The sequence below is a fragment of the Corvus cornix genome, chromosome 18 (assembly GCF_000738735.6).
Source record: "Corvus cornix cornix isolate S_Up_H32 chromosome 18, ASM73873v5, whole genome shotgun sequence".
Lineage (NCBI taxonomy): Eukaryota > Metazoa > Chordata > Aves > Passeriformes > Corvidae > Corvus > Corvus cornix.
In genome coordinates, this window is record NC_046347.1 from 7669286 (window position 1) to 7938430 (window position 269145).

General features: G+C 44.4%; 7 protein-coding genes, 3 long non-coding RNA genes and 1 other non-coding gene across 18 annotated transcripts in view; 6 read left to right on the top strand and 5 right to left on the bottom strand.

Annotated features, from left to right (window-relative positions):
- Positions 1 to 42050: 42050 nt before the first annotated feature.
- Positions 42051 to 49209, bottom strand: C18H17orf67 (chromosome 18 C17orf67 homolog). The gene is made up of 4 exons (XM_010407430.4): positions 47449 to 49209; positions 46660 to 46760; positions 43540 to 43679; positions 42051 to 42556 (listed from the first exon to the last, which is right to left on the bottom strand). The coding sequence occupies exons 1-3, from the start codon at positions 47501 to 47503 to the stop codon at positions 43563 to 43565; spliced, it is 273 nt and encodes a 90-aa protein (XP_010405732.1). The 5' UTR covers positions 47504 to 49209; the 3' UTR covers positions 42051 to 42556; positions 43540 to 43562.
- A 200-nt stretch (positions 49210 to 49409) lies between these two features.
- DGKE (diacylglycerol kinase epsilon) lies at positions 49410 to 65054 on the top strand. 3 transcript variants are annotated; one of them, XM_039562192.1, is made up of 11 exons: positions 49412 to 50094; positions 52054 to 52213; positions 52697 to 52816; positions 53727 to 53870; positions 55623 to 55780; positions 55990 to 56122; positions 56272 to 56385; positions 56882 to 56953; positions 57482 to 57609; positions 58499 to 58610; positions 58905 to 65054. In XM_039562192.1, exons 1-11 carry the CDS (start codon positions 49649 to 49651, stop codon positions 59058 to 59060), a joined length of 1743 nt encoding a protein of 580 aa, XP_039418126.1. In that variant the 5' UTR covers positions 49412 to 49648; the 3' UTR covers positions 59061 to 65054. The 3 variants fall into 3 exon arrangements, 2 of the variants coding, with proteins under 2 accessions (XP_039418126.1, XP_010405866.4); XM_010407564.4 differs by having other exon boundaries at positions 56071 to 56122; XR_005603328.1 differs by lacking the exon at positions 58905 to 65054 and having other exon boundaries at positions 49410 to 50094; positions 57486 to 57609; positions 58499 to 58585.
- A 3263-nt stretch (positions 65055 to 68317) lies between these two features.
- Positions 68318 to 74595, top strand: LOC104694264 (meteorin-like protein). Its single transcript, XM_010407427.4, has 3 exons — positions 68318 to 69472; positions 69801 to 69860; positions 72290 to 74595. The coding sequence occupies exons 1-3, from the start codon at positions 69037 to 69039 to the stop codon at positions 72604 to 72606; spliced, it is 813 nt and encodes a 270-aa protein (XP_010405729.1). The 5' UTR covers positions 68318 to 69036; the 3' UTR covers positions 72607 to 74595.
- Positions 74596 to 76060: 1465 nt separating this feature from the next.
- Positions 76061 to 85761, bottom strand: TRIM25 (tripartite motif containing 25). The gene is made up of 9 exons (XM_010407426.4): positions 85066 to 85761; positions 83909 to 84004; positions 83242 to 83475; positions 82598 to 82754; positions 81896 to 81973; positions 81446 to 81511; positions 80757 to 80783; positions 80335 to 80424; positions 76061 to 79668 (listed from the first exon to the last, which is right to left on the bottom strand). The coding sequence occupies exons 1-9, from the start codon at positions 85675 to 85677 to the stop codon at positions 79136 to 79138; spliced, it is 1893 nt and encodes a 630-aa protein (XP_010405728.4). The 5' UTR covers positions 85678 to 85761; the 3' UTR covers positions 76061 to 79135.
- A 1465-nt stretch (positions 85762 to 87226) lies between these two features.
- On the bottom strand, positions 87227 to 94748 carry COIL (coilin). Its single transcript, XM_010407425.2, has 7 exons — positions 94482 to 94748; positions 92499 to 93669; positions 92092 to 92178; positions 91494 to 91541; positions 90768 to 90843; positions 89967 to 90055; positions 87227 to 89467 (listed from the first exon to the last, which is right to left on the bottom strand). The coding sequence occupies exons 1-7, from the start codon at positions 94730 to 94732 to the stop codon at positions 89378 to 89380; spliced, it is 1812 nt and encodes a 603-aa protein (XP_010405727.2). The 5' UTR covers positions 94733 to 94748; the 3' UTR covers positions 87227 to 89377.
- On the top strand, positions 94716 to 106045 carry SCPEP1 (serine carboxypeptidase 1). The gene is made up of 13 exons (XM_010407424.3): positions 94716 to 94881; positions 95827 to 95972; positions 96835 to 96924; positions 97625 to 97780; positions 98241 to 98315; positions 98535 to 98607; positions 99536 to 99573; positions 99760 to 99888; positions 101339 to 101423; positions 102190 to 102303; positions 102948 to 103085; positions 104389 to 104552; positions 104679 to 106045. Exons 1-13 carry the CDS (start codon positions 94731 to 94733, stop codon positions 104742 to 104744), a joined length of 1425 nt encoding a protein of 474 aa, XP_010405726.3. The 5' UTR covers positions 94716 to 94730; the 3' UTR covers positions 104745 to 106045.
- A 3979-nt stretch (positions 106046 to 110024) lies between these two features.
- Positions 110025 to 116612, bottom strand: LOC104694259. Its single transcript, XR_752706.4, has 3 exons — positions 116123 to 116612; positions 115816 to 116004; positions 110025 to 110377 (listed from the first exon to the last, which is right to left on the bottom strand). It is a non-coding gene; the product is annotated as an uncharacterized LOC104694259 (long non-coding RNA).
- Positions 116613 to 117163: 551 nt separating this feature from the next.
- On the top strand, positions 117164 to 242394 carry RAB11FIP4 (RAB11 family interacting protein 4). 5 transcript variants are annotated; one of them, XM_039562087.1, is made up of 15 exons: positions 117165 to 117479; positions 157217 to 157304; positions 167481 to 167569; positions 222126 to 222349; positions 225623 to 225814; positions 227332 to 227466; positions 228879 to 228914; positions 229824 to 229923; positions 230333 to 230436; positions 230988 to 231128; positions 231665 to 231746; positions 232008 to 232145; positions 232616 to 232774; positions 233119 to 233262; positions 235709 to 242394. In XM_039562087.1, exons 1-15 carry the CDS (start codon positions 117345 to 117347, stop codon positions 235823 to 235825), a joined length of 1884 nt encoding a protein of 627 aa, XP_039418021.1. In that variant the 5' UTR covers positions 117165 to 117344; the 3' UTR covers positions 235826 to 242394. The 5 variants fall into 5 exon arrangements, with proteins under 5 accessions (XP_039418022.1, XP_039418023.1, XP_039418021.1 ...); XM_039562088.1 differs by lacking the exon at positions 228879 to 228914 and having other exon boundaries at positions 117164 to 117479; XM_039562089.1 differs by lacking the exon at positions 225623 to 225814 and having other exon boundaries at positions 117164 to 117479.
- Positions 242395 to 249861: 7467 nt separating this feature from the next.
- Positions 249862 to 249933, top strand: TRNAT-CGU. The gene has a single exon. It is a non-coding gene; the product is annotated as a tRNA-Thr (tRNA).
- A 9943-nt stretch (positions 249934 to 259876) lies between these two features.
- LOC120410952 overlaps positions 259877 to 269145 on the top strand; it is a 19439-nt gene continuing 10170 nt past the window's right edge. The window contains exon 1 of one of the 2 annotated variants that reach the window (XR_005603326.1): positions 259877 to 260144. This is a non-coding gene — a long non-coding RNA (uncharacterized LOC120410952). Of the gene's footprint in view, positions 260145 to 261205; positions 261280 to 269145 lie in introns of those variants that run through there. The other variant, XR_005603325.1, reaches the window with a different exon arrangement.
- Positions 265421 to 269145, bottom strand: part of LOC109145710 — a 39121-nt gene continuing 35396 nt past the window's right edge. The window contains exon 3 of the long non-coding RNA XR_005603323.1: positions 265421 to 265942. This is a non-coding gene — a long non-coding RNA (uncharacterized LOC109145710). The remainder of the gene's footprint in view (positions 265943 to 269145) is intronic.

Here is a 269145-nt window from a genome sequence, read left to right on the forward strand (position 1 = left end):
CCTGTCTGACAACCCCTTCCCTTGGTCCTACTGCTCCATACACCACACTGAGCACCTCAGGAAATCTTTCTGACCCCTTTTGCATTTAGGTGTTAGTTCTGGATTGAGACGTTGGGACCTTCTAAAGTTTATTCATCATATAAACCAGCAGTAACTAAAAATATACCTCTTCTTTTATATACCTCTTCTTTTTTTCTGTTTTTAATATGCTATCCCACTCTTCACATTTCTGTTGTGATTCATGGAAAAACCTTAAGTCTATGATTCACGTATTTTAAAAATCACCCATGTTATGACCTTTATTTCCTAATGTGCTGACAGAAGTTGTGGTCTTGGTTGTATTTTGTAGTTTCCCCCTAGTAAAACATCTTGAGAGAAGTTGTGGTTGATGTTGTTATGCAAAAGAGGACTCTCACAGTTAGGATGACTAGGCGTAGCTTATTTGCTGGGCTCAGCAGGACTGAAAGGCTGCATTAGCAGCATAGGTGTTGGCTTTTCTAAGCCTGCACAGGACACACAATCCAAGTCTCAGTAGCATCACCTTAACCTCTTCTGCTTTCAAAGCAAATTAATTAAGTGGCAGAGAGAAATGAGGTGAGAGCTTAAAGTCTTCTCTAGCTGTTCAGCAATGTGTTATACTTTGGTCAACAACACGTTGTACTTTTAACAAAACAGAGATTTTTTTTTTAGTAAAAATACTGTGGTCTTTCTCATAGTGTTGGCTGCTTGCTGTTAGTGTTGGAACCTCATGGATCCCTAAAAGAATGAGAGTGGCAATCTGGCCACTGACTGTGAGCCCTGTGGGCATTGACTTGCCCATGGTGGAGGGGCTGACATGGTGCAGCGCCTCCAGCCTTCACCTTAATGGCACAGTTACCTAATCCATTTTCTGCCCTCAGCAGCTACAGCTCAGCATAAAAGTCACATTACTTCAGGAGAAATCCAGAGAATGGCTCCAGTGTTGTGTTTAGGTAGGTCCCTGCCCCTGTTTCTGTCAGCTGCTGCTGGCTCAGTCAGTGCTGTGGAGAAAAAGGATTTCCCCTGAAAGCTGCTTCTCCTGAGGCCAAAGCATGTTTGTTACACTGCTGGACTGTGAAAGACTGATACACAGCAATTACTGAGTGCATTACTGAGAAGACCATTTGGGGGTTCCTGTACTGTAAGTGTTGAAGAGACAGAACTTCTGGGGTGGTGACGTTTCATGATCTTGTCATATTCCACTCCACCCTCTCCAGGTTAAGATGCAGAATTGCAGTCTGGAAGGAAATTATTTCCCCTCCACGGTCTTAAACCTTTCCCCTGGGCTTGCATATTTGATTTACAAAAACCTTGAATTGGGCAGGAAAAGACAAAACTCTGAAACAAGGGAGCCCATAGCTTGTCTTTATTTGAGCTGAGCTTATTTACTCTGTTAACAGCCAGTCTTTGGCAGCAGCACTAAAGACCTGTCCCAGCTCCTGGGAGAACAGAAATTCACCCACCCACCCAAAGACACCTCATCTCGAGCACTTGCTGTGCAGTCCTGCAGCAACACGTCCAGCCTGGACTCACCTCCTGAAGCATGAGCTGTGCACAGGGAGAGGGTCCAGCCCTCACACCTCTGCCTGCTGTCCATGCAGGGCTGCTCCTGGTGCCCTAACACCCAACACAATCCCACCCCAGGAAAGAGAGACACCTTGCTCAGAGTGCGGGAAGAGAAGCTGCCAGGGTCAGGCCCACTGTGTGAAAAGGGGTGAGTAGAGCAGCAACATTGATGTTTGTACTTTTGATCAGTGGGGTTATTTTAAGATTTTCATGTCCCTAAAACCAGTATATAGTCCTTTTTTATAGGACAGTAAATGGTCAACAGCCCACAGCTTAGGTCTGTCAGCTCCACTGAGTTCCATGCACATTCCATAAATATGAATCATATAGTGAACTTAAAAAAAAAAAGGGGGGGGGGGGCTGATTTATGCTTATTTACTCTGTACAACTACAAACATCTATGTAGAAAACAAATATGGACACTGAAGGAAAAAAAAATACTTCACCCTTTTCCTTTCCCCCCTTCCTTATTCTGAAGCCCTAAGAAGACAAGCCATGTGGTCAACATCTGGAATGTATGTGGGAATTATTCAAATGAGCCGTAGTGGTAATTGCCTTGTGCCAGGCTCCTGAAGTGGCAAGAAGGAGTGACAGCCACCACACTGTGTACATGCCACAGTCTTGTGCACCACATCCACATTCCAGTCATCTGGCTGGGTTTGCCAGTGGTGGCCAACAGGCCTGTTGGAACATGACTCCACCTGTTTCATGTCAAGTATATTGTGCATGTGTTTGGCCATGTCTGTTCCAGGATCTCAGTGCTTCACAATGCCCTATCTTTGGGAGGGAGGGAATGGATGTTGTTGCTGGCTTTAGTTTGGCTGGATAATGTTGAGCCACCTGAGCAGGGAGAGGAAGGTCAGTTACATGCTCTGTGCTGGAGTATACAAATCAGTGCTGCTCGTGAATTGAATTTGGTGGATCAGCACCAGGAAAGAACATGGACCACAGCAGACACACAATCCAGTCACTGCTACAGCTCCCCAGGCAGTGCCTGGGAGACTCTGGCACTGGAACAGCCATAAGGTAAAGGCTGTGGTCCTTGTGCTTGGGCTCAGGCTCTGCTTGCCTGAAGTGCACAGCCCACAGGCTTCAGTTTGGCCTTTACCTGTGCAGCCAAGTTTGTAACAGCCCACCATGCTCTGATTGGCTTCGCTGAACTTGAATATGTATTTATGAATATAAGGTTCTAAAATACTGCATTTAGTATCAGGTAGTTTGGGGTTTATTTTTCTTTTCCCTTGACTATCAGTTAAAAGTCCCTGTCCATACTTAAGGAAGACTTTGGCAAAATCTTTCTGTCTTCTTTGCTATTCTGTGAAGAATGGCAGAGAACACCCTGGAACTAAGCAGACTTTCTCTCCTGACCAGAGGAATCTTGTTCCTTTTCTTCCCAAGTAGCCAAGCATCTTACAATTCGACACTGGATTGTGAATGCCTTATTCACATCAGCGGCTCATTACATCAGTCATCCCGGCACTTAGGCTGGTGCCGGGCTAATTTTCTCCCTGTTAACTTCGATGGGAATAGGCGTGCGTGAGTAGCCAGGAGCCAGCCTGAGCGTAGCGATTCCTTCAGGGAGATCAGTAGTGACCGAAGCACTGTGCTTTCATCAGCGGAGCTGGCGGGTGGAAAAGAGGCGTTGGGACCGCATCGCCACCGCGAGAGCAGCGGGAGCGGCGCCGGGAGCGGTCGGGACTCGCTCCCACCGCATCCCTGGCGCGGGGCTCGCGAAGAACGCGCGGTGTCCCCGCGGCAGCGGAACCCTCCGACAGCGCCAAGGCGGTGGAGATGCCCGGGGCCCCGCCGAGCCGGGCTGTGCCATCCCCTGCCGTGCCGTGCCGAGCCTAACCGAGCCGACACGGCCCAACCCGAGCCGGGCCAACTCGGTCCCACCCGAGCCGGGCCGTGCCTAGGCGCGGGCCCCGCTCGGCGCTGCCCCGCGGCCGTGGCCGCTCCGCCGCTGCCCTCTAGCGGTGCCGGCCCCGCGCGGCCGCTCCCGCCCGCAGCCGCTCCCGCCCGCAGCCGCTCCGCCCGCAGCCGCTCCCGCCCGCAGCCGCCCGCTTTCCCCCCGGCCCAGGGTCCCCCGTGTTCGCGCAGCGGCCCCGAGGCACCGGCCCCGAGTGTTCGGGGTTTCTCTCGAGGGCTGAGCGTGGGCGTCGCTGGGCATGGGCGAGCGCAGCACCTTGGAAAGGCAGTATGTCTCACTATTGGTAAGGCTGACCAACAATATTTTGCCAAAACTGTTATTCAGTAGAAAATTGAATTAAAAAAAAAAAAAAATCATCTTTTTCACAATGGAGATCTGCTTTTGCAGAATAAATGTGTTTCTCTTGAGAACAATTCAGCCAGAATTTTAAACTTCTGTTTGCTTTTAGTTTCTGTTGAAATTACTCATGTTTAATTTTTTTTTTAATACAAGGTTTGCATTTCTGCAAAGGAGAAAGAGGAGGAGTCATTTTCCGTACAGGTCTATGAATTAACTCTCATAAAACCCCAGCCAGCAGCACGAGCATAGTTTTCTTTTTATGGATGAGAAGCCAAGAAGCAAAGAGGTTAAGTGATTTGGCTCCAATTCCTACAGGCACCATTAAAAGCTCCTGGCTCCCAGTTCTGTGCTCAGAATGTTAGATCGCATGACATATCTTTGTGAGGCAGTTAAATGCTTTCAGACTCCCTTGGATTTCAGCAGGAGGGTCAGCCAGTCTACAGAGAACAAAACGAGGGATGGTGCAGCCTCAGCTCACACAGGGCATCCTCTGCAGGGCTGCAGCAAGGCCTGTGGACTCTCAGTCCTTTGCATGACACACCACACACCGTGGCTTATCAGACAGAGAACTAGCACTTTCTTCTGGCCTGCCCAGGCAAATCTTGTGTCTTAAGATTGAACAGTGGTGGCTGTTCCATGGACAGTGGTGTTTGTCCTGGGTTTGAAATCTAGTTGAGACTCAGAATTGAAAACTGGAACCATTGAATCTTCCTGAGTGGTGACAGCACAGCATTACACCATCAGCCCCAAAAGGTGATGGCCAGAAATAAAAGATTAAGTAGCTGACAAGGGGACTGAGGGCGTCATCTCAGTCATTCTTTGGTTAGAGCCCATGAGCTGAAGTGCCTAAGCTGTATTTCCAGTTTGGGTACTTTCATAATGTCTAAACATAGTTAAATCATAGCATTCCAACTCAAGCCATTCTACGATTTTATGTTTTCCTCCTACCTCAGTTTTCATATATGCTTATAAAGTGTTTCCAAGCCTTATGAGGGAGCAAGGTCTTACTAAAAGGAATGGTATTTAGCTGGGCAGAAGCTTAGGTCAGCCATGCTGAGGGGTTTGTGTATTCTCCATAGGTGCAAGAACTGAGATTAGTTCCCACCTGTTCTCTGAGTGTGCACATGTAACTCCAGGGGCCACATCTAAAGTGAGGTTCCCACTGTGGTGAGGCATCAGTCTGGAGTGACCTGTTTATAGTGATTTCCACTAATGTGTCTCTTCTCAGATGTTTGAGAAACTGAATCACTTTGTGTATTGACTGGGTATCTCACTGAGAGCAGCCAAGATGGAAAATGTTACTTGGATTCTTCTGCACACTGGAAAACACAACATTTGTTGCAGGGTGGTTCAGATCTTCTCACTCAGGCAACTCTCTGTGTGTTGATGTTTCTACATTGAAGCTTTATTATTTTCATTCACAGTTTCTCTCTTTTAGGACTTGTTACTCCTTCCCTTGATGTTTTTCTCTTATTCTGAACTAGTTATTTCATGAGCCAAGGATGAGGAACTGAACTGTAAGTTGAGGACAATTCGCAATCTTGCAGAAGCTACACAAGAAGCCCCACACCCAGTCAGAGACCACTGACCAAAGCATGCCTTTTATCACACAGGAGCCAGTACCATTCTTCTCCTTTCCCACTTCAAAAAGAGATTGCTTTAAAAATATAGTTCCAGGGATGTTAGCAATTTATTTTTAATTCAGAATAATTGGTTATGGAGTCCTTACAACTTTAGTACCAGGAGTTTTTTATGAGCAACTTGAGATGGTTTTTTGCTATTCCTTAGCCACTTGTGGAGTTGATAAGTATCACTGAATATTCTAAATTTTAGGGGGAAAAAACCCCCCCATACATTTTTTTCCCAACACAAAGCATCTAATCTTGTTTTTCTTTGATCTCTAATTTCTGCTTCTCCTCAATCAAAAAAATAACAGATGTTCCTTGTTTTAGGGCCCTGTGGGCACTAATGGCCTTAACTGCCCCTCACCTGTGGCCTCCCCGCACTCTGCCATGGGTCCAGGAGCTCTATTTAAGCTCAGCTCTGGGCTGTTAACTCTTGTTTGGTCAAGGTTGTTGAAGTGCTTCTTTGGAGCTTTGCTGTAGCTCCCACACTGTGGCTTTGCAGATTGTTTTCTCTGCTTGGTCTTGGACTTATTGCCATGAACAGGACAGCATCTGACCCTGGTTACTGTCACCAGAGCTGATCCTGATGTGACTTCTCAACTCAACCTCGTCACCAGGGACTTCTGTGATGTGGATGTTTGGCTGAAGCTGGTGCTGCCTGGGGCCTGCCCTGCTCACCTTGCTCAGGCAGGACAAGGGCAGTGGCTGGTGAGGTCACAGCCCCATATTCCTTGAGGAGCAGCCAGCCCAGTTGTTTCAAACACATGGAAGTTGGGCAAGTCCTCATCTGACTCTTTCACTGCACAATTCTTTTTTCTTCATAGTGGGGAGATAGAAAGAGTGATCAGCTAATGCTAATCTTGTTCTTTTCCTCCTCTGTCTGAAACATAGGCAGTTTGATTGTTCAGAGTTAAATCTATATCAGTAGGAGATTTAGAGATGTACAGAGACTATTTATGCAGTAGCCTGATAGGAAACCTAAAAATTAAACTCACTTCTTGAAAAAGTGGCCTGCTACCCAGTGAACCAACTTTAAAACTTTTTTAATGCATATTCCCTTCATTTGGAAAAGTGAGCTTTTAGTAATTCAGTTTTTATGTCCTTCCTCTACTCTGTTAAGGAGTAGCCACATAAATTGACTCCACCTAGTGCCTGCTGCTTATGCTGTTTTGAATCACAGAGTTCAGGTTGGTGCCACCTACTTTGCTGCTCATGTGAGAGGTCTGTGAGATTTTAGTGTACTGAAATCACTTATATTATCAAGTCAGTTCAAATTCAGTAATTTCCAGTTTGAATTTTTCTATTTTGCAACTCAGACAGCAGATGAACATCTTGGTCTAGATACACCTGTAGATGAACCTGAGGCTGGTATCTAACCATCCACTTTAGTGATGTTTAGGCAGTGTAATATGTATCCTGTACATTATGTAACATTTCCTGGAAAAGCTCATGTCATTTCTTTCATTAATTGTTAAAAATTAACATCATCAGGCAAGAAACATGGGGTTTCTGCCTGAAACTGAGGAAACACAGGCACCTGGAGTCACAGCAGTGTGAAGTAGTGAGTTGGTGGCTGTTAGTGGAAAGTCACACATTATGTACTGGTGTCCATCACTGAAATACTCCACGAACATTAGTCCTCATAATCCCTCTTTCAAAGGCACACAGAGACAGAGCTAGTTTAAAATAGCCTCTGCTGTGCCTTGTCCAAGAGCCTGTATTAAGTCACTGGCAGATGCAACTTGAGGCCAGGCTCTTCAGTCCTATTACTGTGCACCCCGTTCCCCCTGTGGCATGGTGACCCTGTCCTATGCTCCTTGTCCTGGGCAAGTGCTGCCAGCTTGAGCTGGAAGTCTCCATATTGGGAGGAACTGGGAAAAAATCCTAAACTGGGAAGTGGTGACCTAGATTTGTTCCCATTCTTTGACATATGATTTCTTCAATCCCTGATAAAATGAGTCTTGCCATCTCACACCAACACAAATGGAAGGAAAATTATGTTCAGTGTATTTGAGGAAGAGGGCAACAAGGAGCACTGCCCCAAAATATTACTTCAGAAGTTTTGTGGGGGTTCAAGCTCTGGAGTCAGGAAAAGGCAATTCATCTAGGCTTTCAATTTCCTTTTTTTTTTTTTTTTCAGCATGCTTTATCATAATTTATTATTGCTGAGGTCTAAAAACAAGTTGTGTAAGTGGCCAGGACTTTTTCTGGTGAAAACTGCTAAAATTCCCTGTTATTTGAGCAGTGTCATATCGATTGGCATGGCCTGGGCATGGTCTCTGTGGAATTCAGTGGACTTCTACTCGTATCCAAAGCAATTTTGGTTGGAGATGCACTCTGATTTGTGTATGAGGCGCCTGGCAACATGGTAATGAGCAGCTTTATAAATAACTCTGCATTATTATCTTTATGTCTTAGTACTAGTATTGTTATTTTTATGGTACTGGGATGTTTATTATGACTATTTTATGGTGTAATTTGATTAGTTTGTTACTGTAATATCACACAGAAAAGGGGAGGGCATTCCTGTCATACTTCTGAACACTACCCTTTCTGTTTCCATCTGAGGAACCTAGAGCCCTTTGGTGATCATTAATTGTCCCACACCATATAAGTGAACTTAAGCACAGAGAACTTAAATAATTCCCCCTAGCCCACACAACAAGTCCGTGGCAAAGCTGAGAGTTAGACCTCAAGAATCCCGACTCCCTGATGTCTGTGTTAACCACTAGAAAACATTCTCATCACAGAACAGCAGGTATAATAGAAATGAAGATGCAGGGGTTTTTTTAAGTCAGTTGTAATTAGAACACTCAATGTTTTACAAACCCTTTAGGTTTCCTGTTTAGGGCTTGATCAAACCATAAACTGCTTGTTTAAATAAGCTCCAAAAACAAAATGTACTAGGAAGCTGAGGAGCAAGGAGACAACATTTAACAGCAAACTTATGTTTATTGCTCATTTGCTTTCCTTGCTGGGATGATGCCGTGTACTCAGATTAAATATGCAGAGCCAAATTTATCCCCAGGGTGTAGTTTTTTTGGACTCTGAATGACACCAGGGTGAATTTGGCACATTTACACTTAAAATTATTATGGGTTTTACGAATATTTGGAAAGGTGTCAAAATGTTGTGGGTTAAATTTTGTTCTCAGTTCCACCAGTGCTAACACAGGTTAACACCGTTCTGATCTGGTGCTGGATTTACAGCAATGTAATTCCACTGGCCCAGCCTTCAGCTGGTGTGAATTAGTTTATCTGCGCAGGAATGCAGGCAGCTCAGCTGCTTTACACCAGCTAAGAATCTGACCCACATTTAAATAGAATTACTCCTAAAATACACAATAGCAAATGCAATGTGAATTAGGTCCCCTGTGCCCCTGATTTGCTGTGGAGAAGCACAGCTGAAGCTGGTTCTGCAGCTCTGGTGTGCAATAAGCCAGGCTGGTGTCACAAACCTGAACCTGACCCCCCACTCACTCTTGTGATGCTTTGTAAGTTTTAAAGTAACACTGCAATGTTACACATGCTGTGTATGTGTAAATCATCCCAAACTGCTGCAAATCATCGTCCGTTCTCCTGTTTCAAAGCAGAGATTGGGAAGTGCTTGGTGATATTTGGGCTCAGTTCAGATATTCCAAAGCTTGGATGGATGGATTGTTTTGATTCTTTCTTTGAACTCCTTTCCCACCCCTGCTAAAAGAAACAGATCCACTTAGTTCAGCGACAGACAAGTTGGAGACAACGCACCACTGCCCTCCCCAGTACCACCCCCCACATGCCAAATTTGCAGACATCTGCGAGCTAGAGCACAGCGCTGCAACAGGAAAGAAGTGCTGGTATTCCTGGGATGTACTGCCTTTAGCAGTCACAAATGACTGAAATTAACCTCTCTTCTACAGGCCTTAACTCGCTTTATGACTGGGGGTCTTTGGTTTTATACCACTCTACAGAGGTGCCTTTGCCATGCTAAAGATTTAACTAAATTATAATGAATGATCCTCACCAGCACTGTGCCCCTAATTAGAACAAGTCGCACAGACATATTGTCTCCTTGATTTCCTCTGTTACATTTCTCTCACTCTCTTTTTCTGCCTGAGACACATGGGTCCCATTAAACATTTAGCATTTAATGTGGTTCCCTTAAATGACTTCTCAAGTTTTCAAGTTCCATTTAGAATTGTATGTTACTCTCCTGACTGTGGTTTTGATTTTGTTATGTTTCATGCATTTAGCCAAAGCAACTGCTCTTCTCTCCCCTCTAGTGGGGAGCAACTTGGGTCAGTGGAAGCTTGTGTTTAAGTAGTACATTTCATAGTTATCCATACAAATCTTTACATTTATATATAAAATAAGAAGATTGAGGAAACTAGCTCATTATGATTGGTAAACACAAGTGTGGTGATTGTGTGATGTTCTTTCAGTGCAGTGCAGTTGATTTGTCAATGAAAACAAAGCATCTTTAATCTAGTGTCGTATTTCTATCAAGCTCTCTTTGTAAGTGGTTCTGTAATACACAGAGTTTCTTATTAATCTTTATATATTTCCAACCTAAATAGAAACTATTGACAAAAAGCTTTTATAACATGTGATGAGATATACAATGTGTATTATCCTCACTGAGTACCCCTGTTGTACATCTGGAGTGCTGAAGGACAGAGATTTTGCTGTTGCCTGCATTGTCTCTAATATACTTCCTCAGTAGCTGCTACAACGAGAATTCCAAATTGCTGTTTCCAAGAATATTGAGTCAAGTTCAAGGTCTGGACCCTAATCCTCAAGATACTTTGTGGCCTTTGCCCAAGGTATTTCATAAATCTTGTCTGTGCTTGTCTTAAAGCTTGTCTGTACCACTGTAGTTATCCCATTTCAGATCTATGCCTGGATAATTATTTTGGAATAAGAATGCCTTATTTCCCCCACTCTTTCCCCATTTAGCTTATGCTCCTCTGAAAATGGTACATACTTATTTAAAGGGCATTCTTAATTCAAGATAAGCATCTTTCCAAACAGTGTCATTAGCAGTAAAGAATACTATAATAGCATAACTTTGCAATGGATTTCTGTGCTTCTGGTTACATAAGTGGTGCTGTATGAAGGACCCATGTCTGTAAACCTGTTGACTTTCTCAGCACCAGATTAACCCTGGTTGCTGTGTTAAGATTGTGAATCCAGAAGCATATTTCTTCTTGTTAAAGGCATTGATACCCTAGTCCTGATCCCATTGTTGCAGTATTTTAATGGTGGATTGTGACAAGCAGCAACAAAAATGTAAGATGTAATTTCAATGACAATGTCTTGCTTAAAGCCCTTAGATGTGAAATCAGCTAAGATTTAATTATGGTAACTTACCAATACTGCTTGTTCTTTAGATAATTCTTAAAAGTTATTGGCTTATTGGCTTCCAGGGTTAAGCCAGAAGAAGCTTGAAATTTATCTCTGGCACTGAGATTTAGGTTTCATTAACAGTTAAGCCATCGTCTGGAGTGCTGATGTGTTCTGCAATGGGGGACTTGGCTTGTTAGTAACATTAGCAGATTTGTGTGTCCTCCAACATGTCCATGAATAATTGTGTTTCAGCCTTGTGTTCTTTACTATAATCTGTTGTCTGATAATGGGTGACAGGGGAGATAAGAGGAGGAAATGTGCCAGGAAGATTTCATTCAGTTGTGTACACTCTACCTGCAGCTGCTGTTTCCTCTGAGGTGGTGGCTGGCTTGGCAGCTTCTGCTTTAAAGCAGAGAAAGCCAGGATTGATGACAGGCTCTTTAATGCCTTTCTTACCAGCCCCTTGTGGAGACTTTGCTGCAAAGAGATGTCACAGATTTGGAGCTGTTTCTGGAATCATTCTTCTTGCCATAATGCAAATGAGCACCTTTTGTTTCTATCGTGGCAATGATCACTGTTTATATTAAATTTTCTTTGAAATTCCTTTTGACAGAGAAGTTAATGCAGTTTTGCTAAAAATGAAATGGGAGGGCATCAATTTTGGAAAAATTTTCCATGGGAAAGTTAAAAAGAAGCATCTTGGCTTTTTTGGGAGGAATTTTATGAACTATTTTGGTTTGGCTCCATCATTTTAATTGACATCTAGATTTTCATTTTTATACTAAGGTTACAAAGATAGGTATTTAGTACCATAAAGTTGCATTAGTAGATTTCTTTGTTTCTACATGATTGTAATAAAAAGGTTTAGCTAATTCTGAAATTTGGAAAGTCTTACAAATGTTGGGTTGTGGGGGAAAACTGAAATTTCAATTGAGGATGGAAACAAATTCTAAATGCTGAAAATTCCTATTAGAAGAAATGCTGGTTTCTGAATGGTTCGTGTAGTAAATGCAGACATTAATTTCTCCAGCTGATCTTTTAATTCTTCATAGCTCTGCAGCCTCTGAAAAAACTTGTATTGCATGAGAGCAGTTCCTCAGAAAAATAAATTTGCCTTTCTAAACTATAGAGTCACATTTCTTCGTCTTCCCAGGAAGGTAGCCCTGTTTCCTACAGGCCTTTTCTCACAATACTGATCATTTAATTTATATAAATACCTCATGACTTCTGCAACTGTCTTTGCAATACGTTATAATCACAGCTGTGATTATAAGCACTGATGTGGGGGTAGAGATCAATTTCCTTTTATGAATTAAAAAAGGTGACATTTTAATTTATGAATTAAAGAAGGTGAGAAGCCAAAGCCAATATTCAGACTCTCAAAGACTCTTACACTGCTTTGGCTCTGACTTGCTCCATCATGGTCTTCTTGTATGATCTCTGGTGAGGAATTAACAGTTCTAATTTCCCTGAGCAGTTTGTGGTGACTTTCTAGCAGAAGCTCTGTGCCTCTCACTGACAATAGCCCATGCTGAAAAATCCTGACACGTGTAATTTAAAGGGTTAAAAATCAAGGAGGCAAAGCACAACCAACAAAATGCCATGCCTTTGATTTAATAAAGAGATAATCCTCTTTCTATTAGCTATGATAATAATGACTCACCAGTAGTAAATGAAGGAATATACACAGAATGACATCATGTGAACAGCATAGTGTCTGTGGGACTTAAAATGAAGAGGATTATTCTAATATATCAGTTCTGAGCCTAAAACTGGCAAGGATGGATCTGGAGTAGAATTTAACATAAGAAATGTTTATTGAAGCACTAACATGAGAAAGGAATTATTTAACTGAAGTTATTAAAAACAATAAGCTCCTATTTCAAAACCTTTAATTTCAGTAGAATAATATACTTCCAGCTCGACATAAGGCTGTAATTCTATTGAGTCATTCCGATGACATCAGGAACCACAAGAGGGGATGTGCTGTGGCTTATTGATGTCTGCAAACCACACCCCATCCCCCGGATGGAATTACAGCCTCCATCTTTCCATCTTATGCTGGAGACTGGAGTCTCATCTGTCTCTTCATGCAGAAGAAATTGCCCTGAAGGTCATGGAGTTGTTCTGGACTGACACTGATGGACGGAAGAGGAGTTACAGCACTGGTTGCTCATAGTTCTCAATTTCCAGGCCTCCTGCTTCTAGGCAGCCCATCGATGTGCTTTATCACACAAGAGTTTCCAAGTCCTTCACATGGATCATGGATTATTTAAAACAAATTACAAACTGGAGCAAATTAATATTTTGTTTATAAGGCCTTTGTCTGATTTTTACAGAAAAATGTCTTCCTTAAGTTGATTTTGTTGGTCTGGATTGTCCTTGATCACCCCAAAGATTGCCTTGCTTGCATGGAGAGGGAGCTGGGGAGTGGCTGGAAGTAGCCACTTTGTCTAACTTAGGACTAAAACAGTTGTTTTACTGTACTCTGAGCAGAGGGAGGTTCCTAAAGAGAACAAAAGCTGAGTAAAATGCAGATGAGATGTTCAAGCTATGAGTTGCATACCAGGAACAGGCAACACAACTGACTCCTGTGCTGCTGGTGCAGCCTTGGAGAGGTTTCTCTGCAACTCTGGTGGCCCCAGCAGGGGTAAAGCTGTGTAGGATGTGCACTTGAACCTGGGCCCACAAAATGCTTCTGAAGAATCTTGCAGCCCAACTATTTCTCTATCAGAAAGTGCAGATGGTACCACTTGTGTGTTCCTTAGATAACTGGGCTAGATACCAGTTAAGGTTTACTCATACTAGGCTTAGATTTGATCTCTTACTATAACAAGTAAGGAAACACCATTTAGATCCAACCGGCCAAAGCTCCTTCTATTTACTATTCTTGTATTTGGATGCTAAATCCTGAATATCTATTTCTGGTAAACTGAATTCCAGCAGGGAGCAGAAGAATAACCAGGAGGTCAATGAGATTCACCGTGGTGCCACTAGGGAGGGACGTGTCCAGTGAGCCCTGCTGGTGTCACAGTGGTGCTGGAAGGAGGACACGCCCTGCTCCATGACTCAGAGGGTGCTGACAGGGTATCTTTTATGAGGCGTTGGAAATATTCTGGAATCTGCTTCCCACCCCAGTCCAAAGGACCTCAGATTTGGTGACTTTCCAGGCACGTTGCAAAAGACATCCATTGTCAGATACCCGGAGAAGGCGAGGACATGGCTCTGCTCCTCTGCCCTGGGAGCAGGGTTGAAATGCTGGGGAGCTGATTTCTGGTTATTTAGTCTGTGCTGAGACTCCTGGGCAGACAACTTCATTACCTGAAAACTAAATAGCAAATACATATAGACCAATTAGGGAAACTAGGCAACAGGGACTTCTACCTATGGTTTGGGATAGGAACAATTTTTACACTTGGAACAGAAGGAATTGTTTATAAAATACATCAGAGTCTGTATTTTCCTTGTGTTTCTCTTGTCTTCCCCACCTCTTCTCAATGAATGTAGAAATATTTTGTTATCATTCAAAGAGCTGATTTCTTGTTTTGGCTGTTGGTCTTTGATAACAAGTTTCTAAATGCCTGCTTAAATTTACTCTGTTGCAGATTGCAGGAGAAAGGCAGTTAAAAGGTGGATAAATAAATGAACAGGGAAGACGATGTTTTGTAGCAGAGCTGTAAAACTTCTAAGTAGGGTCATTTTTTCTAATTATAGGATGGTGAGGCTGAAGACTCCAGTGCCCAGGCAAAGGATGAAAACAACTATCCAACTGAATAAATAAATCTCTTAAAGAAAAAGATAGTTGTCTGCCAAGAAACCTAATATGAAATGTTGAGAGTGCAGTTATGAAAAAGATTTAATTGGAGATATACTCCTAAGAATATGTAAATAGTCTTTCCATTTCTTCACTAAAAGGAGAAACAGATGCCAGTTCTAAGATCTGAGATCAAATATGAAAAGTACTGAGGCCTCTAAATGTCACTTTAAAAGTATATAATTAGATTCTTATCTTGCTGAGAGGTTGGCCACTAGTTTTTCAGTGAAAAATACAAACTCTTTGGATATGTTTTACAGCAAATGGTTCAATCGTCTACTCTAAATGCAGTAAAATTCAAACATCTAGATTTTAAAATGTAATTTAAAAATTTAAGTGGCCTTACGACAAAACAGTGATATGTCCGTTTTGACTAGCCAGTTCTGGTGCTCGTTCATTGGGACCTGCTGTTTGGGGATCCAGTGTCTTTTTAGTGTTTGGATGCCCCAACAGTAAAAATTTCAGTGATGGTTTGTGGACTTGATTATGATATCAGTTGCAGATAGATCAGTGAATTTGGGTAAAATAAGTAAATCCATTTTTATTCATTCAAGGCCCCGCTACTCAATAGAATGTCAGTCCTTATAAATGATGGACGACAGCTCCATAGGACTGGGGGTCAGTCATGAAATTCCATCTGGTTTTCCCCTCCCTGACTTTGGTAGGGACCATCCAGGAAAACACTGAACCATAGGGTCAGAATTAATGTAGACAAAGAGGATGGTTCAGTCACTGCCTGACATTGCAATTTTTCATTTACATGAGGACATTATATAATTCAAGAAAAAATTAGTTAGTCCACTATGCCTTCATCAGCCACCAACAGACTGAGACACAGGGGCTTATTTTGTTTGTCTGGGGCAACCACTCTGACTGCAATTCTACTGAAAGCCAAGACATAAAATGATTGTGACATTTCTGATCCAGTAGGAATTTGTAAGTACCAGAAAATTCAAGCAACTTTCATTCCACAAGTCACAGGTTCAGGTAGGAGGCTTGGTCCTGGGCTGATTTTGTTCAGTTTTGATTACTGCAATAAATCTGAAATTAAACTAAGCTTTCCAACACTAAGTTTCCAGTGATGCCAGGCTAGATTTATGGTTCTGGGAACAAACCATACAGTTTTGCAGAGATTGTGGTGTTGCCATAGAATCATAGACCTAAAGAGTCTGGTTCAGTCCCTCTGCCTGCTCTAAACAAAATGAACTCCACCTAAATCCCTTCTAATCAAATGCTTGTCTGGCCTGTTTTAGAGACCAGTAATGGTGATTCTCTCTCAATGTTCATAGAAAAACACCTAGAAAATGGAAACTACTCAGACCAGCTCCTTTGGTACACCCAGATGTACCTCATGTTATGTGTCTGTGGCCCATGCACAATGAAACCAGATCTTTATTGGATTAAATGTTTCCATATTGCTGTTCAAAAAAAACTCAAATGAAACAGTTTATACAAAATGATGGGGGTAAAAAATGGTTTCAATGAGTTCATTTTCCTTATCTTGGGGAAAATCTTGGTTTAAAGCTTAGAAAAATCAGTACTTTCTAGTTTTTCCAAAGAAATGTCCTACTGTTATGAAATTGTGACAAAATGCAGAATTCCTCAAAACTGAAGTTTTCCAAGTGTTCCTAGCAGAAGGTCAGCATGGTGCTAAAAGGGGAGTTTTATACAGTTTCTTCTGCCCATCCTTGTTCTGCTGCATGTGCTTCAAAGCTGCTTCAGAAGGACAAGGAAAGAAATGGCGAGTGAATGTCACTGTCGATAAAGCCAACAGGAAAACCTTCCCATTGCCTTCTGTTCACTCTGTAGCAGCCATGAACAGAAAATATAAGGAGGATTAGGGGTGCATCATTCTCCTGGGTTCTCCTTTGTGGCCTTGTTACCCCCAAACCCAGACTGAAGCCTTACCCAGAGGCACTCCTGCCTCCACTCACCCTCCTCTCTGCCAAACTTCTGTAAATCCACACGATTGTCCCAGCGTGGTGCTCCACTGCTGACTGTCCTCTTTGGAATTAACAACAAATGTTTAGCCTGGCCAGGAGAATACCTGGGAGGGGTTTTTCTTTCTGTGGGGACAGTAGCACTGGCCCTGGTTCGGCGGCGCCGCGGCCAGCACAGACGGGTTGGCATCCCTGCAAAAGCATCACCTTTGCCTTTGCTGTCTGCCTCCACACTCAGATCTCCCACACGGCCCTGGAATGTGCTTGTTGTCTGCTACCCGGCTGGCTTGGGAGGTTTTGAAAAGGTTTAATTTAGCTCTCATTTGAGTCCCTTTGCGCTGCCAAAAAATCTGAACTTTGGTTCCAAGCAGAGCTTAGGAATCCTGGTTCCCAGGAGAAAAGAGGACGGGAGGACAGGGGAGTAGTTTGCATTTTAAAGGAGAGAGAAAGAGGTGATACCAGATTTTTTATTATTATTATATATTTTTTTTTAAGAGACAGGGGGTTTTGTGTTCTCATCCGCCCCGCGCTGTGGCGGAAGGTGCGTGAGCAGCTCCAAAGTTGGGGTAACAGCGACACCCCGTGGTCAGCTGGAGCCGCCTGGCTGCCCCGGCCTCCGAGCCTTCGGGCTCTGTAGGTGACAATTCTCTGGCTCGTACCTCTCTGACACGCGGAGATGTGCCAGGGTGCGCCCTGAGGAGAACCAGCGTGGGCCTGTGCGCGGGCCTCTGCTTCGTGGCATCCCCAAGAGCTCCGGCTGTGGCTGGGGATGGAGGATTCCCGCGTTATTCCCAAGTGCTGGGGTGTCTCTGGTATGCTGCAGCCTTGCCCCTGGGAGCACAGGGTGTGTGATGTGTGGAAGCACAGAGCTGGCACAGGTGGGATGCCCAAGGCTCAGGTGGGCAGTGAAGGCCTGAGGACATCAGGAGTGTGAATCTCATTCCACTGTGCCACAACATCTGTGAGCACATCTATATAGTGCAGCTGGGAGCAGTGTCTGGCCTACAGAACTGCAGAGCAGAATCAAATTTATGGCTTCACGGACAAAGCAGGGACCACTGTCTGGCCTGGTGTAAATCACCATCACTCCACTGAAATCAGTACAGTGTTGGGATATCGTGTGGTGTTATTGGAAGTCTGGCAATATTTGGTGCATTGCTTAGAGCCCCAAGTCCTGTCTCACATGGATGCACAAAAATCTCAGCTTTCATTTCCAAAAAGCCTTGTACTTCTGGGGAAAAGCTTGATAATGTGACCCAAGCACTCTGTGAGGACTTAAATATCTGGAGGTAGATGGAACAAAAAAAAAAGAAAATAAAAAGGGGAAGGAATCCACATGAGTTCTCTGCTACACTTTCAAACTTTCAAAATAGCCTTATTATTCTGGAGGCCCTGGTGGCTTCTGTATTAGTTGGGTTGAAATAAAATTTAAGCATCTTCAGTGTCTTACGGTTTGACCTAAATTTCCTTAATGCAATAGCATGGGTATGGAAATAAATTCTTCTTTCTGCATATCCCATTTCCTATCAATCATCCCCTTTTAGACCCCTTTCCCCCTTTTCAGTGATGTTAGTGTATTTCCAACTAAAACACAGCAGCTTTGATCTCACTAGCTCAGAAAGAGATAAGGTTTGTAAATTTGTAGCTATTGATATTTTTTCATGCATCCCAATAATTGGACAAACAAGACATTTCATGTGCATGTGTAACGAGCAATTACACAAAGTAGTAGTCACAGGGACCACATTTTTAGGAAGATATTTCTTTCCTGTCTGGTTATGGCATCTGTGGCAGGCAGTTTAGCAGCTGTCAGAGACAACTCTGAGGATCCCCAGAAGATCAGCAGTGGGACATTTCCAATGATCTTGTGACCTCAGATGTCAAACATAATCAGGCTAACACACCAAGCAGTGAGCTGCACAGAGCTGTCAGCTTGTTCCACACTAACAGCCACAGGGTGAGTTCTGCAGCCTGTTCAACAGCCAGTGTTCTTCACTGCTGAGACAGGAGTGGCTGCTAGGGAGGATGCACAGGAGGATTTCTCCAAAAAGAGTTCTGTATTGCTGCTCATGAGTCTGCTCATAGCTGCAGGCTAAGTTGTGATGGAAAGAGCAAGAATAAAGGCATTTGTGTCTAGAGAGAAGTAGTTTCACTGTGAAAGTTATTAATGCACTGTGGCAAGGGACACCAGTGGCCAAGGAATGTCAGGTTTTCAAGCTGACTGCAGTGAAGGATGCGGAGGTGCAACTCATGCTTACACTGGAGATGTCAAAAGATCTTGGGCAGCTGGGAACCTAAATGCCAGGCATATCTGAATGGTGGTTGAGTAGAAAATACAAAGATCTTAACTTGCCCCAGAGAGGTGTTAATCATCATGAAGATCTCTTCCACCATGGAATGTAGATTGCAAGGATCCAATTTAGAGATGAATATTGGAACTGTACTTCAAACTTTTAGACTATCTGATATAAACTATACTATAAAAAATTTAAGTTTATACTTTGCTGAGAATTGTATCCCTGTTACTGACCACTTCCAGGTGTGAGAAATGTTACTGATCCTTTGAAAGTGGTATAAACTCAGACTGTGTGACATGTACTGTAGGAAGGTGAAGTGCTACAACAATCTGCTGCTGGATGAAAAATGGAGCAGAGCAAGTATCTGGGGAGGAAGCAAAACGGGGTGGGTGTGTGGAATAACCAGCTGAGGAAACACCCCATGTGTTTGAGCTAAAATTGAACTATCCTCAAAGAACTTTACTTGGTTCTGAAATGAGGATACCTCAACCTGAATCTATTCTGTTACAACAATGTAAATAATTACATTGGAGACTTACAGTGATATAAGGTGGAAGTAATTAAAAGGAGAATTGGACCTGCTTGATGGATAAAGAAGAGCCCCAACGTTTCAGTGGAGCAGGGAACAATACTTTATGTTTCCATGTCACTCTTCATTTGAAGTTCTTGTGTGCTCACTAATAGTAATTAAGCTTGAGAATAGCTACTTTACAGATTACCAGAATAAGGTGTAAAGAGATTAAACAATTTGTCTAGATTGACAGAGTGAGTGTAAGCAGAAAGAAAAGCAGGAAAACATCCCACTTTCCTTTGCAGAAATGCAGTCACCTGCATAAAGTGCTGCCCAACAGTGAAAATCCATTACTTGTTGAAGCAGCATCCCATGTGATTGACAGACTGGTGTTATTTCTGTGTATATCTTATGCATTAAATTAGTTATAAATTTCATCTTCCAGGATTATATTAAGATTGGCAAATAGGCCATCAGAGGCCTGAAATGCTTATATTGGTACATTCAGCTATTGCACATCCACAGCATTTCTCAACAGCACTCAGTGCCTCCAGCTGGGTGACCTCAACTCATGCTTTATGAAGAGGAGAGTAGGAAAAGACCATTCTGAGAAGGGGGCCAAGCTATCACAGTTTTAGCTCCATAGCCCAGATACTGCATAAATACCACTCACATCTCATGCTTCATTAACTTCTTTTGTAGATTAATCCATGTTTGCATGGAATGCTTTAAACCTATCTGCACTGATACCATGTATTCCCCACATGCCATGCAGCTGAGGGCTGGATGATCCCACCCCATCAGCAGTTCTGGGAGCCATAGGATGGGAGCTGGCCAGAAGGTACATGCATATGGATATGGAAAAGGCACAGACATGGGACTTCCCTGTTGCCTTATTCATGGGAGATCCATTTCTGCAAAGTCATTGTAAATCACCATCATTCTGTTCTGGTTTGATTTCCCATTTCATTCCTGCTGCCCTGAACACCCTGACTTGGAGTGCTGTCACACCTAATTAAAGCTAGGTGGGTAAAAAAAGATTGGGCTTCAAGTGTAGCTAAACATCTTAAATTCATGCTGGGGCCAGATCTTGAGCTGCTGTATTTCAGCAAGGATGTTATTCTATATCTGCTGAAGACATAGCTTCTGGTTTTTGATTAGCCAGAGAATAGCTTCCAAAAAGCCTGGGAATATAATATGCTGGGAATTCTTCACAGACTGTTTTTCCATTAGAACTGGCTGCCAGCCTGCTTATGAGGCTGTCTGACATCAGGTATATCTTTCCTAGGAAGTCTCTATTATCTGATACTGGTATTTTTTTTGTGCCAATGATTGAATTAAACTATTCTGTTCTCATTTCAAAAAGAAACTATTCTAATGTAAAAGCCCTGGATGGATATTATCCTTTAATTCAGCTGGCCAAAGACACTTCTTTTGTTTTAAACACATTAACCTAAAATTGAAACAAAAGTTTTGACAGTCAAGAAAGTGTAGTCCAAAATAGCTCACAAGTTACCAAGAGCTAATAAGGCAGATGTCCTAGACAGTGGAAGTAAATACTGATCTCATTCACACTGCTCTGAACTGAGAGCTACATGATAAAAGTCCTAGGAACTCCTTCGATCAGCTCCAGCCTGATCTCGTAATCACCAGCTACGTAGCAGCAGCATTGGCTGCAAATTAAATCTCACATCTCTGTAAGAAAGCACCCTGTCCAACTGCAGCAGGGACTTCAACAGCAAGGTGTATTTGGGGATTGTTTTTTGTCACTGACTAAAGTTGAGGGGAGACTGATGAGGTGTTAGTCTGAGACACCTCAAAGGAACTGATTTTTGGAAATCCTCAAATTATCAGGCTGTTCTCAGGGCTGGCTCAAGTTAGGCACGCCCAAAACAGGCATGCAAATCACTAGTCCCTTTTTAAAAACCATCAGTCTTCATCTGCCTAGCAGGCAGATTGGAAAATCAGACTAATGTAGAAATATTAACTGTGAAAAGCCTTGAAAGTTCTACAAATCTAAAAAAGTGTACTAGTTTGAAAACAAACCAGTGGGAGGCACTAAGTCAGAATAACTATTTAATGGAAATTAAAGAAAAGGGGAAAAAAAAAGGTAAAAGAAAACACTGTCAAACTGACAGAGTCAAGGTACAACCTGACACCCTGTTAGGCAGGGTGGTGGTAGCAGTCTGGTAGAATGGTGGCTGCAGTCCTCTGAAGCGGTGATCCTGTAGTAAAACAGTCTGCTCTTCCTCAGGAAGTCCAATGGTGGCTGTGTAGCTCCTGTCCTCTGGAAATCCAGTGGGAAGCCCGTGTCTCTGGTGTTCAGCCTCAGCTTATATCCACGATGGGATGCTTGGTTCCTCCCTCTGGGTGGAGCATCTCACAATGGGGTAACGAGTCATGAGGCCAAGTGTTGATTAGGCTCATTAACAGAAGATAGTCCGGAGGGAGTTATCTCTGAGTCAGGCAGCAGGACAATGATGGGCAATTAACAGAAAGATAGTCTGGGGGGAGGAGGCAAGGAAACACTGCCCCACCTGGTTTCAACGGCTCCTGAGGATGGTAATAGAATACACTGCAACCCAGGACAAAAAGGTACTTATGAGTGCCTGTAAAATCTGTGTGTATAGTGCAGGATTTCTTCTTCTATCGAGCAGTAGAACACGCTGTCCTTAGCTCCCATACCCATGAAACTGTTAATATGCTGTATTTATGAATAGCCATTAGAAAAAGTGAACTGTCTTTGCAGTTTTGGTACTCAGCCAGCCTGCCCACTTGCCCTTATTCTCCTAGAACTGCTGCTGACTGTGCTGTGTTGCTCTTGAGGATGAATTAAGGCAGAGAAGGAAATATTTCTGGTAATGATGCAAACTGAAAAGGGCTTGGTTTGCTTTAGAACTCTGCTCTAGATTGTTTGGGAACCAGCCCAAATGGGCTTGAGCCACTCACACAGATCAGTTTACACACATTGCTCTCAGTGGCACCTCCCAACAGGACTAATTAACATCAGAGAGATAATTTATTAGATATTTGACTTCACTTTGCAGTCACAGACCATGTAAATAAGAGTTACCCTGGAAACATGTTAAGAATGACTGTGGCACGTTAACGTGACCCCTCTGTACTTTCAGATGGATTCTAGGAACATGTAAAAAGATGTTGGAAAATCCACTGCTGGAACTGTGATACATTTATTCAGGAGCTAGATTTTGTTCATTTCGGTCTCTTTTACCTCCTCCCACTTGTTCTACCTGTGAGTTTCATCCTTGGCATTCTGATGAGCACTGTAAAAATTCACGTGTTGGCTTTGAAAAGAAAAATTATTTTACCCGTCTGTGATGATATTAACATCTACTAAAAACTAATGAAATGGGTGGCATTATGATGTCAGGAGGAGCAGAGCCAAAGGTGGTTTTCTGAACGGAGACTCTGCATGAATCTCTCCAGACTGCCCAGCAGTCAAGGAGATTATATTCTCAACTGTTAAAGCTGTTTACACATACCAACCAGCACTGACTGCCTCTTTGTGGCAAGTTGTTTACATGAATTTATTTTGGGAAAATTCCATTAGACAGGACCAAGATTTCTTCATAAATCATTGAATTTAGCTTGTGTACTGATAAAATCTGGTTAGTCATTTATTCTTCTGAGCAGCATTTAGTTATGAGTGTTCATTATTTGTGAGGAGCAGCTTACATGAGTAATATAAAAATAATGGATTGCCTATGGCTGTTTTCACTGGTGGATATTTTACTCTGCTGGGAAAGATGTATTAGAAAACAACCCTCCTTACCAATTCAGCTAATAAAACAAAGGACTCATTAACTGGAGTTACAGACCTAATGTATGCTCTGAATTTTGCTAATTTAGCCAGCAAAAATCTCCCAGTGAGACACTGAAACCGCTTTGAAAGTGGTCCTGCCGATCTGTTTGCTGTAGTCTGTGGCTGTGTCCTCTGGAGCAGTGGGGATCTGGCTGGAGTATTGCTGCTGCTGCTGCTGCAGTGCTTTGAGTCAAAGGAGTCAATGCTGTTGGATGAGGCTGCAGCACCCTAATTTCATGCACCAGCACAGAGTTTTTATAAAGTACCATTTACCACATTGCAGCATGTACAGAGTTTGGGAGGGCACAAAATTCATTCCTTAGTTTTGAACAGAAACTTAGTCTTGTTATGCAATTTCAGGTGAATTTACAAAATGTCTGAAAAAACAACTCTCTCAAAATTCTGTAATTTATAAAGCATCTTTCTGCTAATTTGAAACTTCTTTGCTAGCATTTCCTACTTATATAGCAATAGATCATCACTGTGCTTTTTAAAAAGGCCCAAAAAGCAAAGCCAGGATCTAGACATCAGTTTTAATACAAACTTCTGGCAGGACCAGGATTTTGATTTCTTTATTTCCAGCAAATGGACCGAGGTCAGATTCTTTGTCAGTACAACTGGAATAACATCTTTATAACTGTCTGCATCAGTTTACACTAACATGGAATTTGGCACATTGCCATCAAATGGAAGGTGACTTTTCATCCTCTAAATTCACATATTAATCCAACACTGAGGTTTAGCATAATCTTTAATTTTATATAGCACATTTCTTCTCCAAGTGCCTCACAAATAGCACCCAAATGCAGCCATGTCTGGTAGGAAAGTTAGAAACATTCCTCACTGCTCACCAAAGAAGGCAACTTAACGCCTCCTGTTATTAAAAATAACATTAATTCAGAGAACCACAGTTTCAATTGTGTTGGAAATACTCAGTGACTCAGACTGAACGGCATGAAGCTCAGTTAATGAGGTGTTTAGCTGCTCCTTCCAGAGCAACTCCTTCTGCACCTCTGCTTCAGGCAGTCTCTGTGTCTCTTGGATGATTCTAGATCTTTACCTTGAGTTAATAATTTGCAGGTCATCTTCAGAAGTTTGCTTATTGTAATGTCCAGTTTCCATAAGGACAAACGGATTACACCTCCTGCAAATAAGGCTATTGCCACTAAATGATAGTAAACAGTTGGCAGTAATGCTCAAGGGCAAGCAATATTTTGTTATGGAAGAAATATTTCTGGTGAATATTAGGTATTTTCTATCTAATCTGGTGAATTTCTTCTTCCACAAGTTTGTATCTTCACCTTCACCAGGAAACCTAATAGGCAAGTTACTGTGTCTGATTGTACGTCTGAGTCCTAAAGCAGGACCTCTGAGATCTTTCTGTGTGCAAATAACTCAGATGGAGATTCAAGTCATCCTCCTGAGACAGAGGAATAAACACAGAATCCTGCTTTCTAGACAATGGAAAAAGGTTAGGACAACACAGGTGGTTGATAAGTTAGTCTCTGGATTAATTCAGCCAAATAAAAGGATTTAAGACAGACTAGCAGAACTGGAGTCTGGATGTTTGTTGCCTGTGCAGGTGAGGGGAAAATGCACAAACAACCCTTGAGTTCCCATAAGCTCCTTCCTCACACATTAGGCTGTGATGCTGATTTTAGGGCTGCCCTTTACCTTTGCAGAGGCACTGGCATCAGTGGATATTAGGAAGTGGAAAATGAGTTCCACATGTGCAGGTCCAAGTGGAGACATTCCCTTTGCTGGACTGCAAGCTGCCACACACTGCTGATGTTCAGAAGGACTTCACTTTGCAAGCAACAGCTTTATTTCCCAGCTTGGGTTCCTGACGGACTCTCTAGGCAACCTTTCCCTGAGAAATGCACAGGATCAGCATATCTCCCAGCCAGCTCAGCCCTAAACTCTGTTTGTTTGGCCCAACCAACCTTTGGAGCTCACCAGCCACCTGTAAGCATTGGAACATCCCTGGAAAAGCAGATGTGGCTGAGGCTGAGCTTGGGTGTGAATTGGACTTCAAAGAGAAACTTCTCACTTAGCTCAGTGTGGGAAGTCCTTGAGCAGCAACAAGCTTCAGGCCAAGCAGTTACTTAATTTTTTTTTTATCCCTTTATTGATTCTTTGCTTTTAAAAATAAAAAAAAAAGATTCTCAGACCCAGTCCTCCTGAAAGCACTGATGGGTCCAGCCTCAGTGTGCGCAGGATTTACATGAGTGCCTCCACAGAGCTTTGCCAATGCACTTTTGTCCTGGCCAATGCCTTCTCTTCCAACCCTTGGCCTCTCCAAGGCAGACTCCTCCAAGTCAGGAGGAACTGAGACATGTTATTAGGTGGTTTGGAGCTGTGGATCCTTGCCTGCAGAAAATGCTGTGCTTGCCTCCTCCCCAGCCCGAGGCAGTGCTTCCCACTGGGCTTCCAGAGGCAGAAAGTGGAGCAAGGCTAAGTGTGACTAATAGGGAAAGGAAATGGTGAAGAAGGGCTGTGTTCACACCACTCACCAAAATACACCCTGTGGCAAGGATCCTGCCTGGGAGTTCCAGGGGATGTTCTGCTTTCTAGAGCATTAGGAAATTATGTGGCTCCAGCCCATCCTGGGGATAAGGATTCCCTTTGCTGGCTGAATGTGGGGACCTGTGTCTTTATTTCAGTTGCTGCTGTGCTCCATGGTGTCCAAACCCATGCCAAGGAACAAAGAAGACCACTGTGGCCTTCCCTAAGGCTGGGAGGTCGAGGAGATCCTAGCTGTTCTTCCGCTGACAATGCACATGTGCTGGGGCTTGCTCTATCCAGGTGCTGGGCAGGGCTCAGAGGCAGCATGTCCAGTGACCCCAAATACAGAGAACTTTGGGTTCTGCCTGATTTTCTGTATGACTTTGGGAAAACTCCTTGGCATGTCCACTTCACCTTCTTTGCCTTTTACACAATCCTTAGGGATATAATTGCTTGTACTAGAGAGGGGCTACAGTGTTAGGAATGCTGAGGGATTAAAGGTCATGTTCTTCAAGCTGGAAAATCTCACACTGAAATGAGTAAATCCAGAAACTGGGACAGTTTGATGTTTCACCCAATAGATATCTTTTAACTGATTAAAATTACAAGATTAGGGAAAACGTTAGTTTCCTATAAAACAACCAGAGTAAAGATAAGTAATTAGAGGAAGGCTATCTATCCAAAAAAAAAAAAAAAACCAAAACCAGAAAAACAAAACAGAAGTCACAGAAAACAGTATCCCATATGGCTAAAGGCACAAGCTATAAAATAGATTTTTTTTTCTCCCTTCACAAATCATTTAAACATAAGTAAGAAATCAGTAGCTCCCTCTTCAGAGGCACCCTAAGGAATAAAAATGCAGTGAATCATGGGTATTTTATTACTAGTCTGTGTGTCTATCTGATGGCAAGCATCAATGGCTTCCCTTACACAGGGTGCCCAGGGGGATAGAAGAATGCAGGGAATAGCTTACTAGTTTCTGTGTCTGTCTGGTGGCAGAAATCCATGTTTTCTTATAGAAGACACTGTGGTAATGCACGGGCAGCCTTTCAGTGTGTGTGTGTGTGCCTGGCTTTCTGGTAGCCAGGCACAAAGTGGGATTGAAATGTTGCCACTCAGTCATGGCTGCCGTGCCAGCAAGGCACGATTTTGGGCTCAGCCCCTCACAGCAGGGGTAGAAACGTTTGCTGGTCAGGTCTGCAAAGGGAGCCAAGGACAAGCATTAGGAGACTGAGAATGCTGGGGGGAATATCCAGAGTTTAATAATAGAAACAGATACTGATAATAGGAGTTTGCTCTGACGTGTGGGATGGGAATATGGGTAGAAAAAGTCTTCTCAGGCAGTGGTCGATGCTCTGGTTTGAGTGGCAGTGCAATAAAGTATCAAACACCCACATTAGTGCAGCTCACTGGTTTCTACGATGCTTCTGGGTGAATGTTGACAGCATTGCAAACCCGCAGGTCCCAGTATTTGACTCCCCATGTAACCTGAGCTACACAAACAAGAATAGGGGGTCAGAGAGGGCCAGAGCCAGCCAATCCCAGAGGAAGGAATTTTTTACCCATAATGCTGAGTGATCTGTTAAAGGGCTTATCTCTGAAAATGGGTTTGTTTTACCTGCATACACTTTCAAGAGGGGCTGTCTGGCAGGCCGTGAGCATCATCCAAGGATCTCTCCATAAATTCTATCTGAGCTTTAATACTTTGTGTGGAAAGTTGACCATGTTATATCTACACTGAGGTGTAGATATACACACCTGAGTATCTACACAGGGAAGAGTAAAGATATACAGGATAATTTTAAATAGCTGATGGGGACAGAGAGCAGTCCAGCTCAGGATCATTTGCCCTACCAGCACTACTCTACCTTTTTCCTGCTGGACTCCTGTTGCTCTGTGAGCTCAGTGATTTCCAAAAGGGGCTTCTGTCTCTGCTTCACATCTCAGGGTGACACCCAGGCATGTACCAAGTCTTGATTTAAAGACTGTAAGGAACAGGAATCTTGTTCATCCTTACATAAGATACCACAGTGATGAACTGCCCTCATTGTTAAATTTGTGCATGTTATTTCTTGGTATAGATACAGTCCCTAATGTTGACATTCTCATCTTAAAGGCAAAGGGTTTCTAAAGACCGTGGCTGGTGCTCCTAAACCTCTTGGCTGCTCTTCCAAAGACTGATGATTTTTTTTCTGATAATAGCAGTGCTGCAAGGCCTAGGCAAGAATAGCTTTTTTCTCCTCACTTTGGTGCATGCTTCTGTTCATCATTTCCTTACAGCAAAACATAATTTAAAAAACAAGCCATATAAAATTTTGTTCCTCTAGTGGTTTATTTTATTTTCATAATAATGAATGGAATAATGTCTGGAGACATGATGTACTCCCATCCTCTCAGAGTGGTTGTTAGCATCTGGCCTGGCTATTTCTTGTGGAAAATCATGAAAATATTTGGTGAGCAAAAGAGAGATGCTAAGTGCTTTGGTGGTCTGATCAGGGAGGGTATTTGGGAAAACTGCATGTTTTGTTTTGAATGAAATGACTGAGCTGTAGCATTTTCTGGTGGCAGAGACACATGAACTGCAGCAGAGTTTTGTATTTTTCTTTTCAATCATTCTTTTCACTTATAATGTCTGAATGTTTTGCATGAAACTCCTCACTGGAATGTTTTCAGTTTTAAACAACTTGTGGTGTTTTGGTGAAGGGTAAATAAGCATCCTGACAAGGCAACCATTGGAGCAGCCAAGGGCAGCTGAAATTTCGTAAGAGAGTTGGAGGGTGAATAATTTCCAGTATCACAGAAAATCAGGAGACATGGATGGTGGGTCTGAGTCAAAGGACTGGAAATCAACCTCAGCAGGCTCTGGATCAGGCAAGTAAGAGAAGAACTGGCCAGCTGGGAGAGGACTGTTTTCCAGAGGAAATTGTAATGCTTTACATGTAATTGCTTGGGCAAAAAACAGCTGTAATCAAGCCCTGTTAGTACCAGAAATGTCTTTTTTCCCAGTGTAATAATAAACATTGATCTTATAGGGAATTAGAGGTACCACTTCAGTGAAAACATGTGTCATTAATTCAGTTTTAACAAGAAAACCAAATTTTTTCTGGGTTTTTCAGTGGTTTTGGTCTATGCAATTTTTGAAAGAAAAACAGCTCAGAATTTTCATGAATGCATTGAAATCAGTAAATGTGAAAAAACAAACCCAAGAAGTTGCCACTGAAATTATACTAATGTAAGACAACTGAAGCCTAAAGTATTCCGTTGTTCAATATCCAATAAACGCCTACAAAATTAAACCCAGGAATTATAACAGATTATTAGAAAAGCTAAATAATTGCACTGAACCTGCAGATAACCTATACACATTCTAATAAAATATTTAAGAAAATGGCAAAAAATAATGTTCACTATAAACACTCTGGGACACAGCTACTTTCATAGTGGCGTATGGAGAGGAATTTTACAAATAGGCATAAATCACTTGGAGACCAGACATGGAATTACTATCACCAGCATTGGAATTGGTGTTGTTATTGCAGTGACCTAAAATAACATCATCCTGCTCTTGGACACCTTGTAGGAGACCTTGGATCTCAACATAACCTGATTTATTCTGTTTCTATGATTTCTGCAATGATATTGGCTGAAGAGCTCAATTCTTCCCTTGGGCCTTGAACTGCAGGCTCTCAGCTGATTCAGGGTAGCACTGACCCACAATTTCATTACCCTTTCCATAGCTATGTGTAATTGCTAAGGGAAGATGAAATTCCAAGTTGGAAGCTCATACCTTCCTGTATCTGCCAGTTGTAATCCAGGGAGAAGATACCTTAGGGAAAGTACAAAACTTGCAACACATAGTCAATATTTTATCCATATTCTATATCAGTCAATATTCTACATCAACCCCTTTCCACTGCAGTCCCCATTTTCTATCTGTAACTAATGTATGTGCATACACATGTGTGTTTTGATTTGCCACTTCATTTAACTCCTCTGTGCTGAGAGAAACACTAATATTTATTTCAGAGCACTGTAAAGCTTTTTTTCCTGCAGTGTCTGCTCTCTGATTCCAGGAGAACACTGTCACGTGAAAGAACCTATTCAAAATCCATTGCATTCCCGTCCTTTTAATTTATGCAGTCAAATTTATACTCTGACTTCACATATCAGTTCTTGTCTGCTCTTGAGTTCATTTGCTTTCACAGCAGACAGAGCTGCTAAAGTAGCTGCACACATACCAGCCTTCTTACACTGGAATGATATTGTCCCTTGGTGGGTTTCCCTATAATTGCCACAGATCCTCCCAGAAATTCTGGCAGAGCACATCACAAGTTCAGCAAATGTGAGACTATTGGATGATAAAAGCCTGTTTGTGCTGCTCTTAACTCAGCAGGAGTAATAGCTGATTCTTCACATGCCCAAAATGAAATTAAGGGGACTACTCATAGAGGTCGTGGTTGCACAGTCACTTTAATCTGGCATAAATCTGGCTGCTGCTGAAAGGGGCTGTTCCACTCCTCTCCACCCCTTCACCCAGTCACTTCTTTCACCCACTCTTGTCTGGCACCAATGTCTACCTGGCTGTGCAATGTGTTTGACCACAGGATCCAGCTGCGTATCAACTCAATTACTGGAATGCTTTTTTTTCACAATCAGTTTCTTGGGGTAGTAGAGGTACATGAATGCTTTTGCTGGGGTATGTGTGTGCAGGAATGGGTGCCTGGGGGAATAGGGAATGGAAGAACTGCTTCTTCAGTAGCAGCCCAAAGAGCCATTGAATGATGGCCTGATTAGACCAGCAGCATCCAACCCACAAAAATGAAACAATCCAGGCAAGACTGTGAGCTTCTCACATTCCTTGGCAACTCCTCTTCTCCTTTCTCATAAGCACCTTCCCATTTCTCAGTAGCCACCAGGCACTGAGGTTTGCAAGCACTTTTTGTCCTAGGAATCTCTTTAGCAGTAAACACAGTTATCTGTGTTGCCTTCTTTTTCCATTTGTAATGTCTACTATCCCCCAGCAGCACTACTCCCAGCATGTCAAATTAATTCACATTTCTTGTTGTTCTCTTTTTTATTTTCCTTTTACCACAATGTGCATGCCATCCTAAACTTTTCCAGAAACCAGTCAACCAAAGAAAAACAAGGTATTTTTCCAAATCATCCAAACAATGAGCATTTCATTTCTGAGACACATCCCAAAGACCATTTCCCAGTTCAGTGAAATATTGTCTTAGTTCTGTTGGGCTCAACGGCAGCACACAGTTGAGTTGTCCCAAGAGCAAAGCAGTGCTTTGGTTGTGGCTCCTGGGTTTCCTCCTTTCCAAAAGAAGCAATCATGTTCGCATTGTGCTTGGCTCCAGCCACGTTCCCCTCCTGACTGCCTTGCTGTGTGAGGGGTGCCAAACCAAAATTCCTCAGCTCCCCTTCCCAGCCCACCCCTTCTCCACCCGTCTGTGTGGGAACGGGGAGGCCACTGCCACACCAGCAGCCAAGGTAAGAGAAGAAAGGGAAAACTCCCAGTGCCAAACTCTGCCACAAGAAAGAAATTCCCATATCCACTGCTGTGGCTGGGCAATGGGAACTTTTGTAGTATCTGTGGCTTTTTCTTTACTGTGGCGGAAAAAGCCCCTGTGTGTAGCACATTTGCACATGACTTGACACCAGAATGTGCTGGAAAAGGGAAGCATAAAAACCAGTAACAGAACAATGAAAAATGTAGGTTCATCCTGGAAAGACAGAAATCTTTCAGGTCAGTGTTTTGCATTTGTCCATCCTCGTTTCAGTAAGCTGGTGGTAGTTAGTGCTGGTTACACCTTCTGAATCCAGTTGTCTGGTGCAAAACAGCCTAAACTCCACAAGCTTCATCCAGTGCCACTGTTTCAGTTGTACTGGGGAGAGTCTGGGACTTGTATCCCCCAAAACCTGCCCATTCCAAAGAACAGCAGAATTTGGGTGTGAATTGTTACACTGGTGCATCACAGTTTTTCCCCTACACAGTGGAGAGTGACATGAGGTGATGTCCATGGAGTCAGTAATCTGTCCAGCTTGCAACAAATGAGGGTCTGGCCATTAAAATCCCTTGTTGGAGGAAAAAAACTCTGCTGAAACAAGGTTTTATTTTTAGGTGGAACACCCAAAGTCAGCTTGGTAGGACTTGCCATGAGGAGTTCTGCCATTCTGCTACTGGTCTGAAATACTTGCACTGTGAGGATAAAACTGAAGATGACAGTAAGGCTTAAAGCTTTATGTAACTATGCTCTGAGAAATTATACACATAATTTAACAGGAGGTTGTGTGAAAAAAACTGGAATTTTCTGCAGAGAATAGTCTTGTGTTTTAGTCAAAACACAAGGGAAAGGTTCTTAGCTTCTTTTTTACTTCACAATTTTTTAGAAGAAATGTGCCCTTTCTTGCCTTCCCCCCCCCCCCCCCCTTTTGGTATTTTGAAATGATTTCTTATTTTTTGAATTGCTCTGGTCTGCTCTTTTCCCTCCCTGCTCTTGGAGATCATTTCTCTTTCTTTGTCTCAAAAATTGATTGCATCTGTATCATCTCCAGGCAGGTCACAGGAGGTACACTGAATGCACTCTGGATGTGTTGCACATCTGGTTTATATCCTCCTCCCCCGAGCCACTTCCCATCCCACAATGCAGTATTTCTGTATCATTGCCATATATCAAAGCACAAAGGACACACAGACAGTGGAGCTAAGTGGACACAGTACATGAAACACAACTAAAAACGCAATTAGTTTAAAACAGCCACTTCTCTTTTAAGCACAGTTCCCAGTTTGTGCAGTAGAGCAGTACCAAACTGAAGAACTGCAACACAATGTAAACTTCTCCATGAGGCAAAAAAGGCCTAGAAACTCAGTGTTCTCAGTTTTCTTCGCAGCAGCCTTCTGGCATTTGTGTGTAATCCTGAGAGACTCATTTTAGGGACAGAAAAAAGAAATTTCTATTTAGACAGAACTTGCGTTAGTCTCTCATTTTTCACTATACGGACTAAAACAGGGGTTGCTATACTACCTGTTATTTGTAGGTCATTTCTCAGGGACCCTTGAACCTGGGACTTCAGCAGAGAGGTAATGTCCTGTAGATGACAAAGGCAGTGGAGGTACCTTCAGATTGGTATCCACTGCCCCTTCTCTGTCAGTTCACCTGCTCTCCTCTAAGGAAATGGGAGAATCTTTCTTGGTCAGCACAGGACAATAGCTCTGGATCAGTGTGAAAGGACTGAGCCAACAATAATCCCTGAAGCACTACCACTACAGGCCAGGACATCCTCAGAGCACAGGAGAAAGAAGAACTTTATGCTGCCTTGGGCTTTTCTGGGTCTGGCAGAGTCTCACTGCAGAAAGTGTTTGTCCCATAAGCAGGTTTGGTTTGGCTGTTAGCAGCAGCAGCAGCTTTCTAGTGGTTCATCTATAAGTTTGAACAGATTTTTTCTCAGACCTGCTCGGTGTTTCAGACTTCTGCAGTGGCACAAGCCAGGAAGGGCTGCAGCCATTGCTGGATGAGATGAGATGAGATGAGATGAGATGAGATGAGATGAGATGAGATGAGATGAGATGAGACGAGATGAGCTGACACATTTCTGGGGCAAGCAGGCAATGCTGGGGGACTGACAGACTGACTGACAGCCCAGCAGACAGGGGTGCTGGGCAGCCCCAGAGCAAGCAGCTTCATGAGGGACTGGAGTGTGCAGCCCCTTGTAAACACCTCATGAGTCTGCAACGTCACAAGGCAATCCGGCAGCCCAAAGGTCAGCTCTCGTAGCTGAAATCTCTGCTTCTATAAACTCTTCAGTTTAGGGGGAAAAAAGGCCCTCTGAGTGTCAGACTTGGGCCCTGGAAAGCTGTGACAGGAATGGGAGTTCGTCTAGGCACTGCAGGGATGGTATGTGCCCCCCAAACGTACATGCATACCTGCCCCTCCACACACCCAGTTCCACTCTGATTTGCCCCTGGATTGAATTAAGGTGAAGGATCAAAGAGCAAAACTGGGACAGTTTCCACTCAGAGCATAGACCAGGGCTCTCTGCTCTCAGAAACCAGCCTTGTGTTTGTCCCTGCTGGCCTCACCTGATTCAATCAAAACACAGCCCAAGGTCTGCTGTTCCAGTCCCAGTGCCCTCCCATCACACCCCTGTCAGCTTTCTTCCCACTCGGACATCTTCCAACTTTGCCCAGTATGCTCCGAAGTGCCAGGACGCTCAATTCTTTTTTTTTCCTTACCCTCTGGAGTTGGCATTAAAGCTGGAAGGAAAGACATTTCTGTCTGGTCAGAGAGAGGGAATATCTGTTCCAAATGCTTTTAAAATAGGCACATCAAACTTTATGGTACTCCCTCTAAAACAGTGGATTCTATTTTCCTTATATAAAATTTGGCGCAATCTTCCATGCCCACATCCATGCAGGCTGCCTTATTCCTGGGTTTGCTGAGGCTGGGTCTCCATTAACTGAGCAATGCACCGTTTCTTAAGGTAAACTTGCATTTTTGTACGCATTAAATCTTCAATTTTAGAGTGAGCTTCCATTGAAAGCGTGGCTCTTAATAAATAATAATACACAGTTACACAGTTAAATGCAAACTCTCAAGCAGAATTAAGCTACTTTATTTACATATTTCCTCAGACCATGCAGTCCATTATTCCACCCTAAAAATTTTAGGATGGTCAAGGTGATGTATTTATTATTCCTAAGTACCCCAGCCTAATACCAATCAGTTTGGACAATGGCTGCATTGTCCATGTGATAGAGACTGGGAGGTGAGGTTTGTAGGCAGTAAACTCTGCTCATGAGGCAAATAAAGTGAACAATGTCTGAGTGATAACGTTATGCTAAATGCTGATCTCCCTGATTTTCTGTAACCACTACAACTCCTTTTAACACCCAATCAGCTCTGTCACCACGGGGTGGACACAGCCATTGCAGCCCAACTTTAGTGAGTTTGTCTACATAATATACAGCAACATTGTATGGGGAGGTGTTTGCACTCTGTGTGCCACAGGAGTTGAGTTTTGACAGGGAACATTAGGCACTTCTGTAGCTGAATTCCAAAGATAAAAGGAAGCTAAAAAAGTGCATAGGCTAATAAAAACTTAGCATCTTTTGTAGTCTTTCTCCACTGATAATGCCCTATATCCATCTCCTGCAGGATAGAGATAGCAGATGAGCACAGTTGAAAATAAATGAGACACATGTGTGGGAATAAATTGGAGCAACAGTTAAGGAAAAAGTGACCTTGCTGTCATTTCATGTATTTTCTTGTCTTGTTTAATTTAAGGAGTCATGTTCTTAAAAAGCACATTTTGGTGTTTCTGTTGTCCCTGAGCTTCTCTCTCTGTGCTGGTGATTTACTGTGTGCAGCCCAGAGCTGGAATCCGTTTCTCCCTCAGCTCAAGCAGATCCTTCTGAGCACACGTGTGTCCGTCAGACCTGCTCGTGAGGGAGCATGGCTTGTGGCTTCAGCAGCAAAGATGTTGATGCACATGGAGCAGATTAAAAGTTTGGGAATAAATTAGCCAGGCGGCTTGAACATTTGTCATCTCTGGTAAATAGGAAATAGATGGGCAACTGAATTGATGGAAGTAGCATCCTCCTAGCCCTTGGCAGCCATGAATTTCAGACTGTGCAGGATGATTCCTTTCCTAAGCAGAACTGAAGATGCTTCAGCAGCCTCAGGGTGTAAATAATGCTGCAGCCGTTAGTTAGCCCAGTCAGTTCATCATCCCTGCTCCTTGGGATGGATCCCAGCCAGAGTTACAGCAGTGCCTTCTGTTCAGGGCACTCTGAAATCCACTGTCAGACTAGTTGGTTTGAGGGAAATTCCTCTTTGTCTCCTGGGTGGGATGAAACACTGCCATGAGTTCCTTTGGGGTGAGTCAGCCCTAGGTCCTGCAGGAATGATGGATTCAGGAGCTGGTCAGGGGCAGAGCTAAATGAGACAACCACAATATTCACCCTGAGACGCAACTGTAGCAATGGGTAAGAAAGCTTTAACCTCCCCGGACAGTTTGGGCACAGCTACTGAGGAGGCTGTGCAGCTGATAAAAGCAGCCTAAACTACACAGGATTATCCTCAGTTCTCTGAAGCTGGTGTGGAGAAGACCTGAGCAGATCCAATTCACACTGAAAGCTTGGGGTGAGAAAAGGAGGACTTGTCTGACTCCAGAGGTCACGATCTCTCACATCCATGAGCAATTCTTTACTGAGTCTGGGCTGGAAAGCTGTAACTGCTACAATCACACAGAATGAGTTCTGTAGGCACACATCAATAAATAAATAAATTGGCTTCTTATCAGCTGGAAGGATTTTGGTCTTTGACTCTGTTTTTGTGATTGTTCACTTGGCTGAAACTCATTGCATCAAAGTGTCTCTTGAGAAATGCTTTTAGCCCCAAAGCTATATTAATATTTAAACAGTTATTCTCTAGCAGTTGCAGCTGTGTGAGGTGAAATAAAGATATTTTTCTGTCTTTCCCTGAGCAGCTCTAAAGCATCAAATGATAAATGGAGAAGAAGGGGATTTTTTTTCTGCTATGACTCTTACATAAAATACCAAATACTAACAACTCACCCCTCAACCCTCCTCTGGTGCTATAGATTTAATCTTAGCAAAACTTTGTGTATCACTGAAATGCACTCAAATATTGAGGACTTTAAAATAAATTACTCTGGTCAGAAAATGTTCCTGAAAGCTTTAATTTCTGCAGCTGGAATGCTGAAATGCAGTTCAGATCCATCCACTGTTGAAACCTAAGTTAAATTTCTGTAATTTAGAACACATTAAAATATTCATATATATATATATACATGTAAAAATAAATATAGATACAAATCCACTTCATTTATTTGTTTTGCTTTTGCATATAAATGAGCCTAAAATCATGTTTTTCACAATTGGGAAATTATTAAGTTGGCAGAGCTGAATGAAGGCAGAGCTATGGCCCTACCATGAGGCCCCTGCTCAGACTTTAACCTGGCCCACCTCAGAATGGCCAGTAAATGCCAAAATTGGGAAGAACAAGATATGTCACATGCTTTGGAACTGCTCCGTCCCTAAAGGCATAGAATCTGCTGTACACAATTCATATTTCAAGCTTTTCTTTGTAACCAGCAGAGCTAGAACCACGTTTTCTAAGTGAAAAATGAAATTCTGGTTCCTTCATGGGACTCTAGGAGGTGACCAGTAGCAGTTCAGCCTTGATCCATCCCTGTCAGTTGCTTCCAGGAAGAATTTGCTTTGTGAACATAAAAAAACATTTGAAAAACATATATTTTGTCTCTTTTAAGTCATTGTTTCATTTTTAGCAAGGTGAGGAATCAACACACCCTACTCTGAGTAGGACTCTCTGATGGTTTGGGATGGTCCATGAATGGTAACTACATCTGCAGCCTCTGAGTAGATATTCAGTGGCAGGCAACTAAGAAATAAAGGAGTAAATTTCATACAGGTTGACCTCAGATGCCTTGTCATTTCCTAGTAAATTCAAGAGTGTTCCATTCAACCTTTAAATTTACTGTACCAGTATTATTCTATTATTGCAGAAACAGACTGACCCTGTTTTGCTGGAGTGTTCCATTCCCTACAGATGAGAGCCCAGTGCTGCTCCTGTGTGGACCATGGCACCAATAAATTGAGCACAAAACCCTTTTTGTGGCTTTTCCTGGGGCTGCCACTTAGTGTTCCTCTTTCTTTTTCACTGGTTTTTGGGGTTTTTCCCAGAACCTTAATCAAAGTATTTGCCAGGGGAAAAAAAAGAGCTCTGCTAATTACTTGTGTGCTTATAAACCGTATTTTGGCAATAGAAGCATAGGAGTTTATTACTGATGCTGGAACTAATCCTATACAGGGTATGGGAAGTAGATAGAAGTTTATCCTGCACTGATGGAATACTGAGCTCTGTTGATGTCGGGACAGGAGAAGTGCTGTGGGTCTGATAATCCAGGCATTTTGAGGGCTGGTCTCAGTTTTATGGACACAACAGGCACATATTCAGTCACACCAAAGGTTCTTAGCAAATTTTAAGCCAGGTACATCCTGAACATCTGAAGCATTTTGCTGAATTCATTTCTTGAAATCATTCAATAGTTGCTGTTTATTCTGAAAAATACAAAATGAAGCAATGTTCTGCCTCACTTTGGTCTAAGATCTCCTGTATTTGAGGTTGGTTCACTCAATTTAATAAATGTATGTGCATGATGCTTGTGTTATATAGAGATGCCCAAATGGACCTTTAGATCCAAATCTCCCCCAAATGTGGAAAAAAGAAATGCACTTCAACTGATCATCTCTTACTGAAAAAACCAAAATATGAAGATGATTTGGAATAACACTAGTGCTCCAAATTTTTGGTTTCATATTGAGCCTACACTGGGCTGGCCATGCTGCTTTGATAGAATAAGGAGAGTTTTATTAACTCAGAATCATTGAACCTTTTCTGCTTTCTACTGTTTTTCATTTTAGTGCACATCTCTACCCCCAGACCTGAAAAAGGATTAAAATGCCAGATATAATCACACACCAGAAATCTCAAGACACATAGTTCTTACAAGATTTTCTACTCTTTGTAGACCATAAAAGGCTCAGATAACCTTCAAAATCCACTCCAATCTCTCTGATTTTAGTCATTAAAAAATAAGTTCTCACTGAGAATCTAAACTAGGCTCCTACTGCAGGGATCAGATTCAATCAATCCAATTTCACTCCATTGCTTCAGAAGTTATTTATGCATTCATTCACTGAGAGTAACAGAAGTCTTCATTCAAAACAATATTCTGACAACTGAAACAGGGCTGAAATTATTGCAAAAGAAAAAAAAGCCAAATAAAAAAACCCCACCAAACCCTGGAGTATTGCAGGGAAAGATTTCTATACACATTATATCATCATGTCAGATGGTTATAGGCATTTTCTTTGTAGCTCTTTTCCATGTCCATGTTTCAGAAATGCTCCACAGCAGCTGTCCTGTCATTATTGTGAGTGGAAGAATGTGCTCACCTGCTCAGCGTCCCTGAGAAGCAGACAAATACTGAATCATCTAAACTACAAACTGGTAAGTTTAGTGTTGCATTTTCCATTACCTTCATCACTGTGAAAGTGAATTTCAAATAAAGCAAGTGACTGTCTTGCTTTCAGGGAGCTTTCTGGAAATTCCAGTCTTAGTAAATAAGAATTTCTGGTGCATGTTTTCCTGTAAGGTAAGTCTGGTAGAAAGAGCCAATTAGTTGAACGGCCAAATTGCTTAGTGGCATTAGTGTAACTACTTCATCTCCTATTTATCTGTCAGTGATAAAATCTTTTGGCCTTGCTGAAGAAGTTGATGCTTTCAAAAATTCCAGCCTTTGTCTTTTTTCAATGAATTGTTGTGTATTTAAATTAGGGCCGATATTATTTATTTGTTCTTTATAGAGAGACACTACATTTCTGGTCCTGGGCACAGTCTGCCTTTTCAGTACAGTTTGTACAGCACCTAACACATAGTTCCCTATGCTGCTAAAGATAATAAATGTAGGAAGATAATGTCATGCCTTGAAGAGTGATGCTTTTACCAGTTGATCAGTCTGCAACTTAATTTGGGGTAACTGAACATGGATCAAATGGGACCTACTCTGAGAGGGAACAGCTTCTGCAAACACACAAAATCTTCTATTAGCACCTGTGTGTGGATGGGAGACAGTAAAAAGCCACAAACTACTACAATATGCTTGTAGGAGCTTTCAACCATTTCTTTCTGTGGTGTAATGAAGCACAAGCACACCTACACCCACACTCAGAGCAGTCTGCAACCCAGTGGGGGTAAAAATAAGCCATTTGCTGAAGGCCTTTTTTTTATGGGTTAGAGGTGACTTTTTATTTCGATCAATTAAGCTGAACATTTTAAGAAAATTAGTAAAAAACTAAGGAGGAGGAGGGATGTGGTGCTTTCAACCCCTGTAGGCTGTGATCCTGGTTGTGTGCAGAAATAGTGGCATCTAGTGGGCAGCTCCTCAGCTCGGGAAAGGCACTGGATGTAAAACAGGTCAGTGATTGGAGCTTATGATTATGCTTATCGTGCATGAAAGGTTTTCCCAGGTAGTTTTAATCCTTCTCTTTAAAAGCATTTGGTAAACAACTGTTTCCCCCCCCTTCAGTATACAACTTTCAGAACGCTTGTTCTTCTGGTTTGCAGGCATGTAGGAAAGTCCAGCATTTTTCCCTAAGATTTTAGACATGGACAAAAACAAAGCTGCAACTAATCCCTGAACACACTCCATCTAGTTCAACTATAGATGAACTCAAGCACAGCACAGCTTTGAAGGAAAGATCTGTGTAGAGGAGGAGAATAAAAACACACTGAAGGACTCTGAAAAAAAGCTTAATTGCATCATTCTGTAGCTATAACTAAGTATATTTATGCAGTGTTTACTTTTTATGCTAATTTTATCTGAGTTTCTTCACTACTGAGTCACAATAAATGCTTGAGCTAATTATTTATACCCGATCCTAAGATCCTGTTCTCTTGTTAGTCCACTGGATTATGTGTAAAACACTGTGTATATTTTATGGCCATACAGAAATATAGAATAAGCAGGATGAGGGGTTGCTGCACCCATGGCAATAGTCTAAAGCAGTCACACGCCTTCACCCTCTCTTTAGTTTTTAGTGTTTGACAGTGATGAGCAAACTTACAAAAGTCTGCTGTGCTGTACTGTGCTGTGCTGTGCTGGCCTCCTCTTCTCTGGCTGCCTCTCCCATAGGCTGGAGGGTGTTTCTGTGTTTACCTGTAGGGCCCAAATTAATTTGTATGAAGGGACAACTTGGCTTCTTAAATCTGGCAGAAGAGCTGGGCATCTTAAAAAGAAATAACTGGGCTATGTTCTTCATGATCACAGGATTCCAGAAGTACTCACAGGCTTTAGTCTAGGTTTCTTTTATTATTTTAACTTCAACATTTTTAGTTCATTCTCCTTTTCTTCACACTTTTTTGTTTCTCCCTTTATTCACTATGTTTCAAACTTTCCTATATGGTGCCTGCTGCTTTTCTTGCCAGGAGGTTTTTCAATGGTCAGTTCTAGCCCAGAACAGAAGTGTAGATACTTTAAAGAGAGGTGGGTTAGGTTTGAACCTGAGTGCAAATATGAGTTGGCTCCTTTGCCCATCAGCCTGACACCAACATGGGCTAAAGGCTATTAACACTATACCATAATTCCTTCCCTTATAAAGTGGGAGGGAATGCGGACCAGTGATCTGGAAGTGCTTCACCTTTCTATGTTTCTAGTTTTCTCCTTGTTAATTAGATTTAATAATACTTAACTTTTCCTTGGAGATGCCTACATGAGATCCTTCAGCCCTCATGCGGAAAAGCAAACTTCAAAGCAATGAACAATCTCTATTCCACGTTTGCCTTAGGATTAACTCAGTGTTACTGAGGTAGACCTAGAACCTTCTACTTAACCTTCCCAGTTATCTTACAATTGACTGAGTATAACTAGGTGGGAGTTCTTTTATTTCAAAAAAGTACTTGAAAATTGATTTTCACAGGGTGAAACGTGACATAATTGCCATCAAATGCATTTTTCACTGTGCAAATAAAAACAGAGCCAGGATTTCACCTAATGACTTTAACTCAAAAAGATAGGCAAATTTAGATCTCTGTATGGAGAGAGTTACGAATGACACACACAATAGCAGCCTGATTATACTTTTTCACACTCCCAGATTTAATCTGTGATTTATCTTGGCAGTAGGGGAAAACAAGCCTTTGATGCTTTGAGATTTAAATTATTTCCTTGGAGTTATCTAGGAGAGCTTTTTTACTGGAAGGAAGGTATACCAGAAAAACTGTTGATCTATTCCAGCCTATCAAAAGCTCTGTAGCAGTAATTACCTTATAGATATTCATAAAACTGTGTTTTATTTTGCTCCCAGTCCTCAGGTTTCAAGTGTGACTGCAGTGAGGAGCTCTGAAAGTTACTTTGCTCCATTCATAACTAATTCTGTTGCCATTACAGATCACAGGAGTCATTTAAGAGCCATCAAGCAATTTTTTATGTTGTTTTGCAGGTATCGTGTGTTTCCCATCTGACTGTACAAGATATTCTTTTCCAAGGCGTAAGTTATAAAGGCACACAGGCAGGAAAGGGTTGGCTGGATTCATGTGCCCCTCCTGGCAGAATGGCAAGGGAAAGGCATAGTTGTGCAGAGAAACTACACAATTATTAGTCTGCACCATAGTGCTTCCCAGCTCTGGTCCTAGAAATTTCTCTGGTGTATCCTTAGTACTTCACAAAACTGAGCCTCATTTCCAGTTAGTTTTGTCAGCATATAGAATGGGAGAGTAAGGGAACAAAATCATCTGCAAAGGGAATTGAGTCAAGCTTTTATTATGAAACAATACATGAACTATTCATCAGGCAGTAAGACATAGTGTTACATAAATGTTATGTCTTCATGCAATATTGCTATTTAACCTAGAAAACTGTAATTAAGGATTCCTCCAAAGCACAGAAATCTGGCCTTCTCTTCATGTTGGTATTCTGGAATTTTCTGTTGACCTCTCCCTCCAAGTTCCTTTTGCTTCAGACAGTCTAAAGCTGTGCTGTTAAAAGGATACTCTAGGACTAATCAGTTGCCCATACCCAGAAACTGTGGAAACCCTCAGTTCAGTTATTCATGCATGCAATCATTACTGGTAGAAAATACATGGTGGTCTATAATATATCAAGCCACCTAGAGTTGGAAGTTCTGCTGTATCATGAAGATTGCACTGTACTGCAAAGAGGTTCTGCTCTACAATGAGCATGTAGCCAATGCAGGAGTAATCTTGTCCTCCTTAAAATAATCGTGTATAAATCCATGTACCCATGTGGAGATCTGCAAAAAAAACCCCAAAATATCAAAATCCATGCTGACATTGGCCACACTAATAATATCTTAAGGGCTTCAAATCATTTAAGCAATGGCTTAAATTCTTCACAGTGGCCTGGGAGCAGCTATTGGGAAGAATTCCTGTAGCTAAGTGAGCCAGCTCTCAACTGTGTCTCAGCTGGAAGATTTTTTTGAAAATTGCCAACTCACCATGTAAGGCTGAGGTTTGGGAATTTTATGTTTTTGTTTTTAAATGAGTTTCAGACCTTTGGCTTATTGTAGATTAACAGAGCCCCACTGAAGTCTACCACAATGTCTCAATTTTCAAAGGTATTCAGAGATGTACAAATAGATAAAAGAATTTTAAGCAGATAAACTTTCTATCTTTTGAAACAGATCAGCCCTGACGGATACCATCTCTGTATTCTGCTGCTTAAAAGCTTTTGAAAATATGGAGCTAAATCTGCAACTTTTATATTAAAAAAGTTAACTGGGAGTGATACAGCTTTGCTATTATGGTGATGAGTCAAACTTAGTTGACAAATTTCATGTGTATTTAAAAAACCTCCTTGCAGGTCAGACTGCCTCCTGAATATCTCCAGGATGACAACTGAGTTTAATCCTGCCCTAGTCCCACTGGGAGCTAAGTGAACAAGTACAAGACTTAAACAGAAGAGTTGGGAAAAGAGCACAATCAGACAGGAAAGAAACAGGAGCAATCTGAAGCCATATTAATAAGAATCTTGCGCAGTCACCAGCTTACACCCACATAGCAGAGAAATGCATAACCACGGTTTCATTAACATGAACAGAACAGAGTGACAGAGTTGATGCCTGGGACACTTCTGTTCCCTACCCCTGCTCAGCTGCCCAACCTTTCAGCACAAGGGGCTTCCCCCAGCCTTGGTTATTCCCTTCTCTCCCAGTATGTGGCTCTGCTTTTTATTATGGAGGAAATAATATGCACTGTAGAAGAAATATATATATACCAGTTGCAGGGTAGGCAAACCCATTAGATTGGATGCACTAGATCCCTGTTGCAGTGTGGGAGACAATGAGGATTCAACCAGTGTTCAAGGAATTGTTCTTCTGATCTCTGCTCCAAGCGCTGGAGGTAAAGCATATACTCCTATTTAAAGAAAAGAAAAAGTAATTTAATTGTGTGTCACTCAATTCTAATGTCAGGCCAGGGGGCCAGGATAACTTTACAGCTGATAAAAGAGCCATGAATTTATCCCTTAAAACAGTCAAATATAGTGAAATGGTGTTGCTAGTCAGCTTGCCCCAGCCTGGCAATATTTAATGAATGACATAATCTCTAGATTAGTAAAGGTGTTGAGCAAGAATTATACAACAATATTCATAAATTAGGAATTCTGGATACACATTTCTTATTTGCATTCAACACAGAAGTCTCTGTTGGGCCTGGGGGTACAAAGGATTCTCACAAATAGGTCTGTTATAGCCCCTTTTGAAAATTGGCTCCTGCTGCTTAAAGAATATTAACCCCTTGCAGGATCATGTGGTAGGACTCTGAAGGGTTCTAGTAGGTAGCACACATCAGTGCTGACTGGTGATAAATAAAATAATGTGAATTTTAGAGAGAGAGGTTTTGGTCTCAGCAACAAATTACCAAAGTAAAGTGGGCTGTGTAACAAAAACTTGACCTCCATCAGGGACAAAATTTACTTTTAAAAAGTCCCAGTCCCAGTCGGCTCATAAGCTTTGTGAACACCAGATACATTTATTCAAAATAATCCCCCATTGCTTTGCACAGTGGGCACTGTTGGAATGGAAGCTGTAGCCTAAACCCTTTGCACTGGCCAAATATTCCTGCAGTCACCCAGCTCCCTGCTCTTTGTGCCGACCAGAGGGTGGGGACACTGGGTGCCAGCAGGCAGCATCAGGATCCTGCCTTTCCTGGGCTTTCTCTCCTCACAGAGAGACTTCGCTCAAATCTCTGGGGAGAGACTGCATCAGGAACTGGCGAGGAACAGAACTATGTGACTGAGAAGATGCCATATCATCAAAAGCAGGATCTCAGTCAAAGATTTAAACATGCTGATAACATAAATTACATTTTGTTAATAATCAAAGGGTGCTGATCTTGCTGTCTGTAACTGAACAGGTTTTTGATGCAAACAGCACTGTGGAAGTCAAAGAGAGTCACAAAGAATTGCAAATTACATTCCCCAGCTCAGCATGATTTGGCCCAGTACAAACAGCTTTTGCTTAAAATAGATGAACAGAGGTGGGTTCATCTCAGCATTCATTTCATTTTGCTACAAAGCATCCATACAAAATCAGTTTTTCTCCCTGAGTCCATGTGCACAAGCTGTGCTCAGGGATGCAGCAGCCATGCACCTTCATTCACATGGAAAATCTCCACTTTCCACATGGCAGCAGGTGTTGGTTTTTGTATCAGAAGATGTTTCCTTTTCCACTGAAAACCTTGACATTTAGGGAGCAAAACAAATAACTCTTATGTCTGGGTTTTCTTACAGAGGGTCAGCTTTGCTGTCTAGATAAAAAATAAAAGAAAATAAATAAAAGAATTGGAATTTCTGAACAAGTGTTTGCTCCTAATAGAAGTAGGATGGAAAGTGGTAAGGACAGAGCAGCAGAGTCAGAAATCCAATATTTCTTTAGCCCTGAATCCCCCCTCTCCCCACACAGAGTCATAGAATTCATAAGGATCACCAAGTCCAACTCCCTGCTCCTCCACAGGACCCCCTAAAACTAAACCATAGACTAAATGTTGCATACATGCATGTAACTTCTTGCCATGCAGGAATTACCTCAATCCAACTGTTCTGCTACTTCATTTATTCTGTATTCAATATTTGATATATTTACCTTATAACCTTCATCGTGGTGGTATATTAAGCATAAGCACAGATGGGAGCTGTATTCCTGCTAATTTGCAAAAACTACAAGGCTCATTTAACAGCTTAGAAACCAACCCAGTCCTGAGTGTTGAGGGCAGCAGTGCAGCCTTCTGATTTTTGGCTCTCTTGTGCACTTTTCAGTGTACAAGGTTGTCAACAAGCACGGAGCAATATCCTCGTGACAGCTTTGGTTTGTTGTGGTGTCCCCTTTGACAAACAGTGTGTTCACCCAGTGTTGGGCAGGTGGATTCTTTTTGGCTGGTGTACATTACTCACTGGAAAGGGAAAACCAGGAACTGTTTCTACAATCCTGCAAGGCACATAGTGCTCTTCATGTCTTAATGGAGTCCAGAAGTGTTCAGCACCTTGCTAAACTGAGCCCCTTGTGCTCATCACATGCACAATCCCTTATGTGCTCCTAGCTTCTGTGGGCTTTGCCTCTTCAGAACCATGTCATTTTAGCTCAGTTTATTTACTTTGGAAAGAAATAGGCAGTAGTTTTAAAATACTTTAAGTACCCTTGAGAAGTGCAGGATTATGTGTTAGGTCTTGTCAAAGCAAGGAAAACAGAAGGCTCTTTAATTCTTTTACTTTTGTTGTAATAGGGTTCAGAAAGAAATAAATGTAGATACTGCATGCAAACCCAAAGCTACTGCATTAAGCCAGCAACTTATTCGGTTTTTTTTTTTAGTTTTTAGTAGCTCTTATAGTATCATAAAAAAGCATCCTATCTGTAGCATCCATAAGTAAGTCAATGAAAGTACATGATTTTTAAAAGCTAGTTGAGAACTACCTCAGTCTCCACACTGACACCTCTATCTCCTCTCTACCTGCAGTGCAGAATGTACTGTAAGCAGAAGACATTCCCTGTTACTTAGTTTTTCAGGAACAAGCTGATGAAATCCTCATCACTATAATTGAAAAGCCACTTTCTTCTCAATAATTTGATCAGTATTTTTAAACCATGATAAATAATCTCATTCTTCAAGTGAACATTTCCTGAGCAATACTCAGCACTTACAGAATGCTCTTAACTGTTAACTGAAAGAATTTAAAGGGGTTTTTTAATATTTCGTGGAAGAACTCAGCTGCTTTAAAGGGTGTTATTCATAACATATTGCCTGGAAGCAATAGAAATTTAATATTAAGCACAAATGTTTAGGGGGACTTGGTGTTGGGGGTTTTAGTTAATGTAATTTAATAGTAAATGTCATAAATCACCCTCATTGGCTCATCAGGGAAACCAGCTTTTCTTGGTCTGTCTTCACGACGAGTCCTCAGAATCTGTTTGGCATCTTTTTCAGACAAAATTGGTGAAGTGTCTAAAGAAAGAACAGCAGAAATTAGTTCTGAAATTATCAAAAAGTCAGTATTTTATCTATCAGTTGTGAAATGAAATGTCTCCAAACCTGATTTTTTTTTCTATATACAAAGTGTTCTCTCATTACAGCCCCTTCCCAGGGGATATTGCATTCCAAGAGATAGAAGTGGAATTTTAAACCATTTTTATACTTGTGTTTTCTCTTGTTCTACAAGTATGAAGCAAAGCCCACATATTCATGTTACTATAAAATGAGCAAATATAACAGCATCATCAAACCACTGGTATTAGTTGCTCTTCCAACTCTTCGTTCTTTTCTGTGTTGCTTTATAGGATTTTTTTCAAAGTAACGAGTTAGATACACTGCAAAGAAGGATGGCATTGAACATTTCACTTGCAGGAGCTTGGTAAAATAATATCAAAATAGTAAGCAAGTAAAACTAAACTTTTGGGATTTACAACAAATGACTACAGTGTGGTAATGTAGAGAGTTAAATATCAAATACAACAGCATGATTGTTAAAAATCAAATCATGAAAAGCCTGCAATATAAAAATAGTTGTGTTAAAAATTAAATATATGAAAATATATGAATAATGAATACTAAAATAGGAGGTTGACAAACTAATACTACTTATATGCTCTGCAGCTCTACACACATATGCAGGTTTGTTGATATAAACTCCTACCTGTAACAGCGGTCATCACGACTAAAAAGGAAACAAACACAAGAAACTTCTTCATTTTGATTCTGCTTTCTCTCAGTCTGTTCCAAAATGAGCAACCCTGACCAAGGCATTCGCCTATTTGAAGGAGCTACGTCAGTCACAAATGTTTATTTATGATTTAATTTGCGTGATAGTATGATTCTGAAGACATCTGGTCTGAAGGTTTGAATTAGTCTATTATCTGCTCAGACATTTCTCAGCATAACTCTGTTCCTGGGGGAAAGAAAATAGAAGGCCTTTTTTCCACCTCAGGCTTCAGAGCTACACTGGGTATTTTAAACTTGTGAAAATAAAGCCTATCCTCTTATATTTAGCATGGCAAGCAAAGGTTCTTGGTGCCCAAGGTAAACTATTGTTTTTTAAAAGAAACAATTAAGTATTGTTAATCTCAGAGGCAACTGCAAAGGGGCCCCTTTTTCAAAGATTGTCTCTAACTTTGCTCCAGCAGAGAAGTACTTACTAATGGGGTTTAACTCTAGCAAAGCCAAATTATGACTGCTGAGAAACACAGCAGAGTTTTCTATCAAATTAATAGAACCACACAAATGAAAACCCACATAATTCTTCTCCTTTCAGGACAAGTTAGTAGGAAACAGGATTATAAATGGCCTTACTAGTAAGCATAGGTTAAGTAAGGATGTAGGTTAGCAGATGCCACTGCAAACAGGTAGTTTTGGCCTTGAGAAATGTGACTGTCCAGAGCTTTTCTGGGCAGTGCCAGGCTGGACACGTGGTACCAGTATCATCAATTTGTAGGGTATGAAATGCGTCCCTTCAACTATAACATATTAAATAGGTGGTCAGAGTTCATCGTTGGCTCTTACATGAGGGAAGTGAGGAATTTCCTTGGAAACCTGAGTGTTGCCCAGCTGTGGAGTATGAGCATTTTTCAGTGGTTTTTTGAGATACCAGACCCTAGAATCCAATCAATTTTGTATATGCTGTATAGATTTACATCATTGCTCACAATACTGTTTTGAAAGTGCAAAAACCTGTAGGTTCTAATGGCAGCCACTATTTTTAGAACTGCTCTAGGGGAAACAGTTGAACATGTAACAACAGAATGAAATTATGAGGGGAAAGCATTTATGGTTGGGCAATAAAGCACAACCATGGGGAGGACAAATAGAGGCACAAAGGCACAACTCAGGGAGGACCTAAGCGCTCTCTACAACCACATGAAATGTTATGGGGAGGTGGAGATCGGGCTCTTCTGCTGTGCCTCCAGAGGACCCGGGGAAATGGTCTTAAGCTGAGACAGGGGCGATTCAAATTAAAGATTTTCCCTGTTGGTGTGGTCAGGCTTTAGAAAGGGCTGCCCAGAGAGGTGGTGGAAGTCACCACTCCAGGAGCTGTTCAAGAGGCGTCTGGACCTGGTGCTGGGTCATGCGGTTCAGTGGTTACAGTGGCAGTGCCTGGTGCACGATCGGACTGGGTGATCTTAAAGGCCTCTTCCAACTTTGATGACTCCATGATTCTAGGACAGAACGAAATTATGGGGAAAAGCATTTATGGTTGGGCAATAAAGGCACAAACACAGCGGTCACTCGGCACTCAGCCAGCGCGGCCTTCGCCTCGGGTCCGGGCCCGGCGGAGGCGGAGCGGAGCAGCTCCGCCACGCACTGTCGCGGCTGCTGAGCGCCGCTGGCGACATCCCCGCTGTCGCGACAGACGGGGGGCGAGGGGCGGGCGGCGCCCGTCTCTTGGCAACGGCCCTGGGTCGCTTCCGCTTCCGCCGCCCCGCGCATCCTGCGGCGCCGCTCCGAGCCCGCCGTGTGCGCCGGCACCGACGGCAGTTCCCGGGCGGGCCAAGGGCCGGAGCTCGGTGTCCGGCCCGCCCCGTGTGCCCCGCGAAGGGGCCCGGGGCAGCGGCGAGGGGCAGCCGGGGCCGTGCGGCCGCGCCCTCCCGGCGCCGGGGGCAGGGGGCGGGAGGAGCCCGGGGGCGGCCGGTGCTGCGCAAGGCCCGGGCGGGCGGCGGAGGAGCCCTGGCTGGAACGCTGCCGTCGGCCCGATGTGGCGCAGGTCGGTGCCAAGCCCGGAGGAGGGATTAGAAGATGGTTCATGAAGCTGCGCGTTGGCGCCCTGAGCGAAGGGGCCGTTCCGGGGCTCGCCCCTCTGCCTGCCCGAGAGGTGCGAGGGGTTAAGCCGGGGAGGCGCGGGGATGGAGGGCTCGGGCGATGCCTCCCGAGCCGTGGCCGACTGGCGCCTGGCCGTGTGGACCCTGTGCTCCGTGCTCCTGCCCGTGCTCATCACGGCGTGGTGCAGCTTCCAGCGGTCCCGGCGGCAGCTGCTGATACGGGACATCTTCCGCAAGAGCAAACACGACTGGCACTACACGGACCTCTTCGGGCAGCCCTCGTACTGCTGCGTGTGCGCCCAGCACATCCTCCGCGGCGCCTTCTGCGGCTGCTGCGGGCTGCGCGTCAGCGAGCGCTGCCTCAAGAAGGCGGACCAGCGCTTCCTCTGCAAGGAGATCATGATGAGGGGCACCGGGGGAGGCCCCAGCTCCATGCCACACCACTGGATCAGGGGCAATGTCCCTCTCTGCAGCTGCTGCATGGTCTGCAAACAACAGTGTGGCACACAGCCCAAGCTCTGCGACTACAGGTACTGCAGGGGCGTCTGACTGCATAGGAGAACGTACAGAGCTGTCTCAGTGTTGTGTTTTCCACAGGGTTGTTGGGAGACCACGCCCCAAAGGAGATACTGCAGTAGTCAGATAATACTGTTAAAAAAACATAACTTCAAAGAACCTAAAATGGATGCTTGTGAGTCATAGATTAGGAGTGATTGCATCTCACGTCCACTCGTTCTCTTAATTGCATTACTCCAGCATGATGTGCAGGCTGCTATATAATTACATGCAATAGATTCTCAGTGTCCAAGGGAGTTTGTATTTTAGGGGATGACATTAAGAAGCTTCTGATACATTTGTCAGTTGTACAGTGGATAGCCTGAGCAATTTGACTGGCACAGCTCACAGTTCAGAGAACCAAAGTGTGCATCTCAAAATTGGCATCTACTCAGTGTAAATAGAACAAACAATGTGCTGTAGAGGTTTCAAGTTAATTTTTAAGAATGCTCAAAAAAGCTAAAGAGAAGTTTTATAAGCTACTGCAGTATATTGTTAAAGTTTGTGATAAGAGTGTTCTGAAAATACGAGGAACTATTAAATAGACTTGCACTGTCAATAGTAAAGCTACTTGCAAAGTTGCGGTGCCAAAATGCAGTAATAGGTGCCCCTGTGTGTTACTTCAGCTTACTCAAAGGATGTCTTTTCAGCCAATATTCTGCCAGCTTTTGCTTTGCTTCTATGTGATACTGTCAAACTGCTTGGTAAGTAAGCAGAATTACAGAGTAAAAGAGCACATTAACAGAAACAAAACCTTGAGAGTGTGTAGGAGAGGAGGGAAGGGCAGGAATTTGAAGGCAAAGGGGAAAGGAAAGAAGAAGAGGAAAGGAGAGTCACGGTATAGGGCAAGTGTCATTGCTACTCTAGTTGTGTGTTGGATTAGTCAGGAGGACTACAAAAATAGCTTTCCCAGCTGCTTAAATCAAGGCTTTGGATGGAGCAAATGAGGATTAACATTCTGCAGAGGCTGGAAGTGGATATTGCAGTATTTCCTCTTGTTCTAGGCTGTTTTCCAGGACAGCTTTTAGAATAGGTCATAAATCAAAGCAGTTTTGCATAACTAAATCAAATCAGCCTTGTACAGTTCTGTGTAACTTTTAGGTTTCAGGTTTAAAGGGGTATTATCAATATTAAGGACTGTATTAATTCATTACTAGTAACACTTTATTGAATTGAGTTCCAGTGTTTTATCTGTGCTCTTTAAGGATGGGCAGGAGTTCAGGTTCTTTTATAGGCTTTCCGTGAAACTGTTAATACTGCAAACAGGAGCATATTTATAGCACCTATTTTTTTTTCATTAAAAAGAACCGAATTAATTCAAAACTGTTGGATTTTTTTCCCAGCAGAATTCAAATGCTTTCCTAGACCTGCAAGCATATGACCAATTTATGTAATTTTCTATGGTATCCAGGGAATGCATGGTTTTCCCTGTAATGTGTTTAAAATATTACTTATAATGGTGCATGTATGTCACTGTTGTACGGGGGACGGCGAGAATAACAACATAAGTTCAAGTCCAGGAAGAAATGGAATTATTTAATAAGTTACAAACTCGTTTGTATAACTTGGTTCGCTTGAATGGCATGAGGCCATTGGTCCTTTGACCATCCACCTCTCAGAATGATTGGTTAAGACCCTACAACACCCATTTCAAAATATTTTCTCCAGTGTACCATAACAACACTGCATAACAAGCTTGCACCTGTGAGATTAAGTCTTGGTTTACAAAACCCTCAAACTGCTTTCAGCTAGCCTGCGTGAGAAAGGCAATACTTTCACAGGATGCTGGCAGAAAGCTGGAGAATTTCTCTGCTTTAAACTTTCCAGCATCCACAGATGTAAACATAAGTATTTTGACAAAAGTCTAAAATAAATGAGCAAAGTCAGTGTGCCTGTTTGAAGATTGTTTTCATGTTTTTTGGTCTTTTTTCCAGGTGTGTGTGGTGTCAATACACTGTGCATGATGAATGCATGGTGGATTGTTTGAGGACTGAGGATTGTACATTTGGAGAATTCAAAGACTTAATTATTCCACCCTACTATTTGTCTATAATCAACCAGATGCGTAAAGAGAAAAGAACCAGTTATGAAAAGGTAATGGCCTGCTGCTTCTTGGGTTTAGAATATCCCAAAAAGACAACCAAAAAAACCCAGACAGACCTTGAAATTTGAATTCAATACATTGTCACATTAGCAACTGTCAGGTAAATGACAGTTTAAGATCTGTTATGTACTTGCCGTGTTAATTCAGAGGTGTTTGTCATTTTACTAACATGGTTGTTGAAGCATAAGCAGACATGGATTTTTTATTCCAAAATAATGAGATCTGTCTACCTTGCTTGAATGTTTTGTGATTTTTCTACTACTGTGTTCATAACATTGTAGTACTTGTTGTCCAAGGCACTGCAGAATCTTCAGCCTTGGTGTGTCAGAAGTATTTGTTTGTGTTTTGGCTACTTCAGACTAACTGGAAACTTCCTAATTTCAGCACTTGCAGGGGATGGGGTCTGGAGCAAGGCTGTAAACATTTTCAGATGTGCAGTGTTTGTGTGACTGACTGTTTTTTACCTTTTGCAGGTGGTCCCTTACTGCAGGAAACACTGGATGCCAGTAATTGTGCTGGCTAATACTCGCAGTGGAAACAACATGGGTGAAACTTTACTAGGAGAATTTAAAATGCTGCTGAACCCCGTTCAGGTATTTACAGTGTAAAGCCACTGTAATAAAACCAAGGTTTGGATCAGAATAGACATCACTTTGCTTACACAATGGCAGTAGGATCTTGTGGAAGATCAGTAAAGGAAACAAATTCATGCAGTTTGTTCTTTTAGAAAGGCACAGCTTCACAGAGAGAACCAAAAAGTGCAGAGGCTTCTCCCAGCCCCAGGTTTGTTAGGATTCTAATACCAGTCCATTTTTTTTGCTTACAGTAATACATGCAGTAATTCAGTTAATGAGAAGTCTCTGACTTTTGAAACAGTGTACACTTTTTGGAAAATGAGCCATTTAAATCTTTCTAGGAAACCTATATTTGTTTAAATCCTCACTTTATTTGTGGAAATGTCAGCCTTGACAGTTTCACCCTGTGTAGTTGCTTTGCCCTTAAAATCCACTGGGATGTCTCAGGATGTTGACGTAAGGCAGGCAGTTGTTCCTTGGATTTCCTGGCTTCACCTTAATACTTTTCCTTTGAAGTTCAAAACCCAGCTATAAAATACAGCCTAAGAAAAATCACTGTGTTTAAATGCATCCCAATAAGGCTTTAAAGAATAAACCTCTTTGTGTGCCGAGTATTTTAAAATTACTTTTATCTGAAGTCTTTCATCTTTACAGAATTCATCATCATGCTTCTAGATACAGACTTTTCCAAGGGCTCTGTCAACTCGGTTTATCAACGCCATTTAATCCTAGGAAGGCAGCTGGAGCTCTGTTGTGAATTTGGGAAATAAATCCTGCTCATAAAAGTCAAGACAGCTCATTTACTAATGTGATACTGCAAATGGAGAATCTTTGTTTTGTGTTAATTTCTTGAAGTTTTTTATCTGTGAGGCAAATGCTGAGTCATGTTCTGTGAACTTACAGAATTCCTTATTTTCCTTTTTTCTAGGTTTTTGATCTCAGCAAAATTGCACCTGCTAAAGCACTCCAGCTCTGCACTTTGCTGCCTTGCAACGCTGTCAGGGTTCTGGTCTGTGGTGGGGATGGCACAGTGGGCTGGGTCCTGGATGCAATTGATGAAATGAAGATAAAGGTATTGTGTTTTAAATTAAAAGGTGAAATGAGTTTTGAAGCTGCTGAAGTTCTACCCTTCAGCTCTTACCTGCATTTATTGCCTTCATCTTCCTGAATAGGCTTATAAAGGAATATTTGCATAATTGCTTATTCATATTGGGGAGGGGTGTGGTAAGTGCATGTTACGACTCCTTGTAGTTCAGGAAAAATACGAACACTTTAGATTTTAAATTATATTGATAATAGTTCTTCTCTGCAAAACAAGAAGAGAACAAGCTGCAGGATATTTTCTGCATTGTTATTTCCTCTTTGAACAGGTTTATTTTGTCATAACTGGCATTGCTAATATTGGCTAATGTGCTCTGACTGCTCACTTCTCCCAGCACTCTCAATCTTTTATAATAACCTCATAATTTTGCCAGCTATACTGGTTATGTTGCCAGTGCATGAATGAGTGCAGTCATTTGCTTCTGCTCTTTGTCGTATGTTCTGAAGAGTCTGTCTGTCTGCAGCCTTGCCTATTAACTGCAAGTAGAGGAGAAAAAAATAAGCTGTGTTTACTATTGATTTGAAATGGAAGATACTCTCGTTTATAGGGTGCTACTAAGAACTCCTGAGAAAATTAGGAATGGAGAATAATTACAAGGCTTTAGTGCTTTACCTAATAAACTTTTTCTCTAGTGCTGAAGGGAAGAAAGTTTTATGTCAAAGGTGTTTGGTTTTTTTACTGCAGCTTTCTTGTTAATACATAAAGTGTTGTAGCTGAAGGCCATTATTACAACTTCATGCATGGTCAAAGAGCCTCTTTGAGAATTATTGTGTGCTGATAAAGTAGAAATAAAGTAACTATACAGGTTAATGAACATGACTATATGGTTATGTGGTCTTGGGCACTTGATATATTGTCCATCAGAGCCAATATAGTTGATGAAATCTAGGTTTTTCTTTGTTCTGTTCAAATTGAGTCATTTGCATTAGGTAAAATACCGTAGAGATTATCAGCAAAACCTTTTTCTTAGCAGCAGTAGGTTATTTGCTCCCTTCCTTTATCTTGACTCTCAAATACAGGTTACCTGGCTGATAACCCTTCTGGAAAAAATAGTAACCAAAGTGCCAGTTTACTGGAAGTGCTTTTCATAGCTGAATTTCAAAGGCCATAGTACAGCTGAAATAATTGTTCACCCTTCTGTGGTGAGGAGAGCCAAGCCCTTTGCTAAGCTGGCTGTTCTGAACATGTGCTGTCACTCTGTGTTCTGCAGAGCTGATTATCACCTGCTCCATCTGTGGGTGACAGTCTGAAACCGAGACACTGACTTTGCTCCTTTGAGTATCTGTATTTCTATATGTGGTTGAACGCTCTTGTACTCTGTGCATCTGTTATTTCGACCTAACCTCACCTCAGTCTTGTAGGTTCATTTCGTGTCTTGTTTCAGTTCGCAGCCTTGTGTGTTACATCTTTCAGTGTTCATGTCACTTCCCAGATCCCAAGCATCATTCCTTGGAAGGAACACTCTGTTCAGTGTTCATAATGCGTTGTTCCCATATTGTGTTTGTATTCTCTTTCCTTTTCACAATGGTTTAACATTTCCTTCCTTTACATTATGCCTGGGTAAGTAGCTCAATGTGCCACCTGCTCTGCCAGCCCCAGAGCTCTGCTCTGTGTATAACAGGCTGCTGGGAAGGTGAATTTATCTAATCTGAACATCTGGGGATGAAAGGGAGACAATGAGTGCTGAAGCAGGAGCTAATATGCAGTGGTTTTGTATCCTAGGGGCAAGAACGATATATTCCACAAGTTGCAATTTTACCTCTGGGAACAGGGAATGACCTGTCTAATACACTGGGCTGGGGTGCAGGTTATGCTGGAGAAGTCCCTATAGAGCAGATCTTACGAAATGTCATGGAGGCAGATGGAGTCAAACTAGACAGGTAAGGAACAGTGAAAAGATAAAATGTATAGAACCAAATGCTGCTGTAGCTGTACTGATAGTCCATTGCAGCAGTTTTTTTACATGAACACAAGTATTGCCAGAAGGAACTACAACATAACTGAGGTCTGAATTTAGTCTTTCAGTTGTTCTACAGGGCTTAACTCTTCCATAATATACCTAAATTTGAATATTTTGCCTTAATTCCAGTATAGATATGAGATTCCTAACTACAGCTTTGATACTGAGGACTGTCTGTCACAAGTCTATGTACCGACTGTTGTTTTTCAGATGGAAGGTTCAAGTAACAAACAAAGGATACTACAACTTAAGGAAACCAAAGGTATGGTTTGCAAGTATAAATATGAATTCTATTGAGTACCTGTATATTTATAATTTTTTTTGTTGTTATCAGCGTCCCATTAAACACTCTGAATTTTAAACCCTAATAATGATATTTAATAAGGCGTAACTGGAAGTTCTGTCTTACAGGTATTCACAATGAACAACTACTTCTCTATAGGACCTGATGCTCTCATGGCTTTAAATTTCCATGCCCATCGTGAGAAAACTCCCTCTCTGTTTTCCAGCAGAATTATCAATAAGGTGTGTTTGGTAAAGTGACATTTCCTCCTTGGAGTTTTTGATTTGACTTCAGGCTATTTTTAGGTTCACATTCCTTTACCACTACTTCCTTTCATGCCATTTTTAAGAGTTTGAGTTCATTTTTCTTAGGAAGGGGATTCCATGGGTAGAACATGTTTGCAGCCCACTTGACAAGTGTTTTGCCTTGCCTCTGCTTGCTTACAGAATTTGCTGTTTGCTCAGTTTTTGCTCAGAATTTCTCATTTGCTTTGAAACTTCATGGGTTAAGGCCATTGCTTATTTCCTTTTCAAGTGGAAATCTAGTCTCTTATGCAAGTTGTAGCTCATGTCCTGCGGAAGGTTTAGTTTAAGGATGTGCAAATACATCATGTATGAGTTTTTGATAAGGTTTGCACAGCCATAACTGTACATAAATATTTCAAATAGTCTTCCTATGTATTGTCTTTTTCTAACAATGTTTTCTTTTCTTCTTGTTTTGTTTGGGTTTTTTTGGTAGGCTGTTTATTTTTTTTATGGAACCAAAGACTGCTTAGTACAAGAATGTAAAGATCTTAACAAAAAGGTTGAGGTAAGTTTTTTAACTTGTTTATTCTCTGGGGAGACAGTGGAGTGCAAAAACTTACCTTGTGAAAGAAAAGGAGAGAAGCTTTGCATTTACACTATTTGTACTTAATGATATTTGTGTAAGGGTGGCTCTGGCCTTGGAGTTTTTTTGTGTTCCTTTTGCTGTCTGCAGCTTACTTCATGGAATTCATGTCTTTGGGCTTACTGAAAATTCCTAATTTTTTTTCTGACCTTGACTCAGTTCTGTGAGTGCAAGCACTGATATTCAGCTGTCATTTGCTGTAGCACCAGAGGTTTACATAAGTGAGAGTTCCTTTTTTCATTTCTCTACTAACAGAAATTTACTACTGCTCAGGCTATCTTGTGAAATCAGAAGGAATTTTTTAAAAAATATGGAATGGAAACACATTCTCTTTGTACAGGGCCATTTTTTCTGTAAGTGGAAGCCTATTGAATGCATAAAATGAATAATAAGTTCTGTTGAAGTACAGAATTTGATCCACAGTAATTAACTTCTGCTTGTCTTTTAAAGCTAGAGTTGGATGGTGAGAGGATTGAGTTGCCCAATTTGGAAGGCATCATTGTGCTGAATATTGGATACTGGGGAGGTGGCTGCAGGCTCTGGGAAGGAATGGGGGATGAACCTTACCCCTTGGCGAGGTACAGAGGGCATTTTTTGCTTTCTTCTTTCCCTCCAGTAGCTGTGCTTATGTAGCCAGGCTTATCTGCAGGTCAGAGGGGTTCCTTGGGACAGTAGGCTATCTCACATTTGTTTATTTTCCTTGAATTAGAGACTTGGAGTAAAGGCATCCTACACATCAGGGGGGTTTTTAAGACTTTCTCAAAAGGTCTGGCATGACAGACAGCAGTAGCATTGGAGAGGCTATTAACAATAAAGGGAGACTTCAAAAAGTAGAAAATAGATCCATTTCAGAATCTAAAATACCACATCTCATTAGAGATTAAAATGGAAAGTAAAAACAAAACATGTCAAAAATTTTAACTCCCATGTTGGGAGGAACACCGAAGAGAAAAATAGTTGGGAACATTTATTATTCCCTCTTGTGACTTCATTCTTCAGAAGCCATATATATAAATATATTCATAGTTCTGTTCCAAGGCTTACAAATCCTGAATTTCTAGAAAATACTTGGGCAAGGTCCTTTACCCAAATCTAAAAAATTAAGGCATTAAAAGATTTTCCTTTGGATGAATATCTGTGTGAAAAGACAGAAAATTGTACAAGTTCATGGAAGAGAAATCCGCTGTGGGCCTTAAATGTGCACAATGAGCCTTGTAAAGTCATACATCCATCATTTCCAGAAGCCAGCTAGGGTATGCTGGCTGGTGTATGTTCCACAGTTGTGGGGTTTGATGGCTTTCTTTGCTGTTCAGTGTGATTTGTCCTCCAGCACAAATATATAAACATATTGATAGAACAACACTGGTCTTTTCTCTGGGAATAGCAATAAAAGGACTATAATACTTGGGCAGATATGCTGGAGCTCATCAGCATCACTGAAAAGAGTCTCATTTTTTTATTTCATAGACATGATGATGGACTTCTAGAAGTTGTTGGTGTTCATGGTTCTTTCCACTGTGCCCAGATCCAGGTGAAACTGGCAAATCCTGTTCGCTTGGGGCAGGCACATACAGTGAGGGTAAGTGCTACTTAGGAACCTGTTCTAAATTTATTTTAATACACAATACCAAATCTCAAGCACTCAGCTGCTTGAATCAGATCTTAAGTTGCAGTTTGCAGTTGAGCTGGATGTTTCTCTTACTTAGTAAAAATTATATATGTCATAATACACAGATGTCTGTTGCTGTGGTTGGTGGCCTATGAGTGCCACTCACAGTTTCTCCCTGGCCAGGCTGCAAATGTGTATTGCAGTTGCAAAAGGTGATTTCAGAGCCCCTGTGAACTGCTGTGATTGTGTTGTGTTTGGTATCAGCTGATCCTGAAGAGCTCCAAGATGCCGATGCAGGTGGACGGGGAGCCCTGGGCGCAGGGGCCCTGCACTGTCACCATCACTCACAAGACCCACGCACTGATGTTGTACCACTCGGGGGAGCAGACGGATGATGATGCCTCCAGCCTGTCAGAGTAACACCAAGGGAGGGAGCAGGTGGATAAAGAAGAGCTGGAGATTTTGTGGGATTTCACATGCAGCAGCGAGGAACTTCAGCTTGTTAAAACACCAATGTCTGATCTAGATTAAGGTTTATGCACTAAGGTTCATACTTGTGAATGAACTAGAGCTGAGGAAAAAGCCATGCTTTTGCACTCACGGAAACTTTCACAGCTGAATTACCACAACTGGTTTGCTTTTAGGTTGGTGGGGATGCCCTCCAGGCTTTCCAGCTGGAGTGCGTTCCTGTAATGGCTGAAAAGGGACAGATGCTGCAGCCCTTCCTTGCTGTGGAATCAGATCTTGTGCACATACACAGTACAATGTTTCAGAGAGATGTTTCATACTCTTGGAAAGGGGAGCAGCTGGGAGTTTGACCTGCTTCCACCTGCCCTCTTCCCCAGAACAGTTCCAGAACAGAAAACCATACCAAGCAGAATATGGGTTAATGTTCTGTCAGCAGCCTGCTCCTGGCTGCCATCTCTGTTTGCTAGCAAGAGCAGTAACTCTGTGCGCCCCTTTGTGCGGTGTGTTTCTGATAAGCTTCACTGGGAGAGTGGAGGATCTGGGAGCTCTGGGGAAGGTGCTCAGCAAGAAAATTGCTCTTGGACCAAAGGTTTCTGGAAATGTTCTTTAGGAGATGATCTTTTTCAGTGGCTTTGTAAGCCGGAGAGTACCCTGAGGTCTTGAGTTCCCAACATACAACTCAAAATAATTGTACCATGACTTGCACTGAATGATCCTGTGACTTGACTTTGCTTCAGTTCAGTCAGAAACTAATTCTAGTTTTTGTAAATAGCAGCATCACAGTTCTTAGGGAGGCTTTTTGGAGGAAAACTTGTACAAAGGAGCATCTTTTTTAGGTGTTATGGGGAAAGGGTTTTAAAGAAATAATAATGATTGGCAGATGCGGGGTATTTTTAAAAGACTTGTTAAAGATCTTGGCTCATAATTACCTGAGAATGATCAGTAGTAAGTGTCAGTCTGTTAACTTTCAATTTTAAATGTGGAGGTTGAGAGCTAAGTTTGCAGAGGTGGTATTCATGTGTGTAATTTGATTGTGGAAAAAAAGCATGGAAGCATTTGTTTCTGACTGCCTCTTAGGGGGTCAAAGATACCTTGTTGGTACCCTCATTTCCCTTATGAATATAAAGTGGGGAAGAAGATTAGTGGTTGATCCTGGTAATAAAGGTTCAGAACACTTACAGCGGTACACTAGGACTGTCAGCTTGGCATATCTGAAGCTTCTCAGGTTAAAAGCTTCTCAGGTGAAAACATCTTCATGGTTAACAAAAGTAAAAGATCTGATTCCTGTTCTTTTTGTTGTAAGAATTCTAAGCCTGCAGCAGGTGATAGCTGAGTTGAGATTTAAAATGTCTCACTGAGTAAATTCAGTTTAGTTACTGAAGGTGCTCTTCCAAGTAGAAAGAGAATTTATCCTGTGTAAGCCAAGATAATAAGTTGAGAGCTTTGGTCTGAACTTTGAATGTTGCTGCTTTTGTCATGATTCCCCCAGGTTTTTTTTTTTTTCCCTTATGCTGACTGAAAATGAGACCACTGGGTAAAGTCGGCTGTGTTTCTAGGTTTTTTAAAATCAAACTGTTTTTCAAAAACATGTAAAATGATGTTTGCATTAACAGTGAACGATCTATTTATATTTTAAAATAATTTATTGGAACTTGGCAAAGTCAGTATTTTTAAAACCTTCAATTGTAATCCTCTTTGGAAAGCATTTTTAACTTGATGGTATTCCTTGTAGAAAGTGTATGTACTAGAACTTCAATACTACTGATTCTCAGTGAATTTACAGCAGTCTGAAAATGTGATTAGAGTGTAATGAACTGTAAAGCAGAAGTCACTTGTAAATTCCATATTCATTAGCCTTATGCACCTCATTTTAATGATTTTATTGTATGTAAATATAGATGAAAAATAATAGTAAAATATATGTATGAAGTGTTTTAAATACCCTAAATATACTATGTTAGATGGATCCATTACCTTTTTTTTTAGTTATGAGCTTCATTTGTAATAGCTTCAAAAATCTTACAAGTTATTATTTTTTTAATAACTTGTAACCATCAGCATCCTAAAAATATTTAAGTTCTATGCTGTAGTTCTTATGTAACTGTTGTTTACAAACAAATGAGGAATCTCTGGAAAAGCAGGGTATGTGCTCTGAAAGGCAGTATTTGAAATGACACCACTGGCTACTTTAAACTATTCATAATGCAGTTCAAAGAGTTCTGTGAAGTTGAACAGATGATTATTCAAATTGGTTTATAGCCCAAGAACTTCTAACTGTTGAAAAACTTCACTCTTTTGACTCCTGAGACCTAGAAAAGAAATAATTGATGCCAAGGTTGGAAGTCTCCCTGTGTTACCACAGGTGAGGGATGAATAGGCTTCTCCACTTGTGCCCCAGTGGGGGCTGTTGTGCTCCCACTCACTGCAGTTTACCAGGACTCCAATCCAACAAGTGTGAAATCCCCTGGGAAAGGTAAATCCATCATTCCTGCTGGAGAAACAAGGTGAAAGTAGCATCTAACTGGGTGCTTGTTTGGGAGAACCCCTGATAAATGGCCTTGTTTTTGGAGGTGAAGAAGTTTGTCTCACCAATGGACTGTAAGTGATGGCAGCAAATGTGGCCATGGTGGCCATGGGGAAGCCTCTTGTGAAATTGTATGTACGGTTTAGAGAATGTTCTGTAAGGTTGGAGTGTCCATTGTGACTGTAGCTGTCATACGTGTAAGAAAAGATGTAAAAAACATACATAGTTAGCCCTGGAATCTGTTGGGAAGCCTTGCTGTTTCAAACTGTTCCTTGATTTCAATGTATCCTCCTTTCTGGTGTGTTGCAAATTGGGTTAAAGCCTGTTTAGAATTACTTTGATGGTGCTGTTTCCAGTTTTAGCCCAAGTTTGGTGTCAGCAGTGGGCTCCCAAACTGTCTCGCAGCAGGAATGAACTTTGCTAGTTTGTAATAGCTGTAGCTGCCCAGTGCTGTGGTGTGCATTGTGGATGTAAACTGCTCCACACTTTTTAATTGTAGGTGCATAGAGCACCATTTCAAACAGCTACTCCATCCCAGGAGTACCTACTCCTTGTAGGTTGGAACCCTGGAAATCGCCACAGTATATTCTCTGTCTGGGAGAGGAGACTCTGCAGCTGGAGCTGCTGTCCTGCACTGAAGAATTTTCCCTTATCCTGTTAATCATTAACATTGGAAAAATAGAGAAAACGATATTTCAGAAAGTCAAATAACAAATTGTTTCTTCTGTCAGTCTTCATACATTATAGCTTTGTGTAAAATGTACAGAGTAAACAATAACACTGATTGTCAAGCACTTACAAGTGAGTTCATAAAGTTTATTTTTAAGTTGTATTGCTGCATCCAGTAGCTTAACTGAAGTTTGGTCAGATTCTGATAACTTTCTTTACTGTAGGTTCTTGGTCCTGCGACAGGCAATACAAAAAGCATAAATCTGCATGGAGAGCCTTTCTGTGGGTCAGCTCCTTGCCTGGCTCACACTGCACTTGTTTACTCACATTGAGAGGATTTGATGGGTATTTTTATGTGCACAGAACCTCCTGTCAAAGGCTTTGTCAGAAAAGAAATTTGGAATGGCTTCACACAGCTGTTCTTGGCTCAGTGACCCACCTGTTTGGCTTTTCCAGTCACCATCACCACCAGGACTCCAAAGGTCGTCCAACACCCCTGGCCTGTATTGAAAGTAGAATCTTTGCTCTCGCTGCTGCTGGGGGGAACCTCCCTGTTCTCCACAGCTTCTGAGAACTGATCCTTGAAGGGTTTGGTTTCAGTCTGGCCAATTCCTTCTGGTTCTGTGTTACATTGCACTGAAGCTTTTACAGTGTGTGTTACTGTATCTCACTGGTTAAGTAAAAAAGCACTGCACCTTTAGCTGTGATCAGCACAATGGCATCAGGGTTAGAGTAGTTACTAGTTTTTACTTGGCAACAAATGCTTTTGGTAGAGCAGCACTGTAACCCAGTTAGTCTGTTGGGGAAGAGCAGGACACTTAAAAATCTGCATGTGTTCTAACTGAAAATCCTTTTAGGTCTGTATTTCATACTGACTACTAGCAGTTTTCTTCCTTTTGGAAAATAAAAAATTAGATCTTCAGTTAGAATTAAATTAGGCTGTCTACAGACTCAAAAATACTGGGATGTAACTGGTTCTGTTGAATATGAAACAATTTTAAATGCTGGTTTCTTCTGAGAAATCAGAGGTGCTTCTTGAACACAGGGATGAGGCAGCAGAGACCACTTCTTCCTGTAGTAATTAAGTATAGAGATAGAGTTTACACATTCTTTATTTCACCAATGTTGAGGCCACAGTTCTGAAGCACAACATGATCACGATTTTGTTATCTAAGAGTGCTGAATACCCAATTCAGGCTTTGGGCATCTCAGGGAGATACTTCAAGCCACATGCCTTGACTAAACGTAGTTACGTTGTGCAGACTTACCTTAGCTGAGGACCTGGCCCTTAGCTCTTCAAAAGTATGAATGTACTCAAAATTGTACCTTTTAATACTGCCCTGTGTCCTGTGCTGTGTCCCCCTACTGCTGTACGTACTTAATTCTTTGCATTAATTTGCAACTTTTTTGTAGATTTCAGCATAAAAATAATTTTCTTTTTAAGATTATGTAGGAGTTCATATTATATGTGAGTTTATTGCATTCTGTACCTTCAAGGTTTACATCCCTCAAAAGCCATTTTGTCTGCTACAAACTGCTGTAATCCTTTGAGTACCTCCAGCCATCTTCTCTTTCTAGAATTTTTGTAGTTAAAGAGAATGGATTTTTATTTTTGTAGCTTGTAACTTCAGTATGTCTAGTAGTGGTTTAATAAGTAGTGATCAGAATACTGTAAAAATGTCGCTTTTAAGAGCTGTAACTTAAATTAGTAATAACTACTTAGATGAAAATGTCAGCATATTAACAGTTTAAAAAAAAAAAGTTATTCTTTAGTTTCACATGCTGTGATGCTGCCACCTGGGATTTGTATTGAATGTGTTTGTCTATATGTTCTAAAGTGGCACTAAACAAGGAAAATATGAGGTTAAAGTGCAAAAAATAGGTCAAAAATATAATTTTTAACATTTTAGGTGGTTTTCAACTGAGAAAGTTGACATTGGGATTCAGTATTTTTTTATTTCTCGCCGAGCAGTAAGAAAGGAGTGATCAGTGGACTCTTGGCAGATCAGCTGTTTCCTTATAGTGTAATTTGAGATCTGTATTTAGTGCCCAAACATAAGCAGACACCATCTGCACCATTCCTGCCCCTCAGAGAAAAAACCCCAGAGCAAACCCCACAGCTCGCACCTGTACATATGTGAGATCTTATGTGCAATGAAAGAACCAGTCAACATGATCTGAAACCTCCAAAATAAATGTTTAAATCTAAATTGGCTAATTTTTCCTTGACATCAAGTGATGAAAACCAAACTGGTTTTCCTTTGGTTTTGGAAAGAAGGCAGGCTGAAATGGGAGGGTAAGGAGGTAATCCTGTAGAAGTCTTTGTTACAAAAGATGAAAAGTCTGCTTTTATTTGCTGCAGAGGCACAGTGAGTGTGATTTCGTCTCATAAAAGTTTGTGATGGTTGGTGCATTAATTACGTGGGCACGATGTGTGATTCGGGTCAGGTTCTGCCTGAGAAACTGCAGCTTCAGTGGAGCCACAGAACTGCCCCGTTCTGTGGTTGCTCCACATTAACACAGGGAAACTGAAAACTTCAGTCGGTTGTACCATTGTGCATTGAGTGACTTACACTCCCAGAAGGCTCTATTGAGAAACATCTGCTCCATGTTCTTCATAAAAATTTGTAAATACAGATTTTTCACAGCACTGGTTCTGTTACTGTATTTCCTAATGCATCTGTTTGTTGTCTTCTTATTTGTACTGTATTTCTCTGTAGATTTAAGTGTGTGGATTAAAGTATTTAAACTCAGTTTTTCCTTCTCCTCATTATGCATTAAAAAAATGTGAGTCTTCAACTCTGCAACAGCCCCGGGATGAGGATGACTGCCTCACTCTGGGGGGGCTGCAACCAGATGAGCTTAGGTATTTTGAGAACAAAGTTGTATTTTGTTGAACTCTGTGGCCATGCTTCTGCCCGAGATTCCTGCTGCAAAATCTTGGCATCTCAAACCTCAATACATGGGAAAAATTCTGGACAGCTTGATAATGTCATTTGGAGGTAAAACACTGATAACCTGCAAAGATCTCTTAGCAGCTGCTTACCTGCTCCTGGTTCATCCTTCTCCACCCCGGGGAGGAGCTGAGTTTGTGTGGCTTTTCAATAGGTGTGGTTAAAATGGTTTGAACTCCCAGGCTTAAACAGTAATGTGAAATGTCCGTATTGTTCCCTCTCACCTCTGTTGCCACTGATCTGGGATCTTAAAACAGTTTTTGATGCTGCACGTGTTTGACTCGAAGAGGGGAAGGAGCCCTGCAAATGCCTTACCTGTTGCCTGAGACCGAAATATTATATTTTATGATTTAAGCATTTTCTTAAAGGACTTTTAAAGCTGTATTCCAAAAGCTGCAGAGAAGACTACCGAACCCTGAATGGGACCCTGACTGAGGCCTTACACTGCTCGCTGATGAAGATAAGATCAAGTAACAACTCAGGGCTGTGGACATTCACTGAGCACAGGCTTAACACCTCCAAGATGAGGACCACAGCCCCAGGGCTATCAGCTGCCAGGCTCGAACAGACCCTCGCACCAAGGGGTGGAGGGAGGAGAGGCTTTGGGTATCTTGGAAAAGCCTCTGGTCAGAGGTGCAGTGACTGCCCATCCTCCACTGTGCAGAGCCCAGCTGCGGGGTCCTCACCGGGGGGAGGGGGGGGGAGTGGAAGCTTATCCACAGCAGGAGGGGGTGACATGGCCCAGCACAGGGGCCCCCCCGAAGGGGTCCCCAGACCCTGCACCAGAGATGATGCAACAGACCCTCAGTGTTGCAAGGGACAGTGTCAAGCCGGCCCCTGCAAGAGAGGCACGTGGGTGTTCCCACCTGGCACAAAGTGTCTATTAATCCACGGGATTCTGCACCCTCCGGCTGTGGCAGCGTGTGGCGGCGTGGCCACAGCGCCCACGGGGGACCCTCACCACCGGCAGAGCAGATGGAGGGGAGCAACGAGATGTCATTGGGACCCTTGGATGGGTGATTTGCTTCCACCTAATCCCTGTCACCTCTCCCTGTCCCCATGCACACTTCTTTTTTCCATTTCTTTCTCTCTTTTCCCTTCTCTTTGCCTCTCTACTATTAAATAAAACACATCCATTTTTTGGCAACAACATCTAACCTCGTCTGGTTTTAATCTCGTTTCTGGGGATATTTTGAACCTTCTAAGTTCTTTCCGGTTTATGCACAGAGACTTGGCTTTCTTTGCTTTTCTGGGTTTAAACCGGATCATAACACCTGTGATGAGCAGTTTCAAGTAAGAGTTTGAACAGGAGATGTTTTGGTGCCAGTAGAAAGTGGAGATGGGGCGGGAAGTGCTGCTGAGAGCAAGTCAGCAAAACTCTCACGGAGCTTTCCCCAGCAAGCTGCTGCTGGGAGACGTTCAGGGATCAAGTGGCTCAATGCTTTTTCCTGATGGCAGCAGATGGGTTCGTTTGGGCTTTTGGAAGTGAATAAATCCTCCTGTGGGGCCACTTTATCATAGTGTCAGTTCTCTCCCCAAGTCCTCTCCTCTCCTCTGTTCCCCGGTCTCATTTGCACAAAAGAGAGAAGGGCTCTGGCCTCTCAGCTCCTGTATTATGCCACAATCAAACCTTTTAAAGACTATTTGTGTGTTGTTTTCCATTCGGGATGGGGTCAGAGCATAGATATTCAGCAGGTGTTTTCTTAGATGCGGAAGACAATAGTTTCAGAGCTTTCAGGATCACTGGCACTACTGTTGATAACCATCAAGGTTTAATGCATCTTTAAATGTTTTTAGAATTGCTGGAGTGAGCCCTGCACAGCACCAACTTGAGCCAGACTTTAGCCTAAAGTTGTACGAGGAGTCACAGCGGAGGTATCTGTGGGGAAGAACACGGGACATTAGCAAAGTAAAAGCCAAGGCTGAAATTCTATTTATTTTTTTGATAATAACAGTAAGAATACAAAGTTTTTGTGAATGAACAGTAAAGTGGGTCGAAATCGGATTCAAGGAGTCCGGTGTCAGACATTGGAGGACTAAAGCTCTGGTTTCAGGATATCTCCTCTAACGAATCTATTTTCCTCTTCAGGAAAATCCCTCCTTGCAGAAGGGCTGCAGGCAGACTCTGCCTCTTTCCCTGTACATCTGTGGGCAATGTGAGAACACGCTGATAACCGCAAGGTAACAGATGGCCGGAGGGTCCTGGTGACCGCGGGCGCTGCGGCGCTGAGTAGGGAACAATGCCCTGCGGATCCTGGGATGTGCCACCCAGCCGTGCCGAGGGCCATTGTCCCCGCCCGGCCGCGAAATCCCGATTCCACGCTTAAGAGCTGCAGAAAAGAGCCTCGCTCTCCCAGACCTGCAAAAGAGCAGCTCCCTATGTCGTTCATTGAAAATATGGAAAGGCCAATGCATATAGAAATCTAATTATTGGCAGGCACAGTCCGGCTTTTAGCATGATAATCGTGGGCCCTAGAGCTTTCTTGTGCACGGACCCCTTTAAGATAATCATGAAAGCAGAAGTTAAAACTATTGAATTTCCATCATTCATTCAAAGTTCGCTTTGATTATGTTGACACGATTTTTGTTTGTTCCTACACCGCGATGAGAAACTGTTATTAATCACTTTTAAATATTTCAGAGACAAAAGGGGGCTGCCTGGCCCGGGCGATGGGGACAGCGGTGCGAAGATGGAAGGGCGATGGCGAGGTGTCCCCGCTGCCCCAGTGCTGGGGGTTCTCCCCGCGGCGCTGCCGCCCCCCCCAGCCCAGCCCACCCCCTTTTCCTCCCGCCGCCCTTAAAGCCCTGCCCGCGCGCGGCCGAGCCACCGGCCCATGGCCACGGTGCGGGGCTCGCCCGGGCTCCTGGCCCTGCTGCTGTTACTGCTGCTGGCGGCGGGGTCCCGCCCGGGCAGCGCCGACCACTGCAGCTGGAGGGGCAGGTGGGTGCGCACGGCCGGGGCTGGGGGTACGCGGGCACCGGGAACCGGGGCTCACGGGGAGGGAGCGGCCGGGTCCCGCAGCGCTGGGTGCGGTGCCGCCGTGCTGGTGGGGTTACTTCAGTCACTGGCAGGGAAATAGGCCACAAATGTTCTCAATATTCTCAAATATTACGTCCTATATTTTGTTGCCTTTTTACTTTTCTTTTAACTAATTATGCTAGCACGGATTGGATTTTCTTAAGTGACCTCAGCAAAAGTAACTGTTCTGAAAGCAGTGGAGTTGCACAGGCTTGAGTGAGAGGTTGGGAGCAGAGCTAGCACCACCCTTTTTATCAAAAACATTTTCTTGATGAGTTTATATTGGAAATACTAAAAATAATTTTAGAAAGTAGTTCTTTAAACCAAAATTTTCAGGTGTAACATCGCTGTGCAGCTCCTTCTGAGTCAGTGGCTCTCACCCCCGTCCACCCACTTGCTGGTGGGATTTTCTGGACAGCTGAGAAGTGGCCAGTCCCACAACAACGAAAAGTTTTGAGCTCTTTAGCAACAAGAAGTTGCCCTCTGACATTTCTCTGGGTGCTGCAGGCCGATTTGGTGAAAGGGGCTGAGGTGTCTTCCTGTGCACCCAGGTGCAAGCAATCCGTCCTGCATGGTGCTGCAGCTCATATCCGAGGGGAGGGAGAGAAGGAACACAGTCCAGCTGGAGGAAGCCAATTTAAGAGTCATTATCTCTTTTTTCTTTTTTTTTTTTTTTTATATATAAGAGTTGGGAGTAAGATCTGTATGTCCAGGTGGTGAGTGCTGCAGTGGCTTCTCTTCTCTTGGTGGGCACCATTATTGATGGATCCATGGTGTTGTCTTGGCAGTGGTTTGAGCTGGGAGCCCCGCTCCCGTGCTGTGGAGCAGGTCCACCTGCGCTGCACCGAGGGCTCCCTGGAGTGGATGTACCCAGCACGAGCCCTGCGAGTGGTCCTGGAGCCTATCCTGGCCAGTGTCCAGCACACCACGGTCTGCATCAAACCTGCCAGCAACTTCCAGGGTGCCAGCATCTACGTGGAGCGTGCTGGGCAGCTGCACCTGCTGGTAAGCGAGGCAGAAGGGGCTCAGCACCACCACGTGTCCTGCTTCAGTGCCCACACGCCACAACGAGTGGCCCTGTTCCTGCAGGCCAGCCCGCAGAGGGACATCGGCCGCCGCACGGCCAGCTTCCAGTACGAGCTGCTGAGCAACCAGGGCGCTGCTGGCCCCAACGTCAAAAAGATGGCCCTGGTTGAAGGTGAGAGCGGGGGCTCCACTTTTGGGGCAGATCTAAGGTGGCAGCTGATGTCCCTTGAGCTGGTGCATCCCTGGTGACAGAGGCTGTTTTGGGATGAGGGGTTTGGCGTTGCAAAAGGGCCCTTCTGCTCAGCAGCGCTCTCACTGAGAACATCCTCTGTGCTTATTTCTTTGCTGTGGTTATATTTGCATAAACAAGAATTTTGGTTTGCATCTGATCACAATGCTGTTTAAGCTGGTAGTTCTGCCCCATTTCCTCTCTGAATTCACTAGTCCTTTTGCAATGGGATGTACTATAGTGTTAGAAGTAACTGCTCTGTTTTTTCTAGCTATGTGCCGTCCTTGTGACAATGTGGAACTCCTTATGGCCATTTGTAGCAGTGATTTTGGTAAGCTGACTAAAGGGCAGTCATTCTGCCTTTAATTTATATTGATTATTTGGATTTATTTGCTGCTTTTTAAAAAATAATGGTATGAGTGTGCTCTCTGGGAAAGAAACTGTGGAAAATAATCTGAATGGGGGGCAAAGTGAGACCTAGAAGGGAGAAGCTTTGCTGCCAACGTCCTCACTTCCTGCAGGCAGAAAGGTTATGAACTAAAACTGAACTGTGAGTAATCCTCACAGGTGTGCTGCTGGCTTGCTTATGTAGCCGAGCCACATGTGTGTAGACGTACACTCAGGTTGAACGTGCTTAGTGTGGTCATTTTTATTCCCTTTGTCTGTATTTCTTTTTATCCCAGTTGTGAATATGCCTTCTCTTTCCTCTCACAGTTTGCACACTCCCCAGTTCTTTTTCTGCAGAGGCAGTGAGTTGTTTGCAACTTAGCTAAAGATTTCATGTGATTTAAACTTCCTTCAGAGACATCCTGGTTAGGTTTCGTGCCTTATGAGAAAACAGCACAGTTAATAGTCCATAACAAAAAAAATAATAAATAGTTATCTGATAATACATGAAAAGCTTTTTCCATTTTTCTTAATAATGCAATAGATTTCTTTCAATTGTGATTTGTTAATTTTATTCCCATATTTTTCCACATGCATATTAGTACCTCTTTGATTAGCTCAAATAGCTAAAGCTGTAGAGCTGCCTCTCCACATAGCCACAATTCTATTGCTGTAAATGTACCTAAATAAAGAAATAGAACTACAAACTCCATATTCAATATTCAAAAGCTCCACCACATCACTGTCTTCCTGCCAGGGCTCACCATACTTTAAGGCTGATAAAATCAGATACTAGCATCACGGTGCAAATACAAAACCGGTGCAGAGTGTGCTTCCCTTAAGAGCGTTCCACAGCTGGTAATTTTTATTCTTCTTCTAAATTAATTGGTGCCATCCAGCCCTGGATGTTTGTTTGTCCTGGAGGAAGGTGCCGGTTCCCAAGCAGGCGCTCTCCCTGCTGGAGCCACTGGAGACTGACAGATGTGGGGGCCCAGGCACACAAAGGGAGCACTCACACTCACAGCAGCAACAGACCAGAAGAAACAGCCCTTTGAACTGACTCTATTTATGGCCTGACTTCCTTGCCCTGCGCTCACAAATAGCTATCATCAGCTTTTTTGATTAGAGAAAATAGCTGCTAATGAAAGTGTAAATGACACTGGGAGTGAATGGGGGCTTTATGGTTATCCTTAGCATGGGGGTCTGCAGTCACTGCACCCTGAGCAGTGCAGGAGCAACTTGGAGCACCAGGAACAAGTGCATTATAGCTTGTCAATAGACTTGACTGCATCTGATTAAAAAAGCTTACAAAGAGGGAGACAGAGAGTAGAGACATCTGTTACACAAAATTCTGTATTACCTTGGAGATCTAAATAAATGAGGAAGTTCTTGGAAACTTCAGAGATAATGTTTTTCTGCATTTTGGATTGTTGAGTTTTCTTTACAAGAGTGAAGGAATTTTGTGGCAGGAGGGTGGTGATGTAACCTCTGAAAGAGCTGAAGAGCTCTTTCTCAAATGGTGAATGTTTCTGAGCCTTCTGTGGATGTGGTATTGAAATTAATTTAATTAGTAGAAGAATAATTGATTGCTGTGAAAAATGGGGGCAGTGACAATGAGAAAGGTGGCTTCAGGACAGCAAACACCTGTCAGATGGGATGCTTCATTCTCCGTATGATGGATGAAAAGAATGCTTTCAAACAGAGACTATGGCTTCTTATGCTTTCCTTCCAGCTAGGATCCTTCTGGAAGAAGAAGGTACATATATGCAAAGTGATTTTTAAACAAGGCTTCAAATAAAGTCACTTTAAAAGTTCTGAGTGTTGTTCATCATCTTCCAAAGTGTCTTTTGGTGGTTGGATGACATTGTCTTTTGAGAGGGAAAAAACCCACTAAACCTTTAAATGAAAAACATTTAACAAGCTGTCATTTTTTCTGACCAAATCATATTCTGATTCTTCTTGGATCAACCTCTCTTAGTGCTGTGAAAGGAAAAGCTCCAGAGTAGCCTGGAGTCAGGAAGGAGCTGACTGTGACAGTCATTGTCTTGGAACACAAACTGAAAAAAATCCCTGAGCTGACCCTTTGCCATGTGCTTTTTTATCCTCCACTATGCATCATCAAGAAAGGTTGATGGTTTTTCCTCTGGTGTAGCTGGTTTGGGTAGTCATAAAGCACAATTGCAAGGACATAGCACAGCTTGTGTGCGGATCCCCTGTGCAAAGGGTGCACCGTAAGCTCAGAAATGTGTCCATGGGCAGGTGGTTGGTGTAAAAACTGCACAACAAAGCTGCTCTCCAGTTATGTCATTTGGTGAGCTACCTGAGCTGTTCTCCTGCTGCTCCATAACCACCTCCTGTCTTCTTCACATCCAGTGGTGAAAGGATCCATCCGGAATGTCTCCCACGACTCAGAGAACCACATGTCCCAGGTCGATGTCAGCATCCAGAAAGTCTACAGGCAGAAAAACCGGATTTTCCAGCAGGAGGAAGGAAGTGGGGAGAGGCGAGGCCCCATCCGAACCCTTCTGCAGTGCAAGGTGAAGAAGGGAGGGGGAGATTTCCTCTTCACAGGGAATGAACACTTTGGGGAAGCCTGGCTGGGCTGTGCCCCTCGGTTTAAGGATTTTATGTTGGTTTACCAGGCTGCCAGAGAAAGGGGAGCCAACCCTTGTGAGTTTGAGCTCAACTGACCTGAGAGACACTGTTGTTGAGAGTTGAAAAATTTCTGCCCAGTCTTTGGATACTGAGTCTGGAGTAGAGTTAAAACCAAGGACTAAAGTTAACAATTCCACCCAAACTGGGACCTGGAGGATTTCCTGAAGATAATGGCTCTGTGAGCCCTGTGAACTCTGGCTTTTAATCACATTAATTTCTCTTTCTTCACATCTTCTTTGCCTCACAAAATAACTCTGGATTTTGGAAAGACAGTCTTTTGGGGAAGGTTAGAAAGCAGCCTGTGCTCAGTACTACAAAATTCTCTCTAACATCTTTTGGTCTGTGTATATGTTATGTGCTTCTAGATATTTTCTAGATATTTTTCTCTCTAGATATTTTTCTCTCTTCCCCAATCTCTGCTTGATTTGTCTTCCTTTACAGGCAAATGTGAAAATTCTCTCTAACCTGGGGGGAAAAAACTACCTCTAAAGCAAAAAAAAAGCCCTTTCTTCCTTCACCAAGAACTGCTTGATTTTTAAAATGGAACGTAGATGCTGTAAAAAGTACATGCTTTTTTCTGACATTGAAAAACATTAAGGAGTTTAATATAAGCACAGACAAAATGCAACTAAGTCACCTCCTTAAAGTTCTGTTGAACTAATTTAGGATCAAGAATTGCTCATTATGGTATTTTCACCTAAATTATCTGCCTCTTTTTAATTAGCATTTATTATTTGAATGCTGGCTCCTCCCACCCCCCTTAGTGCTTTAGCCAGACTCACATAATTGCCTGTATTTTATGTAAAAGGAACTGCTACACTATTAAATGATATACAAATGTGTCTACCACACAGAGCCCAATAAATGGTGTGAATAAACCCATTATTTCCCATGTAATGGCATCTGATTGCAGCCTGGGCAACACAGGGCTGATAGATGTGAGGCCATGACAGGGCCTGGAGAAAACTGAATGAGAAGAACTCTGACAGGCCACAATTAATTGACTTTTGAAATGACTCCTTTTTTCCACAGTTCTACTTGGCTGAGCAAGATTCACAAATTGCTGTCTTGAACTTTTTTATGGGACAAAATAGCTGCCAATGAAAGTCTAAATGACATGAGCTTTGAATAGGAGTCCTACAATGACCACACTGTGACATGTTTTTAACTGACGTATTGGTTATTTGAGAAGTGGCAGCCACTTAATTGGGAGGGCATTAGGAAGGGGGTAAGAAATGGGAGGGAGTCAGAAGACTGGGTATAGAAATACAGTCTGTGAAACACTAACCAAATACAATTTTATTAAAATAGGGAATGTCCTGATAAACATTTTTACATATATTCAGAGAGAGTATGATTTGGAGTCTAAGTCAGTTGTCCTTTGTGCTGTGAAAAAGCGATCACAAAGCTAAATTAAGAGGAAATGTCATTAGCAAGGAAGAAAACAGACCTTGTATGAGTATGATCATGCTGACTGCCCTGGGGCCTCAGTACCTGCTCAGGACCCTGGCTGCAGTCACAGTCAAGTTTACACAGGCTTAAAATACCTCTTCGTCTGTCTTTGGAAAGTGAGGTCAAGCTCTGACAGATCTAATTGACCTAATCCCAGGGACTTCATGGGACAAGTAGTGAAAATGAGGATTTTTCCTCCTGTTCGTTTTTATAGTACTTGTCACACTGCTCAAGCAACACTGTGTGAGTCTGTGAACTCTTCGAAGAGTTTCTTCCCCAAAACCTTGCTCAGCCCAACTCACTTGGAGAACTTTAGGTGGAAATGTTTAACTTGTTTCGTGGATGCCTTTGTTTGGGCCAATTTTTAAATCGATTGAGCCACCAGAGCAGCTCCCTGCTGAGTTGTTTTCCACTGGCTACATGGGGAGGCAGCAGCTCGCAAACCACACCCCCCTCAGTTCGATTTTCTGGGTAGTGTCAGAAACCATCACCCATTGCTGCTTCCAGGTTGGTACGATCCGGTTTAAACCCAGAAAAGCAAAGAAAGCCAAGTCTCTGTGCATAAACTGGAAAGGACTGAGAAGGTTCAAAATATTCCCAGAAACGAGATTAAAACCAAACAAGATTAAATGTTGATGCCAAAAAATTGATGTATTTTATTTAATAGCAGAGAGGGGAAGGAAGGAAGGAAGGAATAAGGAAGGAAGGAAGGAAGGAAGGAAGGAAGGAAGGAAGGAAGGAAGGAAGGAAGGAAGGAAGGAAGGAATTCGGAAGGAAGGAATTCGGAAGGAAGGCATTCGGAAGGAATTCGGAAGGAAGGAATTCGGAAGGAAGGAATTCGGAAGGAAGGAATTCGGAAGGAAGGAAGGAAGGAAGGAAGGAAGGAAGGAAGGAAGGAAGGAAGGAAGGAAGGAAGGAGTAAGTGTGGGTGGGGGAACAGGGAGAGGTGACAGGGATTAGGTGGAAGCAAATCACCCATCCAAGGGTCCCAATGACATCTCGTTGCTCCCCTCCATCTGCTCTGCCGGTGGTGAGGGTCCCCCGTGGGCGCTGTGGCCACGCCGCCACACGCTGCCACAGCCGGAGGGTGCAGAATCCCGTGGATTAATAGACACTTTGTGCCAGGTGGGAACACCCACGTGCCTCTCTTGCAGGGGCCGGCTTGACACTGTCCCTTGCAACACTGAGGGTCTGTTGCATCATCTCTGGTGCAGGGTCTGGGGACCCCTTCGGGGGGGGCCCCTGTGCTGGGCCATGTCACCCCCCTCCTGCTGTGGATAAGCTTCCACTCCCCCCCCCTCCCCCCGGTGAGGACCCCGCAGCTGGGCTCTGCACAGTTGGAGGATGGGCAGTCACTGCACCTCTGACCAGAGGCTTTTCCAAGATACCCAAAGCCTCTCCTCCCTCCACCCCTTGGTGCGAGGTCTGTTCGAGCCTGGCAGCTGATAGCCCTGGGGCTGTGTCCTCATCTTGGAGGTGTTAAGCCTGTGCTCAGTGAATGTCCACAGCCCTGAGTTGTTACTTGATCTTATCTTCATCAGCGAGCAGTGTAAGGCCTCAGGGCCCCATTCTGGGGTATGGTAGTCGCCTCTGCAGCTTTTGGAATACAGCTTTAAAAGTCCTTCATGAAAATGCTCAAGTCATAAAATGTAATATTTCAGTCTCTGACACAGGCGTAACTTAGACTAGCAGATGCTGGATGTCACCTAAGGCTTTTTTAAGCAATCCACCGCTGTGTCTTTAATTGTCCATCTTCCTGCAGCTGATGACCATGGTTTTGTTTACTGGGAAAGATGATCTCATCCTCAGTGAGGATACAGCATTACTGATAATGGGTGTGTAACTCAAGGGGAAGGAGGCAGTTAAGGACCAGTCCAGATGACAGCACAGCCTCTGCAGCTCTGCTTGCCCCTTCCCCAGCTCTCCTATAACCCAGTGAGTGATGCACTAAAAGACCTGTTCTTTGTATTCTGTTGTGTCTTCACTTCTGTCTCCCTCACTGCTTCGACCCTGAGCACAGAACAAAACATTCAGAGATAGGGTTTACTGTGAGTATTTATTGAATTCAAACCATCACCACTCACCAGCCAGCTCCTGGAGTGGTTACAGGCACATGGACCAGATGGCACAAAATCCATGTGATGGCCCTGCCTGTGTCTGGCTGGCACAGCTACAACTAATAACACACCTTATACAGACTGAAGTACAGGGCTGATATATCAGTACAATCAACAGGCTTGTAACTACATAAGCATTTATTTTTCTAAATACACTGTTTTACTGATGTCTTTCATTGAAGAAAATATTAAATTTAAACATTCATTTATGTTCATTCAGCAACTGTTTCTTGATTTACTCTCACTTGTACATTAAAATGTAGGTCAATTCACATCCTCATGGCATTAACACGAGAATTAGTTCTTTTTCTAGGCTAAATTGCGTTCTTTGTAATACTAAAAGGAGAATTACAATTAAAATACATGCTTCTATATATGTCTTATGTCTTGTTTAAAATCAGTGCAGCTCTGACAGGTACTGCCTGAGTAAAACTGCTTCAGTTGTGTTGAAAAGGTTTTTAAATGATCATTTATCATGTTGTAACTAATATTTTTCCTAATGTTATATCACACTAATGTTTCAATATATTCAAGGTACCTGAAGCTAAACAAAACAAAATTTTTCAGAAGCCCAGAGATTGGTGCTAGCAATGCCAAGGTCACTATTTCAATCCCTACACGGGCCATTTGCTTAAGAGCTGGACTCAGTGATCCTTGTGAGTCCCTTCCAACTCACTCAATCACTCAATACTCTGTGATTCTGTGAATTCCAAATTAACAGAACTTCATTATATGATTTCTAGTCATTCATAGCACAAAAGAAAGCAAAACAGAGGATCAGGAGCCCAGCAGAAGGCTTGTTTCACTGCCTGGTAGTCCAGGGCACCTCATGTGTTCCACACGGTTGGTCCTACATCAGAGTCCCATGTCAAGAATCCCACTTTGTCCAACAAGGCAGAATAAAAGCTGCTCTTTACTTTGTTTGGGTGTCACTCCAGATTATGGCCACAGAAGCCCATAGACTCAGAGGACAGTACTGACACCTCTTTAAAGTCAAGAAGCAAGGAACAGAGGATGGGGACTTTCTCCACTGCACAGACTGCTGGAGCACGTTTTTGCCCACAACCAAGGGGACAGAGTACTCCTTCAGCACCCCGCTGAGTGGATCTGCAGCCCTGTGGCACAGCCAAGCAGCAAAAGGATTTCTCAGAGAGAACTGACCTTATCTTTCACTGCTGAAAAACTGGAACAGCAGAAAACCCAGTTTGTCATTCATTGTTGGCTCCCAGCAGGACACATCCTCCTTCTGCACCTTCTGAAGTGTTCTGCTCGGGTTGGGAGTTTTAGTGCTGACTGTGCTTTGGAAAGTGGAGACCCTTGAGAGAGTAGAACTGCTCCAAAGACAGCCATGGCACTTTTAGATCCACCATCAATTCCACATCCTATTCTGACCAAAAAATTGGAAGAAATCAGACTTGTGCTATCCTTGACAAAGTACTAAGGGTTTACAAACCAAGTAAAAATAGAGACACCAAGCCTGAATTCCTGAAAGCCTCTCTCCAAAGCACTTTGGCTCATGTAGTCACAGAGGTTCTTTTAAGCCTTCTAACAATTCCCTGCAAAAATGCCAGCAGTGGCTTTGTGTTCTATTTCACTAAGTCCTGTAAGGGGAGTTTTACAAATCCAAGTCCAGGAAGGTTCTCGTGTGAGCTTCCGATCGCCTACAAGAAATAAGAGCTTACACAGTAAGTCCAGAGGCACCAACAAGATACAGGCTCAATAACTATGAGATCCAAATACCTTGATTGCCTACAGATTGTTTTAAAGTTGTAAGTAAGAAGTACAGATTCCTCTGTACCTGGTGAGAACTTACGAAGACAGACAACGACCCTAAGAACACCAGGAGAATTAAAAATCCATCCCATGGGGAATGGATCTATATTCTCCTTTGTGCTAATTCCCTGTGTCAAAAGACTCACCCTGACTGTCCACAGGCTTCATGCACAGAGGAACCAGTATTTTCCAGGTACCTGCGCTCTGTCTTGAGACTCCTCAAATTGGGAGTCTCAAAAACATGCAAGAAATCCAGTTTCTACCACCTGAACAACAAAAGATACACCAGCAGAGAATACTTCACCTCATAGAGGAAAAGCTTTATGACAGGAGACTCTGCTTTAAGCTAAAGATAGACCAGCAGAGAATATCCCACCTCACAAAGAGGAAAAGCTTTATGACAGGAGATCCTGAGACCAAGAATGCACCCCCTGAACTCTTCAGCACAAAAAAAACCCCCAATACTGAAGAGCCTTCAGTGTGAAGATGTGAAGCATGTTCTAGATCAGACAATGACAGAATGCTACATCTCACAATCTTCATCACAGGATGCACACCACTGCTCTGCAGGATGTCTTCCTGACAACTCTCTGGTGTATTCCCAGTGTCTGGGCTGATGTAATTTGTTTCCTAGTAATTCTAACACCATTTCTTCCCCATCAATTCTAAAAGTCTCTGCAGTTCCATTCTGATGAGCTTTGTGATACTGGCTTTTATAACTCAGAGCCATAAGACCTGAACTTAGGGACTTCACCAGCTCTTTCTGTAGCATCTGGTAAGAGTCATACACTGAGAACACCTGTATGGACAACAGTATGAGCATGGGCAAAAAGGCAACTGTGAGACCTCCCCCAAAGCCTGAATTTGTCAAGGGGAAACAAGCCTGTTTCTTTCTCAAAGGGGTTATTGTTACCCATGGAACACATTAATTCTGTTGCTCCTTTACAGCAAACCGCAGAAGCCACAGGCGCCACTGAAGACATTTAACAAGGATTCGCATAATGACTTTGATTTTAGGGCAATCAAGATCTTTGCAAACCATTGTCATTTTTACTATCACCAGCATTTTGCTAAATCATTATCTAAGGGCTTTAGCAATTCAGACCAAAGAATTGGCAGGTTTCCAAAACTGCTTAAAAGAGATGATAATTTTTGTATCAAACAATCAATCTTTGAGACAGATTATCTGTGCTGTAAGTGAACTAAACTGAGATACAAGACCTTATGCTTTCATTTGACAGAGAGAGACAGCAGCATCACTGGAAAACAGCCAGAAGGCTGGGTACAAGGCTTCAGTGAACTGGGCTTTGAATTTATAGATCAAGTTATGCTTCTCCCCCACTGCCATGAAAATCACAAAGCCCCCGTCGCAGTGGAGTAGCACCCCAATCTTGGTAGCCTTTGTGATGGGCAAGCACTTTTCAGTGTCATTGTGCCAGGATGATATTTTGGAGTTGAGCCACTCGATGCACCAGGACTTGCTGTTCCTGCCCAGGCGGCTCTCGGGGCCCTGCCGCTCCATGCTGCCGTAGCAGATGCCGACGCCGCAGAAGCTGTTGTGCTGCAGCTCCACCTCCCAGTAGTGGATGCCTCTCTTGAAGCACTGGAAGCCCAGCACCTGGCGGTAATCGGTGAAGCGCTGAGGGTGGTACCTGTGACCTGCGGAGGTGTCTGAGATGGACATCTTGGTGTAGTTCTCAGACAGAACCACGGTGTTGTGAGCTGTGTTGTAATCCAGTGTGATGTTGGCAGCATCTGCAATGACATGAATCACCTGAAGGTACTGAAGAACAAAGCACTTTTATTTATCCTGTCCCACCTCAGCACTTTTTCCCATGTTTATCTGCCAGCTCTGCTCCCCTCCTCAGCGCAACCAGTTCTTAGGGCCACAGTAAAAGCTTCTGGGTTCAACTGCAGCTCTATGTTACACAGCAGGCAAATGGAGGGCAAGTTTTCTTCCTTCCTGCAGCCCCACAGGATCCCTTTATCACCCAAATACACCCTGGCAAAAGAAGGTGATTGCTGATCTGGCAGCAAAAGGTATGCCATGTTGTATAACACCTTAACAAGCCATCACGGGCTCACATAAAAGCCTGTATTTCATTTAAAAAGAATTACATGGTATTTCTAGGCTACTCTAATGCTGTCATTTTGGGGGAAACCAAAGTAATTATTTAAAAAACTTCATTTATCTTCATAAAGATACGTGAATGCTAAAGATGAATTTGATTCATCTGGCAAAAGAACCACTTAGAAAACTCCTGCCCCCATTTTCTCCAGAAATTTCCTTGATTTGTAACAACCTATTAAGCTAACGAAACCCCCCAGAAGTATTTTTCTCAGGTAACTACAGAGGACACATAATACCAGTGCAATAAGAGCAAAGTTCATCTTTAAGGAGTGTAATGTTGGGTGTCTTACACTGCAAGAGCTCCTCTCTGGGTTTCTTCAGGAAGCTGCTAATGAGCTCTTTAGAAGCAGCAGCTGTGGTGGTTGGTGTGGTGGTCGGTGCTGTGTCAACAGAAGAAAAGAGAGTTTGGCCAGTTGGGAAGAGACCTCACCCCATTACAGACACACTCAGGCTGGAGCTCATCTGGTTTAGCCTCCTGCTCCATGCAGGGTTAACTTCAATATTAGCTCAGGCTGTTCACTGTCATGTCAAGTTTTGAAAATCCCACTCTCTGGACAACTTCTCTCAGTGTTTGATTGCTCTCACAGTGGCCAGCAAGAGCCTTCTCAGAGCAAGAGAACTTTTGCTCAATACACCAACACTCATGACCATCTTATCATTTTAAGAGCAGTCAATGAAAACTAGAATAGGCATGATGAAAGTTTGGACTCACCAACTTTAGCAGCTTTCTTTTTCTCTTCTGGATGGGGGGAAAAGAAAAAAATAAACTGTGAGTTCTACTGCGAGGCAAAAGCCACTGGTAAGACTATGTCAGCTGTAACACCATCACCATGGCTCTTCTGAAACTGCAGCAGTAGAGAGCTGACAGTCCAGCAGGCTGAAGCCATGTACAAATACCCTCACACTGGAAAGCTGCACATCAAGCACAACCTTCCATTTGCTTCCTATTTCACAGCGTCATAAGCCTGGAAGGAGGTTGATCTCCCCTCCAGGAGCAGTGTGTTCAGGCACATGGAATGCTCCTGTTCCCCTGAGGAACACTGCCAATTCCTTTCCTTTTTACAACAGAGCTGTTAGTGCAGCAACAGGAGCTACAGCTCCTTTCCAGTCCCACTTCCCCAGCATACCCCCCTCACTGCTCCACACCCAGCACTCAGGCCACATGTCAAGAACTCTGTGGAAGTAACCGAAGTTTTTTCTTAACACTTGCATTTACTTCAAAAAGAAAACATGGAAGATCTTCCAAAGAGGCTACAGTGCCCATTAATTCTGGTATCTGGACAAAACAGCACTGAAAGGCCCCAGTATAACCTGCCACAACGACCATCACCCCAACCCCAGACTGGAGGCAGGATGTAGGCAGCAAAGTGTTTGAGTCACGCTCCTTTAATCACCACTTACTGGTATCTGTCTCCACCTGCGAAGTGGTTTGAGCCTGGGGAAGGGTTTTCTCTTGGTGGGTGTAGTCTGTGAGGAAGGAAGAAAAAAACCAGAACATGAACAGATCATAAGCAGAACTCAAGACACACAAATCCATCAAACAAGCCAAAAGGTGCATAGCACAAATTTTAAAACCTGCAAGAACCAGAGGGTGGGGAGGCTCTGCTTTGTTTTACAGCCCACACTGACACCACTACAGGCTGATGCACTCCTCTATCTGTGCAGTTCACCTTCCAGCTCACAAGGCATCCATCCCCAAATACCCCAAAGCACCCTCCCTTCCCTGTTCCCAGGTGCTCACTGCAGGTCATCACTTCATCACCACCACAGCAAACAGCTCTTGGGAAACTGCTTCAACTTATTTAATAGTAAAGCCATAGTTAGAAGAGGATGATGTTCTGTAGTACTTACGTGGTCCATAAGGCTTTTTTCCAACAGGGGTTTTGTTTGGATGAGCCACTGGAGGGGCCTTAATTTTCACAAGTTTGACTGAAATGGTGATAATTTACATTATGGTTTGTATGGCCAAGAACAGTCATGCATTAGTGAGGACATTTTTCCATCTCACTTTCAGTTATATGAACAGAACTGAAGTGATATTTGGCAGAGATGGGAACTGCATACCCATTCCACGGTCCAAAAGACAATTTGGCTTAACCCGGTAAGTAGAGCTTTGTTCCACAACACTTACTTACACAATCAGCACCTTTACAGCTGGGTAAGCAGACTCCTGCCCCTCTAAAGCCTTTCAAATCTCTCCTCAAATCCACATCTTAACCACATCCAACCCTGCTACATAGTACCACCATAAATTACTCAAAGGAAGAAAGGCTAAGCTGTGCCAGAAGGGTGTAGTATCATGATACTCATCAGCTTATCCAAATATAGATAACAGTGAAGAGACACTGGCACATTTTGTCTCCTAATTTAGCCCAGACTGTAATGTTTTTGCGTGGAAATGGAGCACTGCAGAGATTGGAAGACACAATTTATATTAACCAACTGTATTTGTTGCACTTTTTTCAAAAATTATATTTGGCTTGGCTTGGAAAGATCCCTCATTTCAGCTCAAAGCAAAAGTAGAAAATGCCAATTTCCCCAGTGAGACAATACCTTCTTCTTTTTTCTCCCTACTCTGAATCACTGAAATTTTCACTATTTCTTTAAGGTTAATGGCAGACTGGTAAGTGGAATGCATCACATTTTGGTCCATTTCAACTACAGGAACGAAAGCCTCTTTTGTTGATGTTCGTTGCAGTGCTGCTGCTCTCTGAAATGACAAATGAAAGACCACCTTGTGTATCACACAGAGAAAAATACCACCAAGTTACTTTAAATGGGGTGGAGTTTGTGCATTCATCTCAAATTCAAGGGAACAAAGGCTACAGTCAGACACAGCTCATGGCAAAATTCCAGTAGCAGCTAAGACGCCTTAATTCCCACTGGTACCTGAACCAATGAGGACACTCTACCAGCCAGGTCACAGCACAGAGCTGCCACACCTCATGGAGGTTACTCTTGCCCAGTAACCCCTCTGCTTGTGGCAGAGGCAGTGGCTGAACTGGGGGAGTTACCAGACACTGATTCTTTCACTGATATTTGTGTACTTATCAGTACATCTTTTGATAGAAGGTTCTTGCACACCACTGCATTACCATTTGACTGGAGGTCTCTGAAGAGCAGGATGACCACAGCAGATTTTTGTCATTTTGCATTCTAGAATGAAGAACTGGATTCACATTTAAATTACATATTACCTTCAAAAACAGAACGTCATCACTTTCAGTCAGTGCCATCTCAATCTGATCTTTGAGAGACTGAATTTCATTCTTCTTATTTCCCAGAACACTGTAAATATAATCAAACTTATTCCAAACTCTCTTTTCTTCCTCTGTAATTGCTTTCATGATCTCATTTTCTCTTTCTTCAATTACAGCTTTAATTTCTGTAAACTCATTTCTGACCAATTCCTTCTTTCTTGAAGCTGTCTCCTGGAGCAGAAAAGAGCAGATAGGCACTGGCTTCAAAAGAACAGTTTGTGACCAAAATACTCTCAGTGCTACTGCACGAAACCCTCTGAGGAACATATGGGGTTCTCTTCCTTGAACCAGGCAAGAGAAGAGCTGTGTATTTCTATGTGGTTTGGAAAGAAAACTCCTTCACTCACAAGGAATAGAGCCCATTCTCAGTGTCACCTTCACATGAGGGTATAAAACCTTGCACAGTGCCTGGTTTCCTCCCATCTCCCACAGAGCTGCCTGGCCTTGCCAAAACTCCTCTTTTCTGTTCCTGCCTAATAACTCTTCTCCTGCCAATGCAGCCTCAGTACTACAGCTGTTGTCACGAGGGTACAATCACCAACACCACGCAGTAGTCAGCAGGTGCCAGGCAACCTGAGAGCACTTTGTACAGTTACCCACTTACAGCAGATTGGTTCTGGTTTGTTTTCACTGTGCTCATTGCCCGGGCAGTTCTTTCACTCTGACTATGCAGCTCCACGAGTTTCTTCTTCAGCACCGACTGCAACAGGAGAGACCAGAAAGTATTTCAGAGAGGCAGTTATCATGTCTGCTCTCAGTTTTAAACACCCTTGTAAGCACTTAGTACTCTCAGCTTAAAATCTACCTTCTCTTGAACCTTAGAGCGTATAAAAGTACCGTCCTGCACACGTGTGGCTTGTGGCACCACACCCTCCCACACCCACCCCACCTCTCCCAAGAGCAAGATGCCACTGTTCACACTCTCTTGATAAAGGACCCGGTGCTTTCATCAGCACAGCAGTTCTCATGCTAAGAATAAATGTTACATTAGCTCTCAGGTTGGACTTTGGGCACAAAGTTGACGCTACTGTTCACCCCTCTCCTTTTGAGAATTTTCTCATTCAGATGTGATTTACCTGTTCCTGTAGTTCAAAACTCTGCTAAGCTCAATCAGAGATAAGTTCTGCAGCTAAGCTATGTACAAACTCACTGAACAGATGAGAATTTGGCCACCTAAACTTTTTCAGCATGCTTTACTCATCCACACTGATTTTCAGCTGAAAAATATAAAGGTCAGGTTTCCTTCCCTTCTACTCTGTGAACCTCCTTCTGGTTTTCATCTACGTACTAGAGATCTCCCTAGGATACCTTTATAATTCTTCTCTTTCTGAACATCTGCAGAGGAACGTCAGCCCCCCAAGCTGTGACAAGCCTGGCAGGAAGCAGAGCAGCAGAAACAGCCCAGAGTTCTGGGTGACGCCACAGAGTGTGGGAGGCCTCACCGCTGAGCCCAGCCCAGCCCAGCCCAGGAGCTGGCAATCAACTCCCTGACAGCTCCTTCCCAGACCCCTGCCCGTGAGCAACATCTTGGAGAGAGGAGGAAAACGCAATGAATGACTCTGAGCACATGATGGAGGGCAGATAACAGCTTGCCAGGGCCAGACATGAGATTTACAGTCGATGTCTTGCTCCGGCCTCCCCCCCGCACTCCATAGCGGCTTCCCAGGCACCGAGGGGGCCAAGGAGCGCTCCGGAGTGCCCTGGGAGGGTGTTCCAGCCCCGGGCGGCACTAGCCACCCCCGCCCAGTCCCGGCTGCTCACCTGGGCAGCGGCTTTTGCCTGTTCCAAAGGGCTGGTAGGGCACAGCTTGTGCCCGAGCAGGCAGAGGGAGCAGATGCAGACGCCGTGCTTGCTGCAGAAGAACTCGAAGAGCCTGTTGTGCTGGGGGCACTTGCGCTGCTGCAGGTCGCGCAGGGGCGGGCAGAGCTGGTGGTCGCGGAAGGCGGGGCTGTCGCGGTGCGGCCGCAGGTGCTCGGCGCAGAAGGACGCGGTGCAGGTCAGGCAGGTCTGCACGGCCGGCGCCTCCCGGCAGCTGTCGCAGGACACGGGGGGCTCCCCCGCCCAGCACCCTGCTGCCTCCCCCTCCTCCTGCCCCTCTTCCTCGCCCTTGGCCCCGGCGTGGCCCTGGAGCTGCTCCACCACCCGGCATAGCACCGTGTTCTTCTGCAACTGCGGGCGGCCCGCGAAGGTGGCCCGGCACTGCGGGCAGCTGAAGCCCCCCGAGAGCCCGGCCCAGGTGAGCTCCAGGCAGGAGGCGCAGAAGTTGTGCCCGCAGGGCACCGTCACGGGGGTGCTGAAGAGGCAGAGGCAGATGGAGCAGGTGAGCTCCTCCTCCAGCCCCGACAGGCCCGACTCCGACTCCAGCGCTGCCATCGCCCCGTCCGCAGCTGGCCCAAGACCCAAAACCAAAACTGGGCTCGGAGAAACGAAACTATGGCTGGGGCTTTCCGGAAAACTACGTGTCCCATCCCCGCCCCGACGGGAGGGGCGGCAGCCGGGGGACGGACCCTGAGGCGCCCGCCCATGTCGGGGGCCGGGCAGCCCCGGGATGCTGGGGGCTCTGCCCCGCGGAACGGTACCCCCGGGGCGCGGACGGGACCCCTGGGGGGGGACGCGACCCCCACGCGCGGAGCTGCGGGCGGGCCGGGCCGGGGGCTCCGAGCCGGGGGTCGGGGCAGCGTCACCCGGAGGTGCCCGGACGCCTCGGCGTTGGTTCTGAACCGCAGCGGGGCATTTGGGGATCGGTGCCCACCCGCACTGCCGGCCCCGCTCCCGGCCGGCTGCCGGCACAATGGTGTGAACCCCAAATCCCGCCGAGCACCGGCCCAGCTGCTCCGAGCTATGGGTAACCCGGCTGCTGGAGATCCTACGGACTCATAGAAACGGTTTGGGTTGGAAAGGACCTTAAATATAATCTGTTTACAACAGCTGATGGCAGTGCAATGTTTTTAAAGCACACAGGTTACTGCATTGTGAATGTGGAAACCGTCTCAACAGAAGATGCTTCCTCAAATTCCTTTTTCTCAGTCTAACTGTTCAATAATCACTGTTTCTAACAGGAACGTTGATGCTGAATAGGAACACGGCAAGTACTCCTGTCTTAACTAACCTGACCCCAAATTCTTCCAGTGGTCTCTTCCTCCTCCCTTTTTCTGCCTTGTCTGCTCAGGGCCCTCTGTACTTCCACCCACGCTGGGGTGAAATGGAGCAGCCTGGCACAAAGTCTGTGACCTCCCAATAATTTAAACAGAGCCTGATGGGCTGCAGCAGAAGGAGCCAAGTGCTCTCAACTCTTGTCCAGTGGGCAAAGAACACCTTGTGTGGAGAACTGCTGAGGTTCCCTTTAATGTCATTTAAAAGTATTAGCAGGCAATCTTGTTGGCATTAGTCCTCAGGGACTTCCAAGAATGTTCAGGAATTGTATAAAGCACTCAAAAGAAGTGATGGTGGGTGGTCTGTTACAATTGAAACCAGCTCCTAGCCAGTTCTTTTGGAAGATTAAATTAAATCTAGACAATCATTATAAGCCTATGTTGCACAGGTAACGTGGACTTGTACCTACATCAGCCTTGCAACACTCCTTCAGGACAAGCTCCAGAGGGGTTGTGTGTCACAGGGCTCTGAGTCACTGCTTAGTAACAGATACAGGTGCAGAAAGGCCAGTGGAGGCATTTGGAGCTGCTGGACTGTGACAGGAGCAAAAGTTCAGGGATCAGCTCTGTCATATCCTGGAGGGTGGAGGAGTTTGTAGGAGATGGGCACGGTGCCACAGGTTTACAGCGTGGGTGGGATGTGCTGATCAGGACCTTGTAACTGCTGCCAGAGGAAATGCAAACACCTGACAAGGGGTGGCTGACAGTGACTGCAAAGGAACATTCTTAGAGAGCTGTGCTGTGCAAGAGATGGGACCAAGGAGCAGATCTTAATGTTTGCATTTTTTATTTTTCCATAAGTGAACAAGCACCCTGGGCTTATCTGGACTAAGCCTCTATCATCTTTCAAAGACTCAGCACCTTCACTGTATTTTCTGCAGCACTCACATGGTATCAACCGATACAGACAAAGGTATCCAAACAAAAAGGGTAAATACACATCCTCACAATTGTAGCTTTTGCTTCTGGAGCATAGCACAGGATGTTTTGAGCTCAGATGAGCAGTTTAAGTTCCCCATTGTCAAAGAGGGCTTGAAATTCTGGTTTTGAGGAAGCCCAACCACTCCTGTTGTCTGAGACAATAAAATTTTAACATAAAAATTTACTGCTAGCATTTAAATAGCTACTGAAGTTATTACTTTCTTTTGCTTGCAAATACCTGAGAACGTCCTGTGATTCTGAACTAAATCTAACCCTTTGCCCAGACACTGCACATTCAAAGTGCCCCACAGAGCCCAAGCAGGGCTTTAGAAGCACAGTGAGAGAAATTGTACCTTGTGTTCCTGCCCCCAGCAAAGGGGCTGGCGAGACAGGAAAGCCCCAGGGACAGAAAGACAGCAGTGAGGGTTTGTTTCACCACCTCCATGTGGGATTCACATGCACATTGTCCCATCCCAGGTTCCTCAGAGCAGCCCCCAGGAGGTGGATGGGACAGGGAGGGCTCTCAGCAGCTCCCCTAGGCTGCCTTCCCTTGGTCTGATTTGAATTGGGCAGTGAAGCAGTAGCTTCACTCAAACTTGGTAACAATGGGTAAATAAAATTCAAGATTTTACTTTGTAAACATTGTCTCTCAGGGATGTATTTGTTTTCCAGCACCAGCTGTTTGGCACAGCCACAGTGACTCTGCATCCATTTAATTCATGGCCAAAATGCACAGTAGGCAATGGAACAAGAGGTGCTATGAAACACTTGCACTTAGCTTTTGCAACTTCCTAAGAATTAAAAAGTAACAATTTCCCTTAGAAAAACAGTCTTTCCATTAATCCCCACTGTCTGAGCATGACTGTGCTGGTGTCTGACATCTTCTCATCCAGTTTGCAAGAATAGCCACACATGAATCTAACTGAACTTTTCTCTTAAAAAACAAATCCTACCATGAAATAATGGCATCTGAAGAGAACCACAATACACAAATGAATTTTACTTGAATAAAAATGATTCCTTCACAAACAAGACATTTTAATATGGCTGATGGAAAAATGCACAGTATTTTAATGTATTCATGCACTAGGTCAGAGTACATGACAGCTAAACCATAATGCACAATTTTTAGGTGTTTGTTTGTATTTAGGGTTTGTTTTTTTCCATGCCTTCTCTGTAGGAGTCAACTACTCAGGACAGGGATGATCCAAAACTGTAAGACTTGCCAAGGCTACAGAGGTACAAGGTGCCCCCTCAATGCTAATAATTGTTAGAGCTGTCAGCAGTGCCTTGACAGGACCTGATGACCCATTCTGCTGCTGGAAAGGGAAGAAGAAAGGCAGCACAGAAACTTCAGCACTTACAGGGCAAGAGGGTTTGGTCTAAAACAAAAAATAAAGGCTTTCAGAGGCTACACAGATTAACACAGTGGGACACAATTGTGCCAGGGGTTCATGTTATATTCCACTGGTTTTAAGTTGGCAGTTACCAGTACTATTTATCTGCCTCAAAATTATAGAAGCTTGAAATCCACAGGCTTTTCTGGACATTTCAGGTGAGCGCTTTAAGTAACTGCAAAGTCACAGCATTTGTATGATGCTTGGCAGCAGCAGAGGAAGAGTTCTGCACATCAACAATATTTATAATTAATTTTTAAATGAAAGTGACCCCTGGCAGTTATACAGCTCTAGCCAAACCCAGACATTTAGTTACTTGCAGTACAGGGTTGTGTTTTATCTTTTAATCAAACCAATCCAGTTCTGTGGCTTGCTACAGTAGGATATAAATATTCAAACCCAACAGATCTATATTAGACTTCCTATAATAAACAAAGTTTTCATGTATTACATAAAAACATAGCCTAAGGGAAAAAAGTGGTTTTCTTCTGGCCTACTTCTTTTTAAGACAGTAATATCCACCAGTGCACCTGCCACCCTCAGAACCAGAAGGCAGCATTTCACAGAACAAATCTGTACAATTGTTCACATTTTTTTGACATCCTAGATGGTTCCATTTTCAATGCCAGATCCATTAACTGGAGGCTCCACAATCAGTCTTGGCTCTATCAGCGCATCCCAGCTTTCAGTTATCTGAAAACAAACCACAGGCAACACTTAACAGGTGCCAGCAATACCAGCAGATGCAATTTGTGTGCCATTATGCTTTTGCCTAGACCTGAACAACAGCACTAGCGAACCAAGATTTCAGCTCCTCCTGTGACTCACTGATCCTACTGATTAACCTCAACCTGCCTGCTGTCCTGGGTAAGGAAAGGTGCAGGTAAGAACAACAGCAATGAAATGAAAAGCTGGTAAGAAAGGATCTCTATGAGACATGATGTTGTTTATTAGCCAAAACAAGAAATTTGATGAGTGGCTGTGACCCCAGTTAGAGTAACATGCAAGAACTGATTTTTATGATGTAAACATGCACACTCTTGCTAGAAAGGAACAATTATTTTTGCTTCCATTTATTTAAATTGGATGCACTATTACAAAGGGAATGCCCCTGAGGTGAATAGAGGCAGGAAGCAGGGCAGGTGTCAGCCCTGCAGAGCTGGTGACAGGGCTCAGAGCAGGCCTCACATACCTTGGTGTCCTGAGGCACCGCGTACTCGATGAGCTCCACTCCGTCTGCAGACTGGTACACCAGGTCGAATTTCCCTGGCTCCTTAGCAACTGAAAAACCAAACAGCTCAACTAGCTACAAACCAAAGAAAGTTTAAATGTTTACCACAAAATCTGATCAAAACCACTTTGGTTTTGGGGTTTATTTTGGGGTTTTTTTTTGAGCTTGGTGTCTGGGTTAATAATTGTAACAAAAGATCTTCAAGTAAAACTGAATACTACACGCCAAAATTAAGGTAATTATCTGACTACTCCCATGAGAAAGTCAACAATATGTTGCTGAAATTTGAGAAAAATGCTCCTATGACAATTCACTAATTCTGGCTTAAATGGCAACTGGAGAATACAGAGTTTCAGAAACATTCATCATTTCAGGTCTCAGGAACTGCACCTTGTCATTGCAGGGACTCACTTCCACACCCACTGAAGACATACCATTATGACCTCACACTTCCTCTGTAGTTCCATAAAAGAATTTCTTTCAGAAAATGAAACCACAGTGAAGATGAGTTACTGACCACTCAAACTGACTGAAAATATTTATATTGTAAATACCCATGAGCATCCTTCAGTTCAACTAGCAAGGATTAGAACTTCTCAATTTAAATAGACTTTTGGGGGAGGGAGTGAGAAGGGGAGGGGTGTGTTGAGAATGAACCCAAGGAAGTTGGGAATACTCCTGACAGATGAAGTGTTCCTTGGGCTTTTGGTTTTCCAGGTGACAGCACATGACAACAAGCCCTTGGTGTCCCCAGGTACATACATTGTCCTGCTGATGTTGAAAGGATCTCAAGTTCAATCTGCTTTTTTTCAACATTCCAACTGATTATTTTCGCCTCCTTCACAAAGCAACAAGAAAGAATCAGGTAAGACACACTTCAGCACCGGATAACTATTCCATATTTACAACCAGTGTGCTATTTAATTGCTGCCAGAGGAAATAAGTATATTTAGCTATCAAATTTTCCAGTCTCCATGTATAAAATCTGCCAAGAATTAATGCTCAGCAATCTGTAACCACTGGCATCAATAAACCAAAGTTACTCATTGTCACCAACTTTGAAGTTTAAATCAGTACTTACCCAGAAACCAAGTTATTTGAAGTAGCAACAAAATTTTACTTGCACCAGTTTTAAGAACTTGCCTTGATTTCAAATAGCAGTAGACTCAAATACAACTACATTTTTCTACTTGAAGGTCTGCATTTTTTGTCATCTCTAAAATATTAATGATCATTAATAATCCTTGCAGTTGGTGGTTTGTTTTTTGGTTTGTTGTTTTTTTGGGTTTTTTTTTAATAACAGCTACACCTTTCAAATTTTCAATTAGTTTCAGCTTCTAGGGTTTTTGATTTTTACTGCTACACCAGCAATAGCCTGTGGAGTCAACTGGATGCAAAGAAAAACATTGCACAACCTCAAAATATTGAAGCCATACCTCACCTATCATAGTTCTTTGAGTGAATGAAGGGAGGAAAGAAAACCAGTACCTTATAGTCTGAAACTTCAGGACTGTAATTTTCACTTAGTTCCAGGCGCTGTTGAAAGAAATACAAGTAAGAAATTGTAACTTTCCCCAGTCTTTGATGATTCCACCTATATCCAGACACAGTTTCTTCAGCAAGAGAAAAGTGCAAGAGCCAAGTCTCCTACCCCTGGAATCCAACGCCAATCATATGACCCCAGGTAGACTTCCAGGACTCACTGCTCCAAAGGATTTACGTTCAGGTCAGGCTGTGTGAGGAGATATGGGAGATGGATCCCAGTCTCCTCAACTGCAGGGATTTCATTTTCATTTGCTCTTTTATTTTACACTGCAGTGTAATTATTTGTATGGTAAGATTTGCAATAACATTCACATGGAAAATCACATTGAAATGACAGCAGAGACAGCATTTCTTGTGTTATACATAATACAGAAAGTCTAAAGAAATGCACTTAACTTCTGTATATGCTCCAAACATTTGTAAAAATCAAAGCTTTACAACGAGTGAATTTATTAGAGAAACTATTAGCTCAGAAACTTAAAAGTGGCTCAAATGAAGCAATTTTAACCTACTAACATTCAGTATTTCCAGAACTCTTTACCTTAAAAGCAATTCTTTCTCCCACTTGGGGTGGAGCAGCTAGAAGAGGTAACACACTATAGTCTCTCTTGGGAATCTCCACGGGATTCTGTGAAACAAAGAGTAACCCACTGATTTAAATACTGTATTAGTGAAAACAGAAGACAGTGTTCATGCTGTACGGATTGCAAGAAGCTCTGAGAAGAGTAAGGTACATGCTTTGTTTTTAGATATATGATACAATCACTTTATCGTTGTTTCACAAACACTTCCTCAGGCTGACAAGCGGAATTACAGTAAATAAAAGTTAAGATCAACCTTTATCCCACTAATGTATTTATGCTTTTATGAATTACTCTCATCCTATAGGTCCTTTGTACAGTTCAAGCTGCCAGAGAAAGGTGACCTCTGCCTGTGTCAATCACTTACCTGGACAAGGACAGAAGTGTTTGTCACAGCTTCATTAAACTGCCTCTGTTTCTGGCCTTCACTGCTGTAGTTATAGAAGAAGCCAGGGTTTGCTCCTCTCCCATGGCCTTGGCCCCTCATCATCCCACGAAACCCACGGCCCCTAGGTCCTCTCCAGAAGTTATCCTCTCCTGTTCCACGCCCCCTTCCACGGCCTGGGCTGGCAAACGGTCCTTGGATACTGGCTGGCAACTGTTTAGTGCAGTTCCTCGCTATGGAATTACCCAGTCCAGCATCTGCCGCAGATTTTTTAATGACAAGTGTGTTTGAATCTGAACTATCAGAGTCTGAAGAGGAGCTCTTTGCTTTGGGAGCCTTGGTGCTGGCTTTTACAGCCACCACATGGTTTGGCACTGATTTTTCCTTTGCAGGGCTGTCTTGTGCTGGTATCACCTTCTCATCCTCTGTACTCGAGTCAGAATCTGAACTAGAGGACTGAGGTTTCTTAGCATTTTTTTTTATTGCAGTCTTAGTCTTTTCAATGTTAGACTTTACAGTCACTTTATTAGTTTTCACATCAGAACCTGAGGCAGCTTGGGATGTGTCTTTGGGAAGTGTCACCACTACAGGTTTATGGGAAGATTTATTTTCCTTTACATTTAATTCACTGCTGTCACTGTCAGATGATGTGCTGGAGGAATCTGAAGCTCCCACCCTCTTTTTCCTGGACTGTGTTGTGATCTTTTTTGTGCTATTTTTACCAGAATTTACAGAAAAGCTCTCATTTGCTCGTTCTAAAGCCATCTTTTCTGCAGCAACCTTTGTCTGCTTTTCGTCCTTCTTTTTTGTTGCCAACTGCTTCTCCCTCTCTGTCTTTTTCATCTTTTTAGAATGGACAGTAGACCTCTCTTCCTTACCTTCTGCAAGTCTAGTTCTTCCACTAACTTCTTCCTTTCTTTTTCTTTTCGTGTACCTTTTTTGAGAGTCCCAAGTATCTACAGAGGTCTCTTCCCTAAAAGAGGAATACTCAAGGTTATGCTTCTCCTTTTTCTTTTTCCTTTTATGCTTGCCTTCATTCCTAGAGAATTCTTCCTCATCCTGCTTGTGTCTGTGCCTTTTTTTGTCTTCTTTTGTTGTAAAGCCATCATCTATCTCTTCATAATCATCTGCAATTATCTCTTCCAATTTTACTCTGTTACCAAAAAAAAAAAACAAACAAAAGCCACTGTTCAGCATAATGAACACTCTTCCCTACATGTTCACAGCTCAGGCAAGTTCCTCTAGAGTGAAGCTGCTCCAGCTCTTCCCCAGACAGTCCGGAACCCTCCCCTGCAGACACAGGCTCCCATCTCCGGGAACATTTCCAACCGCTTGGCTCCCTCCAGCCCTTCTGGACATCCTGGGGTGTCTCAGGTGTTGGGAATCAGTGCCCTGGACACCTGGCTCCCGCTCCACCGCCCTGGGAAGGGAGAGCTCAGTCCCCCACGGAGGCCCTGTCCCATCAAACCCACGAGGGGATTCACAGAATCCTAGAATGGGTCAGGTTGGAAAGGACCACAGTGGGTCATCTGATCCCACCTCCCTGCCCAGCCAGGATCATCCCAGAGCACAGGGCACAGGGTTGTGTCCAGACAGCTCTGGAATATCCCCAGTGAGGAAGACTCCACACCCTCTCTGGACAATCTCTCCCAGCGTGCGGTCCCTGCACAGGGAAGAAGCTCTTCCTCATGGTCAGGTGGAACTTCCTGGGCATCAGTTCCTGCCCGTTGCCTCGTGTTCCATGGCTCGGCACCACCGGGGAGAACCCGGTCCGGCCTCTTGGCACCCCCTTTAGGTACTGATAGACACTGATGAGTTACGTGTGTGGGACTGACTCCCCGATCCCGCTGTCCTGATTCCAGTCCTATCTCTCTGTCCCAGTCCTGCTGCCCTGATCCCGGTCCGGATCCCGCTGTCCCTATCCCGGTCCCTATCCCGATCCCGTCGTCCCGGTCCGGTCCGTACCGCAGCGAGTCGTTGTCCCGCACCAGGCGCGCGCTCTCCGCGGGCGGCAGCAGCGCCCCCTCGAGGAAGAGGCTGAGGCGGGCGCGGCGGCTGAAGCCGAAGCGGTGGCGGATGAGGCTCAGCAGGTCGGTGACGAGCCGCGCCTGGCCCGGCTCCAGCAGCAGCCAGCACAGCGCGCAGCCCGGGCTGGCCGGCGGAGGGTGATCGAACACCAGCCGCAGCCGCACCGGGCCGGCGCCCGCCGCCATCATGGAGGAGGAGGAGGAAGAGGCGGAGGAGGTGGGCACGGGGGGCGGTGCCTTAGGGCGGGGCGGAGCCGGTCCCGTGACCGCGGGAGCTGAGGGAGCGATGTGGCTGCTCCGCGCTGGGACCGTGCTGTCCGTGCTGCTGCTGGCGGCAGGTACGGGAAGGACGGGGCGGGGCGGGATGGGACGGGAGCAGGGCCTCCGGGCACGGCGCTCCTGTGTCCTGCGGCCGCTGCCGGGCAGGGCCCGGGCTGAGCCGCGGGAAATTCCGCTTGTTGGGGTGGCGGTCGGAGGGGACAGAGAGGTTGGCGGGAGTGCCGGCGGGAGTAGCAAAGCCTGGCCACCGCGGCTTGGAAGAGCCTTATCGCTCCTTCTCCAGTGCGCTGTTGCTATGAGATTAAGGGATGGGATGTCAAAGGTCTGTTCTGTGTCCGAGATGGACAGTAGACTGACCGCGTAAGGTCACCAGACTTTACTGACTTAAATGAGTTTAAATTATATTTTGGATTCCTTTAGAAGTGACCCTCTGTCTGTCTGCACCTGCTCTCCTTGGGGGCTGTGAAATGGTGTGGTCTCCGCAGACACCCAGATCAAAGTACTGGGATGAGCTCAGTTGATCGGATCATGGAGCCCATAACGCCAAGGCTGTCGGTTCGATCCCCATACGGGCCCGTTCACTAAAGGGTTGGACTCGGTCCTTTTAGGTCACTTTCAACTCAGAATATTCTGTGATCCTTGTCGAAATTGTAGCTGGTGCGAGTTATTCCATTTGGGTTAGTGGGGCTGTTCCTTCAGTCCAGGCCTTGAAAACACTTCAAGAACAAATTATTCCAGCAATTGGGCTGTTATTCCGGCGGCAGCTCTAACGCCAGGCTCCGATAAGGAAGCGCTTAATTACACACTTCATTCATTGACGATAACTCAGCTGTGGGTGGGGGTGTAAGCACAGGCAGGTTTCTTATAGTAATTTTTTTAAATAGTAGTGGCACTTCTAATTATCACACCCAAGACTGAAATGTAGTGTTTTGGAACAAATCTGGTGAAAAGGCCAAAGCTGAGCCTTTTCACCTAGCTGATTGTTATTTTTATTTCCCCTCAAGGTGTAGTTCTGAGGCAGCCCCAAGAGCCCAAAGAGGTGTGGGGATATGTGGAGGTTCGGAACAAGGCCCACATGTTCTGGTGGCTCTACTATGCAAATAACCCAACCCAAGACTTCACAGAGTTACCTCTTACCTTGTGGCTTCAGGTAAGGTTTGGTGAGAGACACCTAAGCAATAATTCTTTCAATCTACGCCTGGTTCAGTCTGATATCTGATATTGTGGAGCTGTACAGAAACAGGATTCAAAGCTGCCTGATTCTAAATGCCTTGCCTTGTGAATGAGGTGTTGGGGTTGGGAAAAACAAGGATGATTTCATTCTGCAGTTGTGGGGTGTCCTCAACTGCTCACCATCAAGTTCGATTGCAATAACAGAGCTTGTTCTTATCTTTCATACAACAGTAGTGATTTTTGTGCATTGTAGTTTCACAGCTCCTTTCCTGGGGAGTTTGAAGTCTAAATAATGTTCAGAGAGAGAGAGTAGATAAAGTAATCAGAGATTTAGGATGATTTCTAAATGGAAACAATCCCAGTTTGATAAAAGTGGTGGCATGTTCTTCACAGTACATTTCAGAAGTTAATGTTGAATAGAATCACTTGAGGACTTGGTGTTTTTCTTTCTGGGTTACTTCATCAGAGTGAAACCTACATGCTGATTAAACTAATGACTTGCAAAGCCCTGGTTAGCAGGTAGTTAACTTTTGCACTCCATATTCAGGAAATAAGGTTTTGAAACTGTGCTCGCATAGCAGGCAGCTCACCAGAAACTCTCACAAGTAGGGTGACTGCTTCTCTGTTGAATTCTTGCTTTCAGAAATGGCATGTGTGTGCATAACCGAAGACCATGAGGAACAGAGCCTGCTCTGCAAATTAATGTGTAGTGTAAAAGCTGGTTTTAAAAATTTGCAATCTGTTGTTCTACTTACTGGCTGGCTTGTATTTTTCTTCCATCTGTCATATCTATGCCATGCTGCCTTTTAATGTCTTTGTCATTTGGTATTTCCCTGCAGGGAGGTCCAGGAGCTTCAGGCTGTGGATATGGGAACTTTGAAGAGATTGGTCCATTAGACAAAGAAATGAAACCAAGAAATACAACCTGGGTACAGTAGAGAGTTCAGCTTCTAACTACTAATTGCAAATGTTTATTTGCTTGCGTAAGCTGATGATCGCTACGCAAAAAAACACAGAACAGTTTTTCATCTAAAGTTCAGTAGAACTATAATTTTTCAAGTTAATATATTCTGGTTAATAAATTAGCTTATAGGAATAGCCTTGTTTAGAACTGAGGTATAGACATATTAATTTGATTTGACGAAGTATATCTGTTCTTCCATGAAATTGTGAAATGCAGATGTCTGGGAAACAGAGAGCAGGGAAATTGTAGAAAGTGTTATTTCAGATCACAGCTTCGTTGTGTGCAGTCACAGAGCTTTTTCTGGATGGCTGGCAGTGTAAAACCTGTGGCTTGTAATTACAGGTCCAGTAAGGGAAAACAAATTACAGCTGCCTGTGAAGGTGGACGTTTAATTAGCGCAATATATTTGTGCTCTGAGCTACCAATAGTCTGAATTACTCCAGAGTTCCCTAGGTGACCTGCCCCACGATCACTGGGACTTTTTGGGTATATTTCTGCTTGCAGATTGGGCAAATTGAAGTTCTTTATGTTGCACCTAATTTTTCTGCAAGTTTTTTCAGGTCTAGGGATTTGCTGGCTCAGTTAATCATTTGTGCCATCAAAACTAAGTTTTTTTGTTGGTTCTGAACTGAGGTTTTATACAAACCTTCCTTCTGCTTCTGCAGTTGCAGGCAGCCAGTATCTTGTTTGTGGATAATCCTGTGGGCACTGGATTCAGTTATGTGGATGATTGTAGCTTGTTTGCCCAAAACCTTACTACAGTAGTTTCTGATATGATGGTTTTTCTTGGAGAATTCTTCAAGTGTAGAGCAGAATTCCAGGTAAGTGATTTGAATTCTTGTTTATCGTTGTATTTTTTCTTTGCTTTTAAATAGAATTCAAAAAGAATTAGGGAACAGACTTCCAGATGGGCAGTGTTGTGCTGCTGGGTAGTGTTTGGTGCAGGTATAACCACTGTCTTATTTGCCACATTTCAGAAGTTGTATCTTGAATTTGGGGTTAGTTAGATAAGCATTGGGGTGGATTATTGTATGTTGAGTGATCCAAGCAGCATATATAGGATCACATCTGCTTATAGTTCTAAAAAACTTTAGAACCAACCCCAGAAAATCTCTAGGATGTTATAGAAACCTTATGTGCAGCTTAAAATAGAAAAACATTAAGTGTTTGATAGTTGGAGGTGAACAGCTAGTGCCTGGATCCTGTGGGATGTGGGAGATGGTTGGAGGTATCTTCTTCCCTCCACCCAACGAGTTCCTTGTGTGGCTTTTCTCTCCTCAGACCATCCCATTCTACATATTCTCTGAATCTTATGGAGGTAAAATGGCTGCTGGGGTTGCTTTAGAGTTGCACAAGGTAAGTATCTGGGAGCATATAGTTCACTTTTCACTTTAAAACCTGGGGTTCTACAAGTACTTTCATTTTCTGGAATACACTGTCCCTATTGCCTAATTCACAATGCTACTTACTTTTTTCACTTAGAGAAAACTGATTCTAGAGTAATGAATAGCTAATTAAAATTTGATTCTTGGTTTGATTTTTTGCTTTGTTTTGTTTTTCCTCTTATTCACAAAGGCTGTTCAAAAAGGGACCATAAAGTGCAATTTTAGGGGGACTGCTCTTGGAGACTCATGGATTTCTCCTTTGGGTACGTCTAAACTCCTCAGACTGTGGATGATTTGTTGTTGTTGTTTTGTTTTGTTGGTTGTTGTAATAATTCCATGAGTGCCTAAAGTCAAAAATGCCATCCCTGCCTTAAGTGAATTAACTCTCTAGTGAGTCTGGTAAATCAAAAAGTAATACTCGGCCTTGCAAGCTGTGACTGAAGAATCTCCCTTTAGAATGTATCTAGATTAAGAAAAGTCAGAGAGCAAGGTCAGTGAGGAGCACACTTGCATCTGAAGAGGAGGGATGGTGAAATGTCCCTACACATCTCCACAGCCTTTGAGGTGTTTTGTAAGAGTCCTGCACTTAAATGTGGCCACCAAATGACTCACAAGGCTGCAAGTGGGATTTGTGTCTGGTGGAGGACAAAAAGCAAATGAAAGGGCTCTTGGTCCTTCAGTGGGATTGGCAAGGGCAGGCTTCACAGATTCCCTGCAGCACAGGACAATACCAAACAAACTCTTATCTGCCTGCCATCAGCTGATCCTTGAGAATTTACAAACAAACCTGTTATAAAGCAGATTTGTTTTATAACTCAATTTTTCCCTTGTGACTTTTCAAACAGATCAGTTTTGATAATTCCCATCCTCTTGTTAGACCTCTGCCCATGTTCTGGCAGTGTGCTGCAATGCTGGGTGGAGAATATTTTGGTAAAAATATGTTGGTTGCTTTAAATAAATTTCACTGGTTAATTCATAGGGGGTTAATGTTGTTGCAGGATTTGTAAAGAATCTGCTCTGTGGTACATAACCTTAGGGTTAAACTGAGCTGACTGTACCTTTTTATTGATTAATTCATCTCCATTTATTTTTCTCATAAATATTGTTGCCCCAGTAAAGGAAAAGTAAGTTAAACCTTATGTCAAAGATTGATTGTCAATTTGATGTCTCAAATCTGTTCTGTTTGTTTAGACTCTGTGCTGTCCTGGGGGCCCTACCTTTACAGCACTGTAAGTACCTTCTTAATCTCTTGGTCCTCACCTGATCCCTTGTGCTGCCATACAGTACAAATGGGTGTTGAATCTTAAGATTACCTCTTGGCCTGAATAAAAAAACCTTGAAAGCATGGAGGCTGTTAGCAATAAATTGATGTGGAATTGTAATTAAAGATGTCCTTCATTGTGTTTGTCTTCCAGTCTCTCCTTGATGATAATGGTCTAGCAGAGGTGACTGCTGTTGCCAAAGAAATAATGGATGCAATAAATAAAAATCAATATGGGCTGGCCACTGAGCTCTGGGGCAAGGCTGAAGGTGTCATTGAAGAGGTGAGATCTTTGACTAACATTAAGAACTAACTGCTGCTTGGGGAGGCGCACGATTTCAAGTTATCCTTGAGCGTTGAGCTGGCATGAATTCTCCAACCCTCTGCCCAGTCATTTTTGCCAGGTTTTTTTTATCCCAGTGCTGATACAAAGGAGTGTTTGCTATGCCCCACCGTGTGAGTGACAGAAGTGGGCAGGACTGCCCTTGTGGTCTTCCAGTATTGCATTGAGGTTTCAGCATTTAACTAGTCCTCTTGATTCCCACAGTTTCAAATTAAATAAGCTATATCTTCTGGAAAGCTTTGAATATTGAACACTGCATCCAGCAAGACACAAATTTCAAGTTAAGCACACATCTCTGTTTGAAGAACTAAAATAGGATGGAAAGGAACCTCAAGTTATGGTCTGTTACTGTGGCACTGCATCTCATTACTTAGAAAGTTCCAGCATTTGCTTTTGTTTCTCCTGTTAAAAGGTTGCTCCAAAATCTCATTCTTTGTTACAGCTCATTCTTTAGTACATGTAAGACTCTGGCTTCCTTGGACAGAAAGGCTAATCTGGAACCACTTCCTTTTTTTGCTCTTGTTTTTGGAGTTGTTTTTGTTGTTATTTTTTAAAATTTCGTAGCTGACAGTGCCTTGCACATAGGTGGTTTCACTTCTTGCTGTTTGGAAGGAACTTTTGGTTCCTGTTTTACTTTTCAAATCAACTTGGCTTCTCCCCTCAGTTGTGATGGTGCTGGCGGGTGAAGGCACTGCAGTTCTTCTGGGATTGCTGTTGTGAGATGATTTCTTACCTAAGCATCAGAACTTTAAAAACTCAAAAATCAAGTAAAGCAGGACTTCAAGAATCTGGAGTAACTTCTCTAATGGCAACACTGCTTGCATTTGTCCTTGGATGCAGGCAGCCTCTGTCAGCTGCATCAGAGCTGCCAATCTGCAATGTTTGGACACATCCAGCTGCCAGCAGTTCCAGCAGAGGGGTGGCTCATACCCATCACCACGTTTTCAAGGAAGCATTTTAGATTTTGGAGGCTTGTACGTTGAAAGGATGTTGAGCAAGAGCAGCACCAGACTAGACCTGGCAGTAGGGGCTGTCTGAAAGCATCACCTGGCACTGCAGCTCTCTGTCATGAGTAATGCAGGGTAAGGCTTCCTGTAGCTTCACCTCTGCTTCAGAGGAGTAAATAACATCTCTGGCACAACCCATGTGTGAATGATACAGACTTGAGGAATCTCTTTCCCACTTCTCAAAGCAAATGTAGAGCTAAAGTTTTACCACAAGTATCTTCCTGGTGTGCAGGTAAATTGGCAGGTCACAGGGTCCTTTATTTAGGATTTACTTATCTCTTTTTTTTTTTTTTTTTTTTTCTTTTATTCTTTTCAGGAAACACTGTTCCTCGTACCTGAGAAATGTTTTTATTAGTGTTACTGAAATTATCTTGTGTTTTCAGAACACAGACAATGTGAACTTTTATAACATCTTGACTAAGGAGGTTCCAGAAGTGAAATCAGATGAACAAGAAAATCTCCATCTCAGTAAGTTGTATTTAAATACTTGAACTCCTGAAGTCCTGTGTTTCCATTCACATACCTTCAACTTTGGCAGTGGAAAGAGCCTCAATGTAGCACATCCTTAAAATGGATGTTGATATTCTCCCAAGCAGAACTTGTTTGCTGTTGCATAAATTGAGACAGATAGGAATGTGGAACAACTCTATAGATGACACCTCCACCTATACATCCTGCACAGATTACAGCAAGGAAGCAGTCAGTATAATTGCAACATCATTTTATGACCTTTTAAGTTACTTCCTCTTACTGTCTTTCATTTCTGTCTTTACAACAGGACACAAAAATGTCTCATCAGTATAAACAGTCTGATTAGACTCTTGCTCCACAGTTTTTTTGTATCAATGTGAAAAACACATGTGTAGAGTTTCTTTCAAGCTCTTTTCTGTTGTCTTCATAAGGGAAGGTGCAGTTAACTCCTGAAAGTAAAACACTGCAGTTCAAAAATAACTGGTCTGTTGAGAAGAGCCAAGTGGTTAAAGCAGAAGCTGATGCCCAGAAAAAGTGCAGAGTTAGGCAAAAGTAGGAACGGATGGGTTCTTCCTGTATCATCCTGCCTTAAATAAGGGTTTACTTCAGTGGTTTCTAGTAAAAGCAAGCAAATCGCTCTCTGTGGTGGTGCATTTTCATTAGAAAAAGGTTTGTTGGCTATGACTGATACTGAAAATTGTTATCTGTGCAGGATGGGGTCTTAAACGTGCCACTGATCAAAGTGTGTTCTCTCTTTTCTCAGTGCGGCTTTACCAGCGCCATGTCAGAAAAATGCATCAGAGCAGCCTCGATGAGCTGATGAATGGGCCCATCAGAAAGAAGCTGATGATCATTCCTGACTGTGTGAAGTGGGGAGGTACTTTCCTGTCTGCTAGTGTGCACCTGATGAGTCCATTACCGCTGTTTACAATACTGCATCCTGTAGGAAAATACTCTGACAACTGGTTACATTCAATTGTCGTTACCCATGGGGCTAAGAAGGGGGCTTGTTCTCAGAAATGAAGATGTCATGGGGCAGGCCTGTGGGCAGATGTGGTTCTGGTTCTGATTCTGCTGCTTGTATCTATCTTTAGCCAAGTAACTGAAAATACAGGGGGAGGGAGGAAGATCCTCTGTATTTTAGCAACTGGTTTTTGTCTGTCATGCAATCTTGCTGAAATTCCTGTCAGCTTTTCTCTGCCAGAAGTCTGGTGTCATGTAATGACGTATCATATGGAGGAGAGGGTGTAAACAGAAAGGAAGGCTTAAAGGACTGATGCCAGCACCCTGTGTGTAAATAGGAGCTGGAAGCTACAGCCCTGTCTGTGAGTTCCAGTGGGAGCACAGCTGCTCTCTGGTCCTCTGGTTCCTTAAACTGATAAATCACTGGTGCCACTTTGGGCTAGGACTGTTTTATATGCAGCTGTGAACTCCATTTTAGAACCTTTAGCCTATGCCTCTATCCCAGCTTCAGAATGACATCCTTCATCACTTAAATTTTGTCTTTCTGGTTCCAACCAGGTCAGTCCAGACAGGTCTTCGAGAACATGGCTGAGGACTTCATGAAACCTGTCATTGATATTGTTGATCAGCTTTTGGCAGCCAATGTCAGTGTTACAGTCTATAATGGGCAGCTGGACCTCATTGTTGACACCATGGGTAAGGAACTTCTTGAGTGGGGGTGGAAGCAGAACCTGTGATGAGTAGAATGTGGAGCTGTCAGTATATTGGTACCTAGATTTCTCCAGTCTCCTGTGCAAAACTCTTATCTAACTAGCAATGCTTAAAATACTACAGTCATAAATGAGCAGCACTTAGGATGTTTTGCTTATTTCCTTCTGAGAGAGGCAAATCCTTTACCTTCATTATACTGTTGAGAAATGGATCTGCAACATCACTAATTGCTTGTTTCAGTGATGCTAATAATTCACTTAATCCTCCTGGATAGACACATAGATGTGCATGTGTGTATGCTCATTCATAGGCAAAGAATGCTGGTAATTAATGAGGGAGGATGCAGTGGAAGAGTGATCACACCTGCTCTCAGTGTAGGTTCCTGCACATGTTGGGCTTTGTTTGCTGCTTGCAAGATGCTGGTTTAGTCCAAGGGCAGTTCGGGAGCCAGGCCAAGTGATGCTGAAGCGCCTCACAAGGCTGCTGTGTTCCCTTCCACCAGTCTTTTCTCACTGACTCCACAAACACCTTCCTATGTTGTGAAAGGTTTTATTCTTTGTCTGTCTCTGCCCACTTAGATATTCAGATGCCCTTCATGAACAACACAGCAATTCATAAATCCAGGAAACAGAGTATTTAGGCTGTCAAAACAGATTAGCAGTTAGTAGTGCTCCAGTTTATCATGTTTTGGTCTAAAATTGAGCTGTAGTTAACATGTAAATTCTTCCAGTAGTTCACAGGTAGGCTAAAGCTTTGTCCCCCTTGGAGTCCTGGAATTGATCTTGTTGCTGTCTTGACCTCCACCTTCTCTAGCAGCACCTGGAAACAGAAAGCCTTTCCAGTCTCCCCTCAATGAGTGTCTAACAAATAGAGAAATAGTGCCTCTTCTGATTTCCAGGAGGGGGACTTGGTATGGCTGATCCTTCTCCATGGCAGGACATTCAAGGTGTTTGAGGTGCAAAGCGAAATATGTTGGAATTTCTAGGGCTGCAGAGCCTCCAAGAAGCACATGTTCAACTTTTGCAATCCTAAGTCCATTTCATACATACCTTCACTGTTTACTTATTCCCTTTTTCCCACCATTGGTTTGTTTCAGTTTGTCCTGAATTTCTATAGGCATAACAAAATTGTTTTTAGGATCTGAGCACACAGACTCTGTGCTAACTCTGCTGTACTGGTATCCAGTACAGTGGGCATCCAGCTGAACTGGCCTCCCAAGCTGCTGTGGAACCAACTTATCAGTAATTACCAAGTATTAGTAATCAATCCTATCTCTTATCTCCAACAGGCCAGGAGGCATGGATCCGGAAACTGAAATGGCCTGACTTGGACCAGTTCAGCCAGAAGAGGTGGAAGGCACTGTATGTGTCTCCAGCATCCACTGAGACAGCTGCTTTCCACAAGGCCTATGAGAACTTGGCTTTCTTCTGGATTCTCAAGGCTGGGCACATGGTAAATAATAAAGTCCTTGGGGTGGAATCAGCAAGAAGACAGAAGATGTGTGTGTAGCTGCTGTCTGAGCACCTGCTGTCTTCTTCCTTATAGCAGCTGCTTATTCTATGCTTTTCTCTGTGCTAGGTACCAGCTGACCAAGGAGAGATGGCACTCAAAATGCTCAGGATGGTGACCCAGCAGCAGCACTAGGGGAGGGGAGGTCAGCTGGTCTGGCTTCCTGCCCAGCACCAGGGCACTGAAGGAGTGTGAGTCCAGGATCCTAAGCCAAAGGAGGCACAGTGGCTGTTTGGACACACAGCCTTCCTCATCTTTCTGATACTGTGCACAAGTGCTTGTGGAAAGGCATTTTTTTCCTTGAATGAGTTACCACTTTTTGATTTTTAAGCTGTGATTTGCTGCCTTAACACTGTTCGTAAGTGACTCTTCCAGAGGGAAGTCCCCTGTCATAAAGAACAAGCCCTGAACCTTTGCCTTGGAAGGATTTTGTGCTCTTGCCCTTCCCTGAATGCTCCCTTGTCTGTTTGCACACCAAGAGTAAAACTGATTTGACTTGATTTACTTTGTGTTCCTCTGGGAGAGCTGACCTGCTTCATGAGGCTGTGGAATGTTCCTTCCTTTGTCTTCAGGCTTCTGCTTGAGTGACCTGGCTGCATTACAAGCTGAAGACATGGAAATGCCAGGACAGAGCATTTAGGATCCAGGATTCTTCAGACTTCCTGTGCTATGGAGAGAGAAGAACATCCCACAGAGGAGGATTTGACCATTTTCATCTGAATCTTGTTTTCATTCTTCTTAATGCCCATTACTCAAACTTTGCCTTTAGCCTCAACACCTGAAGCACATCCAGCAGGAATTCCTGCTTTTCTGTATCCTGAAGCAGAAGGTCTGTTAATACCCTCTTGTTATACCAAAGAGTCCCAACAGACAGAAACCTCTTAAAACCTTCTGGGTTTAGCCTGGGGAGTGGAAAGGAGCATTATTTGAGCAGTAACAGCATAATTCTGAAAGACGATAGGAGTGTTTAAAGGAAGGATATACAAAATCTTGATCCATGTCTTTTAGAGATTTTTTTAAGTCTTGCAGAGACCTATTATTTTGCAACATTTATTTTTATAATGCATAGTCAAGAAGAGACTTGGTCAGACATCATTTGACTTTTGGTATGGAGCATGAAGTAGTTGTTTTTTATTGGTGTCCGATAGGAGGCACAACAGCTCCTTCCAACTGTCAGAATCCTAAATAAATAGCAATCTCTCAATTACTCTAGCCACTGAAACTGTCATGAAATACCTGATAGCACTGTCTTAGCAAGAACTGAGGCACAATGCTGTGTGAACACACATGCAATCACCCAGTAGCTGCACTACTGGCGCCTAATAATTGCTTTTCTTTTTGTGTTCCCTTCTTGTATTCTTGAGAACTTTAGCAATGCAAATCCAGATTTGGTTTTTTAAATGCTTTTTTCAATAAATAGGTCTAATTCATCTCTCTTCAGCATCACATTGATTTCACTGCTTGAAAATGACATCTTTTCTGTTTTGGCTTTTAGATGAACAAGAGGAGGTTGCTACCAGTGTGTAAATTTGCTTATCTGCATTCCAGGAATATTTTTAAATAATTTGCCAAGCAAATCAATATGTTTTTGCCTGGGTAATGTGCTGGTTTGGGCTGGGATAAAGTCAATTTTCTTCCTAGTAGATAGTGCGGGCTATGTTTTGGATGTGTACTGGAGACAGTGTTGATAACACAGGGTTGTTTTAGTTGTGGCTGAGCAGTTCTGGCAAGGCCTTTTCTGCCCTCACCAGGCCCCACTAGTGAGGGGCCTTTTGGGAGCACAAGGAGTTGGAGGGAACACAGCCAGGACAGCTGACCCTCACTGACCCAAGGGATGTCCCAGACCAGGTGGTGTCATGCTCAGCTGGGGGAGAAGAAGGAAAGGGGGGACCTTGGGAGTGATGCCATTTATCACCCCAAGTAACTGTGGCATGTGATGGAGCCCTGCTTCCTTGGAGACAGCTGCACACCTGCCTGCCCATGGGACGTGGTGAATGAATTCCTTGTTTTTATTTGCTTGTTGCCTATTAAACTGTCTTTATTTCAACATATGAGTTTTCTCCCTTTTACCCTTCAGTCTCTCCCCCATCCGTCTGGGGGGGGGAAATAAGTGGGCAGCTCTGTGGTGTTTGTTTGCTGGCTGGGGTTAAACCATGACAGCAGTTTGAGTTGGCTGGTCCTCAGTCCTGTTATATACAATATTATGCATTAATCCTAAATTAATACTATAGGGCTTGATAGAGGAAACTAATTGAGAAGGTGGTCTCTCCAGAAAGCAGCGTTCAGTGCTGTACTCACCCTTTTTTATCAAATGGGACATTGATTCACATTGCCATGGGCTGGTGCTCAGTCACAGGCCTGAAGCATCTGTTCCTTGTCCTGCTTTGTTTTAGCTTCTGCAGGTTTTTTTGTTGGCAGAGACAGCTTGTGAGGAAAAAAAATGGCATCAAGAAGGCTGATGGTAACCATTTGTTGGGTTTAGGGGCTATGCCAAATATAAATATGCCATGGAGACAGGCTTTTAACTAGGGTTCATTTAAATGCAAACAACAAAGCAGCAATCCTTTAGCATCAAGGAAGATTCATTTTATTCCACCAAAGGCTTTGTCACTGATGTGTCACAGCTCTAGATCATCACAAAGGTAGGTCACCTGTCCAGCAGATGCTGTAGGAGATCAGTTGCTTTGAAAGGAGTTCAAGTCCCACTGTGTATCTGATTAGCAGTGACATACTTTGTCCACTTTGATTTCATGCACTGTGCCTTTTCCAGATAAGGGCAGTAACTTGGCAAATCCATTAGAGTGATTCATTCTAAATATTAATAAGATTTTTTACAGATGCTGGATCAGTCAGAAGAAAACAGCTCAGTGTTTGTATTTCATCCTCTACAGCTGCAGACTGATTGCATAGGTAGCCTGACAGCCACTGACTTATCTTGCTCACTATCAGTTAATTTTCCCAGAAACAAATCTCTGTTAAAAATCAGTAATTCAGTACTGCTGCTTTAGCATGAACAGTTTTGGCTTTCTATAACTATCTGCCTTTTCCAAGCCAGAGAAAGAAACCTATAAGTTTCTTTCAAAGCCACAACAAAAGAAGAATGTCTGAGGAAATTCTGAGGCAAGATGGAAATCTTGGAGCAATTCTTCATTGTCATGTTGTGTCTATTATCCTGTAAATATTCTTAAGTATGGCAGCACAATTTTTATGTGTCACTTCTGAACCCTGAGACATACTCATGTTTTTCTGTTGGGGTCCCCCCCCTGCCATGTAGCCCTGGGAGCAGGGCCCTGAGGGGAGACACGGGGTTTCCCTGCCCCTGGTCAGCCTCATTCCCCATTGGTTGGTTTGTGTTTCCCTCTGTGGGCAAGGACCCTCGGGTCCTGTGACTGCAGGGTTCCTGAGCAGAGCCCTGGCCATGCGGCTGGAGAAATAAACATCTCTGAAACATCTACCACGAATCTGTCCATACATACTTCTTTTCCACGGGACTCCTGGTTTGATATATGCGTGTTACAGTAATCCCCGCGGTAGCAACTGGTGGAGGAATGCAGGCAAGACACCGATCCCTGAGGAAAATTCGTGAGTAAAAAACCACTCTAGACCTCTCTCTTCTCATCTTGGTTTGGATATTCTCTCTGGACTATGGAAGAATTGTGGGAAATGGGGCTCTCTGAGCCACAGAAAAAAATGTATCTAGAAGTAAAAGGAATCCTTGAGCAACAAAACAAAAAAGTAATGCAACCAGGAGATCTAGAACATTTTTTTAACTGGCTTTTCAAAAGGTTCTCCTATTATTTCTCAAGACTTACTTTTTGATATCGAACCTCCTGGATCTTGTGAGGGGCGTTTCTGGGATGAGATCCGGGATAAGGTAAGTGATCAAAGAGAAGCTTTCCGTGCATACCTTATAATCAGTGAAGCTCTTGAGGAGCATTTGTATGGTCCCATTACCCCTAAAGCAGAAGATCGTACTTATCCCATGGCCGAAGCCGCGCGGCCGCCATCCCGGGAGCACACGACTGCAGCCGTGCCGGCGGAGGTTCCTGCACTGGATGCGCCCGGCCCCCTCGGGAGCACGCACCTTATCGCGGACCCCATCCCTGTCTCGGGGTCCCCGGCCACGCGACTGCGAGTGAGGGAGCGATGCCGCAGGCACCGCGGGTGCCGTGGGCCACGAGCAGCCAGGAACCGGGCATCGGCGTGGCAGGCTGCTCTGAGCACACGGCTCGGAGAGCCCTGTGGAGGGAGAAGCGGCGGTTTCCACAGTGACACGAGAAGCTGCGCAGCGCCGAGCCGGAACGGGGCCACACTCAAAGCAGCGTGGAGTTTGTGGAGCGGAACCACTCACAGGGCACGGGGCCGGCGGCGATGGCAGCGCGGGGCCACGCAGAGCCCAGACACGTGCCGGAGCAGCGCCGCTCGGAGAGCGCGGAGCAGCCGCAACGCGGGGACCTGGCGAGACGTCGGAGTCGGCGAGGCGGCGGCCACGCGGGACCAGCAGCCACGACGAACACGCAAGCACGTGATAGGAGAAGTTATAGCAATGAAAATTACAGGAACTGCGAAATGGTACAATGTAAAAAACAACTATGGATTTATAACACGAGATGATACAGGGGAAGATTTATTCATCCATAGAACTGCCATTAAAAGGAATAACCCTAAAAATTACCTGCAAAGTGTAGGAGATAGTGAAGTTGTACAATTTGATATAGTGCAAGGAAAGAAGGGTTTACAAGCAGCGAATGTTACTGGGCCTGGAGGTATTCCCGTCAAAGGCAGCCGTTATGCACAAAATTATAAACAATATCCATCCCAGCAATTTCCCTACCCACAGCCTACTTTCCCCTTTTACCCTATACCCAATATGAACCCTTTCCTAAGTTTACCCCATCCCCAGTTTATTCCTAATCTGTTTTTCACCCCATGGCTTCCCTATACAATTCCCTTTCCCTACAATTCCTCTCTGATGCCGAGGGGGGGATGAAAAGAGGGAGGGAAGAAATTAAACCCTCTCCTGCCTCAGTTTCCCCACAAAGCATGCCCGGAGAGTTCTGTCTCCCTTCTGTCAGCCCTAAGATGTTCCACAGAATCTGTTTGGACATTTAAAGACTCAGGAGGGTGGCTTGTTTTGTCTTGAAACTGTTCTTGTTATGTTTATCCAGTTGTTTTCATTCTCCTTTTATTAAAATAAAACGGGTGAGCTGTTGGGGCCTCCTCCCCCCTGCCGTGTAGCCCTGGGAGCAGGGCCCTGAGGGGAGACACGGGGTTTCCCTGCCCCTGGTCAGCCTCATTCCCCATTGGTTGGTTTGTGTTCCCCAGTGTGGGCAAGGTCCCTCGGGTCCTGTGACTGCAGGGTTCCTGAGCAGAGCTCCGGCCATGCGGCTGGAGAAATAAACATCTCTGAAACATCTACCAAGAATCTGTCCACATATACTTCCTTTCCACAGAACTCCTGGTTTGATATATGCTTGTTACAGTAATCCCTGCTGTAACATTTTTCCAGAAGGGATTCAGGGATGGAGTAGTAATTTATCTGGCCCACAAACTCATGCAGAAACAGTAAGAATTTGAACAGAGCAGAGTTCACCCTCACAAAGTTTCTCTGAACCTGGTTTTGGCATTTGCTGTGTAATAGATTTGATAGTTAAGGAGTAGTTGTATGTCTTGTGGAGGAACAAATGAACCATTTGGTCACTGCTTGGAGAGGATTTCTTTTCTTTTTGGTGGCTGATTGAGGTAGGAGAGAACCATGTTGGATGGATCTGCAGGAGAAGAGGTGTATTAGCATGCATGGCCTAATGCAGCAGTTTTCAACCAGTCACCTAAAACATTATCAAGGAAAGCAAAGCATCCTTACAAGTTTCATATATTGACCATTACTTGTCACCTGTGTTTAAGTAATTCAGTGGCAAGCATTAGCAGAATTGATTATTGAACTAACTATACCAATGGTCTAAACCGGTTGGGAATACTGCCAAGCCATATCCCACATAGGGGACTTCAGAACTTCCAGCATTGGTCTGAAATGCTCCTGAAATGTTAATCTTCAGGACATATTCTAAAGCATACTTTTATTACAGCTGGTGATGGGGGTCAGTGGCTCTGACCCAGGAAGAGGTGACCGGTCCAGGGAGATGGTCCCGAAAGGAATCGCCTTCCCGAGGCCCGGTGTCTTCCCTCAGCTGCTGGCAGGAGGGCCCGTGCAGAAGCTGTCAGCTCTTTAGTGATTATCAGCTCATGATTCCAGCTCAGCTCTGCAGGGCAGCCTCCAGGCCAAGCCAGACCAGAGAGAGAGACGAGAAGGCTCGTGTGGCTGGTTCTGCACAGAAGGTAGCTTTATTGTTGGTCCCCTCCGGCGAAGGGGGGAGTCAGGGACGAGAACCCTCTCTCTGTGGGGCCCCAGAGAGCTTGCTTTTATAGGGATACAGGGGATCAGTAAGGGACCAATGGATTACAGAGGATCTGGGATGGGAACAGACCAATGGGTTACAGAATGATCTGCATAGTGTCTCCCAAAGGATTGTGGGTCTGTCTTTTCTCGCCGTGACCAAAGTGGTTGCCTTTCCAGGGAGTCCTGCTGGGCGATTGTGAAATCTCTTATCTCAGCAGAGATCCCTCCAGGGTGGGGGCTGGGCATACCCCACATACTTCGATGCCTTTTTTTATTCCCTCCTCCTAACCTACTTGAGGTTGGAAAATAAGGCACTATAAGGGCACAGTATTGTGTCTCAGAAGACCGAAAACATACAGATTCCAGCTAATGTGTCACTGTGGCTCTGCTGTTCAGTATTTCCATCTAATTATTGCACAAATCTGGATCCAAAGTACCTTTGTGGTAAGGCAAGGTTTAGGATGTAAGACTTGTCCAAATTTCACTTGGATGTCACGTAGGCAAACACAACTACAGATTCACAGGGGACTTGAAAAAGCAAGGCCACAGTGACTGCACAGCAGAGAGGCAAACCTCACACTTTTACTGAAGCTGATTCAAATCCAAGAACTCATTTCTGTTCTCCCCTAGTTTTTATCCTCCAGTTTCAACACCAGCATTTATAAGTAGATACTGTTCTGAATAGGGCTGTATCAGTTTTGAAATGCTGTGAACCAACTAAGTGTAAGAGACAGCTGGAATAATTCCATCTGCAAGCTGTAGTCCCTAGACTTGACAATGCCTACCACAGTCATTTTTGAGGGCAAATATAAAGGCTGCTAGAACCAGCCTGGTTAAGCTGCTTTTCTATTGCTTCTCTGTTCCTGAAGTCTCCTTTTCAGGGCTATTTCTCTACAAGCTGGTTGCAGTGTGTCTTTGAACCAGACTGTGCTCATCAGCATTAGCCCCACTTGGTCTGTGGCTAGTCACAGCAATAATGATGCTGCACCTACATTCTCCTGTATAAATATTTTTGTTCTGTCCTTTATCTCCCATTATTAGCCAGCTTGGACTCATCTCACACAATCTGTTTGGAGACACAACAAGTGATGACTGACATTAGCATCAGTATGGTATATCATGTTTTAATTTTATTATTCCCTCCCATTTCTCCTTGCTGAATACACCAATATCTGGGAATTACATTCCTGTAGTTAGCTCTACTAAAACTGCAGATGGAACGTATTTATTCAGATGTTGTGTGATCCATCTTGGATGGGACAAAATAAACAAAATTGTAGTGACTTCATTTGAAGCAGTAAAAGATTACTTTTAACAGTTTATATGCTGTATTATGGGTGAGTTAGGCTAAAAAAACATACTGGCTGATGCATCCTCAGTCTGTTACAGCTGCTAGATGATTTTCTAGATGATTCATTTATTTTTTTAACAAATTGAGGGACGGAAAGGAAGGAAAAAAAGGTCTTCAGGAATCTGGGGCTTAGGTCTTAATGTGATTTGCTCGTTAGAGCCAGAGAGGAATGTCTGTGTGTCACTTGACAGCCCTCTTTGGAGTAGAAGTTGAAAATAGCTTGACTGCTGCTACTACACTGGGTCTGCTTTTCACAGGGTTGTCCTACAGCTTTAAACATTTTACTGCTTTCAAGAGACTGCCAGATGCCATTGCACGTTAAAATCTGAGGGAAATGTAAGCCTGCCCAGCTGCTCGGAGCTGGTCAGAGAAAAGTGGGCAGGTGCTGTCCTTTTGCTGAGACAGCAGGGAGGTTTCTGGAATGTACCAAGAAGAGAGGCTTGGCCCCAGGGCATCTGGAGGACTGTGGGACATGGAAGAGGGAGAAATCATGTCCACTAACCTCTGCTTTACGTATTATTTTTCTTGCCAACCTCGGCAGGTGGTGACACACGTGCAGTGGAGTGACCGGCCACTCGATGGAGTAAGGAGACCTCGGAATGCCAGGGGAACGCGCTGGCCTTGGCATCTGCACCCGTGGTGCTGTCCCTGGAAACACTAGGGAATATTCGTTTGATCCTATGAATTCACGGTGGAATCAGCTGTATGTGAACCATGACAGACGATTGTTTAATTTTAGCTGTAACTTCGGGAGAATAGGTAGTTTGGTCTTTGAGTAGTACATGTGTTGTAAGAAGAAACAAATAAGGCATTAATGTGCAGTTGCTTTCTAACTGGGCTCATCTTTTTGAGTTTTGCTCATGCCTAATTCATCATCTGGTAAGAATGCTGTTGAAATCGAGCAAGAGCATTCCTACTGTGTAAAATTAAACCACTAAAATTTTACAAGGTGAGGTCCCATAGCACCTAGAAAATTTCAAAGGAAGATCCTTGCTTGTAGAAACATTTTACCAAAATTTCTAACTTTTGTTGTTGTTGAACTTTTTATAATAGAAAAATAGATTATAGAAAAGACAGGAAAAAATAAAATCAAGTATCTTGCTTCTGTTCTGTACCTAATTAAGCTAGTCTGAGAAAACTCTATTACCTCTTAAGTAATATTTTTAATTTCTCAGAGGCAAGGGTGTTAATAAACTGGTTATTTCTGCCTGTTACCTGTTGTTTGTGACATTTAAAGAGAATGTCTAGCTGATAAGACACATCTGTTATGTTATTAATCAGAGTAGTCAGCGGGAAACAGGATTTGGTTCAAAATACAGTAAGACTATGAGAATTTAAATATTCAAGGAGAGCTATATTGTGGATATTATAAAGAGAAATTGTACTATGAAGCTGTTCTTAAGGGCTGGGTCTCAGGATGTTGCTGGAACACAACCAGAATTGTAGATAAGGCCATCAGCCCTGGAGTGTGCCCTCCTTAGATGCTGTTTCTGACACCAGATTACAATTTGCTATGTAAGTGGAACTGACATTGATGGAAAAGCAGCCGATTGTAAAGAAATCCTGCAAACGACAGCCATGGCCTGTGGTATGCAATGAAATATTTCCTCTATTCTCAGCAGGCAAATATGGTAGCATCACCACTAGTCATATTTCAAGTTCAGGAAACCAGATTGGCAGCATGTAAAATACTTATTTCACATAGTTCATGAGTCAAATGAAGAAGTTTCCAAATATCTCTGATTAAACAAGTAGTTTGATATGCCAGTAAGGAAAAATAGCCCACTGGTGCATGTCCTACCTAGAAGCGGAGAAGCAGGGATGAGCGAGGAGCAGTGCCAGCCACTGGAAATAAAAAACAACCTCCTGGATTCAGCCTTACAAACTTCACCTTGGCAGTGCAACTGCTCAGCAAGTGCATGGCACGTGTTTGGTTCACTGTCCTGATTTTAGCCTCCATGGGACACCCCCAGATTTAAGATCCCAGACCTTTACTGACAGCATCTCTCATCCCAATTCTCCTGTGTTCAGTGCTATCAAATCATCTCCCAGCTGTCAGATATTTGCTGAACATATTCAGCTGTCTCTAATGACAGCTTCTACAACCTCTACAGCTCTCTTACCAGCTTCATTCCAGTGCTTGCTGGCACTCAGGCTGTCTGTGGCAGTTCTTGGACTTCAGCACTAACTCCCCAAACCATAGTGTCTAAACCCAAATCTTCTCCTGCATCCACCCCTTCCAAATTAGTGCAAAACTGACACAGATTTTAATGCTGACAGTTTTGGTCTAAATCCATGTTGCCCCTTACTTGCATATCTAGACCAAGTTCCTTCATCTTCCAGAATAAGATAAAGGAGAGTCAGTGGAAATTAACTGGATTTCATGAAACTGAGCACAACCCCTCTGAGGTGGGGGAACTCCTCCTCTGGTCCTGACAAACAGGAATATTCCCTTTTTTTTTCTACCACAATATTTTTTGTGACTCCACTTCCCAGTCTGGGCCTGCACAGCTGCCCACCTGCACACAGAGAGGGAAGTCAGAGCAAGGAGTTACTGAGACAATCTCAGCAAATGAAGTGGGACAGTAACACAGATGTGCTCTGAGCCTTTGAAGAGGTTGAACTCACTTCAGAGCAATTAGACTAACAGGAGCCGATTCCACACAGGTGTCTTCCCACAACTCCGAGGTGTACCAGCTCACACATTTTTGAATAGGTGCCCCCAAGGGCTGTGCTGAGCTCAATCTCCACATAACCTGAAGAGTTCAAGGGTCTCAAGATAAAAGCTAAACATCCCCACGTCTTAAGAATTCTGCTCTAACTAGACAGCTTCAGAGAAGTTTGCTGATCAAATATTCTGCTCCCCTTTTCCCTTTCACATCTCTTCAGAAATTCTTTGCTTCCCAAGGTTCATATCTGATTTCTGCACTTTGATTTTTTATTTTTTCCAGACTGGAAAGACCGTTTAGTACATCAGTGAGGGAAAGGAGAACTCTTCCATGTTTTTTTATAAAAATAAAGGAAGATCAAAGTGGCAGAGGCTCTGGAATCAGGTCCTTATCTCTCTGAGGGTGGCTATGTGGGGAATTGTATTGCTGTCACTGTGTTGTTGATTGACAGCTGACTTACAGGCTACAGGGCTGTCAAGCCTGCCTCTTTCCAAACCTTGAATTTGCACATAAAAGGGATGAGAGACTCATGCTCAAAGAAATAAAACTTCCTGAGAACACACTGGTTTCTACAAAAGAGATAAAATTTGGGCAGCTTGCTCTAATCATGGGATTTTCAGGGTTGTTTAGGGCCATATGGACCTCTCTTACTGCAAGAAGCAAATGAATGGATACTGTTTCGATTCAAAACCCACTGCACTTACACGGTCATTCATTTTAGTTGGATTTTAGTTGGTTATCAATCACCTACAGAATGTCACTCAGTGAATGATGGTCATCGGCACTCACCATTTACAGCAGGAAAGGACTGCTGGCAGAGGCAGTGAGTACCTGAGCCTGACTCAGCCAGAGCTCCTTCCTCCGCAAGAGCTGGACCCATCATGCCTGGTCTGAGGCACAGTGCAGAAACCAGAACCATTCCTGGTCTCCCCTCTGGCAGCTCACAGCTGTGGGCTTCAAAGACAGTCCAAAACACTCCTGAGAGAAAGAAAAGGGTCAGAGCAGAGACATCAAATTAAAACCCAGCCATGGAGCACAGCAGTTGCAGGCGGCTTTAATGAGGAATCCTGCCAAGTCAGGGACATCCCTTCCCTACCTGCTCTGTCTCGTTAAAGCGGGGGTGGGCAGTGCCAGTCCGCAGCCAAGCCCAGCCATGAGGGGATCCTTCCCATGGCTCTGCCTGCTCTCTTGAGCGCAACGGAGCACGGGGAGCTCCGCTTGTTCTGCTTTGCCTTAATTACCCCTTAACTCTTCTACACTAGACTTTTCCCCTCTAGCCTGGAACTGTTCAGACCAGGCTTTTTCTAAGAAAAAATATTGCAGTGTGACTGGTGTTTTATTTGGGGTGTCGGACTGAGGTATGGAGCAGTGAAGGGGGTGCAAACGGGTCCGTCCGCTGCCGCAGAGCCCAGGGGATGCCAGGCCGGCTGCGTCCCGGGCTGCAGCTGCTGTTCTCCTGTCCATCCTGCCTCGCTCCCTGCCCGTTCCCTCGCTCCTGGGGCGGTTTCCCTGCATCGCCGCTGTTCCCAAATCCCGTCCCGCTGTCCCTGTCCCGCCAGTCCCGCTGTCGCCAGTCCCAGTGTCCCTGTCCCGGTCCCGCTGTCCCCCCGGTCCCGCTGTCGCTGGACCTCCGGTCCCACTGTCCCCCCTGTCCCCCCGGTCCCGCTGTCCCTGCCCCGGTCCCGCTGTCCCCCCGGTCCCTGCCCCGGTCCCGCTGTCCCCCCGATCCCGCTGTCGCTGCCCCGCTCCCGCTGTCGCTGCCCCGGTCCCGCTGTCCCTGCCCCGGTCCCGCTGTCCCCCCGGTCCCTGCCCCGGTCCCGCTGTCCCCCCGGTCCCGCTGTCGCTGCCCCGGTCCCGCTGTCCCTGTCCCGCCAGTCCCGCTGTCGCTGCCCCGGTCCCGCTGTCCCTGTCCCGCCAGTCCCGCTGTCCCTGCCCCGGTCCCGCTGTCCCCCCGGTCCCCCCGGTCCCGCTGTCGCTATCCCCGGTTCCGCGGTTCCCGTCCCACCCCACTCCCGCCCGGCCTCGCCGGGGCCTCCCTGCTGCCCACGGCGCCCCCTGGCGGCGGCGGCCGCCCCTCCCTCAGCTCCGTCCTCCAGCTCTGCCCTATTGTTCTCCCGTCCGTCGCTCCCTCCCGCCCTCCGCCGGGGCTCGCGTCCTCCCTCCGCTCTCCTCCATCCCTCCCTCCATCCCTTCCTCCTCCTTCTCGCCGTCGCTCCCTCCCCACTCCCCGGAGCTGATGTCACGCACCCGCTGAAGGCGCGGGCGATCATGGCTGCTGCGGCCGCGGCCGGGCCGCCGGCCTCCAGCTAATATCCGCGATGGAGCCGGCCAGCCTGCTGCGGTTCCTGCGGAAGCTCAAGGAGGTTTTCGACGTGTGTGATGAGGATGCGGATGGGTTCATCCGGGTGGAGCACTTCGTCGCCCTGGGGCTGCAGTTCGGCCAGGGGGATGAGGTGAGTGCGGCGACCCCCGGCCCCCGCGCAACTTTCACCTGCTGTGCCAGACCCCGCCCGGGCCGCCCCGTCACACACCTGTCCTCACCGCGGCCCCGTCCCTTTAGGGAGCCCCCGGTTCGTGCCTCAGGGCAGCCCGGTCCCGCTCCTTTCGGGGCGGCTCGGGCTCCCTCCGTTCCTCGGGGAATCCCAGAGCCCTCCCCTTGGCGGCCTGGAGCCCCCTTCTCTCAGGGCCATTAGCCGCCTTCCCCCTTTCCCGTGGAGTCCTCGCCAAAGGCAGCCCGGCTCCCTCCTTCCCTAGGGGGTCCCGGAGCATCCCCCGTCCCTCGGGGCAGCCCAGACTCCCGCGCTGACCTGGTCCCGCTCCCCTGGGGTACAGGGACCGGTCGCGGTGCCTTTCGGAGGGTGTATTTATTCTGGGTTTTGTCCGTCCTGGCTGAGCCGAGCTCTCCCCGGGGTGCCGGGCTCCGTGGGGCACTGGGAGCGGAGCCAGTGCGGTGCCGGCAGTGACTGGATAGTCAGGGAAGCACCTGTCCAGGCACCCCAAAACCTCCGGGTGATGGGTTGGAAACGAGGGCTCCATCCCTGCCTCCCTCCAGCCCTTCAGTGACACAGCGTAAATCTGGAGTCGCGCCACCGGTCTCGGCAGAGCCGTTGCGTCAGTAGGACCGGTGTAAATCGTGACATCAGTGTAGATGGGAGTGGGATTCGGGCCAGAGACAATGAGGGGACGACATGCGCTGATTGGAAACCGTTCCCTCCAGTGATTCAGTCAAGGGCTGCGGCTCCAGCGAAATGAACCAGCAAGAAACGCTTTCCTAGGAGAAGTCTTGGGATGTTGCACTTTGCTGTTCAATGCTTCTCAATGCGCCCAGCAACTTTGGGTGCTGGGGGGACGAGTGCAGTTAGGACTAGGATGGGGTTCAGAAAACCAGTATCAAACAACCTTTTAAACTACAATAAAACAAATTAACATGAGGAGCTAATAAAACGGTAGTTTATAGAGGGATGCCAAAGAGGCAGCAAAGCCAGAGTGAATTCAAGTAATTGTTGGAGCAAATCACTTATTTCTAGCTTACCACCCTTAATGAAACACAGCTTGTGAATTAAATCAGGAAATCAGGAGACAGAAGGCTTATTTCTTACAGATAGTCACAGGTCTTAAACATTTTCTTAATGAGAAGATGCAGTTTCTGGTTTTAACAAGCAGAATAAGGAGAAATGAGTAATAGTAACAACTTTTATTGATTTGGGGTTTATTTGTCTCATTGTATAATTTTATATAAACTAATAGAAGTATTTTTAAATCCTTACTGCTAGATAAACTGCATCCAAATTGCTTTTTGCACTACTGTGTTTATTTGGAGGCAGATCAGGGACTTTCTTGTGCAGCACTGAGGAAGAATGACGAAATTCCACTGACTGTTTTGCAGCAGGATGACACTGATGGTCATAACAATCCTTTTTGGGTTTAGAAATCTTTCAGGTTGCAAGAGTGGAGTGGGTTCTGTAAGATACAAAGGAGGATTCGGGTGATGATCTCATAAGCTTAGAGTGAATTGGAGTATATTAGTTGAAAAATATTTAAATGAAGAGAAAGAGAAAAGCACTAGAAAAGTCATCAGTGGTAGTTTCAGGATGGGCTGCCTTGCTGGGCAGGCACAGAGTGCCAGTGATGAGAAATGCTTGCTTTGTGTTTTGTTCAGTTGTAACTGGCAGTGCTTGATAAGATATTTGTAAAACTGGGATAGAGAAGTCTTATCTATAAATATCTTATCTCTTTATCTATCAGTGTTATAATATAACTTGTTCTGGTTTACTTCCCTGTGCCTGGTGTAGTTGGTATTGGAAGTCTCTTGACTTCAAAGGAGCAGCTGAGTAAATGGGATTTGTAAATCACCCCAAGACATTTGCTAGTGAAATACAGAATCAATTTTCCAAGTGCAGATTTACTCCGGAACAACGACTGTAGGTGAACTACTCTAGTTTAAAGGCTTGTTAAAAGCGAACTCTTTGTGTGATGAATCACAGTTGATGTTTGGGGATGGTGAGAATCTACTCTCCCAAGTAGCACAGTGCTTTCAACCTTGCATCTGCAGGAACCTACCAAGTTCTGTGTGGAAATGCATCTCCTGAAATGAAACTGAGGAGATGCCATTAGGGAGCAGTTCCCTTTAACACATTAGAACATACTTGCTGTCAATAAAAACTAATTATATTTTTGATTATGCTACACTTCTTGGGCCTCATCCACCTCAGCTTCCTTTACATTCAAAAGAAATCTTTCCATGGGCATCAGTGAAAGATTGAGTTGCCCTCATGTATAATCAAATATAAACAGAATATTAATCTGTTTATAGAGCTCATCTGGCCACAGGAAGGGTCCTGTTTTGTAGCACTGTGTACTGAGTAATTCTGATACTTACCAACAGTAGCCTGGGGTCATGTCTATGAAATGAGAGAGTATTTGTCCCTTCAGTTGTGCCTGAAGGGTACACACAGCTCTTCTCTACCTCCTCAGAGCCACCACCATCCAAAGTTTGGAGTCTATAAATTCTTAATACTAACTTCAGTAGGGTTTGTAGGGCATTTAGCCTTTTCTGGTTTTTTTTCTTTTTCTTTCTGTTTCCTTTTTCTTTCTTGTGTGGTGTGTAGTCAATATGCTGAATTTTATTATTTCTGAAAGATAACAACTCTCTGAAAACTGCCCCAAGGCAAAAAGGTTGCAGCAAGGCAGCAGCTTTCTCTTCATGCAAAGCAGTCCTTACTCGCACAGTCAAAATAATAAACTTTAACATTTCTGGTTAACTTTGCTATTTTATTTTTAATGGGCTTTTGAAACCTCTGCTTCTAATAGGTTCTAGCAAGATTGCTTGCAAGCTTTTGCTTTGCCATACAAGGCATGTGGTTCAACTGAAGGAAGAAATTATTTGGCTGTATTGATTTGGCAGAGCTGGGAACAGAATCAGGTCTCTGAATTCCTGAATTTAGAGCAGACCTGACTGGCTGTCAAGCACTGCTTGCATGTACAAACAGTTGTGGAACTCGTACTTTTAGGCAGTTGGGCATTCTGGACTCTGCTCATCTCATATGACTGTGGGCACTTAACTGAGCTGGCTTCATCAATCTTTCTTCATGGACATTGATGAGCAATTGAACACTCAGAGGCTGTAACAGGACCAAAGGATGAAATAAATCCTTCGTAGATGCTTCTTTGTCTCCAGGACAACAGAAACTCCTAGCTGAGACTTTTGGTTCTGTGCTTGGTTCTGACTTTCCTCGTGAATGGGGTGTTTGCCATTTGTGTAGAAATCTGAAGAAAGGCACGAAGGGCTGTTTCCAAAGCGACCTGACTGGATGGCATGTACTCACTAGCTAAAGAAACACTTCACATAACACTGAGAAATGCCAAGAGTCGCTCACCATCTGGTTCCCTTTCACTGGGAAGAGAGTTGCAGTAGCAGCCAAGCGTCTGGGAGCATTGTGAGTGACATGTTCAGCAAGCCACAGTTCTGGCAGGGGATTGTGTGAATGTGTATTTCAGAGTAGTGCCAGTTGATGTTTCATTATGCCAGATTCTACTTAAACTCCACACTGAGTTTTCAGCAACTAGTGAAATAAGCTGAGTGTGTTGACAACTTCTTGCTGAGGCAGGTATTCACCTTTTGGAGGCATGCAAACCGTGCAGGTGCTCACACAGTCATCTTTGTCATGGCAAGATCTGCTCATCACCTTGAAGCAGTGTCACAATTGAAAGGGAGCTTGAGCAACTAATAAAATGTATAGGCCAGTATCAATTATTCACAGGAGTGGACAGTAATTCACTTAAAGTCAATGGTCTATTAGTGGTGTGGAACAGAAATAGCTAAAAATGAGTTCACATATTTCTCATGAACAGATGAAAATTTCCAGCCAAAAGAAACTGTTGATAGAGGGAGATGTTTGTTGCTAATTTCAATCATCAGCCTCATTCAGGGCTGAAGTTAAAGGCATCAACCTCAAGTGCTGTCCTGGCCGTAGATTGTGGCTGTGACTGAGTTTAATGGCACTCCTGGTGCTTCATTTTGACTTGCTGTCAGATGTCTTCCAGGAGTTGAGGCTGTCACACTCCAAACAGTCCTTCTATTGTAACCACTCCAGAAGTAGCTTGTCCTCTAATTTCAGGAGTGTAATTTCACTGCCTGACAATCCAGAGTCCTTCTGAGGAGTCCGGATGAATTTCAGGCTCCTGGCTGTAGTGTTGCAGTTCAGAGTTGCACCCAGAAATTAATGGAACCAAAATTCCTGTCAGTGTGCATGATGACAGAGATGAGCTCATACCTTCTTGGTAATATGAGTCTGTAGTCATGAGAAAGAGACTTTGGCACTGAAACATGGAAACAAAAGGATGTTATCAAGTGATACTGCCATTCTCATAAGGACATACTTCTTCTTTGCTTTTCCTGGAAATAATTACTGAAAGAAAAAATAAAATATTTGCCTAGACATTAACAAGGATACAAAGAGCACTCCCACGTGACAGTGTTTTCTAGGCAGCAGCAAGGCTGCCATGCATTCAGATTCCTTAAAACTGTATTTGCTGATGACCCAGATATTTAATATAATTTACAGTGACTGAAAAAAATACAGTTCTGAAGTGGAACAGTGGGGTACTCCGTTTATGGATTAGTCAAGGTACAGCCACTGTAGCCTCCTAATTCAATACAAGCTACCAGTGAATATGTTTAAAATAGCCTTTTGGTATATGCTGAAACTAAGCATGTATTTCTAAACAGCTGACATAAAGCAAGCTTGGTACTTAGTGTTAATGAAACGTTTGCCAAAGCACTGTGGTGGAGAGAGGAGCTGTGGGTTTGCTGTGCGCTCATGAGTTTAATTTGTTATGTAATGTTTGCATATAAAAGGTAAGAGCTCTGAGGGGTACAGCTAAGAATTGATGCACGTACAGCTAAGAATTGATTGTTGCTGTATTTTGCAATACAAGTCAGTGATCTGAAACAGTAAATTCTTAATGCCTGAAGGAAAGGTAATCAATTTAGATAGCAATTCTTGATATTTAAATGACTGTGTTTTATCGTGACCTCAATGTTTGCATTTAGCACAGGTACAGTGATATTGTGTTGATTTATCATTAAAAGCAAAAGTAAAAAAAGGCATGAATGAAGCATAGGAGACAGTACAGAACAAAAGATAGCATATGCAAGTGGTGCGTTAAAACATTCAGCTGCCAAGCAAGGCCAGATATTTTCTATGTAAATTTTTCTCCCTCCATGCCTGATTCAGTCCATGCTGTTAAGTTGTAAAATTGGTGTTCTTTGTCTGTGATATGCCTGCATGTTCTCCAGAAATTTGCTCTTGCAAGTCCTACAGAGGATTTTGGATTTCTCACATGTATTGATTTTATTCCTCTAATATGATTAAGCTCTGAAAAGCAACTTAAACAAAATTGCTGGAAGGGAGGGTAAGTCTTGGAGGGAGAACAAGCTACTGCAATCTAGTATTTGTGGGGGGTGATCCCCAATACAGAAATTTTTTTTGCTTCTGAATTGCTTTGTTACCTGCAGTTTTGACTCAGCAGCAGTGCTTTTGTAGCAACAAAGAGGAAACAAATCAATTGCTTTATAATGTTTAATGTTTTTATTCTCTGTGCAGCTGACAATACAGTTTCCTATTAATTTTATCTGATTTAAATGCTGATATTCACAAACATTTTAAAATCCTTGATCTGATTTTTCCATCAGATTGTCTGCTCAGGAGTTCTAACAGTTCTTAAAGTATGCAGTATTTGGGGACACACGTGATCTCAGACCTAGCTCCTGGCACAGGCTGCTGAGTAAATACCCATCCCTGAACGTGGTTAACTAAGTGCAGGGTGTGATTAAGCACATTAATGATAAAAAAGAGCATCAGACACAATCACTTCTACTCCAACATACGGTTTTACAACAGCAGTGTGAGTGTAAACCAAGCACTGTATGCTACACTTTTACTCAAGATACAATTGAAGGGTCTCACTTGGAGAGAATGCAAGTGTTTCTATAGAGTTATGAGTGCTGATTTCATGTTTTGTGTGCAGTTAAAACCAAAAATAGCAGGGCTCTTTCCTAAGCCTTGAATCTGTTTCAGTTCTGAAGGATGTTCAGCCCCAGAATAAGAGACAAGGCTGAACTGTGGGGTCAAAGTACTGCAAGGGAGACAGGGTAGATGCAGGCACTAGAAAAATTGCAGTGTACTCCTTGGATTTTAAAGCTGCTTTGACAGTTTAGTTTGGGTGAGGCATTATGGTTTTAGGGGGTCAAGTGAAAAGCTTAGAAACAGGTGGGACTTTTCTCTGTTAGGATTCCTGAAAATAGAAGGAAAGGTACTGGAATGGTGTGCTCTGGATTGTAGAGGATATTGGCCTGGTGAAAAGAGGGGTATCAGTATCTACATTTCAGTGCTTACATATGTGTTTTTTCAAGTATTCCATAACATCACACATATATCTGCATTGTCAAACTTGTTTTTTTCCTATGTGGGGGGCATTCTGGTGGTGTTCCACCACCTCCAGATGAGCTGACCCTCCCCAATGGGATCCAGATGGCTTCTGGAACATGGGATATTGTTTTCCAGTGGCATTTCTGTTAAGATAAAATATCCAAACAAACGTGCAATCAGCTTTGTCCACGTGTTTGCGTGGTAATAATAGATTGGGGAAACTGTCCTAAAATATTGGTGACTTTGCTAGTTTTGTAGTAAGTGACTATATGGGCAGTTTTAAACCTAATATATAGGATGTGTATGCTGGGATATGTTGCTAAGGCCACTTTTCTCAATGTTGTAACCTACTGGGAACAGGAGAAATCTGTAGGAGAATTTTGTTGCACACTTTATGCAGACTTCTTAACAATTGCTTTATGAGTCTGGCACATTATTTTTGCCTTAAAGAATGTAATTAACTTCACCTTTTGGAATTTTCTGTAAGTATGATATCTTGATGGATTTCATATGATGCTAGCTTTTTATTGACAAAATTTGAAGTGGAATATTTGGCAAACAAGAGGTGAAAATGCTCCAAAACATGAAATTTTGCTCAACAAAAAACATTTTTCCATTTTCTTCTGAGATATATGAAACAGAAAAAAATGGTTTTGATTACCTTTACTTGGTGAGAAAGCTGAAAAATCAATTTTTTACGAAGTTGTATATTGAGCGAGTGCAGAGACTTTGTGGATGTTGGAGGAAGAGAAAATATGTTCCTCAGTTCTCTGCCTAACTGGAGTTATGTTCAGGTTGCAGTTATCCAGAGCTGTGGGGAAAATAAAGCAACAGGTAAAGCAAAACCATGAATAATGCCGAGCTGTGTAAGAGATTAGACAATGTAATCTGCAGAAAAAGAAAATCAGTGAGTTTTTGTAGGAAGCAGGAACAGCTTTAAAGTGTGGTAGAAGAGAATTTAGGATTATGGTCCATGAATGTTTGTTTGGCTGTGATTCATTTATTGCAGCCAGACATGGGGGAAATGTGAATTTTAGCCTCCAGCATGAAGAGTGAATTGTGTGTTTCATTCCTCAGTTCTCTTTGGGATTGCTTGAAAATAAGGAATTGAGGAGTGCTTTGGGACACATCTTCAAAGGAGCTTTGATAATGTCAGTTTTGCTTTTCCTGCTGAGCAATTACAAGGCATGGAAGTTTCCACTGAGGAAAACTGCATCTTGCCTCCTCACCTGGGAATTGAGTGCCCTTTGCCAAAAACAAACTCCTCTGCACGGTGGGGTGCATTTTACTGGAAAGTGCTGTGATATTTGCTTCCAGTCAGACAGTCCAACGTGGCTTGTTTAGAGAGAGAATGAAACTGGTTTGAACAGTCTGCTGTTGACAGCTATCATTTGGGCAGGTCTAAATTTGAAGGTCAATGCATCTGTAATGGCCAGTGTGACTTTGAGGGTAGTAGATTTTGATCTTTATCAATAACCTACCACCTCTCTTGTGTCCTGTAGTCACCTTGACTGATGACTCTGCTGGTACTCTAGAGGATTTCTGGACATCTGTCGGCCAGATTGGAAGCTTTGCTCTAACCAAGCTCACGATGTCTTTCCAGTGGGTGAAAAGACAATTTGCTATGTACAGAGAATTTGGCACAGGTCAAGTTACTGTCGTGGTACAAATGCTGGCAGATGCAGACCATTTGTTTCTTGATTTAGATAGTCACCCAGATAACCTCTGGAAAAGGTCGAATATTCACAAATTACTTGCATTTTGCCAAAGCTCATGGCACAGATTGCTTTTTCTTTGTGCGTAGGCCATGTGATTTCTCTTACTGTACCTTTTTTGTAAATCTGACTTGACTACGACGAACTGCACTTATTTTCCCAAAAATAATTTTCTTTCCTCTGTGGCATTCTAAAGACATTTTCAGAACCCGATAGCCCTGGTGTGTGGAAACATCCTTTTGGCACTCCTGTGTGGTGCTCCCTGTGTGGGTGGAGGTTGGTGATGCTCTGTATCAGCTATTTCATTGGGGTGGGCACTGAATGTTTGGTGCATTGGCACGAGCAGGGCCAAATTGCTGCTCTCAGTCTGCTGCTTGGGGCCACAGAATGGTTTGAGGAGGAGGAGGAGGGCAGCAGGGATATTTAATGCAGGAGAATCGATGGTGCCTCAAGGGAGGCATCATGAACAGACTGTAATCCCCACTGTCACTGCCAACATCACAGCTCTGCCTGGGCACTGCTTTTGCTGGAGACTGGTTGAAGTAGTGCATGATGTTCTGGCCTTATTGCGTTATTCTCTGGATTTATTCCTTCCATTTTCAGGGACAGCTTCAGTTTTTGACTCACCATGGCTTGTGCTTTTTGGTGGGTGCTCCTATTTAAGTGAGGGTGGTTGTTAAGTTCTGGTTGTGTTACAGCAAAATAGCACCTGTTTGGAAGGGAATGGAACTTTGAAGGGATTGGTCTAAGTGGTCATAAACACAAATGATTTACACAACATTTCAGGTGAAAAGCTTGCTTGATTGAGTTGGTGGAATAATGTGGCTATAAATTACCTTTGGGTTTATTGCAGTTGGCTGCTGCAGCAGGTCCTTAACAATATGTTTTGTTCAGTGACACTACTCCTAATTCAGTGCCTGATACTGCTTGCATTTTGTGGATGTTGCACTGTTCTGTAGAGCTGCTTCCCTGGATTTATGGTACAGGATGAAGAGAGTAGGAGGGTAGACTCCTCCCATGGCAAGAAATTGCTCATGTCTCTATTTTAGGGAAGAAGTGTAAAGAGGCACATTTCAAATACCTTTTTTACAGGGGGAAGGTTGTTGTGAAACATTAGGTCTGATTTTTACACCACGCCCGCCACTCCCTGCCCTGTTTTACTTTGTTCTGTGATAGGCCATGCGCATCAGGTTAATCTTCCAAACTGCTGGATGGCACAGGATGGCCGAAGAGACACTGGCATTTACTGTTGGCATCCAGAGATGTTTCCTGAGCCCACAAGGACACCAGGCTGAGCATCCTCTGCAGAGAAAAGATGCGGAACTGGCCTTTTGGGAGGGGTGATTTTGTATAAAGAGGTGTGTTCTCGGAGTCCTTTGAAGGTGCCTGTGAGATGGAACCTCACTGAGCTGGCACCTCCCTTCCCTTTTCACATTGTGTAACTGCTTTACAGCTCACAAAGCCTTAGAAGGTTGTGTCATTCACTGAATAACGGGTGTGCCAGTCACAGAAGGTATTTCTTTAATTAACCAAATACTATTTCAACTTTAATTTCTCTTCTTTTTCCTCTGTGTTTTCTCTCCCACTCTTGCTGCTGATAGAAACTTACCCATTTTACAATCAGTCTGTTAGTCATTACTCCTGCTTAACTCTGGTGAGCCTGCTGTCAGTAGCACTGTGTGCCACCATCAACTCTAGCCTGTAGTTTCCCTCAGTCAACTGGGCAGAAGGATCCCGGTGGGAAGGGGGAAGACGGATGTTCTGTTCAAAAGGATTGCAAACATATAGCAGTGAATGAATACAGAGGAAATACTGGTGAAGTGCACCCTGTGAAACAGGGTGTCAGTGTTTGAGGGAGTACTTGTGTATATCTTAATACCCACATGCAAGAATTGATTTCTAGGAGCAAACTGCCTGCCTGGAATGAAAATGAATTTTAAGACCCAAAGCGTGTGCTCAGTGCACACTGTAATTAGGTTGTGATTGCAATTTCAGCACAGGACTGAACTTCAACCTTTTAAAAACTCAATCTTTCTTCAGGAGCTCATGGGGCTATTTATGATATCAGCGATGGACTCGAGGAATATCCCAGCTATCAAATGGGGAGGAAAGGAGAGGCTGTCAAAAGATTAAATTTTGATGGCATTTTAAATGTTACCCCCTACACTGTATTTAATGATTCTCTAGTTCTGCTAAAAGTCAATGGCTCTAAAATGCTCCAGTCATTTTTGAAAATGTGATTTTATTTCCCCAAGTACAGAAGAGACTTAGTAAAATTTTACTTTGGCCCTAGGAAAAGACTCAGGAGGTGCTAGACACAATAACACATTGCTCTCCACAGAGCAATTTTCCCCTCTGTCAGAACTGGCCGTTGTGCGTTCTGTTATTAATGAGGGAGTTATAGTTCTCTTTAGGAGGAGTTTCCATGATATCTGCTGCTTGGCACTGCAGACTCTTACTAAAGGGCTGATGTAATTCCCATGAAGATTTTGTGTGCTCTCTGTTAAATGGGTCACTCCATGCCAGATAACATGAGCAATGTCTGCACCACTTCTTGGGACCAGCAAGGAAGGCAGATTCAGTACAGGTTGTGTATCAGCACTGCTTGAAGGAAAAATCCCACACAATTTTAAAATATTCATCTTTGCTCAAACAATATTATGAAAATAAAATAATAAAATAGACTGGGTTTTTTTCATGCCGAATTAATAGATTTAGGTCACAGACTGTAAATTAGTGTGACTCAGCTGTGTGAATAAATCAGTTCACTTGATTGTGGGATGAATATACACTTTCAAAGCTTTTAATAGGTAATGAATATTCAGGGTCTACCACATGGTAGGAGATCTGAAACAAAGGCTTAGATTCCAGCAGCCCTGGCTCTCAGTCAGCGTGTGTTACAAAAAGAGTGTCTTGGAGTGGTAGAGGAGCAGTGCTGCTCTCATCCCTGTTTTTCTTCCTCTTTGCTGTTGCTAATAGGAATGCAACAGTGTGATACACCAAATGCGCAACTGGTGGCCTTAGAAGACAGGTTTTACCATGCTGTATGGATGCTCAGATCTTGTCCTCTTATCACCATTTGTGAACATCAAATGGAGTTGAATGGGTGTCAGATGGGAATTTGAAATCTCCCAGTAGCTTGCAGAGGAATCTGGGAGCTGTTGCTCACCTCAGCCCTGTAGGCAGGGAGGCAGCACCAGGCTCTGTTTTAATTTAGGGTAAAAGGCTCAAATCTGTGCAGTAACAGAAGTATTTGATGGAGCACTTATCAACTAAGTTCGTGCTGAAGAAGGTGGCTCCCCAGGTTCTTCTGAATGAACACAAGGTTTGAGATGGTAAAAATCTGTGTCAGTGAGAGTCGTGATGTTAATTTGACCATAGAGCCCGCGCTCATGCAGGAACAGACAAGAAATGCGTGACTTTCCTGGGCCCTGTTGAGCAACTCAGCATCCTGTAATAATTCTTAATTTCTTAGTTTTTGAAATACTACTCACAAGAGTAGTGGGAAAGGGAAATAAAGATGCTAGTGCAAAGTTACCAAAGTTAAGAATAGCCTACAACGTGGCTATGAAGTGTTTTAAGTTCCATATTTTTGCTTGCAATAGAGATTTCTTGCCAGAGCTCTCTGTGGAATTAGCTTGAAAATCTGAGTTCAAGGTAGCTTGATAAGAAAAAAGGATTTGGCAGTTCTGTGAAAATCTTTAATCAAAAAGGGTCTATACAGCACCTCAGCATAGTTCTCCTGGGCACAGCCTTTTGCTACCTTGCATGTGCCAAGACTGAATCACAGCTGATGACGAAGTGGGAGAGGTGACAGGGCTGCTGTGGAATGTGTCTGGTTTAGGTGTAGTGAGTATAAACCTGCCACAGCAACTTTGTGTATGGGCAGCCCTGGGGATGGTCAACACTTCCTGAAGTGGGGAAAAGGGAGGACCACATTTGTTACCAAAGCTGAGCTTATGATCCATGTGCAACCAGGACCTTCTGGTATTCCACTGATATTACAGTGTGCAGTTACAGAGTTTGTGATGCTGACAAGCTTGATAAGCTTCCTTACTTATGCTGAAAATCGATCAATTCAAAGAAAACCAAACCAAACAAAATAAACGGTGTTAGGTGCCCTGAAAGGCAGGGGAAGATCTCATTAAAAACAGCATTGTTGCAAGGAAGTCTGGTATAACCTGCACAGCTTCTCCTCTGCCTGAGTGTAGCCAGGCACTGATGGATAGTCTGAAATGCGTGACAGAATTTATACTGTTGGTAAAGACAACGAAGGAGAGGAAAAACCAGGCCTCAGCTGTGCCAAGCACTGAGATGGGTGCTCCCAGGGATATTAGTAGAGTTTGGATGTGTGAAGATAAAAATGGTTTCTGTTGAACAGGAGTGTGGTTGAATAAAATGCTCAAACTGAATGCATATAGCTGTGATGTCGAAGTTAAACCATATTTTTTTCCCCTCAAAGAGTCCTGTATGATTTGGGACATCCATTTTAACAAGATTGTCTGGAAATTAATCTGAAAGCATGAGGGATGTAAAAATTGACAGTTTTGTAGGGTTTTAACCATCCTATAGAATTTTACAGCAAAAGTACATTTCATTCTTAAATTCTACAAGCGGAGTAAAAATTACCATTTCTATTCACCGCTACAGGTTTTCTCCAATAGGGTATTTAATTTATTGTCTGATTCTGTTATCTGTAAGAGCTAAGTAGTGGAAGAAGCTATTGAGAGTAGGTGCAAAACGTTTAAGATATTAGAGGGGAATGCCAGGATCTTGTTGAATCAGTCCTCCCAAGCTATAGCATAATATTCCTTATGAGGCAAGGGCCACATCTCTGGGAGACAGCTCTAAGGGTATAACGCTAGGAAACAGCAAATGGAGAACCAGGAAGTTTTTTTGACAGATGGAACCTGCAGAATTCTGCACTGGCAGTTCAGCTTTGTGGTTGTGCTGAACTGGGGCTAAACTGCTCAGCATTCCTGCAAGGTGGGAGTCTGAATAGCAGAGCAGGGCTAGGAAGGAAATGAGCTTGCTGATCAAGATGTTCCAAAGTGCATCTTCAAGGCAGGTCTGAGTCAACACTTTGAGATAATGCTGTCAGACTAGATGATAATACAAAATAGTCTGACCACCTACTTGGTCTGGAAGCAAACACTGTCTGTTCCTTGGCAGTGATTTCTGATTAAACTGGGGGCTCTAGTTGCCAACAGCCCAGTGCTACCCAAGCATTGACTTGTGACTCAAGCCATTGACTCCTTCTGTTTGGCATAAAACCTTCAGATATTTAAATAAATTCAAGTTAATGATAGGAATCATATTTTTATTTGGAAAATTAAACTGCTCTATCGCTTCATTAAGGCTCTCTGAGCTCTACCTGAGGCACAGACAGCAGTGAGGAAGCTCATATACACATTCTACAAAACAAAATGCTCAAGAGAAGGTTTTTATACAGGTACCCTCCATCTACACTTTGCAATTATATCTGACCTTTTAAAATAACCCAGGTGCAGAAAACATGCTGGAATACATCACACCTAAGGTGAGCTTCAAATACACTTCCTGGTTCCCAGAGAGCCCTGCTCTTTGCAGTGAAGAGCAATTAGGTTAGTCAGAATAACTGAGAAACAGGAAATGATATGCAGAAAATTCTGCAGGTGTACAGAGTGTGTGCACTGCCTATGTAGTAATGTCTGCATCTTGGGTAATCTGTGCATTGGGAACTTAAGGACATATGCAATTCCACGAAGCTGATTTACAGTAGGAGGATTAACAATAAAATAAACGGGTTCCTCTTCATTAGGGAAGGTCTGTCAACGCATTGTGACAGTTTGTTGCAGTGGTGCATTAGTCAGCACAGCAGCACATCATGTGAAAGTGTCATATCTGTATCTGTCAGGAAATCGGCCAAATTACTCATAACTCTCAGGGCTATTGTTGTCTTTAAATGACTTTTTCGCATTTTCCCCATCCCATCTTCTTCCCAAATCAAAGATGGGGTGTTGTCAGACACTACAGCCTGAAATGTGGCATCTTACTTTCTCCTGCTGTAAAAAGACTGAATGAGGATTGATGAAGTGGACATAAGTTGCTTTTCATTTCACTCTTTGCCCTGAGTGTTCATGACCAGAGCTTAACCAACTGCCTGAAAACCAATCTGTAAAGTTAGAGAAGAGTGCTGTGGTCATCTGCCACAGTCTTTGTGGAGCTCCTCTGACTTTAGGAGGGTTCCCTGTGTCCACAGAGAATGGCCAGAGCAGAGCTTTATCTATTTGCTACAAGTACCTTGAAGAGGAGGGGAAGAGAATCAGCCATGTATTTAGAAGACTTACCAAGGACCATGGCTGTTAGGACAGAGCTAAAAATAGATGCAAGGAAAATGAGTAAGTGTCAGAATCATTGGGACAGAGTGGAAGAGAATAAGGTATCTTTCCTGGTGCCTGTTCAGTATGTTTAAATCGTGCTTGGATTTTAAAATTATGGGACAGATTCAGCAAACAATCAGTTCTGGCACTTTCAAATCAGCTAAAGGGCAATCAGCAGAAATGTTAATGGATGAGCTGTAGTGAGTGCAGAAGGGAGAAGGATGGAAATAGTCTCAAAGGATATCAGCAGATTTCTCTGCATTGCTAAATGCAAAAGACTAATGAGCAGTGGCTGAACACTGTGACCACTGCACTTACTGTACATGTCTTTCTGCAGTGTTTACTTTTTCTTACCAGTGACAGCTGTGATTTCTAACCTCTACCGACTGCTTAAAGACAGATCTTCTTGTTCCTGACTTAATTTCTTGCTCAGGAAGAACAAAAACTTGCACCTAGCTCAAGTCTACATTTTTACAGGCAGGGTTGCTGTTTCTGTGGCAGTGAAGGAAGGTACAGTTCTGATTGTATGCAAGATTCACAGTTTTGCTTGAGCTGGGTTTAGCCAAACCTGGACCTTTGAGTTAAAAGTTTTCAATGCAAACAGAGCTCTTGTTTAAGTGTTTTCCTGTCTTTGTCCTTGTGGTAAGATTGATCTTTTCAAACAAAAACAAAGGTGTTTCATCTTAGACTGCCTATCTTTGGTCTTTACTGCTGGAAATCCCAGAAGCCTCATACTCTGTTTTTTATTGGCATGAAAGAGATAACAAGAGGGGGAACCTGTCTGTCCTCTGTCACTCTTAAAAACACTGGAACACAAACAAAAGAAAACAGAGGCTTTAGTGACCTCATGGAAAACCACCTGGAAAAAAAAGAATTTCTCTTTTCCTGTTAGTAGATGGGTGAATTCTGTTTAGGAATTTTATTGCTTCAGATTGAAGGACATTTCAAGGGTCTAACTCTGTTCTCCATTACTTCAGCATTGGTGTAACTGAGCTTTAATGAAATGCTGATTGATGGAATCAGACCTGTAATGGTTCTATTACAGAAAAAGCAGCTGTACCGGTTTATGCTTAAAACTCAGGAGCCCTATTCCCAGAGCGGTTAAGAAGCATTTATACAGAAGAAATGAGGAAGTGATTAATAAATGCTGTTTTAAATATTTACAGCTCTCTTTATGTTGCTTCTTAGAGGTGTGGTATGAACAGCTGTTGTGGAAAACTGCCTAATCTCTCTGCCTGACCAGGAATTTCCCTTTTTGTGCACAGGATGTAGTCAAAGGGGTGTATGCCAGCCCAGCTGTGCTGTGCAGGAATCCTTAAGCATCTGGCTCCAGCCCCACAGCCCTGCACAGGGGAAAGGTGTGTGTGTGTGAGTCATCCTTTGGAGACCTGCAGTGATCCCTGTTGTTTTGGTCACATCCTGGTCTACCTCCTCCCTAACTGGGAGCTGTACTTCACTCACACTCTTGCTTTTCTGGCTGTTCATGAAAATAGCAGCTCCAGGGAATTTCTTCCTAGGTATGCTCAGGACCATACTTCCTGCCATTCTTTGTGATCTCCACTCCCTGCTATTAACCATGGAGTTTGGGCTCTATGCCAGGGGTGGAAGGCTGATGAACTCCCATTCTAGCATCACTTCTGACAGAGCTTTTCCATGCACATTGCAGCTCCCTGGCTGGCCATACGCTTCTAGACTTAAATACCATAGTATGTTTCTCAGCACTGCAGTGGAGAGTGGGAGTGCTGGTGGGATCAGCTCTTCTGGTGGATGAGCAGGAGCAGAAGAAACATAAGGGGCAGTGGCAGGCAGGTGTGGTCAGCTCAGTATTCAGACTGCATCAGCAATCCAGTGCTTTAGAAATATACAGCACTTTCAAAGCTCTATTTGTTATATTTTTCCACTTCCAAGAGTAAATACTTTAGATTAGTTCCATGATTTTAGTGTCACTGATCCCTGTTTGTGCTTGACTTCAGCAGCTCATCCTTAAAGTGTTTTCCCTCATTCCAAATCTTTATTTGTGAGTTATTTGCACAGGATTTTCTGCTGTCTTTTTTCTGCTGTTGGAATTTGAACTCTCTGGCTGTGTGCTGATTTCTTTGGCATATTTCCTTCTTTTGGTAGGTCCTGAGTTTATTCCATTCTCTTTATGAAGTGAAAAATACCAAGCAGAATTTCCAGTGACTTTCACTTTTATTTAATTAGTGCTTTATCTTGACATTGTCTATTGTGTAAATCTTGTCCTTTTGAAGATCAGGAGCAATTGATGTATGGTGGTTTTGGTGCTGGCTGCAGATACCTCTCTGCTCAGCAACTGATGTGTGACACAAGCTTATTTCTGGGGTGGGCAGGTGGAAACAGGATTGCAATTTACTGAGAGTATCTGATAAAGCGTTCTGTTCAATAGTAATGCAGAATGTGATGTTTTATTGCTGCCACGTGATCCTCTGAATATTCCATTCTCCTCGGTTTCTTATACTGCACCTCTCATTACTTGCTTTAAACAGGCCATGAGTTTGCAATATCCTGTACCTCTGCTTCCCTCTCTTAATTCCAAAAGCCATAAAGGACAAAATCCACACCAGTGCTGAGCCCATATTCAGGGCTTGCACTGGACGGTCCAGACACTGCCTGTGGATGTTAGTCTAATGTTTTGGATAAATACGAAGCATTAATCTGCCATGCTGTGTGATGCTCTGGTGTAGCGGGTTGAGTTCAAAACCAGGCAGAAACACCAATTAAGTGTACTGGTTTTGGTTCAAAATATTCATTACTTACTTATTTTCCTTCTGTGAGATAAGAATTAGGAGAAAGCAAAGCAGGCACAAACCTTAAACAATTGCAGTACAATGAAAGAGTTTTATTACTAATGAATTAAAAGTAAAGAGAAATAACAAGAAATTAAAGCAAACCTCCCCCCCCCTTTCCAGCACTTCTCTCCTTTTACCCAACTCGCACAAAGGATAACAGAACATGGGATGTTAGTCAGTGTTGCAGTTCTTGAAAAGTCTCTCTCTTATGCTTAAGGAAAAAAGGGTTTTCTTCAGTTGCACGTGGTTCCCAAACTGCCACTAACAGCAGACCCGCCCGGAAACAATCAATCTGCTGTGTGTAGAACATCTCTCCCATGAAAAATCTCACAGTTCCTTCACACTGCAAAACATGGGCCATCACATGGGGTTATTCATCTTTTTAAGGATAAGTTATTTTGGCCTGCACACAAAGGCTTTCTTCGCCACAAGTCTCTAACAGCCTCTCACTGCTTCTAGCATAGGCACTCTTCACAATCTTCACAGGCCACACGAGGATTCTCCATCTCCCCATGTACTTCAAATGGATTAAAGAGACAAACAGTTTGTGGTACTACAGTTTCTTACCACGGCATGCAAGAAGGTTTTTAAGCTGCGCGCCAGAATCGCGGCACCGCCCTCTTTTCTCCCGTCGCCATGCTCAGCTCCGTCTCACGTGACTCACTTCCCTTTCTCTCTGACTCCGAAGCCGCCATGTTGAAGGGTGTTCTTGTTCAGGCTTTACGGTGGGGAAAGCCTCGCTCCCTCTGTGCTGCTGGCTGCGTGGTGTCCTCTTCAGTTCAGCACGAAGTGTGCTGGCTGCAGACAGGAGGCTCTGCCGGCTCCCGTTGACTCCGCCGGCTCCGCATGGAGAGGAGAGGGACCCGCCTGTCCCCAGAAGCCGCGCTGGATGGGTTTAGCTGTGTGGCAGTCCATGGCTGGGTTTATCTGTGTGACAGTCCATGGCTGGTCTTAGCTGCCTGCTGCTCTGGGACAGTCCCCCCCCAGCGACCCAGGGTCCGTGCCGCAGTGTTGGGAAAGGGGGAAAGGGGCAGTGGCCCCGGCCCGGCCCGGTGGGGCCAGGAGGCTCAGAGCCCACCCACCTTCCAGCAGGCGAGCTCGGACAAAAGGGGTAATCCCGCCTTTCTGTGCGGTTTAAATATGTAAATTGTGAGAAGCGTCAGTAGTCTAAAAGACTGTCCATCAACTCAGGTTCAACCCACTACATCTGGAGAGCCACTGCTGAGCACTAAGTGACATCTAAGCCCAAGGGGACTTTTCAGGAGCCCGTGAAATGACAGCACAGATCCGATCAGCTGCAGCAGCAGAGATTGTGTTTGTTATATCAAATAAGCCAAATTATGTTTATTTTATGCCATGGTGAGGTGAGGTTAAACCACGGTTTGTAATGCCAGCATGTCTGACTGCAAGATTCGAAGCTGTGTTTGAATGTGTTCTTGTGAATGGAGTGCTGCAGACCCGTGAGTCTGAATGGACCATGCATGCACATGTTGGATATGGGAGAAGTGGTTTGCCCTGCAAGGCTTGGGCTGAAGTGTGTACAAATGCCATCCACAGAGCAGGGCACAGAGCTGCAGCACTAACCACAGTCTGAGGCTGTAGGATAACAACTGATTTTCTGTACAAATCAATGACAGTGCAGTGAAGGACTGAGACTGATACTGAGGTAAAAACAATTGGAGCCATTCCCAGGCTTGAACTGAGAGCACAGTTTTGTCATGTGTTTGCTGGGAGAAAGAAGAGCCTCCAAGCCCTCTCACTCATGCAGTGCCCTTGCTAGAGAAGAACAAGTTAATTGTACATCTGACGCAGCAGGAGCCTTTCTGGGTGTCTTTCAGATGAGTTGACAACTGATAATTATATGAGAACTACGAGCTGTCTGTCCTCTATTGCTTTCACTAGGGGAAAGCAGCACAAGGAGTGTGAGAAAACCTCTGATTATAGGGAAGGAAGTAAGATTTGTTCTTCTTGTTGCTTGCTCTGATCACCTCCAGCCAATCTTAAATCTTACATCTGGTACGATTGCACAGTGTTGGGTGTGCTGCTGTTGTGTTTCAGGTCTTACTCTAGTGGATGGCTGGGGAAGATCTGCACATCTAGGCAGACTTCTCTGTCTGGTTTTAGCTCTATCAGGACACACTTTCAGTTCGCAAGGGCAGAATTTGGCATGGAGCACAGCTGTGCTGGCTTTAGTGGGATCTCGTGCCTTATCTCCTGCTCTCACCATATCTGCCCATCTCTCAGCAGTAACCTGAAGTCAATGTCAGGGATAAAATAAAAGTTGTTGAAAGTATTAGATGAAATCTGGGTGTTATGTCTGCTTGCAAATTGTTCCCAGGTACTGTATAAAGCTCTGTGTGACTTCGAATGAAATGGGCTGTATGTGCTGGGACATTAAACTGCATAAACAATTACACCGGTTTCACTACTTTTCTTAGGATTTTTTCACTTATGCAGCATCAGTTGTGCAAGAATTGGAATAAGCCGTAGTCAAATGAGAATGGGATTGGCAAGTGGGGAAGAACAGTATTTCTTCCAGCTTGCCATAAACTTGTGACAGGATGCTGTGACTCAAATCTGAGCCTTGGAACAGTCCAGTAGAGGAGGAAGCCGTACATACAAGAACATGACTTTGGATTGGCTTGGTGGTCTGTTCTGGGGAACCAGAGGATTTTTTGGGGTTTTTTTATTGTTCCAATTTTACAGCTCATATAAGAGAGCTCAAGCTAACCAGGCTGGGGGTTAGATACCTGTTACTGAATTAGAGCTCTATGTGTTTGACTTAGCATCAGTGTGATGTCCTACATCAGTTCACTGACAACTAAATTTTGTCTTATGTCAGAGCTCTCTTTTGGCTGATTTGAGAATTTGACAATTTTTGTCTTGTCCTCAGAACTAAAAAAATCCATTCTCGCATGTCTTATGTATGTCTTTGGGCCATGTTTGGATTCCAGAAATGGTCTGCCACCAGGATATTAGGGAGTGCAGGGCTGCTAACAGAGCAGGACTTGAACCAGGTGTTCCTTGGGCACTGGGAGCTGCTGCCCAATCTGTCAGCCAGGCCAAAGAAACATTTTCCTCCTCATGCTTCTGTCCCTCTCCCTGCACTGGTTATTTTTAGAATCTTTCCACCTCTGCATGTCAGTTGTGGAGCTGTGTTGAAGTAGATGAGAGCAGAGGCCAAATAGGTTCAAACCAGCCAGCTTGGTGTTTCTAATGGTTTTTATATAACACTGCATAAGACATTTGCTTCTTTTCATATGTCCATGCTATGCCAGCTCCGTAGTATTGTTCCAGCACCTGAAGTGGAATAACATTTTATTTTTCAGTAATGAGATTCCTTCACATAGGACTTATTTCAAGAAGAAATCTATGGATAGAGAAGCATTTCCTTGGCCTCTTAGAGTTCTTGGAGTGCTGTAATTGCTGCAAGTACTTGCTGTAATGTATACAAAGCAGCATATGCACACAGATGTGGGGTCATTGCTGTGTGTCTAAGTGTCTCAGTATGTACTTACTGTCACTGTTCTGGGGGTTTGGGAGTGGACATGAAAAGAGACTGATGACTTGTCCATGATGAAAACACTGAGTCTGTGGCTGAGTTGGTAATTTAACCCAGGTCTGCTCAAAGCTGAGCTACTCTTTCAAGAACTGAGACTTATTTTGTATGGAAATGGGTGCTGGGGTGAGTTTTGCATACCATCCAGACCATTTTAGCACAGAATTAGCCTTTCTAATTAATTGTCCTCCTTCCTTAATTGAGTATTTACTTGATATCTGACCTCTTTTAACATACTCAAACAGTCTGAGATGGCTCTCTCAAGGAGTTCACTCTCCAGCTCTTTATTCAGGCAGAATTCCATTAATACCAGTTATGCTCACTCTGGGGCAGGGCCAACAGCTCCTGCCCAGGCTAAACCGTGGCCTTTCAGACAAGGCACAGATTTTTTCCATACTTGCCATTATATGCTTTAAAAGCACTTGGAGAGTTTTGCTTTCAGTGAGGACAAGAGCAGAATCCAGGAAAAAGATAAAAATTCTGCTTCTGTAAAAGATGGAGGTTTGTTGTAAGTTCAGCAGGGACTAGAGAAAAGCATGTCAGGAACTGTGTAGAAAATGCTTGTTCTCTGGAGATACTTTTCCAGTGTCACAGACTGAAGAATCTTGGAGCACTCTGCTGCATGGACACTTGCTTGATGCAGAGTGAGTACAGATGAGATCTGCACTGCGCTTCGTGTCACTGTGTATTTTAGAACAAGAAATCCCTCTCCTCTTCCCACTTTTATTTCCCATCCATTTGCTGTTAAAGCTTCTGAGTCTCACCTTCTCTCCAGAGGCAGCGTCGGGGCATTATGGGCTTGAGTGATGCTTCTTATCTCTTCTGTGAGAAGTTGCTGATGTTTGAATGATAAAGAAGGAAGACCCTGGGGCAGTAAATGCCTCAAGTTGTGTTTGCAAACTTCCACAGATGAGCAGTCAGTGGATGCAACTTAAACTACCATGGAAGTACAACAGGAAAAGGGTGATTTTTTTGAGAATGGCATTGTATTACATCCTTCTTTGAGCAGATAATTTATTCAAGGAGTGACAGATTGTCTCATCTGTTTGAGGCACTAGCCAACAACCCAGATTTAGCTCTGGTTGCCACAGATTCCCTTTGCTGTCAATATGCAGTGTATCCAAGCATAAAATGAGCCATCAGACCGCAGCTCAGAGGTTCTATATTAAGTTTGAATTGCCAGGGTGAGAAACCTTGAAAAGCTGTTGCCTGCACCTGATTCACAGGTCCTCGTATGGCTTTAGTCTGCAAGGCTTTAATTCAGCACACTGTATTAGCACTGAATTTATATCTTTTTTAATATGTCCAGCAAGATATTAATAGCCTGCACAGCAAGTGTCTTCTGGAGCAAGTGGAGGCTTTCCTGTTTGGATCTACCAAGTAATTGATCCTCAAATACAGGTGCAGGAAAATGCTTCAGAACCAGATGAGAAAGGCTATGGCTTACTCTGAAAGGTCAAGTATACAAGAATGAAAAATTTACTTAGAGACGTAGTGCAGGAAGGACATGTCCTAGAAACAGAGTATCCCATGTTATAGGGAAAGTTTTTTCCACTGCCAAGGGAAACAACAGAAGATCCTGAACAGAGAAACAATTTTCCAAAAGTCTGACACTTGCAGTTTGCAGCTTCTCCCTGGTCCTCTTCTGGCAGAGCTCCATAAAGCTGCTGATCTCTGTCAAATTCTGTGGTAAGTCTCGCTTCTCCCTCTGAGTGCTGCTGCTGGTGGGAAATTTGACCAAGAGTGAAAAGGACCTGCTGGTAATTGTCTTCTCCTCACTGCCAGTTCTGCACCCCGACCAGGATGTGTTTGGGTCAGTGGAAAGGATCCTGTGCACTTCTCTGAGCTTTGGCCCCATGCCACAGCTGGCCTGCTCAGGGTTACACTTGTTTTGGTGTGAATCTGCCCTGGCTGTTGGCCTCTTATAGTGTCTCGGGATTCAGAGTTGTCCTTGAAATATGCCCTATCTGCTGTAGAACCCCTCAGCAAGATGCTCAAGGCTCGGTGGGGATCTCAGCCCACAGGAGGTTTGGCCACCTGACACCAAACCATTGGTGAGGTGGGCAGCACCTGCTTTGTTTCCACTCATGCCAACCTCCCCAGTGAGCTCTTGTGCAGCTTTAGGCTGAGGTCTGTTGGTAGAAGTCTGTCAGAGTAAAACTCTGCAGCTTCTCCTGAGCTCAGCACTTGCCATTCATCTTCCCGAGTCCCTTGTTCACCCACATTCCATAAAATTGATAGCAGCAAGGACACAAATATCACCTCCCAGTATTTCTTCCCTTTGTATGAGTGTTGCCTCCTCTTTCTTTGGCAGACTGACCTCTGGCTGGAGCTGATGCTGCCATTCCATGGTGTACCATTCAATGGGCACTATGTTCTTAGATTCTTCTTTTGTTTAATTATTATTATTTATTCATTTTCATCCTAGACAAAGCATGTGCAGCCTTTATAAGGCCTTGCCATTGTCATCTGCAAGTGCAGCAGTAATTCAGTTATTGTACCTTTCCCTAATTCTCACCAGTGCAGCAGTGTGAATATACAGGGAGCAGAGAGACACGTGGTGGGAGCCAGAAGCAATTTAGCCACAAGAGTTTATCATCAAGATACAAAGCACCCTGGAGCAGGGAAATTGCCTCCTTTGCCAGCTCATGGCCTGACTGTTGGCCAGATACATGGTGCTCTTTTTTTTCTCACTGACAAAATATTCCTTTTTGTGCAGCCTTGGTGCTTTCCCTGATCTCACTGCTGGATGCAAACTACATGAAAGAGCTGTGCTGATGCTGTTCAAAGAGACATGGAGCCTCCCTGTAGGCTCCATTCAATAAGAGACCAAGGATACGTGCACAGAGTTGTGTTGGGCAGGCTCTGGTTTGGTTGCAGTATTTTGAGAGGCATTACAAGGCTTTCCTGCTGGTCTCTTTCAAGAGGTTTTCCTATTACAGTGAAAAGAAAAACCATTTTGTAAACTCTGGGCAAGAAGTAATGTGTTCTGTTCTGTGGCTCTTCACTCCATCTAAGTCTGCAAAGCAACAAAGTGATGAATTCCTGTGATGAACTCCCCACATGAGATGTGTGGAAAGTTACCCTTTGTATGCAGGTTTGGAACAAGAGTCTTTACCAGCATTTCTGAGCTCTATGATGACAGTCCAAACCCCAGAGTGCACTGGCCAAAAACCCACATACTTGAGACCAGCAGGTATGAAGGTTCTAAACACTTCCTATTTGTAATCCTCAACACTTTACATTTGCACTGGTCCTGCCTAATGAGGCTTTGACAGACTTGGCTATAAAGAGATTTGTTCTGGACCAGTGAAGGTGGAGGATGTCCTGTGGTATAGGGAGTCCTGACTGCTCAATCGTTTCTGAGTGATGGTGGCTGCTGGAAAGTGACATCCATGTGGAGAAGGTCAAAGTCTTGGTCTGAGACAAGTCTGATTTAAGTCTGCATCATAATGATGCCTTCCAGCATCTCTCAAATAAGGGGCTAAGTGTTGTTTGCCAAGGTTTAGAAATTTATTGCAAAAGCACTTTTTAGAGTTAAAATTCTCCCTGTGGTTTTGGTGATTTATAGATTTTATGGCCATTAAGTTCTTCTAGCATGACTTTCATTGTATAATACAGTACAAGTGGTTCCTGTGTCAGGGTCGTTGCTTCTGGCTTTGTCCAAGGTCAGGTTTAGACAGGTTTAGAATGGTGCTAAGGGAGTTGTTTCCCTCTCCTGTCTACTTCCCTCCCCTTGTTAACCCTGTCCTGTGAACTTTTGATGATGTGGTGGTTCTGTGGCTGCCTCACTACCTTGATATCCACCTCGCTGCTTCTCTGTCTGGGCAGCACTTGGTCATTTAATAAAAATGCATCGACCTTTTCTTGTGAGAAATGTGAACTCACCCCTGGAAGGAACAGCAAGGACAAGCTGTCATCACGTGTAACATTTCATTGTGACTCAGCTTAGATGTGTGTACTTGAATGGCAATTGCCCTGTTCCAGGTCGCATTTATCCGGATGGCTCCCAGGGCAGCATGAAGCATCTCCAGGACCGCTTCCACCTTCTCCATTCTTGGCAGGCTGTGCAGCTCCAGCCCACTGCAGTCACACAGGAACCTGCAGGGAGCTGTCCAGCCAGGGGGGGGAGGGACATTGTGCCATCCATCCAGGACATTGTGTTTGTCTCTGGTCCCTCCCAGAGTCGGTGTTGGCAGGATGCCCATCTCTGTAATAGCTGTACACCGTGTTATTTCCAATCTTACAGGAAGTGCATGGATCCTGTCCAAACCAGGACGATTGAGATATGGGAGCTGCTGGCTCTTCAGGGCGAACAGGGTGAGGTTTGCAGTGGAGTGGGAGCATCTCTCTGCTACTGCAGAGGCACCAGCACTGCATTTTGTTTGGCACCAGCTTGTTTTTCCTTCAGCATTTCTCCCTATGCACTGACCGAGCTGCAGCCCTGAGATTCACCTCCTTCTGCAGGCAGACTCTTCATAGAGAGATTTTAGGAAAACATGGACAGAAAACCACCCAGTCCATGAACACATTAGGCAGACTCAGTCCATCAGCCCTCTTGGTGGGGAGCCCTCCATGCCTGGACCACAGTCAGCAGTGGCAGAGAGACAGATGTAAAAATGTCTGTTCAACTGAAGATGGTTACAAACCATGAAACTGCTTTACTCCATGGTGAGGAAACCTCACCATAACCAGTGAAAATTCCTTTATTGAGCTGGTCCAGTGAAAGGTGCTCTCAGAAGGCTCCTTTATTCATTTTCATCCTCAATTCAATGAGCATTCCACCTTATGTTTCATACGTGTGCCTTTGCTACAGAGCTTTGTTGAGCCTTATCACTGAAGGGTAAATTGCATCCTTGTTACTGTATCAGTAACAGTACTTTTGTGGGCAGGTAACGCACAGCAGAGACTGGAAAAGCACAAAAACCTCTGGTTTTTTGGGGGCTGGTACATGTTCAGCTATTAGCAGTGAACTGGCTTCTCTGATCCAGCACTGCAGTGAAATGGAGCTGGGTGAGGGCCTTGCAGTATAAATCTATTGTGATTTCTGCATTCTCTCTCCTCTTGATTATAACTCCTACAAGGTGCCTTTATGTTGGAGGAAAATAGATGCAAGCACAGTTTTGGCAGGCTGGGAGAAGGCAGCAGCAGCAGAAGCTCTTAGTATAGAGTTCCTTCTCTGATTTTTAAAGGGGTTCAGCTAGTTTAGAAATAATGTTTTACTCTATATGTTGTACCTGGAATTGGGGTGAGGTACAATGGGAAGGATAAACCAGTCCACTCACCTCTTGTATAGATGCTCCAAAGCAGAACTGCACATAATCTGATTGGCATTTGTAGGGGATGTTCTACACAAGAGATAATAATTTGAGCTCCAGTGACCATTTCTTACCTTATTTCTAGGGTCCATCTAGGAAAAGCTATCCTGATTCCCTTAAACAGTGCCTGTTTGTTTTTACAGTGAAAGGGTTGGTTGGTTTTGCTTTTCAAGCAATTCATTTTCACTGTCTGTGACCCTGGGGTGACATGTTGTCATAATAACTACAGGGAACTTGTATTCACTGGAAAAATCAAAATGACAATTTTTGGTCAGGCTGCTTGGTTTGATTTTAATGTGGGAAAAAATGAATTCACGTACTGATACACAAAGCATCAACAGATATCAAAAATAAATCAGCATATACATACCACTGGGAGATGATAAATATATGCATGACTTGCAAAGGCAAGTTACATCCTTACTAAAAGGCAGTTGGAAAAAGCAACTGTAGAAATGAGCAAGATCAAAACAGTAACTTCTTAAAAGGCATTAGAAGGAAACAGAACAAGAATTTCACAGAACAGGACCAGCCCTGTGGACCTTTGTGCTGTGCATACAGGCATGAACAGTCCTGTCCCACACACAGGTGGACAGAAATGCCTCTCAAGTGGCTATTATCCTGAGTGACAGCTGGACTGGGAACAGTGACCTGCTTACCTGAGCCTGAGAGATGTGATTTTCCAGCTGATGGAAGTCACCACATCATTACCCAAATCTCTTTTTTAAAATCTGCCTTTTCCTACTTAGTCCCCAGGCCCAGCACACTTTGCAGTCCATCTGTTTCTGGATAAGAAGAGAAGGTGAAATCACGTGTCAGTTGAGAAAATTACCTTTGTGTCAGATCCCATCTTTTCAATAGTGTATACAATGAGCTGAAAATGCTGGGTCCAGTCCCTCACTGAGCTTCTTACAATACCAAGACTAATTGATAGCAGATTAATTGGGCACACTTCAAAAAGACAAAAGTACAATCCCATCATAGCTGTGCACCTTCATCTCTTTTGGGGCTTTTTGTATTGCCTTTTGGATCTTTCTTCCATTCAGCCTTGTAACCATTTAGAAGTACTAATGTTGACCAGGCTATGATGGCTAGTAAGGATGCACAGTGCAGGCAGTCCTGTAACATGAAGCACACTTGTACAGCTTCTGAGGTTGTAAAGAACATTCATTTTCTATGCATGAAGGCTTTGTATTTCTGTCCCTTCCTACACAAAAATACTGGCTGATTATCGTTCCTTCTAATGTCTTTCCCTGGTGTAGATCAACGAGCAATGTGGATTTCTACGTGTGATTTTATACAGTTTCCTCCACTGCAGGAGGAAATGAATGACATTTCTCTATAGGGGAATTGATTGTGACATGGGAATGTGAGGTCTGAGGGGGCTTCTGGGCTGTTGCATTGCCCGGAGCTGGCAGCTGCAGCAAGACACAGGGGGGAATTAGAAAAGATTAACACTGTGTGAGTGCTCTGGTCAGGAATCTGGCTGCTTGTGCAAGCTCATGCAGCAAGGGCTCCCTCCTTCCCTCAGCCCCTGGTAGTTTTGCTGTTGGTTGGGGGGTTCCTTGCTACCCCCTCTCAGCACTGACAGTCCAGACTCGTGCTCATCCACTGCTGTCACAGCCTGCTTATCCCTGCTCCTCTTGTCTTGACGTCAGAGGAGTCAGCTGCTGTTCAAATCTGTCACCCTCATTCCAGACTTGGTAATTATCCCACCATAATGACAGGCATTTACTGCTCATTTCCTTCTCTGGTCTTCGGGGAAGGACGTTATCTCCCAGCCTCACTTTTCTAAAGGTTAAGGTCTTTCCCTTCAGCTAAGTGGAATATTGTTCCTTTAATCATACCTTTCTGCCTGATGTTTGTCTTCTTAACTAATGTGTGTCTCCCTGAGCTGGATTCATCCCATACTCATTCCTCCCAGGATTTGTGTCAAAGCATTAATTTGCCGTGAAATTTCCTTCATTCAGTTTAATTTCAGGACTGCTGCTCAGGATTTTTCATTTGAGATCAGATCTCAAGACCTACATTTCACGCTTGATATCTGTGAGCATGCCAAAAGCCAACCACATTCCCTTTTAACAGCTAGGTTCAAAATTGATTTCAGGAGACCAGGCTGAGAGAGCTGAGGATGCCCAAATTATGCTGCCCTGGGCAGGCCTCTCGCTGGTTGTCAGACCAAAATCTTTCCGAAAGTAGATGTTGTGTGTGAATCACAGTGCTGTGTGCTGGTGGCATATTGGTGCGTTAGCCCTGTGCATTAAGGAGAGAATATAACAATAAAGCACATAGTCAAGAGAAGTGGCTGTCTGAAGTGTAACACTTGCTTTGTAACTTTCAGGCTAGAAATCCAGCCTGTGAGGATTTGCTGACAAAACTGGGTGATAACAATATCTTGTGAGTGCTGTTGCACTTAGCTGTTTTTGACCTGTGAATCAGAGATGAACGAGTGAAGTGCCATCGTACAGCTGGCACAAAAGTGGCTTGTTCTGATTTTGTGTCAGCCATGCAGTCTGGAGCCATTGCCTGGATTTCAGCACTGGCGTTAGGCTCTGGTTTGGTGAATTTTCTGAAGCTTCTGTTTGGCTCTGAGCACTGTGTTTTCACTGGTGTATCCCTGGAGACCCCCGATGTCTGAGCTGCTCACTGTGACCTACCTACCTGACTTGCTCTGCTCTCCCTACCCTCTCGATCTCCTTCCTGCTGGCCTTTGGTATTTTGTTTGTTCTTTGCAAACCATAACACCTCAATTAAAATGCAGTTGTGTCAGCAAGGAAGGCACCAAGAAAGTGTTTTCTGGCACTGTGGGCCCCACCTCTCTCCCCAGTTTTACTACAAAAAATGATAATTATTCTGAGAGTAGTTCCTGTTTGGCTGATGTCTCGCAACTAAAAGCCATGAAAAACATTATTCTGTGTAAGTTCCCGTTACGTACTGATGAGAACAATCACACGCACCACAAGCTGCACAGAGGAAGAATATTTTCACTAAAAATCAATCCATGCTGCAGTACTTGTAGATAAGCCTGATGTGATGCAAACATTTTCCTGCTCCTCGTTTAAAGGAAAACATGCTGCACCCACATGACCAATTGCCTCGTGTGTCTCTTGTGATCTGACTATTTTCTGCTGTATTTGACTTATGCTAATGGGGACGATAATGGGCTGTGCCTTGCTTCAACTTGTCACAGCTTTTGCTAACAGCCTTGTTTTCCCAGGCAACCTTGGCTTCAGTTCTGGTAGCTGTGGAGGAGAAGGTGTTAATGCAGCCCTGCTTATTTTAGCAAGTGAGTCAATCCGTGGTTTTAGGAAAACAGTTCAACACATTAACCCTTTGTTTCCAGAGCAACACAAAAAAATCACTGTAGAGTGAACAGATGGCTCAGCATATTTTTAGCCTTGCTCTCTGTTCCCATGGTATTCCAGACTGTGTGGGATTCCCCATAGACTGTTGTAAGACTGGTGGGCCCAGCCAAATGTCTTGTTTTGCAACACAGCATCAGAGGGAAGGAGGGAAATGGAATCCTGTTTAAATCAGCTCTAAGTAACTAAATGAAAGGTTCTCAGTTCTCACATATCACAGATGGCGGGGGAGACTGTATAGAGAGGTTGGTCATATGATTCTGGTGCTTGCTCATTGTCAGCTGCTACGTTGCATTAGGAGGGACAAAATAAATGTGAATTACTCTTCTAGGGGTGTTATGTGTATACACAATTGATACATCCAAAGGCATAGATTGGCAGAGGAAAAACTCACCAGGATTTTGGTGGTTTCTGGCTTGAAGACAGAATGGGGGAAGATAGTTTCTGTAGCTGTGAACTGTCTCTTTGGGATGTGTACTCTGAGGAAGTTCTGAAAACTTCTTAATTCCAGGCAATGATCCTTTCTCAAGTGAGGTCAGATTCAGAGCTATTCACATGCGCTCTGTTTCGAAGTTTATTGGTGGTACTTTGTGGTTGTAAAACGTTTTGTTGTGTAAGTAGAGAGGTTAACCTGCAAGGTATATGATGTGAGGGAAGGGGTTCCTTAAGTGCAATGACTTTTGGATCTCAGCTATGGTTAGACATTCTAACTGTAAGGATGATAACTAGAAAATTGGAGTATGTAACATGGCAAGAACTGTATTTGTTGTTAACCCATATTAGGTTTGTGTCATCATGTATTAAAGACTGCAAGTGATTTCTCAATATGGAACAGAAATCATAGCATCAATTTTCCTAACACTGCCCGTATTTCTGTTATAAACAAACATTCATTGAGGCTCATTAAGTATTATATTCTCTTAATAGCTCGTGTGCATATTAGAATGTTCTGAACAAATCCATCCCTAATGTGTTTTCTCAGCAGTACTGTGGCTCAGTCTTTTACCATCAGAAGATAATAAAATGCTGTTAACATAACAAAATGCTGAAAACAAGGTGATGACAAGGGTGTGCCCAGTGGGGCAGATGTCATTGCAACAGAGCACAGTTTAGAAATACCTGTATATTGTGTCAGATCATCAGCGTGCCTGTTGTTCCATGTCCAGTCGAGCAGATGTATTCGGAGATAACGGACACCAGCCTGTAGCATTGAGAAATTGAAAGTGAGACTATAGTGGGCAAGTGAGACAGGGTAAAAAGCCCAACAAGCTACAGCATGGACCAGCTCCATGCAGGTTTCACTGCTGCCCACAGTATCACTGCCTTTATGGTGCACTGTGAGTGTCGTGTCAGTATTGCCATCACCATTTTAAAGAAGGGGAAGTCAAGGCAGATGAAGTAATTTGCTGGTAACATCATGCTCCTGGAAGACTTGTTGCTCTGTCCCCTGTGCCACAGCCCCATGGCCACTGCATACCATGTCTTTCCCCAGCAGCATGGATCTTCCAGTCTAGATAAACCCTCCTGCCCTGGGGGCTGTGATGTGGATCCTATAGCTCCTGCCCTCCTCTGTCCAGAAGTTGAGACGAGGAAGTTCCTGCCCTCCTCTGCTCCTTGTCCCTCTGTCCTGTGCTTCTCAGCCCAGCTCTGCAGATTGGAGCTCTGTGTCCCTGCCTTTGGGAAGGGCAGCAGCTGCCCTGCCGTGTGTGCTGCAGATCCACAGTGCTCCACCATTCCCGCTTCAGCAGTTCCACTGCACTCACCACCTGTCGCCCACCTGAGCCCAGGTGATGCTTGCACAGAGCATCAATAACACATCAACATAAGAAGCTTCCTTTTTCCTCTGAATGCACTCAGCCACCTGCAGTGCGTCTGGAGCCACCTCTTTCTTTCTGTGCCTTTATGATTCACTGATAGATTTCACACACTCCACATGGTGGATGTTTTCTCCATCTGGATAACTGGTGTGTTGGGGTCTCCTCCCCCCTGCCATGTAGCCCTGGGAGCAGGGCCCTGAGGGGAGACACGGGGTTTCCCTGCCCCTGGTCAGCCTCATTCCCCATTGGTTGGTTTGTGTTCCCCGGTGTGGGGAAGGACCCTCGGGTCCTGTGGACTGCGGGGTTCCTGAGCAGAGCCCTGGCCATGCGGCTGAAGAAATAAACATCTCTGAAACATCTACCACGAATCTGTCCATACATACTTCTTTTCCACGGGATTCCTGGTTTGATATATGCGTGTTACAGTAATCCCCGCGGTAACAAACTGGTGGAGGAATGCAGGCAAGACACCGATCCCTGAGGACAGAAAATTCGTGAGTAAAAAACCACTCTAGACCTCTCTCTTCTCATCTTGGTTTGGATATTCTCTCTGGACTATGGAAGAATCGTGGGAAATGGGGCTCTCTGAGCCACAGAAAAAAATGTATCTAGAAGTAAAAGGAATCCTTGAGCAACAAAACAAAAAAGTAATGCAACCAGGAGATCTAGAACATTTTTTTAACTGGCTTTTCAAAAGGTTCTCCTATTATTTCTCGAGACTTACTTTTTGATATCGAACCTCCTGGATCTTGTGAGGGGCGTTTCTGGGATGAGATCCGGGATAAGGTAAGTGATCAAAGAGAAGCTTTCCGTGCATACCTTATAATCAGTGAAGCTCTTGAGGAGCATTTGTATGGTCCCATTACCCCTAAAGCAGAAGATCGTACTTATCCCATGGCCGAGACCGCGCGGCCGCCATCCCGGGAGCACACAACTGCAGCCGTGCCGGCGGAGGTGCCTGTGCTGGGTGCGCCCGGCCCCCTCGGGAGCACGCGCCTTACCGCGGACCCCATCCCTGTCTCGGGGTCCCCGGCCACGCGACCGCGAGTGAGGGAGCGATGCCGCAGGCACCGCGGGTGCCGTGGGCCACGAGCAGCCAGGAACCGGGCATCGGCGTGGCAGGCTGCTCTGAGCACACGGCTCGGAGAGCCCTGTGGAGGGAGAAGCGGCGGTTTCCACAGTGACACGAGAAGCCGCGCAGCGCCGAGCCGGAACGGGGCCACACTCAAAGCAGCGTGGAGTTTGTGGAGCGGAACCACTCACAGGGCACGGGGCCGGCGGCGATGGCAGCGCGGGGCCACGCAGAGCCCAGACACGTGCCGGAGCAGCGCCGCTCGGAGAGCGCGGAGCAGCCGCAACGCGGGGACCTGGCGAGACGTCGGAGTCGGCGAGGCGGCGGCCACGCGGGACCAGCAGCCACGACGAACACGCAAGCACGTGATAGGAGAAGTTATAGCAATGAAAATTACAGGAACTGCGAAATGGTACAATGTAAAAAACAACTATGGATTTATAACACGAGATGATACAGGGGAAGATTTATTCATCCATAGAACTGCCATTAAAAGGAATAACCCTAAAAATTACCTGCAAAGTGTAGGAGATGGCGAAGTTGTACAATTTGATATAGTGCAAGGAAAGAAGGGTTTACAAGCAGCGAATGTTACTGGGCCTGGAGGTATTCCAGTCAAAGGCAGCCGTTATGCACAAAATTATAAACAATATCCATCCCAGCAACTTCCCTACCCACAGCCTACTTTCCCCTTTTACCCTATACCCAATATGAACCCTTTCCTAAGTTTACCCCATCCCCAGTTTATTCCTAATCTGTTTTTCACCCCATGGCTTCCCTATACAATTCCCTTTCCCTACAATTCCTCTCTGATGCCGAGGGGGGGATGAAAAGAAGGAGGGAAGAAATTAAACCCTCTCCTGCCTCAGTTTCCCCACAAAGCATGGCCGGAGAGTTCTGTCTCCCTTCTGTCAGCCCTAAGATGTTCCACAGAATCTGTTTGGACATTTAAAGACTCAGGAGGGTGGCTTGTTTTGTCTTGAAACTGTTCTTGTTATGTTTATCCAGTTGTTTTCATTCTCCTTTTATTAAAATAAAACGGGTGAGCTGTTGGGGCTCCTCCCCCCTGCCATGGAGCCCTGGGAGCAGGGCCCTGGGGGCGAGACATGGGGTTTCCCTGCCCCTGGTCAGCCTCATTCCCCATTGGTTGGTTTGTGTTTCCCTCTGTGGGCAAGGACCCTCGGGTCCTGTGACTGCAGGGTTCCTGAGCAGAGCCCTGGCCATGCGGCTGGAGAAATAAACATCTCTGAAACATCTACCAAGAATCTCTCCATATATATTTCCTTTCCACGGGACTCCTGGTTTGATATATGCGTGTTACAGTAATCCCCGCGGTAGCACTGGTGGATATTTTTCTCCCCTTGGACCAAAGCCCCATGGACTCAGGTCATATTTGCAAGAAGATGCAATACCATGTGTTGATGCTAAACCCAGGGAAGACAAGTGAATGGACTCCCTTGAATTTGATTAGACTTTTTGCGTTGCAGCCATTAGTAAATGATGGATTTGACAGATTTTGGTCAAAGTTGAGGCCAAGACTACTCAACTTTGCTTATGTCATTTAGGACACAATCCCACGGTCTGCCTTCCAACTTGCTAAATTGGGTGTGCACAGTTAAAGCAGAAACTGAAACAATCCTTTCTGTTTACAGAGAGCTCACAGAAACCAACTTTCAGGCTTGAAGCATGCAGATAAAGGAGCAATGAGTGATGCTTGAAATCAAAATTCAAAGCAAATTCAAAGCCATTGTTTCCAGCAGTGATGTATGTCGCTGTATGCTTTGGGATCAGACAGCAGCTGATGGAAATTCATGATGTTGTTTGCAGTGGTATGAATTATTTATGATGCACTGTCTGCTGGGACTGAATGGGTTGGACTTGTGGCTCCAAAATGCTGGCCTTCCACTCCTTACATGTGTGACTGGGAACTGTGGTCCTGTGTGTGCTGTAGGGTCAGGTTCAGGGAGAGCATCACGTTTTCCCATGTGACATCCTGAGATGGTGACAGCTCAGATTTTAACCCACTCCTTCTAGGCTAGGTAAATCTTCCGGGTATGTCACACCTTCTCAAAAGGCCTCAGATGAGGTACTCCAGTGGCTTTTTATAGTTCCAGACCCTTCCTGTTTTATAGCTATGGTGGGTAAACAATCATGCTGACAAAACAATTGTGCCTTGCTTTTCAATGGAGTCTGCTCAGTTTTACTTTGCAGATAATGGTTCTTTATGTCTTTCTTCTGCTACAGTCTTTTAGAACCTGCAGTTCCCTGTTTGCAGAAGTCTTTATACCTAGTAACAAATAATCACTTGATCTTCCTTTTGCCACATTAAACAGAAAAAACCTCTCCTTTTTTGGTTGCAAAAGATGTTTTAATTGTATGTCAGTTCTCTGCAACCTGTCTGTGTTTTCAGCATCTTGTATGACAGTGGGTACCACAACTGCGTGAGTGTTAGTTTCTCCAATGCAATGTAAAATAATTTCCCTCATCTTGTGTTGCTTCCCTGAAATGCCTCAATATCACAGAGAAATCTCATTTCTTTCTCCTCCATATATAAATCCAAGCTCATCAAAAGACAGCCCTTCTGACTGAAGAGCTCCAACATCCAGGGCCGCATCAATGCTAAGAACACCTGAACCCAGGGGCTGGTGAAAAGGACAGGGGTGGGTCTCACACACGTGGTGGTCTCGTTGCCCAGCCTTGCAGCCGGAGCAGCATTTCATACTGTCAAGGTGTAAACTTACACCCCTTCCAGATGTGGAAAAGGCCAGTCTGTTAAAACCAGGGCAAGCGCGGTTCTGCTGCTCCTTGTATAAATCATGTGGGAAGCTCTCTAATTCCACCCTGCGGCATTTACATGTTTAATCTCCTTTTGCTGTTTTTTTTGAGGTTTCTCACAAATGCTTCTGCCTCAGGAGATCCTGCCCAAATGTTGCTGCTGCAGCACAGCCTGACCTTTTCCTTCAAGTGCTTGTGTTGCCTTGTCACAGCTCCCAGGTGTTCCCTGCTCGCACTTCAGGGCGAGACGTGCTCACAGACTCCTGCAGTATGAAGGGAAACTGCTGAGACAAATTGTTTATTTCAAATCGCATCTTCTGGCTGTGATTTGGATCCTGCTGTAAGATTGCAGTGGATGGAGCTGGTGTGGGGTCCCCCTGAACTCAACTACTTCTAAATCTTACAAATGTTTTTTGTGTTAACAAAATCTCTTCTTTTTTGAAGACAATTAAGTGAGGTCAATAGAGGTCTGAGTTTCTTCTTGCCTGCAAATGGAAGCAGGATTCAGTTCCAGTCAGAAAATCTTTGCTGGAAAAAAATACTGATGCTGTTTTGGCAGCTTCAGTACAAGAGCTGGCCAGAGGTCTGGAGAGGGTTCCTTGGCTATTCAGTACAGGTGACCCTGTATTGAACTCACTTGCAAGAAAAGATCCGTTTCAGTAAATCTCTTCTGAGGTCTGTCAATGATTTGTCCTCTTTTCTCTCCTTCCTCCACTCCTTCTGCTACAAACATCCTTTCCATTCTGCTCTTTCAAGTGTTCCCAGCCTCCTCTTATGTGTCAGAGAGCAGCACGGGGCAAACACCCCTCTGCAGGGCAGTCAGGATAGCTGGGAAACCCAAGGGACAGGAGGCAAATACTTTGGCTGAAGTGAGCAGTTACTACAATGGAGAAACATGTTTGCATTGAAAGGGTAATCAGCCATTCATTCAGGCAAGTTAAACAGTAGGGACAGAGGTTTGGTTTTCTCCAGTTGTTTCCCAAAGAAACATGATTTGTTTCTTCTCTCTGAGATTTATGTCTTCTCTCTGACTATTGGATGCCTACTGAAGGGTTCATTAGAGACATCCTTGCAACTGCCAAAAGAACCAGCTGGATTATTGAGCCTGCAGCTCATTTTTTCTGCCCTTGTTCACTTCCTACAATGAAGAACTTGTTTGTAATCCTTGATGTGCTGCCTATCACACATGGTGGGGGACTGCTCTATGCAGAGAAGAGTCCCCAGCCCAACACACTGTCCCTACTCATTGCGATGGCTTCTGATGTTAAACTCTGGAGCACACAGTGCTCCCTGTGCTGCCTGTAGGTATCACAACAATCACACACTCATTTCACACTGAATTTTGGTAGCAGTTGGTTTTGCAGTCCTGTGTCCCTTGCCAGGGGATCAGCAGAGCCCAGCACAGCCCAGGAATGTGGGGCCCAGGAGTCTGAGCATGCCCAGGACCGGCTCATCCTGTGTGTCCCACAGGTGCAGAACTGGGCTGTGCCACCCGTTCCATTACCGAGGATGGAGCTGCTATTCCCTCATTCCCTGGCAGAGGCTGTAGACTCCCCCAATCCCAGGGGATTGTTGGCTGCAAAAAAGGCTTCAATGTCACCCAGCCTGCCAGGTAGGCTGACAAATCCATAAGTTTCCCAAGGCAATGAATAAATAAAACAACTTCTGATTCATTGTGGGGAGCCAGCCCTTTCTGAGAAGGAGGAGGACAGGACATTATTTCTTTACAAAGTGAAGCAGAGGGGTGATTTACACAATGGGGACACCAGAGAAGATTTAAGGGTAGCTGTGGTTTATTTCACCACAGATTGAAATTTAACTTAATTTTAAGTAATGACTTCAGTCTGGAATTAACTAGGAAGAGCTTCTTGCCTTATTTCAGAAAGCTACTGGTAAAAATGCATGATCAAGTGCACTGCAGGCTCTTGAAAACTGTGTGCAAATATGCAGGGATTTATGTACCAAATATGTGTGTATATTAGTGCACAAACCCTATGCAAGTATCCACCCAAACATAGGCCCCATTGATCAAAATCCTTTTATCCCCTGACCTGTGCTGGGAGCTGTGTTGATTATCCCTGGCTGAAGATGTGAGCACTACTGGTGTTAATTCATTACATCAGGCTGTTCTGTAAATTCTTCATCATCTCCTGCACTGATGTCAGTTATTTGTATTGTAAAATCTAATTGAAAACCTGCAAATTAGGTTTAGGGGAAATTGAATACTGAAGCACTTTGCTCAGGTGATAATTTCATTTACTGTTAAGACATTGCTTAGACTTAAATGTGAACATATCCTCTGTTCCTCCACAGTACACACTCCCAGGCACATAAGATCTCATTTAATTTGATTTTTAAAGGGTAATTTTAGATGTCTGAGCAACTGGTAGACTAAAATCATTGGATCAACTTAGAGAAATAAACTTAATGTGCCAGATTCACTGGGAACAGCCAGTGACACTACTGTGTTATAGCACAATATTAAATAGACTAGAGGCTTCCCAGCTGGCTGCAGGAATCTGCACATTAAAACCTACAACACAATTGTTGTTCGTGAAGGTGACAGGGATAACACTTACCCGGATTTTCCATATCAAGTGTGTCTCTACTTAATTGGTTTCAGTTGGGATTTTCAGCTAGTCTGGTATGCATTAACCACACGCTATGGTTTCTAGTGAAGTAGCTTTTTTTTTGGAAACACAGATGTGTGTTCTGATGCTCTAAATTAGTGGGGTTACGGTAATTCCTTGTGATTCCTGGGTAGGAATTTGATCATGAGTCACACCATAGCTGACATCTGGGCTCTGCTGCCCAGCTGGCAGGACTGGAGCTGTGGAAGCCTTCTGCAGTATGAAAGTTTTAAGAAGATGTCTAACTTGTCATGGGCTCTGAACTCATCATATAGCTCCTTGCTTGCCTTGCCTACATAAGCTGACTTTTTTATTTTCCCTAAGAAAAGGAGAGAGGAAAGGATTCCATTTAAGGATCGGATTGTGCCTTTCTCATTCAACACAGAATTTTGCATATGAGTAAAAATTTTGTCATTTTCTCATCCAGATTTGCTTGCTCTAAATGAGCCCTTTGGCTTATCACAGCATTTATTGATACAGAAGGAATTTATAGGCACCGAGAAGTGCTTGAAGGAAGAAGTGTCATGCGCACACATTAGTGCATTATCTGCAGGGCTTTGGGAAACTGCTGGGGTTTTGCTAGCATGTGGGAGAAAAACACACCAGAAAATTGAGAAACTGGGTCATCTGGATTCATTTGCTTCATCTTTCCAGCTGGGCTTTTGTTGCTGCTCAGACTGACATAGCTGAGCTCACACAGATTGTGCTGCAGCAGGATCCTGTGGCATCCTCCACACCTGCTGTCCCTGCTCTCAGCTTGTTCATACTCTTGAGTGTCTGGAGGGCCCAGGCCAAGGGCAGGGTTGTGTGGAGCTGGCTATGAGCTTTTACGAGCAGCAAGAGGCTGCCTCTGCCTCAGTGAGGGTCCCTGCAAGGTACTACATGCAAAGGCACAGGCATGCAAGGGGATGTACACAAGCTCCAGCAGCGTGGTTGTCACAGAAAGGACAGCTAGCTGTGTGTGCACTCACCTCCCTGGACTGTTCTGCCTCTCACCTTATTCTTCTTCAGCTACTTGTTCCTCCATTCCTTTTTTTCTAGACAGCACAATAGCCTCTTCAGTCTAGGCTGTTTTTCTTCCTCTATCCCAAAACCCTCCTGAAAAATCTGCCAGGCCATTTTTGGGGCAAGTGCTAATTTGGTGGGTATGTTTAAATTCAGTATAATCTCATTCTTTTGGTGAGTAGTGATCAGAAAGGCTGAACTGTGAAGGTGAGATTATAAGGAGTAAGTACATTGCTTGTTTGCACAGTGTACTGGACACAACCATTCTCTATGTCATCACATGAATACATTTATGTACTGTTAATTTTCCTGTACAAAAACGATATTCTCTGCCGTGTCAGGGAAGTTTGTTTTCATTCCAAGTGCCCAATGAGTTTTCTCTCCTATAATCTGGATTCTTCAGGGAATGAGACTGCTATGGGCTGTGCACATCTTTGTCTGTCCTTTCTCCTTCCCTGAGAACTTGTGATAAGAATCACTAAGGTTTAAAGTTCCTCTGCACTGAATGCATGGCAAGAGCTTCCAGAGAAGGAAATTCTGTTGGCACCCTGCTCTGTGATGAGAGGATAAGTCACAGATTCACCCCTTAATAAGCTCTTGAGATCCCCATAGGACAGCATTGATGTGTCCCAGCTGAAGAAATTTTGGTGAGAGCACATGCCTTACTCAGCACCAGTGTCATGTAAGACATGGTTTCTCCTTGCAGAACCATTTATTGGCTGGTTCAAGAAAAGAGTGTGGGTATTCTTCTTGTAGTCTTCTATAGAAGATACAGACTGTATCAGAGCAACAGATGATACACCAAGCTCAACACATATTTTATCATCTTTTCTTTTAGGTGGAAAAACTGGCAAAGTACTTGGACCCGAATGATTTGGGGAGAATCAATTTTAAGGACTTCTGTCACGGAGTTTTTGCTATCAAAGGTATGTGCATATTTCTTAAAAATAATCCTGTTCAGTTCCACTAATGTTTCTCTGATTGCAGAAAATGTAATGATCAAAGACATCCTTTCTTTTAACTGTGGTTATTTGTAGTGACAGTAGAGCAGCTCTGGGAACAGAGCTAGGATATTTTTCCTTTTTGTGCATCTCATATATTAATGGTGAGCAATGCTAGAGTTCCTGTATCCACAGGTGCCTGGGCATTGGTTTACTGCTAATTTTTGTCAGAATAAATGTGTTGTGGCTTAAAGACAAATACACCAGAAGAAAGAGTAGCTTTGTGGTTAACAGGCAGGGCGCAGGTTCGATACTTCCAGATTCTGATCTTGTTCTGCTGCTGATTTACCTTAGGGAGTTAGGGAGCCCTTGGGCTTTTGGTTCTCCACTAGGAAATTTAAGACTATTATATTCCTCTTGAGGTATCTGCAAGGTATAATTAAAATTTTATATATATATATATATATATATATATATATATAATATATTTCAGAGTACTTGGGGTCATGTATTGGAAGGAAATGAGTTAATTACAGTTGGCCATGCAAACCCTGAAGATGGAGACCAAGTGGATTCAGCCACATCCTTTCCAAAGAAACAGTCCTTGACAGAAGACACAGACATTGTTATGCTTTAGAGCTTAGCCTAAAGGCAACAAAAAACCAGTGAGGAGGGACTTCAGCTGATTTGCTGCTGATTGCTTTTCTAACTTCCCATAGTGAAATAATCCATCCTATCCTTTTCTGGACACGTGGTGTGTTCTTTGTAAAGTGTTGGAGTGATGTTAACGCAGCACTTGTGCTTGAGGCATGAGCTCTGGCAAGCCGCTGGTCAGAGAGAGTCCAGCTGCGTTACTTCTGTGCATCGCTGAAGCGACTTCAGCATCAGGAAGAGAGCTGCTGGCTGGGCTGGCTAGCTGGCGTCTTTTCGGAGGGAACACAGCAGGAGCTGATGGGATCGGCTCACATTAGCTCGGAGACAAAGGAAGAGAGAGGCTCTTCTGGTCTGACTCCTAACAGGTTTATTGTTAGAAGTCTCGCAACCCAAACAAGCTTGGAAGGGATGGAATGTGATAGGATGCTCCCCTGAGGCTTGTTCTCAGTTTTATGGAAAGTTTGCAAACCGCGGGGAAAGGGGAAAACAACCAATGAGTTACAAGCCAGGGGAGGATACAATTTAACATGAACCACTGGGGGAAACCGAGAGGCGGGAGTTATAACAGAGAACCAGCGAACAACCGAGTAACCGGGAATTTTCCCGAACTGGGGGAGGTGGCTTGTACCCGGGCACCACCCAGGGGGTGCAGCTTAGGCTTCTGAGCCGCCCCTCGACCCACCCTCTGAGTCTGCCTCTTGGGGAACTCGATCCAGGGGATGGGCTGGGACTGATTGGCATCACGCTGCCCCAGCCCCGCAGTGGGCTGGGTCACCGCCACGTGATGTCACAGCGCAGAGGCTTCACTTCAGGGACAGGTGAGTGTCACAGTGATCATGGTGTGGTTCCAGGAGAAGCCTCTGGAGAGTCTACTATGATGAGATTATTATGAAGTCATAACGATGCAAAAACGTAGAACCACAGCACTTTTAATTAAAGTTTATGGCAGCCAAAGATAGTGTATAATTAGGTAAAATTACAGTGAAAAGCTGTTGTTATCAATGTTCTTGGAGACACTGGCCAAGGTGACACTGATGTGTTTGAAGAGAAGGCAAGAGAGAGCCTAGAAGGAAAGTTACTACATTCGTGCACAGACCTTAAAGTCTCTGCTGGAGGTTTTCCTTGAGCAGAAAATGCTGTAGCAAGCTGAGTTCTAGTTTAAGTAAGACACAAGCTCTGTAAATCATCTGATGTCTTCTGTAATTCACAGTCTAAAGATGTGCACAAATGGACAAAATATGATGAGGAAGGGATAGAAATGACCCAGAACATCTCTTCTGTGGTAACTGTGCCCTTGTCCAAGCACCCTCAGGGATGCAGTGGGCAGCTGCATCTCCTCCCTCTTACTGTGGGGACATCGTGAGAATCTTGACTTATCAGAGTCATGAGGCCCTGGGGGTTTTCATCCTTGCTCACCTCGTGGGAACTGATTCTTGTGTTCATATCCTAAGGTTTAATCCTGCAAAGATGTGACCAGATCAAACTGTCTGGAGTACCTTGCACTCAGTTCGTGAATAGCTTAAAGCCGAGGTGTGGAGCTGTAGGGTCCAAATCGTTTGTGTGATGGTTGTTAGGATATATCTGGTTGTTAGGATGTATCTGTGAACAGATGCAGAGAAATCACCCAATTCTGCATCATCACCTAGAGCTCCCTTAGCACATCATTAGCATTTCAACACTTACACCGAGTCAGTGCTAAGTGTTTATCATCGAAGCAGCAGCAGCTGTATCTATTTCTGATAAGACACTGTGCTGCATGTTTTCACAGCATCTCTTTAGAAAAGCTGCTTCTATTGCTCATCTCACAGCATGGAAATTTTATTCATCTTTGGCTACCTGCCATATTTTCCTTAAAAATTAAATTGGTTATGTTAAAGTTCAGAAAGGGCATGTCTGCCTTTCAGAATGGAAAGCCTCCACCATGTTGTTTTAGTACAGCCACATCCCAAGGGGAGTAGCAGGCTTATTATCAAACAAAAGCAATTTGTCTTGGCAGCAACAGATTATAAATATGTTTCTTTGACATCTCAGCCTATTACAATTGCTTGGGGCAGTCAGATTAATGGAGCAAAATGAGATGCTACTGTAATCCAGTGGGGTTTTCAGTAATAGAGTATGAAGTTGTGTTATCTTTAGCAGTGGAAGCCAAATGTTTAAATTCATACTTTACAGTCCTAATGCCTTACTGTATTTCTTATTTATGAGACTCAAATTAATTTGTCTTATAGATGCTTGCCCTTATAGTATGGTGAAGAAATTGTTTGCTGCACAGAGGTGATATAGTGTCAAGGTTTTTTGGTGGTTCAGTACCTTGAATTTATTTAAATCATGAGGTTTGAAGCATCAAAGAACAAGAAATTCAAATCAGAGTTGACATCTGATGATGTTGGTTTGAGCATCTCATATCCAGGGTTGGATCTCAGTGAAAAGCTAAATGTTGGAACTTGAAAAAATCCCAAACATTGGAGTGTTTAGTGCTCCATAAATGGTTGGTAGAGAAACTCCTACCCCTGGATCTAAAATCTGCAGCTTGGCCTCTCTCCTCCATAAACCAGGGCATTGTCTACTCTTGCATGGTACGAATGAGAAGTGTTGTGTTACTCTACAAATGGACATCAAGCCTCGTCTCCTCCTCAGTGCTTCAGAGCTGGATAAACCTCATGACATATGGGTCATGTACCTCTGCAGCAGCTGCTGGGACTGTCAGGTGGAAAGCATTTCATTTTCTTCAGCTGCTGAGTAGCAGGAGCTGTGGGTAAGGATGCGCTGAGCAACAGTAGGACCTTGGGAAGTAGTGGAGAGGATGTGTTCAAGTGGAGGTAAATATGCTAGAGGGCAGAAGTGTGTTAGAGGAGTCCATTTCGACTGTGTCTCTGGGGTGGAATACTGGACATGTATGGTGCTTGCTATTTATGGAAAGCTTTGCTTCTTTTTCTGGTCTTTTGTGGATTAAAGGACTTTGCCTCAGCATCTGTGCTGTGAGTCCATGCTGTCTAGGCTTCTTTCCCCATGCAATTAGGCTCTGCCAGAGCCAGGGATAGGGTTGTCATCGAATTTAAAGTTTTGCAGCAATTTCATTGGAATGCCAGAGTATGAAGGTTTTACTTGTGCTGAAGCTGCCCTCTCTATCTGCTGACTGCAGGGCTTTAATAACTGTGTCTGCCTGTAGAGCAATTGCCATGAAATAACACCTGTAGCCTCTTACCTGACTGCTCTGTGGCACTGCTCAGAGACACCGAGAGCAGCCAGAACATCACTCAAAGGCTGAATTCCCATTAATTTCAGCAGGGTCAGCATGGGAACCATTACTGTTTGCTCAAGCAGAGCCAATGGCTGTTCTTGCTGTTCTGAATTTATATTGTACTGATCCAGTAAATATTTTCTGCCACTCATAATACTTAAAGGCTTGAGTGGAGCTGTTAATTCCCTGTGCTCTGCAGGCTGGTGGGTTCCACAGTCAGATATGTTTGCAGGACCAGGCTCTAATTGAGTCTGGCCTGTTCCTTGTATTTTAAGATTTCTATTGTCTTTCCAATAGTCTCTCTGCTTTGATGTTCTGCTTAGAAGTACCCAAACCCTGACAAACACAGGGGGAGCTCCCCCTACTGCCCTCGGTGTTGCAGCTCACAGAGATGAGAGGGTACTGAATGAGCACAGATTAATACAGAATTAAGATACAAAGGCAGATGTATTCTGACTTTATAGCTTATTTTAACCATGAAAACAGTGCTGACTACTGTGTAGTGTTTGGAGGGTCATGGCTTTTATAACAGGAGAGACTGAGCCATGTCAGACAGAGCATTTCTGCATTTATGAATCTGTGTGCTTTAGCAGAATCACTGTTTTTTCAGATGAAATCATACAGCCTGTTCTCCTGGAGCAAGAGAGTCCTTCCCTCATCCTGTAGAAGTTTTAAGGACACTTTAGTTATGCTCTGTTACGGAATTTGAAAATGGAGAGTTCTAGGAGCTCCTTCATATTCATTCATAATGTGGAAGAAGCACAGCTGTGAATTTATACACTTCCCTAACTGCAGCAATAGCAACCTTTGAATCTTCAAAATAGTAACACAGATCATTATGTGCCTTCAAAAATCCATCTCTGTGCTTCCCTAGATCCTGAGGCATCTAATTGCTGCGGTTGGCTGGAAAGCTTCTAGAAGCAGGCTTTATATAAGCAGCTAAAAGTTAAAAAGCTCTGTGAGTTCCTATCACTTTTTAATGAAAATTCAAAGAATACAGATTTGCCCAAAGTTTCAAAGAAATGTCCCAAAAGGGATGTTGGCTGTTCTGGTTGCTCAGACTGTGACAGGTTATTTGGACTGTGAAAGAATATGAAAATAATACAGTATGAAATTTGATGGTGTTTTTTCAAAACAAAGTTTTCTAAAGCAGAGTATTTCTGGCCTTCTGTTTCACTGGAGATTATTTTTTTTTAAATATGCTCTTATAGTTTCATTCAGATGTTCCAAGCAAACATATTTCTCAAAAAAACAGTGCCAAGTTTTGGCCATCTCCTTAAACTAACTTTAAAATCTAATTTGCAATCCCATAGCTGAGAGAAGTGTTGTACCAGCTTTGCCCTGAAGATCCAGCATGGAATAAGAAATGGGTATGTTGCAGGCCTGTAAAAGGGAGTTTATTTGCTTCTAATATCTAGGACCAGGACAGCTGCACCAGCATGGAAATTTCAGTAAAGCACATCAGAAAATCCCAAAGTCTATGTGACCCCATTTAGGCTCATAGTTACAGATCTCAGACTTCAATGAGGCCGTACTTGGAGATGGATCTATCCATTCTGGTAAGAATAACTTACTGACAGGAGTCGTGCTTGGGATGGCTCCAGGGACAAGGACTGTCAGTAAATGTGAAGAGCTGAGCTCTCCTGGATTAAATTACCCTATAGCTGCTCAATGAACTGAAGTTGGTTACTCCTAAAAGTACTTGAGAGTTTTCTGAGACTTAACTAAATGTCAGTAAATACACCCTGAAACCACAAATGAGTCTAATACACCACTAAAGATCCAAGGGTGGATAAAGTAAAAAGCTATTGCTATTAGGAAAAATGCCAGAAACCAACTACATTCAATTAGGTAACCAGATTTGATTTCCTATAGTATTAAAATTGCTTAATAGCCTGTGAAAATTGCCTGATATGTTACAGGTTAAATCTCCTTCTTGGAGCATTTGCAGGAAGCAGCTTTCCTAAAATTGAGTTTATTTGCGGCCAGAATGTCTGTTTGCAAATTGAATGTTTGTTAGGGTGTGAAAACCGTTTTTTAAAATTAAACTGATTGTAAACTTATAAAATTATCTCATAAAGGATATCATGTCTAGCAACCTGAGCAAACTGAAAAAGTTAAAGGTTCATGTCTTCGCCTTCCAGTGACTTGTAAATGACTTTCATCATCTTTGCTTAGGACTGAAGATGACCCTGTTCTGGCCAAATGAGTTGCGTTTGCTTTTGTATTTGTAGTATTAGGAGAAGTAGTTTTTAACTCAGATAATTTTGACAGACCAGACTAGAGAGTGACTCAGTGCTTTGTTAACTAGAACTCATACACATCCATGTTTCAAAGAGTCTCCTGAGTGGACAGAGAAGCTGCTTCTGTGCTGGCTCATCAGATGTCTTTAGCCAGGGAAGAAAATACAGCAGCTTCTGGCCACTCTCATTTTGTGATCTGATTGTTTAGTCCTTTCTCCAGACACAAGAATGCTGCCAATCTGTGTCACAGTGATTTACATCGAGCACGGCCCTTTCACAGGGTGTTTCTCCATAAAGGACACCCTTCAGTGGAGCTGCAGCAGTGAGTGCACAATGACCTGGAGCTATTCCTGGGTTACTCTTTGCCTCTCTCTGCTGCTTCACTGTGATTGCAGTGCAGCTAAGTCTTCTTATGCTGCCCAGAAATGTAGATGAAGTTTTCCCAACCGCAGCAAAGGAGAGAGAACATTAATATCTTATGACGCAGGTAGACAAGACATCCTAATGAAATATCTCTAATCAGCCATGTAAGTGGTTTTCAGTTCTACCTTTTGCAGGAAAATGAATTTATAGCAATAATAGGACATCTCTAGTGCAAGAGGTCCTTAAAGTAGCCAGGAATTATTCCTTTGCTTCATTGCAATGGGTTATTTTTGGACAGATTCTAGCCTTGGGTGCATACTGCTGCACAGCTTGAAATATCCACCACGGCAGTTCTGCAGACCTCAGCACACAGGATTCTGCTCAGGAGTGGTTCTGCTAGCAAAGAGCAAATCTTTGTCCAGTACCTTCTTATTTCCATATTAAGATTTGCCAGAGTAAAGCTTAATTTGTTGTTTTCTGTCTGGACTGTGACAAACTGATTTAGCTCACTGGCACTTCCCAGGCTGCAAGCCAGAATGTTTTCTGGTAATAAGAACACACATGGACAGCATTTGAGACACTCCAGTGTTCTCTCTTTATGTTACGCCATTGTGTAACCCTCCTGGAGTACCTGAAAAATTCAAATTATATTTAGATGAGGGGAGCAAAAGGTGGGATTGTATTGGCACTGTTGCAGAAAAACACTGAATAAGAAAGCTGATGCATCACCTGACTGTGCATCACCTTCCTGGTGTTAAGAGGTGGTCCAAGGAAAAGACCAGCATCAGTCCTCCAGAGTGAAGAGATTCCCATTTGTGTCCTCACAGGGAAGATGAGAACAGAGAACTTGTTTTTAAAACTCAGTTCTTAATAGGAATAAAACCAGTGTCACAATCTTGAGATTCTCAAAGCCAGTGGCAATTTTTCCGTTGATTTGATGCATGTTGGAACTGGTTCAGATGTCTGCAAGGTGGTGATGATGTGGTTTAGTAATCTCAGAAGAAAAAGGGCTCTTAGCATTTCCTTCTCTTCTTCCCTTTTTTATGGTGTATAATAACATGCAAATCTTCGCTGGAGGATGAAGCGAGCCAGGCTGTCATGCCAGCTTGGATGCAGAGCAGTGTACAGGGGATACTGCCTGTTGCACACCCAGACATCTGGTGCAAAAGTCGCCTTTGCAGAAGGAGACTGGCTCAGATGAACTTACACCCTGAATCTGCCAGCACTGATGGAAACTTGGCCTGCGACTACTGTAAAAGCAAGATTTTACTTTGTTTGCCGTTTTAAGCTATGCAGCTTGGTAAACAAATTGGATTAAATTCCTGCTGATGTTCTGGAAATGGGTCAAGTGCTTGGTCAGGTTCTGGATCAGGCCACAAAAGCCTGGGTCAGGTGGCTCTCGTGAAGACGTGGTGAGGGCTGCACTGAGTCAGTTGGATGCAAAGGAGGCAGTGCTTTTCTCCCCAGTGCTTTTACTGAGAAAATGGCAGGCCAAGAGCTATCAGGAAGTGGTTCTCTGTAATGGACAAGGGAAATGAAAGAATGTGATAAGGAGTAATCTTAGGTAAGAAATGAACCAGCAAAGAGAGGACACAGAAGACTACATTTCAGACCCTGGAGATCTGGGAGCTGTTTGTAACTCTAGCTCTAACAGACCAGTCTGGCTGGCCTTTTGAAAGGAGGCAAGGTAGAAACATTTCTCACGCCCTTGTTTTGGGTAGTTAAATCCTTTTTTGAAGACCCACAGCTTTTGTGACTTTTCCCCACTAAAAAGGAAAAAAGAAAATTGGGACAGGAAGCACTGTTATTAGTACAACTGCATTAGGAAAGTAAAGCTTGAAATTATGGTTGAAAATATGGTTGTTGAGAAATTTTAGAACACTGTAAACATACTCCCTGCATTACGCTAATCTGCATCCATTACTGTGTAACACTTGGTATTTATTTTCCTTTTTTGCTGGAGGTAACTCACTTTAATGAATAGGTGCTCCATCTCATGCAGAGACCTTTTAGCAAAGCCGTTCATACCTGTGATGAGTCTCACAGTGGGTGCTGGCACAAGGCAGTTTGATGAGCAATAAGCTTTGGTTATTAATGTCAAAAGATACAAACAACAGATTGAATTTTCCTCTGTGAGAGGACTAGAGAATAACCTTAGGCAAGCACGGAGCACTTTATGCTAAAACCAAGCGGAAGAAAAGGATTATGGCTGGGTGGGAAATGTGACAGTCACAGGCAGGGCAGGTTCTGTAAAAAGATGCTCTCTCCAGGCAAACAAGTTTAATATCTTTCCTGTAGCAACCAGTAGATTACATTTTTGATTGCTAGTGCCAGATAAACTCCTCTTTGGGAAGTGACCCTACCACACATTCTTGCCCGTTAACTTCTCCAGCAAAGTGGGCATTTAACAGCTTCATTTATCCTCTGTTCAGTACCACCTGAGAATCTCACTTTGCTGAAGAAGCTGAAAAAGGAAAAATGTCTTGCTGCCTTTGTCCATGTGACACTTCTGAGATCTTAATGATGTCTTCATTCAGCAGGTGCTGCCTCAACATGTGCCTGTGTGTGGCAGACAGGGACAACACAGTGATCCCCCCTATTAGGCTTCCTCCATCTGGTCATTTTTTCTGGTTTTTAAAGTACTTCTTTCCTTTGCAAGGGACTCCTCTCCATAACCACAACATGTCTTCATCCCTACAGATGTTATTCCTTTATGTAAAACCAGGAGAGAAGATCAGCTAATAGTATAAACTTGTTCAGTTCACACTTCCTTCCATCACCCTCTTTTCTCTGGCTCGCCTGCTTTGTGATTGGTATCCATGTGTAATGTCACAGCCAAATATATTGCATTAGTGCTGGGATGGAAGGGAGGAATAACTGCTGAGCAATTGCAGCTTCCAAGTAGGATAGTGCACAACACATGCTGAGAAGGTTTCACACAGTCTGGGCCCAGGACTGTGATCTGGGTGTTCTAAAATAACCTGGCCTGACATTACTGCCTTCTGTAGCTCACCCTGCCAAGTGCAGTCACTGGTAATTAATGGAGAACGAGGCATTTGGTGATTTCAGTGCTTCTGTATTTGTCTCATCTTTTCAGATGAGAGAAGGACTGAGGGAAACACAGACATTGATTTTTCCAGCTCTTAACGTGGTTGATAACAAAAGCAAACACAGAAGCTTAAAATCTCTGGTTGCAACGCATAGATATTTGCTTGCCAAACACCAAACACTCTGTGACAGAGCTCTTTTTGAAGGGGGATTTGTGACACTTAGGTATTGCCCCTTTGTCATTTTGACCAGAGAAAATTAGAAGCAGCTCCACTGACACTAATGTGTAGTTGTCACTAGCTCATGCCACGCCTGCAAATCCAGTGTTTGACTCCAGAGTCTGGCTTTGGTTAGAGGTGGGTTTGTATCCCACAGGATAGTTTAACAAGCCAAGCTGAGATAATTGGACTTACCAAGTTCCCCATGTTGAGTGTGTGCTGGGCAGAACTCTGAAGACAGAGTTTTGTTATACCTATTTAAATAAATCCCAAAGCTGCCTTCCAAGGTTTTGTGCATACAGATTGGCTACAAACCAGTGTTTCTTCCTCCATTGTCCCTGTAATGGAAGTTAAACTCTTGGCCTGACCATTTCCTCTTGTTTCTCTTTGCCAGGCTGTGAAGAGTTACTAAAAGATGTCCTGTCTCCTGAAAACTCTGAGCCCCAACACTACGAGCCACAATATGTTGATTACTATTACCAGGTAAGAGAAGCACTAATTCTGTCTCATGTTAGTAGACTGAGGAAGCCTCTGGAGTGGTGTGTAGTTGGATCATTGTAAATGCTGTTGTTTTACTTGGCCTATTGACCCTTCCTTCCTAGATTCATGGCTGTTAGCAAGCCATTTATACTGTTTTAGCTGCATTTAACACGGGTTGACTGGTGGGAGAGTATACAGCATTTAGGTAGTGTTCCTCTTACAATCCTCAGTATTCGCCTGCCTGCAAGGGAGATCCCTGTGCAAGCTCGCTGGCACCTCACAAGTGGAAAACACTGATTTGTATCTAATTAAATCAGTCAAACTTTGTAGGTGAACAAGTCCTCAGGGACCTTCTGCAGATAATAAACAGGGACTCTAACAGCTGTTGGGAAGCTGAAACAATACACCGTTGGAAACCTTTGATAGTATTTTGGCTGGTGGGTGTAGCATATTTTTAAACCATTAAGGGTTCTCATTTGTATCCTTAATTTGCCAGGGTCTGTGCAGTCTAAGAAGCAGAACAGTGCTAAGTTTTCCTTCTGGCATCTCTTTGTCCCTCCTTTGCTTTACTTTGGTTTTAATCACCTCCGCCCATGTAAATTCTGAAGATTAAAGGTGCAGTTAGCATTGTACATTCAGAGGAGGACTGTGTGTCAGTGGTGTTATGAGACTGCAAATGATACTGAAATCAACAGGAAAAGCATTTTACCTTCACAGGTGGTGAAGTGTGAGGACAATTCTCATGTATTGAGGAAGGATGTGATAAGTGTGGTGGTGAACTGGTGTAATGCCACTCCGTGCTGTTACACAGAATGGTTTCCCCTGTCCTTACAAAACATAGAGACATTTCCTGCACCTCAGTGTCCATCACCACTCTGTTTGTTTCTAAACCCCCAGTTTTTGTAAGTGATGCCACAGATACCCACCATACTGTTGCTTGGTTACCTTAACAGATGCCATAAACCAAACTCCTTGGTTTGCAGTAGCTGATAGAGGTTATAAAATGAACAGGCTCTGCACACACTCCATGTTCCCCTGTTGCTACGCAGACATTGCAGGCTGGTTCTGACACTCCAAATGTAGGTGACAGTTGGGTCTGTATTCCTCAGGGATTTCACATCTGCTGTCACCCAAAGATGTGCTGGGGAGAGCTCTTGAAGACAAACTGCAAAACTCTGCAAACTGCACCTCTTCTGCCATCTATCCTCCAGGAGAGCCTGAGGGTGGGAATGGCAGTTGCTAATCCTGGTAGCAGCTGATGAGTTTCCCATTTGAGTGCTGGATTTGTGCCTCTGGGAGAGGGAGGGGGCAGAGGGTGACCCTCCCTGTTCAGAAAGAGCTGATGTGACACTGCTGTGGTGGAAGCCTTGCTGGTCACTCCTGATGTCCACCAGCCTCCTGGATGGTCCCTGCGGGGGGTAGTACCACTGCAGTGGGGTCCTGCAGCAGTGTTTGCCCACTTTGATGGAACCAGTGCAGGATTTGTACAACCTGGGAGCAGAACCAGGTCCTTCCCCACCTGTCCAGGCCAGGTGAGCTGTCGTGGCACCGCTGTCCTCCAGAGGGGCTAGTTCCATCTCCCATCTGCAGGTCCTCCAGGTGCAGTTTGGAAACTGTTCACTAGATGTCAGCTAAAGACTAGGAAAAGGCGTGAACAGCCTCTGCTCCTGCCTTAAGGATCCTCTGCTGTGGCGGGAAGTTGGAGTTTTCAATCTGATGAAGCAGAGGAGAACTGGGGTTCAAGTGGATTTGAGATTATCACCATTCATGACCTTTGTTCCCCGTTCCCAAGGAAGCACATACGGAAAACATATGAGCTGTCCTTGCATCTCCCAGACCTTAATGAGTGGGAATTCCTGGTGCTGTTACCAAGTTTATGGGCAGCTCCCATTGGTACAAATGGTAGATGCCTGTCTAATCTGATTTTCACCCCAGTATCTGTCTGATTCTCAGGTGCACTCAGCAGAAGGACGCAACTGCTGTGATGGTACAAATAGATATTTTAAAAGGGAATGCATCTTTTTTATTCCACCCAAGGGGCTGTGCTTACACGAAGGCAGGTACTGAGAGGGTTCATTGTTATGCTGTCTCTGCATTCACACGATGACTTGAAAGGGAGATTTATCCTTGTCACAAGTTATTTCCCCTGTCCTCTGCTTTCACTTTTTCTTCCCTTCCCAAGAGCTCCCTCCCTGTATTCTAGCTTTCTGAAGCCCAAAGGCAGCAAACTGAAGAGGTGAAGGTAATTTCAGGATGTGGGATGAAGTGGCAGGAGCCACCGTGAGGTGCTGAACTGATCTATCTGTTTGTATATGTTGAGTCAAATGGGGAAGAAGAAACTGCCAAGCCTCCAACCTTTAATTACAACCAACTGGCAATTAATTCAAAGGGATATATAAAACCCCCTGATACCAGGAGCTTGGGGCATTTCATTTGACATTTTCTAAATGGTCTGATTTTACTTTTGGTTTTCCTTCAGTGTAAACAAAGAGCAAAAACTGACAAGCTTTTAATGTCTGATAACTTTGCAAAAAAAAAAAAAAAGCAGGAAAAAAATCCCATTGTGTATGCAATTCAAAATGTAAAGGCTATTCCATGGAAGGTTCCTAATGGCCTATATTGAGAGGCTGTGTGTGTGACATCACAGGCAAATGGAGAGCTCTGCCTTGGAGCTGTTAAGATGTGATATGCAGGACATAAAGAGCGTAACTTGGTTACTACAGGATGTCCCACTGACTTCCATCAGCATTGATTCAGGCTGCAGAGTGTCTTTGGATCAGAGACAGCTGGTCCACAGAAATTTAGGAGGATGGGATTGCAGTTCGGAGATAGCAATTCTAGAGCCCTTCAGCTTTTGGACCTACAAATAAACCTGTTCCGTCTGTGAGTTGAGTCTGTTGATTTGGTTAAAGTCTGAATGTGCTCCATTTGAGGCACTGCTTCAGTCGAGTGCTGTTTATTAGTATAATTTCTGTCTCTCACAGTCTTTAGGGAGATAATAGAAATACTCTGAATTTGCCAGAAGTCAAATTTATCAATCCCAAATTCCTTTCCCAGTGTTTGCTGCTATGGCCTCAACTCTTGTTTTGCCTTCAGTTTGAAGGGAGACAAAAGTCTCCCTAGTCCAGTTTGCTTTGTGGCGGGCATCTGGTAGCACTTCAGAGCCCTTGGATGGCCTTTTGGAGATGGTAACCAACACAAAATCCACAGCTGAAGTACGTGTGTGAAAACCCAGACCCTGATTCAGCCAGCTCAAACAAAGCAGAGTGCCTATGTCTCACATTTCCAAATGGCTGGCTCCGGGCCTTCCCAGGCACCCAGCCAGCTGAGAGCACTAGCCACAGGACTCAGAGGGAATTAGGCTGGCTGCATCTGCAGCTCCCTGGCCAAGATTTGCATTGCAGGCCTTGAGAAGCAGTGGTGTTGGTCTAGGTGCTCTTCTGTCTGAGCACCTAAGTTTAGGGAAAAGGGAATCAGAACAGGAGCTCCTTTGTGAACTCTTCACCTGGTGTATTTTGGCTGCTCAAATTTGAAGGGAGCCTGAATCTAGATCACCCCAATAGATGACAGAAGGGGGGGTTGAGTGACAGATCTTAGAGCCTCTCACCATCAGCTAGCAGGGCACTTTGAGTGCTCCTTGTGAAGGGACAGACTATTTTTACCTGTGAGTTGTTGCCTTTTCATCTGGAATCAATGGCCAAAAGCCATACATGCAAACCCAGTGGAAGAGCATGATGTAAGGTACAATAACGGCAGGGTCCTTGTTTTAATCCAAGCTGTTTGTTTCTTATCGATTGTTGCTGTATTGAGTTGCCACGTACCTTTTCTTTCCTGTTCCCATCTCTAAATAAGAGTGAATTTGTCTCTTACCAAAGTACAGGATGATCGCTGCATATCAAAGAATGAGCTGCCTTTTCAGTCCTCTGTGTGTTCCCCTGCCTGCCAAGTGATTAATTACACTGTATGAACAGCAGAAAAATTGTTGAAACATGACAAATAAATTGTGTTTGCCTCTGGGATGGAGCTGGGACTGCTGGCTGATCTGCTGCTTTGAAAATATTTTCAGTAGCAATTAGGAGTCCCTCACCAGCTTCTGAAAAAAGGTTTTTTTCCCCATTAGCTGCTTGAGGATATCTGCTGACACCTGTGGCAGAGCAGAGGGGACCTTCTGCACTGCAAAAACACTGTGATCCAAATGGGTTTTTCACTAGGCTGTGGAAGAAGGTAGCAGGAGAGTCTATAACCAGAATATCTTTAATTTTCATCTCATATATTCAGTGTTTTGAAGCAATGACTCCACGTTTACCATCGAGTTACCAGTGTTCTTGGGCAGAATAATTGACCTCATTTGTTAGAAGGGTTTTCTTGGTACTGTTTTTCCTAACATCAAATGCAGGTGTTGCCTTTGTGTTAATGTGAAATACGTCTTTCCTTCCACCTTCTGCGGCAGCATTAGCAGAGACACTCCTATCTTAACAGAAAAAGCACATAAGATGTTGTTAAGATGGAAATACCTTTTCAACCAATGGCCAAGAGAAGAAGCCAGTCTGTGTGGTAAGGACAAGCAGTATTAAATACATCAAACTGAAGCTTTTTTCCCCCCCTGTTTCTTATCAGCCTCCAGTTTTCCCCACCACCCACACGCTCTCAGTCACTGTTGGCTCCCATTGTGTTTTCAGCCCTGCAGATGCTCAGTGTCTGTGTGTGAAGATTCCCCTCCCTGTGCTTGAGACCTGAGGTGTTTCTGCCACCCTAAGATCATGCACACAGTGCATGTTTGCATATTGCTCCCCTTGCCAAGCTGCTGGGGGGCTCCTGTGTCCTGGTGCCACCATGGGACCTGTACATCTAGAAGTCTGTGTTATATCTGTTGCTCCTAAATCTGCCAGATTTTCCTTCCCCTCAGCTTCTGCTGCATCCCCTGAGAAATAATTCTGTTCAGCATCTCCAGAGCTGGCCTTTTGTGAGGTCCAGACTAAGGACTGATCCCAGACCCTGCTGAAATCAGTAGAACACTTCTTAGACCCTGGCAAGTGTTAGATCAACACCTGGGGTTGTTCCCGACATTGTTGTCTGAATCCCTCGCTGGAGGGGTAAGGTGGGAGAAAAGCTTGTTAATGTATAGCCATGCAGTTATAGAGAGGAAAATGTGCCTGTTCCTAGGCAGGATTTCACACAGGCAGTGCACTGTCTGCACCAGTGAGAAGTTTATTGTAACCTCTACAGGCAACACTCAGCAATTCATTTTTCTTATTTTTTTTCAAGCATCAAAAAGCAACATTAACTGCAACTGCTGAGAAACCCCCAGTGAGCAATTACCAAGAGCAATGAAGAACACAGTGTGCCCCTGTTTGGGATTCATTTACATGGAAATTGCCTGCTTTCACCTGGTGATATTCTGAATTTTATTTTTTATGTTTGTGCATACAAGCAAAAATAACTGTCCTTGGTCAAAACACCTGCATATAAATAACCTGCCTCTCTGGCTGCTCAAGCTGATTCTGAAATGCTGCCCTGAAGAACTGCTGTACTGAGAATGAGCAGTTCTGCACTCGGAGCAAGGCAGGCACCTTTCAACAAAATAAGTGCCAACTTCTCCAAACACAGCCATAAAAGAGATTGAGGATTATTTTCTTTTTTGAAACCAGCTTGAATTTTTGATTTGGTGGAACATCACACACTGACATTTTTAAATGGGAAATTACTTTTTCCCTGACTCATTTTTGCTCAGTTGTGGTATAAAACACACGTAAAATAACTCAAAAGAAGTGAAACACTCTGGCCTGGTCAAAAATAGTTCTCTTTCTCAAAATGTGTTTTGGGTTTTCTTTAGAAAGAAATCTGAGCTTTTTACTTTCTCATCCTTTGTTGGGCAACAAAATACTCTGAGATCTTAGAGCCTGCATGCTGGAGAAATGTTTTCCCACCCAATTCTTGCCACAACACCCCAAATGCACTCCCAGTGTCTGAGGCCAGCAGGGCTGGGGGGTGACCTGGTAGAAAAGCTACAGCCCTCAGAATGGAGTCTCCCAGTGCAAAGTGTTGATTCAGATAGTGCCCTGTGAGAATCCAGCATCTGGGCTGAATTTGTGTCAGTGCTTTTGTACAAATTCTGCCAGTTAGCTGGTTTAAGTTTTAAGCACCTGCTCTTGCAGATGAACCACCGATCTCCTGTAATAGAAACATGAATCAGTGAGGGGCCAAAGATTGATTACTCCCCACAGGGTCTTATCAAAATTTACTGTTTCATAGGGCTATATTTGGCTGGGTGGTTTGAGACAGGGGGAAGTGTGACTGCCTGGTTCAGACCTCACTGCTGTGACTCGGCAACAGAGATGAAGTTCCAACTGGAGCATCCTTCCAGGCATCCATAGGAAAGTAATTTTGTACACTTACTGTTATCTGTGTCTCTTTTTTTTAGTATTTCTGTTCTGTGGCCTAGGTAGAGTTTTGCATAGCATTCAAAGCTTTACCATTTTGAAGCCTGTCACCTCTCTCTTTGGCAGAACCACTGTTTAATAGACGTTTTCTGTCTCAACCTTAGTTTTTCCTTCTGAGGCATTATCTTCAACCTTTTAATCTGCTGATTTTCTGACAGAGCACAGTTTTGGGGGTGTTTTTTCTGAAATTGTCAGTTGCCATGGCAAAATATTCCTCCCATCCTTGGATAAACCAATTTAGGCTGTGGCACAGTCTTTAGGTAGAAGCTGTGAAATGACTGAAAGCTAAAAGTTGATCCCTTTTATTGAGAAAGTCACATCCCTATGGATTTAATCCTTCAGGTAAGTATGGCTTTGTGGTTTAGTGCCTTTTGCCTTTTGTTTGGTGTACTGAAAATCTGTCCACCTTAAGTTGTGGTGTGTCTTGAGTACAGCATTCTTAGCAAGAAAAGCAAAGAAATATTATGACAGCACTCGCCTTGCTCTGAGCTCCTGTGAAAGAAATGCAACTGCTGGGTGAGAGGGTGGTGGACAAGTCCTGGCTCTGATACATGGCTTTTGGGAATACCAAAATATCTGTAACAAAAGTAGCTGTATGAGGGCAGGGCGCACAGCATTCACTGGGTTTCTTGACATTTGTGTGACAAGGAAATCTTTGCCCTCCAGTTCATAAATTGACACTGGCACCCTCTTTCTTGATTTTTTTTTTTTTTTTTTTTTTTTAATTTCTTATTCTACTTTGTATCTTTTCTCCTTGCTGCTTGGGGAAATTTCTGCTGCATTTATGGAAGATTGTGGGACAATTCATAATTGTCTTTCTTCTTCTTGGAATATTTACAGTGATAAGGCTGTGAAATTGAAATATAGGAATTTTTTTTAAGTAAATAATATTGGTTTAAATTGGTTGTTTTCTTTTTGTTTGTTTGTGGGTTTGGTTGTTGGTTTTTTTCAGAAGAAGAAAGTTTTACGTAAACATGTAAAAGCTGGTTGATAAAGCCAAGATTCCAGATTATTATGGAACTGTAAAGAAAAAGTCAACCACAGAGGGATGTTCTAGCTGATAAAACCAGCAAAATCCCTCACTGCACAAGCAAATAAAAAGGATCTGGCTGCTTCTTTTCTGCCTTTTAACTTCTCTGATGAATCTGAGAGCAGTGTAGTTTTTTGAAGGTAGCTTCTTTCGTTCTTCAAAACAATAGCTGCATGTACTGCTAGAAATTTTCCCACTAAAATAAAAACATTCATCCACAGATGAAATCCTACAGGAGTCATTTCTGTCACACAGCTGTTGCTGTGCTGAGACAGTATTTCAGGGTTCAAATACATGATTTCAGTAGCCTCAAGAATTGTCACCAAAGTGTCCCAGAGAGTTCATGAAATTGCCCAATACTTTTCCCAGTTATGAAAGCTCCAGGACACCTTTCTCATGTCCTTCGTCTCTCATGTCACTCCCAGCTCTTGCCGTGTCCAAAGTCCCCACAAAACTACGTGGTCTCTATCCTGTTCACTCAGGTGTCCCCCCCCCAGGTTTTCCTGGTCGGGCTGTGAGCTGGTGTCAGAGTGTCACAGAAGTGCCACAGGGGGACCGTGGCACTGTCCTGCATCAGAGGCAACAGAAATGTTTAAAATTAAACCATCATATTCAACTGGGCTCATAGAGCTAAAATAAGATCTTGATTATCCTGTCTGTTTTTAGAAACTGGAGAAGAATCAAAATGTGGTTGGTTTGTTTGTTTGTTTTTTAACATGCTGCAGTGTAGAATGTATTTGTTTGGGTGGAGGCAGGCTTTGCCAGCACTGTCACACATCTGGGCTCAGAGAAGCAATTTGTAACTGAACAGGAAGAAAAAGTAGGCCAGTCTGCAAGAGAGTATCTAGGAATTACTCCTGAGGGATTTGTGCTACACTGCCTCCAGCAGCTGAAAAAACAGCATGAAATTGCGATTAAAAATTAAGATGAGATATGGACTATTTGACCTTCTTTCAGTCAGGGACACAGAGGCCCTGTCTAGGATGGGGATGCAGAGAAATGCAGCTTCTGTTGAGCGATTACATGCCAACAAGAGGCTGCTGAGGTTCATCCTAAGCTCAGTGGAACAGGGGGATCATTTCTTTCCTTGCAGAACCCAAACCAGTTTTGTCACTGGTTAAAGTAGAGTAAAACTGTCCTTCCTCTAACAGCTGCAGATGAGAAATAGAAAAGAAACTGTCAATTGTTATGTTTTCTGAATCTGCAGAAATCTAGGCAAGGTTAATTAGGCCCCTGAGAGGCCTTGTTAATTAGGATTTAATTTGCCAGATCTGCTATTTGGCTCACCTTTTTACCCAGGCTGTTGCTGTAAACACCCAGTTGATTCCAGCATCAGCTGGGGAACAGGCCATGAGACAGAGCAGCCTGTTTGGGTGGATGTGTACCCTGGATCCCAGGCTTGTTTTCCAACTTGGTTATGATAAGCTGCTAGGAAGTTTAAGTTGGAATAACAGTATAACCATGGCAGTGTTGATAGGGAGCTGTGCAAGTGCTGATGAGTGTTTTGGGCCGACAGTGTGAACCTGGTGGCTCAGTCTGAACCACCAGGGCTAGGAAGGATTTGGAAAGGGAATGCACAAAGCAGAAAAGGTGTATCAAAAAGGGTGATTCCTTGGAGCTTGTGCCAGCCTGTGTGAATAGGACTGTGATAACAAACTGTTTGACTTAGCAAGAGGCTTTGATTTGTCCTGAGTCATGGAGCCTGAGAGTCTGTGAGGAGACAGCCCTGGTGTGAATCCTGCTCGTTTGTTAGCTTTGGGCATCAGTCTCTGGTCACTCCACGTATTGTTTGGGGAAAAGGCTTTCTCAGTGTGTGTTGGTGCAGCACCACATAGAGCCAAGCAGGATAATGACTGGAGGAGAGAACGTTTGCAGGCTGTGCACCCTTTGGTAGGTACAGCAAATACATAAATATAGTGTAAATACATCATAGAGTTTTGGCTACCAATTTGTATAGAATAGTGCAATACGTAGGTAAACTTTCTTGCCCATGGTAGAAATTTATTCATAGCACTCCAACAAAGCCTGACCTCATTTAAAATTGGAGGAACTTCTCAAATTACTCATATTGACTGTGCTACCACCTTCTTCAACCAGCAGAGAGGATGTTTGTCTTGTTTTGGTAACAGAGAAACAGACAGAACCTCGAGTATTTTTGTATATTCTCCACAGGAAGTTTCCTGTATCTGTAACTGTTCCACATTTATTACTGGCATATGTGTGTTGAGAAGATGATTGATGTTTGTTGCTTCAATGAGTTCTTAATTACTGTGTCCTTGAAGGCTAATGCCATTGGGGAACATTATTGTGGGTAACTGGGGCATGTGCCCTTTCATCAGGAGATGGACCATATGGTTACAATGCCCTAAGGCACAATCATGGAAAGGTCTAGTGCATGGAAGATGGGAATGTCCAGAATGGAGAGGGGTATTCAAGAACCATGAAGAACTGTTGGTCAGATTCTCAGATGATAAAAATCAACTCAAGAACATGAGAGAAACAAGCCTGTGTTCCAGCTGAGCTGGTTGGGGTTTTTTCCCACCTTGTAAACTTCTGAGACTGTTACAGTAGGAGCTTTACCCATATATATCCCTCCTTCCAACTCTTACAGCTTCACCTTCAATAGACATCTCTTTGGGTTTTTAGAATTTCAGAATTTAAAATGGCTTGTCACTCCTCAGAATATTTCACAGACTAGTTATTATTGTGAAAAAGTGAGGAGACCTGAATAATGAATGAAGTCAGTATTTCACTGCATCTCTGAGATCTGATTTTTATGGAAATCAGTAATGCACAGTATTTTATGAGACTAATAGATAAATATTGCCTTTCACGGATATTTGTTTTCCTCTGAACTGTTCAGCACAAGGATCAACAACCATCCCATTATGAATCACACTTTGCAGGGTTGTCTGGCTGTGGGAGCTTATTACTGTATCCCACAGCCGTAGGGAGGAGAGGAGAGAAGATCCAGCAGGCAGGAATTGAGCAGCAAGATTGATCTATTTAATTATTTTACAAACTCTTTTATAGACTTTTTTCTTCATAGTCTAATTTGGACAAAGGATCAGCCGCCCCCTGAGTTGATTGGCTAAAATCCTAAACATCCATTGTCAAAATATTTTTCTACTGTACCATAAACAAAGCTCTGCAAGGTTGCAGGTGTTCATTGTTTATAGAACTGTACTACTATCTTCCATGAGAGAGAAAAGTATCTCACGGCTTAGAAGGAAGCAGGAAAATTCCGTGCTAACAGCATTTTTGTATCCACAGGAGCTGCCACGTTTGTCACCTGGGAAGCTGTCAGTCAAGTGACAGAGTAAATCACCAGCTTTCTCTTTCCATCGTGTTTTGAAACTGCACTTAAAATCTTTCTGCTTGTCTCACTGCCAAGCCAATGGTGAGATATTAGGGGAATTGTAAAAGGGAGTTTTGTGTGGTAAATTCAGAGTTCAGCTGTTCTCTAGTACAACTCCTTGCCTGTAAAGAAACTCCAAGGAAGCCTTCTCATATTACTGCACCCTGACAAAACACTGCCATCAAGAGACATCCTGTGTCATGTCGTGGTTCTCAAATCAAAGGGGAAAGAGTTTGTGCTCAGATCTCGCAGAAGGTGCCCTGCCAAGAGTGACTGATACCCTGCTGGTTTACAAAAAAAAGTTTTAGCAGTGAAATGTATTGAATAACACTGCCCATGTGCTTCATGAGGCAAGGTCCTAGAGCTGGGGAAAGTCCTGGAGCACTTTCTCTGCAGTTATTGAAGGTCACTGATTTCCCCCCATAAACAAAATCGTCAGATGTTTCCTGACATAGAGCCAGGGCATTACTTGCTGTGCTGCTGAGGGACATGCTTTTCCTCTAGCTTGTGTGTAGTCTTACTAGATCAAAAACCTTCACAGGAAGAGACAATCTCTCTTGATTATATTTTTACAGTGCCAGTCATGTGGGGCTGTTCCTTTTCCTTTCTCCTGGAAGGACAGGATCACTTCATTTTAGAAGGAAGACACCAGAAAGGGAGGAAACAAGCACTAGTAGGAGTACTTCAATATTTACTGAATGAAATGGTCATATTTCGGCTGACTTAGATACTTGTGTTATGCATGGACTCACCTTCCTATGCAATGTCTTCTTTCCTATGAGGGAACTGATATTCAAGAGAGGAAGGACTCTCCTGAATAAGTTCCCAGGAGTTCAGACTGTGTTGGGACATCCCCTCTTACCTCTGTTAGCGTGGCTCCCTGGGACTGGCATGTGCAGGTCTACTTGGGGAGGCACCACATCCCACTTCCCAGGAGGCTGAGGCTGCCTTCGCACTCCTGACGCTTGCACGAGAGTCCGTGGATAACAAGAACCACATGGACCACACGCCTTTCTGCTTCCTGAGGCATTTCACCATCTGTAACCGCTTCTCAGATGACTCAGGGGGTCTCAAAGCTTCCCCCCTGCTGACAACTCACTGCCTCACAGGACCTCTTTTCTCATGGCATCCGAACACTTCCATACTGAACATGATTAATTAGAAGGGAGAGGTGAGTGTCAAGGGCAGAGATCAGCATTTAAGAGTAGTTCAGTGTTTTAATTTGAGCAGATTATGGAAATAGAATGTGAAATATAACTAGAGGTATTTTGCTCCCTGCTGAAATGGTAAAGAAAGGTCATATTTAGCACAGGGAGGGCCCCTTCCATGACCTGTTGTTTACAGAACATGGGGCACTGCAGGCCCTTGGCTGGACTCACCCCACAATCACGTGGTGTCTTGGTTGTCAGTGGACGGTTCCAGCCTGCACTGCTGGTCTTAGCACAGCTGCTGGGTGGGAATCTTCTTCATTGGCTTCATTTCCGTCTAATATTGTATATTCAGAAGTATCTATGCAGCACCAGGCCATTGACAATACTGCTGATTACTTCACATCACTATTTAATTAGGATGAAAGACAGGGAACGAGCAAGTGGAGATTTTACACTTGGGAAAGAAATTGATTTATGGAACAATCAGACTGCTAGCTCCAGTAGGCTTTTCTCTAAAAAGCAAGAAAAGTACTCTTGTCACTTTGGGGTTGATTTAAATTAGGGAATTTGTACAAAATTATTCTTCTCAGCCCGTGATGGCAGAGACCTAACAGTGGGGCAGAAGTGGATCATCTGTTACATTCTGTGCTGTACCTCAGGAGTGAGGAGCTCAAGCCTTCCACAGGCCTGGACTTAGCAATGCCTCAGTGGGACCCCATTGAAAGGCCTTTCCTGGGCCATACCTGCTCAGTCATAGAGCTCTGCTCTTGCTATAGCAAGGAATTTCTTTCCTTTGACCAGTGTAGAATGGCCTGGGAATTAAAACTGGTCTAATCTAAAGGCAACTATGGGATGTACCTAGGTGCTGCCCTTCCCCATGCCTCATATAAATGTGAAAGGTCTGGATGGTGCTAATATTGTCACAGTTTTGTCCACACTCATGAGCTTTATTGGACAGCTGTACATTTCTCCTGAAGCTGGGAGATTTCCCTGAGACATTCTGAAATAGAGGGTGTGTGAATTGAAGGTGTCTTGCCTCCTACAGCAGATCTGCACCTGCTGTTCCCTGCTCCGGTCTCAGCCCAGCATCACCCAGTCTGGCATCATCACACCATGTTCTTGCCAGGCTACCAACAGCCCATGTGCAAGGCCTTGCTGTCTGACACCAAATGTCTCCCAGTTCCTGCTCACAGTGAAGCTGAACCTTTTCCTAATATGTTTGTGTTTGTCAAGGAAACTTTACACTGGTGATATTTATAGTCTTAGTCTAGAAACAAAAGGCTGTTTTCTGCCATTCTCTCAGGCTGCTGCAGCACTTACTGCCACAGAGTTCCTGTGGGGAACTGTAGGTTTGGCTGAGCTATAGCTGAGTTGCCGTTCTTCCAATTTCTGTAGCTAGAAAGGAGCATATTTCTGTGACCAGGGTGGAGAAATTGATACGCTTGGCTAATGAACATTTGTCAGCCAAGAAAAATGAATTCTAACTTCCCCGTTAATGAAAGGTGTACTTGGAGGGACCCTAATGCTAAACACAGGACCAGGAGAGAAAACAGCTGAATTCATTTTCCTATTGCTACAAACCTCCTGTGATTTTTGGGAAGGGCAGCTGAACCGTGCCTTCCATATACCATGTTGTCCTCCCTATCAGTAAAATAAGGATAAAACTGTAAGTTCTGACTGTCTGAATGGCAAGCTGGCTGGCAGGGCACATTCACCTGACCATATGTGCCAGCTCTTCTGAGCAGAGTAGCCCCCTCCTCTTATCTCTTGCCCAGCTCCAGAGAACTGTCATGGAATTAACACATCCTGCCCCAAGTCTGAGAACAGCAGCCACATCCCTCAGCTAACAACTCCAAAAGGGCTTGACAGTTAAATAATTGCCTCTGCTGCCTGGCTTTTAAGAAATGAAGTGAAACTTAAATGGGAGTTCTGCAAAGTTTGATAGTCCTTCCACTCGGCTGTCATCATTCATGGTGGGCGTTCAAGCTTCCAGCCTAATGGGGATTTGTGAGAAGGCATCAACTCAGAAAAAGTGTCAACAGCACCACAGGTCAGACAAGGACATATTATTATGCACCTTTGAAAACACAGCCAGACTTCACATCTCAACCCAGCATGCAGCAATCATTAGTCACCCTGCATAATCCCCTTGACCTACTTTTTTTTTCCTTTCACAGTGGTTACATTTGAAAATATTGTCTAGAGCTGGTTGGGCCCACACAAGGTTGTTAATTGGGAGCTGTCTGGTTAAGGGGTGACACAGAGGCAGAGTTCACCACAGCGTGCTCAGTGCCTTGGTTGCAATGCTGAGGGTTCCCAGGGAGGTGGTGGCTGGGAGGCCTTGTGTCACCAGTATGCACAGGGACTTTATTCCTGATGCTGCTGAAGGGGCTGGTTCTGAAGCACCTGGGTGCTTTGGTTTATCTGGAATTAAGGATTTGCCAGGAGCTGGCCCAGCAGGAGGGTTGGAATGTGAGAAGCACTAATGACATTTATTTACACGAGTGGGAAGAGCACAGTTGGAGCAATGGACCAGCCAGGAAAAGCCGGCCCACACACCTCCATCCCAGAGAGCTAGGTGGGCATGGTTTTAGTCATTAGGGGCTTTTTAGGGGGTTGCCATCCTTCTTGTTTCCCCCTAAGGCTGGTGCCGAAGCTCTGGGAAGCAGCACAATTCCCAATGCACTGGGGCTATCACTCACTATCGTCTCACAGCAGCTGCTTTCCATTTTCCGGAAGGACAAGTGTGGGGTGGCCCTACACAGGTGGGGAGATGTGGAAATGATCTGCAAGCTTGGTTTGGAGGCTTGTAACTTCTGAGAGGTTTATTCCACATACTATAGATCAGTTAAATTCCTGGAGGCTGAGGCCAGAGTTATGGAGATGAAGAAATTAGCATAAAAATGATTTATAATACTTATTCCATTATTATACTATCAAAGTGCTTCACAGGCTCTAATGAATTCCTGTTGCAGCTTCTCTGGGAGCTAGAAAATTGTTATTCATCCAAGTTTGAAGGAGATAAATTGAGTTGTTCAGGGGCAAGGCCCAGGTCAGTGGCAGAGTCAGATTGGCTTCCAGATAAGCCAGGTGCCTGCATACCACTGAGGTCACAGAAGATGTCCATCAAGTGGGAACAGGTACCTGGGTCTCAGCTGGTGCCCTGTCTGCTGGGCCAGCTTTTCTATCTGAGCATCTATAACAGCACTACTTCTGTGCATGTATGTGAAATTTGATACTGAATTTCAAAGGCTAATAATTTTCCAGAGTGCTTTTCCTTGTTCCTCTGCAGAGCCTGCCCAAATGAAAGGCAGAGCAAAGCAGGGCTCCCTTGCCTCAGCCAGGGAAAAGATCAAAGCTCTGGATGGTGCTGAAGGCACATGCCTGTCTTGCTTACCTGCACTAGTTTATGAAGCTGCTGGTCTAGGGAGATTGGTAGGTGTCAAATCTACAAAACTGCACCGGAGTGGTATTTTAAGTTTGCTGCACCCTTGTACAAAAGGCATGTTCTAACTGATTAGGCCAGGCTGTGTTTTGCTAGAAGCCAGTTTTGGATATCTTGCTTCTCCCTATCACATCAGCCTTTCTGCCTTTTCCCTGGTGTCTCAGGGGCCACAGGTGCACATGTTGTTTATCCTCCCGTCCCTACAGGCATAAAATTTACAAGGCTGAAAAAAATTTGCAGTGCTAAAATTTGGAGCTGATGGTCATGAATTGTGGTGCCTACGCTGCCAAACAGAGGTGGTCAGAAACTGCTTCTCTCCTGCTGTAAGGTTACACAGGTGATGTCAGGAGTGGTGCATTGAGTGCAATTGGGGGATGGTGCTCGTGTCTTTGTGAAGCTGTTTCCTTGTCTGTTTTTGACCTACTGTGACAGGACTGAGCTGTGTCAGCCTGTCCTGCATATTCCTACCTTCATGAAATCCCTGGGTACTGAGTGCTACTGTCTGTGCTCTTTTGCTGTTCATTAAGGGATTTAGGGCAGAAGTGCTTTATGTTGCCATCATCATCTTGTAAGGAGCAAAGAACAAATGCAGTGTATTCCCTAGATCCAGGATAATCGTATCTTGACAGCATACTAACCAATCATCTCAAAATCAGGTAACTCTTTCCCATGTAGCTGTGTAATTACTGTTTAGTAGCCCAGACTTCAGTGTGCAAGTAACTAATATTTTCAAGCAGGGGTTTCAAGGAGGAGCACAGTAGGCCACGACTCCTGGTGTAAGTCCTCCATCTTCTTTGAATTACTTCTGGGATAAATTTGGTCTCTCAAATCTTTTAGTCTACTGAACCACAGAGCAGCCCTAATTATTGCCATATTGGCCACAAGGAAAGAGTGTGCCCCGCTCCACCTGAGCCACTGTCCTGCAGCTGATATTGTGTTCAGAGTACATCCATATGTTGGCTCCCCAGGAGCTCCTCCTAACCTAGCAGATTATAAACTAATGAGCTTGAGCCATACTTTGGGGATCAATATAGAAGAAGCTCTTAAAAGATGGGGTTGTATATTAGAGTGGGCTGAATGTCTCGATGGTAGAGATTTACTTGTAAGCCAGGGAAGACAGCAAAGATAAAAATTACAATTGTTTAACATTAGTACCTTGAAATTGCTTTTTGCCTCTGCCTCCAGCTCCTTTCTTTCTGGTTTAGTTGGTTTTCCCAATGTTTGTGATGTGTCGTGACTGTGTGTGTGCATGCATGAATCCAAATTCTATCCAGCCAAAAATTTAGACTCATTCAAAAATATTAACCACACTTGGAAGAGCAGCAGAAACTGTACAATATTATCCTTTTATGGAACACAAAAGGATTTTTTATGGATATAGTTAAAGCAAGACAGACCTTAATCTGTGGGACTTTACCAGTGTAAAAATTATTTTATACTTCAACACTATTCCCATATGTGAAAGAAATCAGTGAAAGCTGATACAAGGCAGTTTCCCACTTGCAGAGCTGCCTCTTGGGCTTGAAACATTATTTAGGTGCATGTGATTTGGGCTATATCCCATAAAATATGTGTCAAAGCTATAAAACAAATTCCCAAGAGATCAGTGTCCACCCTGAACAGTGTACGTACACCTACGTCAATATTAGCTGTGGACACACTGATAATTTAATGCCTCCCATTTTTTCAGAGCTGTGTGACCCTAACAAAGAGGTGACTTCATGTCTTGGTTTCAGGTTTACCCCAGACATATTGCAGCAATTTTCTCATGTTTTTTAGTGCTCAGTTGTACCCAACTGGCTTTGTATTTGCTGCATGATTATGCCTTCAGTGTCCAGATCATCAGACCTTTGCGCAAACCAGCCTGAGAATGGCCTTGCAAACATTCAGGGGGCTGGTGTGTGTTTGATTTCCCTTGGTTTGTTTGCTTTCCATTATCTGTCTTCATGGTGATAAAACCTGCTGCTGTCAACCTTAGGAGTGCTCTGGCTTTGCTGTGTGGAAGATGGAAGACACAAAAGGAGGAATGATGTGCAGGCTCTGCTCCAAAAAGCTGCTTCGTGGAGCTTCTCCCCAGAGGAGCCAAGAGGAGGGAAATGTCGACCACATAAATAGCAGGGACTCTCCAAGAACGTGTGTTGAAATAAAAGCAGCTAAAAATAGTCTCTAAGACTAAATGTGAATCATCTGGAGAGCAACTCGCAAAATTTTCTGCAGGAAAATCCTGAAAGGAGGAAGCCATGCTTTAAGAAGCAATCATGCAAGCTAGAAGCAAATATATTTTCCTATGAAAAACTGCCACTTCCAACATGTGCTCTTGGGGAGAGCTCACACCCTTTCCTGGCTCTGCCTTCTCCAGTGATGCTGGGGCTCAATCTCATTCTTACTGGTGCAGGTTTTGGTTAAGTCTCCCAAGGAATGGGATTTTTTTTTCCAGATTTTGATTCTGTTTCAAGAACTGGAATTCCAGCAAGTGGAATCAGGCTTCGTTAAAACAGCCAGTCCACAGAATTTCTCTCTCCTCCAGGCAGTTTGCAGGTGCCAGAAACATGGGAAGGTGGTAAAACTTTTTAAAAAATAGTGGTTTTGGTTTCACCCCTTCTTCCAGTGCAAATCCTCACTGACTTCCCTCAGCCATTCATTGCCAGCTGTAATCTGCTGCTGGGGCTTACCAGAGCTATTTCCAATGCTACACGTTTAATCCGAAATTGAAAAGTCTTTGTGTGCTGAGGCCTCGGTGTCATGTGGTGAATATCTTAGATGCAGAGAGGGACCAAGGTGGCTCCTTAGTTACCAATAGTTAACACAACCTATTGTGGTTGATTTAATTGCCATTTATCCGTGTCTTTGTGTGCCCTGCTCGGAAGGAGTGCGAACTGGAAATAAGACAGCGGATAAATATCCGCGGTTTTGCTGTGGCACCAGGCGAAACCTCAGCTATAGTGCAGCCCTAGTGTGCTCTGACAGGCATTGAGGAGCAGCTGAAGCCTTTCTGCTGGACAATGCTGGGCCACAAAAGCAGCATTAGGGCCAGGAGCCCCAGCCAGGCGGGAGTAGCTGATTGCAGATGGATCCCCAGGCTCTCCAGAGCTGACCCAGGTGGGGACAGGACGGTGGTGCCATGGCCACGCTGCTGTGCCAGGAGCAGGCACTGGGCTGGCGCAGGGCAGTGGAGGAACCCTGGGCACACAGACACTGCATTTGCACCTCTGCTTTTCCAGCTGGGGGTGTTTCTTCTCTGCGTGTCTCTCAACTTCTGTTTCTGTTTTGGCATTTCTGGCTGAGATGTTGGATTTGCCAAATTCAATGGTAAAGCTGTTTTCTCTCAAAATTGAAATGTCCATAAAATACTGATTTTTGACAACATTTTGGCTCAGGAAAAAGGAAATTATTTGTGAATTTCAGATTTTCTCATTTTGATGTCTTCCAAGAGTAGAAGTTTCAGGTTTTCATTTTGACTTGATTTTTATTTGTTTAATCTTTAAGAACACTTTAAGAAACTGCTTGGCATCACTCTTTACAAAATTCTTCTAGTGAGAACTTCCACATTTTCCTTTAATTCATTTCAAGAGTATCAAAATTTCTCTTTCAGAATCCGTATGTTCAGCCTGAGGCTTGTGAAAGACAGGGCAGCTACCCAGCAAAGCAATCTAGGAATATAATGGGAACGATATTTCATGAGAAATTGTTCTTTTCCATTCAGGAGAAGAATGACTAATGTGTAGTGCTTTTCTACTAGCTGTTAACAATGCATTTCGTTTTTCCTGACGTGGTTAGAAGAATGCGACAAGAGCCCCGAGGCATCTTCTAACAAAGAAACGTATCACTTGGCGTTTTTACACCGAACTGAGGCTTTTCTGGGTTACACACGTCAAAGTGAAGTGGTGGGTGTAGCTACCATTACCCACCAGAAAGGAAACAGAAGGAAACAGTCTGATAAAACCGTAGTTCTATTAAGAAAATATTCCTATGTAAGGTCAAGACATTGCTGCCTGCTGAATTTATTCCAGACTTCAGGCCTGCTTTTTAAAAAGCTTCAAGTGTGAACAGATAAGGAGTTAATTTACCTTTTTAGAGTTAGACCTTCTTAGACCCTCTGAAAAATTCATGGGAACTGTGAATGGGAGAGATACATTTTTAAACATGCTCGGTTTATTTAATTGTAATGTTTGCCAGTCTTTGCTGTGGAGTGTGGAGCCCTTCCCTCTCTGTTCACATCCTGGGACATCCTAACTCTGTTGGAAAACTGTCTTTACTCTGTGCCCTGTAGGCCTTGTCTCTATATTCCTAAATTTTATGGACATCAGGCCCAACTGTGCAGTGATTTGACCTAGAAACGGAGCCTTGCCTGCTTTAGAGTGATGTGCCTTCAGCATCTGTGTGTAAAGAGCATGAGCTGTCTCAGGTGCCTCACTCCCTGGGGTGTCCAGAACTAGTTCTATTAACAGATGATCATCTTTTTTGGCAGAACTATTCACACTTAATCTCTTTTGGGCTGAGTGATGAAGCTGGTTGGAGGCAGAACACCCCAGGGCTCAAAGGAAATGCAGTGCCAGGAGCAGGCAGAAGAGCAGTTTATTCTTCTTCCAAAATATGTCTGGGAGTACAGTGAAGTGTGAAAACTCAGATGCAAAACCAGAGTTATCTTCTCGTGGTATTTCCTTGACCTCATTGTCTCCTTTTGCTTCTCACGCTCCTTTACAACCCTATTATTTGAAGTCAGGAACTGAGGCCCTACTGGAAGGGTACATTTAACTTGTTTACTCCAGCCACACTACACGTGGTCTTGTACAAGGAGTTCATTTTAAGTTACTTACACGCCCATAATGGTAGGAGGAAAGAAGACGATTAAAGTCTATCCTCTCTGAAAACTTAAATATTAAATAATGTTTGATCCTTCCCACTTTGAGCAACCCCTCTCAGCAAAATTCAGCATTCATTAATTTCCGTTGTTGCAGAAATCTGAATTTTAGAAGTTGGTCTAGTTTACGATTAAATGATAGAAAAGGACAGGAAGTGTTTTTTCTATGCCATTACAATTTGAAAGATACAGAAAAATGTTGCCTACCCTAACTCAAGAAGTCATTTTCAGAACTGTTTGTGAGCAATAGGGGAAAAAAAGAAAACAACATGTCAGATCAGTCATACCAATCATTTTAAAATGCTTTGATCTGACTTCCATAATGTAAACATTCTTATTGTAGTCAACTTACCTGTAGAAACACGGATTAATGTTGAACAGGGAGGCTGGAGTGCATTTAGCATCAGCTGTAACATTGGAGCAATGGAAAATGGGATTCTTAAATGTTTGTTCATCTCTCCTGGTTTTACACAGGCTTCCATGAGCTCTGTGAACCTTTTCCATCTTAACACCACTAAGATATGGAATAGCCATTGACACAATTAACATGTTATGAAGGGATAACAAATTCAAAAGGGTGAGAGCCCAAAATGACACCTGTAATACTGATTTGAGAAGTAGCAGAGAGGTCCTGTTTTTTCAGATAGACGGTTTGGGTTCCACTGCACTTGAGATTTCTGTTTTCTTCTTATTGGGCTATTTCTTGCTCTCTGAAACTTCTCACTTCTTGTATTTTGGACTGTGAGATCTTTGAGATAAACCTTGGCACCATGAGAGCCAACTGTCCAGGACCTGTTGCCATAATGCAAAAGTTTAATTGTGTGTCGCTGCAGCAGTTGATTTTATGAATTCCCTGTGTTTCCATCAAGAATCATTTAACTGCCGATCATGAAATTTTGGCATAGCAGATTCTTACAGTTGTTCAGAAATAACTGATTGCACTGCAGATTTCAGCATCAAACCTGGGGGCAGACTTCAATCCTGCCATTGTTTCTGTGATCTCGGAGCAGCTCAAAGCAGGGGGGTGAGGCAGAAAGTTTATTTATTTCAAAAAAACTAACAAGAGTTTTAAACATCGGTTACAATTCCAGATAGAAAATGTTTCGTTTCTAAGCAATACTTCAAACTGATGAGAGCACTTAATGGAAGTTTATCTTTACCTGAACCAAAGAAAACGATGCTGTTCGCAGCCCTGTGTGATGCCCGTGGCCGTGCTGAAAGGAGCATTTGATTAGGAATGCCTTGGCCAGGGCGAGATCTGGAAGCTTTGGAGTCTGCCCCGGGTGTCTTGGCAACGATACACAGTTGAGAGCCCACATCAGCACAGACACAGAGCGCGTCCCAGGTCTGGCTTCACACCCCACTTGTGCAAGGCAAGAGAGAAAACTTTGCTGCTGCCCAGACAGGCTTTAGAGACACTGCAGTTCTCGTAGAGACTTTCACAGCCTCTCTCAGTAAGTACAAATTTAAATTAAGGAGTGTTTTCTTCCTTCTGAAGTCATATTTGTTAAGCGTGCTGTAGTTCAGGGATGTAAATCAGGCTAAAACGCACAGTTAAAATTTACAGAAGCCTGTTTTCAATTAGTGTGAAACTGCTTTAACTAGCCATTAACTGAGTGGTATGGGACTGAAGGAGCCGAGTCTTAGAAAACCCTAGAGACTGGGAAAGCAGAGCCTGACTCTTCCCCCCTTGTCGGCTTGTTCTTTTCAGAAGCGAGCCCGTGGCATTGTGTGTGCAGAGACACCTACAGCAGAGCAGGGACAGCCCCGTGGGCTCTGCACATCTCCCCCTGCACGGCTGATGCAACAGGAGCCCTGCAGTGCACTGGGGCCATTCCCACGCCTTGGATACTGAAGGCAGAGACTGTGATGAAGCAGGCTTGAGGAGAAAAACTGAGCTGAGCTGTTCCCTGTTTTCTAAGGTGTCTGTTTTCTTAAGCAGAACTGGAATGTACTGTGAGGTTTTGTTCCCACCGAGCTTTACTACTTTCTGAAGTGTTTGTGTTTGCTTTTAGTGGAGTAAAAAGTGATTGTGGAATACCTGGAGATTTGTCCCAAATCAGGGGAGAGAATATGATTGTGGTTGTATGGCTGGTTTAGGATAGTGTCTGAATCCATCTCTAACCTCTGTCACAGCCTCAGTGTGGCCTCAGGGAAAGAGCTGATCTCCCTGTGCACTTAAAGCAAGCCCCCACAGAGCCTTTCTCCCTGGCATGTGATGTGCCTGCGTGGGCTGCACTGGAGTGGGTGGGCATGACTGGCTGTTTCGGTGCTCATGGCAACCTCTCCCCGCATCTTTGATGCAAACAGCAGTTGCTGCAGGGATGTCTGCACTCCTGGTTGAAACGTTTTGCAGCAGATGTGTGCACAGATGGTGGCACATCCTGTGAAGAAGCATGTTCCTATGAGGTACATGCTAGGGTAGAGCTGTGGGACTCACAGGCACAGCAGAGGGCTGGGCTGGCCCAGCTCCCTGCGGTGGTACCTGTGTTCCTCTAGGGAAAGGCTGGGGCAGTGGCGCAGCTCCTCATGTGCAGTTCTCTCACAGCTCAGCTGCCTAAATCTGTCTCCTGAGGAACACAGCTCCCATCAGTTTGCTGGGTGGTCACTCAGGCTGCTGCCAGGGAGCTGCGTGTGTCTGCTTGTCCTTCAGCCAGGGACAGGGACCCTCTGTGCCACCCAGCCCCAAACGGCAGCATTTCGCAGCAGCTCCTGGCGCAGGGATGAAGGAGATTAGTCACTGAGTACAGTGAGTGAAGGATTCTGATCTGGTCCTTTGGGAATAGTGAACACTGCAGTGAGAGAAAGGGAAGTCATGACTCAATTTATCAATGCTTTTTGATTGGGCACTTGTACAAATGCTTTCTGTGGGGGGACCATGAGTTTAAAGGAACTTCGTTCAAAGACTTCACACATCTGATGCTCAGGCCAAATCCCTGTAGCTTTGGTTCCCTGTTGGAATGAATGTGTAGTTCAAGTGAGGGCTGTCATACTTGGCTGGCAGCCAGATGAGGCTGCTACACCTCCTCATCTCTCCTTGGCCCAGAACTGCTCACAGCAGTGTCTGTGGGAAGCCAGCTGTGGCACAGCCAGGGACCTCTTGGGCTGAGGGTTGACAAGGATTTGGCTGGCCCCACTCTTCTCCACTTCCAGTATCACTTGGGAGATGCCAGAACCTTGCCATTTAAATCAGCAGAGCTCACTGAAGTCAGCACTGGGACTGTGCACCCTAATTAAGAGTCTGGCCTGTCGTTTCAGAAAGAATCTGACAGCCTTGGTGAGTGAGAGGTGTGTCCCTGTGCTCCCTTGGGCAGAGCGTGGTTCAGGTGGTATGGGGTGAACTCCTTGGGTGTAGTCTGCTGTTGATTAGATGGTTTGGATTTTCCTCCTGCCTTGAAAAAGGCCATGCACTCCACGGCAGTATCCATACGGATATTGGTGATTACTCCCCTGCAGCCTCGTGTGGTGGCCTCAGGGATTTAGTATAGCTTCAGCATTGCTGAGCCCGTTTCTGAAGAGAACTGCTTTGTGTCACCCACATAACCTGTGCACATGAGCTGTGCTCTTCCCGGCTCAGAGGTGCCAGTTGCCTCTGAACCGTGCCTCTGCCATGGCTGATGGGGAATCATCCTGGGAAAGATGCAGAATCAATCACATCCTTATCATGTCGTGGCCCAGTTCACTGTAATACTTGTTTCCTAAAAGGCTGCTTAGGGATTCCTAACCCATTTTTTTCCCCTTGAAGAAAAACATCATATTTTAGTAGCAGAAACCCGCATGGATTAGTTAATTCCAAATCCCAACATATTGTGGTGTTTCCTGTCTGTTTCCCTCATTCATCTCAGTGTATAAAATGTGCTCCATGAGGAGACTTTCCACGAGCATGGAGCAAGTCTCCTTTCATCTGTGCCTCCCTCCTCCCTTGCCGAGTGTTTGTGTGAGTTAAATAAAGCGTCAGGGTTGGTCAGCTCCAGCTTGGACTCATCTCCTGAGTATTTAGGCCTCTGTCTCTCCCGCCTTAATCTTCCCCCTGCTTTCTTCCTGTTCCTTCCTCTATTCTCCAGTAACAGTGCCACCTAATTAGGTCATGGATTGTTTCATACTCAGAACCTTTCAAGAGGTTTTCCAGTAGCTGTGGGTTTTGGTACTCAAGGCGCTTGTTCTGCTTGCCCAGCTTTCCTGCTTTGTGCCTCTATTAACTTCTCCTAACACCGAAATATTTCTCATTCACATGGCTGCGGCAGTAAAAGCCATGTTAGTTCCATAACAAGCTGCTACTGACTCCTCAGGGAGCTCCCAAAGAAACATTTTACTCTGAGATAAATCTGCTTTTCTGCATTCCCTACTGTTTTATTAATAAGGATATTTTCCTGAGAAGGAGATTCTCACATAAGGCCGCCTGCAGCTTCAGCGGCTGCTCCTCCCTGGAGCCCAAATAATGCCTCCTGTTTGCTCAAGATTTTGGGGTCCGTGTCTGGGTAACAACACACACTTTGCTGCTTTCAGGGCAAGCAGGAGTCAGCAGCATGTTGAGACATACCTGGGAGTATGGCCTTTAGCTCATATGAAACAGACTTAATCCACAGTGTGGTTGGCCCCAAATTTTATTGTATCCAGGTTCAAAGGACTCATTTACCATGACACGTTATTTTTCTTTCCAAACGAAGTTCAGTTAAGCCTTAAGGAGTAATTCCAAAGGATGTTCTGGTCAGTATAATCAAGAGTAGCAGAATTGGATTTTTTTATATCTGTAACCAAAATCTAAGAAACACTCGATACATCCAATTAAACCTGCAGCCAGAAGTCTGTGACAGGATGAGCTGGGGCTAGATGCAGACCTTACAGTGGGTATTTGTAGCAGATTGCTACCTCCTTCCTCAAAATAAAATACCCGTTTTCTCCTGTTCGCTAATCCTAGCTTTGAAAGCAATTTAATACATGGTCTAAATTATGGTTGTGAATTATGGTATCCCCAAATATTCTTAATAGCTGTATAAATACACAGAAAAAAGCCCAAAACCAAACAGATGAAAGAAGAGCTGATAATTCAGAAGGATTGAAAAGATTTCTACTTTTCTTCAGAGTTAATTGAGAGCAAAGGCTGTTGCCCCTTTACTGCACAGATTTCAATTAGGCTGACAGCAGAGCTGGTCACAGAAGGCTGAATCTGGCCTGTAACAATTTGTCAAGGAAAATCTTTCCTGTTTCAATCATTGAACCTTATTAAATCAATTTCATACAATGTTTTAGTCATTGCCTTTCATTCATGCCCAGCTAAAGCTTTTTTATAGCAAGCAGCGACAACGGAGTTTGCATACTGGAAATAACAAGACTGGCTTTGCCTGGTCACATGCTGCTTAAGACTGTCCAGAAATTTTCGTGCTGCTATCTTCTGTATAAAAAGAGGGGCAGGAGGTGCTTCCAGCTCCTTCTCCAAGCAAGGTACCAGTGCATTCTCACATAAAGCCATGAGGTGAGATGGTGGTATCCAAGTTTTTAGCCTGAGTAAATATTTCACTCAGGATGTTTTGTAACACTTTTCAAAGTGAAGATCACATATGGCTGTGGAGGGACCACCTTGGCTGGCTTTTTTCCTGTGACATTTTTGACATTGCTTGCTGAATGTAGCTTAGCAAAAGATTGGAGAGGTGCTGAAAGATGGGAGTTGGATGAGGGAGACAAGAAAACTACATATAAAGGAAATAAGAATTGGAGGGCAGCTTTCAGGGCAGTTAGGATGTCCCAGACAGGAGCACCACTTGGTCTCCATAAATCTCATAAGGTAGGTTATTCAGTAAACTTCCTGGAGCAGTAGATAACATCTCTTTTGCAGTGCATTTCTGCTCAAATTTGTATCCACGGTTTCTTGTGTCACCTCTGATTTCTTTTGAGATTCACTTCTCATTCCTTAATCACATCAAGCACTTAAACCCAGTGGGAATTTGGAGTAAATCAAGAGTTTTGAGCTCAGCCTCTCCTGCTCTCTGAAGCTGAAATGAGCCAGCCTCAAGAGCTCCTTGAGTTATCCTTTTTGAGCAGGATGTCCTGTCAGGTTTACACGGAAATTACAACTGCCTTGAAATTTTTTTTTCTTCATCTCCCTGTCCCAGCACGTGAGAAATCAGGGATGCAAGCTGACCTCCTGGAGGACAAGGCATGCTGCCAGGGAAGTAGATCTCAGGTCTTTACAGAAGGAAGTGTCACATTACCAGCTGATTAAACCTGTCTGGCAGACTCTAAAGCACAAAGCATTGAGCCAGAAGCAGTAATCCAATAACTGTCTTGAGAGGAGCCTGTGCTGCCTTTGGGGTGTTCCCAGGTGAGTCCCTGCAGTGTCTGTAGCCTCAAAGGACAATCCCCTGGGTCTTGTGCACTCCGACTTTCGAGTTTCGGGTGGAGAAAGGCAGTTGCACTTTGCAGAAGGCACTGAGGGGAGGATTGGTCACACAGCTCAGGGCGTGCTCAGGTGATTGAAAGGCTGGTGGCTCCTACTGGAGTATCTTTAGCTCCAGCCACACAGGCAGCTTAAGAAGCCCAGCAAGCTGCAGCTGGGTAGTGAATTGGTGTTCACATCTTGACACAGGACTGAGGAGCCAGGCTCCCGTGGAGGCTGTGGCTCTTCTCACCCTCTCTTCTGGGTGCCTGTGCCCACAGTTTGTGGTGCTGCGGTGTGGGCTCCTAGAGGGGTTGTGTCACATCCATGAGAATGCCTTGAATATCTTGAGGTTTTGGAGTGGCATTAAATGTCTGTGTTCAGGCAGCTGAAGCCAATCTTCAGTTATGCTGGACACCAGATAGGAGTGACTGATGATGCTCATCCGTCCCTGGGCTGTCACTGCTGCCTCTGCCTGCCTGGGGCTGAGCCACCAGGAAGGAAACAGGGAGCAGACACTCCACATCAGGAATAACTGACAGCAGGGACCCTACATGGACACTGCAATTATTTCCTTCATTTTCCTTTTTCCTAATTGTGTGTGATTGCCATGGGGGGACCACCTACTGTTATACTGTGATTTGAGAAAGCCTTTGAACTTGTTTCTCTTGAGCTTTGGTCATGCAGATGTAAAACAGAAGCAATTAGAACATGGGAGAAGTGAAAAGATCTGGAAGATGGATATAGGAGTCTGGTCAGAGCCTGTTACAGCGGGGATTACTGTAACAAGCATATATCAAACCAGGAGTCCTGTGGAAAAGAAGTATGTATGGACAGATTCGTGGTAGATGTTTCAGAGATGTTTATTTCTCCAGCCGCATGGCCAGGGCTCTGCTCAGGAACCCCGCAGTCACAGGACCCGAGGGTCCTTGCCCACAGAGGGAAACACAAACCAACCAATGGGGAATGAGGCTGACCAGGGGCAGGGAAACCCCGTGTCTCGCCCCCAGGGCCCTGCTCCCAGGGCTCCATGGCAGGGGGGAGGAGCCCCAACAGCTCACCCGTTTTATTTTAATAAAAGGAGAATGAAAACAACTGGATAAACATAACAAGAACAGTTTCAAGGCAAACAAGCCACCCTCCTGAGTCTTTAAATGTCCAAACAGATTCTGTGGAACATCTTAGGGCTGACAGAAGGGAGACAGAACTCTCCGGCCATGCTTTGTGGGGAAACTGAGGCAGGAGAGGGTTTAATTTCTTCCCTCCCTCTTTTCATCCCCCCCTCGGCATCAGAGAGGAATTGTAGGGAAGTGGAATTGTATAGGGAAGCCATGGGGTGAAAAACAGATTAGGAATAAACTGGGGATAGGGCAAACTTAGGAAAGGGTTCATATTGGGTATAGGGTAAAAGGGGAAAGTAGGCTGTGGGTAGGGAAGTTGCTGGGATGGATATTGTTTATAATTTTGTGCATAAGGGCTGCCTTTGACTGGAATACCTCCAGGCCCAGTAACATTCGCTGCTTGTAAACCCTTCTTTCCTTGCACTATATCAAATTGTACAACTTCGCCATCTCCTACACTTTGCAGGTAATTTTTAGGGTTATTCCTTTTAATGGCAGTTCTATGGATGAATAAATCTTCCCCTGTATCATCTCGTGTTATAAATCCATAGTTGTTTTTTACATTGTACCATTTCACAGTTCCTGTAATTTTCATTGCTATAACTTCTCCTATCACGTGCTTGCGTGTTTGTCGTGGCTGCTGGTCCCGCGTGGCCGCCGCCTCGCCGACTCCGACGTCTCGCCAGGTCCCCGCGTTGCGGCTGCTCCGCGCTCTCCGAGCGGCGCTGCTCCGGCACGTGTCTGGGCTCTGCGTGGCCCCGCGCTGCCATCGCCGCCGGCCCCGTGCCCTGTGAGTGGTTCCGCTCCACAAACTCCACGCTGCTTTGAGTGTGGCCCCGTTCCGGCTCGGCGCTGCGCGGCTTCTCGTGTCACTGTGGAAACCGCCGCTTCTCCCTCCACAGGGCTCTCCGAGCCGTGTGCTCAGAGCAGCCTGCCACGCCGATGCCCGGTTCCTGGCTGCTCGTGGCCCACGGCACCCGCGGCGCCTGCGGTATCGCTCCCTCACTCGCGGTCGCGTGGCCGGGGACCCCGAGACAGGGATGGGGTCCGCGATAAGGCGCGTGCTCCCGAGGGGGCCGGGCGCACCCAGCACAGGCACCTCCGCCGGCACGGCTGCAGTTGTGTGCTCCCGGGATGGCGGCCGCGCGGTCTCGGCCATGGGATAAGTACGATCTTCTGCTTTAGGGGTAATGAGACCATACAAATGCTCCTCAAGAGCTTCACTGATTATAAGGTATGGGAAAGCTTCTCTTTGATCACTTACCTTATCCCGGATCTCATCCCAGAAACGCCCCTCACAAGATCCAGGAGGTTCAATATCAAAAAGTAAGTCTCGAGAAATATAGGAGAACCTTTTGAAAAGCCAGTTAAAAAAATGTTCTAGATCTCCTGGTTGCATTACTTTTTTGTTTTGTTGCTCAAGGATTCCTTTTACTTCTAGATACATTTTTTTCTGTGGCTCAGAGAGCCCCATTTCCCACAATTCTTCCATAGTCCAGAGAGAATATCCAAACCAAGATGAGAAGAGAGAGGTCTAGAGTGGTTTTTTACTCACGAATTTTCTGTCCTCAGGGATCGGTGTCTTGCCTGCATTCCTCCACCAGTTTGTTACCGCGGGGATTACTGTAACACGCATATATCAAACCAGGAGTCCCGTGGAAAAGAAGTATGTATGGACAGATTCGTGGTAGATGTTTCAGAGATGTTTATTTCTCCAGCCGCATGGCCAGGGCTCTGCTCAGGAACCCCGCAGTCCACAGGACCCGAGGGTCCTTCCCCACACCGGGGAACACAAACCAACCAATGGGGAATGAGGCTGACCGGGGCAGGGAAACCCCGTGTCTCCCCTCAGGGCCCTGCTCCCAGGGCTACATGGCAGGCGGGGAGACCCCAACAAAAGCCAGCTCTGCAAAGGGGATGGAAGAGAAGGAGGGCAGGTTTAGCTCTGGAGTGAAGAGCACTTTTCCCCTGAGACTTGCATGAAGACTTAAGCCACACCTGCAGCATCCATGCTGTTTTCAGGCAGAACAGTTGTATCTGCAGGACAAGTACAAATGCAAACTCTCCTGGCAGAGCTGCCATTTAGCCGTGTATCTGAAGCATTTACTTCTTATCAGTTGTTACTCACAAGTGCATGGAAGTGCCAGAATGCAGCATTTATTCTCTGTGACCCTGGAAGATAGAAATTATTCCTGGCAAGGAGGGGCTAGCAGCATTGAGGAAGTTGTAGGAGCAAAGCAGTCTGGTAGGACACACTTTCTGTCCTCCTTTAAGCTTGGTGGATGAAGGGCACCAGAAGTTTCCAACCTTGTCTCCTGGCCTTGGGGAGCCTTGGCCTGCCTGTAGGAGCTCATGGGATCGACACTGTCCCCAGGCAGGGCACAGAAGCACCTGACAGGGAGATTAAAGCAACAGAGATGTTCTTGAAGTGTAGCTGGGACCCAACACAAGTGAATATAACTGAATGAGGGTTTTGAGGGCCAATGCAAAATCTGTCTTTATTGAAAGAAAGGTTTGCTACTGATGTCAGTAGCTTTTAGACCAGGCTTGGGCAGAAGTGCTTGTGCTCACTGAGTCATTGCAGGCTGCCTTTTTCTGGTGGCCAGCTTCCTTCGGCATAGTTGGATGTCAAAAAACCACATTGCTTTTCCTAGAAGCAGCAGCTGGAGTATTGGTTTCAGCTGGGGAACTCTGTGGTGGACTTCATTCAGGGCTTGGGGAGACTTCCAGTTTTGATGTTAGCGGTGATTTAATGATAAAACGGCAGCAGGACTTGGGAAGGAGAGACGATCCAGTGAGGCGCCCTCACAAATAGCTGTGTCCTGTGTGCTGGGGAGCCAAAGCACTGCTGTTGCTGCAGGTCCCTGCCCAGGGCTCAGTCATTTGTCTGAGCACCAGTGAACAAAAGCACAGATGTAGAAGGAAATGCATCCTCTCTGCCACAGCAGAAAACTAACAATGAAATACTCTCACCCCATCCTTGCCCATTGCTCGGAGAGGAAGGAAGGGGTGAAGCTGAATTTTTGAGGAAAATATTTCCAGGATGAGGGTAATTCTAGTCCTGTGCAGCATCCATCCTAGCAGGGTGCTGCATCTGAGTTCTGGGGATGGCATTGCAAGAATAGGGAAAGAAACATCCAAGTCCTGACTGTAACACTTTTCTTGTCTGAGCTTGGAGAAGTCACGTGAAGGTAGTTTTAGGGCTGGAGACCACCTAGGCTGTATTCCTGCTGTTCAGCAAAGCCTGTGTTACTTTGAGCTTTTATCACACAAATATGGAACAGAAGCAATTAAAGGGTGGGAGTAAGTGTCTGGACACCTTTAAAAGCACAGCCTCTCTCTGTCAGATTTCTTTGCAGTGAAATGGCAGTAGCCACTCTTTCTTTTCATGCAAGTGTTAAGAAATTACACTGATGGTATCCAAGCTGCATTGCCCTGGAACTTTCTTCCTTGTTCCGTGTCTGCCCTGCAGCACCAGACAGCACTTCTAAAAGGCCAGTGAGCAAGAAAAGCTTCTCCTGGGCGATTTGGGGAAATGGGTGCAGCTGTTTGTTCACAAAACAGCAGCATTGCAGGTGGGCAGCACTGAGCCACCTGTGCAGACTCCCTCTGCAATAACCCCGGGTTTCCTCATGTCCTTTCTGGTGCTCTCTGTCTAAAGATTATTCTCTATTGGAATAAACTTATGATATGTAGAAACTATTGCAATGATCCCAGAAGAAACCACAAACTCCAGACGTGAATTTCTGACTGCTTCCAGTTAAACACACACAATGGGTCCATTTTACGTCAGCTGGCATTTGTCAAACTTATCACAGTTTATGTTTACCACAGTATTCTTTTGGGAACCATTAAGACTGCGTGTGTCAACCAGGGAAAAGGCCACGGGAATCAGATTCAAAATATTTACAGTGCTTGCAGCCAGGTTTCACAGCATGGCAAGGGCGTTTCACGCTGCTGGGATTTTGGAGGTGTTGGTGTAGCTCTGCCCCAGGTATTGAGCTGGGAATTAAAGACACAGCAAGGACAGAAGGTGACTGGGACCCTGTACTTGTGCTGCTGAGGACAGATGACTCACAGGCACCCCTTCCCTCCTCACTGCTGCCCAGTGTATACTCTGAAAAATAACAGCAAAAGAATTGACTTTATTAAAGACATTTGCGTTTGTGATGTTTATAGTACAGAGCCTGGTCCTCCTACTTAACTGTATCGTTAGTTAATCCATTCATTTCAGTGGCAAAACCTGACGCTGAGTTGATTTACACTGGAATAATTCCAGGTTAACTAAGCTACAGTCACTGAGCAATCCCAGTTATAAGAACATTCTTGAGTGCTGGGAGAGAAATAAGACAAGGTGGAAGCACAGATACACCTGGCAGGCAGTCAGAGCAGCGTGAGCATTTACAGACCTTACTGTGAAACAGGAATGTGAGGCTGGAAAGAACTTGTGATTGTGTATCTGGATATTCAGGTTCACAGGTGGGGTGCTGGGTTTGTGTCAGAGCGGGAAGTTTGACAAAAAGTGCTGATGAAGACCAGGCTACTGTCCCAGTACAGGCTAAAAATACATTGCATTTGTCATTGTGAACATTTGCACTTATTAAACTTGTTAATAGCCAGTATCAAAAAAGCTCTCCGAGTCCATCTGTTAAAGTGTCTGGCTCAAGCACTGTATGTTCAGGATAAGTTTTTGAAAAGTCCTGCCTTGGGAAAGATGTTTTGCTGACTTTAAAATATTAACAGCATCTTTCTGAAATTTGTTAAAAACGTTTTAGTTTCTCAGGTTTATACATCATGATCAAATTCTCACTGTAACACCACCATATTGAGCAGTGGCTGAGTAATATTGAGATCAGAACTGGATACAAGTGATCCAGCCTTATATTGGCATGATCAGGACTGCAGGCACCTCTTATCAGTACATCAAGGAGACTTGAATAAAATAGAGAGATCATGTACCAGGTGAATGATTAATAATGGTGGTTTTGGATAGCCACTTAAGACAGGATAGCACGCGGATACAAGATTTATGTGGTGGGAAATCTATAAGAAAAAAGCCCTTACATTTTCCAGCCTGATCACAGGACATCACCATTGTGGGATATAAATCTAGAAGATATAAACAATTATTTCCATGCGAGTGCTCAGTTTGGAATTGAAGGGGCTGAACAGTGCAGCTCCATGGTGTGACAGAGCCAAAGGGAATTTCTTCCTGTCACCCCTCCAGTCCCTTGCAGTGGAGGGCCCGGACAGGCTCCTGCCACTCGAGCTTGGAGGAGCCTGTTGTGGTGCTAAAGCTGCCATCCCTCGTGTTGTTCCAGGCAGCACACGCATTTGAGGGTGAGCATCCCTTACCAGTCATTCCCATGCTGGTGACTGGTTTGTCCTGGTGACTGACAGCTGTGATAATGAGGTTATTGTGAGGAGGCAATCAGTGCACAGAACTGTTTTTATGTCTTATGGTCAGGGATCTTGGGGGTTTTGTGCCCTGAGAGGCTCTAACTGGCTGGGCCAGAGTAAAGGGCAGAACATGAAATGACTGTACAAGAAAAATCCCTGTTGCTTTCTCATCTGCATTAGGGGTTAGTTTGTCAAAGTCATTGTAGGGCTTTTTGCTGTAGTATCAAGACAGGGTTTTCTAAGTGTTTTTATGTACCTTTGAAGTGAAAATACCTGGGGAGCAAGGCAAGTCCATTAGTCCCTATGAACAACTGGTGGTTCACAGATGCTCCATTTCTAGGTAAATCCCCTCTGCTGCTCACTCTCTCAGTGCTTACTGAACTGTGTTGAATTAACTGCAGATTTTTACACAGCTAGCTTATCTCAGTACAGTGCTGTGCCCCTGGGAGCCTCAAATCTGAGTCTTGGCTTAGACCAGAACAAAATACTGAGGGATCTGGCTGGGCAAGGATGGCATGGAGAAAGAGGGTGTTATTCTGGTTGCAAGGTTTGATAAAAAACTTATCTTTTGTCTTTTATTGTCTGTTTTTGTCTCACTGGAGGTGTGGAAGCTTTTTCCAAAGCACCACTTTCAGCATGCAAAAATCTTACTTCCTTTCTCTCTCCCCACGGAACTTCTCCTTATTATATATCCGTGAGTTGCAAAAAAAAGCCTCAAACCAGCAGTGGCTACAGCAGTTCCTGTCTCTCAGGGACAAGATTAAAATCCACCAAGACGAAATGTCATGGAAAGCATTGAGTTGTCATTCTCTGGTGCCACAGAAAATTGACTTGCTGTCTCCTGCTGCTGCAGTACAGAGCTGATGGAAGTACCTGGCTTGCTAGATTTCAATATGAATGGAGATGGGTGATGAATAGGAGGCACAAATCACAAAGGTAAAGGAATGTGCTAGGGATGGTCCAGGTTGGAAATTGGATGATTTTGATGTCTGTACTGAGTCATTAAGGCTAGAATTCATGTTTCAGTGATAAGACTGTCCACGTGTAACTTGTAAATTAAAATCTCTATGTTTCTTACTGAGACTGGACTTCCCTCTGTAATAACCAACCATGCCTCTGAAATGCTTTGTAGGCATTACTTACGGGAAGTAGCGGAGGCTTTCCATCTGTACATTAATATTTTAGTGGTTGCTATTTTTTAGCCATATCCAAAAATGAGAATTCTGTTTCTGGATAGAATGGGTGATTGAGCCCATTCCTGACATTGTGCATGATCCAAGATCCTAAACCCAAAAGTAGTCCTGAGCCAAGCATGTATAAATTTGCTGCAGCTGCAACTTAGACTGAAATGATTTTATGAACATTACTTACTGAAACATGCTTAGCCTGACAATCCAGCTCTCTGCTCACAACTGTGGCAGTGTCTTTCCGTCAGAGGGAACTGGAAACATCTGATTCCTCATTTGGTGAAGCAAAGAGCCAAAAGTGAAAGATAAGGGACGCAGCAGCCAAGTGCCACAACGTCACTGAACTGCAGAGCCACAGGAGCCAGACCAGTTCCTGTCTCTCTTGTATCCATGGAGACCCCGGCACTGCAGGGGCTGGGATGCTGGGGTCTGTCACACCATGCAGACACAGGTGACAGGAAGATGGAGCTCAGTTGGCAGGGAGGGCCCTGCAGGGGTCAGTGCTGGCACTGCCGAGGTCCCAGGTCACTGTGAGACAGCAGAGCCCAGGCAGAGCCACACCTTGACCTGGTGGAAATGACCAAACACAGCAAACAGTTCAGCTCCTGCACTTTGCAACCTTCTGATACCTCTGACAAACAACTCTCCACTTAGCTTGGATGGAGAGATCACAGCTGTCAGTGCCAGGGGCTGAGCCAAGGCCACCTTCTGCCCATGGGTGTTTTTTCCCTGGTGACAGCCAGTTCCTGGCATTGGTGGCACTGGGATAGATGACCAGCTCTGTTTCAGGAGTCCCATTATTAGGTATGTGCTACATGAAGACAGCACTGGATTGATAAGACAGAAAAGGTAATGGTCTCAGATGCAATTTTCCAAACAAATAAAACTTTGATCTGCAATGTAATTTAGATTATCTAAGTCCTGCATAGTCTGGGGCCTGAGATGTATCGAGATTCTCAACTAAAAAGACTTTCCTGTGGCACAGTTTGGCATCTTTCAGGGATAACAAATGGAAAAGGCTTTCTTTTAACTTCAGGTCCCTCTTCTCCCCAGGTTTTGTTGTCTTTCCTAACCTCATTCATCTGCTGAAAAACAGGGCTGGGGACAGGAGCTTGTATTGGGCAGACCTTTGAGCACTTCTGAGGCCTTCTGTGAAAGAGATCATGAGGTGAAGCAGAAAATAATGTCTATGTTGCATTAAAAGTCAACATCTTGACAGAGAAGTTTTCTTTTGAGATAGAAAACTGTCCGTTTGAGGACAGAAGAGGAAGGATCAAACATCCTGCAAGCTGTGATCTATCATCATATGGTGCATGGTGAAGTTATCAGTCTAAACACTGTCCTGGATTTGCAAATCTTCATAAGCACAGATGTGCTTTGGGCGCAGTGGGCTCATTGTCCCAAGAAAAATTGAAGGGAGGTCTTGAGTGATGTCTTATTATAGAGATGTTGCTGCTAAAAGCAAATTCTCCCAGCAAGTAAGTGCAGATTATTTCTGTTATTGATTGCCACAGTCTCTGCTTCATTGAGACCACATGGCCTGCTTTGTTTTTGTAGCTGTCTTTTATTAAAACTGACAAAGAGGTATCAGCGTTTGAAAAGATGAGTCTTGAGAGTCCCCTGGGCGGCATTTTCATGCTGTAAAGTGATACTGGCATATTTGATCCACAGATGCTTTTAACACAGTGATAAAACAAAAGCTTTTCTTCCCAGGGTGGTCTTCTATACTACAAAGCTTTCAATTTTTTCCATGCTCAATGGGCCAAGAAGTGGAGAGAACCTGCAATTCTTCCTACCTTAAACTGTGCTCTCAGGATCTGGTCCTGTGTTCTAAACTGCGGAGGACATCCCTATGTATTTCATTTTCTAAGGTATACTTTGCTGCTTCATCAAAGATTCATAATGTGTTTTACATTCACATGGCTTATCTGTACTGATTTTCAGTGTTCCTGAGACTGGTGGTCAGAAAGTTTTCATCCTTCTTTCTGGTAACCAGCATTTACAGTCCCTAATCCTCTCCTGTTCTTGTACCTGACTTTCAAAGAAGCCAGTCAGAGTTTTATTTGAACACACAAACCTGGTTTGATTTTATTTTTTTGGCTTTATATTTGAAGGTATCTAAAAAAATTTAGATCTGAGACATTTCATACTAGGACCTATCATGAGTGGAAATGTTTGACCTCAATCTGTCTGTGCAGCAGCTCCTGATCTGCAAAATGGGAATACCATCTTCTCTCATTTTGAAGAGACTTTATGAAGATAAATTAATCGTTGCAGAGCACTCAGATGTCAGAATGATGAACACCACAGAAAAGCTTGGGGGGAAATAAATAGTTCTGTCTGCAGAGCAGGCTGTTAGTAGTAGCCATAAATAAGACATGAAGCTGCACTTTGATCAAGAGACTAAAGCAGATATTGAATAGTTGCTGATAAACTGAGCACCAGCCAGCCAGAGTCCTGAACACATCCAGACCAGTGGGAAGTAGTGTGTGATTGTGTGATTAAAGAGATGTGTTAATGCAAACGAGCAATAGGACCAAAGTGAAGTTGCACCCCTGAGCTCAGTGTGGGTGTGTCCTTCCTTTTGGATGTTCTGCAGCCTTGCTGTGAGTATGTGCCATGAGAGAAATACTAGTCTCTGGTGAGCATGAATTATTCTCATCCTGGCCAACTGATTCTTTTTCTCTTCCTTTCCTCTGCTAACAAGGTGTGTTACACAGAATAGGAACTAAAAGCTTAAAAACATGTCATCAAAACATGCTCAGAGCTGAAACTACCAAAAAGTTCTTCAGGCAGCAGCCTGTCTTCTACAGACCAGCAAAGCATAATCCCAAAGATTCATGTGTCAGCGGGGCTGTCAGAATCCCCTGCTCCATCCACAGCTCCAGGCTCACGTGAGCCCTGGCCAGTTGCTTGCTTGGCTGAAAAAAAAGCACTGAAGCCTCCTATCCCTGCAGCCACAGTGGAGACAGCTGAGTAAATGTGACTCCATCTTTCTGGTGCAATATGGAGCCACTTGGCTCCACCTTGGTTTAAGCTCTGAAGTGGCTAAGGGATGCTCACACTTTCCTTGCCATCTTCTATGCTCTTGTCAGCAAAGTGAATGTGTCCATGCCCTCAGTCTTGCAGAGTCCTCCTAGCTCATTTCTAAAGGAGAGGCTAGGTATTTTTCACTTGAATTTGCTCATGTGGCCTGTTTTATTTTTTTATTATTGGGTATTTTGACAAAGGTTAAATAGAATAGATTTTGTGTCTGGCGTATTTTTGTAATGCTTTTGACAAAGGTGCTTTAATCATGGATTCACAGCTACGATTATGAGATGCCATCAGAGCTTGACATGAAAAACCTAATGGTATAGTTGCAGTGATGAACAAAATATAAACTGCTTTTCAGAGGGGCCTGGACCATTATCTGGCCTTTGCACTTGTAGCTCTTGACTACTTGTCAATAAGGGGTTTTGGAGAGGAATACAGAAAATTCCTCCAAACGCCTCATTAAGCAACCAAAGTGTAACCTGCTGATGGCAGAGAGGCTGCAAGTAGCTCGTGTCTGGAGAGAGCAGTGGGCGAGTCCCCTGAAATGTCTTCATGCTGTAATTGCATGTCACAGAGTCGGGTCCAACATCATTACTGGCCCAAGGAATCGATGCCAATGGGCCCTCAGCCAGCCCCCGTCCTGCCTTTGGTGCTCTCACCTTGCACAGAGACCTTCTCCAGCGAGCCCTGTGCTTGACTGGAGCTGTTTGGTGTCCCTGGCTGCCTGCCCTGCTTGTGAGGATAGCACACAAGCAAGCGCTCTGCTCTAAAGGTCATGGGGAGAGCAGACCCCCATGGTGTAGAGTCTAAATTGCTGCTTCCTTAGTTACTAAAATAAGCCTCTTTGCAGGCACTTGGGGTCTTGTTTTTTGGGAGTGGGAGCAGGGGTTGAGCTGTGCCTGCTGCACCCAGAGCAGTGTTCCCCTGCAGCTGTAGTTTGGAGCTGACCTCTTCACCCTGTTCAGGGATGAAGGGATGGGGGAGGGCAGAGAAGAAACTGTAGAAAGTTCTGGAAAGGCTCTGCCAGCTGTAAATGCAGCCTGTTTCTGCCCCCTCTGCAGTCTTCAGCTTCCCTGCTCCACACTTGTCCTGTGTTCATCCTATCTCAGCCTCCTCCTGACTTCCCCTTAAAACAAATCATGGGAACAAGTTTTAGTTGGGAGCAAGTTCATTCTCTCCTCTTTTCCCTACATCAAAATGTCTTTGCCTGTTCTGATTGCAAGGTCTTTGGGGCAGGGACTGTATGCTCCCTGTGTTTTGGCAGAAACTGCCTTAATTAGGGATCGTTCTTGGTTTGTTCTGTCATAATAAAAGGGATTCATAATAATACTGCAGTAACTCACACCAGTCTTACTGCATTTCCTTCAAAGGGAGCACTCCAAAATAAGATGAGAGTAGATGAGATGAAGATCAGACCAGCTGTAATTACAAGTCTGCGATATCTCATTTTGGAGCACAGCAGTTACACGCAGTAGTAACTTGGCCAGCTCTTATTGTAGGGGAAAAACCCACACAAAAGGTATTTTTACGTAAGTCTCTGTAAAATAGCCCCCAATATTCATCACAGAGAGCATGATTAAAGGCTCTTGAAGCATGAATGGAGTTGCCAGTTTTCATGAGATAATTAAGACGCAGGTTTGGTGTATATATATTCTGGTGATCTCATTATCTTCATTATTAATTAGTCTCTGTTCTTCACATTTCAGCTCCAGTTTCTTGTCATTAGTGTGACTCACCTGTGAGTGATGCCTTAGTGAGATGCAGAGGAAGGATTCTGCCTCTGGAACAGCAGAGGAGGTGCCAGGCTTTGTTCAGAACTGCTCCAGAGAAACTGCAGTGCTTTGTACCAGATCAGCAGGTTTCCCTGCCATAAACAATTTCAATAATGTGCCCTGCCCAGTGTTTCTGGGCCAGGAGCCCCTGGTTTCAGCAGGCACTCTAGGTGTTACTGGAAGTCATAGAATCGTGGAATCATAGAATGGTTTGGGTTGCAAGGGACCTTAAAGATCTTCATGTTCCAACTCCCTGCCATGCCTCACCACCCTCACAGGGAAGGGGACAGCAGTGATTGTGATTTAGGCACTCAGTGATGTATTCAGCAATCTTCTTCTAATCACCCAAATAACGAATATTTTTCCCAAATTTTCTCTGGCATGCTTCTGCAAGCACCTTTTTCAGGATGCATAGTGTTTGTTTGGGAGATTTGTGGGATCTGGCAGTACGGAGCATCCTTTAGCCGATGTAGCCATCTCTTTTCTTTCCTGTGGTAATGAGGATAAAAGTTTACTCTCCATTGACAGCTATTTGTCACCATCCTCAAACCCGGAGCACAGGTACTTTGCAGGTACACTTAGTACAACTGGCATATGGATGGTGGGATTTAGGAAAAAACCACAATAAATAAGGTGGAAACTGAGTGTGAAGGAACGCCCTGCCGTTTTCAGGGTCCAGCTGTTATGGCACTGGATGAGTATATCCGGCACTGAACGGCCTCCCTCTGAAAAGCAGCCAGTCTGCTGTTGATGGAGTCACAAATACCATGCTCAGGAGGGTCTCAACGTGCAGAGCCGGCTCATGCAAACCACGCACAAAGCCTGGAGCGTACTTCAGTGTCTGTGGTCATCTGAGCAGTCACTAACCTGCACAAATTCCTCAGCTGCCTGAAATCATGACAGGAGAATAGACTCCAGTCTCAGATGGGAAAAATGTATCATGCAAGCTCTCCTTCCGTGACGCTGACTCAGTTGAGCTGCAGCTGCACCAAGCGGAAGCTGCTGTCCCGGGCAGACATGCAGACACCCTTCCTCTGCACCCTTGCAGCTCTTAGGCATGAAGCACTTAAAGGCCTGCGTCACTTCCAAAATTAATCCTCATTCCTTCAAGAGGTGATGGTCACCTGCTGTCCATCAGCCATGACAGCGTGCTCTGCTTTTCCCTTTGTAGGAAAAAAATCCTAAGTCATATTAAACAGAAAATTATCTCTTTACCATGAAATGTGTAAAAATAAGGTTTTTGTCTCAATAGAGATCAAAGGCAGCTTATAACAATCTCCACTTAATCAGGCTTAGCTTTAATGAAGTGAGAAATGGACCTGTATTATAGCTAGGGTTATTACTTAATAAAGATTTTATACAGTCATTCCTTAATGAGGAGTGATTGTCTAAACTCCTTACATTTTCTAGGATCTTTATGAGAAATGCTTCTATCAATGAGAGATTTGTGCCTTCTCAATTATTATTGTGTAATAAATGTCAAAGCCCTGGGTAGCAAACTGAGTAGTGTATTCAGCAAGTGTACCACACAGTTGTGCCTATGTTCTTAACATCTCTATTATAATATTCATTTTAACTATTGCTACTTTATCTGTTTAATGCTTATTTTACATTTTTCTCATCACAAGCTGTTGAAAGTAGATCTGTGTCGGGTAATGGTTGTGTAATTGTCAGGTTTCACAGTGTCCATAGTAGTGCCTGATCTGTGTACCAATATAAATACTTCTGACTTGCATTTTTCAGGAAACTATTAGGAAATGTACTGTGCAGGTAATTATTTCACGCGTGATTGTTGTTTATTCTGCAGTGAGCCCCTGACATACAACTGTCTCTCAAATTGAATGCTGAAAGGAAAAGCAGATTTTAGAAGTGTCCTATTTAAAAAGCAATGAAGTTGTCTGTCCCTAAATCTGTCTTCTAGAAATGGTTTTCCCATTCATTTAGATTAATGAATAGGAGGATGTCTGGGAGGTGTTTTTGATTCCTGTTGTACCATTCATTATCAGCTTCCTAGCTTCCCAGGAGAGCTCCTGAACAGGGTCTGGACTCCCACTGCCACCGCAGGGAGCCCGAGGTCTTCTGGGTCTCCTGTGTGTGCGGACCTGCCCTGAGCTGTGCCCTGCTGAGTCCCAGTGAGCTCCTTGGACACGTGGGGACGGCAGTCTGCGCTGGCTGAAGCTGCACTTGGCTTTCATCTGTTGCTGTTACACTTTGTTACACTAAACCTAAGGCATCCCTTCCAAAACGTCTGTGCTCAGCAGAGACGGAATTCTTTTCATTTTCTTTCAATGAACTGCGAAAAGGGTCAAGTTCAGTGAATTGCTTTAAGCATTAAAGCTTAATTAATTTCTTTCTCTTCTTTTGCTTTTTGAACAGCAATACTTTACACTTAGAAGTCGCTGTCTGTGATGAAAATGAGGCAGGCTCAGGGAACACACAGGACATTAGATGTTACGCTAGTAGATGGGTTCGTGTCTGCCTGCTTTGCTCTGTTTTCTGAGAATTTCCTTATCCCTTCAAGTAACTTTTGGGCCTCTCTGGAAAACGCCCTGTCTTTGGGCACAATAAAGTCCAAAATATTTTAGAAGTATAAAGTACTTAAGTGATCTTTCAGTGACTTACATTTACAGCATCTCTGTAACTCTGTGTATGAGCATTGGTACAAAAGTACGCCCCAAAGAGCTTTGCCACTTTTGAACTACCTGGAAGTAACTTTAAAGACAGGCTTTGGAATATGGCCAGATCAAATGGCAAGGTAAGGGCTGGGGATTCTTTCCTTTTCCAAGTCTTTCAGTGCTATTACAGTTGGGAGGGAGGTGTTTGTTTGCTGGCTGAATCCTGCAGGATGGTGTTTCCTGCCATGTGTGACACAGCAGTGACAACTGTGACAGTCAGTAAGGGCAGGGTTTGGCTCCCAGATAGGGATTTTACAGAAAATAGGTTTTTTGTATTCTCCCTTCTGCCTTGGAGTCTTCTGCTGCAAAGGCGCAGAAACAGATTCTATTTCTTTATTAGCACAGACAGCACAGTAAACACAGCTCTTATGAGGTGTTGTGAAAAAGGAAGTTACACAACTTCTAAGAAGTGAAGTGAATGTAAAAAACGAAGTCAGTGTGACTGTTCTCAGCCTTTTTGTTTTGCTTCTCATTATCTTGTAACTAAAGGGATTAAAATCAAGGACAAAACAGGCATCACTTCCTAACAGGATCTGTTTTGCTTTGAGCACACTGAGGGTGCTTTAGCCTGACACCACCATCCCGGGGAGGCCGTACATGTGTTCAGTTGTTACTCTATTGTAGGAATGAGGGTTCACCAGGCAGGTGAGGCTGTCCCCAGTGAACCCTGATGTCCCCAGAGATTGTCCCTGCCTGGGGACCTGACAGCCCTCAGAGGCTGCACCTGCCACTGCAACCCCTTCACTTATGAGGCATCAGAAACCCAAAATCAGTTTGTAAAAATGCTGTTCCATCTCAGATGTATTCCTGCAAACTCACCACCTGCAGGAAGATTGTCCATAACCCTGGGGTGAGAAGGCCCTGTCCACCCTGGCCTTGAACACTTCCAGGGATGGGGCATCCACAGCTTCTCTGGGCAAGCTGCACCATGTACATACATAATTATATAAAAAAATATAAATTACATACCATTTTCTTTTATATATAATATAAAGTAATATCATATCATATAACATTATGTAATATAGAAGGAATTAATCAGGTTTTAGTCGGGTTTTAAGCCACATTTTATTCCTCAGGAATCCCAGGCATCTTCCCCTCTCACCAGCAATTGCAGATAATTTTAATTACGGATAATTTTGAGCAATACCGCATTATTTTTGAGCAAAACCGAGTGACTACGACTAAACCCACGAGCGGGGTCGGGCGCGCGTCACTCACACCCACCGGAGCACAACACCCAACCGCAAACAACCCGTGTGACGGGGACCTTCCTGCCGCTGTCCGCCCACTGCCCGGACCCCGCGCTCGGATGTCACGGGTCCCCGGGTACCAAACGCCCGGCCCCTGCCCCTCCGCGTCGCCCGGCAACGGCGGGGCGGGGATGCTCCAACTGTTGCCGCCCCGCGGGGCCGCGCCGCCGCCGCCCCCCCGCGCGCTCCGCCCGCCCTCTCTGCGGGGCGGGGACGGGGCGTGGGGACCGCACCGACCTCTCGGCGCCGGGCCAGGTACGGGCAGCCCGGCAGGAGAAGGACGAGGAGGCTGTCGCCGGCCGGTATCTTCTGTGGGGTGAGGAGGAAGTTTGCGGCGGGGTTTTGGGGGTTTTCCACGCCGCAGCTCCGGCGCGGGCTCCCGCTCTGCCCCTCCTGGGAACCCGCGCCGGGGCTGCGGCGTGAGGAGAGGGAGATCCGTGATGGAAGGGGGATCCTTGAGGCCGCTCCGCTCCGGTGGGGATCCAGAAGCGAGGGGGGAAAGCATCTCTGGGGTTTTTGGGGCGGTGTTGGCGTTTTCGTGAAATGCATGAAATTGCAGGTAGAGCGAAACCCTGCTGGGTTTTTTTTTTCTTGTTTGCTAAAGGAGAAGATTTTCGCTCCAGAGTTGTGTATGCTGGAAGGTTGGGCTCGCTATGGAAGTGAGCGGGTCCTGGGGATACTGTTATATGGGAAAATCTAAAGCCGTCTATGCCTGTCAGCAGCCGTGTGGGGTGAAATGGGGGTGTTGGGGAAGAAGGGGTATCTTCCTGAGTAGCGGAGCCTCATATAGCTCTCAGCTCTGTAACCTGGAGATGCCCAAATACCTGGGATTGAAACCTTTAAAGGGGGAAGAGGAGAAAAAAAGTACTTTTTAAGGATGAATGCAAGCAGGGGGCTTGCTCTGTAATTATTTTCTATGGCACTGGCGATGTGTTTGGATTGCCATTACATATTGTTGAGTATTTTTAATACCCAAATGTGGTTCTGAATGCATTTGCTGGCTCCGGGATGCTGGTGACATAGGCAGAAAAAAATGATTTGTGGTTAGTCACAACAGCCTGTGCTGGAGCTACAGATGCTGCCTGTAGCCCTCGTGTGGGACCAGCATTGCCCTGATGCAGTGGGTGAAGTGGTTCTGCCCCCGATGGGCCTGTGTGAGATGTGTTTGGCAGCATATGAAAGCAGCTCACAGCAGAGATCTTGTAGATGTGAGCAGTGCCTAGCCTGGAGTTGTTTGTCATGTCCCTGAAATGGAGAAGGGCAATTGTGCTTTTCTGTTAGGCAGAAGTGTGGTTAGAGATCTTGGGGCAGGCAGGCGTCCTCCTTGCTCTGTGCTGTGCTGATTTTGAGGTGGTAGTTTAATGTTGCTGCTTTGGTAGTAGCAATATTTTCATTGCTTATGGCAGATTTGTAAGGTTGGTGGCTTTGGGGGCAGAGAGAATGATTTATTCTCATGTTATTTGGCTGATTTATCGACTTAGGGTAAGGAGGAGGCACAGATGGGAGAAAACTTCTGAAATGGGTTCAGAACAGATTCCCTAAACATGAATTCCATGGTATTTGTGTCCAGTATATTATATTATTACCTGTATACCAGTATAATTCGTGATTATTTTGATCCCTTTTGCTATGCTATCAAAACTGCTTCTGTTGAAAATAGTTTTATTCCATTCGGATGACATGCAAATGGGGGGCTTGCTCCAGTGATGGGACTGGATTGCCCTTTCCCAAGTTATTTTTCTGCCTGTTACCCTTCTGATTTTTGGGGGAGGTGGGGAATAACTTGGTGTCACTACTAAATATGTGCAGTAGTGTGGAATATTATTCTTACAACTGGGCACAGAAGGAGGGTGGAATTTCTGTTGGCTGTTTGGCAGCGTCTGCCCAAACTGAGAGGAGCTTGAGCTGTACCCAATGTGAAATGTGACAGCCTCCAAGCAGTTTTAAAACCTCTCTTAATGGGCTTCTTTTAAGTTTGTTATTTGAAGAATTACTGCAAACAGCAGCAAGTCTCCCAGGAGCCACTTGATGCACAGATGTTTCTCAGCTGTGGTTGCCTTGACAGGGCTCTTACCACCAGCGTGGTTGGGGAATCTTTGCCATGCGCAAAGCCTGCAAAACAAAACACTTCCCATGCCAAAATAGCAGGGGGGATGGAATTGCTTTGCTCCAGTTATTGATTAACCAGTGCTGTTACGTCTGTCGAGCACAGCTTGATCTTAACTTTTTCTTTTAAATATAGTGTCTGAGTGAAATATTTTAAGTGATTACTAAACTAATCATGAGTTGTTACTGAATTAACCATTATCCAAATATTAATATCCGCAAATGTTCACCATGTTTGGGTAGCTGACCCCTTAAAATCTGAAATGCAGCATAATAATGTCATTCCTTTTGTTCTTTCTTTAGTCATTTAGGTTGATTGCTGCACCAAACATAGGACAGGCTCTGTAAGTGCTTCCTGACAACACAGAACAGTGCTTTGGGCGCTGTGTTGCAGCTAACGCTGCTGGTTAGTAGTAGGGGGTCTCTGCATATGGCTCTGCTTGGAATTGTGTTTTCGGTGTGTAACCTAATCTTATAAATGATTTCTACCTAGTTCCCATCTGCTTTGTCTGTGCAGGTTCAAGGGTAGAAATACATCTTGCCTATGTGTATTTTACTGTGTAAATGAAAACCCAGCTTATTGACCAAGCCAGGGTTTATGATCAGTGGGTTCTTAGTTCATGTTTGTCATGTGTGAAGCTCAGTGATGTGCTTGGCAGCCCTTCTGCAATTAAGTGCTTTAACTTCACTGTAAGAAGTGAAAAAAGCAGCAGGTATGTGAGAGCCTTTGTTTAAAAAGAAATAAAATGTCTTTTATAAATAGGGGAGGAGACTAAAATTTCTTAAAAATCAGTACTTGCAATCTTTGCTGGGTAAAGGCTGCAATTCCAGTTATTCCTGCAGCAGAAATGCGTTAACCTGTGGTTTGCCCAGCCACGAGCTGAAGAGCAGCCAAGGTCCTGCAGCTCCTTTCTTCTCCTAAAGAGGAGCTCTTCAGAGCTACTTCAGTATTTCTTAAACATGAAGTAAATTACCTTTTAGTCTCGTCTGCATTCAGAGTGACCAACGAGCTCTGGGAAGTGTTTCTGTATAAACTACAGCAAAGCCACATCCTTAATGATTTCCCTCTTCTTGCCAACATAAACTACTCATCATCAGGCATGGCTGGATTTCTTACTGTGTTGGAGAAACTCGAGATGTTTCTCTACCTCTTGGGGTCTGAAATTGCTGCCATTCCCCAAGCATCCCTCCCTGCTGGAAACTGCAGTGTAATGTAACCCGGGTGGGTGGCAAGACAGAAGTATGAGTTGTGAGGTAAAAATTTTTTTTTTCTTTGTTTTTCTTTAAATGGCTTTATTTCGTGGTGTTTGCTGGAGACCAAGCTTGCAGTAGTATAGAAAATAAATGCAAAAATTATAGTTTCCAAATTCCTTGGGGGAAGGGAGTTTGACCAGTGTTCCTGTGAATAATTAGCTCAGACACAGGCAGAACTGTTCCTGCCTGGGACAGCTTCTTCCTGTTCTTCACGCTGTTTGTGCCTAATGGTGCTCTGGAGGTGCCAGGAGATGCCTTCCCCTCCTCCTCACCCAGGGGCTGGGCCAGCATTAAGTGTAGCTCAGGGAACTCTTCACCCATGTGCCTGCAGCGCCCGCGGGCAAGTGTGATGCTAGGGTTTTGTTATTTGTTGAGTCCCCGACAGGGTGACCTTGAGGCTTTGTCAAGGAAAACACGTTGGCATGTGAACTCAGCTGTCCCCTGAGCAGCAAACACCAGTGGCAGAGAGCATCATGTAACTTAAGAGTTGGTTGATTAGGGGTCTGAATTCAGAAGTGAGTGCTGAAGGCACTAAAGGCTGCTTTAGGCATAAAATAAAGACATTTTTTGGAAAGCAGCCCTCCAGCTCCCTTTGTCACAGCATAGGTGTTCACTTGTAGGATTGCTTCAAAACAGTGTAATCTGACCATTCCTCTGACCCTTGGTCTTAAGACTGGTCTGTACTGGGGGGTCTTTGGTGTGCCTTTGACCATGAGCTGCAGCTCTGTGTTTGCTGTGTGAGGAATGCTGTGACATCTGGCCAGGGCACCCCCAGGACACAACCTAGGGCACAGTTTTGTCACCAAGTGTTCCTGCCAAAGGAATGGTGAATGCTGCTGCCCACAGTGTGCTAGAGCTGCCCTCACTGGCCCTGCTGGCAGGTTCAGCACGGGCTGAGCCACAGTCCCAGGCAACAAACCCTGGTAAGACTTTGACATTTTCTGTCCTCCCTCCCTGTTACTGCTGTTCTGACTTTAAAAATAGAATGAGATTGTCTAATCTCAAGGCAAAGGCTTCTCAAGAGGGTTAATTATGTCACATTTATTATCTTCTCTGCAGATCTTTTTAGGCAAATATGATTTTTTTTTTTCAGTTGTATACCAGCTTTTATAAACCAAGGTCTGCAGCACTCCCATACACAGCACAAAGGTGATGCTGAGTTGCCCACAGCTCATTTCAACATACAGCTGCCTGACCTGGGTGCCCTGTCTGGGAGGAGGGGGTGGCAGAGGGTACCTGCTGTGGGCTGTCCCAGCAGTTCACTGTGTGGGAAGGCCCGTGGTACCAGTCTGAGGAGGTCTGGGAGTTCGCACAGTCACAAGCATTTCACTCTAGAAATGTTCCCAGAGACTGTTCAGGTAATTTGATCTCTTTTCGCTCTTACTGGAGTGGACACCCCGGGAGTTTCCTGAGTGATGTTTGTGATATGCTCGTGGTGTGTCAGTGTGGTGCCACTTTGCACCACTTTTGCTAGATATGTGAAAGAAAAAGGAAACTGTATTGCAGTTCAGAGGTAAAACTGCCTTAAGCAATGCTGGAACAAGGTGCCAAACGATGTGGTGGGTGTAATTCTGAACTCTGTGGTTGATGTGCTGGCCCCATCCATGCTGAAGGTAATGTACTCTTGTACCTCAAATTCCAGATTAGGATGTTTTTTCATCTGCAAAGGGATTCTTCTTGCTTTGATAAGCCCCCAGTGATGGCTGATGAGTGTATGATAGTCCAGTAGTGGGAAGCAACCCAGGGAGTGATGGGACACAACTTCAAAGTAAAGGAAAGAGCTTTTTATTTTTTTGCTTTCTTTAGAGGATCAAATTAGCACTCTGCTGAAGCCTTTTAATGTTAAAACTTTCAGACCATAAACAATGACCTGTGAGAAGGAGTGCTTTGATCTGGACCCTGGTCTGGCATCTCCATTATGGCCAATTAAAGTGACAGGTAGCAGAGTGTAAACACTCCTGACTCCTGCCATTCCCTGGCTGGCTCCAGGCTGCACGCGGTCTTTCTCCTCTGCCTTGGAAAAGGCAGGGTGTCACTTTGAACTTCCCAGCCAGAACACAGAAGAACCTTTCAGAACCCCTGTGCCCCCTGCTCGTGTGGTTCAGCAGGAACAGCCCAGAAGCTGGAGCTTGGTCTTCCAGTCGAAACCTGTCGTGCTTGAATTGCACAATTGTACGAGGTACAGATGTTATCCTGCAGCGGGAAGGGAGGCTGGCAGTGCACTGCAGCACGGGCTTGCCCTCTATCTGGGGACTCTTCACTGCCTTTCCAGGATGCTGTCCAGCACTCGATCCAAGATCTGGATCTTCTTAGGAATAATCTTGCCCCCAGAAGTCCCCTCCAAAACCCACAACAACGTGTGAAGCTTTGCCTTAAACTGAGCTTCAAATACTAGATTTGAGTAACTAAACAATCACAGGAAGCTATTGCGTTGACCAAACTAACTTGTGGCCCTAAAATAGCTTCTTATTTGAGCAGCTTAGTGAAATAACAGTGCTCTGCACGGTGATCTTGAACTCTGAGAGATTTTATCCTCCCAGTTATATGGGGGAGACTCAGTGTTCCTCTGTGTTCTGCAGCAGGAGATGGAAGCGGTTTCTGTGACTTCCTCCCTCCCCCATCAGCCTACCTGTGAGCAGCCCTGCTCTCCCCTGTGCACAGCCACAGTAGCCTGGGTGAGAGAGAGAAAGATGTGGGCGAGAACCAGATGTGGGCAAGAGGAGGCTGGCCGTGGGCGAGAGCTCACTCACATCATGGACACCGATGCGCATGTGTGGTCTCACGTAGTGCTTCTACACTTTCCTATTACACAGTATCTCCTGTTCCCGTCAGATCAAAGGGTAGATCAGCACCTCCCCACCTCTGCCTGACAACTGAAAAGGAAAGGAAATACGCTGGGGAAAATCTGTACTTTAAAAAAATGTTCATAGCCCACTTGGTGTAAATATGCAAATGTTTGTAGAGTGGCTGTTTCTAAAACACATTAGTGAGAAATGCTTCACACCCTTCTTGTCAGTCGGTAATTAAGAGACTACTTGCCTTCCAATGCAGTGGCTGCTTAAAAGAGATGAGAGAGCCTGGATTTTCTCTTATGATGGAGTGCAACAGTAAGTAACTTTCATCTGAGACCGAGCCTGGCACACCTCCACATGGCACCTCTTCCCTTCCAGTTGTGATGAGGTGACTTCTCCTGTGCTTTTGCTGGGAAGAAAGTGGATGGGGAAGGTGCAGGGACTCAGACTTGCATCTGTCTCACAGCAGCTTGTTAGAGGGAGTCAGGGGCATGATCCTGGTAAGGGAAGTGCCATGGCTGATCTGCATGTGGCATTTCTTGTTTCTGGTCGTGTGTGATGGGTCCAGCTCTTACTAATCCGAGTGCATTGTGGTGGGATACTTGAATCCTCTTTTCTTCCTTGTCTCCTCCAGCATACTGTGAGGCTGTCTGAATGTCAGGGGTGCTGGTGATTTGGCTGTGATGGGAGTGAATTTTAACAAGGCTTGCTCTTCAGCATGAATGTATTGATGTCGGCATGTCATGTAGCCTGTCTGTCAGCCAAGTTTCTAGCTTTCAGCTGCTTTATATGCATATTTTGGAGATTGCTTCCAACCTGGGAAAACCCAGTCAGGTCACTGCAGGGCAAGGCAGAGCTGTATTCCCATACCCACCTAATGCTGACACTGCTTTCCTGCCCCACTAGGATCAGAAGGAATCCATGGGAATCGCTGTCTTCTGGCTCCTGCTTCTGTTTGGGGTGGCTGTTGCACAGGCAGGCTGGGCTTACTCATCTGCCTTCAATGCAGCCATACAATCGCCTCTTTTGAGGAAGGGAATTCATTAGTTTCTGTGAAGTGGCCTTGGATCTGTGGGCAGCAGGTGCTTCTATAGAGCAAACTGTTGCTGAATATTCAACAGTTGCTATACAAGCATCTGGCCGGCTGCCTGTGAAGCACTTGGAGTTACCTTGAGCATCCGATTAGATAAAGTGCAAAGCACTTACGGCTTTAAAGCTACCCGCAGCTATGTTGTGTTGGTATTTTAACGTTTAGGGTTGGGTTTTCTTTTTATGAGAATCTTCCAAGATCATAAGCAGCAGCTTTATCTCTTTTGACTCAGCCAACAAAGAAGGGAGCTGACTAGGAGAATGACAACCCTAGTGATTCATATTCAAGTCGTCAGAACCTCATTCTCTTGCTGGTTTCTGCTAATGACATATGCACTGGAAACAAATTACTCAGGCTAGAAGTGTCTATTCATCTTTAAACTTCTTAAACTCTCCTTAATCTCAAATTAGCTCTCTTAAGGCTACCTGAGTAACACTTGTTCTTGCCAACCTCTAATTTGATACATGAAATACTGTAGATATCTAAACTATGAAGGAATAATTTGAGAGGCTAATATATGCAATCAGCCTTTTCTTTTTCTTTTCTCTTTTTTTCTGCAGTGTAATTTCCTTAGGTGTGGTCTGTAAGCAGCTTGTGGTAGATGTCATCATTGAAAGTATAGTTCTGTGAGAAACTATGATCACTGAACAATTACAGCTTCAAATAACTTACAGCTTTAGTCAGTAAGGTGTGGATGCCTGTATATTGTTTACTAGCAACGTGCCTGGATTTTGTTGTCTTGTAATAGCTTGCTTAACCTGTATTAGTTGTTTTAAAGTTCCTTTGTCTATGTTCTCCTACTGGTTATTCAGGCCACAGAAGGAAAACTTCTAATTACATCTGTGATTGTGACAGTTGCAGTAGAGGCTGGTTTCACCCATGGAGCTGAAAAGACACCTGAGTGGTGTTATCAGAGTTCCATGCTTTACAGGATCTGCACGAGAGGTACCCATGTGCCAGGAGTATTGCATTATTTCACACCCCAAAGCTCTCAAAGCTCCGTGGGGGAGCATGTAGTTGCTACCCACAGGGAACCGGTGTGCAGGCTGGAGCACAGTGGCTGTCGCTGGTCCTGGCTGCTGTACATCAGCTGAAATTGTGTTAGCACCGATTGGAGGTGGACCTTGAGCACTTAAAAGCGTGAATGGAGCTGAGTCCTCCTGCTCCTGGCACTGTTGTTTGTGGTGCTGCTGGCTTTGAAAGGGCTGAGGTTTTCAGTGTGTGATTTGGCTGCTGGTGCTCAGAAGAGCAGCTGAGATGTGCTTCCTAAACACCCGCTTTGTTTGCATCGGGCAATGGGGTCGAGGCCAGGTTTGTGAAGAGGGGCATTGGCAACCTGGGATGTGACATCTGGTCTCCCTCTGTGAGGGAGCAGCTGAGAGGGAGCTCCTCCAAGGAGCTTGGCTGGCCCATGTTCTCCATTTATCCCGTCCCCATCAGTCCCTGAGCTTCCCACTGCTTGAGGATGGGATCAGCAGAAGGGAGGACCTGCTTCCAGGAGGGGTTCCAAGTCTTGCAGTGAGGCATTTCAGAAGCTGTAAAGCAGGTGTTGAGGCTTATGATGCCTCCAAAAACTAATTTCTTTTCTTCTTCCTTTTTTTTTTTTTTCCCCCCCCCTCAAGGGGCTTAAAAGCACAGGAACAGAGGAATTGCACTTTGGAAAAGAATCCCTGGCACTGAGCAAGCTGGGGACAGTGCAGTGTGTGGTGTAGGTGTAGATCAGCTCTCCTGTAAAAGTAAATGTGGGAAGGTTGCCAGAAAACTGAGGAGAAGTGAGCCCAAGCCCCCAGCCTGTCGAGATGACACTGCACATTTAATTGATAATGGACTCTTCAAAGAGCACCTCAGCTGCTATTATTAGAAGAAGCAGATGTGTGGTGTTACCTGCAGAGCAAAAAGGGAGTCTTCCGTGATCTTCTTGACCTTTACTTTCCCATGTTAATTTGTTAAATACCAGTGAGATTTTCCTGCTGTAAAAATTTGTTTAAGCAGAGACTTCTCCAAGACCTCTGAAAAAACCGTGCTAATTGGGACCTTCAGGGATCCACTGTGTACTCCTTGCCCCTCTTTCCCTCCTTGATTAGACTTTTACCAGCTGGTGCAGTTCTGTAATAGCAGTTAGGCTTTATTGCATTAAGCTTGTTAAGAAAATGGGAGGTCTGTGCCTGTGGGGGTCAGCATGGGGGAGGAAACTTCGGGGAAATGTTAGAGAAATAAACACTTCTGGGTAGTTCTGAAACATTGCAATTGCTCTTAACAAGCTTTGCTTTCTCAACACCTACTGAAAAGGTACTGCTTGTGCTATTTGTAGGTCCCAAGGTACTTTGCAAGGAGCAACAGCGGCGTTGTCCCTGCTTGCAAGGTGCAAGTCAGATGCGCTGAAGAACCTGGGGCTAAGGCAGGGCTGGGGCAGGTTCCAGGGCTGGTGTCTGACCTGCCAAACCACGGGCTCGCTGGGGATGAGGGCTTGTGACTCAGAGCTATAAATTTGATTGCATGAGGCAGCATGGCTTCAATAAATACTACATGGCATAGACCAAGGATAAATCCTTTGGGACATCTCTCTAAGCAATACCTTGGGAAAGTTTCAGCCATAATAGAGCTGACACAGAACAGTGGGAAAAGGCTTTTTGAATAGTGCCAGGTGTCTCACTGACATTACTTGTAGATCTGGAAGACCTGTTGAAAGCTCAGCTAGAAAAGCATCCAGGTGTCTGCTCTGAGTGTGTACCTGGAGTTTCAAACATAGCATACAATACGGTCCTTTTCGTTGCTGGGGTATTCATTAGTTAATGAGGTTTGAGCAGGTGAGCTTGTTTGGAATTTCTTCAACCTCCATATGCTAGAAGATTTCACAGTTATATAAATTGGTATTTCAGGAAAAAGGTGGATGGTGAGACCTGCATTTCTAATAGGAGTTTCTTTCTAATAGGAGTTTCTTAAAAAGCTGCAGCTTCTGCCTGACTCTTTTCCTGTTGAAGTGGAAAAGACAATTTGTGTCATCAGCACAGAACATCACTGGTTCTGCAAAAGGGAGTTTGAGCCTCCTTGGCTCCAGCAGAGGAGTGTCCAGAGGCTGTGGGGATGGACTTGAAGCCACGCTGTGGCAAGTGGTGCCACTGGGCCAGTGTCCCAGCAAACACGCTCACCAGAAGGCCAGGTCATGGTGCCAGTGCCTTGGGATTCCTGGGTAGGATGGCAGTTGTGCCTAAACATGAGGTATATCCCTGAATGAAGTGCTCCATTCCTTGTGCCAGTGAACTCAGCTTTAAAAGCTTCACTTGCTAGCAGTAGCTCAATGGTCAGGCTGTCTGTGGAGCTTCCAGGTGAGCTTTGGAGTGGAGCTCTGAGTCAGGACTTGCTCTGGAGCTCTGAGTTATTTGTGTCATGCTGGATGGGAATTGTCAAAGCAGTGTTGTGTGGCTGCTTATCAAAGGACAGAGTAAAATCTTACCCTTTATTTTTTCAATTAAGAATTTTTATTTGTGCCTCAGGGACAAGCAAATAGAACCCAGCTTGTCTTGGCTATTCTTAGTATTCATGGGGCAGGAAGGGGAGGGAGAGGACAAACAGCAAGAGCAAAGAGTTGCAGTAATGAGAATGATGTCTTATTTTAGTTGATACTTAATCAAGACATGTGGTTCCAGGAAGCAGGAACAGATGATTTTGCTTTTTTTTTCTTGCTCTCATAAATCTTTATCACCAAGACTTACCCTAAACAATTTAACACCTGCTAACTCTCTATTCACCTTAAAAATTTTTGTCCATCCTCAAAGACAAAGTAAACTGCTAGGCTTATCTGTTTTGCTTTTGCTTAATCTGTAATATTAATCAAAGGACTAACTCTCAGTGACTAACGTATTATCATCTCTCAAAAGATGCTCATTTTGTTGTAAAACGTTGAGGATATTTATTACTTCAAGTGCATTTTGCTAGTGAATTAGGGTAAAACTGACTGCATTTTCTAGCTGGGTGTTGTGTCTTTCTCTCCTGTGAAGTCAGAAACAGTGCTTGAGCCCCTCTGGAAGGTAAAAGCTACTTTATTGGCTTGCAGGAACTGGCTTTGTAAAGCAGGTCAGCTTTTTGTTTTATGGCTTTTATTCAGTACTACTCTTGCTTACCAGGGGATCCAGAGAGTGTCTTACTGCTTCTCCTGTATCTGCTGAACTGCCTTAAGGGGTGATCTGAATTGACTCCCGATTTTCCTTGTGCCAGGGCGGTGAAATCCAGGACTGTGCCTACTTGGACAGCGAAAGCGCCTGCAGTGAGTCAGAGCTGTTTCCTGATGAGGACGTGATGACTCTGGCACAGCAGGAGGTTCACCATGAGTCTGACATGGACAGTGCCATCGAGAGTGCCCAGAGCTCGGAGGCCTCGGATGTCTGTCGGAGCGAGGACAAGGACGGGGTGCTCAGTGGCCTCTTCCTGCCCGGTGACAAGTGAGTGGTGCTTTTGCTTCATGGCAGCTCTGCTTCCAAAGCGTCTGCTAGGGAGGAAGGAGCCTTTATGTGGCTAATCCCTACTGAGGGAGGCTGAGGATGGCTGATGGATTTAGAAACTTAACATCCATTTACAACATAAGGGGGATGGATGTCCAGGTCCTCTAAGTGACTTAGATAGTCTCACTCCTGGCTCTTTCTGGCACATTCTGTGAGCACTCACAGGACTTGAATGTTGTGTGTTGAAGTGTTGGGTCTCTCCAGAACAATCACTGCATTAGCATCCCCCAGAACTTAGGTTCTTCTCTGTTGCTGTAAGCTTTATAGGCTGGAATTAAAACCAATACTTCCTGCAAAGCAGTTCAGTATGGGGAATGCTGCTGTAGTATTTTGTACATCTAGTTAGCTGATGTTGTGGGCTCTGCTGATTTGCTTTGTAACTTCATGTACCAAGTTAATTCTTTGTGTTTCTAATTTTCCATAACCTTTATTGTGCAACAGTAAATTGTGTTTAACACGGGGTGTCCTGGCATGTTCATGTGCAATCATAGTTTGCTGTTAACAACAGTGTCTCTGTAACCCTAACTTGACTTTTCCCAGGTGTGTACCTGTTGTGCTGGTTAAAGATGACTGGGGGGGAAAAGGACCCAACCTGGTTTAATCCTGCTTTGAACTGAATTAATGCAATACCACAGGACAGAGCTCAGCTGGGCTTGCTTTGTAAGCCTCTGCCTTGTCTTCCCTATTTTTGGCCTGTCATCTTGATTTGTGCCTCTTGAGCTTTGTTCATTGCTAAGGCAGCCTTCCTTCTCTCTCCTGGGCCTCCTCGGATGCTCCCTGTGCTGCCTCATTCCTGCCCTCCTCCTGAATTTCTCAGCTGAGTTCTGGCCATCTCCCATTTGCCCAAGCAACCTCAGAGACTTTGTCGAGATAATTACAGTTTCCATCAGCTCTCTATAAAACTTGTTTCCTTTGCTTGCCATTCTCCAGAGCCCCATCCTTGTGGTGACTGACTTTTTCCCATGCTGTGTTTGAAATGTTTTTCCTCCCAGCTGTGCCAGTCAGGCTCTTGTGAAGGGGGTGGGCAAGGCACTGTGCCTCCTGTACCCTCCTTCCAGGGCAGGCATGAACTACCAAGTGCTACTGTGCTACTACTGATAGACCTTGGTTCATTCTCGGAGACCTCCTCAGCTTTGGTAAATCTGTGGGGGAAAAACTTGAGAAGCTCCATGCTTTTGTGTTAAAAGAGGCAATAGAGAGATTTACTTTGCTGCCTATTGAAGAAGCAGGTGGGTTGTGTATCAGGTGTGTCAGCCCTCTGAAATCCTGCTCTGAAGACCAGGAGATTACCTTTAAAAACAAACAAAAAAAACCCCAAACAAACAAAAAAGCACTAAACACTTGAAAGTTCCCTTCAGAAAGTGTGAGAATGAGGAAAATTGGTTGCTTTTAGCAACTCCTTTGCAAATGACTACGCAATTCTTAGACCTCCAATCCTGGTGGAAGTGTTACAAGGAGCTTCCTCCCAAACTGATTCGGTGTAACTACAATTGAGATACAAACAGCAGTAGAATTGTAAGATCTTCCAAAAACTTACCAATACACAGTATGTCCATGACACAGGAGCACTTTATGAATAAATGTTAGTGTGATATGTTGAGCTTCTCACTAATCCCTTGGCCAAGGAGCCTTGTTAGGTAAGTTTGATCTGTTTCTAGTATGAGTATTCCTATCTTCATCCTTCAGTAGTATGCCTGGCTTGACTTGCCCTAATTTCTGTTAATGTGAGTTAGATAAATGAGTTGCAGGTTATAAATGGATCTCATCAAAACAGGGGAAACAAAAGAGCATACATCTGAAATGTTGGCAGGCTTCCTCTGCTACTAACTGCTTTTGGAGGGAAGCGATATGCAAATGATGCTTGCACCATCCACCAAAGGAACACTGGTGCTTCTCTTGTTTACAGCTCACAAGTGGAGTATTACAGAAAGAGGACTTTCTCTGTAGAGATGTTGAGAGGCTTGAGGTAGACTCAGAAGAAATGTAGGAGGAAATAGTGTTGAGCTCTATGAGTGTGGAGAACAATGTCACCTGGGAGCTACTGTCCTGTGGCTCAGCTGCTGGAGATACAAGCACTGTGCACTGAAGCAAAGGGAGAGAAAAACTTAACCCGATCTGCATAAAGTGCCAGCAGATTCCATCAGTGCCTTGTCTGTACTGCAGAGGCCTTGGACTCTGCTGTAGAGGGAACAGTTGGGCAATGCCAGGGCCTCACAACTGAAGCATCTATTTCAGGTCTTCCAGGTGTGTTTTCCATAGGGAGAAGTTTGTTTGTAAGAACTTGTATGTGAATTTACTGGCTTGTCTGTTTGAATGCCTCACCAAGGTGGGAGCTGAGCAAACCTGCATAAAACACCTGCACTCTGCAGGTGCACTGCACAGGGCATTCTGGACTCTGGGCAGGTGAATCTTGTGCACCCTTTGCAGCCACCTTGCTCTGTTTTATTAGATTTGATGTGCGCAAAACTTTCTGCCAGCTGCTTTTCTGTGCTGCCTGACTCTGCTGATCTGTTTACCTATGTGCCCTCTTTCTCTGAAGTCACAGGGTCTTGCCATTCCTTACCCATTTGACATCATTTTAGGTACTTTCTGGTAGTTAAACAGCATTTTCTTGTGCTTCATATCTCCTCTGAAAGACAGAATTTGTCCTGATGGAAGGAAGGGCAGGAACCCAGCCTCCACTAGGTCACGTCAGTAGCTTTAGTGACTCTGTGGTATGTGGTGAGCTGAGGTTTCTTTCTGACCACACAGAGGAGAGTGGCTGGAACTCCTGGGGTGTGGGACAGGCTGTATTTGGATTACTGGGAAACTCTCTGATTGTGGAATAGAGTGACAACCTCTCTTACACATGTTCCTCTCACTATCCCATGCATTTCGGAGCTGTCTGCATGGTTCCTGAATTCAGAGCAGAAATCCCTATGTGGTCTTCACGTGGAAATGGTGGCTGAGGATCATCAAGGTGCTCTTTAAAGCAAAATGGTTGGTGTTGATCCAAACTTGTGACACAGGTACCTTGTTCATAAATTCTCATGCTCTTGTCTCTCAAGGCACTCTGTCAGCTGCACATCAGGTACATTTAGCACTTCAGGGGTTTAGCACAAAGTAAGTGGGTTACAACTTCAAAGAGGGGACAGCCTGTGAAGGTGGAAGGTTCCATGTGAGGTGAGGTGATATCCAAGTCGGCCTTCGAGATGTTTTGACCTCTTGTTTCAGGTCAAGTCCTCACAACCCTTCTGCAGCATCTGACCTCTCCACTTACTCCACCGCCTCCCTGATCAGTAACGAAGAACAGTTTGAAGACTATGGGGAAGGAGATGATGTGGATTTTACTCCCAGTAGCCCATGCCCTGATGATGAGACCAGAACCAACACCTACTCTGACCTTGGCTCATCTGTATCTTCCAGGTTGCTCCTTATTCATTAACAAACAATTTTTCATTTTTATTCTTCTCTGACAATACCAGAGTTTACACTGGTTAGACAGACTCACCTTAAAAGCAAAATGTTATCAGTTCATTTCCTGCCCTCTAATTGACAGACTGCATTTAATAATAAGAGCTATAGCAAATATGTTTCTGATAATCTCTGTTGGGTTCTGTTGAAATAACTGGGCTGTTTTGCTTGTAGATGCTTTGTTCTACTGCAGACAATAATTTCACAGTTCAGGGTGAAGGGATCTGCTGCAATGGAAACCAGCTTAGCATTATGTACCCACCCTGATGCAGGGAAGACTTAGAAAAGAGGTCTTTCCCTTTAGTGTTCTGATACTACAAATCCTTAGCACTAATCTGTGAGGGGAGCTGCTGCATATTTTCAGGGCATTATTTGAAACAAGCATCCTATTGACTTGGAGTGTCTTGGAAAACATAAGCAAGTAGCTGCTGTCTGTTAGGAGCTAGAAATGCCACAGCAGTGCACTTGCTTTCCGCATGTGACCTCAGTCTCTGCAGCTCTTACGTCCTGTGGCCAAGGCAGGTCCAGATTTTACTGTCCTTCCGAAAGCAAGGGAATGGGTGAGCAGGGCTGGGAAGAGCTGAGCATGAAGATTCTCTAGGATTTGTCTCCTTGGATCAATAGCACATGGAGGTCTTGTGCTTCATTGCTAACACAGGACAAGCTCACTGCATCCTTCTGTTCCGTATGCGACCCCCACATGCTTGCCTCTGTTTCCATCACTTCTGCAATCCAGCCTGGCCACCTCTGTCATGCATGCAGAGCCAGACCCCTCTCCACTGCCCCTTCATGATGATGGCTTGTGTCTTTCATCCCCTCTTTCCTCAGGTTTATGCAGCCCTTTCCATTCTCACTCCTGGGGCTCAGTGCACTTCATGCCATGATTGCTCTCTTTTATTTGAGTTTATTTTCTCTTTATCATGCCAAGAGATACTGTTATCTCTTCTTTAGACCTGTGTCCACTTCTCCCTTCTTCCTCATCCCAGGGTTGCTTTCATCCTGCCATCTGAGGGGGTTCATGTGACTTCTTACCAGACCACTCTGTTTTTCATCTTCCTGCCTTTCTCTTGGAGAAGAGACTCTTGAGGTTGCATGCCAGGCTCTAGTGGGAAGATGGGCAAGATGAGAGGGGGACATAGCTGAGGTGGCACATACTCATGTAGCTGCCTTTGCTACGTGCATCACAGTGGACCCCATGTACCTTTTGCTGTTCTTCAGTTCACTCAAACTGATTGTTTCCACTGACACCCAGAAACATCCACATCCTCTGGAAGTCCTCAGCTCAGACAGATGGACTTGCCCTAAGACTAGCACTGGCCATCATCAGCTCTGAGGTAGATGAGCTGTGGTTAGAGATGGTTCTTCAAGTCCCTCATCTGTGGTTCTGACACATAGACACACAATCATGAGGAAAGCCTGTTGGGGGTTGGTTACTACAGCCAGTAACATCTCTCCTTTCCTGCAAACAGTGCTGGCCAAACCCCCCGAAAAATGAGACATGTTTATAACAGCGAGTTACTGGATGTTTACTGCTCACAGTGCTGCAAAAAGATAAATCTTCTCAACGATTTGGAAGCCAGGCTGAAAAACTTGAAAGCAAACAGGTAAGCAGCCTATTGCACTGCTTTTGGCAATGCCCTCTTGACATGGGACTGGCTAATAGCAGGAGGAGAAGGAGAGCAAGCCCTCTCTGTTCCTGTATCCCATCATACATACGTGTTGCTCTTACACAACAGTAAGAAATTTAGGCTTGGATATCTAGCCCAAACCAAAATGCTGTTCTTCATCAGCTGTTAAATATTTTTCTGATTTAAGGTGCAGACATCATTACTAAATTCAAATATTTTAACCAATGAGCTCTTTGATTGCAGAGTGAGAGTGATATTTCAAGGAATTTTTCCCAGGAAGTGGGATCTGCTGTGCTGCTTAGTGCAGATCTTCAGTTAGCTACTGCTTTCTCCAGGTGGGAAGGAGGGATCTCCAGATCCTTGGCTAATGCACATAACCTTACATGCGCCTCTCCTAAAGCTACTGGTCAGCAGAGGTACTTGGCTCCTGTGGGATTTTTTTGTGATGTCAAGGGAACTTGGAAAAATGATTAATCCTATGGCAGAAGTTACTTTTGGAGTTCATTGCAATTTCAGCTTTTTCCTTAGGTTTCTCTCTCTGCCATTCCATTACTCCTAAGCTGTGCTGAGCACTTGGAAAGTGCTTCCAACAGTCACATAGAGTTTTTGAAGGGAATTATGTGGTGGGATTTTAGCTCCCCCTAGAAACTGGATGTGAATCCTGCCTGTTGGCATAATCCTTGGGACAGAGCACACTGCTCCTCTTGATGCACAGCAGTGTAGAACTTGTCATGAACAATGTTCCTGCCCTAGCAAGGAGTCTGCCAACATCCAGACCGTGACCAGCCAGGGCTTTGGGAAGTTTCTGAGGGAGGCTGGATATGCCTGACCAAGAGCTGTGTCTGTGCACACAGGGATGTGACATCCTCATACTGAGAGATGCAGCAGGATATTTTGATCTGGTTCCAGTGCTGTTGTCTGCAGCAAGGGGTCTTCATTTAGATAGCACCTGTCTCTGGCTGCACAAGGGAGCTGTAAAAATGGAAAGACCTCAGTTCCTGTGCTGAACTTGCAAGCATTATGGGGAAGGATAAACTAACTGTTCATTAAATCATCTAAAAACTGAGAATCCAGAATAAATGTCCATCACTAACTTGGTGTTCCTTTGTGGTGTTTCTAATGTTAGTTTTGCTCTGATTTACACTGACAAATCTCTGCTAAATATAACAGTATTTGTAAATTGACTTATTAATGATCACAGTAATTTGTGGCTTCACTCATCTTTGCGTTCTTAGTAACTGCAGCTTTTGATTCAGTTGTTAAAGAATATTGTTCACAGAATCATCTTTTGATTTCGCTAAAAACGTCAGTATTATATTTCATTGTGCAATTAAAATTGAATCAAATAAGTATTTAATTCCTACATAATTCCTTCTATATTCATGTAGCCCTAACAGGAAAATATCAAGCACAGCTTTTGGCAGGTAAGAGTCTTCAAGTTTTCTGTGAATATTTGTGGAATCAGCTGTAACAATACCATAAGTGGGAGTGGGGGATGAAAGTAGGAATAATTTTAGAAAAATGAAAATGTGCCAAGATAAGTTTTTAAGGGAAGGGGCCTGTGTTTTGGTATGGATGTTGCGGAATATAGAAGCTCCTGCTAGTCTTGGAGCAGGCCCCTGAACTGGAAAGAGTTCTGTTAAAAATACAGATAGTTTTTGCTTCCTTGTTTCCAACTGTATTCCTTTATACCGCTATTCCATCAGTCCAGTTACTGCTTCTTTAACCCTCATAATGTGGGCCTTGCTGCTGTTGCCAAAATGTGAAGGACAGGGAGAGCACCCCTTTAAAAAGGACATACAAAATTGTCATCTTCCTTTGACTGAGTGAACCAGCCCTGTGCTGGGGAGGGCTGTAAGGTTCAAGGACATTTTAGATAATCTCCAGTGTTACATATTCTGACACTATTGTGCAGTGGGAACTGCTTGAGATTTCTTTTTTTCTGTTTTTTTTTTAAAGTTCTTACTGTATGAAATTTTCTAGCTTAAATGTACCAACCAATGGGCAATGGTGACCTTATTTTAAATTTCTAATAAGGCAAATACAATTCAGTGCGTAGTGTGAATAAGACTTAAGTATTTTTTAAACGATGTTAATGCTGGTGGCAGTTCTATCAAAAGTAACAAAGAACTCACTCCCTAGAATTAATGTCATTGACTGTGCTCAGTATGACTTCATTTAGCTACCAGTCTCTTGTAAGACTTGTGCTTAAAGAGTTGTAATTGTCACTGAAATGATTGCACAGATTTTACCATCAGATGTTCAAAGTCTGAAGCCAGACTCTTTGTCCTCCCTCCTCATCAAGCAAAATAATTATCCTTCTGATCTTTCAGACAACTCTTCCACAACAGTAACTTCAGCAGCAGTAATGGCAGCACAGAAGACTTGTTCAGAGACAGTATAGACTCCTGTGATAATGATATCACTGAAAAGGTGAGAATATCTGTGCCCTGTGAGTAATGTACCCAACCAAATCCTGCTGGAGCCCTGCATCAGGGGATGAAGATCTTGCTCAGAATTACCTATGATCTGAAGTAACTTATTCAAAATGTCCTTAATGTTCCATTACTATTACAACTTTGCTTGGCAGTAATGCAAGAAGTGTACAAGCACAGATCTAGGCGTTGTGTTAGGACTTCTTTTTGGTGTATTTGTAGTGATCACCTTCAAGGAATGTGCAGGGTCTGGGGGAACTCAGAACTGTGGAGCTTAGTTTCTCTGCTGGCTTTGCAGCAAAATATGCCCCCTTTTAAAATGGCAGAGTAGCTAAATGCCAGTTAGGAACAGTGAAGGGGTGTTTGACGAGAGATTCAAACTCAGTTTTTTCCGCTTGCCCTTCCAGGTAACTTACCTAGAGAAGAAGGTGACAGAACTGGAGAACGATAGCCTGACAAATGGTGACCTGAAGAGCAAACTGAAACAAGAGAACACACAGCTGGTTCACAGGTAACAAAGCACAGAGCCAGGTCTCTTCACCATGTCAGAGCAAAGCTAGAGCACAGTTGTGGGGAAGGAATATCTCTGCCTGTAGATTATGACCAAGTTTTCTTCCTTAATGCTGGCAGGTGAAATAAGGCTTCATCTGAGAAGTCCAGGTGGAATAGCGCTGCCTTGCTGAATTTTCAGGAAAAAGAGGCCTCCAAACAAGTGTCTGTTTGGATATCTCCAAACAAGAGATGTTAATGACTTGTACTGAGAAAACTCTTCTGCTGTAAGAGAGATTACCCCTGGTGGTTGGGGTTTTTTTTCTTGCATGTAGCAAGAGCAGAAGGCTGTGTCTTAGTCCCAGCTTTTTGAGACTGAAAGAATAGCTTAACCAATAGTACTTAATTCTATGTTTATTAGTAAATATGAGAGATATTGGGAGAGGTTAAATGCCAAGAGAGATGGTGAATTAGAATGAAATAAAGGAGTGGGCAAGAAAGAGAGAGGCAATGTATTTGCACATGTATAAGTACTTCTGAAGCTGTTACTGAAATGAGATCTGATTTCCTTAGAGTTCATGAGCTAGAGGAACTACTGAAAGACCAAGAAACATCAGCAGAACAGACCCTGGAAGAAGAGATAAAGAGACATAGGGAAGCTTACAGCAAGTATGAAAAAGAGAAAGGCACCGAAATTGAACTTCTAAATACAAGGTAACAAACATCTTGGTGCCACCCTGAACAGGGCACAAGGTCTTCTCTTCCTCACTTTTACTTTGCTTCTAAATGTAGGCTGTTCACCAGCAGACAGTGCACAGATGGTGGCAGGTTGGCAGCTCTGTAGAGTAGCTCTGCAGTCACATGTCTAATGCCCAAAAGCTTGGAGGATGCTTTACAGTAATGCTTTAATCCATGTAGCCCATGTAGACAGCTTAGCTGGATATTTGGCATCGATTCAAGGAGGGAATTGTTCTAGCAAACACTTGTGCCTGCGTTTGTTTTCTCCAGGTTTTTTTTTTTTTTTCAGATACCTGTTGTTGGGAGCACAAGAATCTGAGGGTCAGTGGAGTATTCTGGGCCCTAAAAACAAACTAGCAAAGGACTCGTGTTAAAAAGTGCTATGATTAGAAAGATTTTCCCTGTTTGGTCTTTCTATCAAGTGCAAGCAAGATGGCTTTTTAGAGCACCTTGTTTTGCATGTCTGGAGTCTTGAAGAGGTATTTGCTGTAAGATTTTTGTTATTAACACAGGGTTCAGCAACTGGAAGAAGAAAATGGTGATCTGAAAAGCACTGTCACACGGCTGAAATCCCAAACGGAGAGATTAGATGAGGTAACAAAACTCCTGAGTCCTTGAGCAATTTAACAGCAGTTTATGTAAAATCAAACTCTTACAGTTCTTGGCCCAGCTTCTTAAATTTTCCTTCCTTGAAGAAGATTATTAATGGAATTTGAACACTGGTCACCTTTAGAGGCAGGAATGTCCTGAGACACAAGCCAGTTTATGACCAGCTGTGTCTATAGGGTCACACTGTGAAACTGAGGGTGTCCCCTGCACTTGGCAGCCTGTTCTGAAGTTCCCCGTTTGTTCCAGGAGAGGCAGCGCATGTCAGATAGGTTGGAAGACACAAGTCTGCGACTGAAGGATGAGATGGATTTGTACAAGAGGATGATGGACAAGCTGCGGCAGAACAGGCTGGAATTCAACAAGGAGAGGGAAGCCACACAGGAGGTAAGTGTGAAGAGGGATGTAAGACCAGGCAGTCACATCTCACCTGATGAGATGCCTAGCTGAGAAAGAACAGGCAGACAGAATGAACACTGAGAGCACCACATCCAGTGAAGCTATTGCTGGATTGTGGTTCTGTGGGAAGGGTGCCCACAGAGCAATGAATGCTGCAAGAATACTTAATAAGTGGCAATCCCTGACCCAAAGGGTTTATAACTCTTTGAGAAGCATGTGCCCTAACATTTCCTATACTCTGTTTGCAAGGGAAATTATGCTTCTCAGGCATGAAGCTTAGCAGTCAGAACCATTGCCAGCTCTAGAGCAGTTTAGGAGACCTGTGCTTCCAAAGGAGGGTTAGAGGCTGTGTTGTAGGACTGTGGCCTCAGCCAGGCTCGGGGAGTGCTTTTACCTGAGTACAGAGCAGGCTGTTTGCAGGGAGGGCTGCACAGATAGGGCCTGTTTGCTGCCCACAGCTCATCGAAGACCTGCGGAAGGAACTGGAGCACTTGCAGCTGTACAAGCTGGAATGTGAACGTCCTGGACGTGGGAGAAGCTCTTCCTCCAGCCTGAGTGAATTCAATGCCAAAACCAGAGAGGTGGAAATGGAGCATGAAATAAAACGGCTGAAGCAGGTGAGCAGGGAAGGGCCTCTCGATCTGCATCAAACGTAGAGGAATGCCTTGAAAAATGCCAATAACAGCAAGCCCAAGCACTCTGCCTTCAGATTTTGTCTCCCCCTTCTCACAAGCACAAGAGCCATGTTGCATCTGTGCAGAACTTCTTTGCAGTGGTGATGTAAATTATGCCACAGGAAAACTCAGGCAGGGAGGCCTTGTCACTGGAGGCAAGAGTTGCTGTCAGCTTGAAGCCTTGCTGTATGTCATCCCAGCTACCTGTGGTGTTAAAATATCATTTATTTTTTAATGAAACCTTGTAGGAAGAACTTAAAAAGCAATGTCTTTTCATCCTTAAACAGGAGAATCAGAAACTTCGTGACCAAAATGATGATCTTAATGGACAGATTCTGAGTCTTAGTCTTTATGAAGCTAAAAACCTCTTTGCAACTCAAACAAAAGCCCAGTCATTGGCTGCTGAAATCGATTCTGCATCGAGAGATGAGGTAATGTGCTTTTCTAGTCAGGTACTACATCCAAAAATATGCAATTTTCAATGTAATTAACTGTCAAGGTTGAACTGTCTGAAGTTGACAAATGAACAACAGAAAATTGTGCTTTGCTAGGAGTTCAAGGGTGTTAGAAGATTGTCTTAAATCTAACACTGTTTTGGTATCCTTATATTATAACTCTCCCATTTTTCTCTCCAAAAAATTGGAATTATTAGAATCTCAGTGAACTGTTTTACAGTTCTAACATCTTGTGTCTTGCAGAGTAATGTGATAGTATGACATTAATTTCATACAAAAATGGCCACTGCTAGTTACTTTAATTTTTACTTTCTGTTCTAGATTTAGTTCTAAGTTACTTCAGTAACAAGCTCTCACTTAGATATATATTTGAGCTATATATTCCCTGTAGCAGAGCTGAGTTCTTGGCGAAAGTAACTTGTGTGCAAATAATAACTTGGTAATGCTCTGAAAGATATTTTGGGAGACCCATTTGTGTGTGAGCTGAGTCCAGCTGGTGTAGCTTCCTTTGAGCTCCAGGACAGATTGTGAGATCAGGCCAATGGATACATGAGAGCTCCCAGGGAAGAAGACAGGTTAGTGTTGAAGGAGATAAAAGGAGTTGTTTGTCCTTGATGCTCTATCTCTTCCAGACAGAACTTCCCATTCCTTCATCAAGAAAAGTCCTGAGACAGAAAAGTCCTTTTTATCCAGTCTGTACTGGACTGACCTGTCAGCCTTAGCTCTTGGGCAGGCCCTTGAAGTGAAGGCCCTTGAATTACACTTGAGAACTTAATTTCTTGCTGAACCAGAGCACTGTGAAGACAGGCTGTTTAATTGTTGGTCTCTAAGTAGGTAAAAGCAAACTGCCTTTTGCTGTTGCCAAGAAAAATCTAACTTTCTCCGTCTCAATCTCGTGGCTCTGGCTCATGCAAGGAATATCCAGCACTCCCCCTTTAAAGGAGGCAAGTGCCTGAAAGCTGTGGCCCAGACTTAGTAAAACCTCACTGACACTGAGCCATGCCGTAAATCAAATCTCTCCTGATGGGAGAGGGTGTTTTAAAAGTCCTTGCAATGGAGGCTTTCCTGGAGTTTCACTGCTGCTAGATAGCTGTTTATTAAGTCTTATCAGAGAAACAGAGTCACTAGCGTGACCCAGGCATAACACAGAGCAGAGAATGCAGGAGAAAAGTCTAATTATCAAGATTTACACAGCCTTTTAAAGATAATTTAACCAATGGTTACTAAAAATGTGTATTATTTTCACTTTCCTACCAATTATTCAGTAACATGGCCAGGAACTGCGGAATTTTTTGTCCAATCATCCCAAATTACTTTTACTGCAGAATATGGAGTAGTAGAAGAAGAAGAAGGTTTGGAGAACAACAACAATCCTCCATTTTGATGTTTTTTGCTCTTACCTATTTACTACAAAGAGAAGCCTAAAACCTCTAAATTTTTCACCCTGTGACAATCTTACATAGTAGTCTATCACCTAATTCACACCATTGTATTTTCTAGTTCTTGTCTGATCATAGGCAGTTTTTTCCAAGGTTGGAGGCTAAAACAGTGTTGTTCAGGGGGGTAAAAACCCTTCAAAACAGTCAGAGAAATATTCTCGGCACTCTGGGTTCCTACACCTCCCAGACCTGCACAAACTGTTCCCATTGTGCCATTTTTCGTGTGTGATCAAAACAAAGGTAAGAATCTGAAGATTCGAGGTGGGACTTCTGTGAAGTCTTATGAAAATGGACAGGCAAATGACATGAGCTTTAGGAGGACATGGGGCTCTGATGCTCCTTGGCAGTTTTGTCAGATTGGCATTAAACATTCAGAGATAAAAAGCAAAGCAGTCTTCATCTTTGGAGAGGTTGAGGCGCCTTTTATAGCCCAAAAATGTGGTGAAACACATCTATTTAATATAGAACATAGAATAGCAAGGGAGTTGTTCTTGTGGAGTATGTAGCAGTTGTTTTGGGGTTTTTTTGAGAGAGACTATGCATGTGATCCAGAGGAAGCACATATTTTTCCTGGTGCAAAACACTGAAATACTTGTTCTGTTCAGCAGCCTTTCATGCAAACACCTTTAGATTTCAGTAGTTACGAAAAAAATTGAGTATCATGAAGCTCTTGCTCTGAGATGAAGCAATTCATCCATAGTATGGATACAGGATGGATTGGCAGGTTAGATGGGTAACTTCTTTCAAATGACCTGCTGGAAGATCCCTGGAGATAACTGTTCACGACCTTCTTTGATAGCAAAGATCTGTAACATACAGATTGTTTCTAATATGTATACAGGGAGGAGCTTGAGTTAGAAAACCTGTCACAAAAGGAATTGGTGATCCTGAGCAGGCACTGGTCTCTCTCCTGTCTCAATTTCATGCTATTATATAAACTATGGAGAATATTTCAGGAGTAACTTGGAAATGTTGTGTTTTAGCTCATGGAAGCCCTCAAAGAACAGGAAGAGATAAATTACAGATTGCGACAGTACATGGACAAGATAATTCTGGCAATCCTGGACCACAATCCGTCTATCTTGGAAATAAAGAATTGAAAAGAATATGAGAAGAAAAAGCAGCAACTGCCTGATATTTCTGCACATGCCACTGGATCTAAGCAGCACTCTGATACTGTAAATGAATCTATAAATATATATATACACTAGGTGTGAGTGTGGGTGCGCGGGTGTGTTTATATGATGTTTGGTACACTGTTATTTGTCATTGAATTGGCTTGGTTAGACTTTTTCCATGCACTTTCAATACCTGTGATGAGATGGATACTGTATATTAATGTAATAACAATATAACTGGATCATGCTGTTTTAGATACTGGACAAAATTACTCTACCTCTAGTTGTAAAGGTAAAAAAAAGACAATGGAAACATAGTGATGTGGCCCTAACTTTAGGAGCAAGAATTTTTTTCTTCGTTCTTCCAGGAATTTGGGTACCACAAACCAATTGACATACCCAGGTTCAGTTCCTGACTGGTGCTGACTGTGTAATTTCCTATTTGATTTATTTTTAGTACTTAAACCACACATCAGATTAAGAAAACAAAAAAAACCAAAAACACAACAAAAGCCAAACTTGGGGAAAAGATACAAAGTAAATGGGAAGAAGAGTAAGATATTGCAGAACTTTTGCTATTTGTGAAAAATCACCATCCACTTGTTTGCCACTGTCAGCACAAAGTGGTTTTGATATAAGATCACTTTGGAGTCTGCTTTGGGATGCTCTGAGCCTGCTCTTTAACATGTGTACATGTGTGGTTTTTACACCGTGGTCCCTGTAGCATTGAGGCAAAGAGCTTTTCATATCTGTTCCCCTATTTTCAGGGGTATAGCATGGGCCATTAAGATGAATTCTGGGATCCTGCCCCATCCCCTCACCCTGATTTTAAAGATTTCACTGAAGGAACACATTCCAGTTTTTACCAAAAAAAAGAAACAGAGCAGCAACAACAAAAAAATTTGCATGAAATATCTCACTTCAGGGGGAGGAGGAGGGCCAGCCCATGACATTATGTGCTGAGTTGCTTTCCCACCTCAGACAGCAACACTCCTTAGAGAATGGAATTTTTTGGGCAGGCTGTGCAGAGGAGCGACTGGTTCCTGGCACAGCAGTGGAAGACAGTCTGGTATGGAGTGGCTTTTACCTATAGGGCAGGAAAAAGAAAAAGAGCTTGGTCTTGCAGGAGTTGCCAGTCCAGACTGAGCGCACACTTGCATATCTAAAGCTCTGAGTAGGGAATACATCCTGATTTAGATGAGCAACTGTGCAGGTGCTTAACTTTTTAAGTGTGTGCTGCAACTGCTCATGGAAGTCAGTGGGATAGAACATTAAGCTTTAAAGTTGAGCATATGCTTAAATGCTGCCTTAAATAGGGATGACTTCAACATGTGCCTGTGTTCTCCAGAGCTGGATCTATACTGTAGGCCTAGGACCTTTTTAATTAATAATGCAGCTTATATAAGGAGCTTATGGAATTGATTGGGTAGTTGAATGCTAAAAACAAATTTTATTCCATGCACTTTCTTAAAAAGTTTCACACTTTTGATTCACACCAACTGGCACAGAAAAATAGGCTCAAGTATCTGGCTTTCCCCAATGCATAGAGATGTTTGCTCTATTGAATACACGCCCCAGAAGAATGTTACACTAGCAATGCCTGTGCTTTTCTGTGTATTTCTTGCTGTTGGCAGTGTCTTGCCCCTAGTATTCTCTTGATGTATCTTGGTGTGTATATGTGATGCATTTTTCCTGAATTTGAATACATAAAACTGTATTCAGTTATGGATGTAAATATATATATTCTTTTTTTCTGCAATCTCTGTGCTCTTGCCTTCAGTGATGTGTTACTGGAGTGATGGGAAGCAGGGGACGTACTGAAATCAGGCTTTCTTGAAGGCAAGAAAATAAAAACAGTTTGTTTCTATGTATCTGCATTAGGCAGGTGTAAAGTAAGTGGAAAGAGAGAGGTACCAGAGGAATAACAACACCCCAGTGCACAAAGGTCTGCAGTGCTCTGCGGGGGGGAAATGGTACAGTCTGGTTCAAACAGTGGTGTCTCAGGGCTGGGTTCCCGAGGCTCTGCGGTAATCTGGAGGAAAGGATTTAAAGCCTCCTTTGCCACCTGGGAATGGTGTAAGATGTAACATTGCAGCAGCTTCTGTTTGTATAGAAGTAGGTGGAACCCATGGAAATCCCACGCATCTGCCTTTCCGACCTGCTGCTGCTGGATGTGCCACCCAGAAGTTGGGAGAGGAACAGTTCAGCCAGCTCAGTGCTTCCTGCCTGCAGGACTCCTCACTTACACTTTAGTGATGTCATTTCCCTCTGCCTGGTGCTGTCTGTGGGTTGTGCCAGGGACTTCACTCTCTCTATAGGCCACCGAGAACTCTTCCACACTGTCGGGGGACTGTTGCTAACCTGCTGTGACAAGCAGGGCTGGGTGACCTAGCAGCCCTGCTGCTAGAGCTGACTGTGTTTGGGAAGTTGCACTGCTGTCCTGCTCTTGTGCAGTGCATTTTAATAAGAAATGTTGCAGCTTAGACTGGTGACCGAATGTTTTCCCCTAATTATTTTTAAGTAAACTGGACTCGGGTTCAAAATTTTAATGATCTAAAGCCCATTCCCATTAGGGCGGAGGACTGCTTCACTGAAAGCAAAGCCCATGGATTTGAACAGAAGACATGACTATAGTGATAGCCAAGTTTTTGTGCAGATAATTATATGTAGGAGGTGAACAGTCACTAGTAGTGACAAATAGTCACTGAATCTGGCTGAAATCCTGAAAGCAGTATTCTAGCCAAGGGTACCCAGCAGTGGAAGTTTCTTAAAACTTGCAGGACTTCTTGTTCAGCTCTGTACCCAACTGTGTTAGTATTTAGAAGCTCTTCCTTGCTCCAGTGTCTGCATTTGAAGAGATGTCTTACCACCATGTTGGTGGTGGTTTTAGCTGTGTTTTTCTTCTGCTCCTGTGGGGCCCTCGGTGTGGTACTGCTATCTGTTACTGTGGAAATCGTATCCAGATACTTGCTATGTTTGACAAATAATGTGAGTTGGAGGTGGGAGGGGCATTTCACTGGCAGATATATTTTCCTCTAAGGTATCCACCTCTAAAAATACTAATTAGCAATTGCATTCTTAGACTGAGTAGCTACAGATACTAGACCAACTTGTCTTGCAGCTCAAGCCCTGGAGAACCCTTTTATCCCAGAAAAGAAGTCATCATGTTTTATGACATGCAGGTAACTTGGTAATAAAGGATCACTTGATGGCTCACTGGGGCAGGGAGAAGAGTAATCTGATACCAGTGTTGCAGAGGGTGCATATTTCGATCAAGTATCAGACACTGTGGCAGAACAGACAGGAGATGTTGCAAATAGGGAGGCAATAATTTTGGTGTCTGTTCTCTGATAAATTTCTTACTTCTTTGCTGTGGACATCCTTTATGTTCTCAGGCTGGCCAGGAAAGTACAGCCTGCCTCAGTCAGTGTTACTGTTGGTGGAACAAGGGCCTCCCTTCCCCGGGTGAATAACTTCAGACACAGAAATGTAGTATCATCTCCTTCTAGCAATACACAAATGCTGTAAATATTCCTGTGTCAACCCATGGTTCTGTTTAACCCTTGGGGATGCAAACATAATCCCAGGTACTGTATCTTGATGTCTTCCTTGGTTCATTTGACCTTAGATTCTGAAAAGCTAAATGATATTCTGGTCAAACCTGTTGCAAACCACTACAGGTATTTCTGTACAGTGAAAAAAAATTACTGCTTTTTGGCTAGAAGCTGCCCTTGGTCAGGCCAGTCCCACACAAGGTACTGCAGAAAAATTACCTGTTTCAAAGCTTGCATTTAAAGATTACCTGAAATGTAGTCTCTCAAGATTTTTCTGGTATTGTCTGCTTCCCTCCATACTTCAGTCTTCAGCTGCTGCCTAGTTCTGATTTCAGTGATGCTGATTCAAAACTGCTTTGACATCAAAACAAGATTTTTCAGCTCTTTTAATAGCTTTGATTTAAGACTGAAGCTGTTTGAGAATTTGTCTTGTTTTGAAGTGCAACATTGACAAACTGTAACCATCCCATCTATTTTAAAAGAATTTTTAATATGAAAATATGTTGCAAGTTTCCAAAAGCCCAACATCCAATGCACTTTTGTTGCCAACTTTTCTTTCATGGTCTTTGGGAAAAATTTGGATATTTCTCAGCCAGCTTTATAGGGAGTTGAACACAGCATTATTATTCTCAAAGATATGTATCAACAAATATTTTGCTGTCTGAGTGCAACAATACTCCATTTACTTTGGTAGAACTGCACTGCTCTCCAGAGAGGATCTAGACCCTACAGTATTTAGGCTCCCTAATCTGGTTTGTAAATGAGGGCTTGGAAGCTGATATATAAACACACATTGTGGGCTGCTACATGAAGCACTGCTCAGTGGTCTGTGGATCGTAGTACCCATGACATGTGACGAGTCTAAGAACTAGAATTTACGAATAAAAGAATGCTTTTTTTACATTCTTTAATGGCAGTAAATATACAGTGGTTTTCTCTTAAAACACATACTGTACAGTGTGGTCTGAGGGATTTTTTTTCCAAGGAAGGAAGGAAGTAGCAGCTGATCAAACACTTGCCAAATCAGTGGCTTGGCTTATACTGATTGAAGTGAAAACTTGACTCAGACTTTAACTGAGCAGTTTCTGGTGTAAGTAGCAATGCTCGTATTCTTGTCAAGTCATTTGTTACTCAAGAAACATTGTCAAGAAGTCATGACAGGTGATGTAACACAGCTGGTTGGTTCTAAAGGACATAGTTCCACAGTTCTGACAGTTTGTTCCTTTGCATCTCAGTATTTTTGAATTCAAAATATTGATCTTAGGAGCAGTTTGCTGTTGAAGCATGCATGGGTTTCTACTTAGTGAAACTCTGCATGTACCTTTAGAGCTTGATAAGGATTGCAGTTGCTGTTGGGTCTGAATCCTGTTATCTTGCATAATGCACTGGGAGTTGCTCTGATGTACAAGAGAGTTGTGTCTTTCTGGGACTCTTCATCAGTGTTCTGTTGACATTTACACTCTTGGTCTTGTCCCCAGCCACTGTCAGGTGTCTGTGTGCCTTGGGGCAGCACTTTGAGCAGATGGGAGGGACAAATTCAATATTCTTGGCTTCAGTGCAACTTTAGCTGCCAAGGCAAGAATTTCAGTCCTGTCTTTACACCAGGCCAGTCCTGTCCTTGCCTTTTTTGTGGTCATAAAAACTGGTTGTGTCCCCTGTGCATGACAAAATCTTGTAGCTGATTCTCATGGTTTACAAGCAGGTGGGGTGAGTAAACCTGAAGGCGATCCAGGTGAGGGATCCCTGGGATGTGCCTCAGTTCTGTACAGGTGTCCCACTGCACACTCTACTGACACACTCTGGGAGGCTCAGCCCTGCAGCTCAGCATGGCCAGTACATCTCAGAGGTCATGGCAGCAGCCTGTGAGGATCTGCAGGCAAAATCTGCAGGCAGGACCACGCTACCATAGTTTGCCACAGTGTGGAGCCAGCTGACAGAGCTGGTGGTGTTCTCTAAACCCTGGGTTTCAGCTTGCTTCAGTCTCCAGGTTTTGTTCAACTGCGAGAGTAGTACTTGGTCAAACATACAGTTAGAGAGACTACTTTTTACTTAAACTTTAAACCTAAAGAAAACATTAACAAACATGGGCTTCTGCAGTGTAATTTGGACACCTACCGCTGGAATGGAGGTGCTGTGAGTGGAGCAGCTGTGACACCTGAGCTGTCAGCTTTGCTGGGCAGTGACACCCTGGAAACCCCTCAGAGCCGCTGTGCCCCAGTGAGGGGTGGCAGGTGACTGTTCTGGGGGACACACAGTCACTGTGCAGATGGTGAGGGGGGCTGCAGACACTCTTCCACCCAGTGATGATCTTACACTCCCCACCATCAGCCTTGTTTTATTTACTACCTTATCCGTAGCTAAATTATTCTGGCTTTGGAGAAGGGACATCAGAAGGGGAAGCAAGAATTTAGTATCCTGTGAACACTTCAGTATGCTACAGGGCAGTAAATGTTGCACTGATATATGTTTAAATACTGAGACTTTTTGAGAATTACTGTAAAATCAGTTGTGAGAGCCATTTGTTTTTCTCTGTTGCACAGACTAGTCACGTTTTTTGCATGGTTACATATTTTAGTACTTGTGCCTTTTACTTCTCTGTTGTAAGGATACGTTTTATTTTCACATTTTATCATCTGGTTTTGGACACTTTTTATATACACTTCCTTGATCATCTGGTTTCTTGTAATGTACATGTGTATATATAAAATAGATCAGATTTGTATTCATGTGCCTCTGAGATGTAAAAAATACTCATTTTGTACAGGTTTTTTTAGAAGCACTAGGTCATGGTCTAAATTACATAGCAAATGAAATTTAACATAATTAGCAGTTCTTTGTCTTCTTTTAGGAATGTTGTGTCAGATGGTTGGTCTCTTGTAAGGCAGTATCACACACACTGCAGATTTATTATTTTAGTATCGTTATGAGACCAGTTCTATCCACTTGTTGGCTTCAGTTAATTCAAAATAATAAAACAATTAAATGTTACAGTCATGACTTGGTGGTTATAGTTTTTATTTCCATTAAAGCAAATTTGCTTCTTTTTGTACTTGAAATGGACACCAGACCGAAACCTCATTTGAACACATTGCCCCTTTCAGGTTAACTTCCATTCTGGGATTATTTTTGTGGGATCGGGCAAGTGATTTACTTTGCCCATTAAAATGGAAAGAGAAATAGCATTACCACTTCATAGACTCTCCATCTTAGAGTGCCTAAAATGCTTTAGTTACTCCTTCGCTTCCTTCCCTGGCTTCTCTGGTAGCGTTTTCTAAGGACAGACCCTGGATCTGCATGACTAGAGATCTTCCTCTTGCAGATGTGAGAGATTGGGTGTCTTGCCCTTCACATTTTCGCAAATGCTGAATAAACTCCTTCCCGTGGGGTTTGTAGCACAGCACTCTCCCGCAGGATTTGGGAAGCTGTGTAGATGCATTGTGAGCCTGGACATCTGCAACTCTGGCAACCAGGGACCTGGTTCTAGAAGTGTCCTCACCTCCCTCCAGCCTCTTCTCAAGCTGGTGGTTTCATTTCTGGAGTGTTGACCCTGCTCATCTGGCAAGATCGTCAAATTGTTCTCTCTCTCACACCTTGTGGTTTATCAATACCCCACTCACCAGCACCCAGACACAGTGAGATAATAAACTGTGGTAAGTCTCAAGGAAGAAATCATCAATATCCCCTAAATCTTCCAAAAAACAAAGTTTTGATCTATAAAAGAGTATGTTCAACTCTCACAAGGCAGAGTAAATAAATAAAATTATTCTTACTGAATTTGGCACCCATTTCACTGAATATAAAGCTACCTTAGAAGCAAGGAGGTGGCTTTATTTTTTATTTCAAAGGCTGCTTGGTATGAAAATGAGCAAAGTTCACTTGCTCCTTTGTTACTAAAAAAAGCAGCCAGCAAAAGTGGCATGTGACTATTTTTAATCTCACTCTGTAATTTATAACACCAGTGAAGTGATGTCAGTACTGTTGCACTGTGCCATTACACTATTTTCTCTGTATTTTCTTGAAATACTTTCTGGGGACAATAAAGCTGTCCTTGCTGATGTGAATCTTTCAGGTAGCTGTAATGTACAATCAGATATGTAAATATTATTTGCTTTCCCTGCATGACTAAAATGTTGTCTGTGGTGGGTGACTGATTCAATGTCCCTTCTTACCTTCCTCCCTGGTCCACCTCTATTTCTGTGCTTCATTTAAAGAAGGATTGCCCAGATCTGTTCTCACCTGCCCAAACACCAGCTTCATTAACTTTGGATTAGTTACACAAATGGCACCAGGGGAGGAGTTTGCTCAGTACATGCCTTACCTGACACCCTTAGCTGTGTTAAACTTCCAAGCCAAAGCTTCACAGGACCAACCTATTAATCTCTCTACCCATAGTGCTGCCCTTCTCAATTGATGGGAACTCCCGGTGGGAGCTGTTTGCCGCTGGCTCCAGCTTTTTAATGTGACTTAAATATAATTATTTACTGACCCATGTAGCTAATGAGCACGTGCTGTGGCTCCTTGCTTGAGGAACAGTGAGCTGTTTGTGGGGAAGGCACAGCCTGGAGCTGTGTGTTGTAGGGATCTGGTGCAGGGCACAGTCTGGCCTGGCATGGCAAGCAGTGACCACCTCAGGGCATATGCTGAGGGGAGTTTCACTTAAACCAAAGGCAACAGCTTCCCCGGGAGAGTCCTGAGGGAGAACTCTGCCATGGGCGGCTCCTAGGAGAGGCTGAGGCTCCCGGGTGTACCTGGAAGGGCCATCCTGGGAGCAGCACCGCAAGGTTTGTCCATGAGGGACCAGGACAGTGCTGGGACACCTCTGGCTGCGACTGGAAGCCGGGACCTGTCATGGGTGCCATGTGTGCAGACCAGAGGAGACCCTCAGCCTGATGTGGGCTCAGGCCCACACATCCCCATGGCTGGCAGAACAGGCTCTGCATGAGGCACGATGGTGGAGGACACACCCAGGGGCTGCAAGACCGACAGTCTAGGGTAACTTGCTTTTAATCTCCTGTTTGAGCCACCAGGCCTGCTGTCCTCTTCTCTGGGCTGTATTTTAACTGCTGGAGTCAAGAATAACAAGTGAGGAGCAGCTTGAGGTTCCAGGCTGCTTTTTGCAAGATCTGTGTGAAGTGAGGGGAGCACGCTGTGGCCAGGTCCCCTCAGGGGCAGCTGGTCCTGAGATGGTGTCTGTACAGGGCACATTGCCCAAAAGAGGGGCCCATTGCTTTGGGAAAACGCTGCTGACAGAGGGGCAGACACTGTCAGCCCAGAGAATGCTGGGTGCTCCTTACTTGGGAAAAACTGAGCCTTTTTGTTATGTGTTGGGGACACGCCAGGATGAGGCGTCCCCTCAAGCAGCCCACTGCAGTTCCCTGCCCTGTCCTACCTCCCCAGCAGCATCTCAGATGAAACCATCAGGGCTGGCCTGGGAATGCCAGCAAAGCCCAGCCTGACGTAGCCACAGGGTGCAGGTGGCTCAGGGATGTGTTTCCACAGTGGGTTTGAAGTTTAACTCCTGAAAAGCTGCTGCTCCCACCCCCAACGTGCACCTCAGGTGACACTCCTGTGCTTGGGTGTTGGAGGTTAGAGTTTTTCCTTTTGTTCTTTCTCTTAGGGAATTTTCTTCCATTTTGTTGCTAAGAGACAATAACGACCGGGTACTTAAGAGAGACAAAAGAAGTTTCCCCGGGAAGGGAGAGGTTGGCTACTGTCTTGTCTTAGGGTTTCTAGTGGAGGGGCAGAGATACCGAGAGAATTGGGGCTGGGAGAAAGGGGGCTGGGGCAGCTGCTAGTTCTCTTGCTCTCGGCTTGGGAGGAGGACGGGGAGTTACTGCTTTCTGGGGGGGGGGGGGGGGGAACTGCTGCCGCTGCCTGGGGCCAGCCCAGTCCTGCTTCTTCTGCAGTGGGTGAGCCTTTGCTCGTGAGAGCAGCCACTGAACTGGGACCTTATTAACACCTACCTCACTTAAAAAAGGACTTTCACCATCTGTTCCAGTGCTTCAGGGGAAAAGCCCGAGATCCCCCAGCCCCCTCGCCCTCCAAGGGAGTCTCTCCCTGCCGTGTTCAGGAGCCAGGCGGCCGTTCCCCAGCCCGGCCATTCCTTTGCCACTGCGCCGGGTTTTTTGCTACGCTGTAACTCGCACCTGCCGGGACGCCCCGCGGTTCCAGCTACAGCTGCAGAGTTTCTGATACATCTCATCTACCACTCCGAGACTTTGCTCATCCCTGCCTTCCCAGCTCGCTGCTCCGAGGTTCCTGCTACAGCTCCTTTTGCTATGCAGAGGGGCACCGGATCGGCTGCTCCTGGGGGTTTGTAAAGGCAGCCCCTTCTCCGTCCCATCTGCGGCTGCGCCGCCATCACCGTGTGGAGGGGGACGGCTGAAACCCGCGCCACAGCGCCCCCTGCAGGCGCGGGGGAACCATCGCACCCGCCCTGCCCGACCGGGAGCCAGCAGCGCCCCTGCCGGCCGGGAGCGGAGCTGCACCGCCGGGGAAGGTGCTCCCCGAGCGGGAGCAGGCCGTTCACTGGGGTTTCTGGTCGGTTGGTTTGTTGTCGCTGCCGCTGTACATACACATTCTAGAAAAGAACTGTTCTTGCTTTTCCCATCTCTTTGCCTGAAAGCCCCCTAATTTCAATATTATAATAATTTGAAGGGAAGGGGGTCATATTCTCCATTCCAACAGAGGTTCCCATCTTCCTTGGCAGACACCTGTCTTTCAAACCAAGACATTGGGATAACAAAATGTGACCATTTTGCACCTGTGTGAAAGACAGTGAAGGGTGTAAAGCCAGGGAACCAAGCCTGTGGCGTATTATTTAAAATACAAAGCAGAGTCTAAGGTGTTAAGATCTCTGCCTTCAGCTGGGCTTGGAGCAAGGCAGAAAGGGAAAGGGAATTTTGAAAAGACTTCACTAATCAGTTCAAGCCTTGCAGGGCAAATTTCCTCCTTTAAAAAAAATTTTTATGGTCTTCAAGTGATCATACTGTACCAAACAGCTTTCATTTGACTGACAGTAGTCTCTAAACCTGGTGTATGTCTTTTACAGTATCATCCCATGAGGCTGTGAGGCAGCTTTTCTCACAGTGGGTACAGATATTCGGGGGATATTCAGGGAATCAGAGCAAAGATACTGTATGAATAATCCATGCAGCGATGTACCTGTGTGTTATCTTCTCAGGCTTCTCTGTTCCCAGATCCCTCCCAGCAATGAGATGTTGGATATTCAGATTTATAACAGCAGGCTCAAAGAAAACTCCCTACTGTGTATGCTAAACCACTTCACCAGAGAGGCACGGAGCAGTTTTGTTCCCAAATCTCAGCAGCTCAGGATAATGTGCTGTACTACTGACCTACTTGCAGAGCAGTTACTCACTGGTACATGAGAAAGACGCAGTGGGAAAGCAAATTGCCTGTTACTCTGGGGGCAGGAATCATCAACACTACGTATCACAAAGTCTGTAATAGTTTCTAGCAAATTATGTTGTTCTTACTGGGCTGGGGAGACCCAAGACCCTTGGGTCATTTTGCAACCAGGAATTAAAGCTCAGAACTCCTGGGAGGTGATTGTTGCCTTGCTCTGATCTTTTGTGGGGGGAAAGTGGGTTTGGAGCCAGAGAGAGGCTAAATGGGGTAGAGTAGGAAACATTGCAGGAGTTCTGACTCCTGAGAACTTGGGCAGTGACAAGGAGAGCTGTTACAAAGAGGAAATGCATCTCATGGGAGTCAACTCCTGTAGTCTGACAGCAGGCTCTGATCTCCTCAGGTTGTCTTGGCTGACACGTTTTCTTCAGCATAGCAGTCTCAAAGCCATGACTTTGATTGTTTTCCCTTGCTCTGTTCACTGGTCTTGATGGCCCATGTTTCTACATTGTCCCGACTCTGATGGCAGACTGGGATCTGGGATGTGTCACTCCACTCTAAATGTCTTTTAATACATGCAGTGCAGCAGGGACTCTCCTAGCTTGCATAACTCAGGATGAAATTTGTCCTTAGAGCCAACTGCTTTTTGGATGCAAATAGAGGATAGAGCATATGACCAGTAAATTGAAGAATGTCCCAGTTGTATAACCATAACTATTTGGGTTAATGGTGATTTTAAAACGACTTTGCAATGATAGTATGTCAGCATGTCCTCTGGCATGGTGCTTAAATCCGAATTTCCCTTACACTGAGATCTTTGTGCCTTAGCAGATGGACGATGCAGTTTGTATTTTGATGTGATAGTGTGTAACAGGGATTGTGACTCAAGTACAGACTGTTGCTGAACAGACAGAGAAGAGCTGGGCTGTGGCACCAACAGAAGTAATAGAACTCAGAGGCTGAAAGGCTGCAGTCGCTCTCTCCCTGTTATACTGGAGCAAATTGCTGGTTGTGCTTTGTGAAACGCTGTATCTCTTGGCCACCCTGTGGCTTTTCTTAACGTGCTGAGGCTTTTATTTAAAACCTGAGCGGTCACCGGGCAGGGCTGCTGTCAGCCCTTCAGGAATCCTCTGGTCAGACTGAGCATTTGTCCAGCGTGACAGAGAAATAACCCCTGACCAAGCCTGTCCTTTAGCTCTGGCTGTGCATAGCAACGAATGGGGGGATGCCCTGAAGAAAAGCAGCAGCAGCAGAGGGGTTTGCTTTTGTTCTTGGAAATACTGTGTAAATATGGATTGAAGGTGCAGCCCCGAAGCCCCCTCTCAATGGCCCCATTCCAGGGAGCAGCAGGGCTGGGCTGTGGGCACAGAGGAACTTCCCTGCAACAGAAAACAGCCGGGCTCTTCCCATGACTCTGCCAGAGCTGGGGACGGAAGAGGAGCCTTGCCAGGGCTGTCCTGTGCAGAGGGATGTGGTTCAACATTCGCTGCCTGAAATGTAAAGTCCTGGGCCACAGAGAGTGCAGGACGTGGCTGAAAAACAGCTGCGAGTACTGCAACCCCAACAGCTCCTGCCATCCTGCTGGTTTTGGGCTCTGAATATCACTGAGATGCTGACTTCCCAAATGACTGTAGCCTCAAAAAGTAAACCTTACATTTTTGGGGTAGATTTGGTGCAGTATTTGTATGAAGACCTAAAAATGGGACCCTCAGGAAAGCAACTGTTCCTCTCTGGAATGAGTTGATCAGGCTTCACCTGGTTGGTTTATTTGAGCAAGCAGCACACTGCGAATGCAGGATGCATTCCTGTAATAAAGGTTGTGTAACTCAGATCTGATTCGACAGACAATGGGGCTTGGTTACAAATTCATAGCATAAAGTAAAAATAGTGATTCTATTATGTCAGATTGGTTCTAACTGTGCCTGGATTTTTTTGCATTTTTTTTGTTTGGTTTGGCTTGTAGTTTTCAGGAGGAGTATGTAAGCCAGAAAAATACCAGATTACTTTCTGCTGCCCAGCATTGGTTGAAAACTAGAAAGCAGGATGAAAAATTTCAATGCAAAGCTAAATAATGGTTCAGAACCACAACCTTTAAATTCTTCCCTCCTGCCCTACAGCTAATGGTGATAAAAATGAGAGCTGATCCATTTCTTGCGTTTTAACCAAGCATTAGCCATAAGACTAAACATTTGGTAGCTGGAAACCCAAAGGAGGAAATATTAATGATGCAGTATTGTATTTATGATTTATGCTACTGTGATTTGACTATGGAAACAGAACATAATGGGTTTGAAGTAAAACGTGAAAATTCAGTTTGAATATCCGGAAACACAGACTGCCTGATACTGTCCCAAGGGAAGGGGTGGAAACGCCGCTGTTTGGCTCTCAGGGCGACAGGAGGCAGCGGGTGGCGATGCCGGAATGGAACTGCGCCGTGCCGGGACAGTCCCCGCCGTCCCCCGGTGTGCCCTGGGAGATGTGATCCACCGGGCCGGTGCGGCTCGGCGGGAGCGAGCAGGGCTGGCTCCTGCCCCGGGGGATCCTGCCCAGGGAGCAGGTGCCGGAGCATTGCCGAGCGACAGGGCTGGAGGTGTGAGCCTGGCAGGACTTCTCTCATTCCGAGCAGCTGCTGTTTGTTTCCTGAGGCAGCCCTGTGATTTCGCAGTGATGCACCGCGTTCCTCTGCCCTGAGAAACACCGAGAGGAAGGAAAGCAGAGCTTCACCAGGAAGCCCGCTGTGTCGCAGGAGCGGCGCTCGGGGCCACCGGGGACACGACGCGGGTGGCGGCAGCGGGAAGAGCTTTCCGAGGAGTGCCGCTGCAGGGACACGGGGCAGAGGCCGCCCGCGCTCCCGTTCCCGGCGCTCCGCCCCGCGTCCGCACCTGCCCGCGGGAGCCCCCGCACGGCGCAGCCGCTCCGCCCCGCCTCGTTCCGTCCCGCCCCGATCCGACCGCCCTGTCCCGCCCCGTCCCGCCGCCGGCAGCGCCCCGGGCCGCCCTCCCGGCCGGGCCTGTCCCTGTCCCTGTCCCGTCCCGGCCCGGCCCGCCCGCGCCGCTCGCTGCCTTCCACTGGCGGCGCGCAAACGCAGCCAGCCCGTCGGGCGCGGTGGCCAAGTGGTAAGGCGTCGGTCTCGTAAACCGAAGATCGCGGGTTCGAACCCCGTCCGTGCCTGCCGAGGCAGCGCGGTGCGCTGGCAGCCCCACCGCGGGGAGGCCGCGGACGCCGCCTCGTTTGCGGCTCATTTTTGCTGATGGAGTCGGGGATGCGGCCCCAGAGCCCCGCTGGAGAGCGCGGGTCACGGGGAAAGATTCCCCCTGCGGCCGGCCGGGTGTCCCCGGCTCCCGCGTGTCTGTGCCGCCGAACGGGTTGGAAGCCCGCGGTGGCATCGGTGTAGCCTGTGAGTGAGCATCCCCCGAGCGCCGGTCCCGGTGTTCCCCAGCACCACGGAATTGCAGAGGACACTTCTCGGCGTTTTGCCTCAGGACCCGTGTCCTGAACGGGCTGAATCACAGCCAAAACAAAGCTGGTATTTGCGCTGTGATGCTGCAGGGGAAGTGTTGGGTGCGCTCGGGTGTGAGGAATCTTCTTGCTGGTGCTTTCTCCACAGGTGCTGGGTTTGATGTACTTCTCACAGATAGACAGGCCGAATCCTGCAATAAGCAAATGCAGCTGTGAAAAGCTTAGTGCAGTTAAAATCATAGAATTGGTAAGGTTGGACAAGCCCTGTAAGATCATAGAGTCCAACCATTAACCCAGCGCTGCCATGTTCACTGCTAAACTATGTCCTCAAGTGCCACATCCACATTTTTTAATGCTTTCAGAGATGGCGATTCCACCACTTTTCAGGGCAGCCTGTTCCAATGTCTGACCACCCTTTCCGTGAGATTGTACCATTTGCACAAGAATTGACCCTGATTGCTTGCTTCTTAATCTATCGGTCTGTGCAAAGCATGACACACGTGCGAGGGCATTTCTTCTGCCTCTGTGTAACATCACTTCGGTTATTGCTACTTTCAGACAGCTTAAAATATGTAAAGAGCAGAGTCACTGTATTGCAAAATCAGGAATAGCCAGCTATCTGGGCAGAGCAGAGGAGCCTCTTCCAAACAACTTGCTGCTTTCTTTGATGCTTAAGAAAAAGCTGGTTTTGCTGTTTCCTGTGCCACACTTGGCCTGGATCTGACTGGGCAGGAGGCTGTTTGCCTTTCTCAGCAGGGGCTGGAAGTGTGTGTGCATGAGGTGTTTGGGGAGGTCTGTACAAAATGGCTGTGCAGTATGTTATTAGCAAGCCACAAAAGAAGCCATAGTATGTTTTGATATAAAAACAGGAAACGCAGTTTAGAACTTGTTTAGAAAAATGTAGACACTATTTTACTTGCAAAATAGAGTGCTGTCAAAATCCCATCACCTTTATTGGAGGCTTTTGAGGATGAAAGTTCCAGCTTTGAAACACCCTATTTTGATTTCCCCTCCCTACATCGTCTCACATTGGAATGTCAAACCAAAATGTTTCTACTGGTTCAAAAGCCATCTTGAAGCTTTTGAAGAGATTTACAGAAGTCTGTGGGTTTGTTTCTGGTCAAAACCAGTTGTGATACTAAGGTTCTCCCTGAAGCAGGTTTTCCATCCTGTAAACTTGAGCAGTCAGGTCCTGCCCAAACGTGTGCCACGAACCCAGGACTGTGAACCAGGTATTTTAATAAAGCTCTGGCACTACTGTTCTCTGTGGCTATAACACATCCAGGCAGTTTACCAGTTGCTTAACTTCAGTCTCTGCAGAACTGGAATATTCCCTTCTAGCTCCTGTGTGTCTGTGAGGAAGGTCCTTCACAGGCTCCGTGCTGAATTCCCAGGGAGAGGCCTACAGGAGAGCCTTGTCCCAGGATTGCTGTTGTGCATCTTCACTTCTGGAACAACACACATGGAGCAACACAACCGGATCCTTTCTGTTCAGGAACAGGCAGTTCTGTGTGTGCTATCCTGCCCTTGTTGCTGTCTTCAGGGCAGGGTTGTGTTGGGCAGGCCACATGTTTGCTCACCTCCCAAATTCCCACCCCCTCTTCTTACTCACTCAGGCAATAAATGTGATTTTGGCTTTAATTAATAGCTAAAGTCCTGAAGTGCCAGCCAATGAACTTTAATTGAGACATTTATGATCTGATCATAGCTGTGCTGGAGGTGGGTTTGGCTTGGGGTTTTTTGGTGAGTTGACAAAAGAGTTGTTTATTTTGGACACAAGTCCTAACTGAAAACATAAAAATTTTTAGGTGGCCCATTTGAGTTGCTTTAAGATCTTTGATTTTTTTTCCAGAAAAACTGAGCTGCCTCCCTCTAAATATAACACCTCGATGAAATGAGGAGCTATTAAATGAGGATTAAAATGAGGGCCCTTTTAATTGTGTAATAAAAATATATTACAATTAATGTACTTAAAAGATGTGTTACTGCTGAAAATCTTTGCCATATTAAATACAGAGTTCTCTGACCTCTCTGGCTTGTCAAACCAGTTATTCAGAATCCAGACATTTTCGTGACTGCTTTAAAATAAGTGTAAAAATTAATCAACTTTAACAGCATTTCTTCTAAAATTTCAGTTTTAGCAGTATTTCTGAGTTATGTATTTTATGTATTTTTGAGAGGCTGACAGAAAATGTTTGCTTTTGAAAGCTAAGATATGAATGGGGACTAAAAATAATGGCTTTTGTTTGGATTATAATAACACTTTCAGTGCTTTGCAACTCTCCTGAGTGTCTGTTGCATCCTCCCTCGGGTCAAACTTCAGCAACCAAAAACCAGCGTGTTGGGAACACAACAGGAGCTGTGTCTGGTTAGAAATAGCAGTGAGATCATTGGAAAGCCTTGCTCCAACCTTGCTGTGTGGAGCCAGGCAGGGAAGGCTGGGCAAACCCGCTTCTCACATTAATAGCATGTTGGATCATTTCCCCATCTCTCCTGCTTTTTGGGTTATCCTTCCATGGGATGCCTGGCACCTTAAAAAAAAAAAAAAAGAAAAAAAATAGAGGAAAAAAAAACAGCCACCCATGTCCTGAAACCTTGACCTTGGAAAGAAAAGGCCTGTGCTGAGTTGTGCAAACAGAGCATGGTGTGCCAGGGGTGACGAGGCTGAGCCAGCTGGGCCATGAGCTGGGCACAGCTCCCCTCCCATTGTGAGGGGCTGTCCCAGCAGCCCAGACCCACCTTTGTGAGGTGAACAACAGGACCAGGCTGGGAGGATGCTCCATGTCCTCAGTCTGAAACCACGACAACATTTCCTGCAGGTTGGACAACGAAACATACAAAGTGTTTTATAAAGCTGCCACTGCCAGTGAGACCACCCCAAACTGGGCAGGAGACAGTGAGCTCAGATGAGGCAGCAGAACAGTATTTGCAGCATTGTCTGAGTCCCAAATATATGGCAGAGTAAATTAACCCATGAGTAAATAAACCCCAAACTGTGGAAATCTTCACATGGCTATAGCAATGTGATTCCCATTTCCATTATGCCTGGAATTTAATGTAGTGCTGAAGTTTGACCAAAAGGCATTTCTTGTGTCAAAATGAAAAATTACGGATCAAAAGGGTGACTTTGCAGACAAACATATCGATCTAAAGCCTGGGTGACACAGACTTCCTGGAAGAGAGCCCAGAAGCATGTCTGTGTTTAAAGTCAAATGGCTGTAGCCTTTTACCACTGATGAATAAAAAATGTTTTTGTCTGCATGCCGAAGGCTCCAGCAGAAACAGAAATTACTCAGTTTGTTCTGCCAGAGGAGCAGGTACGTGTTTGTGAATAGTAATCCATTGAATGCTACAGAATTCAGTAATTTTAAAAATGACAGTGAGATAGGAAATAAGAAATTTTTTTCCCCTTGAAAAGTCTGTTTATGGCACTGTAGGAAAGGCAGAGTGAGAATCCTTATCCTGTGTTTGAGGGGCAGAATCATGGTGTCCCCTTCTCCAGAAACATGAGGGGAGCAGTTGTGAAGTTCCCCCATGAGGAACCCAGTTGTATTTTTGCTTTGGTACAGGAGTAGTAGCTCTTACAGAGGTCCCTGAGGTTGCTACTGCCATCTGTAATTAGATATTAATGGACAGGTTAGGGTGTTCCTCCCTGACCAGGGTGGATGGAGGGCCCAGCACCAGCAATGCTGTTGCTCCTCTGGGAGCCTGGGGTACCAGTGGGAATGACGGCTGCAGGATTTTGTGAATGAGCTTCGAGGGCACCCAGGAGAGGGAGTGGGAGTCCTCACTGCCATTCTGGGTGTAGTTCAGAGCAGTGCTCATCTTCCCGAGGGAATCTGTGAAACAGATTTGAGATGAAAAAGTGGTGCTGAATGGCAGCTACTGCTTCTGGGGAGCCCAGAAAATGCCAGCTGACACTCCAGGCAGTCTCAAATGAGCTGCAATTATGCAGGGAGGGAGGAGCAAGAGGGGTGGATGGGAGATTACTAATGCCTTCTTCGGAGCCTGTTTAACCTCAGCAGTACAGGGCCTGCTGCTCACAGAAGCCCTGCTCCTCTCCCTGACTCCCTCTCAAGTACTTCCTCATGTTCCTGGCTGTAAACTGTATGAAAAAAAAAATTGAAAAAGAGGCTCAGAGCCTGGGCCTGGCATGTTTGTGTGCAGGATTCTCCTTATCTGTGTGAGTACACTCTTGCCTGTATCACTGAGTGAACTTCACTGCAGTGAGCAAGCTGTTGCAGGATGACGAGCAGTAACATGAGTATAGCTTTTATTGTGATGATCTTTCTGTAAATTGGAAAACAATTCTGTTTGAGCTGATGAAATGATATGTTTGTAAATGCAGTGCCATGGGAGCAGAGTCAGGTGTTGGATTAATATAGCAATAGGACAAGAGGAAATGTCCTCAAGTTGCACCAGGGAGGGTTTAGATTGGATAGTAGGAAGAATTTCTTCACCAAAAGGACGCCAAGCCTTGGAATGAGCTGCCCAGGGAAGTGGTTGAGTTACCCTCCCTGAAGGGATTTAAAAGATGTGTTGCTTCGGGACATGGCTTGTGGTGGACTTAACAGTGCTGGGTTAACATTGGACTCTGAAAGGTCTTTTCCACCCTAAGCAATTCTCTGAATCTCATGGAGAGGAATTGCCTTTGCATTCTGCACAATACAGCTCCACGGGCCTGGTGATTACAGTGACAAAGCCAGACTCAGAGGCCAGCCTGAGGCATCATGTCAGTGCAAAAGCTTCAGCAACAAACAGGACAAGAGGCAAAGGGCACACACTGAAGCACGGGAGGTTCCATTCGAACATAAGGAAAGACTTTTCCAAGTGAGGGGGACTGGTGCTGGAACAGGTTGTGAAGTCTCTATCCTTGGAGAAATTCAAAAGCCTTTCAGACACAGCCCTGGGCAGCCTTCTTTAGGTGAGCCTGCTTGAGCAGTGGGTGGGACCAGGTGACCTCACAAGGTTCAGCCTCAGCTATTCTGTGAAACTGCTTTTCCTCTGAAGTTTTGCTGTTTGCTGTGCCTGAAGGACACGGGGCCAAACCATCTCCTGCACTAAGAGCAGTGGCTGCCTCAGAGGGTGCTCCCTGGGGCTGTGCCTTGCCAGCTCATTTGTGGCAGCGGTGCTTCAAACTAGTGCTGAGTTGGTACAATCACCCAAGTTAAAGAATTTAAACTGTATATGAATTCAAGGCAAGGACAGCCTAATATAGAATGTAATGTTTACTGTCTTTGAAGAAGCTGTAATAAACTTGGATGGGAAGCTTAAGCAAGAGATGGAGCAATCAGCCAGCCTTGCAAATATGTCAGAGGGTCCTTGGGAGCCTGAAACTTGTATGTGTTATTGCTGAGCATTGTGGCCATCAACTGAACCCAGATGATTACAGGAGTTCGATGGCATTGTGCAGTTTGCACTGCCACTGCCCTTATTGGGACTGTGAGGATGATGTACCTGGATTAATTGAATCCTTGCCACTAATTTCACAGGGATTGTACCCAGGTTTGAACACATATTTCATCATAGGAAAAGAAAGCAGGAGGTATGTGAGGCTCTACTGGTGTAGCTGGGTTTCAAGCCTCATTTCATACTTCCAGAGTGTAGATAGGAGGACTAATACTTTGGCAGCATCTTTAATTTTAGGAAAGCAGTCCTGAGATCACTGTCCCCTCTCAGCAGTCACTGCAATGCCTCAGTGCCTGTGCAAGACCTGCACAGTGAGAAATGAACTCCAAGCCTGAGCCTGGTCCCTTTGAGACTTGCTTGGGCTGAATTCCTGACTCCTGTCCTTTCATCACTCTGGACCCGACTGAAAGGGTACTTGTGAGCTACCAAATATAGAATGTGCACATCCTATTTCACAACTGGCACTTGCAAATGCTGGAGTGGATTTCATGGGCTGAAGCCCCCCAGGAAGGGAGCATTACAGTAAATAATGTTAGTGCATTTGTTTAATCCCTGGGGATTGTGGAACGTAGGATTAGAGTGGGCTAAGGGGATTTCCCCATTGACAGCTGCTCCACAGTGCACACACAATTTTTTAAAAATGTAACTTGTTCAGGCCCAAAGAATTTAAACTGTGTATGGCACTGTTATTTCCACATCTGGTTACACATATCTGTCTCCCCCAGTAATTGTCTTTAATAGACACAATTGGGGATGAGGTAGTTGTACTAAGAAGAGACAGAGCGCTGTGTTAGAACAGGAAACCATTATTTCTGAGCTTAATCATAGCTCATTAGTCCTGTGATTTTCTCCTTTCTCCAGTATATGCACACATGCTTTAAATATGAAGGCCCAATTTTTGGTAGGGCATTCCTCTTGTATGGATGATTTGCCAGAGGTTCTTTGGACAGGCAGAGCCTTGGCCAGTGAGTGGAGAACCAGAGCTTGTCTGAGCAGTGACTGGAGGCTGCAGCTCACTGGTGTTATGTGGCTGCTCTGAGGTGAACCACCAGGTTCTAGTAAAGATCTCAGAGGAGGGACTGCAGTTTTCTATGCATCCTTGATGAACTTGGCTGCTCAGTGTTCCTGCACAGGTACATGGGGTCAGGCCAGCTCCTTGAAGTACGTTGTATTTGCACATTTCTGAACTTTTAATCAAAAACTTGCTATTCGTACTGTTCTGATTAAAAAAAAAAAAAAAATCTGACCCTGGTCTCTGGCATGGATTCGTATTCTCAAGTGAAGACCAGTGAATTTCATCCTGTGCAATCAGTGGATTTCAACTATTTCTATCATAACACTGTGCTCAAGTTTAATATCTTTGACAATCCAGTCTCTTTCTTAACAAGGTCAGATGCCAGAATACCAAGCTGTTGGCTACAAGCCATTCTTGCTCACATGTTGCTTAGTGCCACATGCAGGAGTTAGCAAACCAATGGATCTACTGGCAGAGAAAGGTACTGCATAAACACAGGCAGGATTGAGAAAGATAGACTCAGATTAATGCATGTATTCAACTGGACCAAGCAGCATCCACAGGGTCCATGTCCCACTCAGCAGCAGGCAGGGCAGTCTCCCACCCACAGAAGATCCCTCCTGACTTCAGAGGTTTCACACCAGGCTTCCACTTTGTGAACACCTCTAAAGAAGCTACTCCATCTGGTTTGTGGCTCTTGTGAAAATGTTTTCTTTTTTTTCCAAAGAGGGCTATTTCCAGAAGTGATAGAATCTGTTGTTCCATAGTTATTGTTCTGGGCTATTGCTGGTCAAATGTTATTAATATATTAGCCTTTTGGCTGCCAAACAGCTTGAAACAAAATGGTTATGTTTATTTTCAGAATTGTGTAAGTTGTGATGCTTTACAACTTGATATGCTTGTGATTATATCTGAGCTGTATGCGGAGCTAATCCTCTTCCCAGCTCCCATCCAGGCAGGGGGTGTACTCATGCATTCCCTGTGCATGGATTCTGCACACCATGAAGGGCAGCCAGCAGGTATTTGTGAGAGGAGATGAAGTCCTAAGACCTGACCTTCTCAGGTACAGAAGTACCTCCTGCCAAGTGAAGACTTGCCTGAAATATGCGTTATCCTGTTACTACCACAGGGCTGCCAGGGGCGTCAGTGGAAGTGGGAACGGGTTGCCAGCAGCTGAGCATGTCCCGTGGGATCTGGCTCCCAGCAGAAGAGCTCCTGCTGGGCAAAAATGTTGTGTGAAAGTCTTGCTCTGCTCTCATGAAAATCAAGAGGCGCTTCACATCAGTACCAGTGGGGGCCGGGTCAAGACAAGAGACAACAAGTTTTGAGGCTGCTGAAAATAGCAAATTAAGCAGTTGTTCAGGACATCAGAGAAGCAAGGTGCCATCAGCTCAGTTAGGGAGGAACTCCATTCCCTGGCTCATGTTCTTCCTTCCAAACACATAGGTACATTATTTGCTGTGAATTTCTTGTTCTCAGAATTGTTCTGTGGGGTTTTGAGCAGCTACTTGATAGAGACAGATCAAAAAAAGTATTTAAAAAAGAAAAAAAATGAGAGTATAAAGTTGGCAGATGTAACTTGCATCCTGTAAGAGTAGCAGTCTCTTATTTCCTAAAAGCTGTTGAGGCCTTTTCTTGTTCAACCTAAGTGATTTCTACAGCATCTATTCCCTTCACCAGAGAAAAGGTTAGTGTCTTTTACACCTTTCTGGGAAGTCTTAATTTCTACCAGTACTCTCTGGACATCATCTCTACAGAACCATTCCAGATGGTCACGAAATTCTTCATTTCTCTACCTTGTGCCAGAGTGTCTTATTTTCAAAAGGCTCATGGAGCTCTGTTCCTCTTCCAACCTTTTTGCCCATGGTCCATGATTCACTTTGCATTCTACTATCAGTTTTAAACAACGTTCCTTGGCTCTACGTATTCATCAGGCTGATAGCCAAGGAACATGTTCTTCTGTGCAGAAGTGTTGATCGAGAGCAGTTCACAGTGTTGATCGAGAGCAGTTCCATGGCAGAGCAAGTTCTCTCTCTGGCATTCTCTCCACATAGGCCAGGTAGGGTCACTTGCCACATCCATAACAATGCAAACATGGGGCTGCCTTGTCTTCAGTATAGATACAGGAAAAAAATGTGGTGTAGATGACAGAGAGGTGCATTGGGTGCTGAACCCAAAGATTTAAAAGATGAGGCCTCTGGCTGTTAGCTTTGATTTTTTCACGCATGAACACACAATTATATAATGCATGAACACAAAATTACCACATACATGAAGGCACAATTATGTCATGCATGGACACACAATTACCTCATGCATGTCACGCATGAGCACGCAATTACATCACGCATGAGCGCACAATTACATCATGCATGAGCACAGAAGTCTTCCCAAAAGAAGCTAAAAATTTTCAGGTCCTTGTGGCATTTCCTTAAAACAACTGAGTGTATTGTAATGAAACTACACAATCTATCTATGCATGGTAGAGCTGTGCTTTGTGCCCAGGTTTTCTCGGCCATATAGGTGTACTCACCCAGCTTTAGTGGAGATGTAAATGAAGAGACTTGGGACATATGGAAGGGTAGAGTATGTCCTCCAACATTCCTGTGATACAGACAAGGTGTCCATGTCCCCTTCAAGGTGTTCAGGGGAAGGCTGGACATACAGGGAGCAGTGCAGGGTGCTGTGCATGGTGATGTGCAGGGAGATGTGCGGGGAGATGTGTGAGGAGCGTGCAGGGAACGTGCAGGGAAACGTGTGGGGAACAGTGAAGGGAGATGTACAGGGAAATATGTGGGGAGGTATGCAGAGAGCAGTGCAAGGAGATGTGAGGGGAGATACGCAGGGAGCAGTGTAGGGAGATGCCAGCAGCGAGTATCTTCGGTGCGTGCGGGGTGCGGAGCGGGTGTCGCCGCCGGGTGATGCGGGGTGGCCGCAGGGTTTGTCCGCGGGATTTGTCGGCGGGCTTTGGCTGCGGGGTTTGGCCCCCTGGTCCCGGCTCGACCCTCGCTCCGCTCCGAGCAGCGCAGCGCCGGGAGCGGGCCGGCAGGGGGCGCGCCGCCCCCTCGGTGCGCGGGGCCGCGGGGCTGCCCCGGCGGGAGGAGCGCGGGGAAGGGCGGGAGCGGCCGGGGCTGCGCGGGGCGGCGGCGGCCGCTCCGGACCGCGGACCCCACTGAGTGCCCCGTGCGGGGCCGGCCCGCGCCGGCGGGGCATCGCGGAGGGCAGCGGGTGGGGAGGGCAGCCCGGGAGAGCTGCCGGAGCCGCCGGGCCGGGCTGCGGCGGGAGCTGCCCGGCGCAGGGGTGGGGACTGGCCGCTTCCTTAAACGGCGCGGGAGCGGCGGAGAGAGCCCGTACCGCCCCGGTGCGCCGGACCGCGCCGACCCTCCCGGGACGCGGCCGCAACACGTGGAGCGAACTTTTGAGGGACGCGTGTCTGCGCCGGACGGGAGCCCCGCCGCCCGGGACCGCAACGCTGCACGGAGCAGCTCGTCTCTCTCCGGTTTGCTGGCTTTGGGTGTTGGATTTTGGCTTTTTTTTTTAATTAATGTTTTTTTCTTCTGCTTTTGGGTGGTTTTGGTATTTTTCCCCTCTTTCCCCATCTTCTCTGGTGCTCTTGTGTCGAGACACTTCAATCTCGCTGGGGCAAACGCAGCGTTTGAAAAACCGAGAGAAATGTTGTAACGTCCCTTGTGGCAACGCATTTTATTTATTTATATTTTTGCCTTTTGTAAGGGCAAAGAGGAAGGGTAAAAAAAAACCCACCGTGATCAATACCGGCTTAAATGCCCATCTGCGAGCCACTGGGCTGCGGGAGGCCGGAGAGGGGAGCGCGGCCGCCTGCCCGCCCGCCGTTCCCCGTTTGGCTGCAGCTCAGCTCGAGCCCTTCCCGTGCGGAATCCCGAGGACCTGCGGCTCTGGGCAGGGAGGCGGCCGCGGGGGCCCGCGATCCCCTTTCCCGTGCCCCCCCCGCAGTCAGAGCAGGTAACCGAGGGGCTCGGAATTTTCCGTCCCTTTGGTGTTTTCTCTCCCGCCTCGCCGCGCACGAAGTTCCCGCAGGAGCGGGAGCGAGATCGGTGATGTCGAGTCACGATGGGCGTCGGGGCCCGGCCCGAGGTGCGGGGCTAGCGCCGGGACCGGGACAGTTCTCAAGTTCGGGGAGGGGGGCAGCGCGGATCGCTGCCTCCTCCGGCCGGGGGATGATCCTGCTCCGGCGGGGTCCCCGGTGGCCCCAGGGTGGGGGCTCTGCGCTGGCGGTGGGCACCGGCCAGAAAAAGGGGTTCAATTAAAGATAGCTGTGAGCAGTGGTCGCCTGCGCGTGATGGGCGAGCTGAGGGCTGGGTCTTTGCGGGCGAGATGAGAGGTTCGTGTCTTCAACTGGCCTACAAAGTCCCAGTTCTCGGCTCCCGGGACCTGCCGGGCGCGCAGCGGGGCGAAGACGGAGCGCGGCGGCGCCGCTGGCGCTGCCCGGGGTCACTCGGGCGGGACGCGGGGCCCAGCCCGGGCGGGTTGGGGGCACGGCGGGCGCGGCGGGCGGTGCTCGGGTCGTCCTCGGGGACCGCGGCTCGCCCGGCGCTGGGGCCGGCGGGTGCCCCGGCTCGCCGCGGGCAGTGGACGGAGCTGGTTCTCCGCGACCCGTAAGTGTATTTTGTATTCTTCCACCTCGTAAAGGGCCTTAAATGTACGCGTCCTACCGGTGCTGGCGGCCATCCCCGCGGCTTCGCGGCGGCCCGGACTGGCTCTGCCCGGCCCTGCCTTGGCGCGGAGCGAGCGCTCGATTTCGCTCCCGCAAGACCATGTGCATTCTTCCCTCCGCTTTCACTTTCAGAAAACACATCTGTTTTCTTTTTCCTTTCCCTGTTGTTTTTTTGGGTTTGGTTTTTTTGTTTTGTTTTGTTTGGTTGGTTGGTTGTTGTTTGGTTTTTTTTTTTTAGTAAATCTAGTCACATGTACGGAGCGACCGGGCTCCCGGGAATTCTCCTCTTACTCACCTAAGCGTTTTTACCACCCAGCATTCCGGAGTTCCTTATTATTTGTCGGATTTCGATTCGGCACACTGCATGTCTGCAGACACTGGTTTGTGCTCCTTCTTTGGGCACGGTGTATATACAGCTCCGGGTGTGTATATTACTCTTGGCTTGTATAGCGTCGTATTTATAACTTCTCTGCCCTTCTGTGTTATGTTACATTACATTTTAAGCTCTTAGAATTATTTTGAGGGTCCTCATAATTTTTTGATTTATGTAGGGGTGTTTTTACTTCTCTCTTGTAAAAAATCAATGATATTGACCTCCAGTAAAGAAAAAGGCCAAGTGGCAACAGTATTCTCATGGCTAAGATCTTTAAAAGCAAATGGAAAATTAAAATCTTCCTGTGTAGTTTTTGGACCCACTTAGAATTTCATTTTCTCTCTGATGTAGCATTGCAGGAGTCTACATTCTGTGTATGTGTACACAGACTCACACAACTTTTATGCTCTGTTCCCAGGAAAATTTTATGAACAAACTCGGTTTTCAGTGTACTTTTCTGTAGCAATTGCCCATGAAAAAGTAACAACGTGAATGCTTTCACAATTAGGAGAAATTTGTAAATGCTGTTACAGACCTCTGCATATTTTTTTCTGCTTCAGCCCTTTATATCCAAACACTTGTGTGCAGCACACTAACGTGTATTAATAGCTATTGCTCTAACACATGTGAGGACATACAGACCTTTACAGGTCAGAATTATTTCCTATGTGTGGTCCCTCAGGTGCTTCTTTTGACTTGGGCGACAGTGGATGCAGTCAGGTCTTACTTGGGCCTGTCTTCATGAACCGATTCTGGTTGGGAGCTTTCTTTGAAATCAAAATTTCAAGGAAAACTTTTTGCATATTTCTTTTCCCTATATGCCTGTTTTTCCAAAGAACTCAGTCTAGTGGCCGCAAAAAGGAAAACTATGTGAAAGTAAGGAGTAAATGCAAAGATACTGTTACCCGTTTAGGAGAGAACCCCTTGGAGCCCGCTCTGCCAGCCTGTTAGCAGCCCTCTTCTCCCTGCAGATTCGTAGCCCTTAACGAAATTAATCTGTAGTAAAATCACAGAAATCTGATTCTAATCATCCGCCCTGGAACAAGTCAGCGCTACAAGAAGACGAGCATAGTGTAAAAATACTTTAGGCATGCAGAGCCATATCATTAACATTAAAACCCGATGTTGTGAAAGGGGGGGACGGGGAGCAGATTCCTCCCTGTGCCTCCTTAGCCCGCTCCTTCCAACTTGTGCAACTTCTGAGGCATGTCTGGTAAGCAGCGATTTTTGTGGAGGTTGGTTGTGTTGCCGGTTGGGCTCCTGGACTTGGTGGTAGGCTGAAGTGAAGTTTTCCCTTTCATAGGAGAGTTTCTTAACTGTGCTGTGCTTTGTAAAGCTGGGTAAACAGCTGAGTTTAGCTTTTGTCAGGTTTAACGTAATCTGGATTCTTTTTTTTCCAGCAACAGTTGGTTTCTTCCTGCCTTTAAGTAGCTCTGGCAAGTTTGGCCCCCTGAAACTGTATATAGCATAATTTGAGTTACTACCTTTTCATTTGAGTGCACCAGTCAAGATTCAGTGGAAGCCTGGCTTCTGTAGAGGGCGAGTGCTCAGCATTTTATGGTCATCAAGGTTTGTTAAATATGTACCTTTGAGCTTCCAACTCCCTAGTCACTTTTAGATTTTTTTTTCTTAATGGCATTTGCCAAGGTGAAAGGATACATTTTTAAAGCAATATTCATCTGTTTGCACTAGTGTGGATATAGTTGTCTATAGCTGCTAGAATTCTGTTGACAGACTGGCTGGTACTAGAAATGTGGGTTTTTCTCCATTCATCTACATTATTAGGATTATTTAGATCGTAGCCACACACACTGCATTGACAGGCACTTTCCAACTTCTGTCTGTGCCCCAAAGAACATACAGTACAATGCAGATGTACTTCTCAGCATCTGGTTTACACTGTGGAGTTTAAACATTCTCTCTGAATTAAAGTTCAGGCTGGAAAGGAACATTCCCTCATGCCCCAAATGACTTTTTGTGGGTCAAATTACCAAGTAAAAATATTTTATTTTTAAATAATATTGCTCTGAAGGCTGTTTTGGGGGTAGACCATGGTTTAGCACTTTCCAAATGCTAAAGAAGATGGTTCAAGCTTCTGCTGCAAGTTGTGGACAAGCTCTTAAATTATTGTTTTAGCTCTGAGGCTTTCATAATGCTCTGTGCTCTCTGGGATGCAGATTCAATTATTCCCCCCTCCCCGGTTAATAATGGGGCTTTGTTTTATTTTCACTTATAAACTTTCTGCCTCTCTTGCTAATCTTTCTGTGTGTACAAATATGCTTTCTTTGTCAGTCAGACTTGGCAATACTTAGGCCACACTAAACTAGTTCTGGGCAGTACAGCAAGGCTTTCTATTTATCAGGGCCTTTCTGGGGAAGTTTATTACACTGTAGGAGTGACATTTTCAGCCTTCTGAAAGAGTTGGTAAATATTTGGCAGGTTTTACTCCTTAAGCAAAAAAAAAAAAAAGGGGCCGTATTTTATCTGTGATAAGACCTGAAAGAAAACTATCTAGGCATTAAGGCTTGAGATGTTGGGCAGAAGGGTGGGGTTCATGCAGGATATTCTTTGAATTGCCCTGAGTGAAGTCAAATGTTTGCCTGCAATTTAAGAACCACTGTTCCTCTATGTTTGCAAATAGAGACCTTCAAGCCAGGGCTGTATTTTAAGTTGCAGGAGGGCACAGAGCAGAGCAAGTCTTTGGTGTCTGGGTTACAGATACATGTAATCAGGGGCAGGTTGGAGTCAGATTGTGCCTGGGGTCTGCTCTGTTGTTCAGTACAGACCTTCCACGGAATCCTGGACATGCTTGTGTTAGAGCCTTGCACCTTAGAGAGGACTGAACCTCACAGGATTGGAGCAGTGAGTGTGTGCCCAGCTTGCAGGCACTTTTCCCTCTGCTCTTGGCTTCATCTGCAGATGGCAAACGCCAAGCTCGGGCTGTGCTCGGTGCCAGCTCCTGCTCCAGGCCAGCTCTTCAGCACACAGAGGCAAACCAGACGTGGAAGGGAATGTGCTTCTCCCTTCCCACTGCTGGCCTACTTGAGAAAATACTTCCAGCTCCTGCTGATTTCGTGACTTCCCTTCCTGAGGACCCAAAAGTGCCAGGTCCCAGAGGGGAGGGCAAGAGGAGAGGAGAGCCTGGAAGAGACTGCAGGATGGCTGGTGCTGGCCCACAGGTGGGAACACGCTTTGGCTCCTTGCCACAGTCCGAGTGACATCCCTGACAAAGGAAAATTGGTGGCACCTGTGTGACTTCCCCAAGGCCCTTTGCTGTCTCCTTTTGCCAGTGTGATCCTTGCTTGGTAGAGGGGTTTCTCTTGGACTTGATTGCTCTGAGGGAGTGAGTGAGAGGAAGGAGGGTCTGTGTGGTGGTATTACTGGAAGGGTTACAACTGCTCAGATCCCAAAGAGGGGAGTGTCTGAGGCTGGGGTAGGGAAACCCTCCCATGCTGAGGGCAGAATAGCTCTTTCAGATCCCATCGCCAGCCTGGACGTTCACGTGAACCTTGGTGTGAGCCAGCAGCGGTGTGGAAAAGAAATCATGTGGCTGCATACTGAAGGAAATGAGCCAGGGTGATGCTGGTCTGGGGACAGCTTCCATTCCCTGCCTAACTCATGGGCTTTGGGTTCATGGCATATTTCTTTAGCACTGAAAAATCAAAATATTTCCAAGACATTGTTTGGTAGATTTGATTTTGGATAGACTTCTTGAATTTTATTTGGATCTTGGTGGCCTGTCAGTTTATGAGGCTTAGGCTGTTGGGTTTCCCTTCTATGGCAGCAGGCAATAGGCCTTTGTTCTTCATGCCCTTTGGCAGAAAGTCCTTCACGGTGTCCCTGACATCCACGTGGGTGGATGATGTGCCCACATTCCATGGCAGCATGCAGGATTTCAGTATTTTCCCAATACAGATTTGTTAGTGACACCATTTATAGGTCCAGGACTGGAGTTGTGACTCCTAGGTCATGCCTGATAGAGTAGTCATTCATTATTATTATTTTAGTTACAAAGCATCCCACCTGACCAAGGCTTTGGAGTCCTGCTCAGGCCGTTACTGCACAGAACTTGGCCAGTGGTGGGCAGATGCCAGGCCATGGAGGAACACCCACTGCTCTGGGTGGGATTCTGAGGAGCAAACATTGCCTGAACTGTCCGGTCTGGTGAAAGGGTCAGTCCTGGATGGCTGGATGCTGGCAGGATCTCTTCCTATTCTTCTCCTGGTGAAAGCTGATGAAAGAAAATAGTGACATTCCAGTTCTTGCAGCTGGTTTGAATCTCTATAAATGCACTTTTTTTTTTTTTTTTTTCCCATTCCAAGTATGGAATTTCCTCAAACGATAAAATTTGAAAGCAGATTTCATTCAACAAAATCTCTCTGCACGGTAACTTTTAAAAAATGGTGAGGAACTCAATTTAAAACACTTTAATTCAATCAGCAGCAGCCTGTAGGAACTAATCTACAGTGGCCCAAAGGCCAGCTAAAATTAGTAATGACTTCATGTTTTTGGAAAAAAACTCTTTGGGGTTGTCTGTTGTTAGAAAGAACAGGGGTTTTGAGCACATGACTGTTGGTAGGGTTAAATTCAAATATGCAAGTGCAGTAGTTTAAGGAGTAAATTCCAGAAGCTGTTCAAGGCTCAGCTGCATTACAGAGCAACGATCAGGTTGGGTTAGGCAGAACTGCTGTAGACTGAAACATCTGGAATAATATCACGTTTCCCCAAAGTGGAATTTTCTTTAAGAGCAGCAGCAATTGATGATATTTGAGAGGGTGGAGCCAGCAGCAACTTACAAATAGCTGGAAAATGAATTAAGAATCTATAGAGTGAAATATTGAGACTTTGTCAGGAGTCATGATTGTGATTATGATCTCTTGTTTAAAGCATCAGCTAATTCTGAGAACTGGGGCCTTGCAGGCTGTGGGGATTGGTTGGACAGTTTATGCTGCAGCCAGAACTCTGCTCCTTGGCACTTGGCTTTTTAGTCTTTTGATGAATTCCAGTGAAACAAGTTGTGGCAACTGATTTGGAGCCTTGGAGCCAGAATATGCATGAAAAATCTTGTATGAAAAGAGAGATTGTTTCGTAAAGAATTTGAATGTAGTTCAGTTAAAGTATGCTTAATTTAAAACTACAAATGCTATTTTGATTTTTTAAAGAAAGATAAAAGTTTCCTCAATTCTTGCATTATGAGTGTATTTTACACTTGAAGGATATTATAAAAGACTTGAAGTCTCAGTTGCTTTTAAAATATTTTTATTAAAAAAATTTGCTTTGACTACAGAGATACTTTGTATAATTGTAATTCATCTGTTAATTTTGAAGGAAATATTTCTGGAGAAGGAAAACATTCCCATGCAAATAACAGTTGTACAGGACAAGGAACAGAAAGGTGTTTAATCACAAATGAGCTCACCCATTTTAATTTACCTTGGAAGATAAAACCAAATAATGTCATTCGGAAAAAAGCCATAATTAGTTATTTACAGTATCCATTTTTTCCATGTTGTGGATTATTCAGCACTACAGTTAATGGTGTTTTACGTCAAGCTTTCAATACATTAAGAATGTCGGCTGCTGTACACACCCCAAAACCAGCCTAAATCCACATTTTAGAAACAACTTAAATGAAGGGGGTTTTTAAACAATTTCACTGAACAATAAAATTCAACTGAGTAACTTAAGCTGAATTTCTTAAATCTGAGTCAGTAAAGAGTTCCCAAAATGTCACGCACAATAGATTATAACAAAGGAACAGAACTTCCCCAAATCTTTGCACAGTGTTTGTTACTGCAACTCAAAGTGCTACTCAGATTAGAATTACTTTACTCCAAGTCCCAGCCTAAATTTAGCTCCAGGATTCACATATTGCACCCGCTTCACTGGAAGAGTTTGGTTCTCTTGTAGCATATTTGAGCTAGTTTTGCATCTCCTTGGGGATTAAATTACAGCCTGAATGAGAACATTCACACGTATTTTTGGCATTAATGCTCTGTGCAGTTGGAGGGGCTGCATGCAGTCAGCCTTTAAAACTATGCTACCTCTAGCCCCCTTCTAGGGCTTCATTTAATTTCTGTTCAATGGCCATCAAGCGCAGTGAGAAACAATGAAACATTTTTTTCTGACAGTGTTTCTTTGCAAACATAGCAATAAGTTTCTCGCTTTAGAATTTCCATCAGAGTGAACTCTTCCCTGCCACCCCCCCAGCTCCAGCCCAGCCCCATGTGAGTAACTGCACTTGTACAGCGAGTTGTTTCACATGCACCAAATAAAAATGTAATAAATCCAGAGTAAGGAAAAAGCTTATGAGCCAGTTTAAGTTATATAATACTGGTTACATAAAGTTTTGGATGTCTTTATACCTTTAAGGTATTCTTGCCTTCAAAAAGAGCACAAACTGCAGTTTAATTTCAAAACATTTGATAGTAGTTTAGTCTTAAAATACATAAATTTGGCTTGTAGATGTGGCTACATCACAGAATGAATTTACAGCTCTCCGAAGAAACAGCAGGTGTGCCCAGTGCTAAATAAAACATCTCCTGTAAGCCAGCAGAAATCTCCTGATCTGCACCAGCCCAGGATTTGTCCCATGCTCTAATTTTGGTGACGGGTAATGTTTTCAGACAGTCACAAACACACTATCATTTTATAGCACTATGCTCATAACTGTTGGGAAATTCAGATACCTTCAAACCTTTTATAACTTTGAAGTGTGTTTTCCAAACAAAAATATTTTATAATTGGTCAGCTATCAGTGTTACAGTAATGCCAAATAATGGTCAGTTGTTTGCAGGCAGCAAGCAGGGATTCAGTGCTTAAAAATACATATAAAGAGGCTGCTGCAAAGCACAGTATGAGCTGTGCTGTAGGGTGGTGTGGATGGGATTATTACCCCTGAAGCCCTGACCTGGTGGGCTGCAAACATAAGGGTTTCTTTAAAACCTGTGGTCAGGATGTTGTGCTACCTGTGCCTCTCTTGCCTGTGGCCTGTGCAGTGCACAGGAGGTGAACAGAATCAGTCACCAGACTGAGTTCTTGTTCTCTTGTCTCCTCTCCTGCTTGAGGAAATTCACACCCAGAAGGAAACACTGTGGTCCAGGTGAAAGAAATGTAGTACATCCCAATACAGCCTCCAGAAACAGTCTCCCACCTGAGTAATTTCCACAGCAACTAAAGATTTTACTTTTAATGAAATTTGCTACAACATCACTATTCCAGGCATGGCTCTGAATGTAAGCAGCACTGCTGAGCTCTTACCTGACAACCAGAAGCCTCTTGTTCATTAATAGTATTTTTAAAGGGATAGAATTTCCGCTTTTGCCAAGCATTGCTTGTGCCCCATGCAGTACTGAATGGCAGTCATGAGCCGGGACGCTGGTAGAGCATTAACTGATAACATCTCATTCTCACTGAAGTATCTCATTAGAAGTA

Excerpts from the sequence above, each read along its gene's own strand:
- C18H17orf67 (XM_010407430.4), bottom strand. The coding sequence starts at position 47,503 with ATGAAGAAGTTTCTTGTGTTTGTTTCCTTTTTAGTCGTGATGACCGCT. Across the intron at positions 46,761-47,448 it reads CGTGATGACCGCTGTTACAG|ACACTTCACCAATTTTGTCT; the intron begins GTAGGAGTTTAT and ends TTCTTTCTTTAG. Across the intron at positions 43,680-46,659 it reads TCCCTGATGAGCCAATGAGG|GAGTATATGCTTTACCTCCA; the intron begins GTGATTTATGAC and ends TTCTTTAAATAG.
- DGKE (XM_039562192.1), top strand. The coding sequence starts at position 49,649 with ATGGAGGGCTCGGGCGATGCCTCCCGAGCCGTGGCCGACTGGCGCCTG. Across the intron at positions 56,123-56,271 it reads ACAACTTAAGGAAACCAAAG|GTATTCACAATGAACAACTA; the intron begins GTATGGTTTGCA and ends TCTGTCTTACAG. Across the intron at positions 57,610-58,498 it reads GAACCTTACCCCTTGGCGAG|ACATGATGATGGACTTCTAG; the intron begins GTACAGAGGGCA and ends TTTATTTCATAG.
- TRIM25 (XM_010407426.4), bottom strand. The coding sequence starts at position 85,677 with ATGGCAGCGCTGGAGTCGGAGTCGGGCCTGTCGGGGCTGGAGGAGGAG. Across the intron at positions 84,005-85,065 it reads AGGCAAAAGCCGCTGCCCAG|TCGGTGCTGAAGAAGAAACT; the intron begins GTGAGCAGCCGG and ends CTCCTGTTGCAG. Across the intron at positions 83,476-83,908 it reads CAAACCAGAACCAATCTGCT|GAGACAGCTTCAAGAAAGAA; the intron begins GTAAGTGGGTAA and ends TTTCTGCTCCAG.
- RAB11FIP4 (XM_039562087.1), top strand. The coding sequence starts at position 117,345 with ATGGAGCCGGCCAGCCTGCTGCGGTTCCTGCGGAAGCTCAAGGAGGTT. Across the intron at positions 157,305-167,480 it reads CGGAGTTTTTGCTATCAAAG|GCTGTGAAGAGTTACTAAAA; the intron begins GTATGTGCATAT and ends TCTCTTTGCCAG. Across the intron at positions 228,915-229,823 it reads TCAAGCACAGCTTTTGGCAG|ACAACTCTTCCACAACAGTA; the intron begins GTAAGAGTCTTC and ends CTGATCTTTCAG.
- SCPEP1 (XM_010407424.3), top strand. The coding sequence starts at position 94,731 with ATGGAGGAGGAGGAGGAAGAGGCGGAGGAGGTGGGCACGGGGGGCGGT. Across the intron at positions 98,316-98,534 it reads TTGCTTTAGAGTTGCACAAG|GCTGTTCAAAAAGGGACCAT; the intron begins GTAAGTATCTGG and ends TTATTCACAAAG. Across the intron at positions 99,889-101,338 it reads CTGAAGGTGTCATTGAAGAG|AACACAGACAATGTGAACTT; the intron begins GTGAGATCTTTG and ends TTGTGTTTTCAG.
- LOC104694264 (XM_010407427.4), top strand. The coding sequence starts at position 69,037 with ATGGATCCATGGTGTTGTCTTGGCAGTGGTTTGAGCTGGGAGCCCCGC. Across the intron at positions 69,473-69,800 it reads AAAGATGGCCCTGGTTGAAG|CTATGTGCCGTCCTTGTGAC; the intron begins GTGAGAGCGGGG and ends TGTTTTTTCTAG. Across the intron at positions 69,861-72,289 it reads CATTTGTAGCAGTGATTTTG|TGGTGAAAGGATCCATCCGG; the intron begins GTAAGCTGACTA and ends CTTCACATCCAG.
- COIL (XM_010407425.2), bottom strand. The coding sequence starts at position 94,732 with ATGATGGCGGCGGGCGCCGGCCCGGTGCGGCTGCGGCTGGTGTTCGAT. Across the intron at positions 90,844-91,493 it reads CTGAAGTTTCAGACTATAAG|GAGGCGAAAATAATCAGTTG; the intron begins GTACTGGTTTTC and ends TGCTTTGTGAAG. Across the intron at positions 90,056-90,767 it reads TTCAACATCAGCAGGACAAT|TTGCTAAGGAGCCAGGGAAA; the intron begins GTATGTACCTGG and ends TTGGTTTTTCAG.